This window comes from Lepidochelys kempii, chromosome 11 (genome assembly GCF_965140285.1).
Source record: "Lepidochelys kempii isolate rLepKem1 chromosome 11, rLepKem1.hap1, whole genome shotgun sequence".
NCBI lineage: Eukaryota > Metazoa > Chordata > Testudines > Cheloniidae > Lepidochelys > Lepidochelys kempii.
Window position 1 is genome coordinate 58,569,764 of NC_136390.1, and position 243,793 is coordinate 58,813,556.

A 243,793-nucleotide genomic window follows, 5' to 3' on the forward strand; every position below is an offset into this window, starting at 1 on the left:
AACAAAAATAAGAGGTTTAGAAAACATGCCTGTGAGCAAAGGTTGAAAGAACTAGGCATGCCGAGTCTAGAGAAGAGAAGTCTGAGAGGGGACGTAAGGCTTCCAATATGTAACAGGTTGTTTATAAAGAATATGATGCTCAGTTGTTCTCCATGTCCACTCAGGGTAGGACAAGAACTATTCAACTTAGTTTGCAGCAAGGGAAATTTAAGTTAGATATTAGAAAAATGTTCTAAGTATAAGGATAGCGCAAACCAAAACTGCTCCATAGTTTAGGAGAGGCAATGAAGAATATCATCCCCAGCTGAAACTGCAGGAGATATTTATGTAGCCTGAATGTAATCAAACAAGTTGAATTTGACTAGGCCCCCAGGGGGCCTTCTAGGATCAGGACCTATTTCGTATTTTACCCAAAGGACAGAACCTCCTTATACCATGTTAATGTATTAGTGACTCAGAGGGAAGAATACCACACCAACTTCCCATCCAAGTTCTAGTTAGGCCTGATCCTGTTTAGCTTGTGAGATTCTGACAGTGCTGTAGCTCAGTGGTTTTCAACCTTTCTTCATTTGCAGACCCCTTAAAAATTTCAAATGGAGGTGCAGACCCATTTGGAAATCTTAGCCATAGTCTGCGGATGCCCAGGGTTCTATGGACCACAGGTGGAAAACCACTGCTGTAGCTCAAGGGGGTATAACTGCAGGGAGGATGCAAAAGAGATCACCCCATAATTTTATTTTAATGAATACATGTAGCTATATAGAAAAACAGAGTTGATACGCCATATAGTTCCCTCTGCAGGCTGCAAAAATACTCTCTACTTGGTAGCTGACACCTAAGTTCTGCTTTCAGATGAGTTGAATAAATAGCAAAAATCTCTTTTTCAGTTTACTTTCCACATAACAGCACAGGTAGGTGGAAGGAAATTAGCATCTTGGTAAAGAGCAAGGGTAATTAAATATTTTTGAAAGTCTCAGTGGAGCCAGAAGTTATCAAGTGCATGAACAGCTCCATACCTGTCTTCCGTCCTTTTTCCAGCTGCATCAAAGCATGGTCTGTGTTCTTTCCCCACAAAGCATCTGATTCATGAGACAACCTTCCAGGAATTTAATTAGCAAAGGAATGTGCACTGTACAGGCATTTCAGATTTCATCAGGGCATTTGAAAAAGGAAAACTAACAGATGTTTGATTCAAACTTGTCCAGTGGAAACAGATCACAGCATGCATCGTTTTTCATTCTGGGAAGCTCTGGGATAAATCTCAGTGAATAAATGTCATTTTTAAAGCAACCTGCATTACTGTATATTCACTTTAAATAGTAGTAGGTAAATATAGATCCTAGATTCTGCAAAGAGAACAACACACTCCGACCCCAAAACCCTATTGGAGCACCATCTGTGTACAGGGAACGACCCACAGTTCTCTTTGCAGGACTGAGGCCACAATGGGCATCTTTGGCCTTACAAGGGAAAGAGGAGATGTATAGATACAAGAGGTAATCATAATACTTTTGTACTTCATTGTCTTTCAAAGATTTCACTCCTGTTACTACAAAGATGTTGTTCAGTTAAGGCAGTGATATTCAGACCTCAGTGTTCAGGAGCCAAATTAGCGATCAACATTACCCAAAGAGCCACAGTAGCATGAATTCATTATTTTAGTTACTACATATTTGTATTTAAACAGCATGATGGGGAAATATTTAGATATATTTGTTATTCTCAAAGCAAAATGACTGATTGTGATAAATGAAGGGGGCAGGGTAGCTCCCTTTTATGGATACCTAGCCAGCCAGTAGCTATAGAATCCCTCTTAGTAGCTGTTCTCTAATTGCTCTACCTGTAAAGGGTTAAAAAGTCTCACTGCTATGCACAGGTAAAAGGAAGTGAGTGGGCACCTGGCCAAAAGAGCCAATGGGAAGGCTAGAACTTTTTTAAATTAAAAAGACTGCCCTTTTGTCTGTCTGTTCTCCCAGGGAGAGGCAGACAAGGCAGCAGCTATGCTGTAAGACGCTTTGGCCAGGTATAAAAAAATAATCAGTATCATACCTAGAAACTATTCATTTAAAACCCCAGATATGTAAGTAGATCAGGAAATGTCTAGGCAGATGCAATTAAGTTTATCCCTTTTATCTCATTAGGGCTTGTGGATTCCTCTGTGCTAACCCCAGGTGCTTTTGTTTTGCTTGTGACCTTTAAACTGGACCTCAAGAAAGCTATTCTTGGTGCTTAATCCTTGTAGTTGCTCTTTTAAAATCTAGCAATAACCTGAGTTCCCAGATGTATTTTCTTTCTTTTTTTTATTAATAAATTTTACCTTTTTTAAGAACACAATTGGATTTTTGTGTCTTAAGAGGTTTGTACACATGTTGTTTAATTAGCTGGTGAGAACAGCTGATTTCCTTTTTTTTTTCTCTTTCTCATCTCTTCCCCGAGGGGTGGGGGTGGGGGTGAAAGGGCTTCAGGGTACTCCACAGGAAGGAATTCCTAAGTGTGCGTTCCTGGGCTCTCAAAGTGGTTCTGCACTTGGGTGAGGACAGCATCTACTTATCCAAGGTCAGAGAGAAGCTGTAACCTTGGGAGTTTAATATAAGCCTGGAGTGGCCAGTATTAATGTTTAGAATCCTTGCAGGCCCCCACCTTCTGCACTCCAAGTGCCAGAGTGGGGAATCAGCCCTGACACTGACCAAGAATTATTATTTTATCATCTATAATTGGTTAATAACATAGTCAAAGCATCCTGATTGGTTAATAATTAAATCAGTGTTTTAATACCATGTGCCGCAGAGAGCCACAGGAGACAAATTAAACAGCCACTTGTGGCTCACAAGCCTCAGTTTCAGTATCAGTGAGCTAAGGTATTCTTCAAGCTTGGAAGCTAGAATTTGGGGTTCGAAAGCCCCTCACCAGCCTTTCCTCTGCATTGAAGTCTCAAAGGATTTTTGAGTTGAAAAATATGTACCTTTGTGACGAGAGGCACCCTTTCACGTCCAAGTTCTTGATACAATAACAAAATGAAAACCTCAGCTACAGAATGGATCCACAGGGCTCTGGCATGCCTCTCCCTGTGCCAAGGCCCACATGGGGGATGCAATGTGAGATAAAATGAAGGACACAAAAGCAATAATTCATTCAGGAGAGTCAAAATGTTGTGGGATTAATTCTGGTCCCATGAATAATGCATTCCATAATTTAGTCAAAGTTTCATGAGTGATTTCTGCTGCAAACAATATTAATCAGAGGTAGCGAGGGGACACCAATTGTGTGTGGAACATATGGAAGTTAGGACTAAAACAAGCAACATCCCTTGAAGTGAGGAACATTTGAGAGGCATGGGCTCTGGTTATATTCTATACATTAACATCTGATTCATGTGACTGGATGATACAGAAACCTATTTTCTGTAAAAGCCACAAACAATAGACTGCCTCCAAGTGTACACAGTTACAGCTTGGAACCAATTGGTAACTGGAACTAAATCACAGAAATCAGAAATGGAAAAGAACTCTTAGGAACAATCCAGGGCAGGATTGTTCCTTTCAGTATATTTTCTAATTCTTTGTTCAGTGTAGTTTTGGATACAGCATCATAATTCAGATTCTTGTGTGATCACAGAATCATATGGTAAATATTAAGGTTGGAAAAACATATTAAGTCATAGAATCAGTCTTTCTGAGATGTGCGGGCATGAATGAATGGTCTCTGTTCTACATGTTTTGTCCACCCTGATTTTGAATAATTCCAGTAAGGGAGCTCCAGCTTCAGGGGGAAGGCCATTCCATAATTGAAACAGACTTTAGAGTTATGTATTAGAACATTTTTCTTGGATGTCAATTTTCCCATTTCAGATAGCAACACTATGGGGTGAAATTAGAAAACCAGCCGTTCAGTCCCTCAGGCAACCCTTTCTTTTGCCTCTCACTTGCAGAATGTTAATATTTTTCTGAAACACACAGCACTTGGTTTATCCTAGAATTGGATGTCTCTTTATGATTCTACGGTCATACATTTATGGAACATAGTTTTTTGTGTGCCAGCAATGATATCAACTGTCATGCTGGCAGCAGTCTGTTCTATTAGTGACCCACATCTCAGGGCAACCAAAAGCTAAGATATTTCATTATTGTATAAAGTACAGAAAACTCTTTGTCCCTGGGTTTAGTGAGTAAATAATCTTTCTTAATGGTGAAGTCTCAAAACTGAAATGAACACAAAGGAAAGAGGCTATGGGGTCTTCTGCACAGGAAAAGGTTTTAATTAACTGTCACTTGGCACTTTCTGGTTTACCAATGGTATCCATCCCAGGAAGGTGACCACTTGTCCCTTATTGGTTGCCTATTGTCCTGCTCTCAAGTCAATTTAGGACATACTTCATGCCACATTTCACAACAATCATGCAAAGGATCACATGCTGTGATACAAAGGTATGATTTTGTACCACAAACAAAACAGTGTGGGAATGGTATCCCTTCAAAATAACTTGCTCCTGTTCCCCACCCCACCCCAGCATTCCTTGAAATGTAAGGAAATACTCTGTTCCCCAGAATGCTGCATTTAGTGACATCCCAAATGGGAGCTGCAAGCAAATGTTATGATGTATCAATTCAGTGTATGGTTTAGGTCAGTCTCCTTGTTCATCCCTACTGGTTGGATTGGGTTACATCAGGTTCATGATGCTCTGCAGGAGGAAGTTGGCTGCTCACATCAGAAGTAGGACTGGGATCTGTAACCCAGCATCATGGCACTTCCATCCTCACCCAGAGAGCCACTTCATTGTGACTCTGGAAGACAGAGTTCCTACCTGGTGGGAGGTAGTATAATCTCACTGCTGGTAGCTATCAGTCTGACATTCTTCTTTGGGGTCCACAAAACTCTTCAGCAGGGTTAGGTTGTACTACAAATGGTTTCTTGCTTTGACATTGCAGCACTTATTTGGTATTACGTGTGATCCTCTGCAAAAGGAGAGATTTTGGGGCGTTAGGCCCTGGTCACTTACCCTGTCTGCAGTTTGTTATATTGAGATGTAGGCAGGATCAGGAGACACAGAGAGGTATGTGTTCTTACAAGAGTCAGCAGTTTTATAAATAATAACCTTGAAGTGAATGGAGTAGTGAGAGTTAGTGTATTGACTCTGTCTTCAGTCAACAGAGTTCCTAAAAAGGCACATACAGAGTTCTTTTCCTATACAAATATGGCCTGTGAAACATAAAGCTCACTCCATTTCTTGAGCAAATTCATCAAAAGAAACCTCCAATCTACAGTATAAGAATGTAAAGCCTCCACCTGAACTTTGAACCTGAGTTTGCGGTACTGGAAAGGTGAAGCTACTCTCAGAGTTGCTGAAGGCAAAAAATAAGTTCCTCAGCAAAAACACTGTAGTAATAAATGTTTGCTTCTGTTAATCCATTTTAAGTACGCAGATTTTTCATCCCAGTCAAACTGGTCTTTCCTAAAAATATTCCCAAAATGAAACCTAATGTGCTGTTAACGTTTTACACTTGTGTACCCCCATGCTACTGTGACTCAAAGTGCATTCTCTTAGCCTCACAACACTCCTGTGAGATGGGTAAAAGCCATTATCCCTGTTTTGCTGATTAAGAAACTGAAGCTGAGAGGCGGTGTTGTCCAAAGTCACATTGGAAGCTGCTTGCAGAACCAGGAATAGAACCCAGATTTTCTGACTCACTGCTGTATTTTAATTAATCACATAACTACACTTCCTTCTGTTTCACCACTCAGCCCCCTCTACCTGCCCCAATGAATCTAGATTAGAAGATCTTCTGATCAGAGATCATATCTTAAGCAAAAAACAACATGTGTGGGCATGGTGCTTTATGCCAATCAGCCTTGTCTTCATTTTCTGCATTGCATGTCCTTAGTGACTGACTTCCTGGCGACAGTGGTACTGTAGTTCTGGCTCTTAGCCATTGCACAAGTACAAACAAGGAGACTCTGAATTAGCATCAGCACCACACATAAGAGAAGATTACTCACCTTGCAGTAACTGAGGTTCTTCGAGATGTATGTCCCTGAGGGTGGTCCACTGCAGGTGACGGTGCATCCTGGTGCTGTTGGTTAGAGATCTTTGGTAGCAGTGCCTGGTCGGGATGCATGTGCTCAGCTGTTATCTTGCGGCATCGTTAGGGTCTGTCTGTGTGTGCATGTCCCGCACCCCCTCAGTTTCTTCTCTACCATAGAGTCATCTGATTCGTACTCCAAAGTAGAGGGGAGGAGGGTGGGTAGTGGAGCACCCACAGTGACACACCCATCTTGAAGAATCTCAGTTACTGCAAGGTGAGTAACCTTCTCTTCTTCTTTGAGTGTTGTCCCTGTAGGTGCTCCACTCCAGGTGAATGTGAAGCAGTACCCACTATGGTTGGTGAGACTTTGGAGTTGCGTCACTGATAACTGTAGACAGTACTGTGTGGCCTACTATGGTGTCTGCTGTAGTGTCCTGTGTGATAGCGTAATGTTTGGCAAACATGTGGTCTGATGCCCATGTGGCCGCCTTGTGTATGTCGGTAATAGGTACATTTTTCAGGAATGCAACGGATGTTGACATCACTCTAGTAGAGTGTGTTCTGATGCCCTTTGGGGGGTTGAGCATTCTGGGTCTGGTAGCAGGACCTAATGCATTCAGATATCCACTTGGAGAGTTGTTGCTTGGAAATAGCAGCACCCTTTGATCGTTCGGTAGTGGACAAATAGTCTAGGGGATTTGCAGAATGCCTTAGTTCTGTCCAAATAAAAGGCAATTGCACGTCTGACATCAAGAGTTTGTAATGCCGCTTCCTGTGGATTCTTATGCGGTTTGGGGTAGAATGCAGGTAGGTGTATTGACTGATTGAGATGGAAGGTGGATGCCACCTTGGGAAGAAATTTGGGTTGGGGTCACATCGTAATCTTGTCTTTAAAGAAAATCATGTAGGGAGGGTAGGCCATTAGTGCGCTTATTTCCCTGACCCTTCTTGCCGACGTTATGGCGCCTAAGAAAGCCACTTTCATGGACATGTGTAGTATGGAGGAGGTAGCCAGGTTCAAAGGGAAGTTTCATGAGACCCCAGAGAACTAGATTCAGATTCCAGGTAGCTGTGAGTAGGTGAATCTCAGGGTAAAGGTTTTGAAAGCCCATGAGGAAGCGTTTTATGGTGGGGTGGGTGAAAACTGAAAACCCATCCAGTGTGTCATAGAAGATATTAACTGACGTGAGGTGCGAGGTGTACTCTGATAGAGCTGAGAGATAGTCAGTCTTTTTTTAGTTGTAAGAGATAGTCCAAGATATCAGGGAGAGGTGTGAGGTGGGGTGGCAAGTTTCTGTTGGAGCACCATATGGAGAACCGTTTCCACTTTTGCAGGTAAGTCTTATGAGTGGAGTCTTGTCTACTGGGCAGGAGGACAAGCTAGTTTGTGTGTTTGGAACTATGAAGGAGCCATGCCATCAGATGGAGCTTCTGCAGTTGTGGATGGAGAATCCAACTGTTGCCCTGGGAGAGCAGATCCAGTCTGTTGGGAAGAGTTCTTGGAGGGCGGATGGACATGCGCAGCAGGTAAGGATACCATGTCGATCTGGGCCAGGCCGGGACAATAAGTATGACCCTGGCCTTGTCCTCTTTGATCTTGCGCAAGATTCTGTGTATCAGTGGACCGGTGGAAAAGTGTACATGAGTGTCTTGTTCCACGGAATGAGGAACGCGTCTCTGAGGGACGTGGTCCCGAGGCCCACTCTGGAGCAGAATAGATGGCATTTGTGGTTTTGTGTTGTGGCAAACAGATCTAAAGACGGGATGTCCCAGTGGGAGAAGAGCTTTCGCAGTATCGTGGGGTGTAATTCCCATTCGTGTTCCTGTGAGAAGTGTCTGCTGAGTGTGTTGGTGGTAGTGCTCTGACGGCCAGGCAGGTAGGAAGCAGTGACCTCTATGCAATATTGTATGCACCAATTCCATAGTTGGATGGCTTCTGTGCATAGGGAGTGCAATCGTGCCCCCGTCTGTTGATGTAGAACATGCATGCAATATTGTCTGTCAAGACCCGAATAGATTTGTTCCTTATGATTGGGAGAAAGTGAAGGCAGGCATATCTGACTGCTCTGAGCTCTAGAAGATTTAAGTGCAGACGCGTCTCTGATAGGGACCATCTGCCTTGTGTTGTGTGATCTCCCACGTGTGCTCCCCAGCCTATCAGGGAAGCATCTGTCATGAGCATGAGCACAGGGAAATTTTGATGGAAGGGGACACCCGTGCATACGTTTCCCGTTTTTGTCCACCATTGTAGGGAGACTAATACCTTTGCTGGAGGAGTTAGCATCATGTGGAGGCTGTGCCTGCTGGGTTTGTATATAGAACTGAGCCAACCCTGAAGGCACCTCATATGTAGTCTGGAGTATTTGACCACAAAGGTGGTGGCTGCCATGTGACCAAAAAGCTGCAGGCATGTTCTTGCCTCTACTCTGGGGCAAATGGATAACGTGTGTATGAGGTGTGCGATAGTGAGGAATCTGGTGTGTGGAATGTGACCATCTTGAATTTTTGTATGCGTACAAATTTGTTCAGTCTTTGTATTTTTAGTATAGGTCACCATCCTCCGCCTTTCTTCTGGGTCAGGAAATAGTGAGAGTAAAACCCTATTCCCCGATGTTGCGCTGGTACACATCCCACTTCACCTAGCTGTGGAAGATGAGTCACCTCTGCTTGAAGTAGCTGCTCGTGAGAGGGGTCCCTGAAGAGGGACAGGGAAAGGTGGGTGAGCATGAAATGAAAGGGATGGAGTAGCCCGATTGTACTATTTCCAGGACCCAGCGGTCCTGTGTGACCAGTTGCCAAACATGGTGAAAAAACTGGAGGCGGTGGCCAGATGGGTAAGTAAGCGGTGGTGCCAAGGGATGGTCACACAGACCCCCAACCAAGGCTTCAAAATTGTTGTTTGTTTCCCAATGTGTGGGATTGTAGTTAGTTGCGCTTGGTTTTGTCTGTGCCTGGGATGTCTGTTGTGGTTCCTCCCATTATCATACGGTCTCGACTGGGGCTGGTGATATTGTTGTGCATGGGGACTCTGACAAGGTTGATACTGTTGCCTTCTGGGAAGGGAAGGGTATATCCCTAGTGTGCACAGAGTGGCCCTGGAGTCTTTCATGGTGTGAAGGACTTCGTTTTTTTGGAAAAAAGTTTATCCTTATCAAAGGGAAGGTCCTCCACTTTGGTTTGCAGGTCTTTAGGGATGCCAGAAGACAGCCAGGAAGACCTGCACATCACTACCGCGGTGGCCGTAGTATGGGCTGCTGTGTCTGCCATGTCCAGGGATGCTTGTAGTGCCATCCCAGACACCAGCTGACCTTCGACGAGGACTGATTTAAAATCTGATCTTCTGTCCTCTGGGATATGGGAGGTAAAGTCAAATAACTTGTTGTAATTGTCATAGTAGTAGCTTGCGAGGAGGGCAGAGTAATCTGCCATTCTGAATTGCAGAGTGGAAGAGGTGTAAACCTTGTGGCCCGGGAGGTCAAGTTGTTTGAGGTCCTCATCTTACGGTGTGGGCCGGTATTGTGGTTACTTTGTTCTGTGGGTCGCTGCCTCAACCACAAGAGAGTTGGGCTGTGGGTGGGAAAATAAGAAGTCTATGTCCTCAGCCAGTATATAATATTTACGTTCAGCCCTTTTACATGTTGGGATGGAGGCAGGGGTCTGCCGTAGAGTGTCAGCGGGTTCCAATAGGGCCTCGTTTATAGGTAGTGCAATCTTTGATGGCACAGAGGGTTGGAGGATTTTCAGGAGTCTGTGTTGTGTCTCCCGCACGTCCTCTAATGGAATGTCCTGGCTGATTGCCACCCTCTTAAAAAGTTCCTGGAATTGCTTAAAATCGTTCATGTTCTGTGGTGGTGGTGGCATGAGAGCTTCAGCTGCAGCTGACAGAGAGTTATGATCGGATGATTCAGGGAAAGGTTCGTAGCCCACTTCTTCAAGGGGGGGCTCAGGAGCTCTGGGTGTAGATGGAGCTGGAGATAGAGGTGCAGACTGGGTCTGCAGTCTGGTGGAGGTTCCACGAGAATGATTGGCATCATAGGCAGACCATGGGTACCACTGTAGCCACTGCATAGGATATGAAATGTGGGGCCCTGCCCATGGGGGAACAAAACAGGGAAATTGAGGCTGGTTCTTGCGGGGTACAGTGCCTCGAAATAGGTATGGCTCTGGAGGGGGAGGAGAGTCAGGTGGGGAAAACTCTGCCTGCCATGGTATGTCATTCTCACTGTCAGTGAGTGTGGCCAAGTCAGGTGGCGAGAATGGCTGATCAAAGAGTGCATGCTCGATGCTGAGGAGAGGAGAGTCAGGCTCTGGGGCCCCAGAGATGTCAGTATGCTTTAAGAATTGTTGCTGCTCCGTGGGCTGCGGTGCCACGGATCTCGGAGTGTGGGCTGATGTCCGCAGTAATTTCTGCTTAGCTGTGGAGGGCGCCGGCGGCTACATATAGGCGCCCTCTGGTAGTGGTGCATCTGCAGCGGGGGTTATTGTCGGTCTCTCTGCCGACGGTCTTGTTGGCACCGGGGTGGACTGTGCAGCTGGTACCAAGTCCATCCATAGCGCCGGTAGCTTTGGCCGGTAGCCGTGGTGCCGAGGAAAGCTGCCCACTGTGGGGAGACAAGTCCTTGTTTCTGCACCCGTGTGTGCTGTGCTGTACCTTCAGGTGCTGGGACAGTCGTCTGTGCTGGTCTTTGGTGCTATCAGCACAGTGGGAAGTGACTTTGCCGGAGACCCTTTTTGTTTATTTAGGTCCCTGTGTGGAGAGGTTGGGGCTTCCTGCCTCTTGCATGAGAGGGTGAAGCCACACTCCTAGTCGGTTCTGACCTGGCAAGGAAGCGTGAGGGAGAGGGTTTGCTTGTGCCCATCTCTGCTGTTGGCTGCAGGGATTTCTCCATAAGGAGCATTTTCAGCCGCAGGTCTCTGTCGCGGTGAGCCCTGGCTTTCAGGCTATTACAATGAACACACTTTGCGAGGACATGTGTCTCGCCTAGATACGTCACATACGTGAGTGTCCATCAGACCGCGGCATAGACTCATTGCAGGAACTGCATTTTTTTAATCCAGGGGACCCCGGCATCATGAAGCTATGACTCCTGGGGGTGGGGGTGGGGGGAAGTCTCAGCAGGAGACAAACTTGAAAGAGAAGAAGTTGTTTGTTGTGTTGTTCTTTTTTAAACTAACGAACAATGAATAACTATTCTAAAGGAAGGGAAAGAACTGGGATATTTCCAGCTAACTATTTCTACTTGTTTTCTTCAGTGACCAGGGGAAGAGGCTCAGCATTGCCCCGAGTCCCAGCTTTGGCTGAGGACAGTTGAGAAGGAACTGAGGGGGTGCGGGAGGCGTGCGCATAGACAGACCCTAAGGACGCCCTGAGACAACAGCTGAGCATGTGCGTCCTGACCAGGCACTGCTACCAAAGATCTCTGATCAATGGCACCAGGACACACTGTGACCTGGAGTGGAGCACCCACAGGGACAGCACTGGAAGAAGAATGGGAGTATTTATGTTACAATGAAGATTTTTTTTGCTGAGGATAGATGCAGCAATAATGTGCTTGAGAAAAGCAGTCATAATTCCATATCAATGCATGATTGTCGACAGGTGTTTTGGGCAAGAGCTTCTTTAGGCCAACCCAAACCATGGCATCTTCACCAAAAGAGCATCTTGTGTGTGCTGCCTTGTGATCCTGGCAGATGAGGCATATTTTCAGCAACGTCCTTCAGGCCTAACTAGAAAAAAATATGTATTTACTAACATTTTCTCACCTCCCATATGCCTTGGCACAGAACTGTCATGTCAATGCTATAGAGCAATGAACTGCAAGGATGTTACCAACAGCACTAATACATGCCAAGAAGTAGGTTGCAGGACCCAACCATAATTTGGCTCTTTTAGCTGGAATGCCTGTTTAGGAGAAGTTGATGCTTATAAAATAGGTCCAAAAGGTGTCATCAGTTCTAGAAACTTCCCTTGGTTAGAACATCCTGGATCAACAGCCCAGATCCCAACATAAGAGCTCAAGTAAGACTCAACTCATCTACGATTATTCTGGTCTTTCTTGGTTTATGATGGGATGTAAATCCAACACTGAGCTGTAGAGCTCAATTAGGGCACCTAATTGCACCAAAAGGCTTGTCCAGGCCTAATAAAAGCTGAGTTCCCGCTGGGGGAGGAGTTGGGTGGTTATTATAAAAAGAGGAGGCCCAACGTAGAAGGAGGCCATAAGACAGAGAGGGCAAGAGCTCTGCAGTGTCTGTCTTGGTGCTAGAGAGTGGAGAGACCAGCAGGGTTGAAGAGGAAACCCTAGGGGGAGAATTGGCCCTGGGATCCTTTCCTGAAATAGAGAGCTCTGGCAAGAGGCCAGGAGAGAGACAGAGCAGCCACCAGAAAGAAACAGAGCTCAGGTGATGAGCCCTGATAAAAGAACGGGATTCAGACCTTCAGGTAGGCATTCAAGCGAGGAACGGAGCAGAGAGGAGAACATTAAGAAGAATGACAGTTTTGCCTGAGGAAGGCAGAAGTGGATGAAGTTTGTATTTTCATTTGGGATTTGCTGGGGGATTCCAAGGAGAGCCCTTGCTCTGAAAGAAGGATGAATCTTGAGAGGCTATGGCATCTGGGAAGATAGCGGGGTTGTTAAGCCCTGAGGCAAGGGAGCAAGGACCACTGGGCCTGGAGACCTGACACAAGGTGGAATTATTTGTTGGACTTTCGTTTGTTGGATTGTGTGTTACCCCAGAAGTTGTGGGGAGCACGGGGGAGTGATAAGTGATCTGGCCAGCGGGCTGAGTCACAAGAATGGGGCAGGCCACCACAAGACCAGAGCAGGTGTTGGCAGAGGGCAGTAATGAGGAGAATGGTTCTGCCCAGCCCCAGCCATGAGGGGGCCACACCAGCAGTGAGTCAACTCCTCCAAGGATAGCAGGTGTGAATTCTTATTCTGAGGATTTATGCAACCATTTCCATAGGTATCCAGGAGAATTATCCTTTAATATCCTCCTGCACAGCTCGATGGGCAACATAACAGGGCTGTCTAAGCATTGCCCCCTCATGGCTAATTGGTGCATGACTCACCCAGCTGTGGGTCTTCAAGGGTCGCCTGACACAACTCTCTGGTATGGTGTAGTAGTACCTCAATGCTTTGGCTGGGCACAATTGAATCCAACCTCTTCCAGGCCATTGAAGTCCAAGAAAACAAAGGCAAACTTCAGCAAGGAGTTTGTGTGACTGGCCTCCCTGGGCTCAGTTGTCCCTTCCACCAGGAGGCTCCTCCAGGTAGCATGCTGCCTCAAGCTTGAGGCTGGAACCAGGCTTCCCTCCCTGAGAGAGATGTAGGACTCTACTCTGATCAGCCGTGAACTGGGCTAGGTCTCCTCCTTTTATTGATCCTCTCCATGCCTGATATTGGCTGCAGGTGTAGTGGGGTGGGTCAACTAGGTCCATAGTCCTTAATCCTCTCATCCCCAGCATGAAGCCTCCCTGCCTCATTAACCCCATCACTGCCAGTGTGGGGCCTACCAGCCCTATTACAGGAGAATACATTATAATTATACCTTCATTATGTTAAAAGAACATTATTAAGTTTGCAAAATCAAACACTCAAATGTTAGAAAACGCCAGAATTAAGGTTGCCTGGGCAAATTTTATTTGGGCTTTTTGTGTGTATGCATTATGATACAATCTTTAATTACATGGTTAGATACTACTTTTTCCATAACACCTCTGCCTCATTCACTGCACAGACTTAATGAGCAGCTATTCAATATTTTGTTTTCTCCTTTCTGCAATGTGTGGCCCCAAGCTTATTTACTGCATCCTAATCAAATCCTGGCTCTGCAGACAAAATTATTAATTTCCTCATGGGCTTTTCTATGGCGCTCATCACTATAGTATGTGAATGCTCCACAAACATTTAATGAATTTATTTTCACAACACCCCTGTGAGATGAGGGGGTATTAGCTGCTCTTGGGGAGCTGAGGTACAAAGAGATGAAGGTCAGAAGTATCCACTGATTTTGGTGCCCAATTTGAGACACTTTGTCCCTGTTTTTTCAGAGTACTTAGCATTATATAGCACTTTGAATGTTCAAAGCACAGCTCCATTGACTTCAGTTGCAGCTGTGAGTGCTCAGCAGTTCTGCAAATCAGACCCCAGGGTCTGGTCTCAGGCACCCAGAAAATGAGGAGTACACAACTGGCATGTCTGTCCCCCTACCCCCCAGGTTCAGTTTGCGTCCCTTCTGCATTCAAATCTGGCATCTTCCTCCTCACTGCCTGGGTGCCAGCATTGAGAGCACAGGAGAAACAACACCCTGGTCTCAGTTCTGGAACCTGGATCTGGACCTGGGTCCAGCATGGCATGAGGCAGGTGGAAGGGAACTGTAATTTCAGGTAAAATCCTGTTAAGTCCTTGCATCCCCAGGCTGGAGCATGCAAAATGTGGTCGGAATCTTTGGATATCTTACCTGCAAAACTCTGGCACGTCTTTATTGAGCATATGCAAACTATGATTTTTCAAATGTTATTTTTTAGCTAAATGTGGGTGGATTTTCCTATGGACAACAAATGGCAAATCTCTGATTCAAAGTCCCCCCCCACATTCATCCCACTAAATTTCATGCCCCTGCTCCAAAGCATGAGGGCTCTAGAGTTTCTCAAACAAAAGATCGCAAGAATTTAATTAAGAAGGAAAAAACATATTTTTCTCTAACCTTTTTCTTGAAAATGGCTGAACTGTTTGTGCTGAAATTTTTCAAAAACAGGCAACTAGCATGGAAAATTTCAGCCCAAACAGTTAAAGTTATAAGCAACTGAAACCAGGGTCTTATCATGGGAAGCATCAAGCAACCTGTTAGCAGCCCCACCTATAACAAAGGTTTTAAGTAACAAATAGGGTTGATATGTCAGAGAATCTACCACTGCCAAACATTCTTGCTTTACGACAGAGTGATTAATCTCTCTGGCTTTAACTGCTGCTGCTGAAGGATGATGGCCATCTATCTCCTTTGCTGTACAATGAATCAAACTAATGATTAAGAGGAATCCAGAGCCACTTTAGAAGCATCACTGAAAAGTGGATAATTTGGATGCAGTTGTTTCTAAAATTGCATGGTTACATTCTGATTTGATTTTCCCTTAGGCTAGATTACTCTGCTCATTCCATGGGTACTTCCCAGGTATGAGCTCAAACAGTGAAACTCTCATATCTGCAGAATCTATTATAAATATCCAGTAAAAACCCATACCAGCCTAAGAATCTACCAATTACTCTAGGTCAGAGGTGGGCAAACTACGGCCCGCGGGACCATCCTGCCCAGCCCCTGAGCTCCCGGCTGGGGAGGCTCGCCCCTGGCCCCTCCCCGGCAGCCTCAGTGTGCTATGCTGCTAGTGCTCTGGCCCGCTGCTCCTGCCGGGAAGTGCGACGGCATGGCTGGCTCCAGCATGGTAAGGGGGCAGGGAGTGGGCAGTCCCGGAGGGCAGTCAGGGGACAGGGAGCAAGGGGCGGTTGGATGGGTGGAGGTACTTGGGGGGGAGGGGTCAGGGAATGGGGAAGCTGGATAGGCATTGGAATCCCGGGGGACTTGTTAGGGGGTGTGGATAGGGGTCGGGGCAGCCAGGGGACAGGGAGTGGGGGGGATGGATAGGGGGTGGGGTCCCGTGGGGCGGTTAGGGGTAGGGGTCCTGGGAGGGGGCGGTCGGGGGGGTTGGATGGGTCGCGGGTTCTGAGGGGGGCAGTCAGGGGGTGGGAAGTGAGAGGGGTGGGTTGGGGGTGGGGGTCAGGCTGTTTGGGGAGACAGAGCCTACTGTACCAGGCCCTCCATATAGTTTTGCAACCCCAATGTGGCCCTCGGGCCAAAAAGTTTGCCCACCCCTGCTCTAAGTGGTTCTTATTGGCTCCAGTTTTCTCTGGTTGGATTTGTAGGCTTTCCTTATGATATGGTGATAATCTAATACCAAATGGAAACTGGTTAAAAATGTTTCTCCCCTAAACTTGTCAGCTATTTCAGTCATGCTGGGGAGTGTAGTTACCTCTGGTAGTCGGTGATAACTGCTCACTGGTTAGTAATTTCTAAATTTGTTCTCTCCAAAACAAGATGATTGGTCTGGATCATAGAGACCACTGAATCCAGAAGCACTTTGATAAATGCTTAATCTGAGGATGCCTTGTAATTGGCTTTTTGTGCTTCCCACATAAGTGTCCCTTTTGTGGCTATCTGCAAGAATGTGGTGGAATTAGGGGGGCTCTCGTTCCATATTGTAGCCATTATTGCTAGGCCAGTTTATCCTGAACATCCATTCGTGCACTTCACCCAGTTATTTGGCAATCTGTTTCCATATCTTTTCACATATTGAGGTCTTCCCAGTCCTCATGATCAATACCATACTACTGTGGCCCTATTGCCTCTCTCTGTTCCCAAGCTTGCCATCCATCATACCGCCTGCTCTAGGGTTTGGATATTGTATCACGTTTTATTAAGGTGTCTCATACCTCTGAAGAACAGACGATTTATAAACTGGCTGAGAAAGGGAGTCTTGGGTAACAAATCACTGCTAATATTTCCTGCCTTGCTGTGCATTATTAAACTTAGTAACCTGGTCATTGCCATCAGATGTATGACTGAGGTGCAGCTGGGAAAGCTCTACTGAATATCAGACAAACTCCCTTATGGTGAAAAAAGAGCCAAACCTTAAAAGAGATAGACCTTGAGAGGAGGCACAGTTTGGTGGCTAGGGCACTGGACTGTTTCAGGCTCTGCCACTGACCTGCTGCATGAACATGGGCAAGTTACTGCACCTCTCTGCCTCAGTTTCCCCTCACATATTTTTTCTGTCTCCTCTATTTAGATTGTAAGCTCTTTGTGGCAGGGTCTGTCCCTTACTATGTACAGTGCCTAGCACAATCCCCCCACGATTCTGCCTGGTGTCTCTAAATGCTGAGTGCCTAGGCAACTTTTTGCCCTTAAAAACTACGACACTTCTTTTAGTGATAGATCTACATGATTAGTAGGAAAGGTAAGTTTATATAATTATTTAAGAGAATAGCTAGAAATCTAGTTGCCTTTTTACCAGTCTGTCATTCTTACACACACAGCCGTACGTCTTGCAAAACCTTTCTACCACCACTGTCTCCATCATGGCTAGTAAACATACTGTTCAGAATAGTTGTTATTGGATGCCAGCTCACTGTAAGGTCACTTTATGAACATGGAGAGGAGTTTCTATTGCAAATCAACTCCACCTCAGTATTACAGTAAGGGAGAGTGAGCCTTGGAACTCACAGGCCAATACAGGCTGGTGGAAGTGGCTTCAATTCCATTCAAGTCAAGGTAGTTGTATTAGTTTGTAACCAGCTCTGAATAGGTCCCATGGATATTAAATATTTAATGGATTTTATCCACTATATACTCAATAGCAAGAAATCTCTAAATACAATAAGCTAATTATTACTAAATTAATGGATTTTTTTAAAAAAAAGCACAATTTAATATATATTACCTCGAATACCATGTTTTTTTTTTTAATGCAGGTGTTTTTTCTCACAGCAAGATCTGTACCCTTTGTGATAACCTGGTTATATCACACACTACAGTGCACTGAAGTATGACAGTGGCATCTAATGCATGAATAGATTAGACTACAAGCCTGTACAAAGTGTGAAAATGTAAATCTGGTGCCTGCCAAGCCAGTACATATGTGAAACAAATGTTAATACAACAGTGCTGAAAGGTGTTAGCAACAGTAGCAGCCAGCCAGCCATTTGGATTTTCTGTCTGTAGGTTTTAGGTTTTTCATCTCTTTACATAAATCACGTCTCTTATTTCTATTTGTGGAAAGTGTCTCTGTATTTATTTGTCCTAATAACATGTTAAGTCCCTTCCAGATAGATATGAAGAGAAGTTGCCTTCTCCAAGGATCTTACAATCTAAATAAACCAGAACAGAAACAAAGGAGGGAAACAGCGTGAAAGTATCTGATCACTGAAATTTAAATACATGTCTTCTTAGTTCCATAACTCTTCCATTTATTGTTTTAAGCCACACAGCTTTTTCTGTACACTCAGGTCAGCGGAGTGAAGAAGGTGGGCCAGAATTGATGGGCCATCTGAAGAAACAGGTTTCCAGAGGAGCTGAAGTAAGAAGAGTGAAGGCATGTTGGGCCAGGTCAAGGTTGAGGTTCTAAGCACATGGGGCAGTGTAGAAGAAGCCCCAGAGACTAGACCAGGAAAGGGAGGTGAGGGGGAAGCCAGTGAAATGGTTTGAAGGTGAGCTGTTTACCCTCAGAGAGAGGCCCAAGTGACTTGCTCTAGAATACTCTGTAACTTAGCTGAAACTTGCTTCCGAAATGGTGGGCTTCATAGTAGGCAGGCTAGCTCAGAAATCTATAGGTGAAGCATATTGAGAAGAGACAGGCATTACAAAGAGAATGCTGACATCAGTGGGCAAGGAAATGATTTAATGCCACAAGGGCAAGGCAAAGCACTACCATGGGGAAAATTCAACCTTATGTATCCCTGCCCGTCACCGTGGTATCTGAATAGATATTACAGATCTGAATCAGGTTATTTTGTAAGTTAGGAATGTCTCTGTGCCCTTGCCCCACACCTTCTGCTGTGACATTCACTGGTCAGTGAAACTCATTTTAGGAGTAAAGAAATGGAGATACAGTAGGAAAAAAGACAGCTCAAGGTAATAGACTCCATCTCAACTTGGATTTAAAACACAACCCAGAGAAATTTCTACATGTGAATCCAGAGAAGCTGTCTGGCTGTGCTCTTGATCCCAGCTCTCAAGACACATGCTCAGAAAGGGACTCTGAAGAAAGCCTGACATCAAGTTTTGCCTGAGTAAGGACTGCAAGATCTGATCCTTTTGGATATAGATATAAAGAAATGAGCCAGGAACTGAAATAAACATAAGGATTCCCAAAGTGTAAGTAGAATTCAATATGAGTGTGCATCACCCCACAGCATTATAGGCTGGAGTGCAGTGAAGATTTAGTTTGTTGGCGAACACCCTGGGCACATTCATTCATTGCCAACGTATATTCCCTTAAGGGAGGACCTATGCTGCAGAACTATGAAGAGAATGCTCATGCCAGTACAACATGTGCCTAACCATGTTAGAAAAATCAGCAGGTTCATGTGGGAGAGAGTGAGAATTTGGAGATACAGAGGGAAAATCCTCTTCTACTGTACCTGTGCAAACATTGCTGTGGGTTTATACCCTTGAAAGTGAGAGCAGAGTTTGGGCTATACAGCACATGGGGATGGAATGCACATTGATAGGTCACATCATTTGTAACATTCACAGATTCCATCCCACCCTCCTTTCAGTGACTTTCAAATAAATTTGTCATTTGTCAGTCTCTAAGGTGCCATTAGTACTCCTTTTCTTTTTGTGAATACAGACTAACACGGCTGCTACTCTGAAACCTGCCATTTTCCCTTCTGCTACTCACTAGTTGATAGGAGTAGATTGCATGTGACTGAAGTGCTTGAGGAGATATCACATGTCTGCTGTACAAATAATTGACCAGCTTCCTGAAAACGTGTGATTTTTATCACAGAGCAGAGATTAAAATCTAGACCATCAATTGAACAAGTAATTGGATGATTACCATTCAACAGCTGACCAGCAACAGATGTTTGCAGAATGATGAGTGTGTATGACCTGTGCAATGCCAATGTTTTCAGTGACTGAACCCTGTAGATAAAACTGCTACCTACAATACTGGATAATCTCAGCAGAATGACTATTGCTACTACTTCTCTTTGTTCCCTCTGTGTTAGCAGCATTAGCAGGATTTTAAATCCAGTTCAATCACATCCAGGCAAAACAACCTGGGTATTTTCTCCAATAGAGTGGCTGTGTGTTCTACTCCTAATGCCTCAATAAAACAAGGCTGATTGTTTTTTGTGGACTTCTAAATGTTGGACTAAAACACACAGATTGTAGTATATAAGTATTACAGTGAAGAATTTTAAGGAACTTGAAAAGCATATTTCCATCTAAAAATATTGTACCTACTGTAGTCAAAAGTAACTGTGAACTTAAAGAAGTTAGTGGAAAAATATATTTTGCTTTGATTTCTCTGTACCTTTTGATAGCACTTTGTGTATAGTTATATTAATATTATGATGGGAACAGGTCAGTAATACAATACAGCCTGGATCACTTGGTAAGGTGGGCTCATTTGAACAACATGCATTTTAATACATCCAAATGCAAGGTCCTACATCTAGGATGAAAATATGACCTGCATTCTTACAAGAAAGATGACTGTATCCTGGAATGCAATGACACTGAAAAGAGCTTAAGAGTCATGGTCGATAACCAGCTGACCATGCTTTCTGAGTTTGATGCGTTAGCTATGAGGGGTAATGTGATTCTCTGATGGATAAGCAGGGGAATATGAAGTAGGAATAGGAAGGTGATATCACCTCTGTATACATCATAGTGAGACCATTACTGGAATACTATGTCTAGTTCTGGTGACCACGCTTCAAAAAGGATGTGAAAAATTGGAAGGTGTTCAGAAAAGAGCTATATGAATGATTAGAGAACTAGAAGATGTTTTTAATAGTGCGATTGAAATTGATTGATTAGTTTATCCTAGAGGAAGTTAATAGGCAACTTGATCACCTTCTACAAATATTTACAGATTTCTGCTAAATTAAGATCCATCTACTATCAGTAAAGGGCATTATGTGATCCAGTGGCCGGAAGCTAAAGCTAGACAAATTCAGACTGGAAAGACAATGCAAAAATTTGTGAACGTAATTAGTCACTGGAACAATTTACCTTAAGATGTAGCGGGTTCTAAATCACTTGAAGTCTTTAAATCAAGACTGAATATCTTACTAAAATTATGCTATAGCTAAAAGAGAAGTTATGGGCTTGGTGCAGGAATGACTGATTGAGGGTCTATGGGCCTGCGTTAAATGTAGGACACCATACTAGATGACCATGATGGTCCTTTCACAATGGTCTTAAAGCCTATAAATCTATAGCCATTAAGTCCAGATCCTAGAAGCTGCTGTCCACAGAACATTATCTGCCCACATGGCTCTTACCATGGTTGGACTGTGGCTCCAAGTCCCTCTCTCCGACCCCAGCTGCAGCTGGGTCAGGAAGCTGTGGTGAGCTGAAGCGGAGTCACGGACCCTCCACCTGCACCTGCCCTGGGCCGGGCAGGGAGCCCGGGGATAGGGACATGGGATGGGGGCCGCTCTCAGCCACCCCACACTGCGGGCAGGTGGTGGGTATGCACAGCTCCCACAACTACCCAGCTCCCCAGCTGGACTCCACACTGGCCTGGCTGGGGGGGCGGGGCCCTCTCTGGTGAAAAGTGGACAGGACAGGCCCGTCCACTTTCAAAAAGTGGGAGGGCTATGGCCCCTTGGCCCCCCACCGGTTCTGGCACCACCACCTCCATTAATGACCAGAAAACAGCTCAGAGGCATCCTCTGGCAGCCGTGCTCTTTGTCCTGAGCTATGGAGACTGATTGCTGGGGAGGCTCATCAGCCCAGTCCTGCTGACAGTGCTTCAGTGCGTTAGTTCTGGGCTCTCAGTGGACAAAGAGGGAGAGTCAAGAAGTAAACATGGCAGCTGGAAGTTATTTATTTATTTAGATTTGAACAATGAAAGACCCATACAAAAACCTTCCAAGTGACCTATTAATTCACCATAAGAAAACATAACGAGAGCCAGCCAGTAGCATTCAACAACTTGTTACCTGTATGAGTGTAACTTGGTCAACCAGCAGCATTAAATGCTCATGTGCAGGTATAAGTTGGCACGTGGTCAGATGTGAAACACCAGCTGAGGGAAGCCCAAGTCTTGCAGTTTTGCTTTCCTTCTAGAAAAAAAAAAATGGCTGTTCTCAGAACGTTAAGGATCTGGGGCTGATGTAGCTCCAGAAAGAAGAAAGGCATCTGAGAAAAAACTGCTGTCGTGCCAGGCAACTGGGACCTTTATAAGTCAGGTTTAGGTGTGACAGGGAAAGGAACCTTGCCTGAAAACTATCTCGCTACTGTCCACTTTCGCCCTAGCACCATGCAGTGTCTAATTCAGGTACCAGTCAGAAGCTAGTTTCAACCCCTGACACCTCATTGAGCATATTATTAAGTGCTCTTAAATTTGCAAGCAGTGATTTTATGCTAAAGTAGATATGTATACATCACAGCTGGTGATATTGGATGTCAAAGTGGAAAAAACGTTGAGAAGTGAATTAGCCCTAAAAACCTTTCTGCTTTAATGATTAAGGACAATACTACTTCACATCATGAGCTAGAGACTATTGCTAGTTCATATAAGAGCAGAAGTCACAGACTAATAGTATTGCTGGAAGGGAAAATGAAACTGAAATAATGAAAGCAATGTGAGATTTTCTGGAACTACAACTGGAATAAAATCAGATCTATTATAGGTGCAGAAAACATCTAAAACCAAGTAAATAAAGAAGAGCCAGAGGAACTGCTGCTGAGGTATATAAGTCCTAGGAGTTAGGAGGCTAACCATTGTCCTTCCTATCTCACGTGCAGATATTCGTCTCAAGATGCAGGCTGGAAAGCATCTGCTACATGTGTCAACTTATCCTTTTGTTTCCTGACTTCCCTAAACACTCGGGGACACCCCACAGAAAGCTGGAGATGATTAACCCTGAATCTATAGTCATTGAATGCAGGTCAGAGTCTGCTGTCCTAGGGCTTGTCTATACATACAGCACTACCGATGCAGCTGCGCTACTGCAGCACATCTAGTGCCGACCCGTTGGCACAATAAAACCGCCCCCGCAAGCAGCAGCAGTTTTGTCAGTGAGAGAAGCTCTGCCGCTGACATAGCGCGGTCCACACCGGCACTTATGTTGGTGTAACTTATGTCGCTCAGGGGGGTGGTTTAGTCAAGCACCTGAGCAATGTAAGTTATGCAGACATAAGCTGTAGTGTAGACATAGCCCTAAAAGAAGTTTACATCTAAAATGACCCCATAGAATGACTATCTTTCTGTAACTTTGGAAGAGGATTTATCAAAGAGTTCTCCTGTCTGTTGGTGTTTCACTGTGTGTTCTAACACTTAGGCCCAATTCTCCATAGTGTTGTATCCATACCAGGGCAAACGGGCCATAAAGCTGATGTTTCTGGCCCATGGAGAAGTCGCCAAGCATAGGGGGAATCCCTGGGTAGTGTATAGCTGGTGGGATGGCTCTAAGCCACCCCATCCCAAACACACACTTGTAGCTCCTGGTGGAGATGGTAAGTAGGGAGTCTGGCCTGGGGAAACAAAAGCTAGGTTGATGCTCTGCTGCTGGCTGTTCTTGGCTATGAGAATGCACATTATAACCAAAGTGGCCAGATGTAAATTCAAGCAGTCCTGAGACTGCTTTTACTTATGGTGCAGGTTAGGTGGGCCTCCAGACTGTTCAAGAATAAAAGCACAAAGTTGTTTTAAAGCTGCCTTTGTATCTGCCCCACACTGCGGGTATGTCAGCAGCAACAGAAATATTAATTTTCAGGCAACATTTGCTTTCTAACTCTTCCCCTTTAAAATTTCCAGTTTGCCAGTTTCAATTTACCCATTTGGTAACAATTTTACATGGTAACATGTACTGCAACTGCTCCCTCTTTCTTCCTTCCATAAAAAAAACAAAACAGAACCTTATACCTTCCAGATGTTGTTGTTTACCTTTCTACTTACTTTTATTCTGCTTTGGATTAGATGCTGCTTTTACATACTTCTTTAAAAAGGAATGAATTTGAAAATCTAGCCCATTACTCCAGCAGTCCATATGATCTTCCTGTGGAAATATGAGTATCTGGGCCAAATTTTGCCTTCATGAAACATCCATGAAAATCTGCAGTAATACCACAGATTTGAGTTTAATAATTTCATTGGTGCTAATGAATTTCTAATAATTACATTTAATCCTTAATCATTACACAAAATAGCCAATGATGTCAGTATTAATTCCATCCTGGATGGAGGGTAGAATCTTATCCGAGGAATATTTTAATTGAGCAATTCACATGCTCTGCGCATTATATTGCAATTAAATGTAAATTGGCTAATGTAGCTTCCTGTAAAATCATGGTTTACCGGAATCGAAATAAATGTCTCAGCCTAGAATTCTGGAAGGAACATACATGCTGTTGAAAACTAATAGATCTATACAAAGCACTTTTAAAAAAAGATGTAATTTCTGTCTCTATACTGGGTCTAGATTCTGATTTCTGTTACTACTGTCATAAATCCATTCAGTTCAATGCCCAAATGGCTTACACAGGTAACCAAGAACAGAACTTGGTCCAATACATTTAAATAGTTTAATACAGATACAGAATATTGGCTGAGCCAAACATAGGCAGTGCATTTGACTAAAGCACCATTGATTGTTTACATGGAAACAAAGGGAATGCATATTTATTCCGTTTATTAAAAGGGGAATGCTGGGAAAAGCAAACCAAAGCTACTAGTAAGAAAGGAGGCTGAGATAGTTTTTGCTAGAAATTGTGCTGAAGTGTTGAAAGTGCCACTTAGCAATATTACTGCCATCCAGTCAAAGGAAAAGCACAAGAAAATCAAATTCCCTTCAGAAGGCTTTTGCTTTGCAGAATATTAAGAAAAGTGGATGGTGATGGTTCTTCAGTGTTAGCATTCCCGGAAGAGGCAGGGAAGGCAGGAATTGAAAAATTGCCATTTCTAGGATATTCAGTCCTAGCCATTCTAGATTAACCAGGTCTTAGAATTGCTTGCAGAAGAGAGAGGCTCAGGAGATCTGGGTTCATTTTCTGTCTCTGAAAAGACTTCCCGTGTGATTGCAAGTAAGTCACTTAATCTCTGTACTTCAGTTTCCTTTTTGTAAATATAAGAATAATATTTTGCCTGTCTTCGCTATGTAGACTATAGGCTCCTTGGGGAAGTGCCTGTTTCTTGAGCTGTCTGTACAGCTCCTAGTACAGCAGGGCCCTGTTCTTGGCTGGGGTCTGTAGGGGCTACTGTAATATAAGTAAACAGTAACTAAAAATTTCCCCTTCCCCCTCATAGAGGAGAGAAGTTCTGAAAACATCTGCAATAGTTACAGGCCAAGTGGTGCCACAGACCCCCAGCTGCAGTCCCTCTGGAGTACATTTTTCTGGCGAGAGATTTCGTTACCTTCACCCCTCTCCCTCTCCTGCGGTTCTACCACTTAGACTGGCTCTTTGGCCACAGCCCCCATTTACCACCCATACTAACCCAACAGACCTGATTGTTGCAGGTGCCAAACCCAAATTTCCCTCCAGGAGCCTATGACAGCAACAGCTTAGAGTGACTCAAACAGCTTCTTCAGAACAAATGTGTTGCTTATTCACCCAAAGGTACATAAAAAACCAGAGAAAAGGGTTAAACAACAACAAAAGCCTGCACAACCTGATCTTACCTAAATCTTAGTCTTTCCTTGCTAATTTAGATAGGTTCCACTTAACCCAGGTATCCCACCTCTGGGCTGGAGGAAACAGCCAGCCTTGGTGCAGTTTCTCCTTCTGTCACCATTTCCCACCACTGACAACTCATCCTTCTCCTCTTCTCCAGGGTCCGTTTGATCTCTGGGCTCTTGGCCTGGCAAAACAGCTGTGTAACTTGGGTTAAACCCTGGAAGTTGTCTCCTCACAGCTAATAGCTTGGCTATTGTATTTCAAGTGTCTGCTGGACTATTGTGTGGCCTTTCTGCTTGTTTCCCAGCAGCCAACCATTAAACTGAACCAATGCAGTCGCACATTGCAATAATCCAATATAACCATACACTGGTTATGTTAATGACTATGTCACATTCACAGAGTTATTACAGCTCAAATCCACATTCTCCACAATACTGTTCCTTTGCTCTAGTTTCACAATTAACTGAATAATGTTGTCCATCTTGCAAATCAGTTTGTGGCCTTGCCATGACAGCAAAATTGGCAACTAAAAAGTCATGCCTACATGTCATGTTTATACAATTGCTGTACACCCTACATGTATATACAATTGCTGTACATGACAATAGCTTTACTTAGCGTACACTGCACAGTTGAAGGGACTCAGTAGAGATGCAGCAATGCATGCCAGCTGACGATCTGGGTCTTTGTGTGCAAATTTACTTTGAATTGTGGCTATATAAGCTGTTTAATTACTATTGATGCACATTAAGGCCCTGATCCTGAATACCTGGACTCACCCGAGTAGTCTCATAGCTCAGTAGTTGCCATCTAAGAGACACCAAGCACCTTCAACTCCCATTGCAGTCAGTCTGACCTTTGCCTGAATAACAATAAACACTGTCAGAAAGACAGAATTTGGTCAGAGGGAAGCAGGGAGGTCTCTTGCTTCAACCATTCAGGCGACGTTTGAAAGGCTTTTTCCATCATCCATTGGATGATTTTTAGTTGGTGTAGAATCATTCCTCCAAGCTTTGTCCAAAACTTGAGTGTCCCGGGTATTCTACTCCGTGCGCAGTAAGGATGTGGTTAATTTCGATGAATTCCAGGAAGCACAAAAGATGTTCTGCAACACTTCTTTGGCAAAGAGTTGGAGATGTCTGTGTCACAAGGTGTATTACTAGGGTAACTTACTTCCCTGATACCTGAGAGTTGAAATAACACTTATTGGGGTCCCCTGTTCATAGTTTCAGAATTGCAGGTGGTTGTTCGTCAAGTCTATTGTGCGGTATGATCGACAAATAATATTTTTAAGCTATGTACTTACATGCTTTTAAACTTTTAACAGCCTTTTCCCCAAGAACCTGGAAGAACAGTGCCTCTTGAGATGCTACTTACATAGACAATAAGATGAAACGGTTACTGTTAGCACTGAAATGTGGTTGATTAAAGTACAGTGTAGGCCAGTTTTCTGCTTGCAATAAGACCCATGCAATTTTTTTTCCAGATGGAATTACACAAGCCTTAGGCCATGATCCAATCCCTTTTGAAATCAGTGGGAATCTTCCTATACTCCCATATGGTAAAATGAGTTCAGCACTTAGTTATGGTTTTCCTCCCCTCAATCTTCCCTACTAGTGACAATTCCAAGAGCAGATTTAGAAAATGGAGGAGGAAATAGGAAAATCTAAGCAAGCAGTAGAGAAGTGAAAGTAAAGAGCTCCTGACATAGAATCATAGAATCATAGAATATCAGGGTTGGAAGGGACCCCAGAAGGTCATCTAGTCCAACCCCCTGCTCAAAGCAGGACCAATTCCCAGTTAAATCATCCCAGCCAGGGCTTTGTCAAGCCTGACCTTAAAAACCTCTAAGGAAGGAGATTCTACCACCTCCCTAGGTAACGCATTCCAGTGTTTCACCACCCTCTTAGTGAAAAAGTTTTTCCTAATATCCAATCTAAACCTCCCCCACTGCAACTTGAGACCATTACTCCTCGTTCTGTCATCTGCTACCATTGAGAACAGTCTAGAGCCATCCTCTTTGGAACCCCCTTTCAGGTAGTTGAAAGCAGCTATCAAATCCCCCCTCATTCTTCTCTTCTGCAGGCTAAACAATCCCAGCTCCCTCAGCCTCTCCTCATAACTCATGTGTTCCAGTCCCCTAATCATTTTTGTTGCCCTTCGCTGGACTCTCTCCAATTTATCCACATCCTTCTTGAAGTGTGGGGCCCAAAACTGGACACAGTACTCCAGATGAGGCCTCACCAATGTCGAATAGAGGGGAACGATCACGTCCCTCGATCTGCTCGCTATGCCCCTACTTATACATCCCAAAATGCCATTGGCCTTCTTGGCAACAAGGGCACACTGCTGACTCATATCCAGCTTCTCGTCCACTGTCACCCCAGGTCCTTTTCCGCAGAACTGCTGCCTAGCCATTCGGTCCCTAGTCTGTAGCTGTGCATTGGGTTCTTCCGTCCTAAGTGCAGGACCCTGCACTTATCCTTATTGAATCTCATCAGATTCCTTTTGGCCCAATCTTCCAATTGGTCTAGGTCCTTCTGTATCCTATCCCTCCCCTCCAGCGTATCTACCACTCCTCCCAGTTTAGTATCATCCGCAAATTTGCTGAGAGTGCAATCCACACCATCCTCCAGATCATTTATGAAGATATTGAATAAAACCGGCCCCAGGACCGACCCTTGGGGCACTCCACTTGATACCAGCTGCCAACTAGACATGGAGCCATTGATCACTACCCGTTGAGCCCGACAATCTAGCCAGCTTTCTACCCACCTTATAGTGCATTCATCCAGCCTATACTTCCTTAACTTGCTGACAAGAATACTATGGGAGACCGTGTCAAAAGCTTTGCTAAAGTCAAGAAACAATACATCCACTGCTTTCCCTTCATCCACAGAACCAGTAATCTCATCATAAAAGGCGATTAGATTAGTCAGGCATGACCTTCCCTTGGTGAATCCATGCTGGCTGTTCCTGATCACTTTCCTCTCATGCAAGTGCTTCAGGATTGATTCTTTGAGGACCTGCTCCATGATTTTTCCAGGGACTGAGGTGAGGCTGACTGGCCTGTAGTTCCCAGGATCTTCCTTCTTCCCTTTTTTAAAGATTGGCACTACATTAGCCTTTTTCCAGTCATCCGGGACTTCCCCGGTTTGCCACGAGTTTTCAAAGATAATGGCCAGTGGCTCTGCAATCACAGCCGCCAATTCCTTCAGCACTCTCGGATGCAACTCGTCCGGCCCCATGGACTTGTGCACGTCCAGCTTTTCTAAATAGTCCCTAACCGCCTCTATCTCCACAGAGGGCTGGCCATCTCTTCCGCATTTTGTGATGCCCAGCGCAGCAGTCTGGGAGCTGACCTTGTTAGTGAAAACAGAGGCAAAAAAAGCATTGAGTACATTAGCTTTTTCCACATCCTCTGTCACTAGGTTGCCTCCCTCATTCAGTAAGGGGCCCACACATTCCTTGGCTTTCTTCTTGTTGCCAACATACCTGAAGAAACCCTTCTTGTTACTCTTGACATTTCTGGCTAGCTGCAGCTCCAGGTGCGATTTGGCCCTCCTGATAACATTCCTACATGCCCGAGCAATATTTTTATACTCTTCCCTGGTCATATGTCCAACCTTCCACTTCTTGTAAGCTTCTTTTTTATGTTTAAGATCCGCTAGGATTTCACCATTAAGCCAAGCTGGTCGCCTGCCATATTTACTATTCTTACATAAGAGGGGATTCTCCAGAGAGAAAAATCACTTAGCATTACCAGTGTACACTTGTAGAATAAAGTATGACACATGGATTTCATGTCCAAAAGATGAAGGGCCAGATCCTCACCTAATGTAAGTCAGAATAATTCAAGTTGATCAACGGAGCCAGTTTATACCAGCTAAGGATCTGGGCCAAAATGTTTTGCATAATTTGTAGAAAGCCTAAGATCCTGCCTGACAAGGTTGGTCCTCTAATTATGCATGGATTAATTTTGCCCTTAGAACTGATTACCTATATGTATATGTCCATTCTGCTGCTCCCGTGAAATGCATGAAAGTAAAATCGTGTCACTTTGTCTACAAGAGGGTACTGATACTAGCTTTCCCCATAAATTGATACATAAGGAGATCCAAAAGTTTGTTACCTTGTTTAACAGCTGTTAAACACGGATTGACTTTTAGAGGTTTTGAAATATTCCATCAAAGTTTTGCAACCAAAAATGGCCTTACTCTGGGATCAAATAGTATTAACACCCACAGAGTGAAAGACTTTATAGAGGAATTTACATAGTCTTCCAAGGACATGGCTCAGAAATTCCTTCAGAAATCTTTGCTGGCTGCTGTACACTGACTCCTGCTCAGCTAGTTTGTACAGGACAGGAGAATGTTGTATGCTCTTTGCTGCCATAGTAAACTAATAAGAGGCCAATGATGGTACCACAGGGAATGAAACAGCTTTAGGAGTTGGGAGGATCAGGATGGAGAAGACAAATCAAAACTGGTTGGCTTGAATTTAGTGCAGCAATGAATACAGGCGTGCAGGATACGTTTAGACAACTCCTCTTGCTCCTCATTGCATCAACTGTAATCACAATCTTGAGTTATACATACTGGATCTCAAGTGACTATGCCTATCTCTAGAAATTTTTATTTAAAGGACACTTTCTAGTTTTGCTAGTTAAGCCCCAAAAGATGATGCTTTTTGGTTTTGCTGCTGTGTTTGAGGCAACAGCGAGATATTTTGGAGGTGTCTATGCTGGGTTGCTAGTCAGGCCAAAACACTATAGGTAAGGATACGATTATGGCACGGAGGTCACAGAATCCGTGATTTCCATTGACCTCCATGACACTTTCTGCCCCCAGGCTGGAGCTCGCAGCCATCCCCCACACTCTGCAGCTCCCAGCCCCTGCACTGGTGGGGACACCCTGCAGCTGTCCAGCCGGGAGTGGCGGGGACTCCCCGCAGCTGCCCAGCTCCAGTGGGTGGCAGGGGGGACCCTCTCGCAGCTGCCCAGCCCTGCAGGAAGGAGGACCCCAGAGCTCCCACTGACTGCAGTGGTAGGGGACCCAGGAACCTGAGCAGCAATGGGTGCTGAACCCAGCTCCACATTTTGTCAGGGATATTTTTAGTGAAAGTCAGGGACAGATCACAGGCTTCCACGAATTTTTGTTTATTGCCCGTGACCTGTGCATGACTTTTACTAAAAATATCCATGACAAAAACTTACCGTTAACTATCGGCAATGAGCAAAAGTTATTATTTAGCAGCCATCCATTTGGAATATATAGCAGAACTTGAGTCAAGGGCAGATGTCGCCTGGGTTAGGGGCATTCTTCAGGAGTTCTAAGCAGCCAGATTTGCAGGTATGTATTTCATGATGGGCACAATTGCCACTCTGATTCAATTCTCTCTCTTTTCAAGAAGATCTTTTATTGCTTGATATATTTTGCAAAAAGCTAGAAAATGAAAGCCATCATGGCCTTTCAATCTGACACTTATCCTTACAAATAGCACATTTGAAGAGGTAAACGTGTGTGTGTTTTGAGGCAAAGCTGCGGAAAAATCAGAACTATATGCTGGCAGCTACCACTAAACAGACAGACCATACTTGCCAACTGACAGCAGTAACTATTGACATGGTTTCATTGCTTCAACTACACAGCAGGCAGGGCCTAGTGATAAAAAGGTATCAGACCATTGGGACTATGTACAAGTTGAAAATCTGCTAGACTGCTTTACACAGGTATTGAGTGAGGTACCCTACATCAGTGATTTGTCTAACATTATACTGAAATGCCATCCAATGCACAAGAAATGTCAGTGCACATACCTGGCACCTTCCTTTCCAGTTATATTACATGCTGTGAACTTCCTGTCCTACACTGTTGTGTGGTTTGCTGTGCACTGTTAAACAGCTGCTATGTTCCCTCAACAGCTCTTTGCATTCCAAGGGTGGATGAAGTTTATTTAAATACATATGTAAAGAGTGTGTACGTTATTAGTGATTTTACATCTAGATCTCACTTAATCAAAATATTTCTCTCTGTAGTGCAATGAGCCATTTAAAATCCAGTGGCATGATTTTCAGTGGCATTAAGTAGCCTCAACTCCCATTGATTTTGATAGAAACTGTGATAGCTCAGTATCTCTGAAAACCAAGTTCATGTATGTGGCTCTGTTTCTGAAATGTTGACTATGCTTTGAGAAGGTTGCATTGGCCTCCTGTAACTATAATATCAATATAGTTCTTCATTTAATGTCATCTTCTGATAGCCACCACTTCCACTTGTAGGTCAGGGTAACTGTCCTTCCTGATGTTACTTGCCATAGCAATAAAGTAGTTTTTAGGGCTCTTCCTCATTTCCTTCGCAAAACTGAAGCCAGCTTTCACATTAACCAAGAGAATTCTGTGTTCTTATTCCCTAACCCATCTCCCCAGATGGAATGTTTATACTATTCCTTCCATGTGGTTTGGACCTTAAAGTCTTGCATTGATGGAACAAAAGAAGATGATCTAAGTTCATATCTTCAAAGTGTTAAAATGACTTTTTAAGGTACCATGATCCACCCTGGTAAACAGATCTGATTTGCCAAAGGCTGACCAGGTGGAAGGGGTTCATTGTGCAGTTGCTGTGAAAGCTCACTCAGCTAGGATGATTTCCTCTTCTTGGGAAGAAAGGAAATCAACATCTGTCATGGAAATATGACAAGCAGCTTTATGGAAATCCATTCATTATTTTACCAACCAATGCAGACTTGGTACCGCAACTTCTTCAGATGTAGTCTTTGGCCACAGGATGTTTGGTGCTATAGTTCAATAATTCTTTCTGGCCTACCCTTAATTTTCTTTTCTTACAAAGTCACTGCTGCTTAGGGCCCATCTGGAGCTGAATGTAAAAATATTAGCATCGAGATACAAGTTAGCAGTAAAAAAGTACTATTCAGATAACAAATCATTAAAGAGAGCCTGTATTTCCTGACAACTTCTCTGCAATGAATCTTTGTTTACATGTTTCACTCAAAGGGCAAATAGTTACCCATAGTTCTATATTATTTAATTTTTCTGTCTTGGCTCACTCTTTTCAGTTTGCTAGTAATTTTGCAAAGTGCTCCAAGTCACTCTTTGCAAGATTGACAGAACAACACCCTAGAGATTTCTGAGACAAAAGCATGTTCCTTTTAGGTGTAAATAAGAATGTAGTAAATGGCGTGTTTGTGTGAATCCTATTTGGAGTTTCAAATACATTTTAGGATGGGCACTGTGTGAGGGATAATCCCAATTTGATCCACCCTCTCAAGTTCACAGTGATGCCTGTTGTTGTTTTGCATGATGTATGATCCTTATTCATATGCAATTTAACCATCCTGCCTTCAATCCAGTTATTTGCATGACTCCAAGGAAACTCTTACCTTGCATCTCGCCATATTTCACTGGTTGAATTCTGATGGGATTGCTGCCCCAGGGATCTGTGAACTCAAGATTTAACTCTTAAACAACCTTTCTGGGTAGTACCTCTTTCCTCAGTAATGCAAACAACAAGTCTCTAAGGTCAAACACTATGAATGCTTATCAAACAGTACCGCGGGTGATGAGAGAACTCAGCACCTTGTGAGATTGGGCACAAAGCCATGTACTGAGCAAGTTGATTGTGTTTGGTAATGGAGAAACTGCCTCAAGGAAAAATATTTGACTAACAGCCACCAATTCAATGTAAATGTATGGAGTACTACAGTGAACAATTTAGGCACAGGACTAAAGCTAGAACAGTCATTGCATTTTATGACAAATACAAAGGGCATGCAACCAAATTCATCCCTGATATAACTCCACCGGCTTCAATGGATTTACATCTGAGATGAATTTGGCCTGTAACATTTAAAAGAAATGTGGGGAAAGGGAGCAAGAGCTTGTTTGATCCATAAAGTCATTTATTCTAAAATCAATACCTATATTGCATTTCGTCCCTTGACAACAAGAGTTGGGGATTTCTTGAAATTCAGTCTCATCAGATACAGCACTTGCTGTAGTTGGAACAATGTTAAATACATTGCAGCTTAGTACCATGAAATCCTTGTTGCTAGTGCAAAAACTAAATTGTTTTTACTGATTATTCCTGCACCGAAGTGTTCACTGGTACACAGCCTCATCAATCCTATCTTGGGGTGAGATCTTGCACTCGCATATGGGTACTGACTTCTATGGCCAGGGTGGATTTTGGTCCAGAGATGTTAATGGAGTTGGGTAGCTCTATAGCATGCAACTCTTAAAATACAGAAGTTGTTGTTTATGAGGGTTAAAATATTTGGGCCCATTCTTGGTCCACTTAAAATAATTACAAGTTTTGCCAGTCACTTCAACAGAAGCAGGCTAAATCCTATTGTCTCTGGTAGTTTACAAGATTAACTAGTTTTTTAAAATTATCATCTGGTAATACCTGATATAAGGGGTGCTAGGTGCTGCTAAATATTGAAGATTAAAATGTGGGGGAGACAAAATTTGTGACTTGCAAATTGTTCTTTACAATTATTGATATAATGGTAAACTGCTTGGATTTAACGAAGTAAACAAATATTGGCATTGAAGGCAGCTAGAATTAGATGGATTTCATTATAAGGAAGACCATTCAGTTATAATAATTGCAAAATATTTTCCTAATAGAATTGGAAATCAGTTCTGCATCCAAACTTCCAGTGATGCCAATGGGGAATCTTTGATGTGCATGGAATTAGGCCAGTGATGAGTAGCAATTTTTTAAGAGGACTTGGGACAAATATAGTGGCAAAAGAATACATTTTCTGACATGGATTGTGCAATATATTTGAATTTCTGCAGTATAACTTGGTAAAACTTTGTAAAATCTGCAGTCGAAGAAAAGATAGTTCTGAGAATACATGTAATCAAAAGGAACTGCTGGGAGCTGTGAAACTGATGTGAAAGTATGGCAGGTGTGTAGAAGAGAATCTCTAACGACAAAATTGTTTTACTTTCCTAAAACTTAGTGACATTTGCCAGTCTGTTTCTTGGTACTGTATATGAAATGGCTTCCCAGCTGAAGATACTTGTAGTTTGGTATTGATGGTAGTTCCCTTTTGAATTTATGGATCTATTCTTCTCTTGACACAATCCCCTAAGTCTTGTTAATGTTAATGGAATGGGCACCAAGGAAGGCGGCCGAGATCTCTCACTGTGCTTTTGATGGTGAATGGAAGTTTTGGTTGAACTGTAGAAAAAAAGTGTGTGTTAATCACAAGGTGTGCCTACCACAGATGATATAGGGCTCTATCCTTAGCCACCTTGAATACAGGACACATAGGAGTGAAAGGGCCCTCTTATTGTCCTGCACAGGAAATAAGTCCCATTTTCCAAAATTGATTTAGACACTTAGGAGCCTAAGTCCCAATGACTTTCCAGGACAGATGTCGTTTTTGAAATGGGATTAGGCCCCTAAGTCACTTGGGCAAGATTTTAAAATGTATTTAGGCACCGAGAGATGCAGATAGGCACCTAGTGGGATTTTCAAAAGGACCTAGGTGTCTTATTCCCATTGACTGCATTTTCAGGCAGCTAAACACCTTAAAAAATCTGGCCTTTAGGTGCTTTTGAAAATGTTTCCCTTAGGCTCATAGACTAGAGAGTCAATCTGTATTTTAATACTGGGTGTCAATGATTTATAACCCATTCCTGTTGTTTGGGATGAGCTTTCTGCCCAACTTCAAAATGGTTGCCATCTGACTTAACTCCTGGCAAATGCGGATTTTTTTTTTCCAAATGCTATTTTGCTTTTACAGTATCTACTGCTATCAGTTTCAAAGTATGACAACCTAAGGGGATGGATGTATTCTGTGCCATGGCAATTAGAGGAATACAATGGAAAACACTGTTTACACATGAGGTTCCCATTGCATTGGTTAAATTTTCACAATACAGAAATCTGACCTTTAAAGTTGAGAGCACTGCATTTAGTGTGCTTGTAATTTATTTGGAGACCTCATTGATTTTATTTTGGCCTTTACTGTATCATGTTCCTGTTGCTAGGGAAATCGGTCAAAGGCAACCCAAAACACAGTTGACAAGAAGTAGATCTAGATGGTTAAGTGCCTCACCCTCTAAGAATTCACTTCTTATAGAAACAATTCAGCTGAATGGAGTTATAGGAAATACCCCTTTGCTGAGAGATACAGGAACTCTATTCATGAATTTTATGATTAATATCAGCAAACTTGCAGATGTAGAAACTGGTGTTCTGACCTTTCCTTTTCAAAGGTCAAGTAAAAAACTTGAAAAGCAGTATGGATTTTTATTGTATGAAGTGTTGGCACTGAAGAAACCTGTGGGTCAAGAAAGTTATTCTGCTAGACAGCAAAATATGTTGAATTTGAATAGTTTGTGAAAGTTACAGACAGAATAAGTGTGCATTCAGTACCTGGAAGAAGTGATGAGAATGGCTGGCTGTTTTAGAGTTGCCCATCTACTGAACTGATCAACAGTGATGCCCTTCAGTGTAGACACCACTCAAGACAAAATGGTCATACACTGCACTGCTTCAGCCAGTCAGGCTGCTAAAGAGCTCAGATGAGTTTTAACAATGTATTTAAAGTCCAGTACCTGCAGGTCTAAGTCTGGTGACACTTTGGGATATGAAGGCTTAGATGGGAAGTGAGATGCTTTAGGTACAACCAATAGGGAGGAATGTCCCCCAACTTCTTAATAACCTGAAGAAAGCCTCGCTCAACTGTGCAGTCCCATTCCCACTCCTCACTCCCAACTTTGTATAGGCAGTTGCATCACTTTGAGAAGAAGCTAGGAATATAGAAGGTCAGATTGACAGAGACTCTGGGATTTTTTCACCTTCCTCTGCAGCATGGGGTATGGGTCAGTTGCTGGTTTGACCTAGAGTAAATGGGGGATTCTCTAGAACTTGAAGTCTTTAAATCATTATTAGAGGACGTTGGTAGCTCAGCTAGAACTGCAAGAGTGGATGGGTGAGGTTCTGTGGCCTGCAATGTGCAGGTCAGATTAGACGATCATGATGGTTCCTTCTGGCCTTAAAGTCTGAGTCGGTGTCTGAGCATCTTAGTGAACATCTGGAGGTTAACAGAGGAAAATGTGACCTTGAACTTGTCCTCAAACAATTTGATGCCAAGAGACAGGGCCGGATTAGCTCTCCTGTGGGCCCTGGACTATTAGATTTTGTGGGGCCCCTCTATACAAGCCTTTTGCCTAATTTAAAACAAAATGATCACAATTATGGCATTGAGGCTATTAATACTATACTAAACTTGCCTTTTAATTAACATAAAGTCGTTCTGTGGTTACATTTCAGTCTTAAAATATGTAGAATATAGTTAAGTTATATATAACTTAATATAGTTAAGTTAATTCAAAATAGCCTACTTCTTACCTTAGAACAGCTGTTATATTAGTTTCTTTCTGGGAAGCACTTTGGGAGCAGAAGGGGGCTCCAGGCTGGAGCAGTGCGTTGGGGTGCAGGAGAGGGTGAGGGGTGCAGGCTCTGGGAGGGAGTTTTGGTGCAGGAGGGGATTCTGACCTGGGGCAAGGAGTTGTGGTACAGGAGGGGGTGCAAGGTGCAGGCTCCCGCCAGGATGCACTTACCAAAGGCAGCTCCCAGCCAGTGGTGCAGCAGGGCTCAGGGCTCAGCCAGGAACCAGCCAATGGGAGCTGCGGGGACAGTTCTGGGGGTGGTGGCAGCACATGGAGCGGCCTCCTGCCCCGCCAGGGGCTGCAGAGACATGCCAGCAGCTGGCCGCTTCTGGGAGTGGCGTGGGGCCATGGCATGCAGGCAGCCTGCCTGAGTCCTGCTGCACCAGGGCCCCAGGCTGCAGCCCCTAAAGCCCCTGCATTAATGCGGCCCTGCCTAAGAAACAGGAAGGACGTCCAGCAATGGTTGGAGAAAGACAGAGTACTACAGAAGAAAGGGCATGAAAAACAGCATTCTACAAATAATATTTTCCATGACAAGGATAATGACTTATCATAAACCAACAACCCCTATGATGGTAAGTACTGTAACAAGAGACTGAAAACAAATTGTTTGCATTTATTACAAGAATATGTCAAGTGAGTGTAAGCTTTTATACTGGAGTTCAGTGGATTCTAGGAGTACCATGTGTTAGTAAGATTGGCTTAAGGGGCTGACAACACCAAGCTTGGTACCACATTCTCGGTCGAGTTCTGTCAGACAGCTGAGGACCTAGAGCAGTTTACTAGAACTATGAAAATACAAACAGGGAGCTGTTATTCATCATCATTAGGACCACAGTCACAAGGGTTATTTGTACAGAAGGAACTACTAGTTTATAGGGAAATGTTACAAAGTTGTGCTGGAAAGAAGGGAGCCCGTGAGTATATAAGCCTTCTGTGAAAAAAGGATGTGATGTTTGGGTCACAGTGTGAGGCATTCAGGGCCAGTCCTGGATTGGGAGCCAGAAGGCTGGAGGGCAGAGACATGTCCACCATGGAACTTGGAAAGGGATTAAGAAAGATACAAAACTGATAGATACGAAAAGGAGCAGCTTTCCTAGCCAGAAATTAAATAAGGATATTTGGCCTCAGGAGATAAGTATGTATGTACGAATAAATAAATAAAACTATAGCTGGAAACAGGATGGCTGCTAATTTTGAATCTGGCAGCAATGTGTGACAACTGCTCGGAGATGCCAGACTTCAAGTTTTTTTTATCCTGAGTTTTTAATAGGTTAGTTATATTTTTATTTCACTTGTACATCTGTCTTTTAACTTTCTCGTGTGATTTGTATACTGTTTTTAAAAGACATCTGGAAACACTTACTTTTAAGCAGAAAAAATTCCTATATACATTTGTAGCTGCAGCACATTTCTCCTAGTTCTGTAGTAAAACACAATTAAATAATTTGGGGGGCAGGCTTTTTAAACCCTCCCCCTGATGTCCATGCGGCCAGCCACACACACAGGATATTGGGGAACTTTCTGGTAGGATTCAAGACTTCTTGTCATCAAATGCAGAGTAAGGACTGGGGAGCAAAATCCTGGCCCCACTGAACAAGTCCATGGAAAAGCCATTAGTCTTCCCATTCTGGATTAGCAAGCAGCTAGAATTGCTATTCTAGCAGGGGAGGAGAAGCTCATCGGAGTATGTCATCTAGCCATACTGATGGGTCTAGTACTCTGGATCTAGCCACTAGTCTCCAGCAGGGATATTGGTGCTGGATGGGACTTGGTGAATCCTTTGATTCATGATATAGCTCTGAATCTTTCAGGTTCACAGGTAAGAGCTCAGCTAGCTAGTACTAGTTTTATCCTCAGTGCTGCACACCCTGGGGAAGAGGGAAAGAAGATGAAGAGCTGTGTTTCCTTGCTTACAAGAACATCCTTTCGTGAACCATTGTTTGTACTGTACCTTGTGAATGAGAGGTTTCGCTGCTGCCTTTGAAAGATGCAGAGATCAGTGTTATGTTTTCCTGCAAATCATTCTACTTGGATGAATATGCATATGGTAAATAGATGTTGGGTAACATTTTCAAGAGCTCCTAAGTGACCTTTAGTTAAACTTAGGCTCTTAAGTGCCGAAGTCACTTTAGAAAATGGAGACTTAGGTTCCTCAGTCACTTAACAAGTTTTGAAAATGTTATCCGTCACCTCTTTTGATTCCTTAGCAGAGAACAGTAACTTAGAAGGAAGCTGATTGGAGAGGTTTGGAGTACATTTATAGATCTACTAGAATTTTCCTGTTTACTCTCTAATTCTATTCCTCCCCACAATTTTAGAAAATATCTTGAAAGAAAACCACATCCATCCACCCCAAAAAAATTCTCCTTACTTGAGCAGAGATGGTCTAGTGGAGAAGACACTGGTGTGGGAGTCAGGAGATTTTGGTCCTATTCCCAACTCTGCCAGTGATCCGGGGAAAATCATTTCGCTTCTCTAAGCCTCTGTTTTCTTTCCCACCCTTGGTCTATCTTGTCCATTTAGATTGTAAGATTGTGGGCGGGGACTGTCTCATTATGTGTATGTACAGTGCCTAGCACATTAGGTCCTTGCTCTCATTTGGGCCTGTAGAAATGTTACTCTTACTAATAATGAATATGTAAGATCTGTCTTTCCTGTCTTGCACACTCCTCCTTAGCATGGGAAGCTTTGTTTTTTTCCCAGGAATTGTCGGAACAAGTAAAAATGTAGAATTTCATTGAGCTGGAGAATTCTAGTGAATTTTTGCAGACTAGTTGATTGTCTTTGGGTTTGAATACCATTAACAAGTTTTCAACATCTCAGTTAGAAATCAGTAAGGTTAATTAGCATGTAAAGAATGTGTTACTAGGTAACATCTTCTGTAACATATTTGGTACCTGTATCTAGTACATGAAAACCAGACAGGCCAAAGAGATGCTGGGTAATCTCATTGGAACCTCTTCATTAAAAGGGCTAAATGATTCTTAAGTGTGTAGATGAGCTAATACAGATTGACCCAGAAATGCAGATATTAGCTCCTTGTAAATCTCCAGCTTCCATCCATCTCTCTTATCTACTTGCACATGGAAGGTGAAATCCTGCCCACACTGAAGTCAATGGCAAAACTCCCAATTACTTCCGTGGGGTTAGGATTTGACCCAATATTTTAAATCTAGGTACAAGGAACATGGTGTCATGGTGCACTCTACTCACTGCTGGGTGGCACCTTCTTCTGGCAATTCTGTGGACTAGCTCTGTCCAGTTCAGCATCCCCTTTCTGCTCTTCCACCTTTACTGTTCTTCTCCCACACAGAGAGTCGCAGTACAGCTGCTTCGTAACTCAGCCCTCCAGCCAGGTCACACTGTGGTTTCCCCTTCTGAAGGAGCCTTTCAGTGTCTCTGCACACAAGCAGCATCAGGTAGTCCTCACACCCTCTGCCCTGACTATGTCACTCCTGCAGTGACTCATACAGTCTTCCCGTTCACTTCCCCTAGCAATACCACTCTACAGTGGTTGGTAGGGGAACCCAGGCCCACCCTCTACTCTTGGTTCCAGTCCAGGGCCCTGTAGCGAGGAGTTAAGGTCTGCATCTACACCAACCAGTGCTTCTATATCCTGGGAAATTTCCCACAATCTGGGAATTTTTGAGTAAAATGTTTTGAATGAAAATTCCCAATTTCCCAAGTTGAAACATTTTACTCAAAAATTCCCAGATTGTGGGAAATTTCCCAGGATATAGAAGCACTGCTGGGAATTTTTTTTTTTAACCAGATTTGGGAAATTTTTAGCACTAGGTTGGGAAAAGTTGGCATCACGATATAGAAGCACTGACACCAACCTTACTATTTTCACCCTGGACTACTTCCTACTGTGCTGCTTCATCCTTTCCTTCTCTAGTACCCAGGGAGATGGGCTGTAAGCTTCCTCCCTGACACTGTTGCCAGCCTCCTGTCTTTATACAAGCCCCACCTGTTCCTTCACAGGTGAGGTTCCTCCTAATTAGTAACCTGTACATAGCCTAAATCTCCCATTTGCATCTCAATTGGCTGATTGGGTGCACCTGGCCTAATTCAGTTCTTGAATGGCTGGTGTGGGGACTACATTCCATCACACATGTATTTAGAGTTATGAAGCTTGTCTTTAACCATCGTTCATTGTGCTTAGACATTGGAGCTAATCTGTCTAATTAGAACACCTGACACTAGAGGGTAATTTTTGATTTCATGGAATGTAGATCTGAAAAAGCCCATCTTCATGTCAATGTAGAATATAGAGATTTATCAGGTGTCATGTCAATGTTCCCTATCCTGCCTTGTTATGAGTCCCATTTCATGTCACCTTGAATATTTAGGCTCAAAGCTGTAAATTCCATGCACTTCTCCGAATTCATCTACTGGCAGGTCAGCTCTATTGGCTTCAGTAACTTCAGATGAATTACATTAGAGATGTATTTTGCCCTTTGTTTCAGCCTCAATTTTGAATTACCTGCCTTTGGTCTGTTAAACCATGCTCTAACTTTATTTTAGGTGTATGTGCATGTAATGTGTGATAATTCATGTATCTCATGTATGTCTGCACATCGAACCACATACTACTGGAAATGAAAATTCAGTTACTTTTTGTTTGAATCTTGACATAATGAACTGCAGTCACAACTATATAAAGCTATCCCATAAGTAACTTGTATTTGTTCCAATCTTTAATTTTTCAAAAGGTAAGAAATTTAATTGCTGCTGTTTATTTAATTAAAACCAAAGAATGTATTCACATATGTCGACAAACATATTTCTAACTCTCATCAGTTTAGTACTGTACCATGTGCAAGAGTATTTTTTTAATTACTGAAATCAGGCTAGTACAAGTATCCATTTAGCTTAATGCTAGGTTTAGCTTAGAAAGTTGGATCCAGAAAAAGACTGCAGACTTTTTTGCTATTCTTGTTAAACACCCTGGGTATAAAAAAAGGATAACTTGTTCAAGGCTTCTACCCTGTTATAGGCCATGATTATGGTTACATCTACACTGAAGTTGCAACCATGTTGTCAACAGGTCAAGAAACAGTCATGTTGATACCACATACCCCGAGGCAGTGCAACTGGAGTGGAGATGGAGCTAGAGCTACAATTTCTGGACAGCGAAGGAAGAGCGTTGCAAAACTTGTCTAGTAGGTAAGTTTTAAAGAAAATGTGTTTAGTAAACTTTGTTAGTGTACTCACTGGCTTTTCTTGTTAAACAGTCTTTACTGGCTCATGATACTGGCCAGATAACTAAAAAAATATTTAGATAGTTGAACAGCTTTTGTATTTTCCTGCTGGAAATGCTATAGCTCCCAAATTAAACTGACTTACCAGCAAATGATTTCTGAAGTACAGTTATGTAAGAGAGTTTATTAGCAAGAGTTCAAACAGTTAAATGCAATTCTCTGTTCCAGAGGCCTGAAACATAGCGTAACTTTTGCTCCTTGGGTCTAGCTCTCTTGCCAAACTAGGCAGCACTATAACTTTGCAGGTGCTGTGCCTGGGCATTGGAAAAGGGGTCTTTTAATTTAAACATTTGTTATATAGTTTCGGTTGTGGCTTTTAATGTACCTTGTAGAGGTTGAGGGGGACTGCAGACAAGATCAGTTGTTAAAGATGATGCAGTTAAAAAGAAAAAAAAATCAAAGAAAAATTGCAAGGAATGTGAAGTACCAGAAGAAAACAGCAGATTTGTACTTTCAGAAAAGAAAACCAGTAAACTACTACGCTAGTAGTCTATCATAGCTGACCATGCAGAGCATGCTTATTACTTTATATTTTTCTTATTTTTCTGCTGGACTCTTTTTGAGTTGTGATATCAGAAGGATATGGTTTAGTATTTGGAGAACATGAAATAAGGATTGAGGAGATGGATAATGCACAGTACTAAGTGTACTATATATATTTCTATTTTTAGGTTTTTTTAAAGGCTTACAAACTATATATATTTTCCTATCTCAGTGGGCATGGCATTATGCTCCCAATTACCCATACATCAAACTGAGTATATACCCTTTAAAAGCTACTTCCCCTGCCAGTAATTTTAATTTAAATTTCCTCTTAAGTATTTGACTTAGCATCTCAGCATTTGCACAGCTTGCTTACTGTGCGCTCCAAAGCTATAGTGTGCTGCATGAGGGATACTTTCCTTGAAAAACGTTGTATTGACAGGGACTGTTTTACTGCAAACTAGCTCACTAATGACATACAGAAAGATAAATTAATACATTTAAAATGTGTCTGAACACCTGTTTTCCTTTGGACCGTGTGCGTGTGAGCATAGATTTTGAGATGTCAGAGAGAGAAAGGAAAACTAGTAAACATTAGCGTGGAGTAACTGATAAGGGACTAGTAACAGTACCATGCTTTGATTGATAAGATGATTTAATAATTAAAGAAGATTATACTGCTGAACTGAATGCCAGGTAAAGAAAATGGATGGATGATGTTAACAGTGTTTCCTTTGTAGTATTTCAGTGGGTGAACTAAGGTAAGATCATGTTTTAGTCTAAAGAAGTTTTATGTGCAAGAAACGTAACTGGCATAGGATGTTTACAATACCGCTTAAGGGCCTGATCCTGTAGGCAATCCTTGGGCACAAAACACATCAAAATACAATAGGAGTTTTGCTGGAGTAAGGCTTGCAAGATTGGGTCCTAAGAGAACTGTCTTCAGAGCTATAGCCACAGGTCTAAGCAGTAGGACTGTAGAGCATTCGAGTAATATATATTCTGCCCTGGTATTTTCATTGTATTTATTACACCTTCTTCTTGTATGATCATTTTAAGTTGTCCATCACAGAGAATACAATGTGAGTAGCAATAGATTGAATGCAGGTTCCAAACTGTTGGTCATGTCTTTGTTCATTGGAGAAATTGATGAAAAATTAGGCCCATCAAACTCTAACCTCTCTCTTTCCATCCCAAAGACTTTTCTTTTCTGGATGGTGTAAGTAAGGAGAAATAAAATCCTGCAAGGGAACAGAGATTTCAAGAAGAGGAAAAAACCGCAGTCATCCTACTGTGGATAATATCAGCCACTCGGAGTAGTGAGAAAAATATTTTGCCCATTTAGGGAAATGGAAAATGCAGGCATTTAGCAGCAAATCGTTTGCCTGTAAGAAAATAGAACTTCTACTTTGAAATTAATGGTAACACCCATTTTTCATGTTCTCTGTGTATATAAAATCTCCCCACTGTATTTTCCACTGCATGGATCCAATGAAGCGAGCTGTAGCTCACAAAAACTTATGCTCAAATAAATTAGTCTCTAAGGTGCCACAAGTACTCCTTTTCTTTTGGCGGATACAGACTAACACGGCTGCTACTCTGAAACATTTGAAATTAATGTAATTATACTAATGGAGGTGGAACTGACTTACTATACCAAATGGCTATCATGAGATTGCATTACCCTACAGATTCCTATCACTCAAATACTAAGTATGCAATATAATATTGGAAAAGCAATCATTTAATTTCTGCTTACAATGTCTTAACTAGCTTATTGACCAGCAATCTCTGAATTCTGTTGCCTTGTGCAACCAAAAAGTGCACAGTTATGTTGAGTGACAAACAGTAAGTCACTAGAAAACCAAACAGAGCTATGGATTTGATCCAGGGTCCCTTGACCTCAATCAGCAAGCTTTGACTCAGGACCTTAAAGAAGTAACTGTTAAATTTGGGACTGGGTGTCATGTTAAATAACCAGATGGTTACTCAGCTTTTCAAATAAAACAGAAAGCTTTACTGTTGTTTGATGTTTTTTTAAAAAAAGGAACCTCAGGTTGTACAGTGACTTCTTTACTAGTGAAGCTATGTATTCATTTGGGTTTCCAAAGGAAAAGTGCCAGCCATTTGTTTCAAGGGTAAGATGTTTATTTAACTGGTGTCAGATTTAAAGATGAAATCCTCAAATGCTGTTAGCTAAATGGTGGGGTGGGGGGGAGCACATGAAGAGTGTAACTTTTCCTTCCCAAATCATGAGCTATAGTTGGAAAGGGCTGCTGAGACAAATCCATATGGATTTCTGTAAATGTAAGCCAGCCACCTCCTGACAAATTTTTCATCTGCATTTCAAAACCTAACCTTAGTCCTGGATAAAAGTTTTATTTAGCAGTAGTCTGACCTAGTTTATACTGCAGATATGTATATATCGAAAATAACGTAGCATTTACCAGCTATAAGAGATTACTGTGAACTCAGTGAGAGTTGTGGATATAGCTTAAAACAGAAGTGCAAGTGATGCTTGATACGGTATTGAGTATTTATGTGTTTGATCTTCAGGCAAGTTGCTTCCGGAGGATAGAGAGTCAATTGTTCAGCTGGTGAAAATCAGCTATGTTTCATTGAAGTCAATGGATCTATACTGACTTGTACCAGCTGAGGATCTGGCCCCAAATGTTCCAGTTTTTTTGCTCTAATATTAGTAGCAAAAATTGCAGTACATTTATAAGAGAGAAAGGCAACTCTTGCCAAAACTTCATCCAGCCCCTTCTGCAAAACTAACCCTGAAACATTTGTGAGACGGAGGGGATGACTGCATAACTGCAGGTCAAAATTCTCCACAGGGGGTCCCTAGAGTTAGGCCCTGAAATGTGTATTTAGGCACCTACATAAAAGTGAACTTATTTCCAAAGATTCTGAGTACCTGAAGCTCCCACTGACTTGAGTAGGATTCTGGGTACTCAGCATCTCTGGAAATAAGGCCATTTTATTGAAGTGCCTAAATATGGATTTAGGAGCCTAGCTTCAGGAACACACATTTGCAAATTTAGCCCAGAGTATTTAGTCTGCAGCAGGCAAGAAGCAGCAATGGTTAACCATCAAGGAAACGAGAGACCAGAGCCTCAGGTTCTGTAATTCAGTGTAGCTCCATTGATTTCAGAGCAGCTACAATGATTATACCAGCCGAGGATCTGTCTCAAGATATTTTTGCTAGGACTTGAGGCTGAAAGGAAGGAGTTGACACAAATAAAGAAAATATGCAGGGCTCAATCCTTGCAAACAGGATGGATTGTTTAAAACATATATGGTCATTAAGGATCATGTCCCCTTGCCATCAGACCATGCTCCCTTGCAGCATTTGTGTGTAGGTGGATGCAGGAAGGGGTCCCTTTCCCAGCACAGTATGTGTTATAGGAATCTTGTGCTAATGATGCATGTCTGTGGTACAGATGGGGCAAGAGGTGTCTCCTTTTGCATCCGTTTTCCCACCACTCTCTAGTTCAGTGGTCCCCAAACTTTTTACCTTGTGCCCCCCCTTACTCCTGTCTGCACTCCCACCCCGAGCCAGGGCTGGGAGTGGGGCCATGGCTCCGGGAGGCGGGAATGCGCACAGGGGAAAGGGGGCCAAGGCTGAGGCCACAGCTAGGGGTGGGCACGCAACCATGGGTGTGGAGCCAGCAGTTCAGGACCCTGGGCACAGGGCCAGGAGCAGAGCCGCAGGCACCGGGCTGGCAGTTGGGACCCCAGGTGCGGGGACAGGAGCTGGGGCTGGGAGCAGAACCCTGGGCACAGGGCCGGCAGCCAGGACCCTGGGCTTGGGGCTGGGAGCTGGGGCCAAGAGCAGAGCCCTGGGCACAGGGCCAGCAGCCGGGGCTGGGTGTCGCCATGCCACCAGCAAGGGCTGGACCAGGCCCCAGCCATGCCATCCGAAACATTCCTTGGCACACCTCACAGATTGGGAACCTGTTCTAGTGTAACCAACCAACACAGAACAGGATTTGGCTCATGGTATATTATAGATCTACCATTATAAATTATAGTTGGATAGTAGATTTGTTTTAAGTGTCTATTTGGGCATGTAAGTGACATGAAATGTTGTTGACTTCAAGGAAAATCAGTAAAAAGTAAATAGGCTTTGCCAAGTAAAGAGGCTCCAAGTTTTCCCTTGACCAGTAGTGTGCCGCCATTACCCTGGAAGTGAAGAGCTACTATTAGTGGTGAGGCAATAATAAACTCATCACTTTTGTCAAAGCCATGAATCATTCAGTCATTGAGTATTATTGTAAAAACATGAATCACCATAAAGTCTCTTCGTATTCATATGGAAATAATATGCAATTCCACAGGAAATACCAAGTGTTCTAAACTATAGTACATAGCAGTTTGAGAAACTCATTTGGGTATCTGAAATCAGAGAAAGAAAATAATTCAAGAAACATGGAGCAATGAGTCATTAGCTCTGTACCCAAAGAATAAGGATTCTCCTTATTCCTCAGTCAAAGTGAATTTTCGCAGCATAAGCAGTGCTGAATCCCTTAGAGCCAGATTCTGCCACCCTTACTCATGATGGATAGTCTTTTACTCTGGAAGCAACCCCACTGATTTCACTGAGGCTACTCAGTGAGTATGGCACTACTCAGTGGGAGTAAGGGTGACAGAACTGGGCCATGAGAGACCATATGTCCTATAAGAAAAGGAGTACTTGTGGCACCTTAGAGACTAACCAATTTATTTGAGCATAAGCTTTCGTGAGCTACAGCTCACTTCATCAGATGCTTATGCTCAAATAAATTGGTTAGTCGCTAAGGTGCCACAAGTACTCCTTTTCTTTTTGTGAATACAGACTAACACGGCTGCTACTCTGAAACCTGTCATATGTCCTATGACTTCTTCCAAGGCTGATGACCACCTTGCAATTTTTCAATGGAAAAATTGAAAACCGTTTCTAAAGACCCATTACTCCAATCCACAACTACCCTTTAACCATTAATTTTTATTCAACTAACTTTTTAAAAATCTCCTGAGCTAGTCATGTTGATGGAATGATAAATGGCACATACTGTTTTTCATGCTATATTGAAGCAGCAACATGAATGAGACATTCCGAAATTGCAATTCAATAAAAGGCTTGTTTGAAGAAGGGGAGGCAGGTTTACCTGCCACGCCTTCTTGTAAAGATTGCATTAGGAATTTACACCGTTTACTGCCCTGTAAGATCTGCAAAAAGTCACTTCCAGCAGAGGTACATTTAGCCCACCTGGCTCTGCCTCAGCCAGCAAGAGGAAACCTTTTGTCTCAGCAGTTGAGTGGTCCCCTCTGGAATAGACAGGTCCCACTTTGAGTTTGTGCTGCATTAGCATGCAGGACATGCACACAGTAAATTCAGCTACTGGATGAGGGCTTCTGCCAGATGGCCACAAATGCATTAGGGTGGGATCCACAAAGGTACTGTGACGAAGTTCCTCCTCTGACTTGGTGGGTCCTACGCTTATTGGCGGATTTGCTCACCTCAGAGGTTCACGGTAGCCCTCAGTTTGGCCACTTTTGCTAGTGGTTCAAACCTGCCATTCACTCAGCTAACCTCATCACTGGCCAGCATAGGGAAACGGAAGAAGAACAATCCCCACAGTCTCTGCTGGTCCACCTAGTGGGTTGGGGGACACGCCAGGGACCTTCCCCTCTGGTGTGACCCACGGTCTAGGACAACTCCTCCAGTATCCAATAGGGAGTTGGGGGAATGGGGGAAACCCAGGCCCACCCTCTACTCCGAGTTCCAGCCCAGGGCCCTGTGGATCACAGCTGTCCACAGTGTTTCGTGTAACACCTGTGTGACAGCTACAACTCCCTGGGGTACTTCCCCATGGCCTCCTCCTCTTCTGTTTCCTCACCACAGGACCTTCATCCTGATGCCAGATAGAGTTTGTACTCCTTAGTCCTCCAGCAGCACACCCTCTCACTCTCAGCTCCTTGCGCGCCCCTTACTGACTGAAGTGAGGTCCTTTTTAAACCAGGTGCTCTGATTAGCCTGCCTGTCTTAATTGATTCTAGCAGCTTCTTAATTGGATCCAGGTGTTCTAATTAGCCTACCTGCCTTAATTGGTTCCAGCAAGTTCCTGATTGTTCTGGAACCACCCCTGTTACCTTACCCAGGGAAAAAGGACCTGCTTAATCTGGAGCTAATATATCTGCCTTCTATCACTCTCCTGTAGCCATCTGGCCTGACCCTGTCACAGTACGTAGGCACCTAAGTCCCATTTTTGGCCTCCACTGTGATCCACAAGACTCCAGCTCAGCTGCTGCGTAACCCTGGAGGCTCCTTAAATTGCTCAATGCCTAAGTTTTTGCAGGGGCCTGTTTCTGCCTCTGAGCCTGCACCGTGCTGCCTCACTTTAAATGTCCAAGCACCTATCTCCCGTTCAAGCCCCAGAGCAATTCACAAACTGGGGAAGAGAGGTATTCGACCGCCTCAGTCACATGCATGACCTGATCCACTAGGTATGCTCAGAGACCACCTATCAGATTGGGCTGTTCAAGAGAGTTCACCCCAAACAGCTGGAGGAGGAGTCCTCCTTTATAACCTTTAGCCAAGTTGTTAGGATACTCACCCAGAATAATGGCATAGAGAGTACACTTATAAAGTTTGTGGATTATACCAAGTGGAAGGGGTTGCAAGTGCTTTGGAAGATAGGATTAAAATTCAAAATTATCTGGACAAACTGGAGAAATGGTCTGAAGTACATAGAATGAAATTCAATAAGGACAAATGCAAAGTATTCCACTTAGGAGGGAACAATCAGTTGCACACATACAAAATGGGAAATGACTGCCTAGGAAGGAGTACTGGGGGTTAAAGTGGATCACAAACGAAATACGAGGCAACAGTGTAACACTGTTGTAAGAAAAGCAAACCTCATTCTGGGATATGTCAGCAGGAATGTTGAAAGCAAGACACGAGAAGTAATTATTCTACTTTACTCAGCACTGATAAGGCCTCAGTTGGAGTACAGTGTTCAGTTCTGGGCACCACACTTCAGAAAAGATGTGGACAAAGTTGGAGAAAGTCTAGAGGAGAGCAACAAAAATGATACAGGTCTAGAAAATATGGCCTCTGAGGAGAGATTGAAAAAAATGGGTTTGTTTAGTCTGGAGAAGAGAAGACTGAGTGGGGACATGATAACAGTTTTCAAGTACGTAAAAGGTTGTCACAAGGAGGAGAGAGAAAAATTGTTCTCGCTAACCTCTGAGGATAAGACAAGAAGCAAGGGGCTTAAACTGCATCAAGGGAGGTTTAGATTGGACATTTGAAAAAACTTCCTAACTGTCCAGGTAGTTAAGCACTGGAGCCAGTTGTGTAGGGAAGTTGTGGAATCTCCGTCATTGGAGGTTTTTAAGAACAGGTTAGACAAACACCTCTCAGGAACAGCCTAGTTTTTACTTAGTCCTGCCTTGAGTGCAGGGGACTGGACTAGGGGACCTACTGAGGTCATTTCGAGTCCTACACTTCTATAATGGGTGAGACACCTAGTTCAAGGCCCTGCTCTGCCTGATGAGGAGAAGGGATTTGAACAGGGCTCTGCCATTTCTCAGTTGAGTGCTCTAACCACTAGTCTATAGTCATTCTAACTTTAGCTCTCGCCCAATTAATATTTAATTAAAACAGAACTTCAATAGGAGAGATTGAGGGAGACCTACGTTTGAAAATTCACAATGTTTGTGCCCTTTTGAAGATTTGGGCCCTAGTATGTCACCACCAGATGGGAGATGCAACAGGCTTAGATCTGCAGGTTTGTCATCCTTTGCCAAAATGGTTCCTATGAAGCCCTGTCCATAACATGCAGCTGCTTCCCCACCTTTTGGTGGAAATCCTTAAGTGGAGGTTGTCAAATACCACTGCCTGCCTTCCCTCGGATGAATCCTTTAGAGGAAGGGGTACACACTGATACAGGGAGATGTAATCAGGTGCCATCAAGAGTTAATTTGACCCTTCATTAATGAACCCCAGTACTGACCCTCTGGCACTGAGCATCCCACAAGTAAGTTTTCTGTACTGCCTCCATAATTTTGCCAGGCTCCTGCAATCTTTATTTAGGTAAAGCTCCCATTAAAGCCCATACACGTTCTGCCTCAGCAAGGAGTGCAGGATCAGGCCTGTTAATGTAGGTTCTATGCCTACAATCCCAGGTGAAATGTCATTTTTATTCTAATCACAATTTCCACAATGGAAAATAGAAAGTCATGATGGATGTAACATGATCATCTTAACCACTGAGGCCAGGACAAGAAATTGTGGCCTTAAACTGCAGCAAAAGTGGTTTAGTTAGACATTATAAACAATTTCCTTACTGTCAGGGTAGCTAAGCACCAGAAAAACTACCTAGGAAGGTTGTGGAATCTCCATCATTGGAGGTTTTTAGGAGCAGGTTAGACAAATGCCTGTCAGGGATGGTCTAGATAATTCTTAGTCCTGCCTCAGTGCAGGGGCCTGGACTGGTGCCATGTCTACACTACAAAGTTCAGCTGACTTTATGTAAGTTGGCATCGAGCCTCCGATTTAAGCAAGTCAATCTTGTGTGTCCACACTATGCTCATTGTGTTGGCAGAGTGCACCCTCACTAGCAGGACTTGCATTGACGCACGGAGCACTGCACTGTGGTTAGCTATCCCACAATGCACGTAGCCGAGTGGAATTTTGGGTTGGGCTTGCAATGCCTTATGGGACCAAAACACTGGCATGGGTGGCTATTGGAACATGGCTTTAGCCTCCCATGATGCACTTACCTCCTTCCATCCCTGAAATCAACAGCAAACAAACCAAGCCTTTTTTGTGCCTCTTTTCGTAATCCTGGGTTACCTGCACGGATGCCATAGCACGATAAGCATAGACCCCACTCAACTGTACACTGTGGTTGTGAGCACTATAAACACCTCGCGCCTTATCCTGCAGTACTTACACAGCTGATACAGGAGCCGCTGCGTGGAACAATGTGATACAAGCACCCCTGCTGGAAGACATAGAGCGGAGCAATTCACAGTTGCTGGCGTCAGTCACACATCACCTTGACACAGTTGAGCGCCAATTCTGGGCCAGGGAAATGAGCACTGACTGGTGGGACTGCATCACTATGCAGCCATGGGATGATGAGCAGTGGCTGCAGAACATTCAGAAGTGTAAGGCCACTTTCCAGGAACTGTGTGAAGAGCTTTCCCTGGCTCTGAAGCTTAGCAATACTAAAAGGAGAGCTGCTCTGACAGTGGAGAAGTGAGCGGCCATAGCTGTGTGGAAGCTTGCAAAGCCAGACTGCTACCGATCAGTGGGGCATCAATTTGGAGAGGGTAAATTTGCCATGGGATCTGTTGTGATCCAAGTTTGCAGGGCCATTAACAGACTTCTGCTAAGAAGTGTAGAGACTCTGGGCAACGTGCAGGACATAGTGGATGGTTTTGCCGCAATGGGGTTCCCTAGCTGCGGTGAGGCGATAGACGGGACGCATATCCCTATCTTGTCACCAGACCACCTTGGCAAAGAGTACATAAACCAAAAGGGGTACTTCTCAATGGTGTTGCAAGCGCTGGTGGATCACAGGGGCTGTTTCACCGACATCAACGTGGGATGGTTAGGAAAGGTGCATGACGCACACATCTTTAGGAACACAGGTATGTTCAGAAAGTTGCAAGAAGGGACTTTCTTTCCAGACTGCAAAATAACCACTGATGATGTTGAAATGCCAATTGTGATCCTGGGAGACCCAGCCTACCCCTTGCTCCCGTGGCTCATGAAGCCATATACCAGCAGCCTGAACAGCAGTAAGAACTGGTTCGATCATAGGCTGAGCAAGTGCAGAATGATGGAGGAATGTGCCTTTGGACATTTAAAAGGTCACTGGTGTTGTTTGCTTATGAGCTTAGATCTCAGTGAAAGCAATATCCCCATTGTTATGGCTGTCTGCTGTGTGCTCCATAATATCTGTGAAACAAAGGGAGAAAAGTTTCACCAGTGTGGGGGATTGAGGCAGATTGCCTGGCAGTCAATTTTGAGCAGCCAGACACCAGGGCAATAAGAAGAGCACAACGAGGGGCTCTGCATCTCAGTGAGGCTTTGAAAACCAGTTTCAGCAATAAGCCAGGGTAATGTGACACTTATCTGTGTTGTTCCTTACCAAACTGTCCCCTCCATTTCATTTTCTCCCCTATAAACTCCACTCCCACCAACCACCATGTGCTGAATGAATAAAGAGCCTTTTCTCATCAATCGGTTAAGTTTTATTATGCACACAAACACACAGAGACAGCAAAGAAAAGTAAGATAACCTGGGGCAAAAGGCCTGATAACACTGGGGGGGGGGAGGAGAAACAAGGAAAGCTTGCTTACAGATGAACTGCAATAACAATCAAAGGTGTGGGAATGGGCAACTTCTGGTCCTTGTACCCTCCCCTGGTGTTGAGTACAAGGGATACCGAACTTCCCACCCTTCCCCCCACATAGGACGTTTGGAGGGTGATGATGGCAGCACGTTCATTATAGGCTGAAGAGGTACTCTAGCATCCAGCTGCCTTTCTTGAACCTCAACCAGACGCCTCAACATGTCTGACTGCTCCTTCGTAATCCACAGCATTCCTTCCTGCATGCTTTCCCGTCCTCCCTGCTCATGTCCATGTGCTCGGACAACGTAATCTTCTATGCTCTGAGCTCCATCTTGTCATTCTTGGAGGTGCGCATTAACTCATTGAACATGTCCTTCCGAATCTTCTTTTCCGCCTTCTAATCTGTGAAAGTCTCTGTCCAAGTGTTGGGGATGCATCAACAGACAAGGTTTCAGCTGCAAGGAATGCAAAGCACAAGGGTAGCATTGACAGTGCACACATTGTTTCTGGTGCAAGATTATTTTTTTTTTATAAAAAAACCCCACCCCTCAATACCCTTCCCTGCAAGCCACAACATAATTAAAATCACTGGCTATTGCAAGAGTCTGTTTGCTGCTCCAGCCATGGTGAGTAAGGCCACGAGGCATGAGCGAGAGGTCTTGTGCTGCTGCTTTTATGAAGACATCCTTGGGATCACATGTTGCAACTTGAGAAAAGCCCCCTTAGCCCTAGCAACCTGGCTGGTGCTTGAGAACAGGCACCAGTGTAAAGACCCCCAATAGTTTGTTTTTTACAAAAGCGGCACCAGGTTGTGGGGGAAGAGAGACAAACAAGAAGCCACCACACACCCCCATTTTTTCAATGCTAGTTGCAATACACGCTGATCCCTTCCAATCACATCCACGGAACGTTTGGGAAAGCATGGTTGTGTGACCCAGCGTGGTTGAATTGTTTGCAGTTTAAGGGCTAGCATTGAAAACTTCCCCCATTTCTCCTACGTGACCCTATGCAATATCACTCTCCTGAGGGTAACAGAGGCGGCAAAGGAACAGATGCTGCAAGCGTCTGGGTACAGACCTGGTCCTTATGCTGCAATGATGCCAGCAGAGTTAATATTGGAGTGGCATGGGAAAGTGTCCTACCATGGTGGACAAAATAAGGCAGCTCTTCCCAGAAATCCTTCTGCAAAGATTTCCAAGAAAGCTTCCTAGAGATCTCCATCGAGGATTCCTGGGCCATCCCCAGGTACATAAACAGTCTTTTTCTGAGAGCACCTTCTGCGTAGCTGGAGTGGCCATCAATACCCACTACACCCACTTTTTTATTCAGATTAAACATAAAAAATAATAGCATGTAACTCCTACAGTTTGATTGGAAATGTGTACTCACCAGAGGTGCCTTCCCCGGCATCACGCTCTGCCACCAACTGGTCCTGTGAAGGGATGGGCTCCAGGGTTAAAAACAGTTCTTGGCTGTCAGGGAGAATGGATCCTCCGCTTGCCTGCCTCACATTCTCCTCCTCCTCCTTCTCTTCCTCGTCAACAATGTCCTCCTCATTGAGAGGTATCCATGGAGCAACTTGGGGTAGGGTGGGGTCTCCCGCCGAGAATTGCATGCAGCTCCTCATAAAAGCAGTATGTCTGTGGGGCAGAACCAGAATAACTGTTTGCCTCCCTTGTCTTCTGGTGCACTTGCCAAAGCTCCTTTATTTTCATGCGGCACTGCTGTGTGTCCCTGGTGTAGCCCTTCTACCCCATGTGATCTTGGCATAGATGTCAGAGTTTCTTCTGCAGGATCGGAACTCTGCCTGCACAGACTCTTCTCCCCATACAGAAATAAGATCCACCACTTCCTGTGTACTGCATGCTGGAGCGTGTTTGCACTCTTGAATCTCCATGATCAGCTGGCCAGCTCTCCATGCTGATGAAACAGGAAATGAAAATTCAAAAGTTCCTGGGGCTTTAACAGGGGAGTGGTTGTTTCCTGTGTATCTGGCTGATGCGCAGTGGAGTTGAAAGTGCTCTCCAGAGTGGTCACAGCAGAGCACTGTGGGACACTTCCTGGAGGCCAATACATTTGAATTACACAACGCAGTGTCTACACTATCCCCATGTCGACCCGTGGATGTTGAATCAAGTGCTATGCCTCTTGCAGAGGTGGAGTACAGAAGTTGACTTGGTAGTGTAGACACATACATTATTAGATCGACTTAACACAGCTTATGCTGACCTAACTTTATAGTGTAGACCAAGCCTAGATGACTTCTCGAGGTCCCTTCTAGTCCTACGTTTCTATGATTTCTATTATGTGAATTGTTTGGATGTGAGGAGAGATACTGCCATGTACCCAGTCTATTACAGGTTACAATTAAGAAAGTCTGTCATTTGAATTTTTAAAAAAAATGTTCATTTGGTTCCATGCCATAAGATATCACTACAGGCTTATCTGCATATCCTATTATAATTCATAGTTTTCCACTAGGACTGCCTCAAACTAATCAGTAGTCTACAAGCTAATCAGCTCACACACTGTCACAAGTGGCATAATGCAACTAATTTTCCTTTAATTCAACTTCTAAACAGGAAGGTGAAAGATCAGCTTGAACAAAAACAGGCTTATCCTGAACTCATGAATTGCTAATCTTGATTAATGGGGAATCACTGTGTAAAAACATGGCTAATTCACTTGCTCATGTCCCTTTCATCAAATGTCGTGGAAAAAACGAGCACACTTACACTTCACAAATAAGGAGTGTCTAGACTGTCTCTCCCCTGAATTTTAAATCTTGAATGAAGTTGTGTACACTAAAGTCTGGAAGTCCTGAAAGCTCTACAGGACAGTGAAAAGGCTTCCAGAAAATAAGTGGCATAAAGAGCTAAAAATAACAGAGAAATCAGAGGAACAGGAATTAAATATTAACTATTCAAGTACAAACAAACTATTCAAGTACAAAATGTTCAAGCCTAAGAGAGAGACCTGCAATACACATGAGAAACAATGGATTGCCATTCTGTTTGGGTTACCAACATATAAGGTGGGTAGGGAGCCCTTTGCTACACTGGTTGATCAAATCTTGCATATTTGAGAGCAGAACAGTTTCCTGGAGGAAAGGCTTTTGCTTTCACTGGTGTAGACTTTATTTCTGACTCAACTCTTTCCCAGGCACAACTGAGGACTGGCATGTCAGGAATACTGAAAAGCCTGTGTGCTGGAGAGTCTATCAGGCTGTTTATCATAATGCTAGACTGTCAGAGCGGAGGACTAGGGACTCTTTTTTTACTCTTTATTTTTTACAGCACTTAGTGCCATGGGTCTCTGATCCCTGATTAGGCCTCCGGCTGCTACTTCAGTGTGAATAACAAGTTCTGTGCATGTAGGGTTTGTCAGGTTGGGCCTTTGATTTACTAACAGAAAACAATGGAGAAATCTAAAGCAAGGTGAAATATCTACACGAGGATTGTGAAGGAGGGAGCCCTTTTGAGAGTCCTACAATGGTGGTACAGGATGCCACCCACTATGGCAATATTTGCTCCAACTTTTTCTCATTTTTTCTGCTAATAGGGTGACCTGTCAGCCTCCTTTAGGAGCAGTGGGGCCCAGGGCCAGCCATCCCAGTTCCAAGGCACAGCCTCGCTAAGGACAGGCAATCCAGGGAAGGACCAGCAGACACTTGGCCCCCATTCCCAGCCGGTCTCAGTCAGATGACTAAAGACGCTCATCAGGTAAAGAACAGTGCTGCAGTTAGGATCATTTATGAGGACTAGGAAAGGATCTGGGGGCAGGCGGGGTGGGAAGAACTTTCCTGAGAGGGCCAGGGGACAGGGTCGGATGGCAGAGCTGCCTGGCTAAGAGGGCATTGGGACCCAAAGCTCTTCAGCAAAGGAGAACTGGGACACAAACGTCTCTTTGCAGGAAAAGATTGAGCCTGGGTTGGTCAAAGCAGCTGTCTGTTAAAAAGCCTGAATAAATTAGGCCCCCAAAAGGGGGAATGTTAATTTTAAACACTCGTGGCTGTGAGTTATTTTATTGGGGAATCTCAGCCAGGAGGGAAAGTGAGGCAGGGGGATTGCAGTGCCATGCCACAAGGGGGAGTGTTCTAGGACTGCACCCTACAACTTCCCATTTTTATAACAGTGACAAGTGGGGTGTGGCTCAACCACCTCTATTCCCACCTGGATTTAAAGCACTAAGTATAGTGTTGCATGTACAGTACAGATAGTGCTGAGGAACTGGAAGTCCCTGTCCTTGGAGGGATCACTTAGCAAATTACCCTGGGGTTTTCCATCCCAAACTAGTAGGAAGAAAGAATCCAACAGCTGGCCCAAGGCCTGGTATATTACTCAATGTTGACTTTGAAAGTAAACAGTGACAGCAGAACAAATCTCCCAGTTGTGTTTTTCAATCAAGTTTTGAAAACCTTTGAAAGTGGATTCAGCACTCATTAAAGGTACAAGGTTGAGAGTGCTGGAAAATGAAGCCCTCTAATTAGCCCCAAGATTGACATACTTTGGACAGAGGCTGTGCAAACTTTGCCACTCTGCCTGACTAATCTGTCTTCATCCTACTTGGGAAGGACCCCATCTCAAAAGGTGAGAGGAGCAAATCATTCAATTCTCAGTCTCTGTGGAGAATGCCAACAAAGGGACCAATTGTGTTGTGGAAGCACACCCCCTGGAACTGGACCAAGACCACCAACACACTTCTAATGAATAATCCCCTTTGGTAAATCCCTTTCCTTTCCATTGAAATCTATCTGGGCCCAAGTCCCTGGGTTCTTTCCTTCAAATCCCTCTTCAACACTCATTTCTTCTAAAATGCTTCTTTACCATTAATCTGCATGTTCTACCTTATATACAGTATTAAAATTCTAAAGAAATAATACACAGCCACATTTTCTGTGAAAAAGAGTAGTTTAGTGGTTAGAACATGGGACCAGGATTCCTGGGTTCTATTCCTGGCTGTACCACTGGCTCGCTATGTGAACTTGAGCAATTCACCTTACTATGCCTCAGTTTTCTCCATCAGTAAAACAGAGATAATGCCTATCTAATGGGCATCTTGCAAGGCCTAGTGAGATTCATAGTGAGAGCTATAGAAGTGCAAAGTAGTTTTGCCAAGCAAGCTATTCTTCAGCGGGGTTTTATCACGGAAAAATCTTTTGATTAAGTATGTGTAGCTCTGAAGAACGATTGCACAAACTTTACTCAAATGAGAAGTGCTCTTCTTGTCCACCAATTTACTGTTCTGTGCAGCTGAGAGAGACACACTTGAAAGTAAACGAAACTTTGAAAATCCTCAACCACAGTGTCACCACAAACAGGCACTGTAATGCATATTGTATGTTGGAAGTTACATTGCAAATAAACTTTGTTTTCCTGGAAATATTATCACACCAACCCAGTGTGACCATCTATCCAGAGCAACCTAGCACAGACATGAATCACTCCTACATTGTGTCTATTAGGCTACTTAAATGAAAGCCTGCCAATTAGTGTTCATGTAGAACCCACACTGCTCCAAAATTAGTGTCCAAGGAGTGCAAGAACTAGGGCTTCATCTATTTACTCTTATCCATCCTTAGTGGAAATAATGAAAACTTAACGAAGGCAAGTCAGGCACTGCTCTTTACCTTACTCTAAATTCAAGAACAAGGAAACATCCAATGCAATAGAAATGCAACAAATTTAAATTGATAAAAGGAAATATGCTTTCACAAATATAACTTGTGGAATTCATTGTCACAAGGTATTAAGGCCAAGAGCAGAGTAGGATTTTAAAATGACTTAATATTTAGATGACTAATGAGGACATCAATGTACATAGTATTTTAAAAATCAGGACATGTATCCCACATTCTTCAGGATATGTGCCATCCACAAACTAAAAGGGTTAAGAAGAAACTTTACTTTTTATCAGCCAGCCAGGGAAAGCAACTGCTCAGATAAACAGCCTAGGAATGGGAGAGTCTGAATCATTCTTTAAAAGTTGGCAACGCATAGTTCTACTGTGAAATACACTCTCCAAAGTACTGTGCAATTGAACACATTCCACCATTTTCTGTATTCAGCTGACAGCTGGAAACCTGCACAGGATGCCAAATGTATGTGACCTACATTAGTAGCTCAAAGGCATTTGCTGGAATGAAATCTAAGATATTGAATCTTTTAGCCTGGATTTCTTTGAGAGTATTATGTACAGGATAATGGTGAAACAGATGCACTACTTTTCAGCTTCCTGGCATTTAAAAGCTTGTTAATCTGTTTCTCACTTCCCTCCCTTCCCCCCAAAAAACAGCACAGCTCTTTTTTGTGCCAAAATATTAACCTGTTAACAGTACAAATATATATTTCTACAATGCTAGCATTAAATAAAACACTCTCAGTCATGTCTGTGTCTTGGTGTAAACATATCCCAATTGGTTCATGTTAAATTACTTTACTTCTTGTACTGCAGTGATGTATACTTGCAGTCAATGAATCAATTTTTATTAGTCTTTCCATGTTTATGGAGTCTCTTAATTTTTTTTATATGGATGATTCATTTCTGCAGCATATATAGAACTGAATCGATCATTGTGGGACACATCTGTTTTGTTTAGTAGTATCAAATGGTTTTATTTTAAGGCTGGGGTGTCCCCCTAAAACTCTGAGGTAGCTACCACACTACGATAAGGGATACTCAGAATGAGTTAAATGAAAACCCTGCCTGGTCCGGGCTGTCCTGCCCTGTGGCGGTGTCCAGGGTCAGGGCTGCTGATCGGCCCTGTGCCAGGGGTCCATTCCTGGTCCCACTCTGGGGAAGGGTCTGTCGGCAGGGGCCGGGGCATTGGGCATAGGGATCTATGGGGGCACTGGGGTTCTCAACCTGTGACCTAGGTAAGACATTGTGGGCTGCATAGCGGCCAACAGTGATAAATAGGTTGAGAACCACTGTCCTAGAGAGCCTGTTACGATTTTGTTTGATACGTAACCATTTGTTTCTGATATTCTTACTATCATTTGAACCTCTGTTCTTTGATAATGAACTTATTCTTCTTTTCACTATAAATCTATCTAAGGGCTGTGTGTTATGCAGAGTGGTGATCCTGCATTAAAACTAGCAAGCTGGTGTGTCTTCTTCCTTTGGGAGTAATAAATCTGGCAGTTCTGGGGGGGATGCACAGAGGACTTGGGAGTTGGTGCATGCCTATACTAACCCATACAGACAGAGTGAGGCCTGCAAAGGCCTGAAAGGCAGCGCTTGTTTTGCCAAAGGCTGATGGTTTCAGGGAGTTGATCCACAGCTGGCACAGATGAGACTTCCTCACTTTAAAGGCAAGTGGCAGTCAGGTGATTCACCACCCTGGGTATCCCTGGGAAGCATCACAGTTTCCTATATCACTTATGGGGAAAGGAAGCTCACTGAAGACTTCAAAATATGAGGTTTACAATCTAGGCTAGGCCACTAAAGACATTTTCTAACATTCACAGCCCTTTCTCTTCACTGGAATTGCAACCAGTTCCAGTGGTAGAAGATATGCAGACGATTCATCCTTTGCATGTAGTTGGGGATTTGTCTCAAGCTTTTCTCTTGTGTCTCAGTACCCTCAGACTTTGCATCTGGTTGTGGATCTGAACTTTGCAGCTGGCCCCATAATGGAATGAGAAGATGAGCTAGCCAACTCCTCAAGTCCTCACTCAGATTTTCCTCAGTCCTCACCCTGGCCCCAATTCAGTGAATAACATAATCCCATGCCTAACTCTAAGCATTTATTTTATTTGAACTACTCACCTGCTTAAAGTTAGGCATGTGCTTACGTACTTCACTCTTACCAAAGATAGGAAACTACGTCTGGGCTGCAGGGATGCACATATCCCTGCTTTCGATCCCCAAATGGGAATTCCTCTCTTGGAGTCAGGCAGCTTAGGTGCCTACACTGTTTCCTGCAGGAATAAGTTAGGTGCCTGTCTCCAGCCACACAAAAATGGTTAGAGGAGGAGGAAGAGGTGCCCACCTTATTACTTTTAGCCCAGTGGTTACAGCTTTTACCAAAGATGTGAGAGACCCAGTTTCAAAAACACCCTCTCTGCCCGAGAGGAAGGCATCCAGATGCCTAGAGGGAGGTAGCAATGCATATCCTCAAGGGCAGAAATGTAGGAGCTGAAGGAACTTTTACCCTGAAAACTTAGGTGCTGAGTGAATTTAGGCGCCTACAGGGTTCAGCGGGAGTTTGTGAATCACAGTGGAGCCAAAACTGGGACTTACGTACCTAAATTCAGGACTTGGGTGCCTAAATCTGGTTTTCCAGCTGTCATAGTCATCATGAAGAGACATGCACAGTTAAAACTGTTGTTTATTTCTACAGAGCTACAGAAGGTGAATTTGGCCCATTATATATACATTATATTTTACAGAGATAACATTTGCTGCTAGAAGAAAAAAATTATAATTAGAGCTGATAAAAAAATGAGACCACATTTCACATAAATATTTGCAAAAATTTTCCTTTTTATTGTCAACATTTTGAGAAAATTTTTCATTGAAAGTTCAAAATTCAGAAAATTTTAATCGGTCCCATAGCTGGTTAAAAAACATATTTGTACAAAAATCATCCTGTTTTTCCAATCATCTCTCAAAATTTTGATGAAAAATTTCACTGAAAAATCAAAAATTTGGAGAAGTTTGACCAGCTCTAATAATAAAAATACATATTTGGATTTACAAAATGTGCTCCCACCCCATTACATAATTGTGTGAATGATCAAAAATGAATGATCAGAAGCAATCAGCTTCCATTGACTTGATGATGTTTGAGAATTTAGCCAGGGGATTGTTTTCCTTGAGAAGCTGCTACCAGAAAATGAAGCAAGTCAGTTGATTCCAAAATTACTCAAACCAAAACTATTCATCTCATGCCATAGACGTGCAAATCACATTACAGAAAAGATATAGACAGATTTCCTACCCCAAAATGCTTAAAGTCTAAGTGATACAAGTAGAACAGGAAACAGGATGACAGCATCTGGGAGGAGAGTTATGCTGGCAGTGTTGTCACTTCGAAGGCTAACCTTTGCATCTTGATATTACAGTGCAATATCTCCCTTTTCCATTGCCTTAGTTTTATACCACTGATTAATTTGTGTTCTTTCTTTTTATTTACATGTAAAATAGAGTATAGGATTTTGTGAAAGTTTTGTATAAAACTTGAATTATGAAGTCATTGGAATTAGGGGTTTGTAATAGAAATACTGATAGAAACTGAACTGGAGCGATGTTGATGAACACAACTAACACAGCTCTCTTTTCTTATTAAGTACGAAGGTTATTCTTAATGACAAAGTATTAGCAGGACTATTCTGATTAGTATTCTGTGTAGACTGCCCTATCTCTGTAGTCAATTAAATCTGATTATTGCAATTGTTACAGGTGGAGTAGTAGCAACACTTTTATTAAGGTTGCATTATAATTTCGTTTTTCCTAACTTTTGAGAGCTTGACTTTGCAATGTGGTCGCAAAGTGATTTTAACACAATTGGGTTTTTTGAATGGAAGTTCATACTATTGTCCATTCTTACAATTTTATTGGGATCCTTGCAATATTTGGCATTTTCCTTAAAGTTCCAGCACCTAAACTAGATGAGAAACTCAGTTTTGAGCGATTAAAAAAAAATCAACTTTCTATTTCTGATGGTTGCAGAGAAAAGCTTGAAAATGTTACCCAAATGTACCTTAAAGACTCACAAATGAGAAGGCAAATTAAAAAGAAACAAGATTGGCTTAAAAATTATGAGTTTTGGGTTTTTTTAATTTTGTGGTTTTGGTGGGCCTTTGGCATTGGCAGTACTGAATACATAGGTCTGAAATGAAGGCAGCATTAAAATACTTTGCTCTACTGTGCCTATGCTTCAGACATGAAAGCTGAGTGACACACGATTTCTCGTTTGCAGTTTTCAGCAGTTTGCAGCAAATGGGAAATATCTTTCGTTTCTGGCAGTTCGTGGTAAAGTAGAGGAAAAGACTGCCAGGGCTGAGATTTTGTAACTGGAAAGAACATTAAACTGATGTGGGTTGCTTTCATTAAAACCTGGGGATAAGGACAAGCTGCTGAAAGCAACTCTTCATTTGATTTAAATAACTTTGATTTTTAAAGAGATGTTGTTTGTTTCCAGTAAATTCTCTCTTTAAAGGAACTCTTTTTTTCAATGAATACATTTCTAAATGGGCCCAAAAACATTCCTACCATATTGAAGTTGCACTTTATGGTTAGAAAAATGGGGAAAACATATTAGGAAAGTACTTTAAACACATATTAAGTTATTTGGTTCCTGGGCTCCTAAGGAACAGCCAAACATGATATGTTAGTTTCCCTTCTTAGAACCTGGACTACCCTGCAGTTATAACTCTTTTTATTTGAATACTAGATGCACACAGAGATTAGCATTAGCTTGAAGAGTTGACTTCCTCTCCCCATTATTTATTCTTTTTCAACAGCCAGAATGATTCAGTAGGAAGCTCTGGTCCTCACACTTCTGTATGTCCCTCAACCTGTGTCCCAAGAAACTATGCAAAAGGCAGTGACTCAAAATGGTCACAACTTCTGAGCAGTCAGGACGCTTTGGACTCTAGAAGTGAAATCCTGCCCTCTTGAAGTCAATGGGAGTTTCACCATTGGTTTCAGTGGGGCCAAGATTTCACCCTAGGAGTAAGGTTATTTCCTTTTTTACAAGCGTGGACACAGATACAATAAATTATCCTCATCTGTTTAATGTACAGTGGGCCAAACCCTGCAGTTCTTACTCAGGAGGTATGATTGCAGCACATGTAGACATGCCTTATTAATCTGAGATCTAGCTAGAGAAAAGCTATCTCAAGTAACAGTAGCAGTGAAGTCAAGGTACCACAGGCTGCAGCTGCTCAAGTATGTATCCATGGTCCTGGACAAGCTGGGGGACTAGAATTTAGCTAGGCCAAAACTAACTTGGGTATGTCTACATGTGCTGCAATCACACCTCCCAACTGCAGTATAAACATTCCCTAAAGTTCATGAGAACTCTGCCTAAATAGAATGAGTAAGATCTCCAGGATTTGGCCCAATATCCATACAGAATATGGCTTTGAACAGAGATGGTTCGTAAAAAGCAAAAACATAGCACAGTTTAGGCTTGTGCATACTCAAACTGTAGCCACCTCACAACAAATACAACACTGCAAAAATTATTCCTGCCTAGTTCCAGTCCCAGCTGTAATTTTTTCCTCACTATTCCAAAAGGTTCTGGCTTAAGAACTTGATCCTTCAAGGTGCTGAGCACTCTGGTCCAGAACCATCAAGGCAATTATCACACGCTTAAAGTTAAAAACATACTGAAATGCTTTGCTGGATCAGGGTCAGAATGTCCAGCACTTTGCAGGGCTGATCCCTGTAACATTAAGCACTTGATCCAAGACATCTCCACCAAGCCAGGGACAAAGTTATTTTGGCCATTGATATCAATGGGGCTGGGATTTCACCTTCTTTGTCTTCCTCATGAAAAACTATTTTAGGCAACTTCAAAAAAGAAACCCTGATGACCTCACAAGCCCTGAACTCAAACATATATACTGTGCTCAAATACACTAGTATGGGTAAAAATTAAAAAGATTCAGAATTCTATATGTGAATTAATATTGGCCTTATTACCATGAATACATTCCCCCACTGCTCAGAACTATTTGCCAGTGTATTTAATGCAGTACCATATGTCTGATGTGATGTGAAAACACATCTCAATAATGTCTTAAACAAAAATGAGCCATAATTTTAGGCATAATTGATATCCTCAAGATATGTGCTTTTCACAGTGGCAATGTCTGCAGCAGTGATCATTCTAATTATTGTTAAATCCAAACAGTAAAGAACTGACAGGGAATATAGCTACCAGGGAAAGTTTAACGAACCACATGTTTCTATAAGGAGGTTTTTACAAATAATCTGTCAGATACACAGGTTGGCAGACAAGAAATTGCCCATCTTTAACACAAAACATTATGTTAATTAGAATGATATTTAATTAGGTAAGAGCATAGGCTATCAGAGAGTATTAAAGGTAATAGATACTTCAAATCATTATTAAGGATGGGCTGAATTCTGAGGTCCTTACTCTGTTTTTATTCAGTCCTCTGCATCAGTGGGAGTTTGTCTGAATAAACAATGAGTAACAAGCGAGTAAGCACCTCAAGATTTGACCCAATAATACCTTAGTACTATTCAGAGCTCTTTATGTTCAGTGGGTGAAATCCTGAAAACAATGGGATGATGGAAGACAAGTAGTTTGATCCATCAATTTCCTCACCCTGATAACACTCACTTTAAGGTTTAAATAACTATACCAGAACAAATCAGTGGAGAACCATGCCCACAGCACTGTTGGATAGAGATCTGACAGATCCAGGGATTTACAATTCGTGCAGAATACCATTGAGAGTGGATCTAGTAGGGGGCTTATCAAATCCCTGCCCCTGATGGAAAAGTAACTTGTGATGTATTATTCCAATCGTGGGGAAAAAAAAACACACAAACATATCCACTAGTCCAGCTGAAGAGGATAAAAACATGATTTATGATAAACTGGGTAGATTTTTCACACCCAAACCATTTGGAAGACTTTTTTTCTTTCAAGATGCAACCACAATGACACATGTGAAGGGTTCTTACAATGCATCACCATCACTGCAAATGAGAGTGGAGAAATATTAAAGAACTAATTAAAAGCATAATCTGCCAAAGTTGATTAGAATGCAAGCTAGGTATAACTGCATGCAGAATCAATTAATGACAGCCAAAGTTACAGTAGTGAGAGAAACAGTCTGAAGTGTTACTATATTTAGATGATAATAAAGATACAGAAGAGCCAAAAAATCCCACAGAATGAAGATAAAAGGTTAAAAGCATGTAGGAAAGACGAAGGAGACAACGAGATGAACAACATTACAAGATTTCAATAACACTGAAGACTTCAGTGGGACAACTTGCCTGAATAAGGAGAACAAGGCTTGAAGCTAGGAAGGATACAGTTCTTTTTAGGTGACAGTAGGTTAGAACCTACTTCCACTGACACAAAAACACCAGGCTGCTTCCCCACTGAGAATCGATGCTGTTGTCCACCAGCATTAACTGTTTAACACCAGTGTAACTCCATGGGGGCAAGCAATGATAGAAACACTAGTGTAGACTCGGGATAAGTGTTTTCACCTACCACCATGTCAACTTTTGTGGGCAGGGAGTTTCTATTTAACATGTGTTTGTACAGTGTCTAACACACTGATTCCTGGCTGCAGCCCTTCAGCATTACCAGCAAGCAAATAGTAATACTAAAGAACGCAGTGCTTCTGTTAGGTCTATGCTAGACCAACAATGGGAGAATTGTGAGTATCTCAGTGAGGACAAGGCTCCTTTGAATTCAATGGGAGCTGGACTGAGCTTCTATAATGAGATTAGATGAGCAGATATCTAAACTACCCTGCATATGTTTTGAGAGTTTAAATCACAAGCAGTAGACCTAAATGTTACTTGAATGTCTCTTATTCAGAAATAAATATCTATCAATGGCCTGTTAATTTCACCTCCTAAACTTTTTATATTATTCCTGTGCTATTGTTGTTTGCACTTACCATGCTGCTACTCTCTTGTCCCAGGGCTTGTCACACACTGGCAGCAGCTTCACATATTCATTTCATAGCACAGTACCCACAGCAAGCTTTGTTGTCACAACTGCTCAGTCACTTGGCTAACTGCAGTTATTGGTTTGATAGGTTCCAATCAGGGTTTTGATCTCGGCATAATTCTGGAATAGCATTGCTGAGTGTGACAAATGATATCTTACTAAACCCACACCCTCGGAAATTGTCAGCAGAGTGCAGCTTCTATTCCATTAATCACAACATTTTGATAAGGTGATTGTAGCTAATTGGTGGTATTCTTGGAATAAACCCTAGCATTAAGTTTTACTTGACCTTGAATTACCAACCTAGAATTTGATTTTTATTTTGAATCTAGAGTGTACTCCCTAACAGGGCTAGATAAGAAAAATAACAGAACTTAAAAATATCTGATTTTGGGCTTCTTTCCTTAAGATGCAGCTGATTATTTTACACAGTTTGCTTAAAATTCACAACTGGTTGCCGGCCATTTCATTACAATTCAGTATTCCAGGACTGAAAATCTGATAATTCAGACTGTTGCTTGCAGAAACGCAAGTACACACCAGCATGGCTGCAGAATGTGTACTTCACTCAGTTTACAAATGAAGGGTGTATACAAAGCGTACAGCATGCATACTGTGGCCTTGTAATTCTTATAGGCAAGATGAACACAGAGGAATTCTGATTCAGATTCAAGTACAACTGCACCCACAAAGAGTTCTGGAAATGTCACACTTCCCATTTAACATTTAAACTTCAAGACAGGGTCTTGAGAATACTAATAAAGTCCTCCAGCCTAGCTCTCTGAACTTTGACCCTCATTTCAAGAGCTCCATTAGAAGCAAATTCTTAAAAACAAACAAAAAGAGTAGATGTGGTTTGAGCTGCCAAGTTTGGATCCAGAGCCAAGCTTCCCCAGGCCTCACCTTTAGAGATTATTCTGTTTAAAAAAATAAAAGTTTATTTGCACTATTGCATGATAGTGAAAATAAACTGTAGATGGGTGCAGGGGCAGAAGAGGGAAGACCACTTTCCACCAATATTTAGCAACTATACATAGCATTTACTTGTCCACAACAGATTTTCCTTCCTTTGTTTGAAGATTTTGTTGACACACAAAAGTCAGAAAGAAGGTTCATTATGGCCCCTCCATTCCACATTTTGACAATAAAGAAACTGACGTGACAATACATTTTTTTAGTCAGTTCAAGCTGGCATATGTGAGTCGCAGTCGTACAGTACACTACGTTACAGGCACAAGTTTGGTAACGATCAGTCGCCTCCCGCTGCCATGCTGTCAGCTGTGTAGCACTACAGCCAACTTGAATTAAACTCAAAATAGATGTTTAAAAAACAAACACACCTTAAGGATTAGTGTGGAGACAGGCTAAACTGTGCAGAACATAATATCACCCAAGTGGTAATAAATAGCAGGCCTGTGTAATTTGCTGGTGGATGTTAGTCACAGGGAACAACATTTCCTAAATGACTTGAGCAATATTTGTTTACTGTCATGACCAGTAAATGATCCCTAACCTAAAACTATCTGTAAGTTCAATGGTGCCACAATGTATGTTAGTGAGTTTACCATGTTTAATAATAAAAAACTTAGCAGTTCTCCTCCCCAGCATGTTACAAACATTAAGTGAATCATGTTTTGTCTACTGCAAATTGATAATAAAATTTGATAATTTATTTTATTAGGTTGCATGCTAAAGAAGTTCTTTTTGTTTTTTTTATTTCTAGATTTAATCATTAATGTTGAACTGGACAAGGCTTTTTTCACTACAGTTGGCTGCTTTTCAGAGTGTATTGTTTATTGTTACCGAGAAGTGTCATCTTGAAATCTATGCTGTATTTTTTGGTGTTCAAAATAGCTGGTTTTGAGAGAATGGGGTTTCCAAACTTCACTGGGACCACTGATGGCAATCACGTGTACACAGTTTGCCCCGCTCAAGGAGCACATGAGTACATGAACCACAAAAGGTACTACTCCATTATTATACAGGCCCTTGTGAACCACACAGCCTGATTTATGGACGCCAAAGTGGGCTGCACTGGACAAGTTCATGATGCCAGGGTTTTCCTGCAATTCACTCCCGGTGCTCTGTAGCCTGTCTGTGCCTTTCCATTTGCCATGAACCCTTTTCCCTTTGGTATTGTTTGTTGGCCTTGTCCTAGATGTCCACCATAAGTTCATCATGGAAGCACTTCCTCTTTGATTGCTCCATGACAGTTCGGAATCCCAGGTCCTGCTGGTGTGTGTCTGGGCTGCAGAGGGGGAAGGACCTGAAAGCAGACATCAAATAGTACATTGTTGCCTCAGTACTTTAAAAGAGGTTCAGTGCATCCTCAGAGAAAAGTGCCCGTGGAATCTGATGGTATGATATTTTGCATAATTCAGCTTCATTATATTCTCAGAGGAACACTTCAGTTCCCAGGAGCTCCGTCGACATAGCTGAGTTAAGCAGAGTGAAAAGAGTGCACACACAATGGTAGGTGAAATTTACATACGCTATATGTTTAAAAATTGTAGACCTTTGTAGCCCGAAGGGTGCCATGGTTTACTACTGAAGGTTTCTCAGTCCTTTCAGACATTCCACATTTTGGAGGACATAACAATCCTGGCGGTTCCTGAATGACAAAAGGACATGCTATTCCAAGCTAGCTGTAGCAAGCCAGTCACATATGCCACAGAGGTTTTCAAGCTTATGGTGACTGAGCAACACATCTATGATGAAGTGAGCTGGTGTCCTACAGAGGAAGTCCCAGAAAATATGCCAGGAAGACTCCACAGGGAGGCAAATTTCGGCCAATGCTCGGTCAGTTCCTCCTACCATACCAGGAGCAAATGTGAGCATATCACGCTGAGTTCTCTGTTGCTGCCTCATGGAGCCAAAGTCCTCACAGCCTGGTCAAGGGTCTGAAACTACCTAGAGCTGAGAACCTACCCTCCAAGCTAGTGAGACGAGAGAAGACAAGGATTTCCCACTTCCTATCTTCCAGCAAATTCTCCTGCCTTACACACCTTCCTCCATCCCTTGCCTTGCGTCTGCTCCTGATCCATCAGCTAGCTTTCTCACTCAGTGGCTTCCTGCTATCCCTGTTGGGGGCTTCTTCTAGTCCCATAACTTCCCTGCTACATGCTGCTTTCTTCTCCTCCTGTGTCCCCTCTCCTCTCAGTCCCTAGACCCCAGCCTTCCTGATTCCTCACAGTGTCCCCCAATCAGCCTGTCTACCTGAGCACCCCCTACCCTCAGCTACTCATTCCCTCCAAACCTACATGGTCCGAATGCTCCTCTACCTCTACATAGTTGTGTCTGCATAAGCATGTTATGGCCACTGTTTCACACGTACAGCTTCTGTAAGTGTGGGTATTAGGGGGATAATTTCATAGGATGTGAGCCCCCAAACATGTTGGTCTGCAAAGGGTGCCCGCTGTAACTGATCCTGATGCCACCAACTCTCACTCAAATCACATAATTCTTCTTTAAATTTACCTCTCTTGGCTCTTTACTCTCCAAACACATCGTACTGAATCTCAAGTGACAGGATGAGCCAGACAATGTAATTCTGATGCCTTAGCAGCCTTCTCCTGTTCATGCTGTGGGGTTCATACTTACTAATATACTAGATATATACACAGCTGTACATCACATGCTGCGCTACACTTTACCATAATGACCACAACTTCTTTTCACTTTGCCATGCCCGCTGCTCATTAGACACCATCTTTGTGGGCAGCAGCAGCCTACATATCCCTGCACTTGTCTGTTGGCAGTGGCAACATAGGACGCTTGCTGGATTTTGTATAACTTTTCTCCAGCAACTGCTTGCCCTAAGTTTTACTTGATCCTCTATTTGCATGTTGTGCTATAAAGGGCAAAATTAGACCCTTAAAGTGCAATTATCCTCAGAAAATGGCATTCGTGTGTTCCACATTTATTCCTCCCCAGGAGGAAGAGGTGGAGGTTTAAACCAATTTATTTAAACCAGTGCAAATGTGGGTGTAGGTAAGGCTTAACTCTCAACATCACTCCCTTACTAGTTGCTGTGAGGATGGGTCTCATGAGATCCACAATCCATCCCCTGGCTGTGCCAGACTTCCCATGTGACCTGGAGCAAGTTGCTAATACAGTATAGTAATGTTTCTCTACCTCACAAGGGTGTTCTGAGAATAAATGTATGTATGTTTATGAGGCGCTCAGCTACTATAGTGTAGGGGACCATGGGTATCTCTAAATAGATACAAACAAAATGAAGTTTTGTTCAGTACCTAGCAGGACTGGGCCCTGACTAATCTGAACCACATCACTTCCTTATTTGCTGTAATAGTCATTTATTGACCAAACTTTAGTTTAGCAGCATTTCTTTTGTCCTTGCTTTTGGTCCTTTCCTGTTTTTTCTAGTTATTCGTATTATCTAATCTTTGTCATTTCTTTACTCCTTGACCATCTTGTAATGACAATGAAACGCTGGTCATTGTATCCACTGTTTTCCACTTGATAACAGCTTTTTCTGCCTGTCAACCAACCTCTTTTCAAGCACTCTATCAAAAGCATAACACATCCACTATATCAACAGCATAACCTCAGCTGCCAGATTCCTAATTCCAGGACCCAGATTGCCAGCAAATGTGTCACCTCTGTCTTGAAATATTTATATTGCTTTTCAGACAAGTTTCATGTTAATTTCTAGATTTTCAAAGCAAACTCCAAAACCATACATAGCTTTGCTATTCTCATTTGCTCCTCATACTCATTTGGCCAGGGTTATTTTACACTCATGATCTTTTCCCTGTAAAGATCAGGTTAGGGTCTGGATGCGAACATAGCTCTCGAGTGCAGTCTCTGATTCAGATGTCCCCTTGCTACATAAGTTTAACTCCCACTAAAGTTAATGAAAGTTAAACTCACATATGCACAAATTCAAGATGAAAATAGACCACTCAGTGATCAGAATCAATATTCAAGAGAGACTGGATGGCTCAGGTGACTAGGAATTGATATGGTGTCTTTCACTTCAAGATCCCTAGTTTGACTCCATTGCAGGTCACTGTAAAGTAAATTGCCATCTCTCAACTGATTGCCAGCCAATGTAAACACAGAAACCACTTTTGTAAATGCCAGCTTTGTTAGCAGTTTCAGAAAAAATGACATGGGAAAGACTGAAGCACCACTTTGTTGCTAAAGCATTCTTCCCAGAACAGGTATAAGGCACATGGACAAAACAGTGTGTGGAAGTATTTTTGCTTCCTTTCTGGTATCTGCTCAATGGATACATAAGGAACTTTTTATATAGTTTCCATAAGAGATCAGCCCAAACCACAAAGTTTGGATCTAAATCTGTATTTGAACTTCCCTTGATCTGATTTTTTGGTTTCAGTCCATCTTCCAATGGAGCTATTTGGGCACCAACACTAAATTCACTTTAGAGCAGAAAGAAGAACAAGACTTGAAAAAATACTCAAGAATGTAGTGATGAATAAATTAGAGATTTTAAAAGAGGTGCAGAAAACTTTCATAACCAACCCTGAAACTCAGGTCAGGTTCACTCAAAAGCTTCCAAGTACCAAAGCCTACTTGGGTTGTGGGATGATGTTGGTCAGAAATAGTTTTGTTGGAGTTGCATAGTTTAAAGGTGAAATGATGTTAGAGACCAAGAAGTCTTTGGATGAATTTTGTTCAGATCTTCATTTGACCACAGCACTCAGAGTAAGATGCAAGTGGTGCACAAATCCAAGCAAAACAAAATGGGGAGAAGTGTGTGCAAGTCCCTCTGTGGCCAAACAACTGAGTCTCACAGAGCCTTACTTACTAACACCAGAAAAGAGTGGTTTATTATGAAGATGGAGGGTTCTGTTGTGGTTATTGCCCCAATCTTGTACCACAAAAGTCATTAAGGGCTGAGCCCCCCTTAGAGCATGGAGATGTACCTTCGCAGTGATCGGATGTGTTTTGCTTGTGGTGCAGAAAGAGGAAAAATGCTTCTGAGGTGCTGGGGAAAGCATGCCTGCAAGTAGTGGCTAAGTAGATTGTGTCCCTATGTAGTGTCTAGTCCAAATTGTAGATAAGAACCTACTACTGCAACCAGCTAATGGAAATACTCCTTCAGCTCACATGGTAGAGCTCTGCTCTTTTGGTGCTAAAGCTCACAGATTAAATCCCTGCTAATGAAGGATGGTGGAGGTTTTATCTCCATTGTGGAAGAGTAGCTTTAAATTACCGTAGCACCAGGTGCCTGGTACTGCTAGACACAATCATAATCTCAGCCACTCCCAGACCTGTTTTCGGCCAGGTAGCATTGCTGGCAGTGTTAACACTTCCCACACCTTCTTTCTGAAAGAGAGCAAGCAGCTGGCTTTTGGCTGCTCCCTACACAAGAGACACTCCCTGTATCCTTTCCATCCTCACTTTGTATAGCTGTGCAAGAGCCAGGAGAATATGGTCCTGAATGATCTTTTATCTGTATGGAACATTTTACAGATCATTACATTTGCATTTTTCCTGCACTTCTAGCTACTAATGGATTCAGAGGCTGTCTCTCAAAAGACACAACACAGAAGAGGCAGCCCAGAGGGAGGTGCTTTTCCTGCTTTACCTGGGCTGCCTATGTGCTCCACTGTAGCTCAGAATCTACATGACTTGAGGGAAATATTGGTACCTTAAGTAGACAGACTCTAAAGCAACTGTAGTTCTCCATTACTGTAGTATCTGAGCATCTCACAATACGTATAACACCCTGTGAGATAAGGCAATGCTATTATCCCCATTTTACAGAAGGGCACCAAGGCACGCAGAGACTAACTTGTCCAAAGTCACTCAGGAAGTCTGCAGTGAAGCAAGGACTTAACGCAGGCCTCCAGAGTCCTAGGCTAGTACCCTAACCACTGGACTATCTTTTCCACTCATAGACTCCTGATTCTATCTTTCAACAGAGAGTTTGTAAGTATTGCTGCTTATCACATAGCTTTATAAATGACAGATTTCTGTGGAGGAAACAGAACTATCCCTACATGGGTCTCCATAAAGTTTATACTTCCGCATGTACAGAAGATGAGAACTGGACCCAAAGTAACTGTCTTCCTTTTACGGAAGTCTCTATATGCAGCCTGGGCAAAGAACCAGTCAATATTGATTTCTAAAATTTACTACAAAATAAAAAGGTTAATAGGGTGCTTCTAAAAAACACAAAAGACAGTTAACAAATTTGTGTAGTCTGTGATACATAGTTTAGTGATGAGTTGGTAATTTTTTTAAAAATAAAAGTAAAAACCAAAGATCTCAATTGGCAGACATTTGGAACAGTCCTTGAATGAATGGTTCCTGGTTTCCTGAAGAATGGTTTGGTTTGAAACAGCCATTGCTGGTGTTCCATACAGAATATTTATTGTTCTTTCTACTTTCCTATTCTGTCAGTTGCTGTACATGGCAATTTTTTCACATCAACTTCTATGTACACCTACAGGCTTCCCAAAGCATCCATTCCATTTGTACCTTTTTAACTCTTCAGAGTCTTTAATGTTTGTATCAGTTGTATTTAATAACTAAACAGCTCACCACTAAAACTGTCCAAAGACTCCAGTCCTCACCAAGACCAATAGATGAAAATAAAATGTGGAGTATCTAGACTAAACAGTTCTGAGCTATAAAAAGCCATAAAAAAGTTAGCAAAATTTTCCAGAAGTGCAAACACCTCATTCTTTGAACTCTCAAATTGCCAAAGAAGGCGTAAAACTTTTTTTCTTGGAAAGTGCATCAAAAGTGGCCAAATGGATTTGTCTGCAACTTTCACAAAAAATGACTTTACAATTAAGATTATGCATTAATAAAATCTTCAAATATCTTTTTCTGTTAGAAAGTTGGAGGCAAATCTAAATAGAGGTTTAGAATTAAGTTCCATCTCAGCCTTTACTTCACTCCTGCATGGCTACAACAAACCTAAAACAGGACTGACTGTATTTTTATTTTTTAAATTGCACTTCATATGCGATCCTTTAAATTAATGGGAAAAAAGAGTGACCTTTGACTGAACGGATAGTTTATGCATGAACTAAACAGCAGGTTCCCGTTTCACTTTCCCACATTCTCTTTCTCTTCACTCTCCGAAATCCAAATATAATTTGTAAAGCCTTTGGAGCCTTTCATCTCACATGTTACCCACTGGGTCCCACAAAGCCAGTACCAAACTCAAGATTTACATGTATTCTCCTCTGCCAGCAGGTGAGCATAATCCTTGTTTTATAAGCATAATGAACTATTCTTTTGTATTTCAAAATTATTTCCAGAATTCCCAGACAAAAATCGCCATAAAGGTATACTTCAGGATGTAAATAAATGTCAGTTAAACTAAAACGGCATTAGTAGAACACTAATGAAAGAAACCAATGTGAATGAAGATCAGAAAATTCATAGTTAAGGTTCTAAAAGCAAAGTAATTCTAACCCATTATTCCTGCCCATTATGCAACATAAAATAACCAAGTACCTAATTTCATGCCATAATTTTTCAAATATGTGGACTCTTCCAATCAGTAGATATTGTACAAGGCAGATGAGACTGATTAGGGGTTTTGATTCATTGAGGAATGGACACTACAATAGGTACTATAAACCAAACTGTTTATGAAGGTGTGGGAGGTTTTCTGGCTCTGAGTGGGTAAATCAACTGTTGGTTAACTTATATCTATAACATTCTGATGTTTTAATTTAATAGATATTTACTCATTATATCTTTAACCCTGTCTTTACAAAAATTTGGACTAAGAATTCCTAACTCAATTTTTTAGAAAGTATTTTAAAATATTTATCCCTGGAAAACTTGCTGTAAATGTTTACATTTCTTTCTGAGAGTTTGCCAAGAATATTCGCAAGAAGATTCATGTAGTAACTGTGACTTGTGTAATTTATCCCATTTTTCTCATTGCAACACTGTTGAATAGGCCAGAGTATTTTTCAATCTTTATTCCATATTTTGAAAAATTTTTTTTAAATGTCCATGATGTAAACTGTATCAAATAATGATAGGCCAAATAATTTCTTACTGTGATTGGAAGGAGAAATACTAATATAAAGAAATACTAATAGAAGAAAATTATGTATATGCTTAAGAGGGAGGAGAAGGGTTGCAACTGGTAGCAGCGAGAGCTGGTTGAAAAGTGGTAAACGTGTTTGGGGAAATATTTTTTAATTTTTATTTGCTCAAAAATGTTCACAATATTTTTAAAATGTTCTGATTTTTTTCCCAAGAAAACCTGGTGATTTTTTTTTTCATTTGTTGAAGCCCAAAATGAAAATGTTTCAGTTTCCCGAATTAGCTTTCCTCTTGCCTCTCCCTTCCTTTTCCCCTTCATCCCTTTACTGCAAAATGGTGTGGGCAGAAGACAAAACAAAACTCTGAAAACATTTTGGTTTTCATTTGTTGTCAAAAAAATCAGGAGGTTTATGTTTTAAAAAGGATTTTTTTCACAAAAATGTTTGTTTTAGAAAAAAATATTATTCTTCATCAGAAAAACATTTTAAAAATTGTTGATTACCTTTAGTAGCAGCTCAAAAGGGACACAGGTTGTGGCGTGGACCCTGAGGAGAACAACAGATACAACATGATCTCAGTGGAACATTTGCCCTGTGCACAGTGCTGGAGCCCCATATTCCTAGACAGTTCAGATGATAACATCCTCATTCATCCTGAGCTATAGTGTCTGAGATGCTGTAGCTCCTCTGCACATTCCTACCTACCTATCTGGGAGCAGAATCCATGGATGCTGGCAGACTGTGTCTATCTGTCTGTTTGTACAGCCCTTAACAGGATGGGACCCAATACTGCTGGAGCTCGTAGGCACTGCTGCAATGCAAATGAAAATAAGTAACGACAAACCAAGTACAGGAGATTCTTTGGCTTGGAGGGAAAGTACTACAGCATGTAGAATTCCCAGACTCACTTCACCTCTTTACTGTGCTTTTCTCCCCCCTGTGCCACGCAATGGAAGGGTTTCATTTGGCCAAATATGTCTCAAAACAAAATGTTTTTGGCAATTAAGTAGCTACATCACACTTGAGACATGAAAACAGTTTTTGCAGTTCATAGTATAAAAAGAGCCTTAACCTTAAAGAACTTTGGGTCAGATTGTGACACCGTTATTCACTATAAGTATAGTACCTTATTCTTCAGGGGGATTCACTAAAAAAATTGAGAGTAAGGCACTCTTCAACCTCAAAATACCACAATCTAGCCCAGGGGTGGACAAACTTTTTGGCCTGAGGGCCACATTGGAGAATAGAAATTGTGTGGCGGGCCATGAATGCTCACAAAATTGGGGTTGGGATGCAGGAGGGGGTAAGAGGTGTGTGGACTCTGGGATGGGGATGGGGATGAGAGATTTGGGGTGCAGGAGAGTGCTCTGTGCTGTGATCGAGGCGTTTAGAGTGGGGGAGGGGGATTAGGGATGGGACAGGGGGTTGGGGCATGGGGAGAGGTTCAGGGGCGCAGGGTCTGAGCAGCGCTTACCTCAAGCAGCTCCCGGAAGCAGTGGCATGTCCCTTCTCCGGCTCCTATGAATGGAGCGGCCCCCCGACCCTTGGAGTGGGGCCATGCCGCAGCTGCTGGGAGCTACATGGTGTGACCCCCGACCTGGTGCCCCGGCTGGAGCGCCAGAGCCGGGTTGAGCCGCGTGGTGCAGCCCCCAACCTGGTGCCCTGGCTGGAGTGCAGGTGCGGCCCCTGACCCAGTGCCCCAGCAGGAGCTCGCGGGCCGCCTTAAAACAGCTCCGGCCTGCGGGCCGTAGTTTGCTTACCCCCTTTATGAGTAGGGTTACAGTGTTATCCTTACACTTTCAGGAATTTATGTGTCCATGGTTACAAGGGCATACATAAATCATGAAAATACTGGAAAATTAAGCAATCTAACCGCATGGGCTTGTTTCATATCCAAAATAATCCTTATTTCCCCCCCATGATTATGGCAACTCACAAAATCATGGCCTGTGCTATGCTAATACAAGTGTGCTGAACCTGGAGTTGCCATATGGGAGCCATCCCTGGCAAACCTAACTTGTTTCCCTATTATTTTTAAATGTCTTTAATTTACGAGGGGCCTTGGGAGAGAGCCTCATTCCCTGTTGGGAACTGAAAGAGCTGTCCCGTGAGAGTCGCCTGGTCTGATCCTTTGCGCAATTAGCAGGCTTAACTACTGACCCCCCTGCCCTCTCTTGCTTCCCTTTAGCCACCCAGGCAGCTCTCCCACAACCGCCCAGCCAAAAAATCCCCAGGGCTTAAAAATCATGGACATTTTAAAATCAGCTGGGAGGCAGGCATGGGTCCCCGAGCCAGCCTTCCCGCGAAGCAGGCTTCAGTGGCCAAGGGAAGGTGCCTCAGAGAAGAGACGGTGGCGGGGTCCTGCTCCGGGGAGGCTTCCTTTGTACGCCTCTCCAAATCCGGGCTGCCTCAGTCACGCACCGACTCTGCGGGCGGGGCCCCGCTGACGGCTCTGTCACAGGCACCCCCCTCAGCCCGGGGGGGAGCGGACCGGACCGGACCGGACCGGACCTCCAGCTCTCCTGGGGACCATCCCCCGTTAGGGGCTTTGTCTTGTACCCAACTATTAATCCCAACCGGATTTTTCACACTGGCTCTCGGGCGACCCGGCTCAGCTCCCACCTCGGCCAGCCCCTGGTCAGGGAGCGCCACCAGCCCGCCTGCGGGGAGACACCCCCGGTCCCCTCAGTGGGCGCGGGAAGCAGGGGGCAGCAGCGGGCCGGCGGGGAGGGGTTTGCCGCCGCCGCCGCCGCCGCCGCCGCTCCCGGCCCGGAGGGAGGAGGGGAAGGGCGCGCGCGGCGAGTGTAGGAATCCAGGCGGGGGCAGGGCCAGGCGCGGATGTGCCGCTCGCTGGGGGAGAGCGGAGCTGGGCACCAGCGGGAAGCCGCCTTGCGCTGCCCGGGCCCCGCGGGGAGCAGACCGTTGGCTGAGCGGTAAGGGACCCGGTGGGGCGCCACGCCGCCGCCGCCCCCCTCTCCCCGCGCTCTGCCGCGCCTAGCAGCGCGGGGTGGAGGCGCCTCTCTTGGGGGCTGGGGGCTTTCGGGCCATTGCATGTGCCATTTCCAGATTGCAGGCTGCCGGGGCGGGGGGGGGGGGGAGGGTGATGGACTTGTCCTCTTGCAGTCCCTGGAGTTTCCTGCGGGAGGATCGGTCCTGGTTCAAAGCGGACAACCCCCCCTCCGCCCCGCGTTGTCCTAATGCCACGAGCCCAGGAGCCGAATTGCCGCTTCTTTCACCCCTTTCGAGAGGTGTCTCTGATAGCCGCCAGGTGTGCAACATCGACAGCGGTGGGGCCCGATCTGATCCTCCTGGCCCGCCCCGAGCTGCCCTCAGCGAGTGCCCCAGGAAGGCAGGATCGGGCCCCTCCTGCTAGCTAGGCAGCCGCGGCTGAGCCCGTTGTGCTGGCGGTGGCCGATATTCCCCCGCCAAAGCCAGCGTCCGCCTGGTCCGGAGCGCTGCAAACACGAGCAGGGGGAATGCGATTGTCACAGCCCGCATCGCTCGTCCCCCCTGCCTGCACCCCCGCTGGTTAGAGCCCTGAAGTTGCCTGGCCCTGTACAGCTCTGTCCAGTAACAGCCCTGGTCACAAATGAGCAGCAGCAGACCAAAAAAAAAAAAAAAAAAAGATAAAGCCAGATCATTTCCAACCTGCAGCTGTGTGTCGACATCTACCAGGGCAGCAAAATATGCTGAGCGAGCCCTAAATTTTTCATGAAATGTTGCATTACAGTGTGGGTGAACTGTGAAAGATTACACTGTGATTACCAGGCAGGGGTGAGCGCTAATGTTCTGAAGTTGCGGTTTCCACATAAATTCAGAGATTTGAGGAATGATTTCACCTGTACGAGAACGAAGCAACAAGGTGGTTTACATTCAGTGTTTTTCTTATAGTGCATGAAAAATTGAAATAATTGGGTTTATTTTGAGATCCTCTGATATACAATTACAGCTGGCAATAGTCTTGTATTCTTTATCATACTTCCTTTGTGGAGGAGCTGCGCATTAACAGTGAAAGACTTTTTTTCTCCCCCCCTCTGCCCCCCAGCTGTTGATTGCTTGTGCTACTGGATTTCTTTTCTTTTAGTGGTCTAAGATCTCACAGAAAACACAGCACCCTCATTTTAGGTCACACTTCCCTGGGTTTGTTTGGGTGATAAATATTTTGATTTTGAAAATGTGTAGAAGTGTTATTCAACTTCAAAAAACCTAACAATCTTTCTTGGGAAGTTCCTCCCCCAAATTACCAGTTATGTTATAAAGTGCTATTTTCCTTTTTTCTGAGGGGCTCTTATCTCAGAATAACTGAAGTATCCATGAAATATTCAGCAAAGGTGATTATCAAGGGAAGTCTCCTAAACAAAAATAGACAAGAACGCACCATACCAACTATCAATCTTATCAGATTAAAGTGTGCACCAGGCATGGAACATGAACACATGGAATGGTAGTTAATACCCCTAACAAAGGTCTCACTTTTGCAGTGAGCTCTGTGTGGGCAGATATCTGTGCCTATGCCCCTCTGACTTCTCAGATGAGTTGTCCGATTAAAGGGAATGTGGGACTAGTCACATTAATAGGGACAACAATCATTCATGTGTGAATGATTTTTACAATACCTGGAAAAGGCTGCATCCTGTAAGGTGCTCAGTGCCTCCTGGCGTATTGTAGGCTCAAGTCCCTGAGAAATGCCAGTATCTGTTTTAATAAGAGACCCAAAGATACTAATCAGAATGAGGGCCCTATTGTGCTAAACACTGTACAGATACATATGAAGACAGGGTCTCTGCCCTGAGGAGTTTACTCTCTAAGAGGTCAAGTGACAATGGCATGTAGCTGATCTGCGACTGCTAGCAACAAATATCTCCAACAACCAGTGGTGGAACACTAAATGGGGAAGGCTCTTTGTTACTACAGGAAATTCTTTCCCAGGTGTCTGGCTGATGGGTCTTGCCCACATGCTCGGGGTTTAACTGGTTGCCATGTTTGACGGTCAGGAGGGAGTTTTCCCCCAGGTCGGATTAGCAGGGACCCTGGGGTTTTTCACCTTCCTCTGCAGAATGGGATATGGGTCACTTGCAGGTTTAAACTAGTGTAAATGGTGGATTCTCTGTAACTTGAAGTCTTTAAATCATAATTAGAGGACTTCAGTAACTCAGCCAGAGGTTATGGGTCAATTATAGTAGTGGGTGGGTGAGGTTCTGTGGCCTGCAGTGTGCAGGAGGTCAAACTAGATGGTCATGATGGCCCCTTCTGTCCTTAAGTTCTATGAGACATATAAAGGGTGAGGGAAAGGATTACAATTCACAGTCTATTATGGTTAACCTTATTTGTGGAGGCAGGTCTTGAGTCCTTATCCCTATGAAATGCCCTCTGAAATCCATGGGGCCCTTAGAAGAAGCACATGCCTAAGGGTTATTGTTTTACTCAATGAGCCGAGAGATGACCCCAACCAAACCTCCACATATTCAAACACTGAATTTTGAGAGAAGTTTCAGTCTGGATCCAAACTTCTAACCTGGTCCCTATCTCTAAAAGGGGTTGAAGCAAAATACTAGATCCAAACACTCACTCTGAACTTTAGGAAACATCACATCCAGAACTGGTATTTGTGGTTTGGGCCTGTCTTTAAAAGAAAGTACAACAAGATTCCTTGTGGCAGGAAATGTGTGTTACATTGTTTCAACAAGTTCTTTTCTTTTCAGTGCTGGAAATACAAAGGCCAGTTAATTTATGTCCCTAGTTAGTATTAATTTGCAAGATTATGTTGTGTTCAGGTTTATACACATTCATTGCCACTGTTTTCATTCTGGGGACTGTCTCTCACTATTTAGTTGTACAGTTCCTAACACAAAGGGATCCTGATCTTGGTTGTGGCCTCTTGGGTACCACTGTAATACAAAATACATACACAAATAATATGCATGGAGAATTAAAAAATAGCCAACATCTTTTGCAGAACAACCCAGCCTAATCCCCTAAATAATCATGTGTTATCTGGGACAGAGGTATCAAACTCATTTGGAGAAAAGGGCTGAATTCCACTTCTAGTTATGGCCTGTTGGCCAGAGGATAAATTTAGGACCCTGTACAACCCCTTCCATCCAGAGGAGAATGCCCACTGTCAATGGGAGGTTTGCACAAAGATGAAGGAAAAAATCTGGCGTTTATGTAGTAACATGTGGTTACTATTATTTATTAAGGGCTTTATTGTCAGTATCAGTGGGAAAATATGCTCCCTCCCTTTGAGCCATGGGTATTTCTTCCCTTTGATTTTCTTCCTTCCCCATCCTGTTTTCTCTGAATCTCTTATTTGTCCTTGTGTCTCTCTGTTCTTCCTTTTGCATTTCCTTCCCTGCACAGAAATTCTCAGTTACCACCCAGATGGGCTTCCACGTGCAGTTTCCCATTCCATCAGCTAAAATGATCAGATGTTCAGTAGTTAATGTTGACATTAAAATGTGATCATTTTAGGTAACACTTAAATGACATTAAAAGGGGACAGAGGAGTTTTTACCTTTCTGAGACATTGTTTGGGGCTGGCTGAGTCTCAGAGGACAACGTGGCATTGGTTTATCTTTACTTTGCATTTGGAAGCTTTTCTTCACAGCCATGAAGTCTAGAAACTCACTTTTTTAAATGAAAGTTGAGATTCTGCACAATTTGAATATGTCAGATGGGACACAGGGAGGCCAGACCTAGCACACAGACCAGATGTTTGGCTCGGCTGGTGAAGGACTTCCATCTCTAGTACATGTTTGAAAGCAACATTTTGTAGCAATTTTTTGTCAAAGAATTTGGCCCTGATATGTATCTTGTGTAATACTCTAAGAGCCAGAGCCTTGACTGGAATGAATTGACATAGCAGTCAATGGAGCTATGTTGATTTGCGCTGGCTGAGGTTCTGGCCTCTTGATTATACACCAAAACCTCCAGGAGGACTTTTGGGAGAACAAGGAATGCAGGATCTAGTATGCTGTAGAAGCAATAGAGTATAAATTGATGTTTTTGGACTGTTTTGGTTAACAGCATGTGAAAGAAACAGAGGGGTGAGGAGGGCAAGTCAGACAGCAGTAACTTTACTTTGAGAAGGAAAGTGCAGTGATTCCCAGTAATTCCTAGATATGGATTAGGATAAATCTGTAAGTGCTTAAGAGTCTGCACTGGCTTTTTTTTCTGGAAGTTCTGCAATGCAAAGCTTGTTCAGAATCTCTGATGAACTATTCTGTACAACTCCCAGTTTATTTTGTAGTCTGAGAACCAAAAGTATAATTGGGAAAATAAATTAAAAAAATAAGACATTTTCCTGTTTATCAACAGAAAAAATCAGCCAGCATAAATTGGCCCTTTTTGAGAGAGACTTTGAAAACAGAGACTTTAAGATTTGTTCAGGATCACACACTGATTATTCAATATGAAATTTGACTTTCTGATGAAGGAGACACCTTATATTATGTGGATGAAAGCAATTGCACAGAATTACTAAAGTGATTACTAGGCACCAGTTACAATGTTTAAGTTATCATTCATATGTAACTGTGCTTTTCTTGGGTTTTGAACTGGGAAAAATCCTCTAATGATTTTTTTCTTAGACAAGGCAAATAGTGCTGCAGTCCCTAATTAGCATTTTGGAATAAAATCAAGACTCTCATCATTTGTTTTAATCTCTTCTGTAGAAGAACAACAATAATAGAAAATGTCAATCAATCCTTTTTCAAGTACAAAAAGACTAATCTAAAAATACATGGTCTGCATGTAAGGAGCTGGGTTGTGGTATAATGTTGACAATGTCCTTTCTTTTACAAGTCTTCTCTTAAATAAAACTAAAGATTTTCTTCAAAAACTATGATTTACAAATGTATGTCGAATATTGTAGACTCCATGTCCCCTTATTCTTTTATGACAGCTTCAGGAAATAGTCCTTTTCAGTCTAGTGTTGTATGGTCACTGATTTTCAAGTGGTCATTCAAGGAATGAGTATTGATTGGTCTTTTTGGTAGGTCTTCCAGTACTCACTCTGTCTAATTTCTGACTGAAAAAAAGGCCGATGTCTGCCTACTGTGTCCAGTGTTTAAATTACTGATGATTCTCATCTTTCAAGTATTGAAAGGATAACAGTTCAAATGGTAAAGCAGTTCTATATGCTCTGAAATGCCATCTCTCTGCAGTGGAACAGAAAGGGCTGGATTCTCAGCCAGTGTAAACTAGCATAGCTTCATTGAAGTCAATTAACACTGGCTGAAGATCTGGCTCTAAGAAAGCTTTTTACATTTGGGTTAGACCTGATGTTACTGGCATATTGCAGGATAATGCTCAGAGAAAATGGCTGATGAATCTCACTATTCTAGAACACGTGGAACAGGATCAGACAATATTATCTGTTTTATACTTAGCATATACTCAGCTCACTCACCAATGGGTTACACTGAACTGAGGCAAGCTTCCTTAGAATGCTGAATTGTGGTGATCCATGCCCACAGAAGCCACCTGTTCAACCTTTTAAAGATGAGACTTGTCTTGCTCAGAATCCGGTGCAGTGGCTGGAATTCAGTCATATTGGTCTCAGAATGCTTCTTTTCAAGTCAGCTTTTGAAGAGATTTTAGTTTTAGTTGCATGGTAATACTTGTATTACTCCAAGGGCCTTGAAGCATTTTACAAACACTGAGACTCATCTCACCACTGAGACAGAGTTTTATATATGGATAAACTGATGAGCAAAGAAGTTAAGTGATGTGCAAATGTCACAGAGCAAGTTATTATTTATCAAGAACCAAGAGAATGAATCAAGGTGTCCTGATTCAGTCCCATGGTCTAGCCAGTATAAAATACTCCCACTACAGTTGCTGCTGAAAACATCAGGTTGTACACTTAACATGATTAAATATAGGTTTATACCTTATGGTAGCTTAACTCAGTGTATGTTTGTGTGTGTTTGCGCGCCCACGCATTCACACACCTTGGTCAAATTTACTGAGAATTCAATGAAACCTGAATATCATAAGTGTCATAATAACCAACAAAAGCTAGGAAAAATATGGTAGATGTTTTGTCCTTAAATGACAGGTTTGCATTAAACTAAAACAGAGTATTCTTATGGAGTGTGTTATATATACACAGTGATACACTGGAATGACTTCTTAGCTCCTCAGAGTATACCATGTAGGTAGTTGTTTCCAAGTTATTTATACAATCTATGGTACCTCTTGTGGTATCTAATATGGATGGTACCTCAAGGGAGTGGTATAGTCTAGTTATACGAATGTAAGATTGGCAGTCAGAAAGTCCTAAATTCTAATGCTGGCTCAGTGTTGACTTACTTTGAGTACTTGAGGCTAAGTGATTATGTGTCTCATCCAGTGTCAATCTCTTTAAAATGGGAATACCTCACAGTGGTGTCATGAGGATTAATTAATTTCTATAGACTCTGGAGGATGAAAATGCTAATTATTTATTTGGCCCCAGTAAAAGAACTGTGAAGCAACGTTCTGCAAGGAGGGTACCTCTGAATTGCATTTATGAATCATTATATCTGTGTCTACTCTAAGTTCCTAATAGTTGTTAGAAATACCATGGTGGAATATTCTCTCAGTAGAATATTTTGACCTCCTCACCTGCCACTCAAAAGGAAATATATAAACTTTAGGCTCAGACCTGAAAAACCTAATTATAAGTAGGAATCATCCTCACCATTAATCCGCTGCCAGCTATTAGGCCTGCTAGGTTTGCTGCTCAGCAGTAAATAGGACACAATTCTGCAGTGGCCTCTGTGGGATTAAGTGGATGACCTCACAGGTCATTTGTAGCTCTAATATCTATGATTGTATAATTATTTAACTATATAGGCAAATTATAATTGTGCTCATACTTTAGACCACCGCATCAGCAAGAGAAGTGTTATACATATTGTAAATTCTTTCTGCTTCTCCAGCCATGCCACAAAGTTGTTAAGCACTCTTATATCACTCCTCACATAATGAATCTAAACCCAAAGCATTTACATTATTGATATGTAATTTTTGTTAACTGAATATCTTCTTCTCTTAAAAAGTTTATACATAAAAAAATCTGCATAACTTTCCTAAACACATTAGGCCATAGCTATATTTAATATGTGTCTTAAATTTTCATGCTGCATTTAAGTCAGCCTAGTTTAATATGTAGATTCCAATAGCGTGTGAAAATGTCAGCAGAGTTCAAAATGCTAAATGCTGTTACACACCATGAATGTGATGCTCTCTTGACTGAAAGTCTGTGGTTTATACTCACTATTGGGAAAACCTACAAGTACCAACATTGTATCACTATTTGGACTCTTCTTTACAATATTTATGGGGAATAACTCTGCTATGTTGTAATGCTGCCCTGTGTTATATTTAAGGTGTAGTTATCTCTGGGACTACAGAGAAGGTGTTGGGAATTGGGGGAGGGCCTGTTGCCTGTTTGAGGCAATGCTGAAACGGGATGTAAAATTGCATGCGGATGGTGGAAATGAGTGCTAGGGATGTTCCACAGGTCTGGACTGTTGGTTAAGAATCCGATTTGAACCAATGAATCTTTAGCAGGTCACTTGTTGCTGATTTAGAGCCCAACTCTTCATTGGCTTACACCTGCTGGGGCCAGCGGGGTCCAGAGTTATGGAAGCAAGCACAGAATTTAGCCCAGTATCTTCTTTTTCCCCATCACTGCACAAATTGTCATCTCCTGATTGTGTGTTACTAAACCTATGAAAGGTCTTCGTAACATCCATCTTTATACACATAATTGATCCTTGATGGACACGCTCATTTAATAGTGTCATTCTTAACAAAACTGTAGGTGTATCAGAAGGTTTTATAAAAGCAAGACAAAAAATGGTTTTGTTTGGAAGAAGAGTAAATCTCAATAGGAGCACTGACTTCTCTGCATATGGTAGTGACTGCTAAATCATAAAAAGGGTAATTGTCCAAATACAATATGGTATAGTGGTCATGTGTTGACCTGACAGTGTCTGTTGCAGCACAAGGGTGCTGGCATATAACATTGCTCTATTTGCCTAAAAGGGAGTAGAAAATGGGGTCCTGGTTCATGATTGGAGAGGATAGGTGCTACAATAATGCAACTAATAAGTTATTATAATAATTATGGTGATGAACTGTAATTTCTTTGGACCTGATTCTCCTCTCACACTGATATAAAACAGAAGTGAGTCCATTGACATCAGTGGAGTTACCTTGGTCTGAAATTGGTGCAAGATCATTAGCTGACTCTGTGACTTTTTTAATGTTTGTGATAAAGCATGGCTTTTGGTTTTAACTACTGTAAATTCTCATGCGAGATTTGATTGACTTCTTGAAACTTCCAAATGGCTTGTAGTACTTTGTATCGGGTTTGCAGTACTGTACACTTCCTGCAGGTTTGATTCATGTCAGGATAGACTCAGCCCCTGTTATGTCCAAAGTAGGTGAAACCACATGCATCCGACGAAGTGAGCTGTAGCTCACGAAAGCTTATGCTCAAATAAATTTGTTAGTCTCTAAGGTGCCACAAGTACTCCTTTTCTTTTCACTGCATGAGGTACTTTGGAAGAGACCTGTCAAACTGAGGTCCTCTCAGTGTCCTGTATATATTAGAGATCTCATGGCACGGTTCATAAAAAGGGATTTGTCTCATTGCCCTTAGCTAAGAATACCATCCCACAGACACAGCTATGCAGCATAAAGCATACTGTATATTGTATGCTGCCTATGTTTATGTAGTGTTCAATGCTGCTCTTTTTGACAGAGGTGGCAGTTTTGCCATTGGGCCAATAATCTGTAAAGTGCTTTGAGATGGAAGATGCTATAATGCTATATCAATGCTATATATATATATATATATATATATATATATATATATATATATATATATATATATATATATATATATATATGGAAAATAAAGCTGCAAAAGCAAGGAAATGCTGAATTAAGGCAGTTTCAGCATTCTGAATTCACACTGCTATTGCCTACTTTGGCAACCCATGGTACTGTATGTTTTCCAAGGTTAGTTTTTCTGCTATTGCTTCTTATTAAAAAAGAAAGAAATCAATGAAAACTCAACAGTTAATCAGACTCAATAGCACGTTTTTAGCCTGAACATTCTAGAACTTTCATTTTCAAAATAATACTAGAAGGGGGCAGCTTGGTTCATGTTAAATACTCATTCACTGTAAATTCTATCAAAATAAAGCGAAGGTTACTGTAGAGTATGGCAAAAAAGGAACATCTAATGCCATGGTATAGGCCTCAGTCCTGGAATGAACTGCATCCAGACAGACCTCAGTGCCTGTGTAGAGCTCACTGCAGCATCAGGGCCCATTTTGGCTGCTGAAGTCTTCAGAAATGGCTTAACAGATAAAAAATCATTTTGTGGCTTGATGGTAAGTGTGGCCTAGTAGATAGCGCACTGGACTGGGACACAGGAGATCTATCTTCTAGTCCCAGCTCTGCCACTGGCCTGTGGATTACTTTGAGCTAGTCATGTCACCGTCCTCTGCCTCAGTTTCTCTATCTGTAAAATGGTGGAAATGATACTGACCTTCCTCCATAAAGCACTTTCTGACCTAATGTTAGCTATTATCATTATTATTATTCACTATCATGCAAAGAGACCAGGGTTAGGGTGCAGTCCTGGTCTCTTGCACTGTAAATCAGGAACGCTGTGGAGAGAATACACTGGGCAAGCACAGGTGAGAGAGCCTTGCTGAGCTGCATCCCTTCTGGATGGACTATAAAGAGAGTCGTGTCCAGCCCTCTTCAGACACTAGGATTGGCACCAGCAATGATTTGCCCGAATGTTCTGTGAGCATTGGAAGGGGGAGCTCTCATAAATTGCATTAAAAGGTAAGTGATAGGAAGAGTGGGACATGGAGGAGTCAACCGGGGTGTGTGTATGTGACATGCTCCCAAAATATTAAAATACAACGTTGGGGATTTTAGTGGAGATGGAGAAATGGATATTTGCTGCTGTAATAATAAAAAAAAATACTGGGCATTACCGTGTGTAAGAGATGGCCATGAACCCAAAGAAGTGAGGACGTTTGGAATCATATCAGCTACAGGAACCCTAAACAAGCTTTTTTATACTTCCCAGTTACAGCACATGCGGTACACAGGAGGTCAAAGAGCTGTGTATGCCATATATGCTGTAAGGCAGGGATACTGCGTGGCTGAGAAAGTTGTGCGTTTCTCAGTGCTGACTTGCTGTGCTTTCTGTGTCTGTCAGAATTTCAGTGCTATTTTAACAGAGCTTTTGTGTGTAGGTTTCTTCTGTTGTCTACAGTATAGTGACAGTACATATCAAATATGTGTTCTTAGGACTTGATTCTGCATTGACATAAATGAGAGCAGAATCTGGACCATAATTTTGGCTCTTTCCAACTATATTCCCCCAGAATCCAAACAAGGCTTTGTCTATATTAAGGATTATCTGCCTTCACCTAGAATTTAGCAAATCAAATGGAAAAAAATCATATCCCCTTTAACCTCAAAATGGCTAAATCAATCTATACAATTTTAAAAAAAGCATCCAGGCTAATAACTTGTATGCCAAGCTTCAGCCTGATGTAAATGATCTATAGCAACTCCTTGAAAATAGAACTCATCAAGAGAAATGCTGACAAATCCTAACTGTTGCATGTTAGAAGCAAGACTATAATATTAGTGTGATTACTGACAGATGTGAGCATTCCTCAGTGGGCAACATAAAGAATTTCAGTATATTGAACTCTCAAAGATTTATTCACCCAAATAACGGGCTTTCAGAATAGAATCACTCATACCCAGAACACTCCTTTCAGCAATTCTTGTAAATAGCCTCTTCAATGTGCCATTCCATTTTGTATGCAAAATACATAGAATAAAATATTAAGGCCAAGATAGGTGCTTCATGACTGAAAACTTGCATGTATTTCTGGTAAGTCTAGTGTACTTTACAGTAACTTTTTCACATCATTAAATTTGTGGAAATTCCACTCTGTTGTATAGGAACTGATTTCCCAGTTCATAGGTTTCATTCTCTTGTGTAAATCACGAAAGATTACTTGGCTGAGCAGCTCTCCATTGTAATGGATCTGACCAGCACTGTTTAGACAACCAAGTCTACTTTTTCCCCCTTTAGGTCTTAGGCTTTATCTTGGTATTCAGGCTTTTGAATTCTTATTAAGAAAAATGTGCGTTATCTTTCAACCTTCCATGAGTATGATACCATAGTAGCAACATTTAGATCAAAGTGGCAGCATAAGGAGAAGATGCACCTTTTCCAGAGTCTTGGTTTCTCACAAATACCAGATTTATGAGAGACTTTGGGGTCTGTGGATATCAGCTAATGGCATTTTTAGAAATCCATTGGACTTTCTGCTTTGGCAGAATGCCATTTTCTGTCTTGGCTCCGCTTCAAATGTCCAGACATAATTAAAATTTTAAGGCTTTCCTTAAATTTATCTGAACCCTATGCTTAACTGTTTGTTAACCCACAGGCTATCTTAGCTGGTGAAAGGCTTAGCTGCAGCTTCCCTTTTGTGAATCTTTTGCTGCTATTTTCCTCCACTGATAGTGACTGTAGACCACAATTCTCTTTGCTCCATATTAGTGCTCTCCTAAGTTTCTTTCAAGTGGTTTAGACAGTTCTGTTGTGACATGAGATACCCCTGTTCCTTAGGACCTTCCCATTCCTTCTCTGTTACTGGAAATTCTAACAAAGGTCATGTTTGTTTGCTTGCTTGCTTTCCTGTAGTGCTTCTTCACACACATTGAAAAAACATACCTTTAAAAAAAATCTGTACTTTTCATCCCCCAAAATAGTTTTTTTATTTTTCCCTTTTGACAAAACTGAAAAATGTAGTAATTTAGTCTTATTTGTAGAGGGGTTCCTTTTTGGTTGATCATTCCCCCTCCCCTTACTTTCTCTTCCTCCCCCTGCCCTGTCAGTGGCAGAAAAGGGGGATTTGGAAGACAGAAAAAATGAAGCATTTACTGAAAAATTTCAAATACCCGAAAAATCGTTTTTTCCAAACCTGTGAAAGAAAAACGACTTTGACATTTTCAAAATTTTTCCTGTTTAAATTTTTCCATTTGTGACCAGTTCTCTAAGCCAGGAGTTGCACCCCCCTGGGGATTCACAAACAGCTTTCAGGGGGTCATGACAACCCTCCCTTTCTTTATAGCTAGATGGGAATGGGGATCGCAAAACTTTTTTCTGTTGTAACACGGGGCCATGGCATGGAAAAGGTTGAGAACCACTCCTCACAAGTTTCTTTCTAGATTAATTTTTATTGTCTTAAACAACAGATAAAATATACTCTGTAAGGATGAAATACAATACAATTATAAACTAAATTTATATGAATATGTAACAGTATTTTTGTTTTATGCAAATCAGATAGAAACCTTAAACTATAAACACTCTAAAAATACAATCTTGCAAAATTCCACTCAGGATTTTTGTTGTTGCTGTTGTGTTGTTTTTGTGGAGGATGAATGATGATGATGGATGGGAGAATAGTTTTTGTGAATGGAGTAGTGAAGTTTTATGGCAGTTTTGGAAGGATGAATATAAAACACAATATTTTTACAATTGAGGTTGTATCAAATGTAACCTTTAATAGACTGTAACATTTCAATGCCTCCTATACCTTCATATATTGAAAGTTTTCACAAAAGGTCTGTCAAACTCAGGCCTAGTGTGGTCTAGTGGAGAGGGCTGCACTGGGAGTCAGGAGACCCAAGTTCTTTTCCCAGCTTTGCCAATGAGCTGCTGCATGATGTAGGACAAGTCACTTCACCTTCTTGTGTGGCCATGTCTACACTACAAAAGTACTCCGATTTTAGAGAAGTCTATTTTTGGGAACAGATAGTATAAAGTTGAGTGCATGCGCCCACGCTAAGCACATTAATTCGGCGGTGTGCATCCACAGTACCGTGGCAAGCGTTGACATTCTGAGCGGTGCACTGTGGGTAGCTATCCCACAGTTCCCACAGTCCCCGCTGCCCATTGGAATTCTGGGCTGAGCTCCCAATGCCTGATGGGGCCAAAAATTTGTTGCGGGTGGTTATGGGTAAATGTCGTCAGTCAACCCTCCCTCCCTCCGTGAAAGCAACAGCGGACAATCATTTCATGCCCTTTTCCATGGATTGCCTGAGCAGATGTCATAGTACGGCAAGCATGGAGCCCATTTAGCTCACCGCAGCAGTTATGACCATTGTAAACACCTCGCGCATTATCCTGCATTTTATGCAGAACCCGCACCTGAAAAACCAGGCGAGGAGGCAATGGCAGCACGGTGATGAGGACATGAACACAGATTTCTCTAAAACTGCGGTCCCCAGCAATTTGGAGATCATGGTGTTACTGGGGCAGGCTCATGCCGTGGAACGCTGATTCTGGGTCCAAGAAACAAGCACAGAGTGGTGGGACCACATAGCGTTGCAGGTTGGGGATGATTTATCTGAGATTGCCTTTGGGACGGAGGAGGGAGGCTTAAAACATTTGCCGCTGCTGGAGTTAAAAAAGGGAGTGAAGTATTTAAAAAGATACATTTTAGAGAACAATGGCTATACTCTTTCACGGTGAACAACATTATTCACATTACATTGCACATGTGATTTTGGTACAAGGTCGCATTTTGCATCTTATATTGAGTGCCTGCGGCTTTGGTGTTAGAGATCACACACACAGTGCCAGGCAACAGAATTCAGCTTGCAGGTGGTCATGGTAAGCCATAGTCTTTCGGCTTCTGCAACCTTCATAACAGCAGTGCCCTCCTCTCCCATACCAAGCAAAACACGTTGATTTGGCCATTTAGGGCTGCGGTTTTCCTGTTAACGTGCCGCAGCAGAAACCAAAGTAAGCCCCCGCATCCAATTCTCTGGGATGATCACTTTACCCCTCACCCCACCATGTGGCTGGTATCAGGGAAGATCCCTTCTAGCCAAACGCGAACAGCTCAGCGCCAATGGCTTCCCCACTCCCACTGCGTGGCTAACTGTGGGGAGGATTTCTTTTCAGCCACAGGCAAACAGCCCAGTAGGAACGGCCACCTCTGAATGTCCCCTTAATTAAATTCCCCTATTTCAACCAGGTTACCATGAACGATATCACTCTCCTGAGGATAACGCAGAGAGATAAAGAACGGATGTTGCTTGAATGCCAGCAAACACCAGGACCATACGCTGCCAGGCTTTGTCATGCAGTGATACCAGATTACTTGCTACTAGCATGATGTGGTAAAGTGTCCTACCATGGAGGATGCTCTCTCCAGAAACCTTCTGCAAAGGCTTTTAGAGTACCTCCAGGAGAACTGTCCCTGGAGGATTTCCGCTCCATCGCCAGACACGTTAACAGACTTTTCCAGTAGCCGTACTGGCCACGAATGCATCCCAAGTCCTCAGGGCTACTTAATCATTAAAAAACGCTTGCTTTTATAACATGTAGTATATTTAAAAAGGTACTCTCACCAGAGGTCCCTTCTTCGGCTTGGTTGGGTTGGGAGGATATTTCAGTCAGGGTGATAAAAAGATCCTGGCTGTCAGGGAGAAAGGTGTGCTGTGTGCTCTCCTCAAGCTCATCCTCCTCCTCCTCATCTTCCCTGTCCGCAAAATCCTCAGGCATGGTGGAGAGTACCCATCATTGGAGTCCACGGACAGGGGTGGGGTAGTGGTGGTGGCCCCCCCTAGAATTGCATGCAGCTCGTCGTAGAAGCAGCATGTCTGGGGCTCTGTCCCAGAGCATCTGTTTGATTCTTTGGTTTTCTGGTACTCTTGTCTGAGCTCAAGTTTCACGTGGCACTGTGTTGCGTCCCTGCTGTAGCCTCTGTCCCTCATGGCCTTGGAGATTTTTTTAAATGTTTTGGCATTTCGTCTTTTGGAACGTAGTTCTGATAGCACGGATTCCTCTCCTCATACAACGATCAGATCCAGTACCTCCCATTCGGTCCATGCTGAAGCTCTTTTGCGATTCCAAGACTGCATGGTCACCTGTACTGATGAGCTCTGCATGGTCACCTGTGCTGATGAGCTTGCCTGGCCAAACAGGAAATGAGATTCAAAAGTTCCCGGGGCTTTTCCTGTACACCTGGCCAGTGCATCCGAGTTCAGAGTGCTGCCCAGAGTAGTCACAATGGTGCACTGTGGGATAGCTCCCGGAGGCCAATACCTTCGAATTGCATCCACACTAACCCTAATTCGAAACGGCGATGTTGATTTCAGCGCTAATCCCCTCATTGGGGAGGAGTACAAAAATCAGTTTTAAGAGCCCTTTATGTAGAAAAAAATGGTTTCGTTGTGTGGATGGCTTAATTTGATTTAACGGTGCTAAATCCGACATAAACTCGTAGTGTAGACCAGGCCTGTATGTTTGTAGATCAGGATCGCACTAAGGAACTGTTAGTGCATGGCAGCATGGTCCACAAAAACACTTAGAACATAAGAATGTCAATATTTGATCAGACCAATGGTCCATCTACCCCAGTATCCTGTCTTCTGACAGTGGCCAATGCAGGTGCTTCAGAGGGAATGAACACAATATGGTAATCATCAAGTGATCCATCCCCTGTCCACTTACTGCACAGCAGCTAGTGCAGGGTAGATTTACTTCCCAGCTTGTTGTGAATTAAGTGGACAAGTGGAATTTGTGTGGACAAGTCCCAGATAATAACTGTATAACCTAGAAACTTTATAGGGGAAAAGATCTTGATAAAGATGGATCTGCTGTACCTCTCTCTGTATACTGAGCCATAGTTATTAGTTAGATTACTGCACCAGAGGTACCTAAAGAGATCTGGCCAGCTGGACATCTTTACACTGTGAAGTGTACATTTTTATTCTGTCAAGGTTTTGGTATGTCACTTGGTTCTCAGCCTTGCTGTTCAGCTAGCTCCCTGCCAGAATTCAACCTGATGCTCATTGCCAATCATATCTATAGATGATCATGAATGAGGCTCTGGTTTAGGTCAGCTCTTTTAGTACAACCTTGACAGTAGGTCTGTATTTAAGTTCTCTGTATTATTACGCTGGAGGATAAAACCTGCCCTCTGCAACCTACATGCCAGGCTATGCTTGTGTCAAGGTTCCTTCCCCACTCTGAACTCTAGGGTACAGATGTAGGGACCTGCATGAAAAACGCCCTAAGCTTATTTTTACCAGCTTAGGTTAAAACTTCCCCAAGGTACAAACTATTTTACCTTTTGCCCTTGGACTTTATTGCTGCGACCACCAAGCATCTAACAAATATATAACAGGGAAAGAGCCCGCTTGGAAACGTCTTTCACCCCAAAATCCTCCCAAACCCTACAACCCCTTTCCTGGGGAAGGCTTGATAAAAATCCTCACCAATTTGCATAGGTGAACACAGACCCAAACCCTTGGATCTTAAGAACAATGAAAAAACAATCAGGTTCTTAAAAGAAGAATTTTAATTGAAGAAAAAGTAAAAGAATCACTTCTGTAAAATCAGGATGGTAAATACCTTACAGGGTAATCAGATTCAAAACATAGAGAATCCCTCTAGGCAAAACTTTAAGTTACAAAAGGACACAAAAACAGGAATATACATTCCATTCAGCACAACTTATTTTATCAGCCATTTAAACAAAACAGAATCTAACGCATATCTAACTAGATTGCTTATTAGCCCTTTACAGGAGTTCTGACCTGCATTCCTGCTCTGGTCCTGGCAAAAGCAACACACAGACAGAGAGAACCCTTTGTTTCCTCTCCCCCCCCCCCGGTTGTCTGTAAGATTTATCTGCAGTATCTGTATTGTGGAGAATTTTCTGAAATGACGTTTCTCTCTTTCAAAACAGCCTGTTGTTGCTTCATCATCTCGGCTGAAGGCTTGATTTTGTCAGGCGCTGAGCACTCTTGACTGCCTGATAAATTTAAGATCAATCCCTCAGTTGGTATAGCATCATATTACCCAGCGCCTCTATGTCATGGATTTTTTTTCCCCTGCACTTCTCATAAGAAGTTCCACTGTAAAGAGATTTAGCAAGATATTTATCACTGGATTCTGGTGTGTCAGCCCTTTGCCAGAAATGGATATTACCATACTGCCTTTATATGTTTACCTTGGCAAAGAACAGATCTTTGTCTTGTGATGCAGATTTATTGCTGAATACATCCCAGTCACAGCAACAATATATTTCATGTGTAAAGTTTGTTTTATATCATTGTATTTTAGCTCCAAAAATTTAGTTTGTTTTTTTAATAGAAAATTTCAGATTTTCTGAAAGAGGAAGAGTATTCTGAATCAGCACTGCAATGAAAGAGAAAGCTAATAACTGTCACCCATTTGCTACAGACATTTCTTCTGCTGAATGTCTACCAAAAATAAAGAAAAAAATAATTTAAAAAAATACTTTGGCCATTGCCCAGTTATGCTTCTTGAGCCCAATCCTGCAACCCTTACTTATGGGAGTAATACTTACTACTGTAAAGAGTCCCATAGAAGTCAGTGGTATTGCTCACATGAATAAAGACTGTTTGTTTAAGGTGTGTAGGATCGGGCCCTTTACTTATAAATATAAGTAAAGTCAATGGGACTGAAAAGCATATTGACCTAATGGTTGATCCTTGTTTGGACATTTCAGGGATGGTCTTTTCATAATGCACAGTGGAATCCTGTTGTTATAAAGACTGATTTGGGCAACTCCCATTGGGATTATTGTACCCAAATAATTACTACATCCGGCTCCATGACCAAACTCAAATACACCATACTTGTTGACTCTGAGCACCTGGTAATATGCAGTTAATGTACTGCCTTTTTATTTGAGGATCTTAGGTTACGTCTACAGTGCAGATGGGAACCTGCCTCCGAGCCCAGGTAGACAGACTTGTGTTAGTTCTGCTTGAGCTAGCACTGGATAGCAGTGTGCACATAGCAGCAAAGGCGGCAGCTCGGGCTAACCACTGGAGCTCAGACTTAGGGGGTCAGATGGGGTTGGACTTAGGCAGCGAGTCTTAGCCGCCAACTCTGCTGCAATATCCCTATTTTTAGTGCACTGGCTCAAGCTAGCGTTAGTCTGTTTACGCAGACTACATCATCTGTGCCCTGCCCCCAGCTAGTCCTTCACACCCATGCTCCCACTTTGGGGAACACTTGTGTAGATTTATATCATGTGATGCTTCCTCACCTTTTTTCCATGTTTAATGAGCAATTAAATAGTTAACAATGGTGATATTTAAGGTATCACCATTGGCATCTGAGTTAGCATAAAAAGGAATAGGACAGTCCATACCTCAGAATGTGTTTCAGGCTCTGCAAATTCAGGTAGATGTCTTTGCTTCAGTTACATTCAGGTCACATTTTGAAGGTTTCCTTCACAACAGTAATAGGTAGAGGCTTACTCTTTTTAAAAAATGAAAGATCAGACTCTGGAGAATAATTGATAAGTCTGGTTGTGCCCTCCCAGCGGGGCATGTCTCCCATTTTGGGAAACACTTCAGTAGGGCAAACCACGTAGGAAACAACTCAGCCTAGTATATGAACCTATTTAGTGCTGAATAGACACTAAGAGCTGCTTTACTTTATGTCAGGGACTGCCCCTCTAGCTGACTGGCCCCATTGGCCATGCGAAAACCAGGAAAAAATGTGTGTTTTAATTTTAGTGAACATGTGTTAAAATCCTAGTGTAGACAAGCAAGTTGTAGTTTTAACAAGTGTCAACTGGTCAAGGTGAAGTACACCTAGGATTTCAGCCAGGATTTTATATGGGTTTATTACCATGTTAAAAACATACCTTTTCCTAGTGAAGGCAAAGCCCACCTCAGGACGGTCACGCAGATTGCTTAATACTGACTGAAATGAGCACAGCTCATATGCAGAGCAGAATCCAAGCTATAAGTCACACATTAGTTAAAATAACATGTAGAGTCCTCTATTGAAGCCTGTAGAGTTGTAAGCAGTGCAGGCTGATTACAGCCAGATTTATTTTTTATCCTCTTCCCCTTTTTTCTTAAAAACAAACAAACAGAACCACTAGGAAATTAAATTAAAAATAAATAACATAAATATAGTGTTGAGCTTGCAGGATTAAATTTGCAGAAGTCAGGAAATTCCGAAAAGCAAGGTTGCATTGGCAATGGCAACTCAGGCACGTCGCATACATGTAGCATTTTCCATTCAGCTTTCCCTTGTTAACTGTAACATAACTTTTTTTTAGCATACCATAAAATATGCAGAATATGTCATATGAGTAAGTGCACATTGCTGGATCAAAGACACTCAGAGCAGAAGTGCCAAGTCATATGTCGGTTGCTGGGGCACAGCGGTAAATATACATGTGTTCCTAAAAAAGTAAATAAATGCTTAAATCCTGAATAAATTACCAGTGTAAAAGGTACTGGTCTGCAGACCCTGGGCCAAATGTAGATCTCCTTTAGACTGGGGTGAATGTGATTTCATTGGAATAACTCCAGATTTACAGCAAAGTAGATGAGAGCAGAATTTAGCTCAATGTCATCCAAACTCACTATTTTAAAAAAAAATTTATTTTTCCATGCTGTTTCCCTTCCAAATACATATGTTGTCCAACCAATGCCATCTGTGGAAGAGTGAAACCAGTGATTCTATTTATTCCCAGGAAAAAAATGCTTGAAGAACATCAAAAGAAATGATAAATTCCAAAGTTAAAGTTTACTCCCAACTTTTTTATTTGTTTATAATTCCCATGAAATTGCTGCTTTGATGCACAAATTATTATTTCACAGAGCCTTCTTTCTTTGGCTTTGAGAGCTATGTGTGACTCCTTTTGTGATGTGAAATACTGACCACGTGGGAATGAGTTTTCTCATTACACTCATGATTAAGTCCACTGAAGGTCTCACTGGTAATTTTGCTCCTACTCTATATGACAAACATCAGTCTAATACTATCATTACATGTGTAAATTGAATTCAGTATTCATTTCTCTGTACAAATCTGTACAAACATCACGTAGTTCCATTACAACCCCGTTCTTAGAATTTGTATGCAAGAATGAGAGTTTTTCTGTCTTCTAAATGGAGTGTTTAATAAAGACCAGTGTGCTCAGGGCTTTATATCAGAGGGAAAATTTGTAACCCAGAGAACTTCATGATGTAAAAACCCAAGCACAGAAACAAACTGTACAGAAAAAAATACAGTGAGTCAGACCGTAATCTGCCTTTGCATGAATGCATGGGACCGGAAGGTGTGCAAGGGAAGATCACAACAGCAGTCTCTGAGAATGCTCAGTCCTGCCTCCTTCCAGAGAACGCATCACCCAGATAGGGGTGGGAGGAGGTGGGGCCATGCCCCATTTCCCACTACACTGGCCCATGGACCCAAGCTGATGCACTGTTGGGAGTAATATGCACCACTCCTGTGGATGGTGTAGAGCGATCATTTCCCTCCCCCTGCACACCAAGTAGCCTTGGGAGAGATCATCCCATTAAGTGATTGTCCATTAAGCTCCATTAAGCTTTGTGCCTGATTATGCAATTGTATATATATAGGAGAACTTAGTCCAGTCGGAAGGTGCTGACTTGACGTCCATGGGGCCTGAAGTCTCCCCTTGACCAACAGAACAAGCACAGCAAAGGCAGCCACAGTACAAATCCCCCAGACCGCCCTGTCCGTGCGTTTCAGTGTAACACGGAAGGACCGCTGCTGCTAGCGGTGACTTTTGTGTTAATACAGTCTTCGGCTTTTATCATAACCCTGCAAAAACAGTATTGACTGTGCCGATAATTTTCAGTATGTGGCTACTTGTCCGTTGGGGACTGTATTGAACAGTATGATTTTTTGTCCCTAGAGACTTGGCCTGGATTTAAAATGGTGACCAGGAAAGCCAAAGCTGTGAATTGGATTGCCAGTCCCTGCAGCTATCCAGTACTCACTATATCTGTAATATTTTCTATATCTTCCAGGGTTTTTTAACAACATATATATGCCCATTACATTTAGCCACTGTAATTCCCTCTGCTAAAGTGCACCACAGTCTCAGTATATAAGGTGTTAGTGTCGTTTACATCACACATTATTTGTTGTATGTGTGATATACACTTTGCTTTGTCTCCTAAAATTCCAGCTCATGCTTAGTTAAAGCACTTTATATATTCAGACCTACGTTTTCTGTTTAGCGTTTGTTTTGATTAGTAATTCATTTTATCTTTAAAACAAAACGGAAAAGCACTGTCTATAAGTCTATAAAGTCATATCCTGACATCAGAGGATCTTCTGAATGTGCCTGCCATACTGTTTCAAGGTACAGTGGAGTGATTTAAAAACGAACAAACAAAAAAGCCTATTGGAATAATTATTAAGGAAATCTCTAGTTTGTTGTTTGGGCAGCTGAAAAAGTCAGTGTGTAACTTCTGGTAGCCCTTCCCGACCAACAAAGTGGGGGCACAACTAGTTTCACTTGGGAAAGATATGAAATATTCAGAAACTCATGTTATTCCGTTGGGAGGCCAGGGACAGATTAAGTGGAGGACTTTCCCGTTGAAAATAGTTGTTAACCGTGAATCAGATAACTCCAGTTGTTAATCATAGTAGATGTAGAATGCTTAATTATGCTGGCTTGCTAGAGATGGATAGGGTGATCATTTGTGCCCAGAATAATGCCACTGTGGGGATTTGTTGGAACACACTTTAATTTTTTTTGATGAACCTTTCTTAAAAATAATTTTAAATAATTATTAGATTACGTTCTAGGGATTTTCTGATTACACTGTGGAACGTTTTTTAACATAGGTCATAGAAATCCATTTTAACTGTGAACCTTGACACTTCTTTGGACATTTATCTGGCCACACTTGACATATCGGGATTTAAACCAGACCTATAGATTAAAAGAATTAGGGCCTGATCCTGAAAGGTGCTGTGCACCCTCAGCTCCCAATGAAGTAAGTAAGAATTGGGGGCACACTGCACCTCTCAGCATTGAGCACTAGGTGGCTAATATGAGTACCCAAGGGTTGTCTTAACTAGCTCTCCCAGGCTCTGTGGTGTTGCTTGATTACAGTCAATCCCACAACTTTCAAATAAAGTAAAGCAAATGTAAATACTGGTTTCTATTTATAGGCTGAGCTACTGTACAGATTCAAATAAAACAAAACGATTCATTCTCTGCAGCTTCCGTAATGGCCTTCTCTTTTTGCCTCAAGCACTGCACTGGGGTAGTAAGATAAGCTTTCTTTTAAGAGATGTTTTCCAGTATATTGTATTATCTGTGTGCAGAAGCAGTTTCTAGTCCTCTTTGCAGCTTGCTAGGCTCCTCTGCTGACACACCCTGAATTCAGGTATTGGAATCCTACATAAAGATACAAACTCTGCTGGTTCATGCTGGGAGGTGGCTCTAGTTACCTCCCAAACAGCATGTAAAAAGAGTGGAGTGTCTTTCTGAGGCAGCCACAGCTTGAAGACAGAAGCTTAAAATGAGCTTTGCTTTGTTATTTTAGTTACTGATAAAGCCACACCCCTGGAAGTGGGTATATGTATATACTCTTTTTGGAGCGGGAAGGGAAATGTATATGCTTAAACTGCTGTGGATGTGCTCTGGCATATCTGGGACGGTAACAGTAATTATTAACGATACTATGCAATTTTATGTAGCCTCCACCTGAGCATCTCAAAGCACTTTACAAATATTAAGAAATGTAACTTCACAGTAATAGAGGGAACCATCCAGAAGTGTGGTCTCCTGTATTCTTTGCAGAAATTCTCACCTTGGATCAAGTTAGCAGATCTTGATTCAGCCATATGGTACGTAGGCATCACCAAGATGAACACAGTGTAGACATCTACCTAGGGCATCTATACAGTGCCATAGTCTACATTAAAGGGGTGTAAATTCTAGTGCAGGCAAGTGTGTTGTACACTAACTGGCCCACGTGGACCCTGCTGGCATGCACTAAAAGTTCCCTAGTACAAGTTAATGTAGCCCTGTTGCAAACAGTACTCTGCAAGTAGGCTGCAAGAGATAACTGCTCCAAGATATGTGCATCCATTGATACAATTTATACATGGTTTTATTTTTAAAAATTCCCCAAAGAATGCTGCTGCTCTGGAAGCTCAATGCATGACCAGATTTCTTGGTGAGGAGAAAAAGAGTGATTTCATGCATCTGGGAGAGATGGGGAATTAGTCTGTCCCATCAGGATTATTAATAATACACCGGTAATGGATGCCAAAAAAAACCCGGACTGTATTTTCTTCAACAAACAAATGAACAAACAAATAGAAAACAGGCTAAGCTGCCTTTAGATAGCAAGTAAACATCACAGTCATGAACAAATTTACTCCTGGGTGTTGGAAGTATGATACTGTAGGAGCTTGTGAAGTAGGTAGAATTTGTTTTATCTAACACCAATTTTCTGAGGCCTTGTGCTACAGCAGAACCTACAATTCATCCTTTAAACTATCTTTGAGCTTCCAGTGGTTCCAGTATTTTACAGTGGAGTTATAAGAATGATTTACTGTTAGATACTAACAGGGGTGAAAGTAACTTAAAGGACTTACCAGTATGCCAGAGTCCTGAGCAGGGGACAGGGCCTCAACATTGAGATTTAAATCCCCAGGCCCTTTACATTGAGATTTAAAAGGCCTGGGACTCCCGGCCGCCGTCTCCACCCCAGGGCTCCGGCAGCAGGGCTCTGGCGACGATTTAAAGAGCCAGGGGCTCCACTGCAGTAGCAGCGGCCAGGAGCCCTGGGCCCTTTAAATCGCTGCCAGAGCCCCGGGGGCTCCCGGATGGCGCTGCTATCCTGGGGCTCCAGAAGCAGGGCTCTGGCAGCAATTTAAAAGGCCCGGAGCTCTGGCCACTGCTACCGCAGGGAGAAAACTTTTGCAATATCCATAAAACTTTCCTTTTGTGCAAACTTTAAAAATGATATCTAGCTGTTTTGTTTAAAATCACGTTCACCATTTTAAAGCTATGAGAGTCCAGAAGATAAGGAGATTCAAGACTTCAAATTATTTTTGTACTATTCCTCTAATTTAAAAATAGCCCACTTCCATGAGAAACCTCAAGGCACAAGAGTTGAAATTCTGATTTGAATCACTTCATGAATGTGATCCTGTGCACTCATGAGTGCTCCTTGAGAACAAGCACATGAGACTATTTGTAATTTTCTAACCCAAACCAATCCTGAAATACAATAGGACAAAAACAGCAAGAACAATTGGGTGAAAGACAGACCCATTCATTCTTCTAAGTCAAGGAACTTGTTTGATGGCTTGTTGGATTTATTTTGAATTTTCCACAAACGTTCTCCTGACCTTAGAATAAGCAATACCTAGACTGAGAGGAGCCTTCCCTTCCCCACACCCTTACAGATTTAGGATTAGGAGGGAGAGGGAATCAAGATTGGGGCTTAGAATATAAAGTGTCTTACAACCATGACTACAGAACCATTGATATGACTCTGGGGCTATGTCTATATTGGACACCACTGGTGGTGGCATGTAAGGTACATGTAGCTACTCGCTGCAGTGACCAACAATACTATGGTGTGTAGCTACAAGTGGCTGTGAAAGGCTCTGACAGGGAGAAAGCAATAGGGAAAGGCTGGGCAGCAGGGAGCTGCCAGAGCCTTTCCCCGCTGCCTCCCCCTGCTTGAGCCTTTCCCCGCTGCCAAAGTCTGTCGTGCGGTAGGAAAGACTCCAGCAGTGGGACGCTGCACTGCTAAAAATAGCAGTATAAACGGGGGAGGCACTGCTTGGGCACATTGAGTGCCATGTAGGGTATATACCCTGGGGTTCAGGTGCGTCTGTACACACCTAAGCAATGCCTCACTTTCTGCACTGCTATTTATACCTATGCTAGGGGGCGCACAGTGTATGTACTGTATGCTCGCTGAAAGGAGTGTGCAGTGTAGACATACCCTAATCCTCCAACGTGCAATGACTGTAATTGTGCACTGTTCCCCTCTGTGTAAGACAAGAGTGCTAAAATAACCAGCACCGTACATGCCAATCTATAGAATGGCAAAGAGAAGTTACATATGCTGACTTTGAATCTCTAGTAAATCTTTAGGTGAGTCTGTTTGGGCTCAGATTGTGCCAGGCCTCCATTCAGGCGTACAAATGAGGCAGAGGACACGATGAGCCTTCTCCATTCTCCCCGTCCCACCCATGTTCCCTGGGCAGAGGCCCGGAATATTCCCTCCCGGCACCAAAGTGGCGGAGGGGAAGTGGGGCCGTAGCATTTGCCCCCTCTCATGCACCTCCCAGAGCTTTCTGGAGGCACAAAGTGGAGCATTCTGCACTCTTCTCAGGGCTACAGAAATGGGCATACTCCCCTTGTGGGCCGGGGGTCTCTGTGTGGCTCCCCTAAGACTCAAGCCAATGCCTACCATGCACAGTCTGACCCCTGAAGAGCTTTATTACACTGTAACAAGCTTAACGACTTTCGTATTTCCTCAGTGAAGCATCAGACTCTGAAGCATTCCACTCCTCCACTAGATTTCGAATGTAATTGTGATCTAAGATTCAGCAAGCCATGCAAAGTATGTGTTTAGATTGTAAAGGACCCTTCCAATCTAACCTGCAAAAACCCTTTGCAGGGGCAGTTACTCAGTGAGAACCATGCTATTTTGTATGCTGGAGAAATTAACTTTGCATCCTGCTTTGAAAGAAAAGCTGCGGCTCAGGTGGGACTCATGTCATACAGGGCTCTCTGGGGCCTTTGTGAAAAATGTATTGTTTCCCTGTGTATAAAAAGGGTGAAATATGAGAACAGTCGTATATTCCCATTCTGTAATAAAGAGTGAGTATTTCGTATTATCAAAGGAAAAATGAGTCCAGGAAGACAAAGCAAACCAGCTAGATTTGTCAAAGGCTGTCTGCTCTTCAGGAAGTTTGAGAATTAAGGGCTAGTTAAGATGCCAGTGAGCAGAACTTGCTATCTCTGCTGAAATGGCTGTTCCAGAGCAAGTCATGACAAGGGTCTGAGTGTCTGACTAAAGTGGCGATCGGACCAGTATAATCACAGTACAACCAAAGGTGTCCGGAGTGTGGGCAATGAAGTCCCAAACTGTAGCCCAGGACTGCCCTCCTGCTCTAACTGCAGGGGAAGGACGAAACTGACAAAGTACAGGTTTTCATTGCCAGTGCAGGAAATCAGTTTCAATTTATCTGTGAATAGGCATACAAGTACAGGCAAATTGTGGTTGTGTACATTTGATTTTGAGAAACTTCTTGTGTATATTTATATGCAAATTGGCAAGAGCTGTGGGCTCTTGGCAAACTGCCAATGTGGCTCCCAACATATCAAAATTTAGGCACTGTGTTTGTCTGCATAAGGGGTTGGATGGCAACTGCAATCAGGTTTTGAGATTTGCTCAAGAAAAGCTCACTCATGACAAGAGAGCCAGAACAATAAGCAGAAATGGTGTAACTAATAATTCTTCTTGTAATTTCCAGCTATTACAGAAGATACAGGCAACTGGATTATCTAGAAAACGAGGGAGAGAAACTGGAGCCATTCGGTTTGGTGAGACATCTAATTTTTTTCTCACTAATCACCTTACAGTTTACATAGTGTTATAGATCACTGGTCTCTGAGACTCTTGACTCCACATTCATGTCATCCTCTCCTGCTAATTACTTATTGTCATTTGTTTTTTACAAAGCTATCCATTTAGAGATTGATTTTCAGTCATGCTGAACACCTACTATGTCTGCTGACTTCTGTTGTAGATGGTGCTCAGCACATCCGATAATAAGAACTCGGGGTATGTCTATGCTGGGAAAGTCCATCCTGTTAGAAAACACGTTAGTTAACACAATGTTGAACATGACATAGCCCATAGTGTGGACAAGGACAATCATGTTTAAGAATGTTAGCTGGTCTTGGTTAACCATAAGTGTGGTTGGTTGTGGGGGGACCCTAACGTTTACCAAGGCCAGTTGACATGTTTTAAAATACAATTATCCTTGTCCACACTAAGGGCGAAATTTTAAAATTTTCAAAAGCGTCTAAATTCTGTATTCAAAAGTGACCCACGGCACCTAATTGCCTCAAGTCACTGTTGAGAATGGCACTTAGGCTCCTAAATCACTTTTGAAATTTGTACCTTAAGTCACGTTTAAAATCAAGTCAATTAACAAGTGTTCTAACATGATGTATTTTCCCAGTGTAGACATATCCTTAGTGTGCACACACAGCCTGAATTTGCATGCACAAGTGAATAGGATGATTGCTGGTCTAATTATCCCATTAAGTCCTACAAATGAGAGATGTAGGAATGTTGTATGGCCCTTGATATATCAATGTGATAAACAAGTAGCCCAATGATAGAGAAATCTGCTAATAATAATAATTCCTTTATTATTATCTCTATCCCATTGCCATGCCATTTATTTTTCATTTTACTGCCCTGTTAGACCATCAGTGTTCTCCTGATGTTTTCCAACATCAAATTCCCACATCTTGAATACTGTGTACAGATGGGGTCGCCCCATCTCAAAAAAGATATATTGGAATTAGAAAAGGTTCAGAAAAGGGCAACAAAAATGACAAGGGGTATGGAACAGCCCTGAGCTATCTCTGCACTTTTGTAATAGCTGGCAGACGCTTCATAGGCTAACGTGGAGAGGCTCTTTGATCCCTTTCCGCCTTGTGTGCTCATGTAAGGACTGGCCACAATCTGGCCCTAAGCTTTTAAATCCTAAGAGACATGTTCTATAAGAAATGAGAAGTCCCTTTTTCCTTTTTTTAGTGGGGTGTGGAGGAGACTACCAGCTTAAACAGTTCCAGTCACTTTACAAACCACAACTCCACCAGGAAAAATTAACTTTTAATACTGCTGATTTCTGTCGGACTCCGCAAAATGATCAGTCTTGGCCCTCTCCCCATTGTAAATGTGCAACAGCAGGAGACAGTGCTAGAATCAGTTTTACATCTTTTTAGCTTAGGCATTTTGTGATATGTCCATTGCCACAACAAGTTAAGTACACTTGATGGGACACATTATTTTGCTACAGATATGCACTCTCTATGCCATTATCTAAATCACTAATGAAGATATTGAACAGAACCAGACCCAGGACCAATTATTGCGGCACCCCTTTGATATGCTCTTCCAGCTTGACAGTGAACCACTGATAACTACTCTCTGGGAACAGTTTTCCAACCAGTTTTGCATCCACCTTAAAGTAGCTCCATCTAGGTTGTATTTCCCTAATTTGTTTATGAAAAGGTCATGCAAGACAGTATCAAAACCCTTACTAAAGTTAAGATATACCACATCTACCACTTCCCCCCTATCCACGGGGTTTGTTACCCTGTCAAAGAAAGCTATTAGATTAGTTTGACAAGGTTTGTTCTTGATAAATCCATGCTGTTACTTATTACTTTATTATCTTCTAGGTGTTTGCAAACTGATTGCTTGATTATTTGCTCCAAATCTTCCTCCTTCCCAGGCACAGTCAACCTCAGCCAACCACAGGTGCTGTCTCTGTCCTCAGGAGAGTATAGGATCAGCTGCTTGCTAATGCATGGTGATCCAAAGAGGGTGGGGAGGAGGTGAGACGATGGCTATTCCACCTTTATACACACTAGCTGGACAGCCTCTCTGAGGGGAGTCTGCTAATTTCATGAGAGTGCACTACCTCTGGAGGTCTAGGAGACATCCACTATAAAAACTACAAGTCAAAACTAGAACAGTTGCATAAATCCTGCGAACTAAACCATGTACTTTCACACATTGTTCCATGGGTAAGACCTTTGGTCTGGAATTCCAGCCAGCTGGATTCTAACAAGGAGATTCCTGTAGTGGGTTGTGTGCTCTGGTACACTGCCATCCAGAGCTGGGCAGACAATCCATTTCACAAATTTAGATCCTTCACAGATTATCCATGGACAAACGTTGTTTTTACAAAGATGCAAGTTATGGTTCTTATTTGGAAGACCAACTATAGCAGGACGTCAATAACCTCTTAACGGAATTATGAAAAGTTAGCAGTACTCAACTGAGAAATTCTTGTGTTATACCATTTCCTAAGAGGGATGGAGATGTGCCGCACAATATTCTGCACTACAGACAGGCCATCGTTTCTGACAGCTCAAAGCTTGGTCAGAAACTGACTTGATCATTCACTCAACTCTAGTGGGTAGAGCTAATAGCTAGACAAGTAATTATTTACCATATACTTGGCCATACTCCTGGGTTGCAAATGTATGAGAACAGAATTTGTCTATAGAAGCCTTTGCTTCACACCACCATGTTTTGTTTGTTTTTGCTTTCCTCTGTGACAGCTACAGTTTATGGCCACTGGGTTTTAAATTGTTAAATAATGGGTGTACATGTCTACGATACCACCTTCTCTAAACATTCAGCTGTACATGGCTTTGTAGTTTTGCCATGTAACAACTCTCTGTTTAAGCCTGTTGCACATTTTCAAAGAAAAATTACTTTGCAAAGCACAGTAGGTTAATTCTATTGGAGGCTCCTTTATAAAATTAGTAAAATTTGGTAGCCTAGTTGACTATAGTATAAAAAAGAGTTGATATGTTGGTAAATACAGCAGGAAAAAAGCAAAAACTGGATTTATAACTCATTCAACACGAGGAATCTAGGTATTTGTTCTACAGATCTTGACAAGAGCTGAATATGTACTGGAAGAGCACACGGGGGTGTGTTTGCACAAATGTTTGAGAAAGAAGGTCTCCTATGGACCTCAGCACCATAGTATCTGAGCGCCTCACAAATATTTCTCCTGTGAGGGATGGCAGTACTATTTTCCCCATTTTACAGAGCAAAAACTGAGGCACAGGGAGATTATAAGTGAATTACCCAAGGTTACACACAAAGTCTGTGACAGAGAGGGGACGTGCACCCAGATGCACTGATTTCCAAGTCAATGTATCAGCCTTGAAGACTATTGTTAAATTATTTAATTTTCACCTCTGTGACCTTGAAAATATTAAAAACCTATAAACCCCATTGGAATCATGTACTCACAGTTAGTCCAGTTTGCTACAGATTTCAGCTCACATTCTCATACATACAGGACAGAAATGGACCTGCTGGTTTCAGATACTGATTAGCAGAACGAAATCCTTGATATGTTTAAACAAATATATTCTTGAAAGAGAGAAAAATACTGGCTTCTGGTCACCTTTGAATTTTTGCGGTTACAAAAATGAACCTTTACTGCATTTTACTTTATAGCTTGATCAAATTCATTTTCTCTCCCTCTAAGTAGCTGCCCTTTTCTATCTTCCTCAAAGGATCATCTTGCACAAAGTACTGGATGAGCTCAGAATATAAATTCAGCATGTCGTTCAGCTGCAAACCGTGATAGACCTTCACAGAAACTCAAACACATAGGAAAAAAGGGATGGGGTGAGGAGTGAGACAATATAATATGAGCTAATTATTTCTGGTATCATCGTAAGGCAATGTGTAAGGAGCTAACAACTCAGATAAACAGAAATGAAACCAAGTGGAAAAGAATCCATACAATCAACAAAACACAAATCAATTTAGTTTCAAAATTGTTCCTACTAGCTGCTGTGCTGTGGCCTGCCCAGGCCTAGGTTTCACAGTGCTGTAATCTGCAGATAAGTGAAATGCCTTGTCACTCCAATTTCTATCCTATATGCACATAAAATATAGAAAAGGACAAGATTTTCCATGCAGCTTCACCATGACAGCTTAACAAACCCACCATAAGCCGAAGGTTGTTTCACATTAAACAGAACACTGTCATGAAATGACAAGATACGTACCACTGCCTCCACTGGATGGAATCGGAACTGCGCAACTGACGATACATCTACACAGCGGCTGGGAGGTGCGATTCCCATCTTGCTTCATCTATAGGCGCTGGCTCTGCTCAAGCTAGCTCCTAAAACAGCAGTGTGTCTTGGATGGCACAGGTGGCGGTTTGGGCTAGCCACCAAAGTACATTCCGGGGGGCGGGGGCGGGGTGTCGGACAGGATTGTACTCAGGAGGTTAGCCTGAGCCGCTGCTCATGTTACTATGGCAACACTGCTATTTTTAGACACTAGCTCCAGCAGCGCTAGCCCATGTATGACTCCCCAAGCTGGGCATTACACCTCTCAGCTCCTTTGTAGATGTTCCCTGAGCATCACAAGCCCTGTATGGCTTACAATTAATGGAGATCATCCCTTAGCTCAAGCAGCATGGACCTGTGCTTTTGGAGAAGGAAGATCTGTGTCTATCCCTGCTGCAGCAGTGAAATGCTAAGTGATTGTGACGTGCATCATGGTGACAACTGTGAATCATATCTGTAGCAAAATAATATGCCCCATCAAGTGTACTTAACTTAACCAGAACTCTACTACTTAATAAGAATTCTGGATCATATCACAGACTTGTGCCACTCCTCTGAAGAAAATAGCATACATAACAGACAGATGGAGATTAAGGTCATTTTGGATGGAACTGCTGCTTTCTAATTTGTGTACAAGGCACATAGCAGTTGTGGCAACGGGCATATCACAAAATGCCTAAGCTAAACAGATGTAAAGCTGATTCTAGCACTGTCTCCTGCTGTTGCACATTAAGAGCAGGATAGACAAACACCTGTCAGGGATGGTCTAGATAATACTGCTTTGAGTGCAGGGTACTTGATTAGATGAGGTCCCTTCCAGTCCTATGATTCTATGATTTCTTCAGCACTCAGCCTCCACCCTGGACACCTATGGGCCTTAGAAGTTTCCCCTAGCTTCTGCACCTTGTGGGTGCTGAAAATAGACCAAGGATATGTCTACATTGCAACTGGAATGTGATTCCCAGCATAAGTAGATAGACTTGCTCTAGCTCTGTTCGAGCTAGCATGCTAAAAATAGTAATATGAACGTTGTAGCACCAGCAGCAGCTTGATCTGACCACCTGAGCTTAGACCCAGAGGGTTAAGCAGCCTTTGTCTCTGGCAGCTAGCCTGAGCCTCTATTCATGCAGCATCAACCACAATGCTATTTTTAGCATGCTAGCTGGAGCAGTACTAGTGGGAGTCTGTCTGTCTGCTCTGGAAATCATACCACCTAGCAGACATACCCTGAAAGGCCCACATGAGTTTACATGAACTTCTGCATTATGAAAGCTGGGCAGGTCTTTTAATGACTCTCACTTCATGAGCAATGTTGTGCTCTCAGCTCTCAAATGGGAGATTTAGACACACATTTTCTACTCCAGTCTCTGGGCATTTTCTACCCCATGGAAGGGATGACATCCCTCATTGTGTTAATCAAACCACCATCCTTCATCTCATCCAGATCCATCCTGAACATCCACTCCTTCCACAATCCTCACAAGAAGATCTTATAATGTCTTCAGTAAAATCAAAACTACTTTTATTTCCGAGTCTGGGCTCCCCAGTGCTTCCTGTCTTAGAATCATAGAAGTGTAGGGCTGGAAGGGATCTCAAGAGGTCATTTAGTGCATCCCCCACACAGAGGCAGGATTAATGTGTCTGCTTTGTAGAATGCAAGACTTCTTGGCAGGGACTGGCTTTGTGTTTGTGTTACATGGCTGAGGCTGAGAAATGGGCAGAAGAGCAGTCTTGCGGCTAAGGCCTTAGCCTTAGCCACAAGTTTGCAACACAGACAAAAACCCACTGAACTGAGACTCTGAAGCTCTGGGTTCAGTTCCTGGCTTTGCCTCCTGTAGACTTTGTGGAGCAGGTACTCATCTGGTAGAAATAAGTGTAGCTCCACTGAAATCAATGGATTCTGTCAATATATGACTTTGGACAAATCACTTAAACCAAGATTTTAAAAAGTGAGTAGTGGTTTTGGATGCCCACACCTTATAAGCATTTATTTTCACAGGGTGGATGCTCAGCACTTTCTGAAAATCAGATCTTTTCCAAAAACATTAGTCTGAAAATCTTGGATATAATCTCTCTGTACCTCAGTTCCCCATTGGTACAATGAGAATAAGAATACTTCTCTACCTCACAGGGTTCCTGTGAGGATATGTTCTATAATTATAGGATGCTACGGTGCTGGGGGCTATATAAGTAGGTAGATAAATAATAGGAAGTAGGGAACAGTGAATATTGGAGGCAAGCTCTACCACACATATTTAAGATGAGCGTATTGCTTTATTTCAAAATGGTTTTGGGGTGATTTTTTAGTTGAATGTCACTCTAAAAAAGAATCTCAAGTAGGTAAAAATTCTGCTCTCGGATCTTCGTCGTGGCAATTTCTTGGCTATGGTGTTCTCCCTCCGTGTGAGATTCTCATTAGTACCACTGTGAGTTTTGCACACAGTTCAGAAAAGCACTAATGCACATGCGTGAATTAATCCCTATGTGGAAAATTACTTAAGCATTTATTTACATCCCACAGAATTCAGTTGAACTTCAGCATGGGTTTAAGCAATTTGCTGTCTTGGAGACATTGAGAGAAGATCATGTCAGAGTTCCACTATGTGGATTTGGGAGCAGAAGTCTGAACTAAAGGTGGCCATTTGGCCTGAATAAGAAAAGTATGTGTAATTCTGTGACCACTTATAAACACGCAGCTATTGTTGGCTGATCTCTTGTGCAGTTTTCCACATTAATAGTGTGGAACTACTCTAGTTTTGAAACACAAAAGTCTGTGTTTATCAGAATGCCAGATAAAGTCCTTCCAAAACTAACATACGTTAAAAATTAAAGTTGTGCGATTACCTCAGGAAATGAAATATCAAAAAAATCTGAAGCAGGGTGAAAAACTGAGTTCAGCTTTGTGGAGAACTTCGATGAGTCACTTCCTTATCAGTATCTTTGTTCTTCCTGGCAACGTTTTATTTTTGACTCTAAATGCTTCATTAAATGAAAAATTACACTTGGGGTTGTGTGACACAAGAAACACAATAAGCACTTCTCCTGTCGGATTTAACTGATCACACTTACATCAAAATAGGAACTTGAACTGGGGTTTCACAAACACTTTATTAGGAAGTCACAAAGGTTAATGAAGTTCTTAGTTCTTTAAGATGAGCTTTATATTTAGAATGTACACTGAGAATTTGCTCCATCGTTATTCATGGCCTCTCTTATTTTCTTTCTATGAACAGCAGCATGGATGAGTTTTTGTTCTTGGCATCAGAAAGTGTCACCAATGGCTTTGTGAATGTATTGTTGCCCAAGAATTTGCACCATAAGTGCTCAATTTGGGCATTTTAAAGCTCTTAGTGCGTCTATTGTTGTAAAATAATCCAGTTGAGGAATAAAAACAATGCCATGTGACACAGATAACCAATTCACACAGTGTAAACATCAAATCGTGAATATCAAATGTGTTCACATATACTCGCATTGAAAAATTTGCAAGCCATCTATAGGTTGAAACACGGCTTTGCAGAAAAGATTCATTGAAAAATTGTGATGAGTGGACCTATTTGTAGAAATACAGCAAGTCAAACTGCCAGACTGGGAGCTGCACCTCTCCTCTAGGGGAGCTCTCAGAGGGGTTGTGATTTAGGAGGCCCAGTCCTTCCTTGCCATGTAGAGGGAGCTGGCATGCTGTACCATTCCTTTGGATTGTGCCACTTGTTCATCCCAGTGCACCAAGCCACTGTGCAGGACAATGCAAAGGGGCTATAGCCATAGGGGCAGTAGGAAGGAGCGATTCCGAGGGTGCCTGGACTGTGATTTGTCCCTTGTCCCAATGCAAGGTGCACAAGGGGTTAGTGGGAGGAAACATTCCTTGCACCTTCCCTCCAGCAAGCTCATTGTGCTTGCACACAGTTTGACAACAGGGAGATGGAATGAACAGACAAGTCATTGTTCACTCAGCTCTGGATGTGAGGGAGGAGGCTAATGTTTGGTCCCCAATAGCAAGGAAAACCCCTGACAAACTACCATGGACGCAGTTCTGCTCTCAGATCCGCTGTCCCACATTCCTCTCCCACTTTTTCATGATTGAGACCTCTGCCCATCTAAGGAGAGCAGCAACCAGTCAAGAGCTGCTGTGTGGCTATAGGAGCAGAATCTTATCCCAAGTAAATTTCTTTGTGTGTGTATGTCTTGCTTTTTCAAGTGTGTTAGTGGGAGAAAGTCCACATATGGAGTAACCACAGAGAGATGTTTCTGTTCAGCCAAAATTGTTGGGTCCATTGAGGCGAGCAACACAGCTCTGTTCTGTTCTGAATCTAACCACAGATCTCGTCTGATGCCTACCTGATGCCAGGGCTGCACAACTCAGAAGTGGCTAAACCACAGATACAAACTCATGGCAGGGCTGACAAAGTGGTTTTCCTACATGCTGAAGCCTGTTATCCTGTCTGCCAGGACAGTTAGTTGTGAATGAAGACTTTAATACTACAAACTGCTTAGAATATTGTCACAGTTCAAAAATAGTACTTGCTGGGTGTCGTGTGTAGGAGGAATCTATGTGTATTGAGGGTCACAGCAGCAGTTTGAGCAATAGTACTTGCTGGGTGTCGTGTGTAGGAGGAATCTATGTGTATTGAGGGTCACAGCAGCAGTTTGAGCCAAGTGAGAAAGCGTGAAGTATTGGTACAGGTCCGTACTTGAAGGTGGGGAGCCTGGGCTGCTGCCAAGACTCTACAGAGCACTGGAACTGCATTCTTCTGGTTGGTGAAATTCACCCATCCCCACATACTCTCTGAGTTATTTGGGGATTAAGTGGGAGGTGAGGGTCTAAAGTTCCACCTCCTCCCACCCTCACATACCTCCTTAGGGCTGCAGTGCAGCCCTTCTTTAGCTTTTATTACAGTGTAAGGCCATGGATCAGAGCTCACTGAAGTCCATGAGAGTCTTTCCATTGAATTCAGTGGGCATTGGATCCCTAGCTTGAAGTAGCAGCTGCTGCCCTTCTGCACCTCTTTTTGTGGGCCTCTGATGGATCCTTAGCCCTTACTCTGTCCTGCTCCAAACTGCTCCCTCCAAGGTTTGCAGGGGGTGCAAAAATTCCCTAGTATAGCCTGCCTGTCTGTCCCCTTCCCCTGCGGAAAAATGTACAGCTGAAATACAGAGAAATCTCATTTGCAACTGGGGAAGCAAAACCACAGTAAATTGAGGTTGCTTTGCATGAAGCTTTGTACACAACAATAATAATAATTAGCCTTTATACAGTGCTTTGCATCCTTAGATCTCAAAACCTTTTACAAAGAAATCAGTATCATTTATCCTCCATTTTACAGATGGGGGAAACTGAGGCACCAAGAAGGAAGTTTCAGAGTAACGGCCATGTTAGTCTGTATTCGCAAAAAGAAAAGGAGTACTTGTGGCACCTTAGAGACTAACCAATTTATTTGAGCATGAGCTTTCGTGAGCTACAGCTCACTTCATCGGATGCATACCGTGGAAACTGCAGCAGACTTTATATACACACACAGATATACAGAGATGTGTATATAAAGTCTGCTGCAGTTTCCACGGTATGCATCCGATGAAGTGAGCTGTAGCTCACGAAAGCTCATGCTCAAATAAATTGGTTAGTCTCTAAGGTGCCACAAGTACTCCTTTTCTTTTCAAGAAGGAAGTGACTTTCACAGGACCACCCAGCAAAGCAGTGGCAGAGCCAAGCATTGAGCCTTGGTCTCATGAGTCTCCATCCAGTGCCCTGTCCAGGGAGCTCTTGGTATGGCCTAGGGCACAGATTGTGTTTGAAATGGTGTAGCCCTTGTTTTGTTGTTGCCAGTTGCTTTCTTGCAATTTTGAGTATAGTTCTAGGGACAGAACGAAGTGATCAGCACCCATAATTGGGGCCAGATTTTCAAAAGAGTTCAGCTCCTACCAAAGCATCTACAATGAAGAGGCCAGATTTCCCCAAAGTACTCCGCAACCAACAGCTCCCATATGGCCTGAGCACTGTTGCAAATCTGGCCTATTTGGATTGTCAGCTCTTTGGGGTAGGGACTGTTATTTCCACATGCTCCACGTACACACAGTAAACAAGGCCCCGATCGCAGCCTGGACTTGTAGACACTATAGCATTGGTAAATGGGAGCTCTGGGACGCTGAGCACTTCTGAAAATCTGGCTCCTAAATCGCCATGATACTTATATTGACCCTGTAATTTATTTTAAAAAAATACTAGGGCTGTTAATTAATCGCAGTTAACACAAAAAAATTAATCCTGATTAAAAAAATTAATCGCGATTAATCGGAGTTTTAATCGCACTGTTAAACAATAGAATACCAATTGAAATTTATTAAATATCTAAATTTTCAAATATCTCTATTTCAATTACAATACCAAATACAAAGTGTACAATGCTCACTTTATATTATTATTTTTATTACAAATATTTGCACTGTAAAAATGATAAACAAAGAAATAATATTTTTCAGTTCACCTCATACAAGTACTGTAGTGCAATCTCTTTATCATGAATGTGTAATTTACAAATGTAGATTTATTTTTTTTGGTTATGTAACTGCACTCAAAAACAAAACAATGTAAAACTTTAGAGCCTACAAGTCCACTCAGTCCTACTTCTTGTTCAGCCAATTGCTAAGACAAACAAGTTTGTTTACATTTACGGGAGATAATGCTACCGGCTTCTTATTTACAATGTCACCTGAAAGTGAGAACAGGCATTCGCATGGCACTTTTGTAGCTGGCATTGCAAGGTATTTACATGCCAGATATGCTAACCATTCCTATGCCCCTTTGTGCTTTGGCCACCATTCCAGAACACATGCTTCCATGCTGATGACTCTCATTAAAAAAATAATGCGATAATTAAATTTGTGACTGAATTCCTTGGGGGAGAATAGTATGTCTCCTACTCTGTTTTACCCCCATTCTTCCATATATTTCATGTTATAGCAGTCTCGGATGATGACCCAGCACGTTGTTCATTTTAAGAACATTTTCACTGCAGATCTGACAAAACGCAATGAAGGTACCAATGTGAGATTTCTAAAGATAGCTACAGCAGTGGTTCTCAACCAGAGGTCCGGGGCCCCCTGGAGGGTCGCGAGCAGGTTTCATGGAGTCCGTGAAGCATGGCTGGTGTTAGACTTGCTAGGACCCAGGGCAGAAAGCCAAAGCCCCGTTGGGCAGAAGTGCAGCCCAGGGCCCGAAGCCCCACCACCTGGGGCTAAAGCCAAAGCCTGAGCAACTTAGCTTTACGATGCCCCCTGTGGTGTGGGGCCCTGGGCAGTTGCCCTGCTTGCTACCCCCTAATGCCGGCCCTGGCTTTTATATGCAGGAAAAACAGTTGTTGTGGCACAGCTGGACCGTGGAGTTTCTATAGCATGTTGGGGGGGCCTCAGAAAGAAAGAGGTTGAGAACCCCTGAGCTACAGCACTCGACCCAAGGTTTAAGAATCTGAAGTGCCTTCCAAAATCTGAGAGGAACGAGGTATGGAGCATGCTTTCAGAAGTCTTAAAAGAGTGACATTCTGATGCAAAAACTACAGAACCCGAACCACCAAAAAAGAAAATCAACCTTCTGCTGCTGGCATCTGACTCAGATGATGAAAGTGAACCTGCGTCGGTCTGCACTGCTTTGGATCGTTATCTACCAGAACCCATCATTAGCATGGATGCATGTCCTCTAGAATGGTGGTTGAAGCACGAAGGTATGTATGGATTTTAAATGCATCTGGCACGTAAATATCTTGTGACGCCAGCTACAACAATGCCATGTGAACACCTGTTCTCACTTGCAGGTGACATTGTAAACAAGAAGTCGCCAGCGTTATCTCCTGCAAATGCAAACAGACTTGTTTGTCTGAGTGACTGACTGAACAAGAAATAGGACTGAGTGGACTTGTAGGCTCTAAAGTTTTACATTGTTTTATTTTTGAATGCAGTTATTTTTGTACATAATTCTACATTTATAAGTTCAACTTTCATGGTAAAGAGATTGTATTGCAGTACTTGTATGAGGTGATTGAAAAATACTATTTTTCTTGTTTTTTAAGCACAAATATTTGTAATCAAAAATAAATATAAAGTGAGCACTGTACACTTTGTGTTGTGTTGTAATTGAAACCAATATATTTGAAAATGTAGAAAACATCCAAAATATTTAAATAAGTGGTATTCTATTATTGTTTAACAGTCTGATTAATCACACGATTAATCGCGATTAATGTTTTTAAGCACTTGACAGCCCTAAAAAATACGACTGTGATTAAAAGAAAAAGCTATCCTGCTAGTTCAGGCATTAGTATTCAGACATGCCGCAGTCCATGTAGCAGTACAAATTTGGGCAGCAGCAGAAATAAATTGATCTACAGTTTGTGCTAAGCTAAAATCAGAGACAGTGTAAATTATTTTGAATGACTCAAATACCTGGCTAGAATGACTAGTAGATAATATACAGTTTGTGGAAATTGGAAGTTAACTCTGATTTTACAGTGGAAAAAATTGTTAGAGGGAGTGTGTAGTTTTTGCAGAGAGGATTTTTATATTTCACTGCTCTTTATCACCATGTTTCGCAAGACTCTTCCAGACACTTAGTGAAGAGTGAGATTCAAATGTTTATTTTGGCAAACTCTGTTATGGAAAGTGAATTTTCTTTCAAAGCTGGTTCTTTCTAAAATGCTGGGAGAAATCCTCTTCACACTGCATATGAGAGAGGACTGTTTTATCTACTCTGAGTAGCTGAATCCAGCCACTAGTTGTACACAGTTATATTAGTGAGAGGAGTTGCATATTAATCCTAGGACTCGAGACACATCCAGTTCATGCTGAATAATATACAGTGAGTCAGATTCACTCATAGAGCGGAAGCCAGGAGAACCCATACTTCAAACCCTAGTGACAAAAGGTTCATCATCAATGCAAGCTGCTCACAACTCTTGCTCTGCTACAGGGCCCAGAGCTGGCTGGCACAGTCCCTACAGTGGATGGGCCTTCCCTGGTAGAGGGAAAGGGCTTGGTAAACCAAGGGATGATTGATTCATCTCAGGTAGCCTCTGTCAGTAGGGATGTCATTGGAGTAGTGCAGGAATTTAAAGCTGCTCTTCCCTGCAAGAACCCCAGGGAAGAGGTAGGGGCAATGGTTATATCATCACCAGCCCCTTCTTTACTGGTTCTAGGATATTATCTTGAAGAGATCTTGGGAGAACAGGATATAACTCATCACATTTTGGCACCTGCTAGTGACTGACTATGAAGTAGTGTTGCATTTTCATTGGAGACTGCTCGTTTCCTTAGATGAAAGGCATTGCACAAGAGCTGTGGAAGAGAATGAACGGATCAGGTGGTCCATGAGGAAAAAGAATAGTCTACAGTGAAGGGGTGGTTGAAAGCACTGACACCTCAGTTTAAACCAACTAAATCTACACTCTAGTCCAGGGGTGGGCAAACTTTTTGGCCCAAGGGCCACATCAGGGTGCAAAACTGTATGGAGGGCCGGGTAGGGAAGGCTGTGCCTCCCCAAACAGCCTGGCCCCCGCCCCCTATTCGCCCCCTCCCACTTCCCATCCCCTGACTGCCCCCTCCTGGGATCCCTAGCCCCAAACCACCCTGCCGGGATCCCACCCCCTATTCAACCCTCCCCGCTGCCTGACTGCCCCGACCTATCCACATATATCAACCCACACCTATCCTGACTGCCCCACCCTCTGACAGGCCCCCCGGGACTCCCATGCCCTACCCAACCCACCCTGTTCCCCAGCTGCCCCAGAACCTCCGCCCCATCCAACCGCCTCCTGCTCCCTGTCCCCTGACTGCCCCCCAGGACCCACTACCCAACCTGTTCACCACCGCATGCACGCCACCGCCGCCCCCTTACCATGCGTTCAGAGTGGCAGGAGCTCGCAACCCTGCTGCCCACATGGCAGTGTGGGAGGGGGAATAGCGGGGGTAGGGCCGGGGGCGAGCCTCCCAGGCCAGGAGCTCAGGGGCCAGGCAGGACGGTCCCGCAGGCCGTAGTTTGTCCACCTCTGCTCTAGTCACTGCCCGGGAGTCTTCCCAGGCACATTTGGATGGCTGTTGGAGGCAAGCAGAAATCCATGATCATATACCTTGGAAGTGCATACAAAACCAAAGTAAAAATGAGGCTTAAATATGGTACAGTGTGATTTAAATAATACAGAAATAAGAGAAGATCTCACTCTGTGCATCAGTTTCCTACAACTGAGATTTTGCATACTGCTCTGAACAGGACATTTCTGTGTAACCTTTCCTGTCTGGGATGAATGGAGATGTGAAACTCTCTTAAAAGTCAGGATGAGAAACAGAACAGGAGGGATTTTCAGAAGAGCCTATGTGACTTGGGAGCACAAGTCCTGTTGACGCTCATGAGTCACTTAGGCTCAATTCTTCAAAGCTATTTAGGCACCTAACTCCCATAAATTTCAGTGAGACTTAGGCATCTAAAAGACCTTTGAGGATCTGGCTTTAGGTGGTTTTCAGACTCTTACCTAGTGTTACCTAATGAAAGAACAGTTCCAAAAATCTTGTAGTGTTCTTATGTTCCCTGTTCCCATTACTTGCTCAGAAAGCATAATAGCATTGTATGCTTTCTTAACGACAGATGGATAAAATATTGGGGTTTTTAAAGGAATCATTTGTACTCCTTTTTCAACCCATATAGAGCGTGACAGAGTTTCTACCAATCATGCTCTGCCTAAACTGACTCTAATATGGTTTCTTAAAACAGTTAGTGTGTGAACTAAATGTTAGGTGTGTCCCTTCTTTAACAAATGCTTGATTAATTTTTCTATAATAAAATATTTTATAAGTGTATAAAGATTGAACTTCTCCATATTTTATAGATGTATTTTTGAAAAAGGACAGGGAGTGAGAGAGATTGATTACCACATTTTTAATGATACCATAAATGGTCAGTTTTTAATGTTTACAATATCATTAGAACCCCCTCAGTTGAATTTAAATTTTATTTCTAGTCTCTTGCCTTCCATTCATCTAGATATCATTATATGGGGTACAAGATAAAATGCAGCTTGATGAATTTTATGTTTACCTTCAATACAGTTTTTACCTTTTATCTGTGATTTTGCCCTGTCTGCTGTATATTTTTTTCACAAAAGTTATCTTAACTGTGACTTTGGTCACTGGAGCAGAACACTGAGAATGACAGGGGCAGATTAACTTGACCTGCTGATCAATTCTAAGCATTCTGCCTGGTACTAACATACTTTTTTATGCTTTAACCCACGGGTAGGCAACCTATGGCACGTGTGCCAAAGGCGGCATGCAAGCTGATTTTCAGTGGCACTCACACTGCCCGGGTCCTGGCCAGCAGTCCTGAGGACTCCGCTGCTGCCTGGGGTACTGGCTGCTGGCCCCCTGCCAGCTGGGGTTCCATCTGCCGACCCCGCTTAGCCCGCTGCCAGCCCCAGGTCCCAGCCACTGGTCCGGGGGGCTCTGCTGATGGCCTGGGGTCCCGGCTGCTGGCCCAGAGCTCTGCAGCCACCCCCAGCTGTGGCCCACTGGCCCCAGCCTGGGGCAGTGAGGGGTGCAGACAGGGGCAAGAGGGGCACAGCTCAGCACCCCCACCTTAAAATTTGTTCCAGCACCACTGTGCTGGGATATTTTTAAGTCCTAATTTGTTGCTTACATCACTAATCACGCCACGTGGAACAGCGCACTGCGTTTGATGTTGAGATTAGAATGTACATGCAAGAACTGGAATCACAATTTTCTGACAGATTTCAAGATTTCCAGCGATTTGGCCCAAGGCTTTCTTTTCTAATTAAACCTAAAAAGTTCAACGACAGCGACTTGGATTTGTCTGTATTTCAATAGATGGGTGTTGAAGATTTCGAAATGCAGATCATTCAGTTAAAAAGCTCAGAATTGTGGGCATCAAAGTTTGGAGATCTGCGGAGTGCACTTGAAGCTACCTAGAGAGATCATGGGGCCTCCACTCTGACCTGCTGGACGTCTTTGCCAGTGAAATTTAACTGTTTGAAGAAAACTGCGTTTGCAATGTTTTCAGCATTTGGATCCACATACCTGTGTGAACAGGTATTTTCACACATGAAATCTGTCCTCTCTCCCTCTCGGAGCCGGTTAACAACTGATTACTCAGAAGCCAGTGTGCAGCTTAAAGTATCCTTATACGTGCCAGACGTTGGAAAACTCAGCAAGGAAAAGCAAGGGCAAGGATCACACTAAACTGATAAGATCTGCAATTTAATTTAATTTTAAATGAAGCTTCTTAAACATTTTAAAAACCTTATTTACATACAACAATAGTTTAGTTATATATTATAGACTTATAGAAAGAGACCTTCTAAAAACGTTAAAATGTATTACTGGCATGCGAATCCTTAAATGAGAGTGAATAAATGAAGACTTGGCCCCCCACTTCTGAAAGGTTGCCGACCCCTGCTTTAACCTGTTGCACATACTTCAGATTCCACTAATGACTCTGCATTGTGGCGGGGGTGTTTTGTTATTTATATCAAAGCAGCACTCAAACCCCGACATCAGGATCAGGGCCCCATAATGCTAGAGCCTGTACAAACACACAAGTAGACAAGTTCCCTACCTAAACCCTTTACAGTTTAACTTCCAGCAAGATGTAACAAGTGAGAGCAACAAGCAATAGGAAAGATGAGGGTAACAGTAATGAGATTCACATAACATAAGTGTTGTGTATAATTTTATACAAACAAAATATCTGAGTGTGTGTATGTATAATGCATCTATGTGTGTGTGTTTATAAATATGTACTTGCAGTATTCTAAATTGTATAGGGAAATGTGTACTTTTATTATATAGTGTGCCAACTTCTGCATTCAAGTAAATGGTTGCAAATGACTGCAGGATCTGGCCTTGTGCCTGTGCTGTGTTTCAGGTTTCTTGTACCATAGTTTAAAAAAAAATAAATACAAATATGGCAAGAATAATGGCCAAAATTCTGCTCTAAAAGAGCCTGAAAGGTTGCAGAGACATAAGGGTGAGAATTTGAACTGAAGTATTTACAATTAAATGTGAAAAGAGAAGTAATTTCTAATTCTAGGTATTCGTAAAAATAATAAATACATAAGCCACCTTTGTTTTTGTGCCAATTGCACAAGTGCAAGATGAATAATGACTATGTGTTGCCATTTGTTACCTTTGTTTTTTATTATTGCAAATGCAAACGTATATTTTGCATCCTCCTGAGGTTGGCTGTTCTCATGAGATTTCTGCCCTAGTGAGATAAAAGCTCATGAGAATGATTTTTATTGATTTATTATAGCAGAGCATGAGCTCTGATATTTTTAAGGTCGAGCAGTGCTTTCTGTTTAAAGGTTGAATCTTCTGAATGCTCTGAAATTCACATGCTTACTTGGATTGTCTTGAAAATGTATGTGCCTCACAGGAGTAGTAGGTAGCGTTAGTGGTCCAAATTTGGGGTCATTTGAAAAATGGATTCCTGAGATACAGCAGCTTTTTCTACTGTTGTTTTTTGTGCAGACCAGGGCCACAAAGCATGGCTCTAATTCTTCCCCAATGGAAGACATTTATCTCAGCTAGTGTAGGGTACCCACTGGCCCATTGTGGAAGTAATGCTGAAAAAATTATTAAAGAAAGAGTTTAGCTCTCCAAAGAGTTTGAAATGTGCATGTGTAGCAAGACTAGATAAGAGGGTTTGCAAACAGCCTATTGTAGCAATAAGTATACACTGCAGTCAAAGGTGTAATTGCAGTTCAGGTAGACCCGGTACCCTCGCTAGCTTTAATCTAGTTAGCACAGCTAAAAATAGCAGGGAATACGCTTGGCCTAGGCTTCAATGTGGGCAGTACTAGCCTCTGATTATGTACTCGTGTTGCTAACCTGCCCTGGAGCTCTCACTATTAGCTGTGCTAGACAGATTAAAGCTATTGCAGGTATGCCTACCCCTGCTGCTATCACACCCTCCATTGCACTGGAGACATACGTAGTAACTGGATAGCTCAAGGGGACAGGGTGTGGTCATGGAACCTGAGCTACCTCCATATATTGTAAATTTGAACCCTACCCTTGGCAGAAATCTGCATGTGAGCTCCAGGTCTATTGGTACTATCCTCTAGTAAGGGCGTATATAGGTATTTTTTTACTTGTAGGAAATGTGCCCTGCTAATTGGTACAGCCAATTTATTAGGGGCCTGAACTATTTTCTGAAAGGTGATAAATTACACATGCTCTGCACAGATATGTGAGGAGGGTGGATTTGATTTAAATCATGATTTAAATCACTAGTCAGGAAGACTTGTTTTAATCATGGATTTCTCCATAAAAGTGCATTCCTGTTGGTTGTTATAACCTTAATACATATTCTTCACAACTCAGAGATAGATGTAGGTTTCATTTTTAGAAGGTACACACTATACATTTTTAAAGTGATTTAATCTGAAAACTTTTCAGATAGTTTTACAGCTATGTCAGAAAATGAATAAATGTTTGGTTATTTCATTTACCAAAGATAATTGAAGCAGATATTTATGAAGTCATTGGGAGGTGAACTATCTCCAATTCAACAGGTTAATCATTAATATTTGGAGGATTTTCTTGCCATGCTGTATTAGGAGGAGAACATCACCAGACAGACATTTAAATTGTTTTATTTAACTAAAACAACAAGGTTATGTATTCTGGATTATTTTCTTCAACAGCAAACATATAATATTTTAACAAAACAAGCATATGAATTTTTGAATTTAGTTAAACATTAAAGTTTTTTAAAATCAGGTTTGTTTTTGTTTAAATTGTTTTTAACTAAAATAGATGAAATATTTTTAAAAAACAAAACAAAAATTAAATCGACTATGTCAGCCAGGTCAACATGAGAATTTTAAAATATTGGCTTCTGTAGCTAGCTCAGTCGTCTTCACCTTCATTTTCCTGTTTGTTCATAATCTGGAAAAGAAAAACAAGCTTTCCTGCTTTTTCAGGTCCCAAACAATTTCTCAATTTGGAATGAATTAGTCCAAAGGAAGATAATATTCTTTCTGCACAAGCAGAAGAAGCTATTGCTGTTAATAGTGAGATTATCACTTCAACAGTCTCTGAATCCAAGTGCATAAGTGACTTCCACCAGTTCACTGGTGTGACTCTCTTTAAAACATCATCAGCAAACATATATTTCTTGAATGGTTCACCCTTAGCTCTGAAGTTTATTATAGTTGGCATTATGGAGGGATAATTGCTGGATGTCCATGTCATAGCCAACTCCTCTTCTTCAGCAGTTAAGGTTTGACTCTTGTACCGAGTATTGAAAATATTTGCAAGAAAATGAGCTGGAGATAGTGCTTGTCCCATTCGTTTTTTTAATACTTGTAATTTATCTCTGTCATTGCATATTTCTCTTTTTAAGATCTCATTCAGTTCCTTTCAAATTGCAACAGCATCAGTAATAATACAGCTGTTTCCCTGCATTTTGTTCAAGGCTACAGAAATAGGCTTCAGAGTATTCAGCATGTGTTCAACATTTCTCTTAAGCCCAATGTTGAGAACTTTAGCTGTGACAGTGCTATCTATTTTTTCACGATTTTGTTCACAAACTGTCATCAGATTAGGCCAGTTCTTGATATAGTGCTCAAAACAGTCCACTACTGAGTTCCATCGCACATCTTGTGGCAGAGTTAGCTTGGTTCTTCCCACTTTTTTCAGAGCAGCTGCTGCAAAGTGGTTGTAACGGAAGTATTTTGCAATTTCAGCATTAGCCTTTATTTCTGGAACACTGAAGTCTTTGGCTAGGAGGTGCATCAAATGAGCACTGCAACCATATGTTATTAGGTTGGGACTCTCTTCTAAATAATTTCTTCTCATCTTGGATACATTTGCAGCATTATCTGTGACCAAGCTTCATACTAGACATTTGAATTTTTTTTCAGTTTGTTATAGCTTTTACTGCTATTTCTTGTAAGTATTCTGCTGTGTGTGCATTTCCTGATGTGTCAATTGTTTCTGTAAGGAAGACATTCCCTTCTTCTTTTGTCACACAGGCACATACAACAGGATCATTGTGGACATTGCTCCACCCATCAAGACTCAAGTTAACAATTTTACCCTCTAGACCTTTTGCACACTGCTCAATTTCTCTTTCATACACTTCATCCAGCAGTTTGCCTGCGACATCTGCTCTGTTGGGTGGACAGTATCCTAGTCTTAATGACTGAACCATGTTAATGAAGTGTGGGTTCTCAATCATACAGAAAGGAGAGTTTGTTGCATAAACAAACTGGGCAATTTTTTCATCAATTACCTCTTTTTGTAATCTGCTGGTTCTTATCACAAACTTGTCTACCACACACCACATAACAGAACCACTATCCCAGGAACCTATCCTTGCAGCAAAACCCATTGCCGACTGTGTCCACGTATCTATTCAGGGGACACCATCATAGGGCCTAATCACATCAGTCACACTATCAGAGGCTCGTTCACGTGCACATCTACCAATGTGATATATGCCATCATGTGCCAGCAATGCCCCTCTGCCATGTACATTGGCCAAACTGGACAGTCTCTACATAAAAGAATAAATGGACACAAATCACACGTCAAGAATTATAACATTCAAAAACCAGTTGGAGAAAACTTCAATCTCTTTGGTCACTCGATTACAGATCTAAAAGTGGCAATTCTTCAACAAAAAAACTTCAAAAACAGACTCCAACGAGAGACTGCTGAATTGGAATTAATTTGCAAACTGGATACAATTAACTTAGGCTTGAATAAAGACTGCGAGTGGATGGGTCATTACACAAAGTAAAACTATTTCCCCAGTTTATTCCCCCCCCCCCCGCTGTTCCTCAGACGTTCTTGTCAACTGCTGGAAATAACCCACCTTGATTATCACTATAAAAGGTTTTTCCCCCCCGCTCTCCTGCTGGTAATAGCTCACCTTACCTGATCACTCTCGTTACAGTGTGTATGGTAACACCCATTGTTTCGTGTTCTCTGTGTATATAAATCTCCCCACTGTATTTTCCACGGAATGCATCCGATGAAGTGAGCTGTAGCTCATGAAAGCTTATGCTCAAATAAATTTGTTAGTCTCTAAGATGCCACAAGTACTCCTTTTCTTTTTGCAGATACAGACTAACATGGTTGCTACTCTGAAACTTGTCTGTGATTGTTTCTGGATGATGGAGATTTTTTTTTCTTTTTGCTACTGTGGCTTTGTGACATACAGGATGTGACTGAAACACTATCATTGGCAGATAACTCTGAAACTGTAGAAAACGATGGTGATCTTGAAGGTGGATAGTCTTCAGAATCCTGTTTGTTGAGGATGGATTCTCCTAAACAAAATAAGTCAATGCCGTTATTTAATTATTATTACCATACTGCTCATTTCGTAGTATTCACTGCATTCACTGACTAAAGTATTACTTTAAAGGTGAAATTGTAAAAGGAAGATCTGCCTATTTCAGCTGTTTATTTTTTATCACCCCGGCATTTAAAATGACAGTACCATTGAGTAACAACTATATTTTTTGCTCAAACATGAGAATTCAAGAACAGTCACACACAGGTCAGCATTTAGATCTGGACATGGAGGGATAATTTTGTTTAAGTTATTTAAACAAAATAGAAGTGGGGAACTGAGCAGTGATCCCCTGTATCATTTTGAAATAGCAGGTGCATTTGGCTGCATTTTATAAGATTTTTGATAGATTTCTAAACAAAGATTGTATACAAGAAAATGCACCAAAGGCCCACGTTCATATTTATCTGGAATTCTGTACCAGTTTGGCAGATACCTCTCAAAGGTAATGTCTACGGAAATTATGCATGTGAATTGAAGGACTTACGTCTCCAACTCTGCTGCCTTTTGTTATTACCTAAAACATATGGTAGACTACAGAGAAGACAGTGTAATACAATACACCTGGGATAGATAGCAAACTCATTTAAAAAGGGGATCTAATTTTGTAGAGGAAGTAGCATGCAGAAGAAGGAGCACAGTTCAGGCCACTGCAATCTCATTAGATGCTTGGTACATTGTGTCTTGTATTTTGAAGCGGGCTCTGAAACTGTGATTACTTTGTTTTCCTGTACATTGTGTGCCAGCAGGGGGATTTTGACTGAGTAACTTGGAAATGATTAAATGACCCTTAGTGAAAATACACTACAGTCCTTCCTTGATATACTACATGAGCACATTCTGAATAATAAAACTGCAAAGACTGCATTCTGCAGTGAATGGTGAAAATCTGCACAAGCAACTGCTCTGACTTTCAGAGGTTGTACTGTCCCATTTGGTAGGACTGAAGAATGGATTTATTGCGCTGCTGCTGATAAACTTGTTACCTCCTGCCAGTTGTCTTTATAACAGATACTGCAGTAATAGATGATCAGACTTTTGAAAGGGAAAACTAGGACAGCAGTCTGATATTGTTATTGAAGGACCAGGGATGGCAGCGAGGAAGTTATCCTGGGTGGCATCCAGGAATAGGAGATGCTTTGTCACAGGACGTGCAAAAGAAATTAGCTGGAAGAAAGAGGGGTTAGGCTAACACACAGTGCAGCAGATGTCTGAGAGCTTGTCTAGATGCAGGCACTCAGGAGAGGCAAAGCAAATCAAATAACGTTTGAAATCAGTGCACATAAATTCATAGATTCCAGGGCAAGAAGGGACCACTGTGACTAGTCTGATCGCCTGTATAACACGGGCCATAGAACTTCCCCAAAATAATTCTTAGAGCACATTTTAAAACATCTAATCTTGATTTACAAATTGTCAGTGATGGAGATTCCACCACAACCTTTTTGTAAATTGTTCCATTGGTTAATTACTTTCATCATTAAAAATATATGCCTAATTTCCAGTCTGACTTTGTCTAGCTTCAGCTTCCAGCCATTGAATCATGTTATACCTTTCTCTGTTGGACTGAAGAGCCCATTAGTAAATATTTGTTTCCCACGTAGATACTTATAGACTGTAATCAGGTCATCCCTTAACCTCTTTGTTAAGCTGAATAGCTTGATCTCTTTGAGTCTATCTCTGTAAGGCAAGTTTTCTAATCTTTTAATCATTCTCATGGCTCTTATCTGAACTCTCTCCAAATTATCAGCATGCTTCTTGAATTCTGGACACCAGAACTGGACACAGTATTCCAGCAGTGGTTGCACCTGTGTCAAATTCAGAGGTAAAATAACCTCTCTGCTACTACTCAAGATTCCCCTATTTATGCATCTCAGGATCGCATTAGCTGATTTTTCACTGCCAAATTCAAGCATGCTAAACACCCACCTTGATGCTTTCATTCAGGAGTAAAGTGGCCTTAGTTCACTGTAATTTAGAATTAAGTTACAGCAAACAAATGCTGCTTTACTCCTAAATGAGAGCGAGCATCCAGAAGGTGGTTTGTGACAAACTGCTGCAGATACCCAGAGCTATGAGCCACTGTGTGTTACCCCTCTCTGCCTCAGCAAGTGGGAGCTTTGCTGCTGCTAAGATGTGTGAAAACTCCCTGATACACCAGCTTGTCTGCCTTGCCAGCAAACTCCTCAGCGCTCTTCCAGCCCAAACCTTATAGGGATACTTGACCTCCTGCAGCTTCCCTGTATCTGCTTCTCTGACAATTCCGTCTGGGCTGGCTGCGAGCCACTGCTTCCCTTGGTGAATGAAGAGGCCACACACCTCCACCTTCACAGGCCTACCATTCCTCCTGGACTGGAGCTCCTTATATGCCTGCACTGCCTTTTTCTCATTTCGGGTGCCCCAGGATATGGCTGGTGTCTGCACTTTGGAACCAGAGCTCACCACAGCCTTGAGGTAAGACTGGGGCACCTCTGAGCTCTTGCCATTGACAAACTTGCTGTTAGCGATCCTGGGTGTGACTGAGGCCGTGATGCGGTTTTCCTGCCACTCATACCACTTGGGATTGTCCCTCTGGCCCCGGGTTTCCCTCTCCACTTTCACCACATCTTCTATTGTCAGCAGGGAGGGAAATTTGCTTGCTTTGCCCTGGCCAGTGGTATTGGCCCGAGAGTGTGGCTGGATTGACTCCCTCTCCGGCAGGGGTTGGCACCGGCAGGTGTTTTAGTTGCTGTGGAGCAAGGTTTCCCTCCACTAGTCACTGAGGGGTTCTTAGCTGTCACTCTGTAGCTTATCTTGGTGTCTCCTTGATCACTGCCATGTGCTTGCAGTGGCCCTTGATTGGGAAGAGCTTTGCCCAGCTCTTCTGGAGGTGGTGCTGCTGGTTGGTTTGTCTGGCTGTGCCCTGCTGGTGCCTGAACTCCCAGCAGCCTGAGCACTCTTTGGTTGGCTGGCTGTGGGTGTTGTCTTGGCCTGGGTAGAGGAGGCAGAGGAACGGGGTGCTGCTGGGGTGGCTTTGGGCACAGTTGCAGCCTGACGAGGTGAGGCTGTGCTGTCAGGGTTTTTCCTGGGTCTCCCCATTGTTCAGTGTCAGGGGTCACGCTTCACCTGAAGAAGTGAGGTTTTTACCCATGAAAGCTTATGCTCAAATAAATCTGTTAGTCTTTAAGGTGCCACCGGACTCCTTGTTGTTCTTGCCTACCAGGTAACAGTCAGTGAACTCCAGCCATGAGTTCCTCAGAGATGTCTCTCTGCAATGCACAGCCCCTCTCACCATACATTCACAAAAGCTAGTATGTTTACTCTCCTTTAAAGAGACAGAAACAGCAGTTTCTGGAGTTAATCAGTTCAATCAAAGCACTGGGTTGGTTTAGATAAGAAGTAAAACAAGTTTATTTAACCAATGAGAGAGATTTTATGCGAGTTCAAGTGTAAGGCATGAAGATAGATAGGGATAAAGGATTCCAAATAAACAAATAAAATAAAACACAAGTAAAATATGCTTTATAATAGCTAAGACTTAAAAAGCTACAGTCTTTGTTCCAGGTAGGTTCCTCGCCAATCTTTCTTTTCCAGCAATGGCTGACTAGCTCGTAGCCAGGATCCTCACAGAGACCAAGACGCTGATTATCCTTGTCTCCTCAGGAACTTGAAAAAGGAACTTGATATGGGATGCATTTCAGAAGAATACATTTCAAAGATTTACTGCAATATAAAGAGAAGGGGATCAAGCTCCTAAGTAATCCTTTGCCTTGTCTCCTCAGGCAAAGGATTACTTAGGAGCTTGATCCCCTTCTCTTTATATTGCAGTAAATCTTTGAAATGTATTCTTCTGAAATGCATCCCATATCAAGTTCCTTTTTCCTTGTGGGTATTGACATCATTCTGTCTGGTGTAGATTCCATGCTGTCTTCTCCCATGCTGGTGATTTTTACGATGCAAATGATTTCTTCCTGCAATTTCCGATACAAATGAATAGTGCATTGAATATAGCCACACCTGGTTTGAGGTATTGGCCTCTTTCCTTTGTCTGGAGAAAACTTATTCATCAATTCCCCCAGCATGCCTGGTTTAAACACATTTTAACTATAATTTCAGCATATCCGTATAATTCTTTGCGGGTTGACCATGTGACAGGGCGTACCTACCCTGCACCAGCCCTGAGAGGAGTAACTCTGCTTGCAGGCTGAAGAAGCCCCGCCCCTCCGCCCCTGCTAGGCATGCTCAGCCTGGAGGCAGCACATAAAAGGTAGCAGCCTAGCTCAGGCTAGGCAAGCTGCTGGAGGGGAAGGATGCAAGCTGTCTCCTGAGTGTTGCTACAGGCCCCGAGTGCAGGACCACAGCTCGCAGAGTACCAGACAGACTTCAGGCTGCCCAACGAGCCCTGAGAAGGGGCCGCACTGGTGAGAGCCTAGCCGTCTGAGTGCCTCAGAGGAATCGGGGAACTCCAACAAGGGGGAAAGGGTAAGACGCAGCCCAGGGGACTGAAACTTTTTGACGGTGAGTGAACCAGGGAACCAGTCAGTATGTTTTGGGAAGATCCCTGCTGACTCTGTGGTGAGCACCCCCACCAGCGATAGGGCCCTGGGCTGGGACTCAGAGGAGCAGGGAGGGCCTGAGTCCCCGTGAGTGGTGCCCCACTCCCCCAGTGGGCCAACAGGCCATGCAATCCCACAGAGGTGGGCTACTATGCTGACTCTGGCCATTGAGCCACACTGCCCTGGGTAGAAGGGCCGTTTACTGACTCTGGCCACTGGGCCGCATTGCCCCATGTAGAAGGGCCGTTTGCTGGCTCTGGCCCTTGGGCCACACTACACTGAGTGGAAGGGTCACCTTATTGATGCCAGCCACTAGGCAAAGCTACCGTGGCCATAGTAAAGGTCATTAGTATAAGAAATAGCTGGCTGCGGTACAGCCTGTTCCCTTCTTTTGGACCACATTTGATCTGATACCCCGTGGCAGGGTGTACTTACCCTGCAACACCATACGTACATCACACGAGAATATTATTGATCAGTGAGTTATTTGTTTTTCAGTGACATATTACATGTTGCCTTTTAGCTACAGATTACAACAATAGTGAGTTTGGATACACTGAGCTGATCAGGCCAGCTGAAACTTACTGTTAGATACCAGCGAGTCCCTTTCCTTCTGGCATAGGGATGCTTTTAGGGTCACAGGGTTTAATACATTTTAATTTCTGTGCATTTACTTCACACCTTTAATTGAGTCATCTTAACTCTCCTGAGTGCCCCAGGGTAGAAATGCCCTCAGAGAGGGAGTGGATTAGTGGTGTGGATATGGAAGGGTTTGACAATTGGAGAAGGGATTTAGACAAGGAACTCTTGTCATTCAGGAGGTAAAGGGGGTTCTGCACGCTGGAAAAGAGGCCTGTTCGGGGACATGTGTCAATGGGCAGAAGAGGAAGTGTGTTTGTGGGAGCTTGTTTTAGAATCACAAAACTAGAAATGGGAAAACCTGCAATATTAGATCGTTGTGTCCATTGTATTTTCAGCTGCATAGTCTAGTTTTAAATGACCCAACCAGAGGGGCATCCGCCACATCCCTTTGGAAGATATCCACACTCTAATCGCACTCGTTGTCAGGATGTTTTTGTAATTCTCTCAGCTAAAACAATCATGTGTGTCTGACAAGATTCATTCTTTATAAACTCCTGCAGCTTATTGATCATAGTTCCTTTGCCCTCAAGGGATGTTTGCATTTTTCTTTTCTTTTATGATTAGCGCTGGGACTGAAGTTTGTTTACTAGACAGTAATTGCCAAGTTTTTACAGCGGAGGTGACATACTGTAGGGGCTTCTCATTCTCCCAGAGATGCAGGCAGCCATCACAGAACTGCCCAATGCGGAGATGTCACACACAATGCATGATGTTTGGTAGCTTTACCCTAGACCTGCCCAGTTGGAGTGCTCTATGATTTGGAAAGCCCCAAAAGGCATTACACCTGCACAGTTTAATTAGAAGGCCAGCAGGCACATGGTGCACCACTGAGGCTGAGCACAGGACAGTCTGGCCTGAGTTCCTTAAAGACAGAGAGAGGAAATGGCTACAAGGACAGGACGAGCCGTCAGCCAATGATAATGAAGCTGGGTGGAAAAACTGTTTCAATATAATTGGCCATGCCAATGGGACTGCTGCAGTGGGGCAGAAGTGGGCTGATTCTGTTTACTGGGATGTCTGGCCAGCATATGCAGTAGCTGTGCGTTAAGTTTTAGAGAGAAAACCAAACACATAAGTAACCACTTTTGTTCCTATCTGAACAATACTTTTTTTTTTAATTTTTCAAAATGAAAACCTTTCAGTTTAAGAGAAAAATGTTTAAAGTAACAGAAACCCCAAAGCTACAAAACACAAAAGAAGAATGAGAACATTGGTGTGTGGAAATAGGCCCATATAGAAAAATCATTCCAAATTAAATAACAGAATTGAACAAAAATTCATTCTATTGAGGTTTTCCTTTTTTGCATTTCTTGTATTGGCCAGGGTCTGTTTATATTGGTTTTAGCTATAGTATGCATTTTCTTTCGTTGGTGTTTAATTCCACTATACTGATAGGCTGAAGGGGGTTCAGAACTTTTTTGTCAAAACAATGATCCGTAATCCATAAATCTTTACTACTACTCAAATGCAGAACTATGCCTTCCATGAGATTTGCTTTGTACTGGGATTTACTTTGTGTGTCTATCTGTATTTAATAAAGATAAGTTCCTCTCCTATCTATTTCTCTTAGAGTTTTATCCTGCTGCCCATAGCCGCAGAATCTGAACTCTTTCCATGTGAAATAGATGGGCAGTAATTAAAGTCCCTAGCGGATGTTACAAAGGCTCTTACTTTTCTCCATTTAGGGATTACAGAAGACTCTAGTTGGTGTGAAGTCGTTTGTTTTTGTTTCATAGGGGACGGAAGAAATGAAGGGCATGCCATTCTGGTTAGTGCTGGAAAAGCTTTATCAAATATGAAGGCTTTGGAGCATTTCCTGAAGTGTCTCCTGAAGTTGCCCTTTTCATTCTGTGACTGTTGTATTAAAATGCTCCATTTTACAAGGCTAGAATTTGCTGTCTCATTTGAAAGTGTGCAACAGGTATAGAAATACTATAGCCACCTGCCATCTTACTCCATATGTTTAAGGGCACGATACAATGAGTGACTGAGAGCATTTTTCTATTTCAGGAAATATGTTTTGAAACCAATATTGGAAGGTAATGACCTGTTTAAATAAGAGATTTTTTTCTTTCTTTCTTAGAAGAGGTATGGCTAGATATGCAATGACATTTCAGAATCAGAAATATAAGTGAGAGATGCTGTGAAAAGGCAAAGTATTTACACTGACGTTCAGGCTGAAAAGCTTTTCCATCACACTTTTCATACTGTATTTTTAGTGCATTTAATATTCAGTGCTTGTGTTAACTCAAACAATATACTTTTTTACTGCAGAAAAATCTTTACTAAAGGTCTTGCTGCAACTGTGTTTCTTTTGTGCTGTCACTGGTAATTAAAGCAACACTCTCATAGTTCCTATAGGCAAAACTTTTGTACTTTAGCTTTTCTTGCAGGCTCAGAATTAGGTCCATAAGATTCTCTAAACCCTTTGCATGGGGGGGAAGGGGGGGGAGGAGTCAGTCCTAGTTTTAGCCCCCAAATTTAGGGCCAGTTCTGCTGCCCTTACTATACAAGAAGCAGCCCTGGGATCACTGAGATCCTTGTATAGTATGGTGCTTTTTGATAATAGGGTATCAGAATCTAGCCTTTGGAATTTAAACCTGATCCTGCAGCCCCTATGCAGGCAAAATCCTCTTTGCATTCAGTGGAAACTTTTATTTCAAGAGGACTGACTCCCCCCCCCCCTTTCCCCCCCCCCATGCAAAGGGTTTAGAGAATCTTATGGACCTAATTCTGAGCCTGCAAGAAAAGCCAAAGTACAAAAGTTTTGCCTATAGGAACTATGAGAGAGTTGGGGTAAATGGAATCTTCTCCCTAGCCTGCAGATACCTTGGCCACATGCATAGCTAGCAGGCCACACAGCTATAGCTGAAAGCAATGAGCAGCAGCAAACATGGTACAGTTCTTCTAGCATATGCAAGTTTGTGGCCAAGTGGATCAGTGCTGCATTGTCTTGTCCAGATGTCTGGCACACTGTATTTCCTCCTTCTGTGGTGAGCTGTGGAATTTGCAGCAAAGAGATCCATGGAGGTGAAATCTTCCAAAATAAGTTTGAAGGGTGTGTCTTTTGCTCCTTCTGTACCCTGTACCTTGCCTCTTTTTCATTACTTTTGGCCTTTCCACAGCCACCTGGCACAGCTCAATTTTTGGCCCAATATAAATAAAATTTGCTTATGCAGTGGTGCAATTCTCATGCTCTTTTATTACTGCCCCAGCTACTGAAGTCATGTGATTATATCTGGCCTTACTCTTTTTTTTTTTTTTTTTTTTTTAGTGAAAGTTACTAGCTCTCTGGGTTGTGGAGAAAAGCTTGAAAATGTGAATCCTAAAGGCCCCAACCCCAAGAGGCAAATAAAAAGATTCCCATTTTTAAAAAAACCTCATGATTTTTAAACCCATGTTATAATTTTGGGGGGCCCAACTCATGATATTTGAATGCTTGGAGTTGGAAACACTGCTTGAAAAAAAAAATTAAGGGGTTATTTTAATGTAAACATTGTCTTGCAAAGTTGTAAACTCACAACATCCCTGGAGTAGGGCTTGAGATCCAGAAAATGAAACTGACTAAAGTAAAGTGAAACCGACCTGTCTGTCTCAATTGTCTGAGTTGAGTGAAATGCAAAAATAAATGAAAGGCACAAATATGGAAACATAAATTAGATTTTTTTCAACTTCTTACAGCCTTAGGCCCCAATCCTGCAAAGAATACACTTGTGCTTAACTTTAAGTGTACAAGTAATGGGGATTACTCCCATGTTTACAGTTAAGTATGTGTACAAGTGTTTGAAGGATCAGGCCCCTACTAATCTGTTTTTCCAATTCAGTTTTATTAGTCCTTTGAAAAAATTACAAACAAGGACCCCAAGGATCCTGCAGTGTCTAAGTGTGTGTGTAAATTTACATATGGAAGAAGTCTCATTAATTTCAGTAGGCCCATTCACAAGCATAAAGTTACTTGTCTTTTCTTACAGAATTGGGACTGTAGCAATTTTTCAATGTCTGCAATCACAAATTCAGCACATACAAAAATATCTTTCAGTTAAATAAATCAACCCATGCTACAGAAAGAAGTTTTACTATCGTAAGTTGCTATTAATAACATGAATAAAGAATATTTTTTAAAACTCCATGAATTTTATAGTATATTTTCCCTTTAAAATATCATTCATATTTCACTTATTTAACAAGTAATACTAGATGGACAAATCTCTTATACATGTTATTTCAGCTATTTGTCTCTGGAGAGAGTGAATGAAAAATACTTCAAACTCAATTTTAGTATCTTCATTTTGTCAGCTGTACCATGCATATTAATGAAGAGTCTAAAGTGCAAAAGAATGATTCCACTTGTAAAAGTCAGTATCATAATAGTTAATGATTTGTTTGTTTTTTTAAATCCTCTTTTCAGGGCATGTTAGTTTTATATGGCTTGCCATGCCTTTCTGAAGTAACTTGCAATTGCAAAATAGCTGAATCAACATCACATCTGTCAGTGGACATTGATCGTCATAGTAATACATGAAACACACAGCAAAGGGGACAAAGGGGGAACTAGCTGGGTGCTGTATTAAGTTTTCTTAACTAGTTTAAAATTGAATCAGGACATTGCTACAAAGAACAAATACTGGGTATGTATTTTAGCAAATTGAATCGGCTGATTTAATTCCTTTAAATTTAAAAACATTGTTTAGCTTACATCTTTGAAGCAGTATAAACAAAAAGAGGTGTTTAAAGAGAAAATAAATAAAAGAACTAAAACTGTCAAGCGATTAAAAAAATTAATCGTGATTAATTATGTGATTAATCACACTGTTAAACAATAATAGAATACCATTTATTTAAATAGTTTTGGGTGTTTTCTACATTTTCAAATATGTTGATTTCAATTATAACAGGATACAAAGTGTACAGTGCTCACTTTATATTTTTTATTACAAATATTTCCACTGTAAAAAACAAAAGAAATAGTATTTTTCAATTCACTTAATACAAGTACTGTAGTGCAATCTCTTTATCATGAAAGTTGAACTTACAAATGTAGAATTAAAGTTTTACATTGTTTTATTTTGAATGCAGTAATTTTTTTGTACATAGACCCTACAAGTACTCAGTCCTATTTCTTGTTCAGCCAATCGCTCAGATAAACAAGTTTGTTACATTTTGCAGGAGATAATGCTGCCCACTTCTTGTTCACAATGTCATCTGAAAGTGAGAATAGGCATTCGCATGGCACTGTTGTAGCTGGCGTCGCAAGGTATTTATATGCCAGATGCGCTAAAGATTCATATGTCCCTTCATGCGTCAGCCTACCATTCCAGAGGACATGCATCCATGCTGAGACGGGTTCTACCCAATAACAATCCAAAGCAGAGCGGACCGACGCATGTTCATTTTCATCATCTGAGTCAGATGCCACCAGCAGAAGGTTGATTTTCTTTTTTGGTGGTTTGGGTTCTGTAGTTTCCGCATTGGAGTGTTGCTCTTTTAAGACTTCTGAAAGCATGCTCCACATCTCATCCCTCTCAGATTTTGGACGGCACTTCAGATTCTTAAACCTTGGGTCGAGTGCTGTAGCTATCTCTAGAAATCTCACATTGGTACCTTCTTTGCGTTTTGTCAAATCTGCAGTGAAAGTGTTCTTAGAACGAACAACATGTGCTGAGTTGAATCATCATCCGAGACTACTATAACACAAAATATATGGCAGAATGGGGGTAAAACAGAGCTGGAAACCTACAATTCTCCCCCGAGGAGTTCAGTCACAAATTTAAATAACACATTTTTTTAATGAAAGTCATCAGCGTGGAAGCATGTCCTCTGGAAAGGTGGCCAAAGCACGAAGGGACATATGAATGTTTAGCATATCTAGCATGTAAATACTTTGCAATGCCGGCTACAAAAGTCCCATGTGAACACCTGTTCTCACTTTATGGTGACATTGTAAAGAAGAAACGGGCAACATTATCTACTGTAAATGTAAACGAACTTGTTTGTCTTAGCGATTGGCTGAACAAGTAGGACTGAGTGGACTTGTAGGCTCTAAAGTTGTACATTGTTTTGGTTTTGAGTGCAGTTATGTAACCAAAAAAAATCTACATTTGTAAGTTGCACTTTCACAATCAAGAGATTGCACTACGGTACTTGTATGAGGTGAATTGGAAATACTATTTCTTTTGTTTATCATTTTTACAGTGCAAATATTTGTAATAAAAATAATATAAAGTGAGCACTGTACACTTTGTATTCTGTGTTGTAATTGAAATCAATGTATTTGAAAATGTGGAAAAACATCCAAAGATATTTAATAAATTTCAGTTGGTATTCTATTGTTTAACAGTGCAATTAAAACTGCGATTAATCACAATTTTTTAAATTGCATTTAATTTTTTTTGAGTTAATCACATGAGTTAACTGCGATTAATCGACAGCCCTTAAAAGAACTCTGATTCATTTGCTTGGCAACAGGTTGCAGTTTTAATGGCCATAGTAGGATTGCCAACCTTCTAGGATTGTTCTGGAGTCTCCGGGAACTAAAGATTGTCATGTGATAAAACCCAGGAATACATCCAACCAAAATTGGCAACCCTTGGTCATAGTCATAATGGTATGGTACTAGCAACAGTTTAGTAAGCTGCATTTTGAAAAGATTTTGTTTATGCTTAATTCTCAAAATTTAAGACGACAAAAGAATTTGTTTCCCTTCATTTGATTTTTCATGGATTTGTAGTTTTTTAGCCCAGAAGGGACTATCTGACCTCCTGAATAGCACAATAAAAACACCTGGTTTTACTCCACATGGTGTGTGATCTCTGCAGTATATGTCGGTACAATTCCCTCAAACAGTGGGGTTTTTTTTAAAGGAATATATCAGCTTTAGCATATATACGTTTAAAACAAGATACAAGAGAAGTTTTCTGTCCAGTAAACTTATAAATAATTATCAAACTTCGTAGGCAAAGTAGAGAACAGTGAATTGCTCATTATCATCAAACGCACACACTCTACTCAGGGCTGTTGCACCAGCCAGAGTGGCTCTTTAGGTATTGATTATTTGTATGATATTCCATAAAAATGTAAGTGAAATCAAAACTACTGTGTGCTTTGTTATTGGTAAGCAAATGATTTAGAGTTTAAAAAAAGAAATTTTGAAAAGCAACAGGACTGGGTATTTTTATTGGCTATAAAATAATTTTGGACACGGGTTGTCCAAAGCATGCTTTGATTGGCTGCTTGGGAAGTCTTAGTGATATCATATGTCTTTAAATTCCCCACAACTGAAGGGGAAAGGTTTTTGTGTATTTCATCCAACATGGGCATGGGATACAGAAAATAGCTCATGGCAAAAAGTGAAAGAAAACATGGTGGAAGTGCAATAAAATTATTTCCCAGCATTTTGCTGTAATTGTTTTAATTTGTTCAATATTCAAAATGGAGTTGCCCAAAGCCTGTCTAGATTTGTCTTCTTCCTTCTCCAGTTGTTCCCAAGCCTTTCAGACCTCTCCATCCACCGGTAGACTTTAGGATACTCTGGCAGACAGGCCATTCTGAACCCTCCATCATCACTTTAAAACAACTGACTCTTGATCTGAGCTGTCTTCAATAGGCAATGGAGTGTTCAAAATGGCCTGGTAGCTGGAGAAGAATCTGAAGAACAGCAGCTGGGCTATGGCTCTGGGTTTGGTGGAGGATTGTGGAAGGGGAATTTCTAATGCAAAATAAGTTGCGGTGGAGGGAGAGAGTGGATTTTGTTATGTTGTGCATTATGGTATGTTGAAACGGTAGCATACGTGGCCGTTCCTCCCTGTCAGTCTCTGAGGGAGGCCACGCCTCCTCGCTGTCATGTACCAGTAAAGGTGAGCTCAAAGTGGGGAGTTAGCTACACCTAGTGCCCTAGCTGGGCAGAACAGTATGGTAATCTATGAGTCCCGTGCCCTCGGGCAGGGTAGCAAACAGTTAGTAGGCTCAGACCAGCAATCAGGACAGAGCGATTAAGTAATCCTTGAGCCCCAGGCCCTCAGCCAGAGTGGAGTAGCAAAGTAGTCAGTAGGCTCTGGCCAGCAATCAGGGCAGAGCAGGTCTATGAACCCCAGGTCCCAGTCAGAGCAGGGCAGCAAAGCAATGAGTAGACTCTGGCCTGCAATCAGGGAAGAGTGGCTAAGCAATCTATGAGCCCCAGGTAAGGGTGAGCACCAAGGGAGTCTAGAGGTTCAGGTAAGGGTGAGCACCAAGCACAGTCGATGGGGCTCAGGTAAGGGTGCCTGAGGAACACAGGCCTTCTGGCCTAAGGAGGGGGAGTACAAAATGGGATGGCAGGGGGAACACGGGCCCGCCAAACTCCACTGTGTCCCAGCCCAGGGCCCTAATAGTGGAGGATCTGCCCGCAACCTTCTGTCAGCCCAGCCCCAACCAGACTGTTGCCTGGTTCCCTGGGCTGCTTCCTACTCTCCCCCTGGGGTGTACCTGTGTCTGTCATCTTAGGGAGGTCTGGCCAGTCCGCAGGCAGCAGCCCCAGCAGCTCCTCGGCGTCTTGCTCAACCGGCAGCCCAGGGAGATCCATCCAGTCCTCAGGCAGCAGCCCTGGCAACACCTCAGCGTCTTGGTCAGCCAGTGGTCTTGGGAGCTCTGGCCGGTACTCAGGAGGCAACCCCACCAGCTCCTCTGCAGGCTCCAGCAGCCGGCAGGATGTGTCTGTCTCCTGTGGTGGTTCCAGCCAAACTGAGCTGCAGGGCTCACCTTTTATACTTACCCGTCCTGTCCCACCCTTCTGCTTCCGACGGGGCAGACTTGGCTCTCTTGTTTCAGCTCACCAGAGGGCATGTTGTGGTCCCTCCCTGTCACTCTCTGAGGGAGGCCATGCCTCCTCGCTACAAGTCTTCCCAAAAGGAGTTGTAGGGACAAAAACGTAATTAGTCTTACGAAAGAGCTGGACAAACTTATGAGTGGAATTGTATGATGGCGTTGCTTGTGATGCTAGGGGGCGGGGGCAAGTAGGAGCCAATTCGCTTGTGTCCTCATTTTGAGCCATGTTGTTATAATTAGGATTGGAAAGCGTTAACTGTTTTTGCCCTGGGACTCTGGGACTGTTTCCAGACAATTTCTAACACTAATCCCTAATCTCTAACCCAGCATTCCCTCTTTGTTAGATGAGCAACTCAAGAGTTAATTCACTTTTCTTCCTATTACCTTCCTTCTCTCAGCATATATACCCAAATCCATGCTATCTTTGAAAACATGTTTCCATAAATCTCATCCTTTTAATTAGGACACAGATGCACACAAAACGCCGCAACAATCAGCCAATATTATAGTGGAGGCACTTAGTTTCTGGAGTTCACGCTCCAGTGAAGTGTGCTTCAGAGCAGGAGTTTATAGATGATTGTTTGCATTTCACAGTGGTGAGAGTGATTTAGGGCTTGGCTACACTTGCGAGGTACAGCTCAATAAAGGAGTCCTGGGCACCTTAGCTCACTCCCCATCCACACTGGCAAGGCACATAGAGCTCTCTGTCTCAGCAGCTACAGCACTGCTGGTCCTCCACCTTGGCGAGTGGAATAATGTTCGGTGCGCCCGCGCTGGAGTGCCGAGGCACCAGTGTGGACGCCCTGGTCTGTTAGTGCGCTCTGATCGGCCTCCAGAAATATCCCACAATGCCTGTTATTGCTACTCTGGTCATCACTTTGAACTCTACTGCCCTGCCCTCAGGTGACCAGGTGAAAACGAAGTAAGAGAGGATACAGCCGTGGGTAGGAGGAAGGGCAGTGTAGATACCAGTCTAATAGGTTATACTGGCTGTAGAATGACCGTGCCTAATAGGGTACAGAATGTGAGTGAGGCCAAACAGCAAAAATTAAGATGTTTGTACACCAATGTGAGGAGCCTCGGTAACAAAATGGAGGAACTAGAGCTACTGGTGCAGGAAGTGAAACCAGATATTCTAGGGATAAGAGAAACAGGGTGGAATAGTCGTCATGACTGGAGTACAGGTATTGAAGGGTATGTGCTTGTTAGGAAAGACCGAAATAAAGGTAAAGGTGGTGGAATCATAGAATCATAGAATATCAGGGTTGGAAGGGACCCCAGAAGGTCATCTAGTCCAACCCCCTGCTCAAAGCAGGACCAATTCCCAGTTAAATCATCCCAGCCAGGGCTTTGTCAAGCCTGACCTTAAAAACCTCTAAGGAAGGAGATTCTACCACCTCCCTAGGTAACGCATTCCAGTGTTTCACCACCCTCTTAGTGAAAAAGTTTTTCCTAATATCCAATCTAAACCTCCCCCACTGCAACTTGAGACCATTACTCCTCGTTCTGTCATCTGCTACCATTGAGAACAGTCTAGAGCCATCCTCTTTGGAGCCCCCTTTCAGGTAGTTGGAGCAGCATTGTATATCAATGATGAGGTAGAATGTAAAGAAATAAGAAGCGATGAAATGGATAAGACTGAGTCCGTCTGGGCAAAAATTACATTGGGGAAGAAAACTGTTAGAGTCTCCCTTGGGGTAGTGCTTGGGATGTGTTATAGACCGCCGGGATCTAATTTGGATATGGATAGAGCCCTTTTTAATGTTTTTAATAAAGTAAATACTAATGGAAACTGTGTGATCATGGGAGACTTTAACTTCCCAGATATAGACTGGAGGACGAGTGCTGGTAATAATAATAGGGCTCAGATTTTCCTAGATGCGATAGCTGATGGATTCCTTCATCAAGTAGTTGCTGAACTGACTAGAGGGGATGCCATTTTAGATTTGGTTTTGTTGAGTAGTGAGGACCTCATAGAAGAAATGGTTGTAGGGAATAATCTTGGCTCAAGTGATCATGAGCTAATTCAGTTCAAACTGAAAGGAAGGATTAACAAAAATAAATCTGCAACTAGGGTTTTTGATTTCAAAAGGGCTGACTTTCAAAAATTAAGGAAATTAGTTAGGGAAGTGGATTGGACTGAAGAATTTATGGATCTAAAAGTAGAGGAGGCCTGAGATTATTTTAAATCAAAGCTGCAGAAGCTATCGGAAGCCTGCATCCCAAGAAAGGGGAAAAAATTCATAGGCAGGAGTTGTAGACCAAGCTGGATGAGCAAGCATCTCAGAGAGGTGATTAAGAAAAGGCAGAAAGCATACAGGGAGTGGAAAAAGGGAGGGATCAGCAAGGAAAGCTACCTTATTGAGGTCAGAACATGTAGGGATAAAGTGAGACAGGCTAAAAGTCAAGTAGAGTTGGACCTTGCAAAGGGAATTAAAAACAATAGTAAAAGGTTCTATAACCATATAAATAAGAAGAAAACAAAGAAAGAAGAAGTGGGACCGCTAAACACTGAGGATGGAGTGGAGGTCAAGGATAATCTAGGCATGGCCCAATATCTAAACAAATACTTTTCCTCAGTCTTTAATAAGACTAAAGAGGATCTTAGGGATAATGGTAGCATGACAAATGGGAATGAGGATATGGAAGTAGACATTACCATATTTGAGGTAGAAGCGAAACTCAAACAGCTTAATGGGACTAAATCGGGGGGCCCAGATAATCTTCATCCAAGAATATTAACGGAATTAGCACATGAAATTGCAAGCCCATTAGCAAGAATTTTTAATGAATCTGTAAACTCAGGGGTTGTACCGTATGATTGGAGAATTGCTAACATAGTTCCTATTTTTAAGAAAGGGAAAAAAAGTGATCCGGGTAATTACAGGCCTGTTACTTTGACATCTGTAGTATGCAAGGTCTTGGAAAAAATTTTGAAGGAGAAGATAGTTAAGGACATTGAAGTCAATAGTAAATGGGACAAAATACAACATGGTTTTACAAAAGGTAGATCGTGCCAAACCAACCTGATCTCCTTCTTTGAGAAAGTAACAGACTTTTTAGACAAAGGAAACGCAGTGGATCTAATTTACCTAGATTTCAGTAAGGCATTTGATACCGTGCCACATGGGGAATTATTAGTTAAATTGGATAAGATGGGGATCAATAGGAAAATTGAAAGGTGGATAAGGAATTGGTTAAAGGGGAGACTACAATGGGTCCTACTGAAAGGTGAACTGTCAGGCTGGAGGGAGGTTACCAGTGGAGTTCCTCAAGGATCGGTTTTGGGACCAATCTTATTTAATCTTTTTATTACTGACCTCGGCACAAAAAGTGGGAGTGTGCTAATAAAGTTTGCGGATGATACAAAGCTGGGAGGTATTGCCAATTTAGAGAAGGACAGGGATATCCTACAGGAGGATCTGGATGACCTCGTAAACTGGAGTAGTAGTAATAGGATGAAATTGAATAGTGAGAAGTGTAAGGTCATGCATTTAGGGATTAATAACAAGAATTTTAGTTATAAGCTAGGGACTCATCAATTAGAAGTAACAGAGGAGGAAAAGGACCTTGGAGTATTGGTTCATCATAGGATGACTATGAGCCGCCAATGTGACATGGCCGTGAAAAAAGCTAATGTGGTCTTGGGATGCATCAAGTGAGGTATTTTCAGTAGAGATAAGGAGGTGTTAGTACCGTTATACAAGGCACTGGTGAGACCTCACCTGGAATACTGTGTGCAGTTTTGGTCTCCCATGTTTATGAAGGATGAATTCAAACTGGAACAGGTACAGAGAAGGGCTACTAGGATGATCCGAGGAATGGAAAACTTGTCTTATGAAAGGAGACTCAAGGAGCTTGGCTTGTTTAGCCTAACTAAAAGAAGGTTGAGGGGAGATATGATTGCTCTCTATAAATATATCAGAGGGATAAATACCGGAGAGGGAGAGGAATTATTTAAGCTCAGTACCAATGTGGACACAAGAACAAATGGATATGAACTAGCCACCAGGAAATTTAGACTAGAAATTAGACGAAGGTTTCTAACCATCAGAGGAGTGAAGTTTTGGAATAGCCTTCCAAGGGAAGCAGTGGGGGCAAAAGATCTATCTGGCTTTAAGATTAAACTTGATAAGTTTATGGAGGAGATGGTATGATGGGATAATATGGTTTTGGTAATTAAATATTCATGGTAAATAGGCCCAATGGCCTGTGATTGGATATTAGATGGTGTGGGATCTGAGTTACCCAGGAAAGAATTTTCTGTAGTATCTGGCTGATGAATCTTGCCCATATGCTCAGGGTTTAGCTGATCGCCATATTTGGGGTCGGGAAGGAATTTTCCTCCAGGGCAGATTGGAAGAGGCCCTGGAGGTTTTTCGCCTTCCTCTGTAGCATGGGGCACGGGTCACTTGCTGGAGGATTCTCTGCTCCTTGAAGTCTTTAAACTACGATTTGAGGACTTCAATAGCACAGATGTAGGTAAGAGGTTTTTTGCAGGAGTGGTGGGTGAAATTCTGTGGCCTGCGTTGTGCAGGAGGTCAGACTAGATGATCATAATGGTCCCTTCTGACCTAAATATCTATGACCAACCATCAGACCCGCCCTTTAAATTCTCTGGGAATTTTGAAAATCCCCTTCCTGTTTGCTCAGCCAGGCATGAAGTGCTCTCAGTGAATCTTTCCAGGTGACCATGCCACCATGCGCCAGGCGACGCCTAGTATGGAGCAATGGCGAGGTGCTGGACCTCATCAGTGTTTGGGGGGAGGAAGCTGTCCAGTCCCAGCTGCGCTCCAGCCACAGGAATTACGATCTCTTTGGGCAGATATCAAGGGCATGATGGAAAGGGGCCATGACCAGGACGCACTGTAGTGCAGGGTTAAAGTGAAGGAGCTGCGGAATGCCTACTGCAAAGCCCGAGAGGCAAACAGCCACTCCGGTGCTGCCCCCGCAACCTGCTGTTTCTACAAAGAGCTGGATGTGATATGTGGGGGCGACCCCCACCTCCATGCTGAGGACCACCGTGGACACCTCAGAGGCCAGTACAACAAGGCAGGAGGAGGAGGAGGAGGAGCCGCAAAGCGGGAGCAAGGGTGCTCTGGCAGAGGAAGACACCCCGGAATCCCTAGATGCATGCAGCCAGGAGCTGTTCTCAAGCCAGGAGGAAGGTAGCCAGTCGCAGCGGCCAGTGCTTGGGGAAGGACAAACACCAGAGGAGGTTCCCGGTAAGCGGCTTCTATTTTGGGAAGGAAGTTATTCGGTGCGGGCTCTTGGGGTGAGGAGGGTTAGGGCTGCATGCATGCCTAGATGCGGAACAGGGCATTGATGTGCTCTCTCACATCACGGTATTTGGCCTCAGTGATCTCTTCAAAGGTCTCATGCAGAAGCTGGGCAATGCGCTTGCGCAGGTTTTTCAGGAGAGCCACTGTGGTCCTTGTTCCAGTCAGGATAATTTGTCCGCGCCACTGTGCCGTGAGGGGTGGGGGAAGCTGCATATGGGCCAGGGCGGAAGCCGCATTGCAGTAGAAGACCCTCCCTTGCTTCCCAGGTCACCTTCAGCAGCGAGATATCTTTCAGGACGAACTCCTTTGGAAAATGTGGGGACAGTGTTCAGTATGGGGGCCCCCTGCCGCTGTTTTCTCTCCCCAAGGCACAGAAACCCAGAGGACAGTACAGCTGTGAAACAATCAGTCACGCTTGACCCTGTGCTCACTCACCATTTTGGGGCTCCAATGGGTTATGTGCGCTTGCTGTGGGATGGGCAAATTATGCTCTTGTGTACACTGTGCTTGCCCTTGAGTATGGGGGAATCATTGATCTGTCTGGTGTGAACAATGCTGCCTCTGTTAAGTGTTGCATTTTGCCTTCACAGATGCAATCTTGAGATCTCAGCCGTCCATGTTATCAATGGTTGAGAGGCTGCAAAGAATCAGGAAGAGGCCACGTAGAAGCAAAGAGGACATGTTGCATGAAGTCATGCAGCATTCAAGTAATGAAAATAAAAAGGTGCAGGAGTGGCGGGGGAGTGAAAGGAGGGTCCGCGAGCAGAATGCGGATCGCCGGCACCACAGCACGGAGCGGCTGACAAGCATCATGGAGCGCCAAGCGGACTCGATCCAGGCGCTCGTAGCCATGCAGGCAGAGCACTACCACGCCCGCCCCACCCCGTGCAGCCCTTGTCCCAAAACTCTTTCCCTTGTGCCATCATGTCACCGCCAAGCCACTTTCCCCAACATCCGGGTTCTTACCGCCACCCATTGCCTCCAACACCTGTAGCTTCACCACCCAGTCCTGAAAACTACGAGCCTTACCCACTGCGCTCAACCCCCATCACCATGCAGTATAGCCATCCTGAAGGGCAGCAGGCATTGCACAGCACTCCAGACAGGACATATACAAATCTGTGATTGTACCATTCCCCACCCCACCCCACCTCCTTGCCCTTTGTGTTTCTTTTCAATAAATTGATTTTTTGGCTTTGAAAACATTCTTTATTATTGCATAACGTAAAAGAAACCTTAGCCCAGGAAAGCAATAGGCACCGCTCGTCAGTGTATCATACGTAGCAAACACAGATTCCTATTGCACTTCACTCCCGTGCAGGGCACCACACCAGACGTTACTGTTGGCTTTCAGCCTCAAATTGCTCCCTCAAGGCATCCCTAATCCTTGCAGCCCTGTGCTGGGCCCCTCTAATAGCCCAGCTCTCTGGCTGTTCAAATTCAGCCTCCAAGTGTTGAACCTCCAAGTTCCATGCCTGAGTGAATCTTTCACCCTTCCCTTCACAAATGTTATGGCAGGTGCAGCTTCCTGAACAGGACTCTGTTACGAAAGATGCGTGCATCATGCACCTTTCTGGGAAAGCCTGCGTTAATGTCAGTGAAACGCCCACAGTGATCCACAAGCGCCTGGAGAGCCATAGAGAAATACCCCTTCCGATTAACGCGCTCGGAGGCTAGGTGGGCTGGTGCCAGAATTGGAATATGTGTCCCATCTATTGCCCCTCCGCAGTTAGGGAAACCCATTTGTGCAAAACCAGCCACAATGTCATGCACGTTACCCGGAGTCACAGTTCTTCTGAGCAGGATGTGATTAATGGCCCTGCAAACTTGCATCAACACGATTCCAACGGTCGACTTCCCCACTCCAAACTGGTTAGCGACTGATCAGTAGCTGTCTGGAGTTGCCAGCTTCCAGATTGCAATAGCCACCTGCTTCTCCGCTGTCAGGGCAGCTCTCAATCTCGTGTCCTTGCGCTGCAGGGTGGGGGCGAGCTCCTCACACAGTCCCATGAAAGTGGCTTTTCTCATCTGAAAATTCTGCAGCCACTGCTCGTCATCCCAGACTTGCATGATGATGTGATCCCACCACTCAGTGCTTGTTTCCCGAGCCCAAAAGCGGCGTTCCACAGTGGTGAACATGTTCGTGAATGCCACAAGCAAACTCATGTCATTTTGCGTTACTCGAGTCAATATCATCATCGGAGTCTTCACTGTCACTTTGGATCTTAAGGAATAACTCAACTGCCAAACGTGACATGCTGGCAAGACTCGTCAGCATACTCCTCAGCAGTTCGGGCTCCATTCCCGCAGACCGAAAAGGAAGACAAGAGCACACAGTACAAAAACCGTTGAAAGATGGCGCCAAATGTGGACGGAAGCACAGGGAATACTGGGATGTGAACCGATGCATCACGGGGCATTGGGACAGGACCCAGAATGCCCCACACTCCCCGCCCCCTTCCCACATGCCACAGCGCCAGGAAGGGAAGAGGTGCTGTGTGGGATAGCTGTCCATAATGCACCGTTCCCAATGCTGCTGCAAGTGCCGCAAATGTGCCCCCACCAGTGCACTTGCAGCTGTCAGTGTGGACAGACTGCAGCGCTTTCCCTACTGCGCTCTCCGAAGGCGGGTTTAACTCACAGCGCTCTACATCTGCAAGTGTAGCCATGCCCTTAGTAAAATTATGGGAAATCTGGAAAACAAACAAAGGGCTGGAACAGGAAGAAAGGGAGGTAGGGGGAAGGGAATGTTACTGCTTGAAAGACTGGAAAATGGAAAATGCTTCCTTCCCATTTGTTTTCTTATAAATGTATAATACAGTCTGGAATAGGGATTTTGTGAGTGATCAAGCTCTTATTCCCTATGGCCAAGCCCTTGTTATAATTAAATTCTCCTCTACCAAAACACTTATTTGTATGTATATATGTATTTTGTAGGACTTGTTTTGAAATGTAAAGTCCAGTTCTGTCCCCTACTGAAATCAGAGGCAAATGACTGCAGTGGAAGCAGGATTAGACCATTAGGACTGGTCTACACTGAAAACTTACATCAGCATAGCTGCGTCTCAAGTTAGTTAAACTGACCTAACTCCTGGTATAGACTGTGCTAAGTGGATGAAAGAATTCTTCTGTCGACCTAGCTACTGCCTCTCAGCCCTGGTCTACACTAGGACTGTAGGTCGAATTTAGCAGCGTTAAATCGATTTAAACCTGCACCCGTCCACACAATGAAGCCCTTTATTTCGACTTAAAGGGCTCTTAAAATCGATATCCTTACTCCACCCCTGACAAGTGGATTAGCGCTTAAATCGACGTTGCCCGCTCGAATTTGGGGTACTGTGGACACAATTCGATGGTATTGGCCTCCGGGAGCTATCCCAGAGTGCTCCATTCTGACCGCTCTGGACAGCACTCTCAACTCAGATGCACTGGCCAGGTAGACAGGAAAAGAACCGCGAACTTTTGAATCTCATTTCCTGTTTGGCCAGCTTGGCAAGCTGCAGGTGACCATGCAGAGCTCATCAGCACAGGTGACCATGATGGAGTCCCAGAATCGCAAAAGAGCTCCAGCATGGACCGAACGGGAGGTACGGGATCTGATCGCTGTTTGGGGAGAGGAATCCGTGCTATCAGAACTCCGTTCCAGTTTTCGAAATGCCAAAACCTTTGTCAAAATCTCCCAGGGCATGAAGGACAGAGGCCATAACAGGGACCCGAAGCAGTGCCGCGTGAAACTGAAGGAGCTGAGGCAAGCCTACCAGAAAACCAGAGAGGCGAACAGCCGCTCTGGGTCAGAGCCCCAAACATGCCGCTTCTATGATGAGCTGCATGCCATTTTAGGGGGTTCAGCCACCACTACCCCAGCCGTGTTGTTTGACTCCTTCAATGGAGATGGAGGCAATACGGAAGTAGGTTTTGGGGACGAAGAAGATGAGGAGGAGGAGGAGGTTGTAGATAGCTCACAGCAAGCAAGCAGAGAAACCGGTTTTCCCGACAGCCAGGAACTGTTTCTCACCCTAGACCTGGAGCCAGTACCCCCCTGAACCCACCCAAGGCTGCCTCCTGGACCCAGCAGGCGGAGAAGGGACCTCTGGTGAGTGTACCTTTTAAAATGCTATACATGGTTTAAAAGCAAGCATGTGAAAGGATTACTTTGCCCTGGCATTTGCGGTTCTCCTAGATGTAGTCCTAAAGCCTTTGCAAAAGGTTTCTGGGGAGGGCAGCCTTATTTCGTCCTTCATGGTAGGACACTTTACCACTCCAGGCCAGTAACACGTACTCGGGAATCACTGTAGAACAAAGCATTGCAGTGTATGTTTGCTGGCATTCAACCAAAATCCGTTCTTTCTCTCTCTGTGTTATCCTCAGGAGAGTGAGATACAATTCATGGTCACCTGGTTGAAATAGAGTGCTTTTCTTCAGGGGACACTCAGAGGAGTCCATTCCTGCTGGGCTGTTTGCCTGTGGCTAAACAGAAATGTTCCCCGCTGTTAGCCACAGGGAGGGGGGAAGGTTGAGGGGGTAGTCACGCGGTGGGAGGAGGCAAAATGCGACCTTGTAACGAAAGCACATGTGCTATGTATGTAATGTTAACAGCAAGGTTTACCCTGAAAGAGTGTAGCGACTGTTTTATAAAATGTCTCTTTTTAAATACCGCTGTCCCTTTTCTTTTCTCCACCAGCTGCATGTGTTTCAATGATCACAGGATCTTCTCCTTCCCAGAGGCTAGTGAAGCTTAGAAAGAAATAAAAACGCACTCGCGATGAAATGTTCTCCGAGCTCATGCTGTCCTCCCACACTGACAGAGCACAGACGAATGCGTGGAGGCAAATAATGTCAGAGTGCAGGAAAGCACAAAATGACCGGGAGGAGAGGTGGAGGGCTGAAGAGAGTAAGTGGCGGGCTGAAGACAGGACTGAAGCTCAAATGTGGCGGCAGCATGATGAGAGGAGGCAGGATTCAATGCTGAGGCTGCTGCAGGACCAAACCAGTATGCTCCAGTGTATGGTTGAGCTGCAGCAAAGGCAGCTGGAGCACAGACTGCCACTGCTGCCCCTCTGTAACCAACCGCCCTCCTCCCCAAGTTCCATAGCCTCCCCACCCAGACGCCCAAGAACGCGGTGGGGGGGCCTCCGGCCAACCAGCCACTCCACCACAGAGGATTGCCCAAAAAAAAGAAGGCTGTCATTCAATAAATTTTAAAGTTGTAAACTTTTAAAGTGCTGTGCTTAAAGTGCTGTGTGGCATTTTCCTTCCCTCCTCCACCACCCCTCCTGGGATACCTTGGTAGTCATCTCCCTATTTGTGTGATGAATGAATAACGAATGCATGACTGTGAAGCAGCAATGACTTTATTGCCTCTGCAAGCAATGATTAAAGGGAGGATGGGAGGGTGGTTAGCTTACAGGGAAGTAGAGTGAACCAAGGGGCGGGAGGTTTCATCAAGGAGAAACAAACAGAACTTTCACACCGTAGCCTGGCCAGTCATGAAACTGGTTTTCAAAGCTTCTCTGATGTGTACCACGCCCTCCTGTGCTCTTCTAACCGCCCTGGTGTCTGGCTGCGCCTAACCAGCAGCTAGGCGATATGCCTCAACCTCCCACCCCGCCATAAACGTCTCCCCCTTACTCTCACAGATATTGTGGAGCACACAGCAATCAGTAATAACAGTGGGAATATTGGTTTCGCTGAGGTCTAAGCGAGTCAGTAAACTGCGCCAGCGCGCCTTTAAACGTCCAAATGCACATTCTACCACCATTCTGCACTTGCTCAGCCTGTAGTTGAACAGCTCCTGACTACTGTCCAGGCTGCCTGTGTACGGCTTCATGAGCCATGGCATTAAGGGGCAGGCTGGGTCCCCAAGGATACATATAGGCATTTCAACATCCCCAACAGTTATTTTCTGGTCTGGGAATAAAGTCCCTTCCTGCAGCTTTTGAAACAGACCAGAGTTCCTGAAGATGCGAGCATCATGCACCTTTCCCAGCCATCCCACGTTGATGTTGGTGAAACGTCCCTTGTGATCCACCAGAGCTTGCAGCACTATCGAAAAGTACCCCTTGCGGTTTATGTACTCGGCGGCTTGGTGCTCCGGTGCCAAGATAGGGATATGGGTTCCGTCTATAGCCCCACCACAGTTAAGGAATCCCATTGCAGCAAAGCCATCCACTATGACCTGCACATTTCCCAGGGTCACTACCCTTGATATCAGCAGATCTTTGATTGCGTGAGCTACTTGCATCACAGCAGCCCCCACAGTAGATTTGCCCACTCCAAATTGATTCCCAACTGACCGGTAGCTGTCTGGCGTTGCAAGCTTCCACAGGGCTATCGCCACTCGCTTCTCAACTGTGAGGGCTGCTCTCATCTTGGTATTCATGCGCTTCAGGGCAGGGGAAAGCAAGTCACAAAGTTCCATGAAAGTGCCCCTACGCATGCGAAAGTTTCGCAGCCACTGGGAATCGTCCCAGACCTGCAACACTATGCGGTCCCACCAGTCTGTGCTTGTTTCCCGAGCCCAGAATCGGCGTTCCACAGCATGAACCTGCCCCATTAGCACCATGATGCATGCATTGTTAGGGCCCATGCTTTCAGAGAAATCTGTGTCCATGTCCTGATCACTCACGGGACCGCGCTGACGTCGCCTCCTCACCCGGTATTGCGTTGCCATGTTCTGGTGCTGCATATACTGCTGGATAATGCGTGTGGTGGTTAATGTGCTCCTAATTGCCAAAGTGAGCTGAGCGGCCTCCATGCTTGCCTTGGTATGGCGTCCGCACAGAAAAAAGGCGCGGAACGATTGTCTGCCGTTGCTCTGACGGAGGGAGGGGCGACTGACGACACGGCTTACAGGGTTGGCTTCAGGGAGCTAAAATCAACAAAGGGTGTGCCTGTACATCAAGGAGTATTTCAGGCAGGACTGCACGGAGGATTCCAATAAGAAATGGTGCACCTAAGTTATTGTCCTTATTGGAACAAGAAGGTTAGCCTGGCCTCTGATTGATACATGGCTAGATTTACCTCGCTGCACCTTCTCTGCGAGTGACTGCAGTGTGATCTAGACGGGGAGGAGGCAAATGAGTACAAAACAAATCTGGTCTATTTCTTGTTCTGACCCACTCCATCTATCTTTTACATCTTTGGCTGGCAGCAGACGGTGCAGAAGGACTGCATGCCATCCACATCTCATGGCTGCTCGGCAGAAGATGGTACAGTACGACTGCTAGCCATCTTCATCTCTTGCCTGCCTGGCATAAGATGGTACAATACGACTGCTAGCAATCCTCATCTCTTGCCTGCCTGGCAGAAGATGGTACAGTACGACTGCTAGCAGTCCGTATCGCCTGCCCGCTCACCATAAGACGGTTCAATAGGACTGACTGCAGGACTAAAGAGAATGACCTGGTCAAGTCACTCCAAATTTAGTCCCTGCACCCATGTCTGCCCAGGCGCTCCCAGCCAACGTGGCCAGGAACACCTCGGACACGACGAGGACGACTACCAATCGTATTGCACCGTCTGCTGCCAGAAGGCAATGGATTGCTGCTACTGTGCAGCAAAGCCGTACCGCGTCTGCCAGCACCCAGGAGACATAGGGTGACGGTTACCTGAGCTGGCTCCATGCTTGCCGTGGTATGGCGTCTGCACAGGTAACTCATGAAAAAAGGCGCGAAATGATTGTCTGCCCTTGCTTTCACGGAGGGAGGGAGAGAATGGGGGCCTGACGACACGTACCCAGAACCACCCGCGACAATGTTTTAGCCCCATCAGAGTGCTCCATTGTGAGTGCTCTGGACAGCATTCTCAGATGCCCGATTGTTTGCCATTGCTCTGACGCTGGGAGGGGCGCTTACAGGGTTGGCTTCAGGGAACTAAAATCAACAAAGGGGGTGGCTTTACATCAAGGAGTATTTCAGGCAGGACTTCACGGAGGGTTCCAATAAGAAATGGTGCACCTAAGTTATTGTCCTTATTGGAACAAGAAGGTTAGCCTGGCCTCTGATTGATACATGGCTAGATTTACCTCGCTGCACCTTCTCTGTAAGTGACTGCAGTGTGATCTAGAAGAATGAGTCCCCTAGACAGGGGAGGGGGTGGAAGCAAATGAGTACAAAACAAATCTGGTCTATTTCTTGTTTTGATCCACTCCATCTATCTTTTACATCTTTGGCTGGCAGCAGACGGTGCAGAAGGACTGCATGCCATCCACATCTCATGGCTGCTCGGCAGAAGATGGTACAGTACGACTGCTAGCAGTCTGTATCGCCTGCCCACTCACCATAAGACGGTTCAATAGGACTGACTGCAGGACTAAAGAGAATGACCTGGTCAAGTCACTCCAAATTTAGTCCCTGCGCCCATGTCTGCCCAGGTGCTCCTGATCGACCTCACAGAGGCGACCAGGAGCACCTCAGACATGACGATGACGGCTACCAGTCGTACTGTACCGTCTGCTGCCACAAGGCAAGGGGTTGCTGCTACTGTGTAGCAATGCCGTACCGCGTCTGCCAGCACCCAGGAGACATAGGGTGACGGTTACCTGAGCGGGCTCCATGCTTGCCGTGGTATGGCGTCTGCACAGGTAACTCAGGAAAAAAGGCGCGAAATGATTGTCTGCCCTTGCTTTCACGGGGGGAGGGAGGGAACGGGGGCCTGACAATATGTACCCAGAACCACCCGCGACAATGTTTTAGCCCCATCAGGCATTGGGATCTCAACCCAGAATTCCAATGGGCAGCGGAGACTGCGGGAACTGTGGGATAGCTACCCACAGTGCAACGCTCCGGAAGTCGACGCTTGCCTCGGTACTGTGGAAGCACTCCGCCGAGTTAATGCACTTAATGCACTTAGAGCATTTTCTGTGGGGACACACACACTCGAATATATAAAACCGATTTCTAAAAAACCGACTTCTATAAATTTGACCTAATTTCGTAGTGTAGACATACCCTCAGGGAGGTGAATTACCTACAATGATGGGAGAACCCCTCCTGTCGCTGTAGTGAGTGTCTACACTGAAGCTTTACAGCGGCCCTGCCTGTAGCGTTTGAAATGTAGACATAGCCTTCAAACTCCCATCCCTCTTTCAGTCCTGTGTTGTGTGTGTGTGCAATTATGGTCTGTTTTAATTAAGTGGATGTGTAAATGAAAGAGCACCACTGGCATCTGTAACCACAGGCATATTCCATTCCTAGGCTGAGATTTTCAAAGCAGATTTGGAGATTTCATAGATTCATAGATTCATAGATATTTAGGTCAGAAGGGACCATTATGATCATCTAGTCTGACCTCCTGCACAATGCAGGCCACAGAATTTCACCCACCACTCCTAAAAAAGACCTCACACCTATATCTGTGCTATTGAAGTCCTCAAATTGTAGTTTGAAGACCTCAAGGAGCAGAGAATCCTCCAGCAAGTGACCCGTGCCCCATGCTACAGAGGAAGGCGAAAAACCTCCAGGGCCTTCCAATCTGCCCTGGAGGAAAATTCCTTCCCGACCCCAAATATGGAGATTAAATATGGAGATAAAGATTTAGCCACACAGCCACCATTAATTTTAATGGGAGTTATATGGCTAAATCCCCTCACTGGCTTTGGAGAGCTCAGCCATGGAGTACTTTTCAGCTGTGCCTCCGAGCATTTCCAAGATGCATCAGCTTATTAAGACTGGATTTTGTAGATTATGGAACCCTATTTTGGCAAAAACAAAGACCACTGCTGACCAACAAAATATGAGCAATTGAATATGCCCTAGATATACCCTGTGTTTAAAGCTTTGAAGATGCATGGCAACAATTAATTTGATGCAAAAGATGGAGATTGGGGATCATTCCTCCATCTGTCTATATCCATACTGGCCATTCTTAGGGTATTAAACAGCAGATGTAGGTCATCAAATGAGCTATAGAATATAATGTAGCACATTTTTAAAGCTAATTTGGGTGATGCACAGCAGAAGTTGTTGGTGAGAGTGTGTGTGAGATCATTCAGGAAGCCTTAAGTCCAACCCAGTTTCCCATCCTGCCCGCGGGATGTCATCGAGACTGTTCACCTGCTTAAAGTTATGCTCATGTGTAAGTCTTTGCAGGTTCTGCCCTCTAGTGAGAAGTCATCACTAAACCTGTAAATTAATCTTTTTCTTAATGTTTCTCCTCTTCACAGAGACTTTTCTCATCTGAATAGAGATGGCAGAAATCAGTTCTCCTGCAAATATCAAGGAAAAGGTAGGCTCGAATAATTAGTACAGTGCAATCTGTATAATCCTAAACTATATTTACATATTTATTGCTCCCCTGATCCTGCACATATCTATTCAACATGCTTAACTTTACCATAAATTGACTTCATACATAAAGTTAAGCACAGACACAAGTGTTTGTAGGGTCAGGTCTTAATGTTGGCTGAAGAAAAATATCTTTATTTTTCTGTGAGAAAGCAATATTTGTGATTTAGATTTCTGTTATTCCCATACATGACATCACACCCTCGAAAACTCCCTTACTGCCATATGAAGGGATACCATTCCCTTGAAAATCATGTTTCTGTTTTAAAGTGATGTTCCTACTATAGTTACAGCCAATGTCTAAAGTTACGATGATTAAGAAGTTAGCAAAAAATTTTTTTTCCTGTTTATCAGTTTGTACATTTGACAGTGCTGTGTATGTATAAGTCAATTTCACTGTTTCTTCTGCTTAGTGGTAGATTCTCACTAGTCCTGCACCCCTTTGTAAGGGACCAAGGACCATAAGGTACATCAGGTTTCAGAGTAACAGCCGTGTTAGTCTGTATTTGCAAAAAGAAAAGGAGTACTTGTGGCCCTTAGAGACTAACCAATTTATTTAAGCATAAGCTTTCGTGAGCTACAGCTCACTTCATCGGCTGCATACTGTGGAAAGTACAGAAGACGTTTTTATACACACAAACCATGAAAAAATGGGTGATTATCACTACAAAAGGTTTTCTCTCCCCCCACGCCACTCTCCTGCTGGTAATAGCTTATGTAAAGTGATCACTCTCCTTACAATGTGTATGATAATTGGGGGGGGTATTGGGGAGGGGGGAGAAGACCTGGATTTGTGCTGGAAATGGCCCACCTTGATTATCATACACATTGTAAGGAGAGTGATCACTTTACATAAGCTATTACCAGCAGGAGAGTGGGGTGGGGGGAGAGAAAACCTTTTGTAGTGATAATCACCCATTTTTTCATTGTTTGTGTGTATAAAAACGTCTTCTGTACTTTCCACAGTATGCATCCAATGAAGTGAGCTGTAGCTCACGGAAGCTTATGCTCAAATAAATTGGTTAGTCTCTAAGGTGCCACAGGTACTCCTTTTCTTTTTATAAGGTACATCATTACTCTCTTGCATGGGTTATCTGTACACATGTTTCAGCACTGCAGGGGAAGAAGGCTCAGAGCTGCTACTCACATCTCTCCTCCACCACAGATGGGCAGGAAGAGGCAGGACTGGATAGAGTCCTGTCTCTGTTCCCCACAATGTGTGATGGGTGGAAATGATGTATGCTGTGCCTGGTATAAACTCAGGACAGGACACTTCCTACATGTAGCACAGAGAAGACCAGGAGACAGTCTGACTCTCGGAGTCACAGTCTTCATCTGGGATAGCATAATTACACACTGCCACAGGTCAGGTCATAAAGTGAGGATCTAGCCCATAGTCAGTCAGTTTCTTTTTTTACTTAGAAGGACTTAGCCAATACCAATAGGAAAGCAGGAAAAAAATACAGAATTTTTTTAAAATGCTGCAAGAGAAACTAGATTTTTTTGAAATTAATCATTTTGAAAAAGTTCAGATTGGCAGTGCCCCTTTAATATCAGAATATTTTGGGGGATACTATTTGGAAAAGTGAGGTGGAGCTTTAAATTGGGGAAGTGCAGAAAGGGCCAAATTGTGGCCTGATTTATACCCTGTGTGTAGTTTCATTAAGACAAATCTGGCTTTCTGTGACACAGGTTCAAGTCAGGAATAAGTGCATGTTAAAGTCAGTAGTGTACATTGCTGTCAGGTAAATACTCCAGGCATATACAGGTGACTTCAGGTATACAACTAAATACAGGTGTCAGTGATAGCAGCATTAAGCCTGTTGCCTCCACATGAGTTGCACAAGGTCTAAAGAAGGGCAGAGCTTGGCTCAAAAAGTAGTTTGAAAGAAGCCAGAATAAAGGGGACAATGCAACAATGAAGAATACGCACAAGCCCCATCATATCATAAGACACAGCTGTGGCCCATTGCATACCCTTCAGGCTGGTGAGAATGTGAAGTCACTCTCTTATCCTTGAGGTTGCCAAAGGAAAGAGAGAGAATATAAATTTGAGAGTTTGGATTCCTGGATGAGCATTTTTTTCCAGCTGATGTAAAATGATTTGTTTATCACAGGAAAAGTTTGTCCTAGGTTCAGTTCTGCAATTCAACAATTTGGTTGAACCAGCAATAGGAAAAAGTGATATGACACCAGAAATGCATGGAACCATGGTACTGTAAATGCAGCTGTCCCACAAAGTGGTAGAGAGTTCAGGGATAATATAAACTGTGCAACAGAGAGAAGAAATAGGAATCTGGAGCAAGTAATCATCTGTTTAGGTATATTGCCATTTTATCTCAGCATTCACAAATAGAGTAATCAGCGTTTCATTCAAGTAATACACCTCACTTGCAGGTAACTTAGACATTGCCTTTAGTTTCTAAAGGCTTGATGAACCAGGACAACTGCTGATCCTAAAGTCTTTCTGAGTGAGCTATTACAGATTATCAATGAGAGAGCCTGATGAATAGTCACACAGTAACTCATGCCCACTATATGTCAATGGAGCTTGTGAGTAAACAGCATATGCAGTGTTGGCTTAGATTTGGTATAGAAGAGAGAATGAGTTCCTGATGAGTGTTCTCCCCTTTTCTAGCACTTTGTCTTCCCCTTTCTGTTTTCTTCTCTTCAAATATGTTTCCTTTCCTTTATATTGAACCTCTTTGCGTTATAGCCCCCAATGGGGAATCATTAGTTTTCTGATGTGCACAGTTTGTGGGTCTGTTTTTTCAGAATTCATGTTTTCCTTAATTCATATTTATTGGTTGGTGGAACACTCATCATACTCGAGAATTTGCATGTCAATATGAATGTGTATTTCAATGAATGAGTGCCTTCCTTAGACCTTGATAGTCTGAAGTACTCAGTGTTTAATGCCTTTGTCAATGGAAAATTGTGTCAGTAAATCCCATCTCTTCGTGCCGGGCAACTTACAGTAATTCCAAGTACCCAGTTCAGTGAATCAATCGAGAAGTTATGATCATTTACCATGTGACTTAAATTTCAACTCATTGGTTCCTGTTTTGCCTTAAATTAAGAATGAAGAAGTATAGCATTGGAAGAAACAAAAGAAGAACTCTCACTGACTCTAGATATCTGCTACTCCAGATAAGGCACTATATGTTGGGTGTATCAAGTGGTTTTTGTTTGGTTGTTTGTTTTTTCAAAATCATTGCTTGTATATTTGTACAGATTTTTAAAGCAAGAAAATTACTGGATCAATACATTACATTAAATAGTTACTTTTTTATATCTGTTTTTCCGTTATCATTCACTGTTACTAAATCCTCATGCCAAGGGAAAACTAGGTTAACAGCAGTTGCATCTTATTGCTTGTTTCTACTATGGAAGATAAAATTTAATGACCCACTAAATGATGGCCATGATACATCTCATTTTGCTGAAAATACACCAAGCAAATTCAGCTGTTTCTATCAGACAATTCTAAAGGCATATCTAGGTTGTCATTCAATAAGATATTGGAAATCTGAGCAAAGAAAAAACAAATTTGCCTGGCTGACTTGATTTTAATTTTATTCACAAATATAGTTTTAAGAAATAAATTGGATCACCAGTTGTATGCACCAGAGGATGTGGATATAAGAAACTATTATACATCTTTAGTGCAATCTAATAAAAAAACCCAAGGTCATACCCCTTTCCCACTTAGAAAACTAAAATTCATCAAGCAAGAAGCAGTCATAAACACCCACTGCAGCAGGATAAATGTGATGAGTCTGATATTTATTTTTTGTTGGGTATTTTATGCGTAACTGAAGAAAACTAAAACAATAATGATTTATTTAATCTCCTATCCTGAGCTTTGGGCACCCTTTGCCATTAATTATGTTAAAAATTATAAAAATAGTTACAAAACCTAAACAGCAGTGCATTTCCCGCCGCATTCTTCCTTCCCACCCCATCTCTGGTAGATCATATTATGTATCCAAGCCCTGATCCTGTGAAAATTCACATGAAGTCAAAGAGATTGTGTGCACACACAGACTTACTCTTGTGTGTAACTTTTTGCAGGCTTGTGGCTAAGCTCTCCATGCTTTACATTTCATTCCCCACAACCAAAATATAGTCCAAAACCCATGAGGTTTAGCAGTAGTGGGTTTAAAAATGGTTAATCCAAATGGTGTCTATCCGCCTGAAGAGTGCTGTCTCCATGACCAGTCACTAATTTCTTCTAGGAAATACCATCTTTATTGCCATTTTACAAGTTGTTTGGAGACTAAGACCAAAATTTTCAAAGCAAGGTACCTAAAGTAAGGCTATTAAATACATATGGGCTCCTAAAGATGATAATCAGGGCCTGATTTTCAGAGTTCTGAGTGAATGTTACCATTGCTGAGATACACTGTGATATTTCTGTAAATAATTCCTACTGTTTCAGCCAAAATAGTTTGTACATTTAGTCTGTTACACATCTTATTGTATAACATTTTTTCCTGAGAGATTTGCGTAAGCATTGGCCTGCAAAGCCAGGCAGCCTAATGAAAATTTGCATAGCTAGTGAAGACTGCTGCAGTTGTGCTATTCCAAAGCTGTTCTGATTTAATTAATCACATTTGGGGCAAACTGGGCCAAAATCAGCTCTGTCTCATTGCTTTAACTCCATATTAATTCCTTAGTGGAGAATTATTATACTCACACTCACACTAAAGCAAAGTGCACTGCCAATGAACCCCTCTTGAAGAAACAGACGCTCGGTTTCTGGGGTGATGGAGCCCCCTGAGCAGGAAGGAATGAGAACAGAAGGTACAACTGAATGTGTAGTGTGTTCATATGGTACTACCACAGCATGGGTCAGTGGAGGTGCTCAAGCTGGGTTTAATCGAGGGGAAGTTTGCAGAGGACCATTATACATGACAGGGACTCACTTTGTTCTTGATCTGAAATAGTCAGGATTATTTAACCTTCAGGGCATGCTCCAGGGCCCACCTTTTCTTCCTGTTGCTCCCGGTAGCTGAAGAGGTTAGCGCAAGATGGATGCAATTGTTCCTGGGGAATGGAGGTTTTGGTGAGGCAAAATATCTCTTGTGGGGTTGTGTTGAGGGTAGAGTTTTGCTGACATTTTTCTGAGGGTTTGGTCACAGTTTAGTTTTGATTGTTTTGTCATTTAAAATATCAGAGGCATCCACAGTACCAAACAGGTGTGTCTGTGTGATAAAGCACAACAAATAAATGTATTTAGATACATTTGCTGGTATTTAAAACGTAACAAGAATGTGAACAAAGGGCTGTGAGATGGCAGGGGTGGAAGAGAGCTCATCACAAGTGAAAGTGGTAAGAGAAGTGTTTAGAGTGAAACCAGCCTTTGAAAAGTTAGACAGTTTTCATTTTTATATTTCACTGTGGCTTTTTAAGACCTAACTTAGCATCTGTTTCATGTGCTTCTGTTGATTTCAGTGGGCTTCATCCAAAGTCATTGAAGTCAATGAAAAGACTTTCAGTTATGTTACTGGGCTTTGGATCAGGCTTTGTGTTCAATGATGCTGAAGAATCAGGCCTTTAAAAAGTGTGTATATATAGATTTCCATCCTTAGAGTGACCCAGTTTTACTGAGAAAGTCCTTTTCTTTTTCACCTGAAATGTCCCAATGTTTCATTCCATTCATCCAAATGTTTGGTTTTATCATAAACCCAAAATATTTGTTGAAGACCTATTGCTGTGTGAAGCAGAATTTGCTCAGTATTTACCAGAAACGAACAATCCAGTGTCACGAGTGTGATGAACAGTTTTTTTGAGTGAAGAAAAATGTCAAATGAGTATGGATGCTATCAAAGCTTTTCTTTTGTTGATAAACTCATTCATATACTTAAGCTGCTGGAAAAGTCCTCTACTCTGAGAAATGTGCACGTTGATTTAGGGTCAGATGCTAGCTGCCGCAGCACCTGCACATTTCTGTTTAATTTGACTTTTGTAGGAGTAATCCGTGACCTTAAAAAATGGTTGCTATAAAAGTGTTATCATATCCTGCACCATGGCTAAAATGCCTGGACTCTGGAATCCAATAGAACTCTGCAGGGGTCCACACTAGAATATCCCACTGCAAAAACTGGGGCGTTCGTCTGAACCGCACAGCCTTGTCACTGGCATGGCATTAAATAAATATGGAAGACAGATGCCTCTGTACTCTCAGATACCCATATTTTAAAAATTAGTTCAGCTCATATCTAGGAGAATCTATTGAGTTTAATTTTATATCTAAAGTGAAAAAAAAATCCAGTATTAATTTTAGCACTGTTCAATGGGGTTGAAACAAAGTTGGTTGTTAACTGGCTTGTTAGTTATCAAGATCAGGCATATATCAGGATGGTAAGTGAACACTTTAAATTAATTGACCATAGTAGTAACTTTCCTCATGGGAATTGTAGCAGCTATGTACAGAGGTTTCACAACAGCAGTGAAGTATGAGCTTTCAGCTAAGTAGTTTAATTTGTCATTTTGTCAGGAGTGTATAAACTAACTCAGCGAACCCCAGAGATGTTACTTATTCATCAAAAACTTCCTCTTTGGGGAAGATGCCATGAGGGAGGGGGTAGAAAAGAGAGAAGAAAACAGGCAGTAATTACTGCCTAATGCTTGTTAACAGCAGTATTGTTAAAGTTACCTGGAGACCAGTCGAGACTTGACAGGAACCCAAAGGATCCAAATGAATAAATGAAAATGTCCGCATTGGTTTCTGGTGGAGACATGGACATTTACTGCTACTAGACTGCTTTCACTGCTAGTTTATGCTATATTTATGTATTTGCAAGATTGGATTATTGGGATAGCCTTATGAGAAATGCATCTTGTTTCCATGAGGTTCTTAGGTGGACAGAAGCCATGTATGGCCAAATTTTCAGTGTCCTCCAGCCCTTTGTGGGCATGTCTCACTCATCAAAGTTAACAGTTGTTCTGTACCTACTTTAAAATAAATCAGTTTACTATTCTTTCAGTTGATTCAGGATTGTCTTCAGAAGGATTTCCCATATTTAAAAAAAATCCTATGAAAAACAATTAAATTTGTCTGACAAGATTTGTTCTTTATAAAACTGGGGTAGAAATTAGCTACCTTGAAGGGTCTTGCTAACATTTTCCCCCTTTTCTGAATTTTGTCGCCACATCTGCTCTTTGCTGGTTGTTGGCACATCCCCAGTAATCCCTGAATTAGGGTTCAGTTCTGCATATTACTTAGTGTGCACAAACCCCTGTGCCTTCATGGACCATCATTTACTTGGTCCCTGGTTCTGTAAAACCTTTAAACATGTGCTTCAGTCTCATTGACTTCAGTGTGACTTAAGCACATGTCTAAAGTTAAGCACATGCTTAAAGCCCAAAGTCAACAACGCACATAAACATGCTTAACTCTGAGCATGTATTTAAGTCTATACAACAAAGCACTTAAACCAACAGGACTTAAACACTTGCTTACAGTTAAGCATGCGGTTAAGTGCTTTGCTGAATCAGGGTCTTAAATGGGACTGTGTATGGATCCAGGGGTCTGTCTGTGTGCATTCACTTGTAGGACTCGGGGTTTGTATTTTATGTTTTGATTGTTTTTAGGGGAGTGGTTTAAACTGAAACACAGAGTAGTTAGCTCTTGCAGCATAATCTCAAGGTTCGCAAACTCAGGCTCCTTCAAACCAATGTGGAAATCTGCTCTGTGTCTAGGCCCCAAATGTACAAATGTAGCTACTGTCAGCGAGAGCATCCCAGCTGATCTCATCTGCCAAGATGGAACACGTTAATTGTCAATGGTTCAGCAAGTTTGTTAACTAACCCTTTAATGCCCTAGACTGCCTGTTCTGCAACCACATGATGACATGGAATCATTAAAAATATTTGAAGTCCTTACATCTAGACCAGATAAAGACAGATGATTATGAAATTAAAGACTGCTGAATAGTGCATAAGCACAAAGGTGCCAAATTAAGATAGCAGGGTTGACTGTAAATTTGGCATTTCCTAACTTATGAGTGCTTTACTTTGCAACCTGAATAATGTTCTTGTAGTGCAGTGGTTTTGTTCGGTATGTTAAGGACCATTATAAAGAGGATAGTGATCAATTGTTTTCCATGTCCACTGCAGATAGGACAATAAGTAATGGGCTTAATCTACAGCCAGAGAGATTTAGGTTAGGTGTTAGGAAAAACTTTCTAATTATAAAGATAGTTAAGGACTGGAACAGGCCTCCAAGGAAGGTTGTGGAACCCCTGTCATTGGAGTTTTTACAAACAGGTTTTGACAAACACTTGTCAGAGATTGTCTAGGTTTACATGGTCCTGCATGAGCATGGACTGTATGAGCAAGGTCCATTCCAGCTCTACATATCTATGATTCTGTGGTGATTCATGGAGTCATTACAAATATTTGACTTTCTGTTAGTCTTACTTTTAATATTTTTTCATCTTATGGTTGGGTTCTGTTGAATAGGAAAATATTCTGAGTTCTCTCAAATAAAACAAGGACATACCAGCATTAATATAGACTAACTGTAAATGTTTGTTTTTGTAGACTCTCAGGTATTAATGCTATTTCAGTGCTTATGAAACAAGCTATTTCCAATTTCTTGTACCAATTTTTATCCTGTGTTTCAGTGACAAGTATAATAAAATTAATTTACTATGCTTATTGATGTGAAATCATATAAAAAATAGTTTCAAACTATTCTGTCCCTTGCTACACATGTATGTCATAGGACAAGATCCCAGCGCCAGGCATGAAAGTGTTTTGTTTCAATTTAAAACTCTTGAGTTGACCCAGTCTATTATAATCCAATGAGAATGTGGTCACACTTGAGACACATCTGCTTGCTGACAGAAAACAGATCGTAAAAATGACAACTAAATTATGGAATGTCAGTGATGCAAGAGTATTAGACTGCGAAGAGCATTTCTTTCCCCCCAAAAATTCACACAGTGCTGTCTTCATTAACATAAAGGTATGAGTGGTACAGCAGCTGAATCAAATCATACCCAGATGAGAGTGGGATTCTTAAATCGCTTTAAGCAGATCATTGTGAAAATTGTAACCCAAACATCATTATTATGTACAAAATCTGTTAAAAAACAATGTAGGTTGTGAAGCCAAGCATTCAAAAGTTAAGAAATGCCAGATTTCTGGCTGCCCATGCAACCCTGGTGCTTCCATGCTGTGCAGTGTATGAGACACTGGGTTCTATGAAAAAAAAGCAAGTGATCATGTAATTAAAGACTAGCGTAATGCATACGCACATGGAGGCCAAATTAAGATGATGGGGCAACTGTAAATTTGGCATTTCCTAACTTTTGAGTGCATTACTTTGCAACCTGAATATTGTTCTTGCAGCATAGTGTTTTTGTCTTTAATTTCCTAGGGGTTTTTTAAAGAAAAAGATGACACTCAAATTTCAGTATGTATAGCTGTAAAAGCCCATCATGGATCATTATACCCTGAAGCTTCAGCATAGACTTTACCACTTGAGCTACAGGACTAACTACATTAGCTGGCATCAGGAAAAGGCTATTATCCCAGGGTGGTAGATAGACTACTGACACCATATGCAGGGTCCAGGGTGGGTAGGGGAGCCCAGCTTGGCTCTCTTCTCTCCTGGGAAGTTGGCTGGGAACTGCTGCCCCATATGGTCCCCCTGAGAGGGGGATGGGATGCTGGGGCCATGTGCCAAGTCTAGGGGTATGGTCCCAGGAGGGAGAGTCTGGCCTGGCTCAGCCCGGGCGAGCTGTCTTCCTGCTCTGGTAGCAACCCAGTGTTCCCAGTGTAGCAGGTGGTGCTGCTGCTGCTTTGGCAGTGACATGGGCTGTGTTCTTTAGAATGGACATGATCAGCTATTATTTTGGCAAGCTGAGGAACACAAGTGAGAGAAGGGAAATAGCAGGTTTTAATACCACACTATAGGGATCACCTCCCTTCCCCCCCACCCAGTGCATTGACCCTCTTCATAACTCTGTAAGATGAGGGAAAGTGGCACATACAACATGACTTCTTATGTAGTACTCATTAGTACAGAAGAAGAGACTAATAAACAAGTGGATCCTTTTTTTTTAACCGAGTTGATAGAATTGGACCACCCTAGATGGAACAATACAAGAGAGGAGGAGAATAGAACCACCTCATGGGGAAAGGGTGAGAAAAAGGAAAAGGTAGAACGAGGCTCAGGGGAGAAGAGCAGCCCAAGCTTCCAAAAGTTGGACAGTCCTGAGATCCTGCACCTCAGAAAGGGCATGGGGAGGAGCTCAGGGTCAGTTCATGGGACTTGGAGAACCAGAAGCTTTAGGGAAGGAGTGGGATCAACAACAGGGCTGACCCCAAGACAGAGGGGAAGGAAATGAGGCACGTGGGCCTACAAGTTGTACAATGGTGTGAAGATCCGTGGACTGAGACCAAATTATGGGGACATTCCTTGTGATTTCTGTGGGTCAAGGATGGAAGGACCCAGAAAGGGGATCCTACAAGACTTCCCTGGGACAAACAGGAATGTAGAGAGTCAAGTGCTTCCTACAACAAGGGGAGGGTATGAGGGAAAAAAATGCTCTTGGGTAGGGGGAGGAGTGTGACAGAGTGCTGAGACCTAACAGATGCGATTGTCACTCTGTGTATCACTCATAAGCCTAGAATATCTGTTGGGTCCGTGTGCAGTGATGGAAACAACTACAAGCATGGCTGAGAGCATTTTGGGGGCAGAATATCACCAGCTTGAATCATCACTGATGATTCCGATGGAATGTTGAAGTCCAAAGGTTCTGTGGCAGTTGGAATGTGACAGTTGATCAGAGAAGGTGGGAAGCTACATAATAGAGGTGGTCATGCCTCCGGCAAGGTTGCAGCTCTGTACACAAACCTTGGGGAACATGTATAAACAGCGTCATTGCTTACGACAACACAGCGCATGGAAACAAGAGAGAGCCCTCCATTTTTGGCTTTTTTTTACAGACATGATTTTACCAATTACACCCATGCAACAGCATGTGCTTTTAGTTACTAATCCAAAAAGAAGGTGTAAACAGATCTAAGATTCATTCCCCTAGAGGGCAGGCTAGTAATGAGTGTCAGATAATGCTTATGCTGCAATAAGGCAATAATCAATGAATGCAGGATTTCTCAATAAAATAGCTCAGAAAACTGATTGGGAACTGTCATAAATATAAAGGGAAGGGTAAACCCCTTTGAAATCCCTCCTGGCCGGGGGAAAGCTCCTCTCACCTGTAAAGGGTTAAGAAGCTAAAGGTAACCTCGCTGGCACCTGACCAAAATGACCAATGAGGAGACAAGATACTTTCAAAAGCTGGGAGGAGGGAGAGAAACAAAGGGTCTGTGTGTCTGTCTATAGTCTGTCTTTGCCGGGGATAGACCAGGAATGGAGTCTTAGAACTTTTAGTAAGTAATCTAGCTAGGTATGTGTTAGATTATGATTTCTTTAAATGGCTGAGAAGAGAATTGTGCTGAATAGAATAGCTATTTCTGTCTGTGTATTTTTTTTGTAACTTAAGGTTTTGCCTAGAGGGGTTCTCTATGTTTTTGAATCTAATTACCCTGTAAGATATCTACCATCCTGATTTTACAGGGGGGATTTCTTTATTTCTATTTACTTCTATTTTTATTAAAAGTCTTCTTGTAAGAAAACTGAATGCTTTTTCATTGTTCTCAGATCCAAGGGTTTGGGTCTGTGGTCACCTATGCAAATTGGTGAGGCTTTTTATCCAACATTTCCCAGGAAAGGGGGGGTGCAAGTGTTGGGAGGATTGTTCATTGTTCTTAAGATCCAAGGGTCTGGGTCTGTAGTCACCTAGGCAAAGTGGTGAGGCTTTTTACCAAACCTTGTCCAGGAAGTGGGGTGCAGGGTTTTGGGAAGTATTTTGGGGGGAAAGACGCGTCCAAACAGCTCTTCCCCAGTAACCAGTATTAGTTTGGTGGTGGTAGCGGCCAGTCCAAGGACAACAGGTGGAATATTTTGTATCTTGGGGAAGTTTTGACCTAAGCTGGTAAAGATAAGCTTAGGAGGTTTTTCATGCAGGTCCCCACATCTGTACCCTAGAGTTCAGAGTGGGGGAGGAACCTTGACAGGAACAATCAGATTTTTTTGGATCTGATCCCTCTCTTTCTGAAAATGCTGCCAGTGGCCTACGTTAGTTTGTTTTTCTGAGTTTTTATATTTAAATGCCCAATAAAGCTTGAGTAGCATAAAGAAGAGACATATGCAATGTGTTCGACATAATTTTTATTTGCTTTCAGCTATGTTGTGTGGAAATAAGAAATTAAAACATCAAGATAGTTTCCAGTGGAAATATTGTATTCAAAATCCAATAGAAGAGATTCTTAGTGTAAATTGGACCTGAAGTCAATGGAGTAATACCACTTTACATAGGTTGAGGGTTCCATTGACTTCAGTAGAGTGCAGCAGGGATGTATTTGGCCCACCATGTCATTGTTTCAAATACCAATAGTAAGATATTTAATACTAAAAGTTTTCAAATCTTTGCTCTCAAGACTGCATTTATTATGAGTGACAAATCAGAGGACAAGCTTTATACATTCTCTTCGTTTTAGCATATGACTTTTTATATTAATTAGAATACTTTGCAACCATCCAAGGATCCCAATGCACATTACAAATGTGACTTAACAGACCTTTGCCACGCCCCTATGCAAGGTAGGTCTGTATTTTAAACTCATTTTATAAATGGGTAAACCAGAGGACAGAGAAACTGTGTGACTTGTTCAAAGTCACACAGTGTCAGTCCAGTTCTTTACTACAAAGTTTTGTTGACATAGCTTTGTTAGGAGTGTAAAAAAACAATGCCCCCAGCCGACAAAGCTATACGGGCAAATCCCTTTGTATAGATGCAAGTATGCCAACAGAAGAGGGCTTCTGTCAGCATAGCTAATGTCATTCAGAAATGTGATGTTTCTACACTGGCAGAAGGACACCTGTTGGCATGTGCTATGTCTACACTAGGGATCTCCACTAGTGCAGCTGTACTGCTATAGCTATACCAGCAAAGCATTTGTAGTGTAGACAAGGCATCCAAATGGTATGTCCAGGAATAGAAACCAAATTCTATCAATGGAGTTACTCCAGATTTACACCAGATGTAACTTACAGCAGGATTTGGTCCCAGGAGTCCTGACTACCAGTTCTAATCACTAGAAGCAATTGCATATGTTGGTTGCACCAATGGTTCAGAAGATGTATAGTGTTACTTTGTACAAATAACCTATTACAAAACTGCAAGCAATTCAGATACATGTGCATTTTTTTTCTGAATGACTTTATTTCATCTACAGGAATATGCTAAAACTGCATATTTTCCTCTTTTTTCCCCCAGATCAGTGCAGTTCGATCAATTGTTCCTAACAAAAGCAATAATGAAATAGTTCTGGTGTTACAGCAATTTGATAACAATGTAGACAAGGCAGTTCAAGCTTTTATGGATGGTGAGTATACTGTACATATCTCACTAAAGCATGAGGAATTAACATTAAATACTTTTTAGTTGCCTGAAATGTGGGCTGTAATTCTGTTGAAATGACTGCTTGTCTGTACATTTTCTGTTAATTGCTAGTCATTTTCATCTTCACTCCACCAGTGTTGCCAGCCTGAACTGCCTAATTATTTATTTCTCCCTGTCTTTCCATTTTCTGCCACATCTTTCTTTATGTGTGGGATTTCCTCCTCAATCTATTCTTTAAAGTCATTTCCCTCCCTTCCTTTAAATCCCTCCTCAAAATCCACTTCCACCCCGACACTTACAGGAAATTGCCGCCCAGTAGTAGCTAGGGTGAAGGCCAGTAGGGATCGCTGGTAATTATTTACTTATTTATATTTTAAATTTTTTTTGAATGATTAATTTAGGCACATACAGTCCATATATATTACACGCATTCTCCTTCCCCTCCTTGCCTCTCTTGTTTGCTACATTCATTTGTCTCATCTTGTCTTAAATTAGAGAGAAAGGATGGTCCAGTGGTTAGGACACTAACGTGTGACTCAGGAGCCCACAATCAATTCCATACTCCACCACTTCCTGTATGATGCTGTTCAAGTCAATTAGTATCTCTGGGTTTCAGTTCCCCATCTGTGAAATGGGGATAGTAACATTTCCCTACCTCACAGTGGTGTTGTGAGCATAAATACGTTAAAGATTGTGAGGTGCTCAGGTACTATGGTAATGGGGGACATATAAATAAATAGGATGGATAGATTGATTGCAATAATATCTTTGGGGAAGGAACAGTCTTTTATTGTGTGTTTGGGCCCTGACGCTGACAGGATCCTTTGGTGTTACTGCAATACATGGAAATAATTCTGTTTTTCATATCCTATTTCAGCCTTTCAGAGATTGCTTCTAAACATTGACCAATAAAGAAGATAAAATGTGTGGTTTGAAAAGCTACAATGTCTCTAAATATAAAGTGAATGAAAGCATAAAAGTCAATATATCAGAAGAAGGTTACCAATGATAAAAAGCAAGGATGTTTCTGAAGCAAATGCCAAGATCCCCTGAACTTTGTGTGTGTGTACTGAAATTTAAACATAGATTTGAATTTTGCTAATAGTCTTTACCTTTATAATGGGCTGAACCAAGTCTCCCGTGAAACTTTGGAGCATTCCAAATTTTACAGCTTGACCATCTCTAATGATAAATGAAGTCATTTGTATTTAAATAACACTCCTTGTAAAAATGTAACACTAATATATTTGAGTTCTCATTTAAGTCCTTTGATTTGTAAAAAACAATTTTTACTATGCTTAGTGGACCAGTAGGAAATCCTGTCAAACCTCAGGGTGTTAGGACTGCTTTAAGAGTTACTGTATGTTTACTGGTTTCAAAAGGCCTAGGCATATTCAAAAACAAACAGCAGCAGCTGGGTGGTCTATGTAGCCTGATTTCAATATAACCCATAGAGACATTATGAGTATCCCACTGTGTTACACACTTTATATACATGTTGTTTTAAAAGGACATATTTATAGATGTAGGGATATAAATATTTATTTCTGTTTTAGAATAACTGTCTAAAATATTTGGTCCAAGAAGCATCAGTCAGCCTGGGCCAGAAATTATATACCAAGATACAGAAAGCAAATGTAAACACAAAAACTATAAACACATGCATCAAAATTCTTCCATCAGATCCATATGGTGCATCTCGGTACAGGCATCCTACTCTCCATTTATCACTGCCATTGACAACAGTTGGATTTTGATATATTTAGCGGGTACAGGAAATCAAAGTCTATATCTGCCCCAACATGGATCTGGGTGAATGAATTAAATCTAATTATAAAATTTTTTAATTTTTACTAGCTACAATTTTTCCTAGTTGACGTGTGGCCTGGGGAAAGGAGGGAATTTATTTTATTTCTGTGCTTCATGGTTATTCAGTATTCTACATTGAGAGGTTGCTGTTTATTTTATTTATGTGGACCTATTATGTTTTAAATCAGTGTTTCCCAAACTTGGGACGCCACTTGTTCAGGGAAAGCCCCTGGCGGGCTGGGCCGGTTTGTTTACCTGCCGCGTCCGCAGGTTCAGCCGATTGCAGCTCCCACTGACTGCTGTTCGCCTCTGCAGGCCAATGGGGGCTGTGCGAAGCGGCGGCTGGTACGTCCCTCAGCCCGTGCCGCTTCCCACAGCCCCCATTGGCTTGGAGCGGGGAACTGCAGCCAGTGGGGGCTGTAATCGGCCGAACCTGTGGATGCGGCAGGTAAACAAACCGGCCCAGCCCGCCAGTGGCTTTTCCTGAACAAGCAGCCTCCCAAGGTTCTCAAGTTTGGGAAACATTGTTTTAAATAATTGTCAGAGGCATCTAGAGTGCTGAGGAGGTGTCGTTTTGGAAATCCAAAGAAATAAAGCAAATAAATGTTTTTAATTTCTAATAACACTTATTTTTACCCAGTCATACAATCTACCACGGACATGATGGATTAATTTAATGTGTGTGACATTGCTTGAGTCATGTAAAATTAGATTGTGCCCAGTACTAGTCTGTATACATTAAGAACCAATCCTACATCTACAAGGATATGTGTTAGATGAACTGAAAGGCCTTTTCCACCTATAGATTGTGTTGTTTTTTTTTAAGGTTTGTCCAGAGTATACATAGAAAGCACATAATTGTGTGGTGTGTTATAAAAAGTTCATTGACATATGTTTGGATAACCATGATTTTGATGAGTGAATTAGGCAGATCATCCTAAGAGTGCCAATAAGGCCTTTTTATTTCACCATCATGTCTTCTGAATATGACAGATATTTTACAGGAGATATTGGAGTAAAATGTTAAGTTTTTAAATATTTTTCTTTTTAAATAATCCTCCACCAGCTAACCAGCTAGGCTGTCTTAGAGAGGTAAGTACTGTTAGTAATGTACTAGGCTACCTTGGTACCTTTGGCCGCAATTCATCCTTAATTTAAAACACATGAGCAAAGCACTTAAGCATATGGTTTCAATGGGACTTAAGCAGGTGCTTAAAATTAAACACCTGTTTAAGTGCTTTGCTGATTCAGGGCCACAAAGAGCACACATGCTAAGCAGCGTGCATGTTATAGTCTAATGTGAAGCATAAGAGATTTCAAACCAGAAGATTATAGATACATTATATAGAGATACTCACCATATACAAGTTTGTGTCACTGTTTTCCTACCATAAATTTGTCTAATTTAGAGAATTTCTAAGAAATTTTTTCCCATCTCCAAAACAGAATGATGAAAAAATACAAGTTATATGATAGGGAGACAGGTTGATGCAAATAATAAAACTATGCATGAACTGTAAATCAAATAAATATGACATCAAGGAACAAAAAATGAAATACAGCAGATAAATTGTTTCACCAACATGTGAAACACTTTCAAAAACAAATGGAAACATAAGAAACATCACCTACCTAGGAGACTGAGCACAGTTATTCTTTATCACAGCTGAACATTTCTTGAAGTATTTTTATCTTTTCCTACTGTAGGTAGTGCAGTTCAGGTACTAAAAGAATGGAATATGACAGGGAAAAAGAAGGTAAGGACTCACTCTTGAGAGTTAAAACATTAACACCATTTATCAGCGTTCTGTAGTAGAGTATAGCAGCAATCATTGTTGCCAAATCTTGTGCTAATTTGCTAACATAATAAATGATTTGATCCACATCTGTATTCAAAAGGCTTCAAAGTAAATGTTCACCTTATTTTCTAATTCACCTCTGTTATCTCTCCAGATTGCTGTTCAGGTAGCGTTTCCAGGTCAGCAGGGTACACACATGGGAACCAAACTCTAGAAATACACAGAATGGTTCACCAAAATAGTACCCATATACTGCACAAGAAGCTTTAATATATACGTATATTCTGGCCAGTAGCAGCCCCCTGCAGAATCTCCAATAACCACACAAGATAGGCTATGGCTGCCAGGAGTACGAATAATCTGTGTTGGGGCAATGTATAAGGATAATTACCACGTCAGGATCATGTAGATCATGCCCCAGATGTCTAGGACTGACCCTCACCACCAGATTGGTTCTCTAAGGGTTCCATCACGGATTACCTGTGGCCATGGATTCTCCAGTGGGCACCTGCCAGAATGAGTCCTACGGGTTTTGTTTATTTAAAGCAAACAACAAAATGCCATTGTATACATACTCACTGAACATGCTCCACAAGGAATTAGTCACATTATGAGGTCAGTATTTTTGCTTTTGACAGTTATGAATTGCTCAGCCAGTGTGATTGCAAACTTTTGTGGAAGCAGCACAGTTCAAAGCAGGTGCTTGAAAAGAAGCTTCTTGTACTAGGATGCTATCATGGTTTAAAAATGCAAACGTTCCAGGCAGTGAAAAAATAAACGTGGTATAGGACTCTAACTTCTGCTGATATTTCATTTTATTTTTGTTTCAAACAATGGATATATTCAGTTGAACAGATAAAGCATATCACAGTACACCATGGTCTGTAAATATCATTACAGTGATTGTAGCTTGTGAGGCTTTTTTCAGAACTGAAGAGAATGAACAATTTATTGCTCATATTTTGAGTTAGTCTGACCTATGCTGAGTAATGTTTCTGTCCTTGAAATATTTCTCAATTTAGAATAATAAAAGAAAAAGAAGCAAATCTAAACAGTATCAAGGCAATAAAGATACGAAAGAGAAGAATGATAGGCCTGAAAAGGTTTCCCTAGAGCCCCAAGAGATATATGGCTGCCATCTGAATGGATGTGACAAGGATAACTCTTCCTGTGACTCTGCCAATGAGAAATCAGAAGTCATTTCTCATGAGAACAAAAGCTGTGGATTCGAGGAGGTGGTACAAGCACATCCAGAAATCACAGGTTAGTGTGCTTTGCAGAAGGTACCTTTATAGCCATGCCTGGGCCAAGCCAACATGCACAAAGAACTTGGCACCTTTACTGAAGTAATGTAAAATTTAATTTTAAAAATCAAGCAGACAGCTGTGTTTGGGCAAAATAGGCCCTAATTTACAAGGAGAACCAAGCAAGAGGACCCCACATGGGAACAATTCTCTTTGCAAGATCAAGATCTAAATGTCCTTATCTCAAGAGAAAAAAGGACTAAAGTCTAATTAGACTAGTTGAACGTGCCCCATCACCAGGCAGTTGAATGTATGAGAGACAGACAGCAGTGACAAGGCCCCACAAAACAGCCCAAAGTGACTCTGGCTTTAAGGATTCATGGAATGTTGGATGATTCCCTTATTGCTTAGTCACAGCTTTTATTTACATACTGTAGTCCCTATCTAGGTGAATAGCTGCAAAACTCCCAGTGACTTCCCTAGGACCATCCTCTGGCCCTGCTGCTTGGAGATTCAATCTGGCAGCTTCTCTGAATACATGCTGTTCAACCGGGATTTGCATGGTGTCTCTGGAACTCCTGGAGGCAGTGATGAAAGCTGCAGTCTGCCTCCCCGGGGCTCTTTTGAAATGAGGTTTGTTTGGTTTTTTGTAACATCAGTGAAAACGAACCTTACCCTTTTAGGGAGGATATTCAGTGAAAGCCTACATGCCTTTGCCTTCCTTCCATATCCTTCCATAAAGTTCATGTTTATTTTTAATTGTACTTCTTGCTGTTACATTTTTCAACTCCTAGCATTTCAAAACTTCTGAAGGGCCTAGATCAATGCCACTATTGTTGTTGTTGTTGCTAAATCTTAAGTAATATATAAAAGTTGCATTGCATTAAAGGAGCTTTCCTTGAAGTCACTTTGTTCATGATTACAAACATGCTACTCAAACCAAACTTTAAAGATTTATGCCAAATGTATAGCTGTCCTGAAACTGATTCTGTGCTACTTACAGAATACTTTGGTGGTGGTGCCAACCTCTGGCCAGCTAGATACAAATTCCAGCAAAACAGAATAGCTGAGCAAGGAACTCTGTCTTGAAAAAGAGATGCATGAGTAAGGTGCAGTAATGTTCTTACGTTTCAGCAAAAAATGTTCTCAATTCATATAGCTAGAAATGTGTTATGACTAAGAAGTTCCAAATTTCCATATCTGAGTATAATTATCATTTATTCTGCAGTCTATAAATATTCATGTCATATTATTTTCTCTGCAATATCTGGTAATGGCTACAAATACTTCAAGCTGCATCAGTAACTGTTTTGGAGGTGTCATCAAGGCTGGAATTTTCAAAGTTGGCGAGATGCGTGAATACAGATACACATGCCTAAATGGGACTTAAGTTTCCATGAAATTTTCAAAAAAATGGTGGTTGTGAGTGCAAGGTAGCTGTGTGCTTTGAGGAGAGTGCCTATATTATTTGGGATATTGTGTGTGTGGCCAGAGGGTTAAGTGTTTTTTCCATCTCTTTCAGTTGATGCAAACAAAAATTTTATACGTATAAAATAAAAACATGTAAAAAGATGTAAGATCCTTCTGTCTGGCAATAGCAATTAATGACATTGGTTTCACAATTCTACTGTAATTTTACTTGTTAATATATATGAAAGTATTAACCATACCAAATAGTATTAATTATTTAATAAACAAAAGTATAATTGCAAATTTTCTGCAGCAGAAGCAGATACTTGCTTAATTCTGCTATGTCACTGCAACATTCAAATTTAGGAAAATATCTTCCTGGCAACATTCTGAAATGGTGGTGGAAAGAGTTTCTCCTTTAGTTCACTTTCAACTTGAGCATGAGGAAATAAAAGCCCTATGTTGATTCTACAGAAAAGTGCAGTAGCAGCCTTGTTACAGTTAAAGAAGCAATATATATACATATTGCTAAACATGTAGAAGTTAAAGGAATGGTACACATCAAAATGTTGAGTAGGATCCTTTCGAGGTCAGCTGCCATACCCTTGTGGCTTCTGATCGAGATACATGGCTTGCATTGAAGAGCTGGAAAACAGTTTGGAATTCAGTCCAGCATTTCTAAGCATCTTGGTTTCAAATGTTCCCTTTGTATTATAATCTCCTTTGTTTTGTTTGTCCTTGCGTTTTTTTTCCCACTTGCTTCTGTGTTTTCCAGTGTTCTTGCACTCCTTTTCCATCAGACATTTATTAATTCTATCAGTTCTGAGCTCTGCTCTGAGAGGTCCATTTATTTGGTTTCCTGGACAATGGGTCCAGGGTCAGTTTCAGGAGAGCGGGCATTTTAAATGTATTTCCAGCTATTCAAGCCCAAAAATTATCATTTGAATGAATGAACTTAGGCAATGACAAGCCTGGTGTGACTTTGTGGACCACACTTTTAGGCCAGAGGCCAGTGCGCCTATGTAGGTTTTCTGACGTAGGGACTAGGATACACTCCCTGTTCCTATTCATGGAGTTTCCTCTGATCATCCTGTCAGAGGCTTGGGTCTAGGCAGGGCTTGTGGAAGTTCCCTTCCGCAACCATCAGATGCTCATGATCTAATAAGGACATTGGCTTCTGCTCCAGATTCATATGTCTCCTTACAGCTCTTTAGGCTCCCTTCAGCATGAGGTGGGTGAGGCTGCAGCATTAGCTCCCCTGCCTCCCCTTCCTGGACTTAGCTCCCTGAGCCATGAAATCCTCAACACACAGAGGGGTTTCTGGGACCAGAAGGGAGAATGCAGCAAAGCTGGTTGTCTCCCCTCACACCACATTCTACTATCCTACCTGTTGTGGTGGAGGGTAACCCGTTGACCACTGTCTTTACCTGACATTTGCTCACCTAGTGGTAATGCTGTTACCGTTGGACACAGTCCATTTCTCTTTAGTTGAAGTACCTTTTTTTGGTTGTTTCTTTACGAAACTTTTGTTTAATTGAGAGTTGTGAGATAACAGTCTGCAGATTATAAAGCTAAGAGATGGTTTAGAGTGAAGTCCAGCTTACTTGTTTCTTACCTGGCTGGCCACTAAACATTATGAACATAAACGCGCAGCACTCTCCTGTTACTCTGTATTGTCTTAATGTTTCCATTTCACATGCTATATAATCAGCAATGATTAATTGGGTCCTGGCCTTCATTGACCTGCTAGAGGAATTGAGGGATTGAGACTGGATCAGCTTCTGTAGCTGGTCATTGAGGGTCTGGATATGTCCTCGCCATTGGCTGCTTCACAGCATTACTCCTGGAGCGTACATCTGAGGCTCAGAAGTTCTCAGCTGTCCCAAGTACCTGCTTGAGGCAGCTGAGGTGGGGGAAACAAAGATAGTTGTCAGTTACCGTTATGCTTCCTTCAGTCATGAGCACAGTCAGGGGCCCAACCAATTCCCAAGCAAGTTAGAGTAGCCACTGGCCTGCTGCTGGTTGTGCCACATGGTCCCCTGGGGACCTTTCTGTCAGCCAGGAATGCCTTATGGCAGTGGTTCTCAAACTTCTGTATTGGTGACCCCTTTCACATAGTAAGCCCCTGAGTGTGACACCCCCTCCCCCCCGCTTATAAGTTTAAAACACTTTTAAATATATTTTACACCATTATAAATCCTGGAGGCAAAGCAAGGTTTGGGGAGGAGGCTGACAGCTCGTGACCCCCAAGGGGTCCTGACCCCCAGTTTGAGAACCCCTGCCTTACGGCTTCCATCAAATGTGCTCCCTACCCTGAATCTGCCATCTTCCTGCCCCCTGCCAGCCCTGATACACACCTGCTAGCAGGTGGCCCAGGAAGGTCTGTTGTCAGCTTTACACAGAATTCCCTCATACCAGGGCAGCTCTAAGGTCACTTTTTGTCACTCTGGCAGCACATAGTGACTTTTGTGAGTCCCAGGATCTGTGTCTCCTGTCAAATCATTATTGATCACTGCTCTGTTCCTGCTGCTCTGAGACCTTGGGGGCTGCCCCATCACAGAGCAGTGTCTCCCTCAAACGTATTTGGTGGCTAACACTTCCCAGTAGTTTTCACGCGCTGTGTTCAGGCACCAGGATGCTAGGTGGCCCATCTGTGCCCTTTCTCCATTTACATCCAGCCACAATTTGGCCTTGTGTATTTAAAATACTTCTGATTCAACCATTTACCAGAGCGGGGATAGGGAATCCCATTGCAGTTGAGACACACCTGGGAACAGTTATAACTGGTACTGTACATTAAGCAGCTGTTATTTCTCTTTTTAGAAAAGGCTTTGCCCAATAAACACTAATTGCACCTTGCCGAATGTGTCGATTTAATGAATGATCTTTCTCTAACATGGTGCTTTCAGTGATATCTTTCTGCAGCCATACCACCTTTTCCTATGATCTTGTAAAAACTCACAGTTTAAATATGGTCATGTCAAGACAGTACTTAGAAATAAACTGTCAGATAAAACCCAGCATGGTACTAGGGGCACTGTGCTGCTGCAGGTGCCATCTTTCCTGTGAGAGCTAAACCCAGTTCTAGATCACACACAATTAAAGATCCTGTGGCATTGTTTCCAAGGGCAAAGGTGTTAACAGTTACTCTGAAACCGCCACTGTTTAAAATAATATCCTAAAAATAGCTAACTATCAGCTCATGTAACCTCTTAGGCACTATAATTTAATACTAAACTTAAATCAGGCTGAAACATTTAAAGTGCCATATTGCCCCATTATTGTGGTTTTGGGACTTAGCTGAAACCTGCCTGGGCCTGGCTTGGCACAGGGGGCTGGACTAGAGGACAGCCCTACATTTCTATGATTTTGTGAGGCTGGATACGCACATTCCATTTTGAGTCCCACTTTTCTCAGCTGTTTTTCACGTAGGGCGATTGTGCTAACTCCCCCATACTACCTGTTCACATCTCAAGAGAGCTTTTCCTCAGCAAACGATTCTGTCAAGGCAATTTTTTTTAAAGGTTTTGAATGTCAAGGTGTTATAAAAAGATAAAACAGATTCCATGGTCTGTGGCACAGCTGGAGAGTTTCTGTGAGCAGGTTCCGTTACTAGCAGGTCTGATAAACGCTTAACCATCAATACACCAGAGCTCACATCTTAGACTAGAGTGTTAGTGTTCCAAGCCCTCATGAAATACAGAATGCCACAAAAATTACTCTGTTATCTCTTATTACACAATTCATTGATTTTTCATTTAGATGTTTGTTAGAGTCACAGATCCCTAATCTTTGTTGTAAGTGCTGCTGAGCTGGCACAGTTCTGTGGGGATTTGATGCAGACTTCCCCAAACTACTTTAATTTTCCCGAATTTTCTCAATCGAACTTGAAAGTCTTCTTGCAACATGTTTAGATGTTGTTTGCTAAGCTATGTCGATCTCTTACTACTGGGCTTCAAAGTACAGTAGAACCTCAGAGATATGAACACCTCAAGGATGGAGATTGTTTGTAACTCAGAAATGTTCATAACTCTGAACAAAATATTATGGTTGTTCTTTCAAAAGTTTACAACTGAACATTGACTTAATATAGTTTTGAAACTTTGCTATGCAGAAGAAAAATGCTGCTTTCCCTTTATTTTTTTAGTAGTTTACGTGTAACACAGTACTGTACTGTATTTGCTTTTTTTTTTTTTTTTGTCTCTTCTGCTGTCTGATTGCGTACTTCCGGGTCCAACTGATGTGTGTGATTGACCGGTCAGTTCGTAACTCTGGTGTTCATAACTCTGGTGTTCCACTGTAGAATATTTGACATTTCAAACAAGATGCCAAGGTAAATAACAGATGATATATGTAAATGGTAGAAACTATTTTTAAAATATAACTACTGGTCAAGGTGGGTTTGTTTAAGAGGAAAGGCTTTTTTGATTTGTCATTTTTCTTCATGAATGTCCAAAACAGTTAATTAAGTTCAATAATAGTAATTTTGCATTTAAACAAAGAATATCAAAGCCCTTTACAAACAGTGTGCCCAATGTCACAAAACAAGTGGGTACAGATATGGGAATAGAATCCCGGAGTGCTGACTTCCTGTCTGCAGCTTTAGCTGCTAGACTGGTTGCTTTAACTACCTATTAAGGCTTGCAGAAGGTTAAAGGTAGTCATATAAGCGCTGAGTTCTTGGCTCCTACTCCAGTATACAGACTGCTACATCTGAACTGAGAAGGTGAAAATTTGCATTTACATTCTGCATAATTAGGACTCTGACGGCCTGATATTTCTTGTTTCCACAGACACCTACAGATTTTTCTAACTTAGCTATTTTTGTGTATGTTTAATTCTTTATCTTCTTCAATATACCTTCTAATCCTCTATAAACAAATAAAATGATCACAGCATTCTGCACACCACACATTCATACTTCAAATATTTTGGGGTCTGTTTCTCACCTGTGCTACTCTGGTCTTATGTAGTCTTACCCCTGTCTATGATATTTGACAAAAGATTAAAATGAATGAAGTACTCAGCTTATGGAGTAAGATATTTGTACCATTTCAGCATAGAAAAGTCAAATCTCTTTATCATTTTTTTAGACTGGTGAAACACAAAAATCTGCTCAAATTGGTTTTTAATCACAAAGCCATTGTAATTCTGTTCTGTCAGTCTTTCCGGTTTTCTGTAGAATGCACACTGCTGAAACAGAACTTCATTTTACCAATGTAGAAACATTCTGATCCAATAACAATGAATCGGAGTAACTCCCTACTCACTATTTGATGTTCTCTTTCAGACAAAAACCTGGAACACAAGAAAATATCTGTAGATTTAAACCTAAAGTCTGTAAGTGGAACAGAACAGCAAGATACTTTTCAGTCATCAGTTCAACCACAGAGTAATGTAGGCAGGCCGAAGTCAAAAATGTCCACAGTTAAAGCATCTGTCCCTGCAGCCCATCTTGAAACAAAGCCAGATGATTCAATCAAGAAAAAAGGTAAAACTGATTTCTTTTCCTATTACAATTCATCAGTTGTTGTTCAGGAAGGTGATCAGATTTGCAGTGCATCATAGGAGGACTGCATCAAGAGCTGACATGAGGAGGAGAGACAATGTATTGGGAATGGGATACCAGGTAATATTGCTCTTTACAGAAGACCAGTGTGTGGGTTTTTTCACTCTCCTCATCATTCTGAGGGGTTCATAGGTTTAGTGGGTCTGATTCTGATCTCCTATAAATCAAAGGTAATTTTGCTGAAGTTAATGAAGCTACTCCAGTATGAGTGAGGCCAGAATCAGGCTCAGTGTAACTAACGTGGGCAGGAGTATCCATAGTCTATTTGAAGTGCTTGTTCACAAAGAAAGAGTCATTTAGGAATTTTAGAATGTGTTGTCAGTGTCTAAAACTAGTGTTTGTCCTAGCTTTGATCCAGGGGCTGGAATGGGGTGAATTTTGTCTAATGTTCTTAGAAGTGGAAGCACCATAGAAATGTTAAGGGTGAAACTGGGACCTTATTAAGTCAATGACAAAACTTTCAATATCTTAGGTAGGGCTAGAATTTCACTCTAACCATTCATTACAAGAAGCACTTTGAGATTTTTTTCCCCACCAGATTAGATAGCGATGTGGTTGTTCACTTTTGTACAATTTTTGTTTTGTTTTGTTTTGTTTGTTTGTTTTTTAGGTCCAAACATTGAAAAGTCCGTAAAAGATTTGCAACGTTGCACTGTTTCTTTAACTAGATACCGCATGATGATCAAAGAGGAAGTGGATAATTCAGTGAAGAAAATCAAAGCTGCCTTTGCTGAATTACACAACTGGTAGGTAAATCAGTGTGGGAAAGACCTCTGCAAATCCTGGGCAAAAAGGGGCTCATGCAGGCCACACACATCTCAGGGAAACTTTGTTTAAATCCTGTTTGTGTATATCATTTGTCTTTAATCAGAAAAGATAGTGTCAGTAAGTCACACCTCTCAGACCTTAAAATGCTAAAAAAAAAGCATATATTGAGACACACAGGCCCAGTCATATTTCCTAATAATAAAATAAACCGACATACAGGGTGGGAGTTGAAAGGTCCTTTGCTTTGGCCTAAATCTGCCCTATTGACCTCAGTGGGAGCAGAGTCAGGCCAATATTGAACACTTTTGAAAATCCCACCGATAGAATTCATTAAAGTTCTCCCAAAATAATCCATATAGTGTATAACAAAACTTACTGGCCATATTCTGTCCTCAGAGGGATAAGTGTGATGCTCGGTGACTCAAATGGAGGTCTTGTGCGCACATCTGAAGGAGTTGGCCCTACAGATATATAACAATATAAATGTGATGATATTCTGCGAGGGATCTGTTATGGTATCTCATGGGGATTGCTTCAGCTCCCACTGAAGTCATTGGTAGTATTTCCTATCCCTTCATCAGGAGCAGGCACACAGTCCAATGTGCTCAAATAGTGTCTTGAGTCAGGGAGCGAAAGGTCTAACTAAGGGATCACTCATGAGCAAGGATAAAATAAATGTAATAAAAATAACCAAGAGTAAAGGTGAAATTCTGCTTTCACCTATGTGGGTGCAGCTAATGGGGTTGCATCCAAATAACTGAAATGATCATTTGGCCCTAAGGCTTTTCCAAGTATATCAGATATGGATTTCTGTTAATATCTAGTGCCCTACCAATACCCTATGCTCTTGGAGGCACTGCTGTGTCAAGGGCGTAAAAGTGAGTTGATCTCTATTCTCTGGGGAGCCACACTAATGGAGTGAGACAGTTTAAAAGCAATGCCAAAACAGTGCCTCTCTCATGTCCCCTGGTCATGCCTGGTCTGTAGTTAGCTTCACCCACTTCTTGAGCTGTCTCAGCCTGCACCATGTCCCTCCCCTGGGAGGAGAAGGATTGTGTGTAGCTTGTGGCATTTTATTCCCTGTGCAAGCAGACTCTCCGTGATCAAGGGGCTACTGCATAAATTCTGACAGCAAAAGTGGTGGGAACTCAAGAAGTGAACACTGGCCTTTATTTTGAGCAGAGACTCTAGTTCCTGGTGCTTGCTACTGGAGTTCTATATCTTGTAATTTAATACATTAGGGTAAGAACAAAGACAAACAGTCTTATTATAACATCAAATCCTAGAATGCATAGGAAACTCAATCTTGAAAGTACAACCTCATAGCATTAATTTATTCAGCAGTCTCTGCTGTTTACGATAGTAATCAGTGGTCTTACTACTGCTCACACTTCCAGCACTGTACTTTGACTTCAGTAGAGTTACATCTCTTTTACAGTGGCATAAGTGTGAACAGAATTAGTCCCAGAGTCTTCAGTGGTACTGTGTACAATAGGTGGGTACTGTACATAAGTTACTGTGCCAACTATTGCCTTTCTGTTGTTTTCAGACTATAGCAAGACGAGACTCTGTGATTTGACAAAACAAATGAATCTGCACCAAGCAATGTACAGTGGCAGATCACCTTCCATTGTAAATCCCCACGTATTTTAGATCATTTGAAAACAAGGTCCACCTTACCTCCCAGATGGGAATGGAAATGAAAATATTTAATAGGATAGACATCCTCTAAATCCAGGACCCAGTCCTGTACTATGTATTCTTTAGAGGGGCATACCTGCAACTGCTGCAGGCCTGCTAGGAAAAAGCAGGGGAGTAAACACAAGGAAAGCCTAGGGACTTGATGTCTCATGAAATTGCAAATAGGCTATTGAACTTTTCATATCTATGTTGCAGCCCAGGTCAGTAGTGACTGAAAGTAGATACCATCTGATGGTTGCTCAATGGCTTTGCTGTATGGAAAATAAGCTTAAAGTTAGAAACTACTTGTTGATAAATTCACAACGTTTTGAAAGTAAAAAAGCTGAATTTTGCAGTTCTGGTCTTTTTTCTCTTCTAATTATTCTGTTTGTCTAAAATTGTATTTGTATACAGGCCTAGGGAAGATGATCCCACGCATAAAGTTAAATGTTTATATGGCAATAATCGTCCAATCCATCTAAATAGCAAAGACAGAGCAGGTCACCTTTCTTCTGAAATTGAACACACTTTGGCTCAGTGAAAGAACACAGGAAGTATCGGACTAGATCACACTCATGGCCCATATAGGCTAGTGTACTGTCTGTGACAGTGGCTAGCACCAGATGCTTCAGAGAAAGGTATAAAGACGCCATATTAGGTAGATGGGGGATAATCTGTGCCCTGCCTAGGTATCATCCTGTTCTCTAATGGCAGAGATTGATTTTAGCCTTAAAATGTGAGGTTTCATACCCGTTGCAAAATATTTGTCATTGCGGTAATAGTGGATGTTCTTGATAGCCAATCCCTTTTTAAATCTTGTTATGTTCTTGGCCACAGCGATTTCCTGTGGTAATGGATTACATAAAAATGTAAGAATGGGTCCATCCAACACAGTATCCTGTCTTCTGGCACTGACCGGTGCCTGATGCTTCAGGGGGAATGGACAGAACAGGGCAATCATCATCCTGTCATCCAGTTCCAGCTTCTGGCAGTCAGAGATTTAGGGACATCCAGAGAACATGGTGGTGTATCCCTGACCATCCTGGCTAATGGCTATAAATTTATCTAATTATTTTTTTAACCTAGTTAAACTTTGGCCTTCACAACATCCTCTGGCAACGAGTTCCAAAGGCTGACTATGTTTTTGTGTGAAGTAGTACTTCCTCATGTTTGTTTTAAACCTTCTGCCTATTAATTTCATTGGGTGACATATGGATTCTTGTGTACTGTGAATGGGTAAATAACACTTCCTGTACACCATTCATGCTTTTATAGACCTCTAGCATATCTCTCTTTTCAAAGCTGAACAGTCCCAGTCTTTTTAATCTCCCCTCGTGTGGAAGCTGGTCCATGCCCCTGATCGTTTTTGTTGCCCTTCTCTGTACTTTTCCCAATCCTAATATATCATTTTTGAGATGGGGCAACTAGAACTGCACACACTATTCAACTTGTGGGTGCACTGTATATTTATATAGTGGCATTATGATATTTTCTGTTCTATTATCTATCCCTTTCTTAATTATTCCCAGCATTCTGTTCGCTTTTTCGACTGCTTCTGCACATTAAGCAGATGTTTTCAGAGAACTAGCCACAATGACTCCAAGATCTCTTTCTTGAATGGTAACAATTAGTTTAGACCCCATCATTTTGTATGAATAGTTGGGATTATGTTTTCCAATGTGCATTACTTTGCATTTATCAACATTGAATTTCATCTGCCATTTTCTTGCCCAGACACTCAGTTTTGTGAGATCCCTTTGTAACTCTTCACAGTCTGCTTTGGACTTAACTATCTTGAGTACTTCTGTATCATCTGCAAACTTTGCCACCCCACTGTTTACCCCCTTTTTCCAGATAATTTATGAATACGTTAACAGCACTGGCCCCAGTACAGCTCCTTGGGCTGCTGTTTACCTCTCTCCACTGTGAAAACTGATCATTTATTCCTACCCTTTGTTTCCTATCTTTTAACCAGTTAATGATCTATGAGAGGACAGTCCCTCTTATCCCCTGACTGCTTACTTTGCTGAAGGGCCTTTGGAGAGAGGCCTAGACAAAGGCTTTCTGAAAGTCCAGGTACACTATATCCACTGGATCACCTTTGTCCACATTTAATGACACCCTCAAAGAATTCTAATAGATTAGTGAAGCATGATTTCCCTTTACAAAAGCTGTGTTGTCTCTCCCCCAACATATTGTGTTATCTACATGTCCGATCATTCTCTTTTTTTTTTCTTTTTAGCTCTCTATCAGAGAGTACCATATAACCTCATTCAGGATTATAATTCAGAGTAGCCACTTACAAATAGATGGTGGCAAACAGTAAGTGGGGCACTCATTATGCTTAGCCACATGTTTAGAATGAATTTCAGGACACACAAAGTGAGGTCCTCATGGTACTAGAATCCAGGCATCACAAAGCAGGGTGCCATGCCAGCTTCTCCCTCTCTGTGCAGGCAAGGCACCTTAGTGCTTACCATCAACAACCCCTTTTGTGGCAACCTAGGAGCTCTGTTGAACAGAGACTGCCATTGCCAGTCATGCAAAATTGTTTAATGTTTTCAGATAAAAATACTTTGAAGCCATCATATTAATATTTGTTTATGGCCTAAGCTGCAGTAGCTGCAAACCCAGGTGCATACAGATGAAAGGTGAGTTCATTAACCCGTTGCATCGCCGTTAGTTCTCATTGATATTTTGCATGGAACTTTGCATTATAAAACACATTCACAGATTTTGCTAGGAAGCCTTAATGCCTTTTAACTAAGTAAAGTGACAGTAGGGGTCTGATTTGCAGCTCAGCTTCAACCCACTCTTCCTTTTCCTTTTTGTGCTGGCAGTTTTGCAAATGCAATTAATGACATTTTTATGTTTAGGGGGGTGCAATCACTTAGTTAGATCTGTAAATGATATTCATTAGGATCATGAAAATGAAGCATGAGCTGTAGAGGTCTGTCTTCAGGAGTCCACCTGCAAATGGTCTGTGTTCCCATATTAGTGTGTTAGCAGATTGAGAAACATGAGTATTCATTTCTCTATTTATTTATCTTTTAGCTTATAAAGAGCTGCTACACTAGACAGTACATGCATCAAAATATATTTACAGTGATAAGAAATCAGTTCAAAAGGTACATGGAACCTGCTACTGCTCCCATTTAAATCAATAGTAAAACTCCCATCTACTTCAGTGGGAGCAGGATCATGCTCATTAGGTTACAGAAGTGCCCCCTAGTCTATGAAAAACTGTAGAATGCAATAGGGCAGGTCCATGCCTCTCAAGTTGCAGGCCCCACAGAACAGTTTCCTTCATACATCACAATGTTACAGCACAGATACCCTAATGGGATGAAGTCTGGGGTGAAAATATCAGTGATGTGGTGCATCATCTTGCAATTGATTTAGGCAGTTGATGGGCCTAATTTTTGCCTGATTGAATGTGTAGAAAATCCATGAATCTCTTTGTTTTAACTACTAATCCGTTGTCATTCCGTCAGCCTTCCTGGGAAATAAATATCCTTCCTGGGATAACTTTGTATGCACTGTATATCCTATGTGTGCAATAAGAAGTGACCTGATCGTGTGAACACTTGCTCCACGATGTGGCAACTTAAATGGGACTAGTCACAATAGTGACTGCTGTGACTGGTAGTAAGTGTTTGCAGGATTGGGCCCCATATGTTCAGCATGTAGCACCAGGCTTTGGGATGTTGCTTATGTTACTGATGTCCCATGTTCCTGAATTTAAAGTTAAAGAAAGCATCAGCAGCTGGTGGAAAGAGAAGAAGGTAATTAAGAGGAGCCCTCAGACTACTGAATAGTTATCACTGTTCCGTTCATTGTAGCTCAGTATATTTATCAGTCCGGTAAAAAGTAAGTAATTTACCCAGACTTTTGTTTCCATGGCCAAGAGGAGAGCAGCCTGAGCTAGTGAGGAATGTTAGTGACATAATATTATCTTAAAATGAAAAGGAGTACTTGTGGCACCTTAGAGACTAACCAATTTATTTGAGCATCAGCTTTTGAGAGCTACAGCTCACTTCATCGGATGCATCAGTACTCCTTTTCTTTTTGCGAATACAGACTAACATGGCTGTTACTCTGAAACCTGTCATATTATCTTGTTTCCTTCATGCTGGTGATTCCAGAGCACTTACAAACTGTAGAGGAATCACTTCATTTCCCAGCCGCAGAAGCAAAGCCACCTACGGGGTGGGAAGGGTCTCGGCAACACTACCCAGCAGTGTAGAATGAGAACTCAGAAGTACCATCCCCAGTCAAAACTGCAGGGGGTATTTAGGTGGGCTGAATGCATTAAGCCAGACTAGAAATTGGCCCATTCCTGGTACATGAAGCTAGCACCACTATTCTTGGGAAAAGAGCCATTGGATTTTTAATTAACACACTTGGTCAGGACCTTTGTTCTTATGTCTCCTCTGAAGGATAAATGACATTTTAGTTTCTGTTGTTTCTATTGTTTTCTTTTAGTTTTGTTTTTTCCTTTGATTCCGTAGTAGGTGTCATCTCCTCCCTCCTTTATTTTTACTGCCTGTTCCCCTTGAAATCAGTATCAAATCAGGTCTTTAGGGTATTCCAATATTTCTTTCTGAGAAGGAGTAACTAGTTTTTCACTTCACTGGCTTACCAATTGCAGCAGGAGCAAAGGAGTGCAGAGACAACTTCATATGGCTGCTTCTTGCCCCTAAGCAGCAACTTGTCCCATTATTACAAAGGGAAATTAACATTGCACGTGGTCAGAGACATCTTGAGATTTTCAGTGGATTGTTCCAGAGAGTTTTCTGTCCTTAGCAGCAGAGACCACAGGGCCAGGAGTGGCAACAGCTGGAGGAAGTCTTATGTCTCCAGCCAGCTTGTAAATCACCTCGTGTTTTTAACTGATGGCAGAAGTTTACTCCTGAATGAGCTCAGTCAAGGCTGCTGTTAAAAAGTCACCTACGTGACAAAACGGTGCTTTCCACCCATCTTAACTGAAAGGAATGATGTGGAGCAGATGTGGTATGTCACGCTATAACATCTTGGAGGAATGCAGTGCTTATTTCCTCATTTAACTTGTAATGAAACCGGGCCAAAAACAATCCTAAGATGTCAGTTTAAAAATAAACAAACACCACAGGACAGGAAGTTTAAGAGGCACTTGAGTAGGTGTAATTCTTCCCTTAAGCCCCAGATAATGTAATAATAACGTACTTTCATATGGTGCATTTCATCCCAAAGAATCCAAAGCACTTTGTAGACCATGGGCTAGACTATGTATTACTCTTTTGCTCCCTGGTGCACAGTGTACCATACCTCCTTTGTCCTGATTGTGCCTTGTCCCCATGTCTTCTCTTGTGCAGCAACTAGGCACTCGTCCAGTCCCTGTCCTGGGAGGAGCACAGGGATTATGCCCTGCTCATTTCCTCAAGAATACTAGCAAACCTCAAAGAGCGTGTGGGGAGGCAAAGCCAGGACCTCCTCCCTTCTCCACCCTAGCAGGCAGAACTGGCTGGATGCAAAGAAAGCACCCTAGGCACATGCCCACTGTGCCCCAAACATGCACCTGGAAGCCATCAAGACAGGTTTACATTGCATTTTTCATTACAGAGCATCCCTCATGGAGTGCCTCCTTGGCCATTTGGTTCTTCACCACACCCAACACTGGCATGTGTCTATCAGGCATACTTGACCCTAAAATATAAATAAAAATCAATTCATCCACTACTCAGATGCAGCCAACTCTGGGGTGCAGCTGTGTACCAGCACACAGCCACATTATAGACCAGGTTGGGACATACCTGAAGAAGAATTCTATATGTCAATTAGACTGCAGGGGGAATTTAGGAAGGCAGAATGTACTTCCCACCCTCCCCCAAATTAGAATTTGATCAAGACACGGTGGCTGGGGCTAACACTCGTATACTATAATAGCATGTTCTCAATTTCCCGTGAAAAGGCTGAATAAAGATTTTGGGATTAAAAATAGCCCCCAGGAAATTAGAGTGAAATGTAGAAAGCACAAAAGGAGCCACAGTCCTCATAACACCTTTCACGAGAAAATCATTTTCACATATCAGAATCTATGCACAAAGTCATATGGAGAACTAAAAGGAACCATCTGCTATTTGCCCATATGATCCACTTCCCACCACAAATGGAAAATAATCTGTAGAGAATAATAAGGGGCAGATTTAATTACATCTCATGCAGAACTGGCCCAAACAGACATCCTCTCTCCTTTTCATCTCAAACATATTCATAGCTCCAGTGCCTTAAAGTGAGCACTAAAAACACTACAGTCAAGATTTTTGATGTGAGCAAATAGTACTTGAAAGCTTTTCCATATGGTGGATAGTAACTGGCTCCATAATAATGTTGGGAAAACAAAGATGTTCAAACATCCTGGGGAAAGATGGGTAGTATATATTCTATGTATGTGGAGGAAAAGGCAGCTTCTCGGCATTATTTAAAAAACGGCTGGAATAATTTAAAAGGATGTATCTGTGCTCTTTGAGCGTCGGCTGATAAGTAGCGCTGCCAGCTGTCCCAACTTTAGAGCAGCAGAATGAACCTAATTCATGCCCATCCTGACACTCTAACATGATGGCATTTAAAGATGCTTGTTCTCTGTTACTCAGATAGCCCCATCCATGCTCTGCTGACATGGTAGGATTTAATGAGGATGCTACCTCACAGAGGAGGTGATCTTTCTGGTGTTGGCGACCCCAATGCCCTGGTAATAATTGGCTGTGTGGTAGGCAAGAGCAGGCATTACCAGGGCTCCTTTAGCAAGTCTGATAATGCCTCTGAACTATCTTCATGTCCACTTCCAGCATTTCCAGGAAGTCCTTTTTGGCTGTATTTCCAGGTTCCTTTTTGCCAGATTTTTGTCTTCCTTGTTCCTCTGAACTATTTTCTTTCAAATCTTCCCAGAGCTTCTTCTCATGTTTGTGCTGTTACCAGTCTTACCGCAGATGCATGGATACCCTAAGATCCACGTGAACCTTGGAAAACCCATTGGTGCTTGATGCCTCCACACAGTCCCCTGGATCACACCAGGAAGAAGTCATGCCTCTACTAGCTGTGCAGTAGAAACTGTGAAAGGAGACCCAGAAAGAGTTAATGGAGCAGCATTAACTCCTAGTTGGTTATTTGCTCAAATATCTGTGAAGTCTGGAGGGGAGCATGCCTCAGAAAGCTGATGCCCTGAAATGCCGGAAGATGCCAAACTCCACAGAACTGCAGCAGAGGGGCTTGTGCCTAGTTTCTTTTCTCTTACCTCTGGCAGATTCCGGCAGTTTGGGTTACCTTCCACATGTGTTAAAAGGGGAGCAGAAAACTTTCATTAGATAGCTTTCATTTGATGCCAAGTTTGATGTGCAGTCTCTTTCCTTACCTTTGCTTTACATTTGGTATTCTGAGGTATCTGACACCCCAAAGAGAGAAGAGTTTTATTTACTCTGTTTCTTCCCTTGGCAGATGTAGAACTTTGTTTGTCTCCTTGCACCTTCTTCCTTCTCAGTTTCATTCTTTTAGCCTTAGAGATGTTGACTTGTAGCCTGTATTTTCTCACTTTCTCTAAGCCGTTAGTATTGTTTTCTAGTGTTTGTCATGTCATCTCTGTAGTCTAGATCATTCACACCTCAATAGCCTGTACGTTCCCTCTTGCCTATAGCTATCCAAATGGAGAGGGTGACTTTATCTCTAGTAATAGTCACAGGTGCCTCGATCCTGCATTGTGATCAACAAAGGCAGATTGTTGTACCCACGCAGATCACAGTGTAAAATCAGAGCCATAGTCAGCAAGCACCCCACCTTCAGTCATGATCTCACCATCTGTCACAAGCTGAGAAGGGTCTGACTTATCCAGTATATGGTGAGGAAGGTTGGACCCATGGTGAGGGCATGAGCTTAGGATTCAGGAGAGCCAGGTACAGTTCCCTGTTCTGCAGCAGGTTTCCAGTGTGACTTGGGGAAGTCCCTTGGTCTGTCTCTGCCTCAGGTCCCCATCTGTAAAATGGCAATAACAGCACTGCCCTACCTCACACGGATGTTGTGAGGATAAATATAGGTAAGACTATGAGTTGCTCAGATATGGTAATGGGGGCCATACCTTAGATACATAGGAAGGAAACACACTGGGTAGTATATAGGAAACCTATTCAGTGTGCTGATGACATATAACTCAACCAATGCCAATGGAATTGTTAAGATGTAGCAAGGTCTTGTGGGTTGTTGTTATTTCATTCATGCTCTCACCCATGGATGTAGTGGCTCCAATTTCTGGGAATCCATGAGTGGCACCATTATTGTGTGCAAAGCATGCATGACATTCCCCAAGACAGGCTGTGCCCACAGGACAATTCTTTCAGGCCCTCAAACAAAATGGTGTCCTCTGCACAGCGTCACTTCGCACACATGATGCATGTGAGGCCATGCTGTGTGGAGGATGCCATTTTGCATGCAAGTGTACAGTTGCATACCTGACAAAGTACGTCATGGTGTGCCCAGAGACAGTGACTAAGGCTGTCATTTAGTCACGGAATCAATGACTTCCAAAGACCTCCATGACTTTAGCCAGCACCAGCTACCCCCATAGCTCCCAGCCACTGCGGGTGGCAGGAGTGAACTCTGCAGCTCCCCGCCACCACTCCCCGCCACCATGGGCGACGGAGGATCTGCCACTCCTGGCCAGCAAAAGAGACCCCCGCTGCTCCCCGCCACTGTGGGCGGCAGGGGGATTCCCCACTACTCCCATCCACTGTGGGCAACAGGGGGGACCCAGCGGCTGGGGAAATCCCCACTGCTCATGGTCGCTGCCAGCGGCTGGAGGAGCGGCTGCGGGGACCCTGGGAGCTCCCACCGCAGCAGGCTGCAGGGAGGATCCCCAGAGCTCCTAGCCATGGTGGGAGACCAGGGGGACCCCCACAGCTTGGAATCGCCAGTGGAGGGGGACCCTGGAGCTCCCAGCCGCGCCCCTCCTCCCCCCGCTGCAGCTGCCCAGGATGCCCATTTTGTCATGGGTATTTTTAGTACAAGTCACGGACCGGTCACGGCTTCTGTGAATTTTTCATTGTTGCCCATGACCGGTCCGTGACTTTTTCTAAAAATATCCCTGACAAAAACTTACCTTAACTATGACCAACAGCACAGATTTGCTTTTTAAGACTCCAAAATACCAGAAGTATGGTAAAAAGTAGTTGTTGTACATGGGCAATAGACTATTTTTCAGTGTTAATATCTCATCTATTTTTTCTTTCTTTGAAAATATAAGCAATGAGCCTGGCTTGTACTATGAGCTAATAACCTGTGAGATTTCAGCTTTAAAAACAAAGCTATTTCTTGGTTAGCCCAGTAACCCTCCCAAAGCCATAGTTTTCTGTGCTCCCTAATTTTAAAACTGTAAAACAGACCCTTCTTTTCTTCTTCGAGAGGTGTCCCTGTGGGTGCTCCACTGTAGGTGTCGGTGTGCCCCTCCGCCGTTGTTCGGAGATTTTTACAACAATACAGATGCTCCCGGGGTTACGCAGTCGTTCTGTTCCAGAATGCCTTGCGTAACTCGAATTTTGCGTAAGTCGGAAACATTAACCTTAGTGGTTCTCAAACTTTTGTACTGGTGACCCCTTTCACATACCAAGCCTCTGAGTGTGACCCCCGCCTTATAAATGAAAAACACTTCTTAATATATTTAACACCACTATAAATGCTGGAGGCAAAGTGGGGTTTGGGGTGGAGGCCAAACCTCATGTAATAACCTTGCAACCCCCTGAGGGGTCCCGACCCCCAGTTTGAGAACCCCTGGTATACCTGACCATTATGCCAAAAAAAACCCAAAAACCCTCCTATTTCTAGCTTACGGAACTTTTTCCGTAAGTACGAATTTGCGCAAGTCGGGTCTTGCGTAACCCAGGGAGCATCTGTACCTATATCGGCCGCGCATGCGTGGAGCCTGCCTCACATACCAGTCTTGTCTTAATAGTGCGCATGCGCGGCCGAACTCCTCAGTTCCTTCTCTACCATCCCCGTCCAGAGTCGGACATTCAGCAGACTCATTAAAACTTTTTCTCTTACCCATTCTACATCCTTTTTTCCCTTAGTTTAGCAGTCTAGTTACTAGATAAGTTCATCCCTTTAAAAAAAAAATCCGTTCCCGCTTGTTCCTCTCAGCCTCCAGGCCCCGCTAATATGCCTGGCTCCCCAGGATTTAAGCAGTGCACTACATGCAGAGACGCTATCTCTATCTCAGATGGTCACTCCCAGTGTATAAAATGTCTGGGGAAGTCCCTCATTTGTCAGAAATGTGGCCATTGTTCCAAATTAAAATCCAGGGCATGTAAAGACAGAGAACTCCGCCTGAAAATGATTCTTGGGTAGGAGTTACTCAGACCTGCTTCTGGTACAGGAGGTACGGGCTCCTCAGTGAACCACAGCCCTCCTGCCTCCAAAAAGGACAAAAGAGAAAACGCCCGCCTCCCTCACCCAGAAAGGAAACATTGCACACAAAAAGGTCACTGACCAGGTCTATTTCTTCTATGTGGACCTTCTCTCAGCTCAGTACCTTTGATGCGCCAGGTTCCTCCAGCATCGTGCTAATCCCGCCTCTGCCTGTGGCAACAGCGCAAGCTCCCAGTGCTGAGGCTTCAGGCTTCCAGTTGCCTGTCTCTCTCATGGCACCGTTCAGCACCACAATGGACACGGTGCCAGCACAGAGGACCTTGCCGGAACAGAGGCGAGCTGCGCTTACCTCCCCAGCACCACCGACCTCAGCGAATGCATTGACCACTACGGTGCAGGGAACGTCAGTGCTGAACAGCCCTCCAGCGCCGCAAGCACTCCTCACAGAGGGTTTCTCTCACACGGGCTCTCTGGCACCACAGTTCATTCATTCACCAGACCTACAGGTGTCACCTAACCTAGAGTCACCTCTACTTGACACCTATTTTTTCCCCCCAGACATTCACATGCGGTCCGGACAGCTGTCTCCTGCTGTCTCTCACTTTTCTAGTGATGAGGAAGCCATAGTGCAGGGAGACTTTTCATCATACCAGTTCTCCCAGTTATAGACCCAAATCAGCACTGGTCAAACAAAATCTAGGTCTTCGTTCATCAGAGACCTCCCTCCCTGGTATACAAACCCATGGAGGATACCACTTATGCCCTTCCCCGTTCAGTGGCAGTACTAAGGTCCATGGGCACCATATAAGTGATTCCACTGTGATAGCCAAGATGCCAGAAATAGGAGCAATGCCACCTCGCCACCTCCAGTGCATACAGCTATGAATGAGACACAACAACAAGCTGTTACTCCACACTTCAATGAACACGCTACACACGCTCCCCAATCCTTCTGGAGCCCGTATCCACACAGGATGAGGCTATACTGCCTGCCCCACCAACACTGCCGGATGAGTTCTTAAAATTTCAAGTCCTCTTCAAAAGAGTCACCAACAAGTTGGGGATTAATCTGGAGGAAGTTTCTGAAAACCAACATGAATTGACTGACATCCTGCAACCTACCTCCACATCCAAGATTGCCTTACCTATAAATTTAGCCATTATGGATCCTTCCAAAACCATATGGCAGACACCGGCTACTAGCACATTTACCTGTAAGCAAGCCGACCGGAAATATTTTATTCCTTCCCAGGGGTCTGAGTTCCTTTTTACTCACCCAGCGCCAAACTCATTGGTAGTAGAGACAGCTAACCAAAAGTTTCCAGTTTCCCAGGTCTACCCACCCCTGTTAAAGACAGTAAAAGGCTGGAGCTGCTTGATCGTAAAGTGTATGCTTCGTCCACATTACACTTCCGGATATCTAATTTTTCAGCCGTTCTGGCAAAATATGACCACAAAAACTATGAGAAACTCATGGACTTTATTGATGACATTCCAGAGAGCAAAAAACCATCAGTTTAAAGCCATAGTCTCTGAGGGACAAACCGTTTTCCATACCACACTACAAGCTGTTCTTGATGTTGCTAATACAGCTGCAAGGTCCACTGCTACAGCAATCCTGATGCGTCAAGCTTCATGGCTTTCATCGTCTTCTTTTCTTTGCACAGGTCAGAATACCAATGAAGATCTCCCTTTTGATGGAAAACTATTTGCCAGTAACACCAACGATGTGCTTCACTCCATGAAGGACTCGAGAGCGACATTAAGGTCTCTCTGTATCCAAACCCCTGCAAATAGGAGGAGACAATATAGATACCAACCTTATCAACGTCCACGCTACCCGACATGTACTCAACAAAGTCATAGATCATATGAACAACAACATCAGTGACCAAGATACCAACGTCGCTATACCAATTCATCGGCTCTATGTCAACCCTCTCCCACAAATAAGCAAATTTGAAGATGTGGTCAAGGGTATAGAAAACATCATCCCTACTTCAGTGCCCATTCCCTTCCTATCTTTGCCCCCCACCCTGTCCCTTTTCAGGGACCCCTCTCACGAACAACTGCTCCACCAAGAGGTGCATCACCTTCTCCAATTAGGAGCAGTAGAACCAGTGCCCGACCAACACAGAGGAAAAGGGTTCTACTCCCATTACTTTTAACAGAAAAGAAAACTGGGGGATGGTGACCCATTCTCGACCTCAGATGCCTCAACAAATTCATTATTTAAAAAAAAAATTCAAAATGGTGACTCTTGCAACCATAATCCCAGCACTGAAGCAGGGAGATTGGTTTTCAGCCCTCCACCTGCAGGGCGCTTATGTTCATGTGACCATATATCCTGATCATAGATGTTTTATTCGCTTTGTTTTGGGCTCACAACACTACCAGTACAGGGTCCTACCTTTCAGCCTCTCGACTGCGCTTCGTGTCTTTTCCAAACTCCTCGCAGTTGTAACAGCTCATCTTAGAAGGCAGGGAATCATAATTTTTACTTACCTCAACAACTGCCTTTTCAAAGCCAGGACCCTCCAAGAAGCCATTCAATCCACACAACAGACAGTCCAGTGTTTCCATGCTCTTGGCCTGCGAATGAACAAAGAAAATATACACTCACTCCCACCCCACAACTGGAGTTCATAGGAGCACATTTTGACTCATGCAAAAGAATAGCACCTCTCCCACTCCACTTTCTCAACACCATCAACCTTTTGGTTGCCAAGCTGTACAACAGTCCACAGGTGACTGCATGAGATTGTACAACTCCTAGGCCACATGGTCTCTTGCACTTTTGTAGTCAGAAACGCTCGCCTCTTCATGAGGTGTTTCCAAAGTTGGATGACCACTGCCTACAGACCAAATGCCCATGGTGTGAACAACCTTTTATACATACCTCCCAGAGTCAAGGACTCCCTCCACTGGTGGATATTGCCTCACAACCTTTGCTCCAGGGTCCCCTTTCTACAGGACGTCCCACCAGTTATCATAACTACGGACGCATCCCTTATGGGATAGGGAGCATGCGTGCCCCAATACACTGCCCAGGGGCTTTCGTCTCCTGCCAAGATGTCCCTTCACATCAATGTCTAGAACTCTGAACGATACGCAATGCCTGCCTCCAATTTCTCCCCTTCATACAAAACCAACATGTCAGGATAATGACTGAGAACATTGCCTGCATGTTCTATGTAAACAGGCAAGGGGGGGGGGTGATCCCACTCCCTTTCTACAGAAGCGATGAAATGATGGAACTGGTGTCTCAGACACAATGTCTGAATATCAGCTGCATACTTATCTGGCTCTCTCAATACCACTACAGACGACCTCAGCAGAAGATTTCCCATAGACCACGAATGGGAACTAAACAAGGATATAGTACTAAACATATTTCACACATGGGGATATCCAACCACAGACCTTTTCACAACTGCAGCAAACAAGAAATGCCCAAGATTTTGTTCCAGAGCGGAACTAGGCAAACACTCCTCGGGGGATGCGTTCATATTCCCATGGAATCCCGACCTCACATATGCATTTCCCCAATACCACTCATACACAAAGTATTAATAAAAATACGAACAGACCAAGCCAGGGTCATAATGATTGCCCCCGCATGGCCTAGACAGGTACCCTTTCCTTGCCAAGATGGCGCTTTCCACAACCATCCCACTACCCCTCCGCCCAAATCTCTTGTCCCAACAACGCAGTCTGCTACTCCACCCCAATTTAACATGTTACACCTCAAGGTTTGGCTCCTTCATGGTTCTCTCATGCCGAGCGAACTTGCTCGGAGCAGGTTTGAAATGTACTCCTTCATAGCACAACAAATTCTACATGCACCACCTACCTTCATAACTGGACAAGATTTACACACTGGTGGGCTGCCACAAAAACTGCTCCTTTTTTCTGCGCCTCTCCTGCTAATCCTCAACTATCTGTTAGAGATTAAACTCTCTTGGCTCTCCCTGAGTTCCATCAAAGTCCACTTGGCCGCAATTACAATGTTCCATGATGCCACCGTTGATAGGCCTATCTTTGCTCACCCCATTACTAAACGATTCCTTAAGGGACCCCAAACCCTATACCCAGATATCAAACCGCCTAATCCACCTTGGAACCTTCTCCTTGTCTTAACATGCCTAACCCAAAAACCATTTGAACCATTAGCCACATGTTGCCTCCTACATCTCTCTATGAAAACTGCATTTCTAGTAGCAATTACCTCTGTGAGACATGCAGGAGAAATTGCAGCACTCATGGCAGATCTGCCATACACCATATTTTTTAAGCACAAAGCCACCCTACGCTTACTCCCCAGAATTCTACTGAAGGTACACTTATCTTTCCACGTCAATGAGCTTATCCATCTCCCTATCTTTTTCCATAACCACATGCAAATTCCTTTGAATCTACGATGCACACTTTTGTTGTGCGCAGAGCTTTGTCCTACTTGGACCGGACTAAAACCTTTAGGCGCTCCGACAGGCTATTCATCCCCATTGCAGAACGCTCTAAGGGCTCATCTATCTCTAACCACAGACTTTCCAACTGGATCTTGAGTTGCATTCGTCTCTGCTGTCAATTACAGAATGTGACTCCCCCTACTATCAGGACTCACTCCACCGGATCCATGGCAGCCTCAGTCGCCTTTCTACGTAATGTTCCCCTTCAGGACATTTCCAGAGCTGCCATTTGGCCTTCTGAAAATACGTTTGCAAAACATTATGCTCTTACACAGGGACCCATCACCGATACACGTGTGGGCAGAGCTGTTCTATCGACTGTATTCCTTCCAGATCCGAAGTCCCTACCTCCTTGAGAGAGACTGCTTTTCAGTCGCCTACAGTGGAGCAGCCTCAGGGACACCTCTCAAAGAAGAAGAGGAGGTTACTCACCTGTGCGGTAACTGCCGTTCCTCGAGATGGGTATCCCTGTGGGTGCTCTACTCCCTACCCCCCGCCCCCCTACTTCGGAGCTGGGGCGGCCTTCGTTGTAGAGAAGGAACTGAGGAGTTGGGCCGCGCATGCACACTATTAAGACAAGACTGGTATGCGAGGCAGGCTCTGCGTGTGCGCAGCCGATACAGGTACTGCTGTAAAAATCTCCGAACAGGGGCGCACAACACGCACAGGGACACTCATCTCCAAGAACGTCAGTTACTGCACAGGTGAGTAACCTCCTCTTTTTTTAAGTTATAAAAATCAAAATGCTCTCCCACTCTGAGGCCCACTATGCCAATTTTTAGCCGAAACACTTTTTATAGCCAAGTTATAAATTACTAGCTGATTGTAAAGTGATTTGTAAAGAAAGATGCAAACAGACCTATAATTATTCTGGTGTTCATAGGCACCACTATAATCAAGGGTTTCTAGATATACCTGTATTAGTAAAGGTATACAATAATGACTTACAGTAAACTCACATAATGAAAAGCCCATGGGCACTTTCACCATTACCAGCTGGTGCACTGTAGAGAGGAAGGATTTCAGTGAAATTGATTTACCATGTCTCATGTTTGTCTGCTCCGTCAGACTGCCTTTGTAGCCAGAATAAAAATGAGCCTAATCTCGATTACTATGCAAATACTATGTATATACTAATACAGTGATCAAATAGGAAACTTTGGGTTCCATGAAAATTCAAATACAGTTGAGCTAATAATGTAAGAATGCTGTTTACTGAGGCATTGCAAAATATGTCATCTAATGACTATTCTTATGGGATTATTACTGTAAAGAAAGCCATTTCTCCAGGCATGCAGCATTGCTTCAGGGCTGTTACGAAGCTTTTAATCACCTGTTACAGATCTCAGGTCATGCATGTATATGCACCCAAATCATTCTAGCTTCTTGTACTGTATGGTTAACAAACATAACATTTATGTTTTTGAATTAGAGAGACTGCTTTTTTCTAAACGTAAAATCATTATAGAGCTTTGCCACATGTAATAGCCTTTCTATTCCACCATTGGATCGCATATATTAACCTTAGGATGTAAGTACGTACACTAAATGAAAAGTAATGGCCAGAGACATACTATAAAATTAATCCTGGGGGCCTAAACTAGATTAAGTGTCCCTTGAATTGCTGTGTATCCTCAGATCAGGTACAGTAGTGAGCATAAGCTTCTCTCAGCCTTCCCTATAATATTTCAGTGGGTTGTCAGCTGTCACAAAATTTCACATGATTTTTTGAGCTTCTTTCCCATCACTTCAATAGTCTTTGGATTAGGCCATTAAAGAGTCCAAGATTTCTTTCAGATGTGATGTTTTTATCAGTATGTGATGATGCAACATCACAGCATGATTTGTTTAATCCTTAGGAAAAATACATATATGTGGCAACTTTAAACTAAGCCCTGGAGTGACCCCATCTCATGGAAGAGCATAGTTCAGTCTCTGTGCCTCTTTAACCTTTAAAATCTCTTCTGATACTGCCAGCAAGTCATGATGGCTTTGTGAGGTGGACACTTGTCCACGAGGATCTGACTGAGACTACCTCTTCATTTGGCACAGACCGCCAAACAACTGTCAAATGGTAATAGTTTTTGGTCACTACTGATTTGATTTGGCTTCTTGGCCTTTTGGCTAAAATAGGATTGCATTTTCTGATTCTCAGTTACTGAGGGACAATCTTCATTCATTGATATATTTGCTTTCCACAACCAACGCTCTGTATAACTTTTCATGAGTGATGTACCCGAATGTTTGGATGCTAATATCTAAACTGTATTTTTAAATGTATTCACCTAAATTTGGGTTATTGCTGATTATGTACTAGATGTATTTTATAAAAGCATCAAAGAGTCCTGTGGCACCTTATAGACTAACAGACGTATTGGAGCATAAGCTTTTGTGGGCGAATACCCACTTCTTCAGATGCACGTAGAAGATGCATGCATCTGAAGGAGTGGGTATTCACTCACAAAAGCTTATGCTCCAATACGTCTGTTAGTCTATAAGGTGCCACAGGACTCTGCCACTTTTACAGATCCTGACTACCCTTCTCATATATGTATTTTATGACTTCTAAAATAAACTTTGTATTTGTGGATAACCGAAGCACTATACCCAGATGTACAGACACTCTTTTTTAACCTGTGCATTATATAATTTTTTAACATCAGCTCACATCTGATCAATCCTGTGGCAGAGGACTATAACCTGCTCTTGTAGGAGGATAGAAGTGAGGATCTAATACATCTTTTTCATCTTAAATTGCTATGTTCCTACAAATGGCCTGAAGGAGAAAGCCTCCATATCCACCTACAGGAGCCATCCAGTCCTTCTCTTAAAATGATTCTTCAACTTGCTAGCTAATAAAGTGTGCAGCCAACATTGTTTTGTAAAGTTCTTGAAGAAAGTTTTCACTTACGTCTTTTAAGCACTCAGCAGAACTAAAGTGGCTGCCACTAAAATAATTGATTTTTAGGGAATAGATGCTTGTAAAAGCCAAAATTGGTGGAATTCACACACAATACAGGGCACAGTCAGAAGGAGACCATGTATGTTGTAGTCCTCTGAATCCCCAGCTGTCAAAGTCCCAGTAACTCCCCAGCCCTGACCATTTTTCTGCTGACCCAGTCCACAATCCTTTCCTCACTAACGAAAGACTCATCTACCTCTAACTCAATAATCCAACTTTCTGTCTGCTGATCCCAACCACAAAATATCCCTGACCGTGAAAAGCAACCCAGTCTCCAGTTCCAAAGGATAAGCCCTACTGCAGTCCTCTAATGCAGTAGTTCTCAACCAGGGTTCCGAGGCCCCTGGGGGGCCATGAGCATGTTTCAGGGTGGCCACCAAGCAGGGCCAGCATTAAACTGGCTGGGGCCCAGGGTAGAAAGCCAAAGCCCCTCTGCATGGGGTTGAAGCCCGGGCCCTGAACCCCTCTACCCAAGGCTGAAGCTGAAGCCTGAGCAATGTAGCTTCACAGGGGCCCCTGTGGCATGAGGCCGCAGGCAATTGCCCTAGTTGCTACCTTCTAATGCTGGCCCTGGCTTTTATATGCAGAAAACCAGTTATTGTGACACAGGTGGGCTATGGAATTTTTATAGGATGTGGCGAGGAGAGGGGGCTCAAAAAGAAAAAGATTGAGAACCCATGCTCTAATGTGTCCCCTCTTACCACACCTTCTTTAGCCTCCAAGCTGAAATGCATTCCATCTCCATGGTGAAATTATAAAAGGTGCTGGTTTCCTTGGGGAAATTCAGCATCTCCATTGTTACAGTAAATCCTTTGGGTCAAAATCACCTGAGCTGAGTTTAGCACAGGGACTGCGTGAGTGGTGAGAGGAGGGGGCACCTTTGCACCTCCCCCATGCTGGGGTTGCCAGATGCTGATTTGTCCCCCAGCACAGGTTGGAGTAGCTCCTGGGGCCTGATTTTAACGTCATGCTGGCATAACTCTGATGAAGTCAATGGAGTTTTACCAGGGTAAATCATAGGAGAATCAGGCCCATTGCACTTGAAACCCAGGCTCCTGTCATACCATAGCCTGATTTTTGTGAAGCCTTTCCTTTCTAAGCAGGTATTGCCTTCTCCTTTGAAACAAGAATTTCTTCTCTTTCATTTTTCCTTTTTCTGCCTCTCTCTCCAGGGGCTGCTGTAAGAAATGAATTTATTGTCATGAGGGAATGGAAGATTGATACATACCCCACAGTACAGAAATAGTCTTATTTTGGGTTTAGTATAGTTGCCAGGAAGGCAACATAAATAGCACCTTGTATTAATAGCCCTCCTGAAGAGCATTTGTGGATTAGATTCTTATGTTATGCCAACACCACACATTCAGGAGTACATCAGGTTTCCTCCTTTTATTGCCACTCTTCAGGAATAATAGGTTATTAATAATGACTAGAGCTGGAGGGGAGAGAGAGAGAGGTGATTCCAATCACCGCAAACCTTGGGAGTTTTCTGAACTTCATCAGTAGAGCACAACCACAAATCAGCCAGTGTGGCAATGTAAAGCTAGAGTTCTGAAAAGTTTTGAATAACGTTCAAGGATCTTAGAGAGAATACAGCACTGTCCTTTTTATTCTTATGGAAAACCCAGGCAAGCATCTGTCCTTTTTCTTTTCCATGAACTAAATTCCATGCTGTAAACCAGGAAAGATGAATTTGTTCCCACTGAAGTCAGAAGAAATTCAAAGTTATGAAATTGTGAAATGAGACAGCTGTCACTGTGGCTTACAAGTATCAGTGCTGTGCCAGCTATTCATTATAGTGTGGCATTTGCGCCTGTTTTGCCATGATACTCTAGTGCGAATTTTGAAATCTTGTCAAGAGCCCAGTCACAATCCCTTCGACCAAGAATAGGATTTGTGCTCTTCCTTATAGTGCTTATCATGCAAAATTAACCTAAGGGAACTTCCATGTGAATCCTTCCCATGCCATCAGATGTCGCTTAATGCACGGACAAGGCTGTGACATCCCTGCCTATTCTGGGATGCTCTTTGCATCTCCTCTATGGGGATGTCTACACTCAAGCTCGAGGTGTAATGTCCAGCTGGGGTAGGCATACCTGCGTTAGCTTTGATTGAGATAGAGCGCTAAATATAGCAGTGTAGCCAGCACGGGCAGTGGGACAGGCTAGCCACCTAAGTATGCAGGGTCCAGGGCAAGACTGTGCTTGGGGCAGCTAGCTCATCCTGCTGCCCATGCTACTGCAGCTACACTGCTGTTTTTAGTGCACTAGCTCAATCAAAACCAGCACGTGTACATCAACCTGAGTTGGAAATTACGCCTCCAGCTTGAGTGTAGATGTTCCCTGTGTTAAGCCAATGCAATGTAATGCTGTTATGACTTAGAAAATCCTGTTCCTTGCACACACTGTTCACAGCCACAGAAAAGTTTCATTTATCCAGCTTTTCTTCTGGTAACCAAACAATGCTACAGACCTGCCTTTTAATCCTCTGTACAAAACCATCTTCAGTCTGCTTTGATTAACAGAGTGCGATGATAATTTTAAGGGACTGACAACTAGCCCCATTGAACCAAGTTTCAGACTTCATTACAGTAAATAATTTGACACTGACCACAAACTACTGGTTAAAAAGGGAAGAGGTTATAACTGCACATGAGTATCTTGGTTCAGATCAAATAGGAAATAACCCAGCCCCTTTTCCCATTCAATCCTACCTCTCTAATTATATGGACTTTTTGATTGCATTCAGATTGCTGTGTTTTCACACATACAAAGAATAACCACACACTGTCAGTCAGAGTGTTTTTTTATTATATTATCCATGCTATTAAGAGAGAGAACAAAACAAGAACACATGAAAATGAAGCCTCTGTAAGAAAGTACAGTATGTATCTTCTCTGGGACAGGCTGCATCTGCTCCCCCTTACAAACTGGCAGGTGCATTCAGAAACCTCCTGGAAATTTAAAGGTGATGTATGCAGAAAACAAAATTCTTACACTTACATAGCTTCTTACACCACACATAATAAATGCTTAACTCCCAGCAGGGATAAATTAGATCTCAATTCTGTGATAAAGTGAATACTGGACAATGTTGCCTTTTATTTTATTGAAAGTGAATTTTGTAATGTTGTGTTACACCATCATGGGTTTGGCTCTGGAGGCTACAGTTTCAGGCTTAATAGAGTAAAAGTCACCTCTGCTTCTTGCTTCAGATTTAAAGTCTCTAGGAACACACAAAGACCAAGGATAGTGACCACACGTACATTCACAACAAACTGAGTGCTATGCAGTTTACTTCATGTAAATCTTTCAGAAAACACTCTTAAAACTGAACTTCAGTCTGTTCCAGGGGGGTGGTAAGGGCCCACATAACTTTTTGGTAAAAATGAGAGGTTTGCCTGGTGTCCTTGGCCGAAATACCCCTCCTTATATTGTTGTGCTGTGCACTAGTTGGTTGCCACCCTCCACTCCAACATGGGTGCATATGTACACTATGTTGTTTGTGAAACACATAACTGCTTTGGATTCTTCTGTGAAAGATGCTATCAAAATATCTAATAGTCCACTTTATTATTCTGCATTTAATACAAATACATTAAGAAAACATAAAAGGAAGCTGATTTGAAATAAAACTGCCTAACAGATGAGGGTTATGCACCCAGGGTGCTTTGACTGGCCACCAAACTGAGACTATCAGAACTTAACCTACTGCCTGAATTTCATTGCATAAACATCACCGGATGGCTTTCTCCCCTGCTACTTTGCTGAATTCCTCTCCTGTCTCTGTTCACCCATTTGTGCCTTTTATGAAGGATTCTTCAGGGTTGGTTTTTGTCACCTCTTCTTGTCCAGCCTGTCTTTGTTATTGAGGAAACATGGGATACGTTGTATTCAGTATGCTGATGTTCTGAGTTCTGCATTTCCATCATATCAGACCAAGATGGTGCAGTGAAATGAACAGCCAAGTGTTAAAGGTGGAGAATGGATGAGGGAGAGTTGATGACTGAAATTATGTTATTGTTGAACCAACCTGAAAAACTGGCAAAGGTGACTTCTGCACCCCTGGTTAAGGAAATGTCTCTGATTGGTGACCCATGTTCACACCAGTGCTCTTTCTTTAGGCCTATTGCTACTGAAGAAGTTATTAGCAGGGCATTTTCCTTAAGGAATCTTTAACTCTGAAATGCATGTCCCTCCCTGCTCTCCCAGAGTCCCAGTTTTGGTGACCTTTGGGCATGTTGTCAAGCCCAGCTTTTCTCAAGCTTTGAAGGAGCTGGGTGTCCATTGGTAGAGGGGTTGAGATTGAAGGATGTGTGTAATCCATGATGCTAAGATCTGTCCCTTTTGATTGAAGGAGACATTTTGCACCTCAGAGGGTCAGATCCTGAGTTCTCTCCCTGAAGTACAGTCTGACTCAAACGTCTATGCTGAATGGCAATTTGCAACTACTGTATATGGATTTTTGTGACTTTCCAGTGCTGTTTGAGAAAAAGGATGTGAATAAGCTCTGTTTCATTGGATGTTTTATTTGATTGCTTATCCATAGAGTCAAATCCTTTTCATGTTCAATAACAAAAGGTGACTCTATAATATTGTAATTTAAATACTGTACTGAATCTTTGTGCAAAACCATCCCCAAAATTTTTACTCTGTCTGCCCCAGGAAAGGCATATGAGAAAGCAAGTGCAAAAACTAGGCAGACCTTATTCCATACGTAAGTAATCATCTGTGATGTGGCATGAGTGACATATTTACCTGTAGTTTTCTTCTGACCCACATTGTCTTTTGGGAAGTGCGTTGTGCTTTTAATCTTTATAAAAATATAATTCAGTATGGCAAACAGAGTTCATGCCATCTATGAGCTCATTATTTATCCATCTATAAGCTCAACCAGTCTGAGTCCCTAACATGTGGCCTAGCTGATCAGTTTACAGAGTTTTATAAAACTGCTGTAGGAGCCAACACCTTTTTGGCTTTAGTACTAAGTCCAAGAGACTGATGTGTATTGTGCAAAATAATACTCTTTGTTGGGAATCAAAAAACAGGGTTCTACTCCCCTCCTGTTGCTATTGTTGTGTGTCCTCAGGCAAGTTTCTTAACCTCTGTGTTTAATTTTTCCCATCTTTAAAATGGAGATAAATAACATCTTTGTAAAATGCTTTGAGATCTGCAACTTAGAAACGCTATATAAATGCTAACTGTTGTTATTTATCTGTTCTTTTTGGTGACCAAACATTCTTTCAACTAGATGTAAGTTATATAGAACTGAATGATTGTGGCCTCACATTCGCTCGGAAAGGAAAAGGGACTTCCTCTCCAAATGTTCAGCTCTCTAAACTTGGAGTTCTCCTTCCCTTCACACTCCATGACCCTACAATAGGCCCAAGCTCCCCAAGACCCTACATGAGCTTTCAGCCCCCCACCCACCCATCACTCCAATAGCTGCAAAACACATGTTAGTAGGTCACCTGTAAGCTTTGGTATCCAGTGATGTGGTCTGAAAGTGACAATACTGAGGCATAATGTAAAGGCATTCGGAGAGCCAATTTTCAACAGGGAACGGTCATACTGTGGACTCATTTCAAGATTGGTAAGCAATGCTCTGATTTGCCTTAAGTGTTGATAGCTTATGGGGCCAGAATCGAATGGCGTTGCTTAGGGTGAGTGGTACCTTAGTCCTTGAGAATTCTCATTGAAACCAATTAAACTACTTACAATTTAAGAAACTGTTCAGTACAAACACAAGCAGCAAAATCTTCAGTGTGAGAATGGCTTGGAATACTAAGGGTATGTCTATGCTGCATGTGAACACCCGCGGCTGGGCTGGGCCAGCCCACTTAGGCTCGTGAGGCTCGGGCTGTGGGGTTGTTTAATTGCAATGTAGACATTCTGGTTTGGGCTGCAGCCCGAGCTCTGGGACTCTCCCACCTCGCAGAGTCCTAGAGACCAAGCTCTCATCTGAGCCTGGTCATCTACACTGCAATTAAACAGCCCCACAGCCCAAGCCAGCTGGCACGGGACAGCTGGCGGTTTTTATTTGCAGTGTAGACATACCCTAAGATAGCAGGAAAATGGGTTTGCCTCAGCACCAGCACCAGGAGCATGCACTTGTCTTTTTTCTTCTTTACATCCATTTCTCCCTCTGGGGGTAATGTCTACATTGCAGTTGGAGGGGTGATTGCAGCTCCGATAGACATACCTATGCTTGGTTTAATTTAGCTAATGTGGCTAAAACTGGCAGTGAATATGTGGTGGCACAGACCACAGTGTGGGCTAGCAACACAGTGACGTACCTAGGGTTTAGGGCAAGTCTGTATAGTGTCCGTGCTGCTGCAGCGGGTGTGCCTCCCCAAGCTGCAAACACACCTTCAGTTTCAGGGTAGACATACCCTTATTTATTTTTCTTCTTTCTGTGTACATTTGTCTTGTATCTTTTTTTCCCCTCTGTTTGTCCCTCTCTTTTTCATTTGTTCCCTTCTCTATGAAGTTCCATTGGTAGGTGAAGAGTTAAGAGAGTTCTGCACTAACCTCCTTTTGCACTGGGCTCTGCGGAAAGGGGAATTGAATCAGACTAGTCAGTTTCACTCACACCACACCCTGGTCCTGCCATGAGTGAATGAGAAACGGACTACACTGACTCTCCACCTTCCAGTGCTGTTTGGCATCAGACATTCGCTGGGGAAAGGCATATTCCTTCATTAGTTCATAGACGCCTTACAAATCCTTCATGATGTATTGGTGATTTGTGATTTCCAGTTTGAGAACTGTTGATTTATAGCCATCTGCTGGGATTAGGTATGCCATCCTCCTTCTATATACTAGAGATATGGGGCCAGATCCTCTCCTTGTATAAATTAGTGTACCTCCTTTGGCTTCAGTGGAGCCATGTCAGTTTACACCAGCTGAGGATCTGGTCCTTAAATTAGCTTAGTTTAACATATTATTTATTCTGCTGGTGGCAAGTGAACCACAGAAATGTCACTTTTGTTTATGCCTCAATCTTCAATTACAGGTAATAGCTGTGAAGGGAATTTCAAAATCATTCCTGTTTATCTAGGAACTTCTGTGTTGTATCTGAGCACCTTCCTGAGGGGTTCTTTATTCACGTACCAGAATAGATAAAGAGTGGAAACTTATCTAGAAAATGGCAAGTTATTACTATGATTAATGTACAACATACAAGAAATTTGGGTTGGCTGTGATCTCGTTCTTCCTTTGGTAATAAATGCTTTTTTATTTGGCATCAAAATATAATGTAACTGGCCAAGCAATTTAGCATATATTCAAAGATCTATTATTGGAATGGGGAGAGAGCAGGTCTGAAGTGGTTTGGGCCAGGCGTTTTTGTTCACTCTGTTTATGTGAACTCATTGCTCGGTATTTCTTCATTTTTTTTCCAATCTAAAGGTTGTGTTTATATAACCTGTGGCGTACTGTGGATGCACTTTTGTAAGTGCTTTTTTTTGTTTGTTTTATGTGCAATTTTCAAGACACACTGTTGTCACCTGGAGAATTCAGCCAAGGAAGTTCGATACCTGTGTGGTCATGAATGATTAATAGGAAATAGATTCTGGGAAGCTATTGCTTTTCTGAGGAATAAGCTGGAATTATCAATTGCCCATTTGAATCCCAAGTCTATCCATATGCCTAGAGAATATTGAGCAGCAATTGGACCACTTCTTCAGGTCCTACTTCTTCAGGTTCTGGGACCGACAGCTACAACTACACTACATGCAACAATGGAAGATACTGAATTTAGCTGTCTGAAATGGAAACCCAGACCTGAAGAACTACTCTGTGTGGCTCGAAAGCTTGGCTCTCTCACCAACAGAAGTTGGGCTAATAAAAGATATTACCTCACCCACCTTGTCTCTGTAATATCCTGGGACCAACACAGCTACAACGGCACTGCATACAACCATTTCCACCTGGAATTCTTGTACTTTAGTCAGGTGTTTATACCACAACTGACTTGTAGTTTCCAGTGCTCTGGTGACTCCTTTAGGACCTTGTTCTCCAATCATTATCCACAAAACTCCCATTGACTTTATGAGAGCTTTTCGTTCACAATACTGAAACTGCAGGACCAAACTCTTGCTCTCGGGTATTGTAAACTACTACATATGTTACGGGCCAAGTAACAGCTGCCTAAAAGGGCATGCTGGATGGGGAAGTCAGTAAAGTTATTTCAGTGTAAGAATAAGAGAGACAGAATCATGGCCTGTATTTGCTTTTACACAAATATCCTTGTATCCTGTTAGTTATTTAGGATCATAAGAAGATTGGTCTGTAGCAGGAAACTGAATTGTTGAAACTGTTTATCCACAATGGGTGCCTCTGAACCAGTAATGAAATCTATGTGTGTTAGTGTAGACTAGAAAAAACAATTTTCAATGCTGTTTTAGAAGCTGTGATTGAGACTTAATGGGTTGGTTGTTCCATTTCCTAATACCAGTCAGGCTATGTAGCTAGAGATGGAAAAGACTTGTGCTAGGTACAAAGTTCAGATCTAATCTGAACAACCTCAAAGTTTGCGGGTGTTTGGATGTGGGGTTTGGTTTGGCCCATTGTAGAGAGAGGAGAGGTGCAAAGTTTGGATTAGGATATGAACCTTACTAAAAGGAGGGACTGTATAGATCCAGAGTTTTACTCTGAGCCCATCTCTAGTTCTTGTTTCATCCATCTGCCAATGCAGAATATAGACTCCTGACAAAGGACTTATGCACAGTTAAAGCATATACAGTTGGTCTTTGCCAAGAGGAAGCAATTTTATAATTATAAGTGAGCCTATCTATACCACATTTTGTGTTACTGTTACATACATACTCTGGACTTACACTATGTGTAACTACACTTCACATTGCTGTTACATCGCATACATACTCTTGGTTTATACTCTTTATTGGGCTGTAGGACCACATGTACGTTAATGTCGGTATTTTCACATGAATTGGTAATATAGTTGTTCCTGTTATGGCCCAGATTGTGTCAAACAGGAACAGACCTACACTGGGGGTGGTGTGAAGCTGCACTGTCCCTTGCTTTTCATACAAATCACATCACCCAATGCAGTTATGTTAGAATACTGAAAGAATAACAACCCAGACGTAAAGGGCCTGTTCAACCTTTCCTTATTCATGTAAGGTTTCAGTTTCATTGACTTCTGCGAGTCTCCTCACATCAGTAAGGTTTGATTCAGAAAGAAAGCTACATTTCATGCTGCTATTTTTAGGTCTTGAACTCCTAATATCTCATTCTGTGCCAAGGCTTATGATTTTATGATGTTTCTGTTGTAAGAGCTGAACTTTCCACTTCCCCCAGTGGTGGCCTGCCTGATTTCACTTGTGGGATCTGACCTACTTGCCATGCCTTTTTTTAAAACAAGACCAAAACCCTTTTGATTCTGCAAAACTGAAAAATTAATGTTGATAATAGTTAATAAACAAGAACTCCTTTACAAAGTATATCAGAGCTATGTACAAAAGCGCCATCTATTGGAGAGCTCTCTAGTGCTGTTACTTCACTAATTTGCATCGTTATATTAAAAGTGCCTTTGACCCACTGTTAACTCTCAACAGATCCACCTGTCTGCATTTTGCCAGTTAAAAAGCACAGATGGGGACTGGGGAGTGCTGTGGCAGAGGGTTGCAGGAGTTCTGCTTGAGTGGGGGAGCTCAGGAGCTCTGCAGGAGAAGAAGGCAGGAAGGAAGCCAACCATGTACCTCTCTCATCCCATAAATCCTACAAAAACTGGGCAAGGAGGGTGAATCTTCCAGTTAGTAACCTTGCTAGGTGATGTGCCAAGGGTTATGTACCTTACATAAGGAGAGACTAATTACTCGATTAAAATACCGTGTTCTGGAGAAACTTGTTGCCTGATCGCTAAGGAGAGAAAGCTGTTAGCTCGTGGCCATAATTACATTGTTGTAAGAAACTGCACTGTGAGGTAAACCAGGTCAACATGGATATTAGCTAGGATGCATTTTACTAATCCAGAAGTGAGAATATGGACTTGCACCCAGATAGTACTTGTGCAGTTAGATCAGAGATATCCGCATATAAATGCAAAAGGATAGTATCTGGCTAATAATGTATTAACTTTCATTAGAGATTAGTTAGCACTGGCTGCTGTATTCAGTTAGTCTCTAGTTATTTTATCTCTTTCCATTTAATTTTCCCTTTATTAATTCCAAAACTGTCAGTAACAGCGTTCTGAAGTCTTTTATATAATAGCATTTATTAGTATAAGATATATTTTAGTTCTGCTTCACATCATAGTTTTATCTTGGGTTAAATCATATTTTTTTTCCTTTTTAGCATCATAGACAAAGAAGTGTCATTAATGGCAGAAGTTGATAAAGTTAAAGAAGAAGCCAGTAAGTAGAAAACATACTAGAGTGCTTGTGTGTGTTTTGGAAGAGTTGGGAGAACATGTGTTTTTGATTCTGCAGAAAAACTAAGTAGTAAATCAGTTCCTCTAGCAGCATTACAGCATTGTTTGTTGTATACAGGGCCTCTGGTATTCTCTACCACTTCCTGAACAAGTTCTGTCTAAAAGAATTGTGCACCAAAGTTTAACATATTTCCATCCCTATAAATTCAGCTGGAGTGTTAACATGTATTAGTTAAGGCTCCATGTCTGCCATGGAGGTCATGGATTCCGTGACTTTCTGTGACCTCCATGACTTCTGCAGCGGCCAGTGCAGCTGGCTCCAGGGCTGCCTGAGCAGATCAGACAGCTCCTGGGCCAGTCGCATCAGCCGTTGCTAGAGCAGTTTGAGTGTGGGAGGGGCCTGGAGGTTGGGGTACGGTGCGGTGCTTATGTTGGGAAGGGGAGCTCCCTGAAAGCATCTGGCACGTCCCTGCAGCTCCTAGATGGAGGGGCCAGGGGGCTCTGCGAGCTGACCCTGCCTGGAGGCACCGCCCCCGCAGCTCCCATTGGCTACAATTCCCTGCCAATGGGAGCGGCTCAGCCAATGGCAGCTGTGGGGATAGTGCGTGGAGCCCCCTGGCCTTCCCTCCCCTAGGAGCTTCAGGGACATGCCAGCTGCTTCTGGGAAGCTGCGCGGAGCCCGGTAGGGAGCCTGCCAGCCCAGCCAACCCTCTCCCCCCTGCACCAGCAAGGGTCCCAGGCCATGCGCCACCGCTGGCTCTTCCCCCCACACACCAGCGGCGCCCCTGCACCACCACCCCCAAAGAACCCCTGGCCCAAGTTTTCATCACAGGTATATAGGACAAGTCATGGACAGGTCACTGGCCATGAATTTTTGTTAGCCGCCCGTGAACTGTCCATGACTTTTACTAAAAATACCTGTAACTAAAACATAGCCTTAATAATAGTCAATAATGCAAGGATGTCAGAATCTAAAGCTGGCTGCAGAATTCCATATAATCATGAAGTCACTCTTTTGCTTTGGAACTTATTAACCCTTCAGAATATTTGGATGTGGTGACATCACTAATTCTCTAGTGTTCTCTATTTATATGGCACCTTCCATTCTGAATGACTCAACACACTTTTTATAGACTAAGCATCCAGTCCTGCAAGCATTCCATGTATGGAATCCCCATTGATGTTAATGGGAGTTTCGTCTGCACCAGGCTTGCAGGACTGAGTCCCGTATACACACAGCCAAACCCCTTCTCTTATGAAAATGTCCATGGGATTTTTAATGACTCTGAATGGACAGAAGTTCAGTTTTTAAAGTATGTTTCTGTTCTGAAAAGTGACTAAAATATGGCACCTTCTTATGACAGATCAGCCCCTGTGTGTATTCAGAAACATATTGTCTGACTTTAGTGACATATATATTTTAATGCTGATAGCACCCTGTCACACACATGGAAATCATTTTATCTGCCTTGGAGGGTTGAAGAATCAACCCAGTTAAGAGTTAAACCTGGGATCCCAAGTAATCCAGAGTTTTCCAAGCTGAGACTTAACCTACTATTACAGCTTGTAGAGTGCTTCTTGCATTTTCCTTTCTCAATCCCTGCACTCCTTTGCTAATGGTGAAACAGTTATATCTATCTATCTCATTCGGGTCACTATAGTACTATATACATGGCTTCTAATATATGAAGATATATAGTGAAATATCACGCAATACAGCTATATTTGGCTTTACATCATTTTTAAGGAGACAAAGTTGTAATCATGCTCATGAATTTAAAAGGTATCATAAAAAACAGATGTTGATCAAAACCTGTTTTCCTAATTATCAATTGAGGCAAATCTGATCAGAAGCATTCCAGACTTTCATCTAACTTCTGTCTCTTGTATAGGTGCTATCTAGATAGGTATATTCTGGTGGGGGAAAAGGTAACGCGCACCAATCATTTAATGGGACACTGCAGCAGCAGTGGTATACCCCACATTAGAAATCACACTTTTAAACCAGCTCTAGTGGGAGTATGTCTAAGTAAGGACTAAAAAGGCTGAGCAGTGAGCTCAGGATTTGTCCCAATATTAGTAACACAGGAGGGAGATTGTCTGTCACAGGTGAAGATCCTATTGGTCTTTCACTGGTTTATAAACCTAAAGCGCTATGAGGGAGGGTCACAAATACACATGTTCTTGAAAGCTGCATTTGTATGTAGATCTCTTGAGTTAGCTGACAGGTGTTTAAAACAACAAAAAATCTGTGTTTTCAGATAAGTTCCTTGTGACTATACACGTGTGGAGGCAAAAGAGAAGAAATTATTCTAGCAAAGTTTGACCATAATGTACACTTAAAATGTTTCCTATGAGAGATCTTCTAACACAAACGTGAAAGACATGTGGATTTGGAGTTCTGGGGGGACTTTTTTTTTAAGATAATGATAGAAACAAGCCAGCAGTTCCTTGGTTACCTGCAAAGATTGTTATAATCACCTGGAGGGCATGCTCCTGCTTCCAATTAAATCAATGGCAAAATTCCCATTGATGTCAGTGGAGCAGGATCCAGTGCACAAATAAAGCCACATTTTAGAAATCCACCGTATAGCTCTGATGTTATCAGAGGGCTACACATTCATCTAGTCTGAGGCTAGAATCCACTTTTTGGGTTAAGTAAAACTAGTTATATTATACAGAGATACTAACCTAGGATGTACCTATTGGGTTCGCGCTGCATTAGTATATCACTTTGGATTCAATTCTCTGCTCTCCCATTGACTCTATACGTGTGCTTGGACAGGTTTCTGTGCCTTTCTTTAAATTGCAGCTTCTGCTGTCGCTCAGGGCTATTGTGAGAGGTCTGTAAAGTGCTGTTAGATCTTTGGGTTGCTGTTATTACTGAAAAGTGTGTAGTATTAATTAATAATTATGTTATTATTTATCTTCACATCTTTCCACCACATGGGAGGATTATTGAACTGATGATCATTTTTAATATTTCTATAGGTCAAATTTCCCAAACTGGTAACCTTAACAGTGTGCAAAAATAGGTATTTGCATGTGCATCACATGCCAGTGTGCATCTGCAGCTGTGGAATTTGAGCACATGATTTGGACAGTCACTTTGAAAAATTTGGTCCTGAACCTGTAGGGACAGCATAATTAGCACAATTTAAAATAATCCTTCAGCAAGGAATAATATATAAGCAAGGTGATCACTATAAAATGTAGTGACTTGTTTAACAAACCAACAGGGATTCCCCATGTAACAACGCTGGAAGCCATATTCCACATATGGCTAAGGATGATGGGTGGAATGAAAAAATCAGCTAAGGAGCAAAGTAAAAGGCCACCACTTATCATAACTATCAGTGTGCTGCACTGTCACAGAGCCTTCCATCTGAGGACCTCAAAGCTCTTTACAAAAATTAGGGAATTAAGTGACACAAACCCTCTGTAAGACTTGGTCATATTACACCTCGTTTTAATGATGGTATAAAGGAGGCACAAAGAGGATAAGGGCTTGTCTGCATGGGATGTTAGTGTGCAATAAAATAGGGTGTGAACCTTAAAATACAATAGCTGTCCCACACTAATTCCCTGCATGGACGCTCTTATTCTGCACTAAAAGTGCTTTGTGTAGATTAATTTTGCTAAACCACAAAAAGTCACTCTAAGTACAGAGTAAGAGTGTCCACACTCTAAAGTCATATCCTAGCTTATTACACAATAACTTCCCTGGGTACATAAACCCTAAGTCCCAAGGTCACTTAGGAAATCTGTGGCAAAGCAAGCATAGAAACTAGGGGGTAAATCCAGCTGGTGTAAATTGTCAGAGCTCCATGGAAGTCAACCAACTGTAACAGTTTACATCAGCTGAGGATGTGTACCAAGGTCTCTTGGCTCCCAGTCCTGTGCATCAGCCGTAAGAACACTATTATCATTATTTAACATTTAGATTTCACCTTTCCTCCCTTTGCATAAATGCAAACCCCACCATTTCCCTACTGCTGAATCAGATTTTGCAAACACATGGATCATCAATGTTTAGGTAACTGCAAATTTCATTGTCCTCCACAATTTGTCATATTACATAATCCTAAGCATTAAGAAAGAGTGGGCCACTGCTATTGTGGTTCATAATATTTTTTTCTAATAGCAGATTAGGGAGTGTAAAATAATAATTTCCTTATAATGTGTATACAACATGTGGAGTCTTGTGTATTTAATATTTTTCATAAAAATCTTATGCATTTAAAATTTGTTACATAAATGGAATATGGCTTCATTAGCTAAACTGCATAAGAGCATAATCTGTACTTGAAAGCAAAACCATAACTCTTAGAAATTAGACAAACTATATATAACAGAATCTTTCAGAAGGGGATAAAATGGTCACATCTGAATAAAAGACATCATGCACCGGGTGTAAAACTGTTGGCTCAAGTCACTTCCTGCATCTCAGCTGAGTCCTCAATGATTTTGTGCTTTAAAAAAAATAATTGGAAAAAGCTCAAAACACCATGTGTACCATCTGGTTGTCTAAATGTTGAAGAGCAGGTTTAACTTTGGGTGGGGATTTTGATTTTCTAACAGCATATCAATTTCATATCTTTCTTAACAATAAACGGTTAAGTTAAATCCTTTGATTTGGATTAATCGGTGCAGACAGGGTCATATGGATGGAAATGTGCTTGCCATGTTGTGTGTTTTCCATGTGTTGATGTACAATGTTAATGTACAGAGACAAGGTGGGTGAGATAATACCTTTTCCAAGCTTTCCAGCTGCACAGAGCTCTTCTTCCCAGACCTGAAGAAGTGCTCTGTGTAAGCGCAAATGCTTGTCTCTCTCTCCAACAGAAGTTGATCCAATACAAGATATTACCTCACCCACCTTGTCTCTCTACTATCCTGGGACCAACACGGGTACAACAATGCGGCAAATAGTGTTAATGAACAGACAGTAACGAGTTAAAAAGTGATTATGTTCCTAGCACTAATGTATTATCCTTTTTGCTTGGCAGTGGAAATCTTGACTGCTCGTCAGAAAAGAGCTGAGGAGCTAAAGAGACTGACAGACTTAGCTAGTCAGATGGCTGAGACACAACTGGCTGAACTCAGGGCTGAAATCAAGGTTAGTCCACCAAGACACTTCCATTTGGATGTGTGCTCTCTTTACATGGAGACTAAGCCTGTGCTGCCAACATAACTTTGTATCCCTATTCTGTGCTATAAATGCTTAGGACCAGAACGTTGCTGACCATTTGTGGGTGTGGCAGGGAGGAGCACCTGCTCAGGGCAAGCTTCTGTACTTCTGGCCAATGAATAGAAACTAGTATGGAGGCGGTCCAAGCTGCACCCTATTAAATAGTGTAGCAGGGGCTTCTGCTATGTGTGCATCCCAGAGTTATTAGTCCCAATTAGTTGCGGCCCATATTGAGCCTGTAAGCTTAAAGGTTCTTCTTGTATTGTGCTCTGAAGCACACCAACTCAGACTGCAGGTGACAGCTTCGCTGAGATTGCCTTGGCACAGAAACTGACACTGGGGGTGATGTGACATCAGGAAAGAGGCCATCCCTCCAATAATGGTTGCTGAATGGTTGCTACTGAGGCTTTTTGGACTGTAACCAGTACCTTGAAGTGCACTTGTAAGTGAACAGGTAACCCCCAGAACGGAGTATTGCTGGTATATTATTGTAGCACACCAAAATACCTTGCTCTCTCCCCTCCCCCTGTGGAGGCGTATGCAGCGACCAGGAGGGGCTACAAGTTGGAGCTCTGTATAACCCCACATGTCAGAGCTCTCAGGGAGGAAGCCAAGAGCCTTATTTCTACCCTTTGGTACCAGTCACAGAGGAGGAAGCAAAGCTACAGAAGGGCATTCCCAGCCACTTCTATCAGGTTCTGCAAGTGAGTCAACAAAATCTTTCGGCGGAAATCAAAGGCCGCTGAGAGGCCTAACAATCATGAGGCCACTTTGGGCCTGATTCCATTTACACAAAGGTGCATTTGTACTGCTCTGGCATTGAAAAGGGGCCTTAAAGTGAGTGTATTGTACAGAGTAATGTACACCTACTTTAAGGTCCCTTTACGCTGCCAGAGCTTAATACAGGATGGGAAACTCCTCCTGTTTTATCTGCTCAGATTCTGTGCAGAGAGCCTGAGCACTATGGATGACAGACAGCAGAGACCATACAGTGACCTTGGGATAATTAACATTAGGGTGATTTCGTCACCATCTATATAATGAAGTGGGCTACATTAGAATGTTAGCCAATGTTAATTTCCTTGTATTTTTGTAGCACTTTGTGAGCGAACGCAAATATGATGAAGAGCTGGGTAGGTCTGCCCGGTTCTCCTGTGACACAGAACAGCTAAAGACCCAAATTCAGCTCTGCGGAGAAAGTAAGTTCTGGTGATTTTCAAAGTAAGTGCTGTGTGAATGTAGCAACTACTTGACTTCTCTGCACTACCATGATGTCAAGGGACCAGATTCAGCCCTGGCATAAGAGGGAGCAACTGCACTGATTTCAGATGATGTGTATTGTTTTTTGCAGAAGCTAAATTTGGTGCAAGGTATTTTACACCTGTCCTTCTGAAATTTACTGAGATGCTCACAAACCATTGTCTGCTTCAAAAGTCATGTTCCCTGGATGCAAAATTTGACCTCTCTGATTTCTCATTTATGTCGTGCAAGACTTTGTATGTTTTTTTAAAAAACAAATACTTCAATGCTTTTCTCCTCCCGCCAGCCATCCGCCTCTACTCCACCAGCCCCAGCACTCATGAGCAAACAAAAACATGGCATGGTGGAGGAAAAACGATTTCAGGAAGAAAACAATTTCCAGCTTCAGGTTTCCAAGGAGTTACTATAAATAGCAAGAAAAACAAATCGTGAATCTGCCAGAATGAATCTTGTGATTCCATCGCCTAAGAATTGTCTCCCTCGAGTCACAAACAGTTTAAAACACAAGAACACAGGAATTGCTATTGCAGAACAGTCTGAGGGATCCATCTAACCTAGTATCCTGTCTCTGTTAGTGGCTAATCCCAGATGTGCTGGAGGAAAGCATGAATTTCCAAATAATGCATCTAATTGGGCACAGTGATCTTATGGTAACTATCTCATGCCCTAAAGCTTAAGGATTTGGAAGTTCTTTAATTGTTATCCTACCTAGTGTAACCACAGCTGCTATTGATGTAATATATACTTGTTTTTTTAATTTTACTAAATATTTCCCTAAATAACCTGCAGCTGCAGTGAATTTCACAGGTTAATTATTTTTATTTAGGCCTTGGCTCATCAGTGCAGTTACCTAACTCTAAGCACATGAGTTGACCCACTGAATTCAGAACATTGCAATCTGTAGGGCTATTACTCTTAAGGATAGTGGTGAGACAGTAGGGCATTGGACTGGGACTCAAGAGATCTGGACTCAATTCCTAGCTCGGCTGGAATAGTCAGTTCCTCTCTCTGGGCCTTTTGTCTCTCTCCCGTCCTTTGTTTGGCTTGTCTATTTAGAGTGTAAGATCTTCAAGGCAGGGACTGTCTGTCACTGTGTGTCTGTACAATGATAACCATCATGGGACCCTAACCAAGACTGGGACCTTGAGATGCCACTGTAGTACAAATAACAACTAGTAATGTGCTTATAGGTAAGCATGTGCTGAAGGGCTTTGCTGACTTGGGGCCTTTTTGCAGGAACAACTAACACAAGTTTGTGCAAAGTAAGGAACTTGTGGGGTTTGAGCAGCCAGGGAGGGTAAGCTGCACAATCTGACAGTGTAAGACAGGCATTAGTGTGAAATGAAAGCAACAGGAATGATATACATCTGTGAGTGATGGACATTGGGATTTTAAAGTGTTCCAGTTGCTCTCTCCCCAAAGTGTAATCATCTCTATAAGATCACTTTAAAATATAACATCTTCATTGTACTATTTCTTTTTTTTTTTTTACAATTTTCTGAAGGAAAATATGTATTTTCTGTTAAAAAGTAAGCAGCCCACTTTATGACAGGCAGCTTGATGCGTGCACTGGCTTCCACACCAGCCTGTCTGTCATAAAAAAGACAGAATGGTAGAATTCAATGCTAGTGCAGCTCAGGTCATCCTCTCTGCTTACAAAACAAAGACCTATATTTCACTGTTTTGCTCTATGCAGTTCAGCAATATGGAGTTAGCAAAAATAATGTAAGAGGTCACCTAGTGGAGGGAAATAAATAAGAGATTAAAAAAACACTACCAAAACTAGCTAGTGCTTGGTTTGTAAATACACTTAGCATTAGGCTGCAACCTCTTTTTTCATCCTAGTGGTGGAGAGATGGGGAATCCTCCCTGAATAATGTTGAACATTCGATAAAACTATGTATCTGGCTGGAAACTTCCTTTCTCTCTGGACGCTGAAGACTGTCCACCATCTCTTGCTTTTGATGCATATTTGCATCATGTGTGCTTGTAAGACAAAGTGGGACAAGGAAGTTCTGTAATCAGAAGTCAGAACAGAGTGAGGTTGGGCAGCCATAATCTATTTACAGCACCAGAGCCCTTTCTGAGACTGCTAATGGACCAGAAACTCAGATGGCTGAAGACCCTATGGAAGTGCTATAGGAATCCAGAACTGAAGAGTTGATTTTAGTGAACTTTAAGCCTAAATCTGTAAGTGTTTGAGATGCAACCCTTTGAACTGGGTGGTAGCAGAAGTGACAGAAACATGTGAGATTGTACAGTGGTAATTCCTCAAGTAGTTTTCCAATGGCATATATGAGACGAGTTTGTGGTCTCCATCAAGGTAGTAGTAGACAAGTGTCCATATCACAATCAGGCCTTTGGGTTGGCAGGATCCCTATAGAGGCTAATTATTGAATGAGCCATGGAGACTGGACTATCCTCTCACTCCTAGAGATGGCCTTTGCAACTTGCAAATCAGAGTAGAGGCACATTGTTGGGGCATAATAGGGAAGCTCGCATGGCATGGCTGTTATCCATGCTATACCTCTTCTGTGGAAGGAGTCAAAACTCCACTCAGCAGCCTTTTATCAGCATGAAATGCACTTCAATTTCCAGGCCAAATTCTGTCCAAGGTGTAAAGGGAAACAACCAGCATTGGATTATCACATAGACAAAGTAGGCATGTGCCTAGGGCCCAAATTCAGGGAGGCAGCCCAGGGCCTACCGAACAGCCATGCAATTCATGCATCACATCCAGGCTGGCCATGCTCTGGATTCACCAGGACTGACTGCTCATCTTGCTGCTACTTGTGGTGTTGCTCACCATGATGGAAGGGTAGCTGGCCAAATCTGAATGGCACTACAACCCCATGAGCCAGGTAACAACGCCACTCACTCAAATTTGGCCCAGCCATCCCTCCACCATGGTGAGCAGTGTTCCCTCTAATTTTTCCCACCCATGTGTGGAATGCATTTCATTATGTGCACCAATATGGAGGTGATGTCTGACACATCACCTCCATATTGGTGCACATAACAGTATTCATGTGGTGTGGTTCAGAGTGTGGGAGGGGGCTCAGGGCTGGGGCAAAGGGTTGGGGTGCAGGGATGTGAGCGCTCTGGTTGGGGGTGCAGGCTCTGGGGTGGAGCCGGGGATGAGGGGCAGAGGGTTGGGTGCAGGGGTGAGGGCTCTGGCTGGGGGTGCGGGCTCTGGGGTGCGGCTGGGGATGAGGGGTGCAGGAGGGTGCTCTGGGGCTATGGTGGGGAGAGAGGACCCTCAGCTCTCTCCCCCCGCAGCAGCACTTGGGCTGGAGAGGAGAGGGCCCTTTCTCCACTGTGGCAGCTCATGGACCTGATTCTGAAATGACTCCACTGAATTCTGGTGTAACTGAGATAAGAATCTGGGCCTTGTGTTTTGGTGCTGATGATGTACCTGATAATAGAGTGTTTTTCTTTTGTAGTTTCTCATCCAAAGAACAACTACTCCTCAAGAACACCATGCAGTTCTGTGCTGCTGTCAGTGACTTCGCATGTGGCATCTGGCAAGCAAAGTACACACTCCCGAAAATCCTCTAGTCACATCAAGAACTTTGACAGTAAAACGGCCAGCACTAAAATGCCAAATCATCTTATTTCCAATCCCACAGAATCCTCTCCCCAAGTAACCCCAACAAATAAACAGGTGAGAAACTAGAAACGAGCTAGACTGAAGTTCAACAGTCACAAACTCATGGGAAAATCTGTGGTATTCCAAGTGAACAAAATCAAACCAAATACCATTCTGCAATACATCACATGCAATTCGCCATTGACAGGGATGGACAAAATGAACTAGTAGATGGTTTCCAAATCCAGTTTCATGACTGTGTGGAACATAGGTGATGGGAGAACATCGGAATTGCCGTACCAGGAACAGATCAATGCCCTGTGACCACTACCAGTTGCTTCAGAGCAAGGTTTTCAAAACCCTGCATGATACCTAATTGCCCTATACTATGCTATGGGGAAATAGTGATCAGCTTATGCCTTCAGGACCTGGTAGATCTTGAAATTTGAAATCTGCCTGATTTCAAGAGAATTATATTATTTCACAAGTTCAGTAGTTCTGCTAACTATATTGTGGCATATTTATATCTGTTTCATTTACAGGAGCACCCTGCAATATCCTTGTCCTGTAGTGCTTACTTAGGTAAAGCTCCTGAGGAAGTCAGTCTGAGTTTTGCCTGACCAGGGATTACAAAATGAGACAGACCCATAAAGAGAAAATAAGGAGCATTTTATAAGTTCCATGTGTACATAGAATCTGCTGCCATAGCAGTCATACAACTCCATGGAAAACCACCACTTTCCACAACCGATAAAAACTCGCTCTCTGTAGGTGGTAAACAAAATGGGCGTCTCCCCCATCCCTCTGGATTCTTAACTCTTTTCTTTCCAAATGGATTTCCGCTGTTTCTTTCTGCAGCTCTTACTGTACTATTTACACAACGCTTTACTATCCAGAAAAATAGCAGTTGTGTTCTTGGGGGGCCGAGTCAGAGTGAACCTGGGTTCAGACCCTCAAAGGTATCTAGGTGCCTCACTCCCACTGTTTCAAATTGGAGGAATAAGGCACCTAAATACCTTTGAGGGTCAGGGCCCACGTGTTTTTACTGCTACTTAGCTTTGCTGCTGGTGTTTCTGTGGAGCTGTCTAATACATCATCGCCTTTTGACCAGCACACGCATTTGCAGACTGCTCAGGTGCCAACTCTGTAGTGATGGTCTTGTAGATGTAGCAGTTTTTAACAGAGCTCTAGCAATGATCAAGCTTATATGTTCTGTTACGTGCAGGGTTAAACAAATGCACTGGATGCATAAGGAATTTGATTCTGCATATACTTATTAATATTCACTGTGTTATATTTGTTTTTAACAAAATCTTTTAAAGGGGCATGCAACCTAACAATCATTCATTTTCTTTCTTGGTAGAATGTGCCGTCTAGCCAGAGACGAAGATTTAACTCACAGTATCACGGCATCCGGCTCAATGGATCGGTCAAGTCACAAGGTGCCAGTAACGAAACAGATCAAAATAATATAAAGAGCAGTTCCAGATATGAACACAGAAGACAACAGCATAATAGTTTCAGACCTAAAAACAAAGGAGCTATGAAAAATCAAGACCAGTCCACAGCTACAAGGACCACAGAGAATCTCACACATACAGAAAAAACTCAAAGAAAGCATCGTACACCAGACAGCACCGAGCCCAGACCATTCCGCAGCAGCGTTGCTGGGGTATCTCAGTGCAATTTATGTCCTGCAAGAATAGAGGTCTCTGCTGATGCCACTGTTCTTTCAGTGCCAGCTGTGACTTTGGTGGCTTAAATTCTCACCACGAAGAGAGACAGAGCAGATTTATTTTTTTCCATTTCAGTATCTCGCTCAAGATGCTAGTTGAAATGCTGACAAAAAGCTAGTCTGTCAGAAAACAGAATCAGTTTAAATCAGTTGCTGCTTAAAAACCTGTTGGTATTTTTATTAATTCCAAATAATCAATAATAGTTCACCTCATACTTTCAAGGCTTTGCTCAATGTGCCCAAGGTTATTTTTGTCATGACAATGCAGCATTTTAGCCAGGCAGTATTTGCTTCTTAGAAAAATCAAATCTAGGTTGAAAAAAATAAATTGAAGATTAAATGCATAGTAGCAAGATGCCCGCTATAGATATGCGGTTGTACCAGTCCACTCTGTTGTTTGTAGAGCTGCTAATGTTAGAAAAAATAATAGGAAGTTCATACATCATGGTCTGCAATGAAAACAGATGCTCTTATAGAATTTTTCTGTACAAGTCTATACAGCGCTCTTTCTCTCCATATATATATCTATATTATATACTCTCACAATATTGCTCTATACAAATTAAAAAACATAATACATTTGATTTCTGTCTGTTATTCCATAGTGAAAGATCTGTAAGATCAAGTATAAATTGTATTTAATACATAACATAGTATTTTTCATTGGTAAACTACTCAGTCTGGAAAAATGCTCATTTCTTAAGTTTGGAATGTATATAGTCACGGTTATCCAGGTGCACAGTCCAAATCGCCACCTTTATCAGTCACTTTTCTATGAATAATCAGAATTATTTTTTTGCGTATGAAAAGTTGCAGTTGAATCCAAACTGTTCCCACAGGAGAGCTATGACTCTTACAACTCTGTTATGGCAATGTGCAGCAGAAAGTGGAGAGGGATATTTGAGTGGCTATCACATCCATCTGAATTTTCTATTTAAAAAAAATCCTAGATAGTTTTAATGTTCTGATTCTGAATTTCAAAAAGCTTGTTTCTTCCAAAAAAATTAAAAGCCACTCCCTAAAATCTCTAATGTTTGCTGCTTTGCAGTACCAAATCACATGAGCTTCTCATTTGTTTATACTCACCTTTGCGGCAACAACCACCCTCAACATGCACTTTAGGCCCAATCTTGCAGTTCTTATTCAAGTAAAAGTCCCACCAAGATCAGTTCTCTTTTATCAGTTGATTTTTAGGGCTTTATTCCTTGCTTGTTGAAATTTATCTTAGACATTTGGGACCTGACCTCACGGATGTCAACTGGAGTCTTTCAACTAACTTCAGTGGATTCTGGATCAGGCCCTTACTTTCTGTTGTGGACTAGATTCCAATACCCTGAGTCACACTGAATAGCACCTTGAGCCACAGGTAGCTCTACTGACTTCAAAGACCACGTCTACACTATTTAGATAAATAGATAAATCGATCCCCAATCTCTCTTCCGTCAACCCCGGAACTCCACCATGGCAAGAGGAGGAAGCGGAGTCGACGGGGGAGCAGCGGCCATCGATCCCGCGCCGCGAAGTAAGTGATTCTAAGTCGATCTAAGATATATCATAAATTGAAGAGAGAAGGGAAAAAAAAAAAAACAACTGTGAAATTTTCCTTTCACTGGGAAACATCATTCCCTCTCTTCCCAGCCATGGCTGAAGTGCAGCCACATCTCACTAATCAGTTAGGTGCTTAAACAGAAATCATTTAAAGCTAGTTTCCTCTCTTCTCTGGCAAAATGTTGGAAAGTGAGACCACTGCAGTGATTACAAAGATAAGAGACAAGACATTAAATACCTATTGTATGCAATCTCTGCATCCCAGTCTCTCCCAGGAGGAAGACTTCTCAGTGCAGAGAAGGAACTAAAACCTAGCTGTGTATAGCCCAATCAGCTATGCCATCTGGCTGCTCAATTTATCCATTAGTAGTTGTCTGTTTTCTTGCAGGGGGTTACAGCAATTGTGGGTATTAAGGAAGGATTTGAAATGGAACAGAGTATTGGCCTTTCATGAATAAGGGAGAGGGTGGAAGAATGCACGTATATATTTGTGGGAGAAGCAGACAAATGGCCAGGCATAGCTGATGTCATTAGCAGAGCAGAAGAGATGACATAAAAAACAAGACTGAACTATCATAATGCTGGGTTCAGAAAACAGGCAGTTTCCCTTCAAGTAACATCATATTTGTTTATAAAAATGACTATTTGCACTGCATGTTGTGGAAGAACTTTCTAAGCTATTTTAACAGTTAGATGAGCCCAATACCAGTTACTAACTCTGTAATATTTCTGTGGCTCTTAGCTGAATAACTTTTTAGCACTATCAATACTCTCTTCCTAGACATTCAAAATGAACATGTGCCTATCATATGAAATAACATTGATTTGTTTCAATTAAGTACAAATGAATTCTCCATATTCTGAAGCAGTTTATTGCATTACAGCTGTATGACTCACACGTACTGTTGGTGGTAACGGGCTTCTGTCTCACAGCCCCATGCTCAGTCACATGTGAATGATTTTCGAGGCATGAACATGGAATGGTACTCTTCTGCATACTTAACACTTGCACTGCCAAACACTGAGTTGTTTGAAAACACAAAATTCTGCTTATACAGAGGGCTGAAAGAGTGACAATGTTAACAAGAAAATGAACAGCAGTGTTTAATCCATCAAACTAAATAGGCAATACATTTCATACATGAGATCATGGCCATTGGACGCTAGTAGTCAGCACAATGGATTGCGACGCTGAAGTTACTTTCTGAATTCAAGTATCGGGGGTAGCCATGTTAGTCTGTAGCCACAAAAATAACAAGGATTCCGGTAGCACCTTAAAGACTAAACAGATTTATTTGGGGATAAGCTTTCGTGGGTAAAAAACCACTTCTTAAGATCCATGGAGAAGCATCTCTGAATTCAGTTTCTTTTATAGATTTAACTTGGTACATTTTTCAAAGTACCCTGGTTATTAAGCACAATTTGATAGAACACGTAAAATCCCAAATGAAGAACCAAGTCTCATGTTTAATACAACTTCCTCAAATCTTTCATGTTACCTGTATCTGCGTAAGAGTTTGAATGCAGATGTAGAATGCCATACAGGACTTCCTTTGCTGAAATAGACAATTGTGATTTAATGTAACAAATTTTCAAGAGATTAGGCCCCATGCTGCATTTTTGGAGGGGGAACCAGGGGAATGTAAAAAATCTGCACAAAAACCTTTAACTTGCAAAGATTCAACCCAATGTTCCCTCCTCTGCAAAACACCTACTGTGTGACCCATGCCATGAAACTACTCACTGACCTGGGAAGTTTCTTTTGGTTTCAGGTTACCTGCGTGCTCACTGGCAGGAGCTAAGTGCCATTGCTGCTCCTCACTAAAAATCTCTTTTGATAGTTATAGGTTGGAGCTATTTAATACATAAGACATTTGAAAGTTAACAATTCTATCCAAGCACAAAATTATACACACATTGGTTATGTGAAAGAGTGCAATATCTAGCTTTACAGATTTAAAAAATGGATCAGAATAGATATTTGTCTCCAACTAAAGGAAAGCATGTTTGTGCCCACTCCATTAATGACGGGCTTGATCCAACTTCCAGTTATGTCAACAGGGAATTTGATCAATCCCTTCATAAAGAAATCCTGTTTTACTTCCTCACCACCCGCAGTCTGCTCGACTGTTTCATCTACCAGTTGAATCATGTCAAAAAATTAAATTGTAAACTCTGATGCGGGGCCTGCTTTTAATACAAGTACATACAATGTCTAGCACAATGGAGGTCCTGACCAGTGCCTCTAAAGGCTATTGTAATTTTTATTTATTTATTTAATTCTCCTCCATCACCCTCAGGTTGAGTTTCTGCCATTTATTTCAGTCTTGTGCTGGACTGTTCTGGCTTCTGAGTGACATGTTATGGATTTGGCACTAATACTTATTTAATAATAATAATATTGCAAAAAATTACTTTACTACCAAGGAAGATTACCTAGAGTAAATAGGGAACTGATGCCATCACAGAAAATTGCACAAGATTTTTTCTGAAAAGTGTGTGTGTGTGTGTGTGTGTAAAATAATTCCAGACTATTGCTGATCTTTAGTGCATGTTTTTAAATCTTTTAAAATCATCAAACATTGAAGAGCAGGTGGGAAGGAAATATTAAGTCTTAGGAAACTCATTTTAGAAAGATAAAAAGTCCATTACAAACAGCGCCATTATAAAACAATGAAGTAATGAGTAAACAAAATTGAATATGTATGAAAAAATTGATTTTTCATTCAAACTCTCTTCTAAAAACATTTCAGACTCTAGGGCCAATGGACACAAAGGACTACACAATGTTAGCATTTTTCCATAATGTTTGTTCTTTTCTACATAATCAACCTTTCATTTAAAAAAAAATCCAAGTTTCTATCTTGGCCATTAAAGATGCAAACTGGCCTTCAAAATGTAAGTTGATGGCCAGAAAACTGCAGTTTTGCCGACTTTCATGATATTTGGTGTTTTTCTTAGCACCTCCGCTACAGGAGGCACGTTATTACATGAGAATCTCACTTTTTAAAAAAAAATTAATAAAAGCTAAGTTCTAGCCCTCATGGTTGCAGAGTAAAGCTTGAAAAGTCTCATGATTTAAGTCCACCATGTGATTTTTGCACACTTGGGGTTGGCAATGTTAAAACTCTTTTTAGTCAAGCAAGACCAGCAAAGATATGCACTATATAAATCTCATATAAAGCAACATTGGTCTAAACACCCAAGAAGAATCCAGGCACTTCTTCAAGACATTGGCACAAATTCTGCTTTGCTACACAAGTGTAGATCTGCAGTACTCACTGATTTCACTGGTGTTACTACAAATGTACACTAGTGCAACTGAAAGCAGTATTCAGCCCATAATTTTGTTGTTTACCCATTTTTCAAACTCTACTGTTTTGTTGTCTGGGCTTGAAAGAGGCTGAACTTACCCTGCTCGTATGTTGGAGTCCTGCATATATGAAGGGAGTGAGGGGAGAACAAAGCAATCACAGCTGTGTGTCTGGCATAAGAGCCTTACTACAATTGTAGGACAGGACGGACCGTAACGGTGCAATGCCAGGCTGTTTCCAATTTCTAAGGAATACGATGTAAGCCTAGCTCGCCCATTCAATTCTCCACTGGAGAACACTCCCCCTTGGGAATGTAATACATGTATGTCTCAATTCTATTTCCCCTTACATTTCCTAGTCCCTCCTCTGTGGCAGGTGGGAGGATGGCTCCTTTCATTGCTGTTAAACTGCTCTTCCTATATTCTCCCCAAAAAGCACTTTGAAGCCAGCAACCCTGCTCCTTACTCTTGGTAATTCAGATATCTTTGCAATGTCCAGTATTTCACATACGTGGAGAGTAGACGACTGAGTCGGGATCTAAGACTGGATCTCCCACATTATTAATTAACGTGACCTATTTTTTCCAATTTGAAAATATAAATTTAGGAACCTAACCTTGGTCTCAAATTTTTTAAAAACTTGACCTTTATCAATAACGGAATCAGCTAGGTTTGGTTTGCTTGTATATGTGTATATTCTATTTTTAAAAGACAGTAACATCATGGCAGCTTGATTTAAGTAAATATCTGAGAGATGGTCAACATGTATTGCAAAAATGTTTTTCAAAATCCACACACCCTGCCTCCATCCCAAAAAAAATTAAAAGTGAGAAAACTCATAACTTACTACAAATTTCAAAACCTTTTGCCCATGTACATTTTACTATTTTTCTCCACAATTTCTTACCAGCTCTAGTAATAAATTATAATCCACAACGTACGTTTGTCCCTTGACACCAGGGTCAGAAACTTTTCGTTTAGCAGATTATGCCAGGAAATCTCTGCTAAAGAGTTAAACATTATCATCCAGTTTGTCATTCTCCAAATTATTCTTGATCTTACTATTCACTGTTGATATATCGGATTCTTTCTCTCTTAGCGATGTAGAAGTAGTAGGAATTTCAACAGCAGGAACTTCCTGTTCATCTGTTTTACTCAGTGAGGAAGATGACTGAGATGGTGACACAATACACAATGGAGTCCGCTTCAGTTTTACAACACGAGTGGTCATGGGTTTCTTAGACGTTGAGATGTTGAATGTAGTTTGATATGCTGCCCCATTTTCAGGACCTTCAGTTCCATAAGATGCCTGAGAACTTGTAGGCAATGATGTGCATACTGCAAGTTCAGTTTTTGGCACTACTTTGCGCTGTACCGAACTATCACTGCTGGGTCGTTTAAGAGTTACCACAGAATGTGAAGACGTGTTACAGGCAGCTACCTTTAATGAAGCAGAGTTCTTGACTTTGATGTGGGTACTTGTTGAGGGACCAGAAAATCTAATTGGTTTAGGACCAGCTTTAAAGTTTGGACCATCTTCCTCTTCTTCAGTAAAGTCTATTAATCGTCTGTAAAACAAAGAACTGTCTCGTAAACGAGCAATCTAGGTATTTTAGTTATTCTATGCATCACACATAATTAAGCTGTAAGTATGAAATGGCTTGTCTCAAACATTCATCCACAAATCTGATATTTTGTTCATTCCAAGGTCAGTTGTAGTTACTCATTTATGCTACTCAAAGTTCTTAGCAGTCATCATTTCCTATCAGTCATAGCCCCACATATTTTAACCTGGCATGAAAGGTTTTTAAGACAGTACTATAAGAATATTTTAAAAGGAGATGACATACAGAAAGTGTTACATTAAAATGCATGAGAGAGTAGCGAAGGAGAGTGGGGGAAGTTGAAAATACTCAGATAAATTAGGGTATGGCCAAAGGTCTCCTGTGATACCCAGTAAGAAGACCCCAATATATTAAAAAATGCAAGACCTCAGGTACACAGGAGCACTGACAAGATTATCAAATTAAAGCATGTAAAACAGCTATACGAAAAGCAAAGATCCCAAATGAAAAGAAGATTCCACTAAAGACTTTCAAGAGAACAAATGAAGGGTAAGTGAAGGAAAGACAATAGGATCTCACCAAAAAAAGGGCACTTTTATGTTCTTGGCAGAAGTAGCTAGCATTTCTACAATGTTTAACAAACACTTTCTCTCAGTCTGTGTGGCAACGGAAAATGAACAGATGCCAGGAAGATTTAAATTCATCAGGGATATAATAAAAATAAAACTGGTGGAAATCCAGGTCACACTGAAACAGCAGATCAAGAAATTAGAACATGTAAGGGTTGACAAAACAAGGGCTATATTGAATCCAAGCCAAAAGTAGGTCAAAGAGAGAATTAGCAAATGTACATATAAACCTCTCGGGGCGGAGGGTTAAAAAGAGGAGCACAGAGATTGCAGTGAAGCCTATATAATTTTGTCAATACTTTTAAAAGGTATTAAGGCAAAAGCCAGGAAACTATTAATCTGTAATGCTGACTGCCACAGTGAAAAAGATACGGAAATTGTTACTCATTGATAACAGGAGAAAGCCTAGAAAACTGAGTATGAAACAAACTATAAGTATTTGCCATAGGGAGAACTTTGGGCAGTTGACAAAGGAAAGCTGTAGATATAATTGACCTGAAGTTCAGGAAAGATTTCTGTAGTGATCACCCAGAGACACTCAACTAGAAAGCCAGTACTATAAATAGAATGTGAAGTTTGTGAACTACCTGAGTAGTGAAAGAACAGATTTAGATATATGATGAAACAATGGATGATCTTGTGAGTACTTAATGCTTTGGAATAAAAGCAATTGTGGAGTGCCCCATGGATTCACACTGGAAGAATTAACAGTATCAGAGGTAGTTATTCACTAATTTTGTAAAACTGAGAAGTCAATATGAAGGATAAAGGCAATACTATTCAGATTGATTTGCAAACCCAGTGTAAGGTAAAGAGACAAAGTACAGTTTTAAAGACAGACACACGAGAGGGGAATGTATCCTCAATGTCCATATAATACATACCAGAACAAAAGGAGGAAGGGGGAGGAAATGAAAACTAACGACCTAAAATCTTCAACCCTCATTTCTTATCAGCAGTAATTAAGAGGAAATATTCCCATAGGAATAACTAGGATTATCTAATGTAAACTAAAATAAATTATACAGTGCTTCATCAGAATAATGGGCTAGATCAAGGGTTTTAACTGGGTGTCTGAATCAAGTGCTTTCCTTGCACCAAAATCCCACTGAGCAGGAATCTCACATTTGTGCTTCTGCGTATTGACTGCACCTGTGAAGATGCATCAGAGCACACTGAAATAGACTACAATTATACCATTCTACTGAGCTTCAAACTGCTCTACTTCTGCATCATGAGAGAGGGATGGAGGTAAGTGAAGGAGACAGTGAAGATACAAATACAAGGTAAGAGAATTTGGAAGTGTACAGGAGGGAATGGAGGCTTCTTGGCAATCTAATGGGAAAACAGATAACTCAACTGTGACAAAGAGACCCCTTGGAAAGGATACTCTGTTTTTTATGAACAACTCTCACCTCAGACCTGACAAACTCATTATGCCAAATATCTTGCCTGATGTTTACCCATAAAGAGTAACATGTAAGGTATCTACAGAAAGCGTCTAACTTTTCAAGATTCATAATCATTGTGAGATGTATCTATGGGTAATATTTAAGAAACAATGTATCGATTCTGAAAGTATGGTTTATAGACTTGGAAAATGGTAAAGATTAGTCATCGGGATGTCTCAGCAATTTGGGCAAGAGGGAGTTACCCCACCCTGTCTGGCTGGTAATGCAATGCAAAATTCAATTGTTTAACCTTGTGCAATACTAAGACTTTGAATGGGAAACCAGCAAAGGCAATGAAAAACAGTCAAAACCATTTGAAGGGGAAAAAAAGAAACTTTACAAGACAGGGTTTACCCTATCTATGGATAGAAAACAAGTTTATTTTGAATATAACAGGGGAAGGGGAAGGACCTCCATTCACTGAGGGAAACCCCTTGTGGTGGGGGTAGGGTGTGGGGGGGGCAGGGAGTGTTTTCATGAATATTTGCATCCTGGTTTGTCTGAAATCAGCCAGCTCTGCAAAAGACCAAACTTTTGGGAGAAAATCTACTTTATTACATAGGAAAGGTAACCATTGATAAGTGTACACCCAAGTTTGCGTTTTATGTTTTGTTAGTGTTGTAACCACTTGTTTCTACCACTCTCTCTCATTTCTAGTTAAGTCTTTATTCAGTAAACCTAATTTTGTTTTGTTAAAAGTACTCACAAGTGCTGTGTCGTTTATAGGTTTGGTGGTCTAAAGTAAACTGGCAAAACTGGGGTACACTGGTCCATTTTAAAGTGTGTGTTTGTGGGGTAGGAGAAGGACTGTAGAATGAGAAAGATCTTCCCACAGGCCAAAATTAAGTTAAATTTCTTCTATTGAGGTCAGATTTGCAGTTCTCTTCCCCCTGATAAAAACCAGATTTTATAGAAATGAAGAAGGTGTAATGAAGAGACAGTGAAGAATGAAAGACAGAAACTTGAAGTTCATAATTATTTCAAAAGCTTACTTAAACGGGATCTAAAATTTTTAAGAAAGAGACTGAGGGCTTGTCTTCACTACCAGGGTAAGTCGACAAAAGTTCCGCTACTCCAGCTACGTGAATATGCTACTCCAGCAACGTAGATTAGGCTGACTTACCCCGGGGTCTTCACTGCGCTGCCTCGACGGGAGAAACTCTCTGGTCAACTTACCTTACTCTTCTCGGAAAGCTGGAGTACTGGGGTCAACCAGAGAGCGCTCTGCCATTGACTTAGTGGGTCTACACTAGAGTCACTAAATCGACCCCTGCTGCATCGATTGCAGCAGCGTTGATCTCCCCGTAGTGAAGACAAGCCTGAAGTTGTTTTCTCTTATAAAAGCAACAGTGCATTCTACGGTGCATCTCAAGTAATCAGAGTTTGAATCAGTGAATATACCTTTTACGAACTGGAGACATATGATGGAGACTTCCTCTCAAAGGGCGTTCTTCAAGAGTCCAACATTCTATCAACTGGGGCATTCTCCAATAGCTGAAACCTGAAGTTCCTAAGACAAGATACTTAACAACATCTGAGGGAACATACTCAACACATGTGTATATATGTAAATGCTAAGAATTATTATTATATTCAAAACCTCTGCTTTAGAATTATGACTGACAGGTATCTGTGCTTCAATACTATGTGTCTTTTAGGCATTCCACCATAGTGCCTTATGTTGGCCAGTCTATCGCACCTTTGAGATAGTAGCTCATGGGATGTGAAGCTCAGTACTCCTCGAAATTCATCTCCATTCAACATTCCCACAGAGATATAACTACTAAAATGGAAGAAAAGAATTAATACTGTACCTTTCCCTTCCCAGACATCAAAAGCATCCATCATCTTTTTCAGTTCACTCACTGAATAATAACTCCAGATGTATTGAACATTACTTCCAGCCTCTCTAGAAATATTTTAAAAGTAAAAATTAGGTAGTTAATCTAGTTAATACTTTATAGATGACATATGTTGTACAAAACCCTCAAAACAATATTTCACTCCCTTCCTTTACCCAGAAAGAATCAAGGATTTCTTAGCAGGCTTTTTGCAAAGCAGATATGAAAATGTTATACTTTAACATCCTTTTCATTTCTATAAAACTCAGTACTCCTCTGATCCACCTGTCTTCTGCAAAAAATACCCACTGATGAAAATGGGCATCAGTAATGCAGGCTGCTGAACTGATGCTGAACATGGTTTTCATGCAATGGCTGACGTGGACAAATGGTTTATCAGTTTCAGAAACTTGAGCTGAACAAAATTTGTCCGTGCTTATACTGGTAGCTGAAAAGTGTCCAACTCCAGCTTAACTGCACCTGCTGCTGACATGAATTGTCAGCAACTGGTATTTATTGTATAGACATGCCTAATGACTTCTGACTCCAACGATTTCTGAAGGTAATTGATTGACTGTTAGGACTACTTTCCCCAGCTTTTTTTTCCCAGTATTTTTTTACAATATGATCAGGTTTTGTTCCCACATTTACTACTTTGTTGGTTTTTTTGCCTTCATCTCATCCTGTGGCTGTTTCACAAAAGAAAAGTTACAGAATTCATGACTTAGGCCTGATCCTGCAACTCTCAATGACATGAGTAATTACTATTTAGAGTGACAACATGCTGGGGAACAGACAGTTAAATCCATACATGCCCAAGTACTTAGGAAAAGTTAAACTTATTCTAACAAAAAGTTTAGGAAAACCTGTATTTTACAAGAATTAAATGATCTGTATTAAATTTTACCTTCAGCTTTTTCTACAGTATATTTAAATTTATGCTTTACTTATATATGACAAACCTAAAACTTTTATTTTAAGCAAAAAAATCAAAAGATGTGTAGTGTTACAAAACAAACGCCCTTTGGGTGTACCCTGACGTACAAGGTTAAAAGCAGAGTGCTTCCAGCCACCCAAAAAAAATGTAGATGTATTAGTAACTGGCATTCTTCTTCTTCTTAAAATGCACTACGGTTGTGGTATTGAAGCACATGATTATAGAATCGTAGAACTGGAAGGAACTTCAAGAGGTCTTCTACTCCAGTCCCTTGATCTAATACTTAGTTCTGCCTTGAGTGCTATCTTGATATGTGATTGTCTAACCTGCTCTCAAAAACCTCCAGTGACAGAGATTCCACAATGGATTCTATGTCCTTTGATAAGTCTGGGCATAAATTAGGCAGTTTCCTTTTGCCTTCATTTCTTCATTCCCCTGTTGTCTATCTCTTCCTCCTATCTTGTTAGATAAGATTTTAAAATGTGATTCCATTAATAACTAACAAATGTTGCATTTGTTTTCTGATCTAAGTATTAATATATACAATTTTTCTTCACTATTTAATGCAAGTATCTGCCTAAATGAAAACGTAATTTTAAAAGGGAAAGATGTTTTTTAAAACAGTTCTTAAAACAAATTGAGGATTTATAGTAACTGTAAACTGGCCACCTTTTGTGGGCTCTCTCTAATTATTGTACTCCCTGCTTAATTTTAGATCTTTACTTTACTAATTTCCAGTAGCAACAACAATGTATTAACTAGATGCTTTCTAAACAGAAAAGAAATTAGGATCCAGCCCTGAGGAACTGACAGTCTCATTTCAGTATGCTCTCTGATGTCCAACAATCATCTTACCTTTTGTACATATTTTTATTATTTATTCTTCCTCCCAGTTCCTTGTCAAGTACATCAGTCCCATCAGCTTTTGTGGCAAACACACCTATAATCCTACTCTCACAGCTTGCTCCAGATGTGTTGAGGTAGTGCAGAACCCAAACAGTAGGCTTGGTGCAGGCTAAACCATAAGAATCACAGAAGTCTATCAAAGCCTGGGGAAAAAAATATAAAATGTAGGACTTCATGTTGTTATACTAAGAATTTTTTTTAAATGACTACATTTTGTCACATTTAAGTTTATTTGGCTTTAATAATGAACTCTACTAAGTAAATCAATGGTGCAGCTTCATCTAGAAGAGTGTATGCAGTACTAGTCTTCCTACCTCAGAGAATATTGGAAATTGGAGGAAATTCAGAGAACAGCAACAAGAAGATTAGAGGCATGGAAGCAAAATTGAAAAGACTGTAATTGTTTATTTTAGATAGGAGCTGAATAAAAGGAGATATGATAAAAGTATATAAAATAATGGTCTAGAGAAAACAGATCGGGAGCTTCTGTTCATAGTGTCTAGAGATTCTCACATTTAAATGTGATAGGTAACTTGAGCTAATTAGCAATCAAGCATCGTAAAAAATATCCTCTAGACAAACCCTAAAACAGTGACAGGTTTCAGAGTAGCAGCCGTGTTAGTCTCTATCCGCAAAAAGAAAAGGAGGACTTGTGGCACCTTAGAGACTAACCAATTTATTTGAGCATAAGCTTTCGTGAACAGTGAGTGCTGCACTGTGTTCCTTCTGTGCCTCAGTGGAATAAACAAAATTCTAACTGCCCTCAGTTTCCATAGATTCTAAGGCCAGAAGGGACCTCTGTGATCATCTAGTCTGACTTTATATATAACACAGGCCATAGAACTTCCCCCAAAATATTTCCTAGAACATCTTTTAGAAAAACATCCAATCCTGATTTAAAAATTGTCCATGATGGAGAATCCACCATGACCCTTGGTAAACTGTTCCAATACCTTATTGCTCTCACCATTAAAAATATATGTCTTCTTTCCAGGCTGAATTTGTCTAGGTTCATCTTTTAGCCAGTGGATCATGTTATATCTTCCTCTGCTAGATTGAAGAGCCCATTATTAAATATTTATTACCCATATAGGTACTTATAGATTGTAATCAAGTCATCCCTTAACCATCTCTTGTTAAGCTAAATAGATTGAGCTCCTTGAGTCTATCGTTATTAAACATATTTCTAATCCTTTGATTATTCTTGTGGCTTTTCTCTGAACCCTCTCCAATTTATCAACATCCTTCTTGAACTGTGGGCAACAGAACTGGACAGTGTTCCAGCAGCACATACCAGTGCCAAATACAGAGTTAAAATAACCTCTTTACTCCTGAGATGTCCCTGTTTATGCATCGCTGAACTGCATTATCTAAATAGAATTTAGCAGAGTGGCACTGCAATGGTTATGTGGGATGATAGAAGAAAATTAAAATACACAGTTTGTCTTTCAGATCTCAGGAAAAGTTTTCAAGACTGACACAAGAAACATCTTGTAAAGTGATCAAATTAAATATGAAGTCACTGAAACACAAACATGGAACCTCACAATGCCAATTTTACAAAGTCACTTTTCAGAGAAGACCTGCATTTGAAACTGAAGGTCAAATTTAGAGTACTGCTTTACAGAAAGTGTTGACAATTAACTTACAAAAATACAAACCCATGAAAATAGAGGGTGCAGAATGAAGAGAAATGCTGGTGTATCCTTCATTACCATGACTCTAATAGCAACTCTAATAAGTACCAAGTGATTTCTTCCTCTAAAACTCTGAGTTGATTGATGACATATACAGGTTATTCAAATATTATTTGGTACCAACTGAACAATATGAATTATGGAATACTTTTAGAAACATAAGAAAATGCCAAGACCTTTTTAAGTTCTATATTTGACCTTAAAGAATATGTCTCAATTTCATTGGCTAAGTGGTCAGACAGACTGTAAGGATAAGGGATGCCAAAGTAATCTGCCTCTTCCTGCAATGCAATTCGTGTTTGTTCATCTTTAGGAATCCGAACTTCTCCATGAAGATAATCTAAAAGATACTCAAAGAGGTTTCCATCTCGATCAATAAGGCAAGCCCCTGAAAATAAAATAAAATATTTTAAAATACTGTTTGTAATTTAAGGCAGAATTTTTGTCATATTTACCAAATTATCAAGTGGTGTATATATGAGACTTCCTTAATAGTTATTTAAAACAGGTATCTTGCTTGGGAGTGGTATCCTTTTCCCAGCAATATGTCATCACTTCTTTTAAAACTGCTTCTTTGCTTCTCTACTATATTTCTTAATTTGAAGATGAACAAACTAAACTCCCAATCCTACAATCCTGGGGTGGAGTCCTATGATAGCTGGAGTCCTAGTGAGAAATCTGGAGTCAGTCTGTGCAGATCACTTTAAAGGAAAAGAGCCTCAACTGATTGTACCAAATATAACCTCATGAAAAATGTACTCTATTTAAATGAGAAAATCACACTAACTCTAGATGCATCCAATCTTGATCTTAGGGAGTCAATGTCAAGTTGAAATCCAGTCTGCCTCAAAAAGAGTTTGGTCATTTTGTCTGCAGTACTGCACTTGTCCCTAAGTTTCCCTTTTTGGCTTTTACAATATTCTTCTTATTTGTTTTTTCTAAGATCCACACAAGCAAAAGGAGAAACTGACTGTACAAGGCCAACAATTAAACTGATTATATACAAAGTGCTGTTTTTCTCTGTCTTTCAGCTACAGTAATCTTTCATGTAAAAACAGATAAAACATTTCAAACAGAAGTGATTTTTTAAGTTGACTATGTCCCTTCATAAAAGTGAACACACAGTAATGAGTCTAATTCTGCCTCCAATTACAGCAATGCAATCCCACTCTTTGCAGTGAGGCTGCACAGCTATGTCTTAATGCAGAATTTAATCCACTGCAAATAGTTTAAATCAATCTTTCATATCTAACTTCACTGCTAGTTAAAAAATGCAGTCTTCTTCACCGGCAATGACGCATTCTGGAAGTTATTTTGCACCCTTAATCAATCCCTTCGAATAATGTTTATGGTATGAAGGCTCATTCACCATATCAGAAAATCATTCGTTAGCATTTAACTTTAAAGTTTTCCATTGCCTTATTAAAATTAGTGATAACACTTAATTTACACCAACTTTTGAATATAATGTTTTCGTGAACTCTTTAATTCTCAACTTCACTTTCCTATAAAGTCCAGAGATATGTCTGCACTGCAACAAAACACTTGAGGCGGGCCCAGGTCAATTGTCTGAATCGTGGAGCTTGAGCTGCAGGGCTATAAAATTGCAGTGTAGATATGGGGTTCAGGGTGGAGCCTGAGCTCTGAGATCCTGCAATGAGGTGAAAAAGTCCCAGAGCCTGGACTTCAACCTAAGCTTGAATGACTACACTGCATTTTTATTTTGAAAAACAAGGAGGCGGCTAGTAAAACTTCAATCAATCATAAAAGATTTTGTCCCTAAAAACTAAACATAATTTTTAAAGAAAAAAAGTGTTCTCTAATTTTGTGGTGTCCCTAACTGAAGGCTAGAGGCTTGATTTTTTCAGAAGTACCTACCACCCACAAATCCCACTAAATTAATAAAAAGAAAAGGAGTACTTGTGGCACCTTAGAGACTAACCAATTTATTTGAGCATAAGCTTTCGTGAGTTACAGCTCACGGATGAAGTGAGCTGTAGCTCACGAAAGCTTATGCTCAAATAAATTGGTTAGTCTCTAAGGTGCCACAAGTACTCCTTTTCTTTTTGCGAATACAGACTAACATGGCTGCTACTCTGAAACCACTAAATTAATAGAATCTGGAGGTGTTCACCACCTTTGCAATTCAGGCCGCAGGACTGTATCCAAATATCAGCTTTATAATTTATCACTACTCCATCCTCTTACAGTGTGTCTGATTCTGGAGACTTGACTCAGATTACCTGAGAAGTATTCTTGTCCCTTTCTATGTATTACTTTTATTTATTTTTCCTATTTGTAACCAGAGCTTTCATAGGTGTATCTCAAGATTGAAAGAATATATTATGGCAGTTTCTGCCTATTAGCTACAGTAACTAATACAGTACCTCTATAACTTGAATACTGCATGACATAAAGTATTTAAACTGACAATTTAAACTGATTCTAAAGCCCACCTGAGCAGATGTTAGATATTTACAACTTAGATTTATTTACCAGACTCATCTATTTTTAGAGGAAAACGTCCACTGAACATGGATGCTAGCATTGAATCCTTAAAGCGGCATAAAGATTTGCGTCTGGCTGTGTACACACAACCTCCCACATTAAGTCGAAGAATATCTAGCACCTCTTCAGTCTTGCCGTCTTCCATTGCATTTGCAAATTTCAATATTAAGATAGTTATGTTCTATTAAATCCTGTAATAAATGTGCAGAAATAAAAATAGTTAATTCTAATACAAAGAAAGCATATTTCATACAACACATTTAAGTAAATATTTCTGTTCAACTTGGGCATCTTGATGTAACACAATAAAACAAAGCCAAAAAATACCATACATCTATCTTGAAAATTATCCTGAAAATTTACTAGTGCCCAAAAGCAAATCATCTGCCCTTATGATGTTAAAAAAAAAACCTGTGTATCTCACTAACTCAGAAAAAAAAAAAAAATACCAAACACACACACAACTACTCTCCCTAAGAAAATGCGTACATAGCATTTTGCCTGGCCACTCTATCATGTGAAAGTAGTGGTGGAAGACTATGGAATAAAAATCTTAGGTATTTTTGGAAACATTTAAAAATTGGACATTGGTGAAAAACTGCATAGTTCAAAGGACTAGTAATGGGATGTGGCGCCTTTTGCTTCTTCAAAAACCTGTTTTTAATTTGTGTTGCGGAATACAGGTCGGTGTTGTCAAAACGTGGTTTCACCTCTCCTACTGAGAGCCTGAGACTCCGGTGGGGTTCCCTGTGGATGCAAGCGTCTATTGGCATTGAGGTGACTGCAGATGAGGGCCCAGTATGATTTAGATTTTGGCATAAACATCGGAAGAGAAACTTCAATATTTGTTTTTAAAAGTATACATTTTGTATATTAATACTTCACACTCAACCCTTCTGAGGATCTTCCAGTCAGTAACAAGTAGGAACGGATTAGGCCTTGCACGATCACTTGAGGAGGTAAAAGACATATTAGAATCCTTTTAATTACGGCAGCCATTCCCAAAGCAAGATTGGCATCTGTTCCACGGGATTCCCAGGCTGCCAGTCTCCCTGGCTGGCGAGGCAGCTGCCTCCAAGAGGGGAATGTTTTAAAAAGGCCACGGCACGCCCAGCCTTTGCGATGGTATTTTATTCAGGGAGTGAGTTGCGGAGGGTCCCAAGTGCTTTTTACCCGGTCAGCGTCTGTGCTGCCGGGCTACCCCCAGGGAGCGTAGTTTTCCCTTACACGGTGCAACGCCACATCTGACAGGCCGACCACCCACCCAGCATCGCACACAGAGCCGTGAGTCCCCGGCTGCCTTCACACCCCGAACGCGGCTGGGTTAAAAGCAGCCCCAGGGAGCGGCGGGAGCCGCCGGTGAGCGGTGCCTGCCCTCGGGCGCCCCCCTCCCGCGGTCCGCCCCCACCGGGCAGTCGGGCGAAGCTCGGGGTCGCCCCTCGCCGCGCTCGGCCCAGACCGGCCGGCCTGACCCTGCACGTCCAGCGGGGCGCGGCGGCGGCGGCGCTGCCCGGCTCCCGAGGGGAGACGCCGGCCCGGCTCCCCGGGAGGAGGCGAAGCGCCTCCTGCGCTCGGGCCCGGCCGTGGCGAGGGCCGTATTTCACCTAGCGGGCGCGCCGGACCGGTGAAGCGCAGGAGCAAGGGAGCGGGCGGGCTCTCCGCTCGGGCCCTCTCAGCGTAGCCCCCGGGAGAAGCCAGGCCGCGCCCGCGCTGAGCGGCCGCAGCCAGGGGCTGGGGGGCGCGAACCGGCGGGCGTGAAGAGGAGTCAGTACCTGCTCCGCCGCCTCAGGGGCCGGGACAGTAACCGAGCGCAGGCCCGCCGCCGCCGCCGCCACAACAGGGACTGTCCATAGTCCACACAGCGCCGCCCTGCGGCCCCGCCGGCCGGGGAGCCCAGCGGCTGCGCCCCGGAGCCGGGCCGTGGGGCCAGGGAGTGAGAAGGGACCCCCCCCCCCCACCCTGCTCAGCAAACGGCCCCGTATCCCCCATGGGGGGCGGGGACCCGCACCGCGACTCCCCAGCAGCATCTCTGCCCCAGTTGTGCTGGGCGTGACACTGTGGCGTGACCCCCCCCCCATCCGCTACCCCTCTAATCCCTACCTGGGCAGTGAGCTGAGGGGGGCTGGTCACGTTTCTCAGCGCTGGAGTTTCAGGCTAGCTGCAGACCCCAGCGGAGCGAGGCCCCTGTAGTGACACTCTGGTTATATGCTTGAGAACATAAGAACGGCCAGAGTGAATCAGACCAATGGTCTGCCTGGCCCCCTGTCCTGTCTTCAGGCAGTGGCCAATGCCAGATGCTTCAAAGGGAAGGAGCAGAACAGGGCAATTGTAGTCTGTCCTTCCATCTGCAGACCCAGCAGATTCTGTGGTTTCTGCACTGATCAAAAAGGTGTCGCCAGACACAGAGATCTACAGCATCTGTCTCAGCTCTGGTCCCATTAGATTCCCTGCCCCCGTCCTTCCAGTGCCAAGTAGTATTTTCAGAACTACGATCCACCTACACAAAATTTGGTGGAGAGATGGATCCTCACTAGATCTGATGCCACCAGCAGGTTTATTACTATAATTTTAAATGTTGGATTTAGGTAATTCTGAAAGTTTAATACGTTCTGTACACCAAACTGATTGTTGGTGGCAAGGAGCACACAAGCCTGATTTGGAGGGTCTGGAGGGGCAGCACCAGTTGGTCAGAAAACTGAGGGATGGAATTGGTGACTTGAGTGTACACAAACCTGATTCACATGGCTTGATTTGTTTGTGTGCGTGTCGGGTGGGGGAGGAGGGGGTCTGTCTGTAAGACTTATGAATTCTAGTTAATATTATGAAGTTGTTGTCATGAAATTTCCTAATCATAGGAAACCTGTTTCTATGTGTATCCATCCTGTTGGACAGGACCTACAGCAGGTACTCACAAGGCTGAGGACAATGGGAAACACTTAACTTTAAAACTATGTTCTAATGACAACATACTTATGCTAAGTAGGGAAGCAGTTTGGCCAACTTGGTGTTAAGGAGAATGTGGGTTACAAGTGGAAAGTTACTGAAGGTCGACAAAGAGACCGATGACAAAAACAAAAGATTCTAAAAGAAATCACTAGGGGAAGACCCACAGGACATTTGGGGAAGAGTATCCATGAAAGGGAGCTACCTGCCCGCCCCCTTCATTTCTCACATCATCATTCCAAAACTTGCGGCCATCGGGGGGCCAGCCCACTGCTGGATCCCAAGGTACACACAGGTTTCAGAGTAACAGCCGTGTTAGTCTGTATTCGCAAAAAGAAAAGGAGGACTTGTGGCACCTTAGAGC

General features: G+C 42.4%; 3 protein-coding genes across 17 annotated transcripts; 1 reads left to right on the forward strand and 2 right to left on the reverse strand.

Moving 5' to 3' along the window:
- Positions 1-52,859: 52,859 nt before the first annotated feature.
- LOC144929131 (uncharacterized) lies at positions 52,860-79,235 on the reverse strand. Of its 5 annotated transcripts, none has more exons than XR_013634432.1 (4): positions 76,365-79,235; positions 76,163-76,205; positions 54,363-54,893; positions 52,860-53,428 (listed from the first exon to the last, which is right to left on the reverse strand). XR_013634432.1 is itself a non-coding variant. In XM_078848012.1 (4 exons), exons 1-4 carry the CDS (start codon positions 78,936-78,938, stop codon positions 68,828-68,830), a joined length of 282 nt encoding a protein of 93 aa, XP_078704138.1. In that variant the 5' UTR covers positions 78,939-79,235; the 3' UTR covers positions 61,530-68,827. The 5 variants fall into 5 exon arrangements, 2 of the variants coding, with proteins under 2 accessions (XP_078704138.1, XP_078704137.1); XR_013634434.1 differs by lacking the exons at positions 52,860-53,428; positions 54,363-54,893 and adding an exon at positions 61,530-68,917 and having other exon boundaries at positions 76,365-76,470; positions 78,224-79,235; XR_013634433.1 differs by lacking the exons at positions 52,860-53,428; positions 54,363-54,893 and adding an exon at positions 61,530-68,917 and having other exon boundaries at positions 76,365-76,470; positions 78,081-79,235.
- Positions 78,408-224,675, forward strand: SPATS2L (spermatogenesis associated serine rich 2 like). 4 transcript variants are annotated; one of them, XM_073306331.2, is made up of 15 exons: positions 78,408-78,592; positions 105,058-105,127; positions 156,218-156,279; positions 159,419-159,493; positions 169,697-169,805; positions 172,698-172,723; positions 173,339-173,388; positions 174,453-174,693; positions 181,375-181,575; positions 182,264-182,399; positions 212,241-212,299; positions 217,326-217,435; positions 218,604-218,706; positions 222,211-222,431; positions 223,720-224,675. In XM_073306331.2, the coding sequence occupies exons 7-15, from the start codon at positions 173,371-173,373 to the stop codon at positions 224,116-224,118; spliced, it is 1,488 nt and encodes a 495-aa protein (XP_073162432.1). In that variant the 5' UTR covers positions 78,408-78,592; positions 105,058-105,127; positions 156,218-156,279; positions 159,419-159,493; positions 169,697-169,805; positions 172,698-172,723; positions 173,339-173,370; the 3' UTR covers positions 224,119-224,675. The 4 variants fall into 4 exon arrangements, with proteins under 4 accessions (XP_073162432.1, XP_073162431.1, XP_073162433.1 ...); XM_073306330.2 differs by lacking the exon at positions 172,698-172,723 and having other exon boundaries at positions 78,409-78,592; XM_073306332.2 differs by lacking the exons at positions 172,698-172,723; positions 173,339-173,388 and having other exon boundaries at positions 78,409-78,592.
- KCTD18 (potassium channel tetramerization domain containing 18) lies at positions 223,009-242,677 on the reverse strand. Of its 8 annotated transcripts, none has more exons than XM_073306335.2 (8): positions 242,259-242,409; positions 241,379-241,436; positions 240,475-240,677; positions 238,155-238,366; positions 236,231-236,424; positions 234,412-234,506; positions 233,999-234,107; positions 225,820-230,520 (listed from the first exon to the last, which is right to left on the reverse strand). In XM_073306335.2, exons 3-8 carry the CDS (start codon positions 240,629-240,631, stop codon positions 229,965-229,967), a joined length of 1,323 nt encoding a protein of 440 aa, XP_073162436.1. In that variant the 5' UTR covers positions 240,632-240,677; positions 241,379-241,436; positions 242,259-242,409; the 3' UTR covers positions 225,820-229,964. The 8 variants fall into 8 exon arrangements, 7 of the variants coding, with proteins under 7 accessions (XP_073162436.1, XP_073162437.1, XP_073162438.1 ...); XM_073306336.2 differs by lacking the exon at positions 242,259-242,409 and adding an exon at positions 242,091-242,244; XR_013634431.1 differs by lacking the exons at positions 241,379-241,436; positions 242,259-242,409 and adding an exon at positions 223,009-225,633 and having other exon boundaries at positions 226,537-230,520; positions 240,475-241,370.
- Between the last annotated feature and the right edge of the window lie 1,116 nt (positions 242,678-243,793).

Excerpts from the sequence above, each read along its gene's own strand:
- LOC144929131 (XM_078848011.1), bottom strand. The coding sequence starts at position 78,938 with ATGTTGCACACCTGGCGGCTATCAGAGACACCTCTCGAAAGGG. Across the intron at positions 76,471-78,895 it reads AGAGACACCTCTCGAAAGGG|CAGTGCCTACGAGCTCCAGC; the intron begins GTGAAAGAAGCG and ends TTTGCATTGCAG. Across the intron at positions 76,206-76,364 it reads TGGATTCTGCTCCCAGATAG|GGTCCACGCCACAACCTGTG; the intron begins GTAGGTAGGAAT and ends TGTTCTCCTCAG.
- SPATS2L (XM_073306328.2), top strand. The coding sequence starts at position 156,241 with ATGGCAGAAATCAGTTCTCCTGCAAATATCAAGGAAAAG. Across the intron at positions 217,436-218,603 it reads AACTCAGGGCTGAAATCAAG|CACTTTGTGAGCGAACGCAA; the intron begins GTTAGTCCACCA and ends GTATTTTTGTAG. Across the intron at positions 222,432-223,719 it reads TAACCCCAACAAATAAACAG|AATGTGCCGTCTAGCCAGAG; the intron begins GTGAGAAACTAG and ends CTTTCTTGGTAG.
- KCTD18 (XM_073306337.2), bottom strand. The coding sequence starts at position 240,631 with ATGGAAGACGGCAAGACTGAAGAGGTGCTAGATATTCTTCGACTTAAT. Across the intron at positions 238,367-240,474 it reads TCTAAAAATAGATGAGTCTG|GGGCTTGCCTTATTGATCGA; the intron begins GTAAATAAATCT and ends TTTTATTTTCAG. Across the intron at positions 236,425-238,154 it reads CAAATATAGAACTTAAAAAG|GCTTTGATAGACTTCTGTGA; the intron begins GTCTTGGCATTT and ends TTTTTTCCCCAG.